Below are 243,793 nucleotides of genomic sequence, written 5' to 3' on the forward strand. Positions count from 1 at the left end.
AACTAGTTCTTGCACATCATCTCCCCATTTTCCCCTTCTCTTCTTTTCCCTTCCTTCCTTCTTTCTCCCTCTCTCAATTCCCTGATTTCCACCATTTTTCTTTCAACCAAAAAAGCAGGACCTCCCTCAGTCAGGGAATCAGGATCCACTAGCACTTTGTTTATTTGTGTTTCACTGGGTGCCTGAAGGCCAAACTGGGCATTATGTGGCTTCTCTTTTTTTTTTTAAGATAATTTTTATTCGTTTTTCAAACACATAACAAAACAAAAAACAAAAAATTCAAAACACAAACAAAAACATACAAAACATTTAAACCAATATAACTTCAAAATTATATTTTCATACCCTTCTTTCTATTATGTGGCTTCTCAAATAGTTTGCCTTTGCAGCCATTTATTTTTATTCTATCAATACAATTCTATGACGCTATGATAGCCAGTTTGGGGTGGGGAAGCCCAATTGAGACAGTGGTGTGGGGACCAGGGTTAGTTTTAATAATCCTTTGCCTTTACTGTGGTCTCCATCAGAATCTCCAAATGGGACGGGATGCCAGGGGGAACATTCCTCACACTGAATTTGACTCTCATTCTCTGGGGGCTGGTTTGCTTATGTGGGTACCCAGCACGCAGGGTACCTACCCATCAATGGTACCATACCTGTGTAAGTGAACTGGTGGCAATCAGCACACAGGAACTTCAAACTTCACCAGAAACTAGTAGCAGAATCTCCAACTCCAATGGGTGACAGGGATCTGTTTTATCAAATACAGTGGTACCTCGGGTTAAGTACTTAATTTGTTCTGGAGGTCCGTTCTTAACCTGAAACTGTTCTTAACCTGAAGCACCACTTTAGCTAATGGGGTCTCCTGCTGCTGCCGCGGCGCCGGAGCACAATTTCTGTTCTCATCCTGAAGCAAAGTTCTTAACCCAAGGTCCTATTTCTGTAACCTGAAGCATATGTAACCCGAGGTACCACTGTACTTTCTGTGGCAATGAGACACTGTGAAATAAGATTTATATAATCATAAGATACCATATATGCTCTTAAATCATGCTTAATTCTGTCTTGCAAAGCTGCAGAATAAAATACTACACGTTTAACAAAATCTTTCAAACATACACTTTTAATTATGACATTCAACCTCCAGAAAAGCTTATTTTAAGCTGCCCAAGGTCCATAAGCTTGTGCACATTTCACCAAACATATCGAGAGAAAACTATACCAGGTGTTATCAAACCAACAGACCTGGAGGCTTGCTTTGTTCTCTTGTAAATGCTAAAAGTTTTATTTCGTTCACCCTCTGTTTCTCAGGGTCATTATTAGATGTGACAATAATCATGCAACTGGCAGTTGCATTCTTACTATTCGTTTAGCAAGTAGCAGCTCTGAAGCAAGGGGGGGGTGTTCCAGATTCCTCCCCTGCTATTTGTATTGGGAAGAGAATTTCCATTGGTGTCGTGTCTAATTTGGCCCTCAGACAAACTTACTTTATGTGATTATTGTAGGATAGATAGCCCCATTTATATTGCCTAGAGTTCACTGGATAAAGAGTGGCATTCTAATGATAATGATAAATAATGCTTATTCAGCATATTCTCAAAATCCAAAGATGCTTATAGCAAAATAAGAAAACCTGAAATTATTTTCTAACTTACCACTAATAAGGATTCTTGGAGTGAATTCCAAATGCCAATGTACCTATTTTTTATTCCCTCTTCTTTTGACTTACCTGGTATGTCCCAGATCACTGACAGAAATATTTCTTATTAATCCCTGAATGCATGGCTCGGGCCCATTGGATGCCCAGTTACCTAAGATGCCCAGTAACTAAATGGCACACTAGCCCTGTAAGTACACAGAAGGACAGGTGCTCTTTGTCTCTAGCTTAACTACTGCACAGTGACAATTGCTTAGGGACGATGTATCAGAGGCTTCTAGGACAATATGTTGGGGACAATCTGACCTTCATTCAAAGGTTTGAGTGACAGCCACTTGAGTACTGCAAAGGCAAGATGTACGAAATAAAAATCAAGCAAAAATCACAGCAAGGCAGGTGCATGATATTAGGATACATCCTGGCTCCCCCTTAAGGCAGGTAAAGAGCAAAGACTGGAGACGGGGGAAGAGAGCAAGGCAGAGAAAACTCCTTCCCCATCATATTTACTGAATGGTGCTGAGTTATGACTGGAGGCCAAGATCTGGCTTCAGGCGATTGCCTAAATCATTTAGGAGCTGACAAGGTAGGGAGGGGGAAGAATGTTCTTGTAATTCTTCAGTCTGAGGTACATTAAGGAGCCATAAGCCATGTCGAGAGCTTGAATTACATTAGAGAGATTATCCTGTTACAGTTCATAATCCTGGATAATATACCATCCTGCAGCACACCTGCTAATGATAAATCTTGCCCTGTAATGGGGCAGTCATGACCCTGGCAGTCCTGAGGACCCTCCTGGCATAGCAGAGCTGGGCAGACAGAGTCAGAAGGGAGAGCAAGTAGGAATAACAGCCTGGCATCCCACTCTACACAGAAGCAAAATTCATATCCTCCCAGCTCTTAAATATTTTCAGCATGGTGCAATTTATAATGCTTGCGTATGGGGATGCCCAAAGTTCAGAGCAGCTGCAATGAAAATTATGCTACCCACCAAAGTGATGGAAGAAAGACTACCATTTTCCTTAGCACAAGCACAGGAGATTATTTCCAGGGAGTGGCGGAGGCAGCCTTAGAAGAGAGACCGATCATCTTCCTTTCTTTTTTTTCATAAAGTGGCATGATAGAGCCATCAGTTGCTCATTGTGTGTACATCCATCATTAATCAAAAAGGTTTTGCACATTTTTACAGTACTTGGGAAACCTGCAAAACCTGTTCACTCAGAGGGGTTAGCAGAATTAAAGAAATGAGTGTGCATATCATAGGCAAAGATAGCTCTGATATATCACATTCAACTATTTTACATACCATGAGCCTTCAGTAGAGAGACAATTCAGACATAATGTGAAAACGTGGTTTGTTGTGATGCCCAAACCAACACTATCCAACAAACCACATCTTCTGAGTGGCCACCAAATCAGGATCTGAAACTAGTTTGAAGCTGGTGTATGTGTGTTTGGGCAAACTTTGGTTTGGTGTTACATCTGAACCAAGCATCATTTGGAATATTGCTCCACCCTTGGAGGCCATTGTTTAGGAAAGCATCTGCGAAGTTTCAGGACTAAGTTGCATTTATATTAAAATATAAGCACTTCTCTTTCTTAACCAAAAAAAAAAGGGTCAAGTCAGACTCTGATCTGAACTAAAACAACAGCACTGGTCTTTCCCCCATGTTTTTTTCCTATCAAAACTATTATTTACTCATTTATTATTAAAACTACTTTTTGTACCATCTTTTAATATAAACATCGCAACATGGCATACAAAAACTACTGCCTGAAATTGCTATTTTCCCCATAAAGGGGGAAATAAAGTCTCAGTGGTTGCCCCCAGAATTTGTTTTTGTCTGTTGTCTCTGAATGAGCAGTAAGTTGGTCCCTTGGGGGTATTTAGCAGCTCTGGAAGGGTGATTTTTCTGATTTTTAAAAATGCACAGCGTTAAACCTGCTCTCCTGCATCATGGTCTTGAACTGGCTCAGGGAAGGGCAGCTGCTTTTCATTAAAAAAGAAAACTAGCAGGTCTTACACACATTTTAAAACAGAGTATTCAGTGTAACATGTAGCTTGGCCCTTAAGAAAGGTGGGAAAGAAAGAAAATCCTACAAACTATGGTTTACCAGTATGTCTGGAAGACAAAATATGGTTTGTCGTTACTTCAGAACCTTCCATGGCTAAGCTAGTGGGTTCCCACATGTTCTTAACTGAGACACTTGTCATTTACATGAAGGCTTTAGAATACTGCCTTGCCATGGAATCTCCACACAACTCTGGGAAAGAAGGAACTGGCCAAATAGTGCTGACATTTTAAATTTGCCCCAAACGAGTTATATAAAGAAGTTCGGAATGCGAACTCTTTCAAGCCCCTGTGCCATAGACTCACATAGATCTACAGTGGTACCTCGGGTTAAGTATTTAATTCGTTCCGGAGGTCCGTTCTTAACCTGAAACTGTTCTTAACCTGAAGCACCACTTTAGCTAATGGGGCCTCCCGCTGCTGCCGCGCCGCCAAAGCACGATTTCTGTTCTCATCCTCAAGCAAAGTTCTTAACCTGAAGCATTATTTCTGGGTTAGCGGAGTCTGTAACCTGAAGCGTATGTAACCTGAAGCGTATGTAACCTGAGGTACCACTGTACTGAAAACCACATTTCACAGGTAACCCAGGCAAAGGTGCCATTAAGAACCTAGGAAGCTGCTTTAAACAGAGTCAGGCCATGGGTCCATGTAGCTCAGTATTATTGTCTGTCAGCAGCTCCTTCAGGCTGGATTCTCTCTCAGCTCTACCTGGGTATGGCAGGGATCGAACCTGGGGCCTTCTGCAAGCAAGAACAGATGCTCTGTCACTGAGTTACGGCCCTTCTAGCAACTTACTCATCATCATTACCAAGAAGTAATAGTCTCCTTTTTCGGCAATCTGTAGAAACCCAAACAGGGGCTTAGCTCTTGATTGCCCCAGGCACAGAACAAAAATAGTTGCTGCACAGAAGAGCTTGCTGTTAAGATAAAAGACAAGACATGACAACAAACGGATGCGGGTAGCGAACAAGGAGCCAAGGAAACAAAGAGGTAATAACTGGAGTTGTGTTGACTCTTGCCATTCTGCTGCACATCTGCAGCTCTGCTAACAATGCCCATTGACTCCTGCCCTCCAGACTCCACTACAGTTGCTAAGTGTGAATTAGAAGCTCACAGCCAAGGTAAGGAGGCCAGTGATAGCTTGCCACAGCCTGTCTGACCCCACAGCAGCCAGTTCTGTTTCCCCCAATTGCTCAGTATAAAGAAAGTGCCTTTATATTGTGTCAAGGATTTGCGGTTTCCCCGATGGCCATGGCTGATACTCGACAGAGTCTCTGCTCTTGGCCCTTGTGGGTTTTGTTTAAGTGCTTCTAGATAAAGCCCTTTTATCACTTTTAAGAGCACTGTTGCCCTGGTTTCTTACCCTGGCCTGAAGGCCATTCTTTCCTTCCTTCTCATCTTCGACCTCAGGTTCAAGAGTGCCAGACCTCCCTGGTTTAAAGGGAGCTGTGGCAGCAGGCGTTCCAGTGAGTGTGGGAAAGGCCGAGGCAGGGATTTCCACACTGCGCTTCACCGGGGAATGGTAAATCACTAGGAATATGAAACGGCTGCTCAAAAGGCAGATAACTACAGAGCAGTACCGCAGTGTGTTTTGCTTGTTTTGTCATTTCACTTTCATGCTCCTTCTGTTTTCTATGATTGTTTTTTAAGGAATAAAATAGTTACTTTTGAATATTGTCATTATTCCAAAAAGCCAAATACAGATTGCTTTCCCCTCCAGGATTTGCTTTCATAAATGTAAAAGAAAAAGGGGAAACTCTTTCTTTCCACATACCCCACTTTAAAATATGAATAGTTCAAAGAATATAAAACCCCTGGGGAAAGGGGTAACAAGAATATGTTAAACTTTGCTACGTTAATGAAAATGTTACATTTTGCCATTTGGGAACTGTTGACAGGTGAAGCAGAGAGAAAATCACTACCCTGGCCTTTGACACCTGAGATATTTATTTCTCTATTTTCTTCACTGTGATATGCATTGTTTTTAATATTGTATTTTTAAATTGTTGCAATCTGCCCTGAGACCTGATGGTGAAGGGAGGGTAGGTAAGAAATCACCACCAGCATCATCATCTTGTCTCGCTTCCTTTTGGCATTCTGGTTCTCTCATTCCAACTTACAGATGCTGCCCCTGTCCCCCACCCCAAACACCCAGTATCGTAAGGTTCTCTCTTCCCATCTACCTTTCCCACTCATCTGTTCTTTCTCATCCTAGTTTTGCCTTCCCTCCTCCTCCTCCTCCCTCTCTCCCTTTCTTTCTCCCCTCGTGGCTTGCCAACTGCCAGAGGATGACATCTCCTTTCATGTTTGGGGCTGAGCAGAGGCTCTGAATGTTCGTTTGATTCCGTTAAGATAATAGCTGGTTCACTGTCAGATGCAGACTGATCAGTTAAAACCTTAATCACTGCCTGTCTACTCACATGGCACTTATTTTTTAAGAGATTAATCCCCTAAGCACTGCACCAGCATACATTCAGGATAGAAAGGAAAAAAAGGGGGTGGGTTTTATATTATTATTTGATGCTGCTTCTTTTCCTCTTTTCTTTCATTTTTTTTTTTTTATAAAACAGGTATTTCTCCCCCTCTCTTATAATTGTTTTCCTTTTTAATCTGGTCGTTGAGAAGTATTTGACCTCCTCCACCTTAGAACACCTCTCCTTCAAGATGTGTGTATGATAGAGACGTATGTGAAAGTTGGCAGAGAATAGACACCAGTTAGTTCTTTGGCAACACACACACACACACACACATGAGAGAGAGAGAGAGAGAGAGAGAGAGAGAATGAGGAATGCCGCATCAACTTGTTTCTCAGTGTCGCCATAAATTTGAGCATGCTTTCTCCTTGTCTGCTCTTGCTACCGTGCTTTTGGAACTCCGGGCTCACTATGGGATTTGCAGAACTAGACACGATGATGAGTCCTTGTGAGCATTTCGGCAATTTAAGGGCTAAAGTATATGTTACGCAGCAGTCACATCATGTAACAGTCTCCCAACATTTATTTTTTTTACAACTGCACGGAAGCTACAGGAGGCTGCCAGTTTGAGTGACGGAATGTTGGTGGGGGAGGTCACTGCTTAACCCTTTCCCCTCTGGCAGTTTCCCCTCTCAAACCTGGATCTTTTCTCTCACGGGCAGGGGAGCAGGCCTATATTTTTATTTAAAAAAACAGAAAAAAGCAGAAAGACTAAAGCAGCATCTCCCTCCACATTGCGCATGTATTCGAACTGGAAACCTCCCACAGTTGTTTACCAATTTTTCTAAAACAAACAAAAAATGCATAGGGAATTTGTTACATGTTTGTGTAGCGTTTCATTTGGCCCTTGGTCGGGTTATTTTACTGTGAGTCAGCATGGGTCAAGACCTTCAGGCAACCAGCCTGCCCTGATGTACCACACTGGCACATACCCCTGCAGAGTGTGGGCAGGGGAGAGCAGCTTAAAAAATGGGGTTTGTGTATGGAAACAGCCACTGGCAAAAAATCATTAAGCACCTCCTCCCACACCATTACTCCTTTCTCAAAACTGCAGCCTCCATTTAACTAAATTAACATATACAAAGAAGAAATACCAGTAGGTCAGACTTCCACTGAGTATTGTTTTATTTGAATGTTATTATTAATATTAATAATTCTTTTATTTGGTTTCTGGGAATAAGAGCATTTGAGGTGAAGATGAGAGTCTGGATTTTTAATGCAATTTGGATATGCCCATTTTGAATTAAAAACAAACAAACACCCAAAGTTCCCAACCTTTGAGTTTTTGAACTAAGTATGGCACCACTTGTCCATTTCATGGTAATCACATAACGTCACTGAGTCGCATTGTCTCTGGATTAGATCACCAAATTGGTCTGAATCACCAAACAGGTGGCACAATTTGCTCATATCCTTTGATCTGTCTCTGTTTAACATCTTAGAGCATGTTGATCTATTTTACATATCCTTAGATATTTTAAATGCGTTTAATATATACATTAGTGTTATTGTTTTAGCACTCATTTTATCACATTGGTATTTGCTGCCTTGGGCTCCTTTGGGAGGAAAAGTGGGATATAATCAGTCAATTAATTAATTAATAATCTGGGAATGCTAATATTAGAGTGATGTGTATGCCCCATTGACCACATGAAGCACTGATAAACACATTGCACAGAAAAAATAAATTAAACAAAGAGAGAGAGACAGACAGACAGACTAGGGATATTTCTAGAATGTTGCTGTTTTACAAGTGAGATTCAACCAAATACTGGCAAAAATTCATGTTGTGCTGTTAGGACCATAGGAAGTTGCCTTGTACTGAGTCAGACCATTGGTCCATCTAGCTCAGCAGCATCAACACTGACTGGTGGCGCCTCTGCAGGGTTTTTTTCCAGCCCTACCTGGAGATGCTTCACCACTGAGCCATGTCGCTTCCCCAAGTTAAAATAGACCTGGCACTCTTGTGCAATAAACCACCCATACACCTCCCAAAAAACAAACCTTTTTGCAATAAGGAAAGTGATTGCAAAATGCCCTGGAAAGTGGCTTGAAATGACATCACATAACCTCCCCGCAAATACTTCAGAATGGATGCTTAATCTAAAGTCGGCGTCCCAGAACCACCCTGCAAACTTTGTGCAAATGAATCAAGATGAATGCTCAGTAACCAGGTTGTCTGGAAGCAACCTTAGACAATAATGCAAATTCACATCGAGAATCAGCCTTGTAACAGTAGGGTGGTTTACGGTTCCAGTGCCAACCCTTATTTCTCGGCTGCTGCCACCCACTTATGCGCCGCATAGGGCAAGGGGTATGAGATTCTTACTGCCTTATGAGCTAGCTGAATTCCAAGTCTCCTGTTTGGCCAGTTCACCCTACCTCCCCTCTCCTCTCCCAGGGACATGTAGGAACTTCATGTTTTCTGAAATTGCTTATGAAATATCATGCAATTGAGTATTTTGTGCCCTCATCAAAGTGAGCACACATTGAGTAAGATTCCATAAGCAGTCACAGGATTATGATGCTCGGGACTGTATTATTATTTGGGGGGGAGGGGAATCATCATTATAAATCCTGCTACATTAGCTCCACTTTACACAAGTAATCTCCATTCTTATGTCTGTAGTAAAATGACATAAACTAAAAAGTGTTATCGGTTACATGGATGCAATTCATGTTACGAAACACACATCAAAGTTTTTGAAAACATTTACCGTGCAAAAATCCTGCACAGGGATGAAAGACCATTATGAAAAGAGACAGAGCTGTGAAAGAGGATGAGCTCAATAATTCATGAAAAATGAACAAAGCAAGGTGACATCGTAAATTGCAGAGAACACATTGGTTGTAGTTGTTCTGCCTATCAAGCTAGCCATTATCACAAATGTGCCCCCAAATATAGGTTGAGCCCATGCCCATTTACCTGGGAGTAAGCGTCACTGAATGCAGTGGGGCTTGGTTCTGAATAAACATGCATAGGATCATACCATTAGGTGCCATAGTTCAGAACATCCTCTACCAAATTAGATTCCAACTTTATAAAGATTTATTTTATAAAAAACAACAACATCTGGTTTCCTTACACAGTGCCCTTACCCAGCCTTTCTGTATCTTTTCTTTCTAAATGTTTCTTGTATTGGATTCCCAGCATAATTTCAATGGCTCAAAGTTCAGAATTACTATTGTTGATGTTGTTACCATCACCACCCAGCCCATGATGGCAGCTCCATTATGATAAAAGAGATGGATTTGCACTTAACGTAAGTCAGATAACCATTCTGGTAATGGTGTTAATTACTGTTTTCATTTTGACTGTTTCTTTTCTTGAAGGATGTCAAAGTCTCTTGTATATATTACCAGGCTAGTCTTGAAAGCAGATAAGCCAGTGGAGATACAGAAGTCCAAACTGGAAGTGACACTCAGTTCCATATAGCTTTCCCGCAGTGTTCTACATCCACACCATGCATTTAAAGCACATTGCTTCCCTCATCTTGGGAACTGTAGTTTATCCCACACAGAGCTATAGCACCCTTAACAAACTACAGATCCCAGGGTTCTCAGGTGGAAGCCATTTGCTTTAAATGTACGCTGCGGATGTGACAGTCTTGGAAGAAGGACACTGTTACACCAGTATCCCTGCCTGTCCACCAAACAGTGATCAAGGTGTTTTAACAGCATTTAAAACACAAAGCAAGGTAACAACCAAAGACATAAACACTCAGATGTACTCCTGTCTGTGGGGAAAATATATGCTTCATATTTTTCCTTTGTGGGGAGAAAAATACCCGAGGAGGGCAATTTTGAGAAGGGAAATGGACAGAGGGGAAAAGATCCCACCATTCACTCCTTCATTTAAACTTGCAGCCACCCAAGGCTGCTTTTGGTTTAAAATAACACTGAGGGAAAGAAAAGCACAACAGTGCGTCCTGTCATGTCTGTTTTGGCTCTGGCTGTCTTGTGAATACATTTGGTACCGTATCTGGCATTCATAACTTTGAAAACATACTCAGTTGGACCCTGCCCTAATGTTCTCAGCAGTAGGTGTTGTATAATGTTTGTGCAGTCAGGAGGGCCTAAACAGTACTTCACAAAGAAACATTGGGTGCCAGTGACAATGTTGAGAGCTGAACCCTATATTTCTTCAGCCCTGATCTAACCCAACAGGTCGTCCACCCAACTGGACACATAAAGAGGAATATATATATTTTGCCTTTCCCACAGAGTCTTCCCGAGGCTTTTACTGAGAAGCACAATGAAAACAGTTAGCTTCCCATTGGAAAATATATGGCATCTTGCTCTGTGCTTGTAGCGAAGGGATAAATTTTAAGAAGACCCCCTTCCCTCTGAGGGGATAAATCCTTCAGGATGAATCATCCAAGAGAACCAAGGAACAACCAGAAACCTATTGACCCTTTTCCCTGACCGGCTAAAATCCTGAAGTGAACAAGTGGTCAACCTAAGGTCAAAGGCCAGTATGGGGCCAGGGAGAGCTGCTTCCCTCCAGACCCATCTGCCTGTGTGCAGACAGCAGCCACCCTAAAAGGTGCACTATTGATCGTGCTACAGGCCTTGAATGCGTCTTTCCCCAGACAGTAGCAATTATCATAATCAAGCAGTTGACTCCAATTACGCCTTCCTCTCATTAAAGCCAAGGGGATGGCCACAGCCACGGCAGCAAAGGGAAAGTTCGCAGCCATGTCGCCTTTGCATATCTTAATCTAAAATGACAGGGTGTGACACAGGGGGCAGGTGACCCTGCCAGCGTTCAGCTGTTCGTGTGGCAACAATTTCCAACACCAAATTGCTCCCAGGCAGGCCTTGATTGGAGGTTCAAGACAGCCAGAGAGAAAGAGAGAGAGAGAGAAGCCATTTCAGGGAACTGAAGCATTCTTCACAAGCATATTTAAATATGGTCAATTTACATTCAAGACCTTACTCTTTGTACATCATTAAATGCATCTTGTACCTTGGTGTATTTTCTCTTTCTGATGTTGCTCGCGGGGAGAGCTGAACATAGTTATTTTCCAGCAAAGTGAAAATGACAGAGTAAAAACCTTGACCCTCTTAATCTCAATGGGAGCGTCCCTATCTTCTCTGTCCTGCTCAAATTTCGCTTTAGGCTAACACTGATCTTTAGGTGGTGCACCTTCCCAAATTCAAATCAGATGGAATATATCCAGTACTAGCAGTTGACAGGGCAGAGCAGTGCTGCTTGCCTGAGCTTCCAACACTGCCATCCCTGTGGTGTACCAGAAGGGGGAGCGTCAAGGCAGCAGTGAGGTTAGTGCAATGCAAACACATCTGTGATTTGGTGCTCCCGCCAATGCATTTGCACTGCGCCAACCTTGCAGCCACATTCCACCTTGCCCTCCAAGTCCAACAAAGCAACGGTGGTGGTGGAAGGCCAGGGAAGCAACACCACCCTGCCCCACCAACTACTACTGGCCAATGCCTGAACACACAAAGGGTTAAACCAAACCCACCCCCAATGCCCCCTGGCAAGAAGGCTGCTCTTTCTTCATATCTTCACATGAAGGACTCTCCCAATGATTGGAGACCTTGATAAGCCACGGTTCCTGCTCATGGGAGGTTTCCAAGAGGGGTCGACTGAACATACCTTTAAAGCCTCTTCAGAACTTCTCACTAATTGCAGGAAGACCTGAAGAGCATCCTGGAAACATTTGGGGCAGAGCTTATGTGCACAACCTGGCTTCATCCTCAATTTAAGAGGTTATGGTTTGGGTGAATGCCTGAACTCAACTTCTAGGAAAGGTGCAATATAAATGTAGCTCCTTGTAGAAAAGGTGCAATATTAATTTAGAAAATCTACCTCTAGATTTTTTTTTATTGTGAACGGACTCTATGCATATTGAGTTCCTCCACTCTCAGCTGAGGGCGGTGGTGGTGGAAACAACACTGGCCCTCAGTGCAGTGAGCAAGAAGGTGTGGCTTCAAATAACCTTTCAATCCTTGGACCTTGCAGAGTTTTAAACAGGTCCTGCTGGCCAGGTATTTACCTCAGGGCAACAAACACTGATAGCCCTACTGAAAGGGAAACCCATAACAATAGAATTGGTGGGGGCAGAAGGAAGGTTACTTGATGATAGCTGGAGGGGCTGCTTGCTGCACAAACCATCCCTTTTGACAGTGATGCTACATGCCAGGGAAGAGGCTAAAATACTTTTACATCTTTTTCTGTTTCAAGGGGGGTAAGGAAAGATTAGTTTGTGCCCAGCCACAAGGCAAAAACAAAGTAGTCTTTTACCAGTTCCCTGGAATCCAAGGCTGTACATGCACAGTACATTTAAAGCATGCTTAAAGCACATCCCAAGAATCCTGGGAACTGTATTTGACTCACGGAGCTACAATTCCCAGCCCCTTTAACAAACAACAGTTCCAGGGGTTCTCTGGGTACGTTGTGTGCTTTAAATGTGTGGTGTGTATCAAGCAGTCAAATTACTTTCCCAAGCAACTGGGAGACAGACATATAGCTTGCACTGTCCTATGCATGTGTACTTATAAGTTCACAGAGTACAGAGGGACTTCCTTTCCTAGCAACTGAGCATCCGATTGCACCCTTAGGTAAAGGTAAAGGTAAAGGTAAAGGTAAAGGGACCCCTGACCATTAGGTCCAGTCGTGACCGGCTCTGGGGTTGCGGAGCTCATCTCGCTTTATTGGCTGAGGGAGCCGGCGTACAGCTTCCGGGTCATGTGGCCAGCATGACTAAGCTGCTTCTGGCGAACCAGAGCAGCAGCGCACGGAAACACCATTTACCTTCCCGCCAGAGCAGTACCTATTTATCTACTTGCACTTTGACGTGCTTTCGAACTGCTAGGTTGACAGGAGCAGGGACCAAACAACAGGAGCTCACCATGTTTCGGGGTTTCAAACTGCCAACCTTCTGAATGGCAAGTCCTAGGCTCTGTGGTTTAACCCACAGCGCCACCCGCGTCCCATAGATTGCAGCCTTACAGCTCTGTAATTGTACTTGCTGTGTACAGTTGCTGTTCAGTGCAATTTATGAAGGAATAAACTTTCTTAAATTGAGTTGGATTTACTTCTGAGCTGCACAGGGTTTGGAAGTAGTTCATTCCCTAGAGGAAATTGATTTGCACCCACCAATATAATAACATTAAAATAAAAAAATCTCTCCAGTTGCTGAGCATATAACCCATCCTGCAACCAGGGAAGAGACCCACAGTGCAAGCTTATGTGAATCTACCAAGAAGTCAGTCCCATTGAGTTCACTGCTGCTTACTCCAGGGCAACAGTGTATTGGATTACAGCCTAAATAAGGTCCCTCCCCCCCCCACCTCCCTCAGTGATGAGGGAGAGAAAATATGTACCTGCCAGTACCCCACCCACCCTAATCATTTTTCAGCTTTCCCCCAGTAAGTTCCTGGAGAAATCTGTTATGAGAATTATGAGATATAAAATAAATGTTCATAAATGTACCAAGCAACCACATACATAAATGTACCAGGCAAACACATATAAACCACATGTCTGAAACAGTACAGGAAAAAAGTCCTGAAACCATTTTGACTCTCCCAAATTGAACTCAAATGTTTATCTGCAAGGAAGAAGGAAATGGGAAACGCCTCTCCATTGTCTCTTGTGCTCACAAAACCTGCCTTAAGGACACATTTGGGCACATGTATAGGGTGAGCCTGTGACCTGGACTCAGGAATTAAGAATTTATCATCGCAAAAGTATAGCCAGGCTCTCCAGGTAAACCCATCAACAGGTTTCCTGTCAGACAATATTTTGCTGTAGGACCACCCCTTCTGCTGTAGACCGCCCCTTCAGTGATGCATGTATGATATATTGAGGGTTGGTCTTGGGCTCCAGGGTGGGCAATTTCAAAAGTCTATATAAGGGCTGGCACACTATTGTTCTGGGTTCCTCCTCCATCCTGTGTGTGGTGAGTGGGGAACCTGTTGCAACAGTTCAATAAAGATCAGGCTTCCTAGCTGCTTTGCTTCTCAATATTCTCTTGTTGGCCTCTGTTATTTTAAAAATATAAAACCTTCACTCTCTTGCCCAATTCAGCAAAGAGAAATGCTTGCCCAGGGAGACTGCTAGCCATGGCAGCTTTAGTTGAGATTCCAGGGGTTGGACTAGATGACCCTCAGGGTCCCTTCCAACTCCACAGTTCTATGTTTCTATATCTATTCTAAAATAAGCTCTACTGAACTCAGTGGGACTTACTCCCAGGCTACTCAGAACTGAACATGGAACAACAGTTTCTGCCACAATGCTGACTGAACATTGAAAATGGCGCCAGCTCTCCTGAAAATCACCTGTTTTAAGAAGAGGGGGCTGCAGGTGCTGGGATTCAAGGATGTTAATAGGTGCAAGGCAGTGGCCTCCACTGCATACAAGCCAATCGGCAGCCAGGCAAAAAAATAAAATACGATGGGGTTTTCAGTAGTTGATCATCAATCTGGGATTATCAGCAAATATTCGAGATTGTCCCAGGTAATTTAGGTGCTTGGAGGGTAAGCAATCTGCTGCCACCCCAGGCGCTTCAAATGAGGGGGTTAGTGCTCTGCTTACTCCCTCCAGTCATTGAAATTCCCTGCCCGCCAGCCTTGCCTAACTAAAAACTTAAGGCAGCAGCACAGAAGAATGTAGAGGGTTTGAAAGCCTCTTGAGAACAGGTAGAGCCATCTGTGCAAGGCCTCTACCTCCTCCGAGCAGGCGGGGGGAGGGGGAGGGCATGGAAGATCAGTTTACATAAGTGCTTTACCATATGAACAAATAATTTAGTGGTATTAATAGAGGTTAAAGTTTCCCAGGAATCAAAAACAGGCCCCTCAGGCACAGGTGGGTTGTTTCACTCACAGGGAGGGAGGGAGTAACCTGACACCAGCGAGAGGAGATGACAGGAGGCAGAAACCCGGCCAGAATTTACACTGTGCAAACAGGGTGTGGTGGGTCTGCCTGCATCCCAGCTGATTTATTAGGAGGCCTTCAAACAAAGGCTTCGGTGGGGCATGTGGTATCCAATGCGCTACCTCCTCTGCCTCCATTGTCAAGAAAATGCAAGGCAGAGGTAGGTGCAGGAATGAGGTTCCAGTGAGGTTTTGGCGGGGCTAAAAGCCTTGAGAAGGAAAGGAAAGGGAGAAAATTAAATCGATGGGACAAATGCATGCAGCAGGAAAAGAAATGTATGGCCTGGAGGCTTTGTGGAACATGTATATGGGCTCAGCATTCATAGCTCACTGCTCAGGTTTTCACACTTCAGCCACGATGCCTCCAAAAGATCGCCATGCGCACAAAGAATGTACAGTATTGCAATGTCTTGAAGCTAGGTCCTCCATCCAGCCCTGTGATTTTATAGCTGGAAGGGGCAATTTCTTCAGAACAGGGGACTGTAAAAAAAACAAAATGGTCAAGGCCATTTCTTTTGTTGGCACATACCCTTTTTGCTGGGAGAATGGGCCTCTACATACAAGGTGGCAGTTTACAGGTGTTTCGTTGTCATCAGAGCTGCTGGTCAGAGATCCTTCTGGAAGGTGTGCAGAAGGGGGCAATTATTTTTTCCGCTTTCCCACTGCCTGGAAGTGATGTCCCTGGGTTGTGTGAGAGAGAACAAATGGACCGGCAAGGTCTGTCTTGCTCTCTGAAGAATCCAAGAGCTATGGTTTGGGTGCATATGCGTGCTCAAGACCCCACCCACCCATCCAAAACCTCAGTGAAGTAGCAGAATTTGTTGGAATGTCAATGCTGTGACCCCTTCCATCTTAAACTCAGCCTGTGAACATTCATAGATGGGCCGTGTATCACAGAAAACACCACTAATCTCCAATAACCTTGGTTCCAAGGAAGCCAAACACAAGCTAAATTCTGGGAGCCCTGAAAAATTTCATGGGGTACACCTAACAGTTTATTCTTACATCACGACCATGCACAGAACATATTTGTACACTCTTAAATTCCAGTACACACACAAAAAGAATAGAGATAACAGAATCCTGCACACTGGACCCAGAGGGGACATAGCATTCACGCTAAAGATATGGGCATGAATGTACATCAGGGGCTCATACTCAAATCTCTTACTGTAGATTCATTGCCACTTAGCACCTCCACTTATCAGCCTTTGGCACATTACATATAATCAGTCAAGGTGGTTTTTTAATGTTTGTGGGCCTTTGAATAGAAGGGTGCTTTGCTGTCACAATGGGCTGTTGAGTCTCCTCTACTTTAATACTATACTAAACTCTTATCTTTATTTAGGTTTCATCTGTCTAACATAAACTGTACATCTTCCTGGCAAGGACTGCGTCCCTTTTTTGGACTGGTGGGATTGCCAGTCAGCCAGAAAAACAGGCTGGCCAATTTTGTGTATGTGTACTTCAAGATGAAGCTGTACATGCAGTTTTCCCCTCAGACTCCTCCATGGGGTCCAGTACAGCTGGGATCCACTCCCAGATCCAGCAAAAACTGCTGGGTGGGGTCTCCAAACTCACTCTATCCTTGGATGTCACGCAGATGCCAGAATTTGATTTTCTATTAAAAAGATATATTTATTATCAGATATATTGGTCACCAGGGTGATTTATGAATGAAAATATTTTTAATTGTATAGGTCTGAGAACATCTTCAATAGTTCCCAAAATTAAAATCTAGATGCATTTTTTTTTAATTATCTGAAGAATTATACTTTTATATGCTTCGTCAGTTACTGGTCCTCAATAATTAGTTCTTTAATTGTTGAAAATTGAAAAAAAAAATTATAAAATGTGGTTCCAACTGGCTTGCTCAATTTAGTTATAAAAATATTTACTGTTATATGCTGTTTTTGCAGCGTTTAAAGCACTCCCCATACATTATATTATCAGCACATCAATGCTGTAAAGGAGATTGGTATTACGAGCCCTACATTGCTGATGGCATAGCAAAGAGTGGTTTGCTTAATGCCACTTAGTAAGCTCATAAAAGAGGTAAGATTTTAGCCAGGGACTTCCTGGCAGGTGTGGTGGGAGTGTCCATTTATGCTTGCACAGCACTGACCTCTTTCCTCTCTATCTCCTTTTGGTTACCAGCAGCAACCTCCACTTTGGGAAGCCCCATAAACAACACTGCCCCACACTGCTGGCCACTAGAAGGACATTTTTATTTGCTCAATATTTAAAAAGGTAAAGGTACCCCTGACAGTTAAGTCCAGTCGCGAACGACTCTGGGGTTGCGGCACTCATCTCACTTTAAGGGCCGAGAGAGCCGGCGTTTGTCCGCTTCCGCAGACAGTTTTTCCGGGTCATGTGGCCAGCATGACTAAGTCGCTTCTGGCGAAGCCAGAGCAGCGTACAGAAACACCGTTTACCTTCCCACCGGAGCAGTACCTATTTATCTGCTTGCACTGTGTGCTTTCGAACTGCTAGGTTGGCAGGAGCTGGGACCGAACAATGGAAGCTAACCTTCCAATCGGCAAGTCCAAGAGGCGCAGTGGTTTAAACCACAGGACCACCTCCGTCCTGCTCAATATTTAGGTGGCATTTAATTAGTTTTCTATATACAAGCTGTTGGTTGGCTGCTGCTTTTGTTTCTAATGGTGTAGTTTCTTGGCTTGTTTTTGTTAGAATGGACTGTTTGATTCTGTTTGTAAACTGCCTCAGACACCTGTGTTTGTGGAAAGGTGGAGTATAAATGTTTTAAATAAATCATCATTAGTTTTCTTTCCCATAATGATAACTTTTCATCAAACAAAATATGTTGGCAAAGAAATTTGCCTAGCAGCAACAATCTAGGTTCATTTATTTATTTTAGAGGACAGTGAAGCTTGTCCTCTTCAGCATCTAAGAGCTCTATTTTGTGATTGTCTGATTAATAGTTTCCAAAATCAAGGACACTGTAGAAGTCTGTTGCCTAAAATAAGGAACACCCATTATGTTCTAGGGAAGTGTAAAGTAATGAATATCAATTCCGTTCTAATCAAGCTGTGTTGGAGGAGAATTTGTTTTCTCAAACTGACCTAATTTGCACCTCCTAGTCTGATACACAGAGCAGAACATAATTATTCCTTGGATTTTGCACTTTTACAAATTCTACAAGATTGTTCTCAGACCACAGTGTTATTATATACATGATCCAAAATGTTTTTTTTTATGTACTTCAAAATAAAATATGGGTGTCAAAAGAAATGTTATTTTGTGATAAAAATTGTAAATATACTTTTTCATATGGATAGAGAAAACATCATGGAAATGGGACGGAATATAATTTATGAATGAGCACATGCAAAATTAACATGGACCAGATCTATGTAGCATATGAGGTGGTTCCCGTTAAAACAAAGTGCACATAACGTCTGTGGAACCCAAGTTCCATCTGTGTGCGAGCAAAAGCCAAAAGCAAGGAATCGCCATGGAAAGAATGCGGCATTCTTCTTTTTCTTCACACAGATTGTTCTCTAGACTAGGCCTGCGCTACACTGCTGGAATCAAAGGTTCCTCTAATACCCTCTCCGGTACGTTTAAACATCAGTTTGTCTGGGGCATGAACTCTACACACCGCAGTTCCTGCCTAGCTCTTTCTTTAGCTTCTCTCTCTCCCCCCCCCCCCTTCTTCACAGGCTTGCTTTTTTTCTCTTTCTCTGCTTCCCTGTCTCCCCCCCCCCCCCCAAAAAAAAAAAAATCCTCCCAGAAGCACTGGTGTGTTTTTGAGCCCAGGTATGAAACAATTCCTCAGCCACGGCTTGCGATGTTGCAGATAACGTACGGAGAATGTAAATCCTCTCAGCAAGTGCAGCGGCCATAAAAGGCTAAAATGGATTCCTGTGGATTAGAAATAAAACACAGAAAGGGCCCTGTTCTCTTGCTTTCACCATCCTGTGCTACTTTCCCCCACCCTTTAAAAAAAAAAACTGTTGGAAATGCAAAGGGCTTTGCTATATATATATATATATATATATATATATATATAATCACAGACTTAAAAGAAAAATAAAATACATTCCAGGAAAAGGACTGCTGCTAAGAAAACTAAAACCAGAAAATGTTTAAAGATGTTTTAATGACTTAAACACAGAGCCGGGATTGTGTCTAAAAGTTTCCACGTTTGCTTAAAAAAAAAAAAAAAAAAAAAACCTCCAGCAAATTCAATATTAAATATCCCCCTGCCACCAGCACTACTGCTGTATTTCCCCCACCCCCAACCATCTTATTTAAGCTTTGTGTTATTAACACAGCAGACATGGCCTTAGTAAAGTTTTACATTTATGTTCCCATTTTGAAAAAGAGGATCCAGCTGCAGTTCCCTTCTGCAATTGACCAAGGGTCCAAGCAACTGTTAACAAGCAGCTGACAGGTTTTTTACACTAGGAATTAGCCCTCATTTAGAGAGGGATTAGCTAGGATCTCCCCTCTAATTGCAGAACAAGCCTGGCTCATGCAATCACCGAGATCCCAGCTTTGCTCCCTTTGGATGACTGCACAAAGAGACAGCGCAGCCTCCGTCCTGACGGAGAGGTCTGGTTCAAGTCCAGTTTTAAGGCCCAGAGCTGAGCGATGCTGCACCAGTTCTCAGCTCCCTCTGCAGACTCCCCGTGTAATTTTCCCAGCTGCCAGTTGATATCGCAGGGTTGCCCGGCTGCTGACTTCAGTTCAAAGCCTGAATTAAAGCTTTTCATAGGAAAGAGAGTGGGTCAGAGGAGAGGTTAGGGCAAGCACAAGGCAGGGCAGGGCAGCTGTCTGCACTATATATGGCCTCTGGTACATTCACAGAGGAGAACAGAGATAAAAGCCTTTTTTTTTCCTCTGGTGGAATTATTCTGCTACATATCCTAAGGAAGATTGCTATTTAAAACCAAGATGAAGGAATTAATATACGAAGCAAGTATGATATAAATACAGAAAGACCCTGCTACATTGTCTGAGTGTGACATCGCAGTTGTAAGCCATTAGTTTAAACAGTTAGCTGGAACTCAGAACAAATGGACAATCCAATGTATAGATTTCAGAATCTGATTTGAGATCCCCTCCTCTTCAGACTGAAAACTTGTATGCCCTTACATGTACTGGAAGGGAGTCTCATTAAATTCAGTGGGACTTGCTTCAGAATACTCATGCATAGGATAGTACTGAAAAGGGTAGCTCTTTGTAAAGTCTTCCAAAAGTGAATTTGGCAGCAGTTTTATAGGCAGAAATTCCTAAGCAAAAGATGCACAGATGAACACTTTAGTTTCCCCTTTTTTGTCAGAAAATAGTTTCCAACTTTGTAGGAAAAAAAATTATATTCATCATTTCACCACTAGAAAAATCTATATTGGAAGAGTTGCTAAAAAACAAAAAACAAACAAGCCTGAAAATTTTAAATATTATACAATTGAAAACTTTTTTTTTATTTTCTTGGTGTTATTTTTGTTAGTGAGGTGAGCAATCTTGTGTGCAAAGATTTAGCGGAATAGTGAATGCCAACCACAACTAAATTTTTGTCCATTTTTTAAAAACTGAGAATGGGGAGAAAACAATAATCATTGTTTCAAAGATGGTAGGCTCATTTCTCAACCAACCTTTTTCCTGCTCTAATCAAGTCACTCTTAAAAGATGGAGCTCCTCAAGTCTTTGTAAATTAAGCATGTCTTTCGGCTCATCTCTTCTTGATCACTTTTCCAGCAGCCCTGTTCCTTTTAATCAGTATTTCCAACAGCATAATCAGATCCTATATAGTGTTGTACCATGGCATGGGTTCAGGGAAGTGGTGCTGAGCACCACAATCGCACAATCAAGAAAGGCACATGGACTGAATTTTGTTGAGCCAATTGAGGGAAAGCCAGTGTAATTAACACTGTATTCCAATGGGTGCTTTACTCAGGAAAAAGTGCAGAATGGAACACGTGTTTAGGATTGCAGCCTTACAGTACAATCCTATGTATGTCTACTTAGATGTAAGTCCCACTGAATTCAATGCTCCAGATAAAGAATTGCAGCCTTAAGGATATTTTCCTGGTATTCTTTCTAGTTGGTTCAAATGAGAATTATTTTTTATTTTGCTTTTTCTTCATGCTATTTCCCATATTGTCCACAGGAAGAACTTAAAAATCAGGGACCTGGACAACTCCCCTTTTCGTTGGGATGGCCAGAGAGGGCTGAAAATGTCCTCCATTTTGAGACGGGGCAAATGGCATTCTTCCACTGACATCAGCAGAACAAACACAAATTTAAATCCACATACCTCTACCTGGTAATAATAGTCTTATTTGAAATTTTGAGGAAATAAGAGGTCTTTGCTCCCCCCACCACCCTATGCTGTAAATCATACTATTTCCCTTGCTTTTAAGGGATGAGAAATTTCTGTACGCTAACTGAAAAATTAAGTTGTTAAAAAAGAAGCGCTCGTACCCTAAGATTAAGGCTGTGTAAACACTACCAGCTTAAAATGCAGCAAGATTGCCCCTCCTGTGTTTCAGTTCAATTTTGCACATTGTTACACTGCTCTTTGATGTTGTCTGGCCACACCAGTGGGTGGAAAAGGGGCAGAGATGGCCTCACCTGATGTGAATTGCCTGGGTGCTTTCCCACCTCTCTGCCCACCCCCAACTCTGTGCAGCTGTCATCTTACTTCTAAGCAAATGTAAAAGCATAAGATCTCAGCCTGTCAGAGCAAACCTGTTCATGACTACCCAGAAACAAGTCTCATTGAGTTCAGTAGGGCTCTGGCTATTCCCAGATCCCTTCTTCTCCCTCACCAAGCCTGGGTGCAAGCCAAGAGCATCACTGCCCTGTTTGAGTGGCAGGAGCCCAGTGCAGAGGCAGAAACCGGGTTGCCATTATTGCTGTGATCATCTCCTCATACACCCCTGGTTTTGAGAAAGGTGGGTGGGAAGTGAGGTGCTCCTCCACCCATGCTGATGTCAGACATGTAGGACCACCTGCCCACAGGAAACCTGAATGGAATATAGCTACTGTTTTCAAGTCAGATTGAAGCTGGTTTGGGGTAGAACTCATGAAACGGCAGTATTTAGCAAGAAACTATGGGCTACCTCTTGATCGTAGGTAATGCAGTGTGAATACACAGATTCAAAAAAACAACCCAGCAGTGGGAGTACACTGGAGCCAGAGTATAAACAGTAATATATCCACAGCCACAGCTGCCAAAGAACTCTTCAAACCATCAATATTTTCTTCCTTTCGTGTCCCCTTCTCTAGACTCCAGTCAGTATTCCAAATTTCTTTATGTTTGTTTTGTTTCAGTCTGCTGGTGTTGTTTTTATCTGCTGTGGTGATGTTTTTTAGAGGTGTTATTGTGTTTTAGATCACTGTCTCTCAAATGGTGGGCCAAGGACCACTCGGTGCCTCAACCCACCCAGATTTCTGGCCGTACTGTCGCCTTTTAGTTGGACTGATGTCAGCACCAGCAACTCCTGGCGTGGCGAGTAAAGGTGGCTGAGAAGAAAAATTGGAGAGGGAAAAGAGGACTCACTTCTCTGAGGGGAAGCTGCCCGAGAAGGCATAGAACAAAACCACAAACAGATAAAAGTTAATTATTTTTAAAATAGTAAACCGGGAGTAGAAATGAACGCCATAAGATAGAAAAGGTGTTACAGAAGGAAGTGCAAGCAAAAGGAAGGCTAGAAGAAACTAGCAGTATTAAAATCTTTCCAAAGCTAATGCCTAATCTTTCCATGAGGAAAGATGACTACGGAACTCTTTACCACAAGGAAAATTCTGTAGCAAAGAATTTTGTGATTTCCAGTAGAAAATGATGCCAGTAATTGCCAGCTGATTATGCTAAACGCTGTCACCATTTTGTAACTTGACATGGCTCCAGCTGCACCATTTTGTGACTGGTGGGCCTCACGAAGTTTCAGTCATCTCAAGTAGGCCCTGGAGACAGAAAGCTTAAGAACCCTCATTTTAGATTGTACATTAGGGTTTGTGTTATTGTTTGTTATTAACATTTTTGGGGCCACCTTGAAAGGGGCAACCCTGAAAAGCGGCCTAGAAGTAAATGAACCACAAGATTTTGAAAGGGTGGTATGTCACCTTTTATGTATGGGTCTTGGTTACATTACCATGGATGCTAGAGGTGTGTCTGATGCATTATAGTCTCTTGCTTAAAGTGATACTGTTTTCTTTTCAGCTTTGCTTCTGGGAGCACAGAGGATCCCAGTTATGTTATGCTGACATTATGCCAATTTTTGTTTGTTTTGTAAAATTATTAGATGCTATCACTTTCTGGAAGTTGTACAAGATGTTGGTGTTCCGGCAGCATACCAAGGGCCATGAGATGGCTCTGCCAAGCAACAAATTTGTTGGGGGGGGGGGTAGGATTTGTGGAGAGACGCTGTGTGTTGCGCTAATGTACGAATATTCCTGGACATTGTTTCAATCCAGAATTCCCATCCCAAAGAGTGTGACTAACTTCCTCAAACCACTGGGCAGTTGCGTTCTGCCCAGATAAACTTTTCAAATATGAAGGTGCCTAAGTAAATGTATATAAGTGAGATGCTTTCATTAGCTTAATAAACCAACCCATCGCCTAGTTGGGTATATGTGTCGAGGGGAGTTGGTGAGGGTCTTTAATCCCCGCTTTTAATAAATAGAAGACATTCTAGTCATAATAAAATGTGTTTTACACTCAAAGGGGGAATGGTGGGGGGGCAATTGGCTGGGTAGCGCTGGCTTCTGAGCCCAAACAATGAGGTTAAGAAACATAACTGTAACGCATTAGTAAATTGACAATGAAATTGCAGTTACTTCACTGGCTCTTTATTAAATAAACACAGCCTGAAATGGACCTGTCTGCCCTGGAGGTATTTGTATAGGGTTCATATTACTAACTCAACACTGCTGCTAACACACACTCAGGCACTGCATACCCTGGCATGCAAACACATTCCAGTACAGCCTCTGCAAGGTGGAGCAGACCGCCCTTTCCCCTTGTCACTTTTTCCTTTACATTTCAACCTCAGATTTTACAGCCTTTGGCTGCGACTCCGGCATCTTATCCCTCCAGATTTTAGCTCCTTTGGAGACTAATAGAGAGAAGTCTATGCAGGATTACACGTGCCAACAGCACCTTCCAAGACCACCCCACTAATGAAACAACACACACACACACACACACGGCCTTACTCACACAACCAAAGAAAAATGTCTTCATCTACCACAACCCCTTTATGTGGCCTTTGAACGACAGCAGCCAACGTATGCCATGGCCCGTCTCGTCTTCCCACACAGAAATCATTTACACATGCAGCTGTCCATACTCCTTTATATGTGCTACACAAAAACTGCCCATCTACACAAATTCTAAGGGCTAAACAAGATACGATGTGGGCGATCCATGATCATGTTGGTACAAGGAAAACAATAGGTATATAAAAACCCTGGATGCCAGGATCCAAGTTTGGGGCAAATACTCTTTGGTGAGAGAACCCTAGCAGAGATTTAAAATCACAAAATATGCAGCATGGAAATATAGGCTGTTAGACTTTTAAAATATGCTCTTGTGAGTTGCAAAACTTCCCTCTTCCTCTAGCATAGAGAAAAGACCACACATTTAGCAAGTTAAAAATGGTTTACTTACAAACTCTCCAAAGATCAGATTTATGTGCTTTTTCATACAGCATTCTGAAAAAGTTGTACAGGCAGTGAAATTTGGCTTAGTTACATGGGTGAAATACTATTGGTATAGGGACTCAAGAGTGGCTTGTAAGAGCCATGCAGTCTGAGCTGCAGCAGCCTGCTCAAACCTCCTCACACGATGAGCTTTGTGCCTAGACTGAGGTACAATAGGCTTGACTACCTTCCTCCCAAGGTGAGAGGAGGTGACCTAGCTAAGCCTAGTAGGACAGCTTACTCTATGGCATTAACCCCTTCACACATTAATTTGACTTAAGCATGTTAGTTATACGAGGCTGGTTATCCCACAGATCAAAATAAGCAAATAAAGCAAAGTTGGAATAAGCAATTTAAAAAGAGGCAACCATATGGTGCATGTGTGTCAGGGACCGTGCTGAGGAGGGCTGCACTAAGGAGGAATGGTGGGAGCCTCCCCTTCCCCTGGATCAGGATCCTGAATCTTCCCAGGAGCAGGAGGACAGTATAGATTTGGAACAGTGGTTTGCAGAGGGACATCATTCAGAAGGCAGAAGCTGGGAAGTACTGGGTGGTGAACAGCTAGGAGAAGAAGAACTGGGGGAGAGAGAGAGTGTTGGCAGACTCACTGTTGCTGGAAAGTGTCCATCCACTCAGCCCAAGGTCAAGAAGAGCAGATAAGGTGGCAGCACAGAAAGCACAGTGGTTATAAGATCAAGTTGCAAGACATGGTAGTGACGTGGATGGCTATGGAGGAAGTGGGTGGAACCCTTAATTGGGAGCACCTTAATTCCTAGGAATGGATTCTTTGTTCTCCCACTGTGATCATTAAAAATTTCTAACTGGTAAGAGACTCCTTTCTCTTTGTTCTGCTTATCTACTGCTAAAGGGGAGAGGAAGCCAAGTCCCTGAAGCCTGACAATGTGCTTCTGATGAGAGCAGTAATGCAGCAGGGAGGGAATAGTTTAGCCTCACCCCTCAAAGCAACTATTAGCCTGGCTAGAGCTAGAGGAGAAGAAGAAGCAAGGTATAGGTGTTGTGTGCTCTCTCTTTCTTCTACCCACAAACTGGGCTTCACAGAGTGGGAGATGGGAAATGGGAGATGGGAAAGGTTGAACACCCCACCTGCCAAAGGAGCCCTCCCTCCACAGCTGCTTTAAAGAACATCCACACTAATAGTGTATGCTAAACTGAAGTGGTCAGCCAGCCAGCCACCCCACCATAAAAGTATTTTATTGTTCTTTGCAAGGCGCTGGCAGGACTTTGGTTGATGGCCATTCTAGAAATGGAAACAAAAAATAAAGCATATGTATCTATATGCACAGCCAATGACCATCTGTTCCCATTCCTGCATATGCAGGCAAGCCAGCTGTCAGGTAACCAAAGTGAGCCACCGCCACCATGAACAGTCAGCCTTCCCATACTGAAATGGCCTAACCAAAAATTAGGTGCCTTTCTCATTTGCGGAGATGAAACAATGGCTCTTTGCATATGAGTGCTGGGATTTTTCAGCAGCTCGTGGGGTCACCTTTGTCTGAACAGCTGCCTGATTTGTTGGCTCTGATAATTTTTGCTTAAGGTAGAAAAATATGTTTCCTGTGCGATCACACCTTCATTAAAAATGTCTGCTCCTGTGATAAGCTAGACGGAAAGATCCGGGTCTCTGATATATATGTAATCAATTAGGATTCAGGCAGTAAGTGGCCTATACGATGCATCTTCTAATCATGTTATCATCAAACCAGCATCAGCAACAAAATCATGCCATTACTGACACTATAGCAACATCTCAGCATCTACCTGATTTCCATTCAGTTAAAAGGACAGTTAAAAGTCTATGAGAGCACCAGATAGTGTGATTTGTATTGCCAGTTGCAATGTTAAACTGTGTTTAAGTCCCATTGATCTGCCTTGGTAGCCCTTCGCTGATTTAGCAGAAGATTATGTTTTGGTTTCATTGGACTCCAGCAAAGAGACTGATAACTAATAATATTTGCTTATAGGTGTTGTAGGTCACAAAAAAACCTGGACCATGTGTTTTGGAGCAGCCTGCTCCTCGTTTCTTTTTGGAAGGGTGCTTGTGAGCAAATTAACATGGTTCTAAATACAGGTAGGTAGCTGTGTTGGTCTGCTGTAGTCAAAACAAAATAAAAAAATTCCTTCCAGTAGCACCTTAAAAGGTAAAGGGACCCCTGACCGTTAGGTTCAGTTGCAGATGACTCTGGGGTTGTGCGCTCATCTCGCTCTATAGACCGAGGAACCGGCGTTTGTCCGCAGACAGCTTCCAAGTCATGTGGCCAGCATGACAAAGCTGCTTCTGGCGAACCAGAGCAGCACATGGAAACACCGTTTACCTTTCCCTCCGGAGCGGTACCTATTTATCTACTTGCACTTTGGGGGGGGGGGGTTTACAGTGCAACTGCAGTTACAAAGGTTTGCTGGACTCTGTGTCCTCTGCTTTCTGCTATTTGCCTTTTCTTTGGCATTTCCGTGACATAGAACAGATAGTGGGCAACTTAATGGACATCCTTCCACTCATGGTCTCATTTTGCTGTTAGCCCAAAGGCCTTGTCAAGGAGGCTGGAAGTGTCACGAGTGTTGCAATAAGCCACAATACAACATGCTAATTCACTCGGTTGTGCGATTCTTTTATTTAAAGCATGCCCCTTATAATTAAGTGAAATGTTTCCTTACCTCCAAAAACAACTATGCTTTGCAGAAGCCAGTAAAAACAAAAGACCTACAATAGTGTGTGTGCATGTCTGTGTTTGTTTGTTCTATTTATCAGTTGTCCAATAATGACGCACACACTCTCTGGGCAGTGTACAAGCAGATTAAAATCACAGTTATGAATGCATGACCCAGTGTCCAGGACAGTAATAGATTTCACATATTGCACTGTAGGTATCATTAAGGTAACAAAGCCAACTGTCTCAGTTTATATGATTCACTCTTTTTAGTTGTATTATAATCCACATACAATTGAGTTTGTGTTTCGTTTTCATATCCCACCCCTAAATAAGAAAAGGTAGGGCTATCTGTATCTAACCTCCTCATATTATTAGTTTTTTTAGCTTCAGTTTTTGGAAGGTAAAACTCTAAGAACATTTGACTATATAGTTACCAACTGGAGAGGTTCTGGCTGATGTTTTTGCTTTCAGGTCATTTGTCAGAAGTGCAAGAGGCAAAGCCAGTTCCTTCCTACCAACAATTCTGTCGCCCTTCCTCTGTGATATATCTTACACCTACCTGCAAATGGGCCACCACATATATAATATGGAAAGCAATTCCGTATCTGCTAGTGCCACTCCACTAATTATTTTACAGTATTTATTTTCTAGAGGAGATCATTTTTGGTGGTGACTGTTCACTCGTTTAGGTTCTGAGCATCAAAGATGGTTTCAAATGTTAAATGTGCAAAAAATGAAGGTGGCGGGTGTGGCAAGTTTGAAGCTATAAATTCCTGTGGTTGCGCAATCTGTTTATTGGGATCATACATAGGTCAGAGGTCAGGACAGGCCACATCTCAGTGAAAGAACACCTGCTTTGCGTGCAGAAGGTCCCATGTCCAATCTCTGATTTTTCCAGGTAACGATGGGAGACACCTGTGTCTGAATGCCTGGAGAGCTGCTATCAGTCAGTATAGATGATATTTGAGCTGGATAGACCAATGGTTTGACTCAGTAAGTAGAAGGTAGCTTCCTATTTTCCTAACATTGGAGAGGAAGTGCAGAATGTGTCCAAGGGAAGAGAGAAAAACTAATCTCTCACTGCCCCCAGTTTAGCATGAAATACATTAAAGATGGTAGTCCTAGCTGGGCTTGCTTCAAAAAGATTCTAAAGAGGGAAAGAAGAGAAATATACTTCCCCCTAAAGATGCACATTTATTAAAATTGAAGTGGAGACAGGGAACAGCAAAGTGATTAAGAGAACGCAGGATCCATGAATGGTCCCTCTGCAGTGGAGAAACATGCCACAGAGGCCTAGTTTCTCTGGAAGACATGGTACTAAAGGTTTGTTTGGCAGTCATCCCCCTTCCACCCTCCATGTACACAGAGTGACCCCACAACTTGCAGATTGAAAAGCCATACAACCTGGCTCAGCTTGACTCAGTCAGTGCCATAGTTTTTTCCATCTTCTGCTGGAATAACAGGTTCCTGAGGGACAATGAAGCCAAATTTTTGTTGCTTCTATTTTCCTCCCCGTTATTATTTTAAAAAATTAAAGCAGATGCAAGGCAGACATTGCTACTGATCTCACATGCCTGGTCTAATTGTTGTGCTGTGGTTGCTTGGCCCATATGAGGTGATGGAAAACTGTTTCATCAGCATCAGGTGCCGCTGTCGAGACCAGCCGGGCTCTAGTTACACTATCAGCAAACGTTATAAACACATAGGCACATTCCAAATATTTATCCCACATGAAATATCCCATCTGCTATTGAAAGAAATGAGGGGGAGACTTTTTCCTTCTTTCTTTCTTTCTGTTAGCTAAATTAAAGAAAAACTCAGGGTGGAGCTAGTATCTGAAATGGAGGCAGCACAATTATGACGGGGTTTGTACTACAACTGCAATTTCACTTTGTGGTAAGGTTGCCATCACCAAGTTTTCAGATCTGGAAGCTGCCATCCCTTCCATTCATCCTCATGAAATTAAGGCTGCAATCCTATGATGAAATATATCCTGGGAGTCAGTCCCACTGAACTCAATGAGATTTACTTCTGCAGACATGCAGAGGATTGTAGTTAATTTTTATTTACGCTGGTTGGAGATTTGGTCAACCTTAAAAAAAAAACATACATGGTTTTGTTAACTTTTAAAATAATATTGTATTACATGGTGTATCCATGTTTTATTATAAAATGAAACAATGAAGACACTGAAGACACTGAAAATGTTTTATTTTTCTATCTAATGTTGTAGCCGACCTAAGCCAATGGCAACAAAGGGATGCCACATCAAACAAGGGAGGATTCCCAAACCTTCTGGGCCAGATCCTCAGCTCAAGCTGATTCCCACAGTATGACAAGTCAGAAAGACTAGCACAATATGAGTTTTTGAGTGCAGCTCTGACTACGGATATGAAAGCATGCCTTCAGAATAGGTGGGGTCCATGTGTTATTTTTAGCTCAGCATAAATACAAGAGCAGAAGCGTTTCAGTCCCCCCCCCCCCGCCCCAAGCCAGAATTTCATTCCATTTGCAACCTGAAAGTTGGAGTAAACTTTATCATGCTTAATATTCCAAGGATCTGACTCAAGTTGGCTACAGCTATAAAAGGGAAGCGTGCAAGGTTATAGCCGGAATCTGTCAAGACAAAGTTTGCTCCTTTTAATCACGGGAGAGGGGCTGTTTCCTTAGGACTCCCTCCCAGTCCCTCCCTCCCTCTTTCCTTTCTTCAATAGATGGTGTAAACACCTGCAAGTCTCTCTGACTTCAAGGAATAGCTCCAGGTGTCCCTCTGCTCCATGCTGCTGCCAAAGTAACCAAGCAAGCTGTCAGCATCAATGCATCTCTTAACTGTCTTCAGATGAGTAACCATCCAAGAGAAAGTCAAAATTGATTCTTAATTTAGTGAAAACCATCTCGGGTCACAATTACAATTGACATCTGCCCAAAGAATATCTTAACAATAACACGCCACATCTGTAGCTGGCGTAGAGTTACCAATTGACCAAGAGGGTGGGGGGAATAAAAATAAAGTGGCCAGGTCTGTTTTTGTTCTTTTAACAGCAGCTTGATATGCAGAAATTAGCAGGTGACACTTTTCACAGCAAGGAGAATGACACTGACTTGCTGGCATCAGCAGATCACAGAGCTGCTATTGACATGTGTACAGTTTGGTTTAAAAGTTGGCAACTTAGGCTGATGTACACTGACTTCAACCATGTTCCACATGCAATTAAATTAGAATCACAGAATTGTAGAGTTGGAAGGGACCCCAAGGGTCATCTAGTCCAGCCCCCCTGCAATGCAGGGTTTGTCTTTATTTCTGAGTTATTTAACATAGTATGATTCTGTAGCAATAATACTGCAATGGCACTTTTGCGAATAAGGCATAAACATGGCAAGACACCCAGTGCTTTCAAAGTTTCAAGCAAGTAGTTCAAAGTGCATTTGAAATGAAGCTGTGTACACATTATCATTTACTCCAGCTCCAATGTGCTCCCTCTGCTGATGTTTGTAGCTGGGTACACATGTTGCCACAATCCTTATGTATCCTGTATTCTCTTGAGAAAGACTTCTGTATGATTCCTCCCCCCCCCCCCGGTCAAACCAACTTCCATTCAGTTTGAAAACAGAAGCTGTGGCTAAGCTGAGGTGTTGAGGCATCTAATCATAGCCTGCATTTTTATTAAGGCTTGATCAGGGCCTGTATTTTAAAATGAGCTTAAAGATTTTCAAATGTTTATGCCAGGCAGAAGACCAGCTGCCTAAGAACCTTGGCAAAATGTTTATTCTCCTGGACAAGGGGGCCCCCTGATTTATAGCAGAAAACAATTCTCAAAGTCGTAAAAAGGGAATTACAGGCTGACAGCCAAGGTTACACTGACCCTACATATTACAGAAGATAAAAAAAGAGATAAACATAATTAAGAGTTGATAAATAGTAAAATAAAACCATGTGCCTCCCATTAAACTTGAGCCATATTTTCCTAAGGTTGAAAGGTCAAGAGCAGTGAAAAAGGCAACTGGCTTGGCTGGAGAAGATAGGTTTCTTCCTATCTTATTTTGAGGCTGGAAACTGTTCCTTCCTTTTTTACTTTGAAAAGGTTTATTCTTCTAAAAAGCTATCTATGTTATGTATTAAATATATTGGCTTAAATGTAATTATGCAAAGGATTTAGAAAGAAAGAAATGTTAAATCCTTATGCTAGATTCTTATTTCATATAGTTGGAAGAGATCACACGGGCCATCAGCCATCAGCCCAGCCCCCCTGCCAAGCAGGAAACATCATTAGAGCACACATATGGTTGTCAGGCCTTTGTTTAAAGACCTCCAAGAGAAGGAGATCTTTCAATGATGATGTGAACTCAAGATCCTTGACATCTGTTTAAGATAAAAATTTAAGATTAACCATTTGTTTTGGAGGGCAATAGGGCAAGGAGGGCAAGAGGTGAGCTGGTAATTAAGGTTCCTTGTTGAGACACATGTAAGATATATTACTACTTATTTGTCATTTATAGATAGAAGAATATATAGCTTTTTGTTTCCCATAAAAGGGCAAAAGGAAATGGGTGTATCTTTTGTGATTGGTTCTAGCAAACAGCCAATAGGAATTTCAACCAGGCTGATTGGACAGAGGCAGCCACAGGAGGAGCAAGGGGGCTGGATTAAGGAAATATAAGTGCTGGCCAGAATGGCAGGAGGGCAGGCCAGAGCTTGGTAACCATATACCACTGTGCCTCTCATTTATTTGTCGGACAATTAAATTATTATTTTAATTTCTCTATTGCTGCGTTGAATATTTCATTCCAGCTAAGCGTTAACCACAAGCAGGGTGCTACAGTGTGTACATTTGAGACAGCCGTTGCGCATGTGCGGATGACAGCTTCAGTGAATTGGAGTTCAGCGCAGGGAAACAAACCAGATAAATGTGCTTTGGGTGAAGACATCCCCACTCTCTCTCTCTGGTATGCACAGCACTGTAAAAAAGGACTTGAAATGCAGCAGGGGGGAATAACCTTGCTGTATTTTAAGCCGGTAAAGTCACAGCGCCAGCCTTAGTGAGGTCCCCTGTGAACATGCAAATCACTTGCTAAGAATACTCAGGTTGGTCCACACTTCCTGTCAGTCCACTACAACAAAGGCACAAGCTGCATGTTACCTGCTTGTTTTCCTCTAACGTTTTTATTATTAATGCAAGGCAGTCACAGGTAGTTTTTGGATGAGTGTAGGATTGGCAAGGGGGAAAGGCTGCTTTACCCTCTACCTTCCACCTTTAGCCCAGACAAAATTGTCCCTCCCCCAGCTGCTCTCCCACCCCCAGTGTGTGTGTGGGGGGGATACACATGGGTCACGGATGCAGCACCAATGGGCACAAGTGTACCTACCAGTACCTCCCATGGTGCATTCCAAAAGTTTCAGCATATATTCTCTCAAAAATGTTCAACTTCCAAGAGACTGTTTGCTTTTCCTGCACAGTTCCTGTTAGCTTAAGCCTCTCCTACATTGAAACATGCCCACATTTCATTGGATGCCTGGATTGTTAGGAGCAGAGGAGAGGTGCAAAGGGTTTCTCTCCGTGAGTGAGTGTGGCAGTGGCTGATGTAGGTGCCTTGGCCCCCCACCCCACCCCAGTTGATGGAGATGACTGATGTGCAGAATGCCAGCACCATTTTGTGGTTGTGTCTATTTTTCTGTCTTTTTAGATCTGGCAGACATTTTGTGTTATGCCACACACCCCATGGCTGCCTTTTTGTGACCAGCACCCATGGCACTTTCTCAAAATTCCAGCTGTGTCCATAATGGTTGGTGACCCCTGCAGTACAGAGTCACTGTATCTTATCCTCTGTGGATGGAAAAAGGCAGTTTGGGGAGAGTGAATTTGAGTAAACAAATGGTGTATGTATGTGTGTTTGGGGGGGGGGGAGGTGTTAAGCAGACTCTCCCCATCCATAGTTCTCTCTGTTCAGCCACTTTCCCTGCTTACTAAGGTGGTCTCTAGGTTTGACCCCTGAGGAAAGTTCCATCAAGGGTGGCCCCTCATATATTGGTGGGCCTTGGAAGACTAACCAGGCCCTGGTATCAGCAGAACACAACCCTGCTTGGCAACTTGGAGCCATTTTAATTCCCATAATGCTCCTTGAATGATTCTATGTGGGAGGCATTAAAAGTACAGGAGAGGGAAGGCCTCAGTTCAGAATTGGTCACTGCTGGGGCAATAGAGTCCTGGCAGCTGACCAGGATCCCACATTTTGATGCTGGACCTGTTGCCTGCTTAGCCCAACTCCAATTATCTGCTCAACCTAAAATCATATGTTGGGTTTTTGGAAAGAAAGAAAAAGCTTAGAAAAACTACCCCTAACGATGGGAGTACAAGATCAGATCTGTACAGTAAGGGCAGCGGTGTAACTAGAACGTTCTAATATCATGTATTGTGCTTTTTTTATAAAAAAATATGGATGTTTGTCAAGCTATTTTAGAACCATGTGGGAGTCAGCAAGGATGTACATGGAGAAAACAAGTAGTACGTTCCTCCTTTCTCCCTCTTCCTCTGTCCTTCGTAATGGATCAAACTCCAGACTTTACTTAGCAAAAAATGACTTTTCTTAATCCATTTCCTGAGGTTTGTTGTGACTGCAATGCATCTTTGGGAGCCCTGGCAGGCAGTGATGTATATGTGTTAAACAATGAGTTTTAAGTCTTAAGCTTTGGAATAAAAGGTATATACATCTCCAGCTGAAAATATAGAAGTGCAATTAAGTGCAGACATTTTTGATTTTAGACCATAGACCTGATTCTGATATGGGCAGCTTCACTTATGTTGCTAGTGGCAGCCAATGGGAGTTGTAGTCCAAAACATATGGAGGGCACCAGGTTGGTGAAGGCTGCTTTACTGCCTAGAATTACATTACTTGGCTCTGCAAATATAGTTGTGTGTGTGTGTGTGTGTGTGTGTGAGAGAGAGAGAGAGAGAGAGAGAGAGAGAGAGAGAGAGGGAGAGCCTTTGCCCTCTATATACTGTTACAGTCTAAATAACCATTGGCTGAACCACATGTTGGTTATTCTGGTTTATTGTATATGTGCTCCCAAGTCGACATAACTATGAAAATAGTACTTACGCTTTTCCAAAATTCCTCCAAGACATTCAGATAAACCAGACTGTAACTTGTACTGTACTGTATTTCACGCCTTTGAAATTTAATTGATGAAACACTAAGATTCTGAAGCCCCAGTGTCTGTGGGGAGGAGAGGGACAGAGATGATCCTTTTGATAAATGTCATTATGGTAGATTTTGTGGCGAACTCACCCATCCTCTAAGCCTGAAAAGAAGAAAGGCTGCATTGACACACAGAGAAGTAGGCTGCTTAAAGACATACATAGCCAGAGCGAGGAATCCACTATGGATCTATATTCATGCCCATTTTGAAAGATATACAAAATTAAGGAGCAATCAGTACAGTACTGCCTATTTCTATGAGAAACAAGCTGCACAGAGTGCTGATTGGTTGGCACTTGTGGCAGTCACAACATCCACCCACCCTACACACCACCACTACCCACAATACCTTGCCTGGAGCAACGTTTCAAGATGGATGGGTGTGTGTGGGTGTGGTTTTTTAGTACTGGACAAACATCTAACTGGATAAGCAAGCAAAGCATGCAAATTATGTCATTAAAGTAGGCAACTGAATACAGTGGTACCTCTGGTTACCTATTTAATTTGTTCCAGAGATCCGTTCTTAACCTGAAGCTGTTCTTAACCTGAAGCACCACTTTAGCTAATGGGGCCTCCTGCCGCTGCTGCGCCACCGGAGCACGATTTCTGTTCTCATCCTGAAGCAAAGTTCTTAACCCGAGGTACTATTTCTGGGTTAGGGGAGTCTGTAACCTGAAGAATATGTAACCTGAAACGTACCGAGGTACCACTGTACCACGAAAGGAGAGGGGAAACAAGATGGAATAAAAGGGGGAAGCGAAATGCCTAGGACCAGAAGAACTTTATGAGAAAGCTATACCTAGATTAAGCTCCAGCCCTTTTGGACTCAGGATCCAGCTTTGGGGAGAGGAAGCTGGCTGTATGTGAGATCCTTCTAACCCCTAGATCTAGCAAGTGTTAAAATATAAGCCAGGCCAGCTTCCTGTGTTGAGGTGATCGCCTGGGTGATGGGCCATTAAGGGAAACAAAGGAAAGGGGCTCTGGGTAAGATGGCAAAGAAATGGGACCGCTCCCTCAAATCATGTTGTTGTTGTTTAGTCGTGTCCGACTCTTCGTGACCCCATGGACCAGAGCACGCCAGGCACTTCTGTCTTCCACTGCCTCCCGCAGTTTAGTCAAACTCATGCTGGTAGCTTCAAGAACACTGTCCAACCATCTCGTCCTCTGCGTTCCCCTTCTCCTTATGCCCTCCATCTTTCCCAACATCAGGGTCTTTTCCAGGGAGTCTTCTCTTCTCATGAGGTGGCCAAAGTATTGGAGCCTCAGCTTCACGATCTGTCCTTCCAGTGAGCACTCAGGGCTGATTTCCTTAAGAATGGAGAGGTTTTATCTTCTTGCAGTCCATGGGACTCTCAAGAGTCTCCTCCAGCACCATAATTCAAAAGCATCAATTCTTCGGCAATCAGCCTTCTTTATGGTCGAGCTCTCACTTCCATACACCACTACTGGGAAAACCATAGCTTTAACTATAGCTTTAACCATAGCCCTCAACTCATAGTTAGAAGGAAAAAGCCTGAGTTTAGAGTTTCATTGCAGTGATGTGACCTAGAAGTAAAGCAGCAAGCTGCACATGGCCAAAGCAAACTTTGAGAGTAATGTTTGATCTCTGTGGCTATGGATTTGGAGTATTAATGCTGTGAAGCCCTCCATCTCAGGCTCAGGTTGTATATGCATCACAGGCTGTTTTGCCTAAATGATCCTTGTGGTCCCTTTCAAACTCTACATTTCTTTGATTCTGTGATATGTGTAAATAAACCATATATCATAATGACACCACAATCTCATTTCCTGAAGGAAACATGAACCCTGGAGCTCTAGAATGGATAGTCCTAGGACTCTGTGATCCAGCCCAACTAGCCTCAGTACAAAACCATTCCCCATGGTGGTTAGAATGCACTTTGTTCCCCTTGAATGGTATTTAAACATTTCTCCATACCCCCCCACCAAAGCTGCATACTTTCTATGGTGCTGTACAGGAGCATTTTCTGAATTGGTGCCCTCTGAACGTTGTTTGACTCCAACTCCCATCAGCCCCAGCCAGCATAGCCAACGGTCAAGAAGGATCCAGAAACATCTTGAGGGACATCTGGTTGGAGATGGCAGTTGTATAGAATTTGGGCTCTTTAAGAAGCTTGAGGGTTTGTCCAAGTTCATCAGACAATTCAGGACTATTCAGTTTGCGTTCAAGATGAACAAGTGGTTAAGTGTTCAGGGTTCAGATAAACTGGCCCGAGTTGGCCGTTATTTTCAGTAATCTGAATCCTTTTTTTATTATTTCTTCTTGTACATTCCCCTTTCAGGTGTCACCCTCACAAAGCACACATTTAATCTGCACTGTGTATTTATTTTAATTGTGTGGATTTTCCTTTTTTCCGTCACCCCAGGTTATCTTGGCTTTGCTTTAATAATGTCTTATGTTGGCTAAAACAGAAACAGAAAGGGGTGGGTGGGTGAGCGAGTGCAATATGGAAAAGGAGAGGATTTTTAAAAGAGACTTTTGGCAGCAAAAATCACAAAGTAACAAGATTTTATGGACAAAAACTCACCCAATAAGCTTTACAAAGGCTTGTGCTCTGAAAACTTTACCTACCTTTAATTATATGGATGACATTTCAGGCATTCAGCTTCCTCCCCACCCCCCTCCCCATATTGAAAACACCCATTTAACAAAAAAAAAAAACTTTACAAAATAGCTGCAACAGAACATTTATTTAGTATAAAGTAAATCTTATAAAAATTCAATTGCAAAGTAGCTAAGGTATTTGAATTTTAAAAAAATAGGGAAGAATCCCAAGAAAGAAAGTATTTGATGGCTAATAATCTCATTTCAATATAATAGGACCTTTCTTTTGCAAAGAGCAAGACAGGTTAAAAGATATAATTATGACTTTGCAAACTCTCCCAAGTGCTGGAAGATCATCTGACAGTTCTGATCCCGGGCTCAGCTCTCAAAGGGGAAAAAGTCTTTGTCTAGTTACAGAGTTAAAGAGACAGGATCCCTATTCCACTCTCTGCCTACATTGCAATTTAACTGTCAAAAAAATCCAAGCTGCAAAATTGTCTTATTCCAACACAGCATAAGAAAAAGAAAGAGAGAGAGAGAGAAAGAGAGAGAGGATTGAAACTGACCTGTCAAAAGCACCCTGTTTAAAAATGTATAATATATTTTAAATATTTTTTCAGGAGGTACTTAAAGGTTAAAGATGTGCCAAAGAAGTAGGACAATTCCCCCACCCTCTTCCTTTCACAAAAGCATTTTAAAACAATTAAAAAAAATCATTTCAGAATTAGGGATCATCCACGTACAATCCCATAAAGATAAAAAAGAAACACATTAGAATCACATTAATTCAGATATTATATATATATATATATATATATATATATATATATATATATATATATATATATAATCCCTTTTTCAATGGAAGAAGAACTTTAAGAACATTTAATAATGTTTTCGTTGTCAATTTACAACAAGGTGGAGCTGAGTGTCGGGGAGAGAAGAATCTCTGCAAGCAGTGCAGAGGCAAAGAATGGGATGGAGACGAGAGCTTTGACATGTCGATTACGGCATGTGAGGCAGTTTCAAACTCACTATTTCTTTCCCCCACCCCAATGTTTTCTTCTGCTTTTCTTTTTTTAAAAAAAACATACATTTCGAAGAGCAGAAAGGAAGAGAGAATGATATGTTCTTTGCCAACTTTGCTCAAAAAGAATGTGATTCCCTTCTTTAGCTTTTGCAAATAGTTAAGCCATTTTTGTTAAGAAAAAAGAAAGAAAAATAAATCTGAGAGACAGATAAGGACAAACGATACTGCTTGGGAGAGAGCAGAGGTATATGAATGAAGGCCTGTGAAAACTGATCAATAGGAATGAAAGCAAAGAACGAACGATGATGCTAAGAGCAACACTAAATCCATCCCGAGCTGTCAGGGAATTCTGCACTGTCTCCATCCTCACAGCCCCTCTGCTAACCAAGAGAATGTTTTTGGCTTGGAATAGGATGCTATGTATTCTCCCACATATTCAGGATGATAGGGTCTATGGCTGTATGTACACCCACCCACCCATTTTATTCTGCATCTAGTGTGGTTGAGGAAGCAGTGTACACATGACATTAGGCACAATCCATATCTATCCTGTCATTTCTTAGGAAACACTGCATTTTGATGCGTTTATCCCTAAACTGGCTTCGATCCGAATTGAGAAAAAGCATGACCTAGCTGCTTTTTAAGCCAGTAACATGTACCAAGCCTCAATTTTACCATTTTATGAATGTGTCAGTTTTATTTTGATTGTGAGGTACCCAGAACTTTTTAATGGGCAGCAAAGAAGAACAATACATGAAGCGTTCGAGCAAGCAAACAAGCTCAGTCCCTCTTGGGATCAGCTGGCCTTTCGCCTTTTAGCTGACACAGGTTTTTCTCCTTTAATGGACAACGGCATGTGTGTGGCAAATGGCCACCAGGAGAACAAATTCAAACAGCCTACGTAGATTCCTCCTCTCCACCCCACCCCCCCACCCCGCTTGCCTCACCTCATGGCATGCGAAGTGGCAATCAGTGTTCATAGTGGCCAGGTCACTTGACATGATTGTGATTCATCGCACATGCATTCATTCTGTGCAGTGGGAGGCTGTCATAGTGGGAACTGGTCCTTAGTCCCACTTTATCAGAGTAGCAAAACAGGCTGCAAAAATCTTCAGCCATACTGGAATAAATGCAAATTGAGTAGACATACATGCTTCTTCTAGTTGCATTGGAGGAAGCACTAAATTTGAAATTGCATGAGTTTTCTCTTTCAAGCCAGGTGCGATGCCTTAATTTAACACTAATACTTCCCCACGCCCCACTGCTGTGTGCTTGACCGTACTGGCCTCCAACAGAGTTGTACCAGATACACTTTTAAAAACACACACATTCAAAATGCAAACATCATCCAGAATCCTTCTGAATAAATTTACAGGTGAATTTTGTTGACAGATTTGGATTCTTCATGTAAAACGTACTGACATTTTGGAGACTGACAGCTTCCAGTTTTCAGGTTCAGAATTCACAAAATTGGGTTAGGCCTGAAAATATAACAAACTATGGTCTTATCCACACTTACCTTTCCTCCTCACTTTCCAGGCACAGTCTGGTTGTTAGACTTCTGTGTGATGCATGGAGGAATCCTTCTCCCCTTCAGGGAGTGAATTCAGGGTCTCTCAGTGACAACAGAGGGATCTAGAGCTTCACTGAGAGAGGCAAAGCTCCTTGGACCCCCAGAGGCTGATGGTTTTCCACAAAGATGCAGCATCTCGGGGGATAAGGGCTCCAGCTCAGCTCCCCAAGGCCCACAGCTCACACCTGGCCATGGTCAATGGCCTTAACACCCTTATGGCCCTTATGACCTTTGAGTAACTGATCTTCCTAAAATAAAGCATGACATACTATTATTATTATTATTATTATTAATAGGTTAATCTTGCACAGCTTTGTGCTCTAAATACACTTATCAGGCGTACACTGCTTAGTCTTCAGTGAAGAGTTGGACTTTCTTTTATTATTCCAATTAAGCCATTCATAAAACTATTACTGCCCATCAGGGACTGAGATGAAATGGTTGCCTTATATTTGGCAGTGGCATGTGGCAAACAGTTTTATGTAACACTTCCACGCTGTATGGAGGGTAATTTTCTTCAGAAAGCCAAGAGAAAGGGGTCAGTGGATTTGCAGAGTTTGGGGGAAAGTGCTGGAAGACATTTCTCACGCCACCTCCAAATGCTGAAAACATAAACATCTCCACAAACTTCCTTGTCCACATATATATCAAGCTGCGCACTTAAGATGATTTCAAAGGCAAAAGTAGGCCATGATAATTTTTCCCTTGACCTACATTGGACCTACATTAGCTACAAGCCCAGAATTGATCTTGTTTATGTGGGCTTGGTTTTCCTGAAAATAGGATACAGTGCCACAAGTCAAAGACATGAGACCCTCCCCTCCAACTGTATGAAGAAGAAAATACAATCTCTATATTATTTTCAATGAAATCAGGAACAATTCAAAGTAAATGGATACATTTGAATTCATTTAACAGCCATACATAATTCATGGTTCTCTGTGTAACCCTCTGGTTTTGCACATCAATATTTAGCACATCATATGCCACATGAGCTAATCATGGATATGGCCAGGGCTGTGCAGAGTTTGTGTGAAATCTGGGATGGGAGTCTTGTCTGGGCCGGACAATGTACAAGCCTGGCAGGGGGCCCCAACCAGCTTAGTCCTCTGATGCTCAGGGCAAATGTACCCAGCTGCCCCCCCCCCTGTACAGGTGTGGATATGGCAAAAATAACTGGGTATGTGGTGAAACCAGTTTCTGCTTCATTCAGAGCTTGCCACATATATCCTGAAGCCTTTATCCCACAATACTAGTAGAGTTGGGTGACACAATTCCTGAGAAGCAGACGGGTCAACTGTCTAAGACTTCACAAATTATAGAAAGTATGACCTTCCATGTTTCCATCATAGGTAGAATGGGTGTATTTTTCTGTAGCTTTTGAAAGGCATTGAAGTGCCTGGGAGATATGGTTGACTGGTATGACCAGACATATGTTTACCCAGTGCTTTATTTCAGGAAAAATAGGTGTCGCAGCTCACCAATAAGTTCTTAACAGTAAGTCACTAGCCTACTATGGTGCCCACCTGAGAGGTGCCAGAACCGTGCTCCAGCTGGGGAGGGGGGAGGCACTGCGTTTACCATACATGGGTGTCAGAGCTGCCCAAGGTCCCAGCTCACAAAGGACCAACGCCAGGTCGTCATTATATACAAAAGTCTTTATTGAAGTTCAGTTTCCATTCCAAAGCCGTAGCGCGCAGCTCTACGTCTTAAACCTTAGACCGCCGAAGTTCCGTCTGAATCTCCTCCCCCCTGACACCAGTTTAAGATTCTAGCCCTGCTCCACCTCTTCCTCTGCTCTCTTCTCCTCTGGGTCCTCCTGTCCGCTGGGGCATTCCCCTTTCTGGACTCTTCTGACGCTGAGTCCCCTGACTCCTCCCCCTGCATCCTGCGGGCTTTAGGACCCGGTTCCCAATCCTCGTTCTCTGCTGCCCTGCGCGCCTGTACTTTTGAACTTGGCTCTCGCGCCAACCCAGTGACCTTCCTCCTGACCGTTACACTGCTTCTGTCACTGCTTCCCTCTTCCGGGATGCTAGCTGGACCTGACCTCCCCTCCGTTGCCTGACTCTCTGATGGAGGCGTGGTCAGCCCTGACTCCTCTTCTCTCCCTGCTGGGGGAGACGCTACCCCCGATACCTGGGACTCTTCCCCCCCACTATGCTCAGGTGGGGAAGCTGGTCCTGATCTCCAACTGCTGCTCTGGGAGTCCCCGCTGGCCCCTTGCTTCTGGAGTGTCCCCCTTGGGACCCCCCTTGCCCTGGCCACCGGCGCCCCCTTCTGTGAATCTTCCGATTCGCTGGAGAGGCTCATGGAATCTCTCGGGCCACTGTCATCTTCTCCTACGCTGCCCTCAGATTCTTCCCCTTCGCTCTCCATCTCCCCTCTTCCCTGTGCTTCTGCTCCTGAGCCCCTGACAATGGGTTTTCAAACATGCAAATAACCTTCTAGAGAGAGAGAGAATATATTGTCTTTTGCTTGCAATGGGTGAAGCTATCATGACAGTCACAGCTCCTCCTAAGGGCTATTTTTCACATTCCAGGAAAAGAAAGTTCCCTATTCAGGCCAGCCATGTCTTTTCTGCAACATATGCATGTACATTTTCTCAAAACATATGGCAAGCAAGGCTGTAGGAGCACCAGAAGATCACAGTTCCTCGTGCCATGTGTACCTTGTGTTTTCAGATCCACAAATATCCTTCAAATCTTATGAGCTGTCAACCTGTGGTGGAAATGTTGGACTCCATCTTCAATGTAACATTGTTTGAACGTTTTGATGTTTGCCGCCCTGGGCTCCTTTGGGAGGAAGGGCGGGATAGAAATTGAATACATCAAAATAAATGTACATCAGCTCTCCATCCCAGGCTGGCTTTCTGGCTGACGACTAATTTATTATTCATTCTGGTCTAGCACTCCAGCTAAACTTTCTTCAACAAAGCAAAACATATGGGCCACAAGAATCGAACCCTTGTCCCTCAAAACCTAAACTATGAGTCAACTTGAATAAGCTGATGTGAATAGATTGGCTGTCCGCACCTGAGAGGAGGCAATTCCCATTCTGGTTGCTGCTAACCCATGCGGCTCAACAGGGTGATGATCACATGTGTGCCCTGCATGAACATTTATGCCATGTATATAGCACATGGAATTATTGGCCACGAGTAGTTATGATGCCTTTTTACACAGCCTCATGTACCACTGTCTGTGGAAGGGGTAAGAAGTCACTAGATGAGTGTGTGTGTGTGTGTGTGTGTGTGTGTGTGTGCACGTGCAAATGGTATAGAGTATGACTGAGAGGAGCCAGGGTGCCCTTTGCCTTTATAAGCGATTCGCGTTCATGAGTGCATGCATGTCCAGTCTGTAGGTGCGGGTGGTTAGCCGTGTGACTAAGCAAGCTGATCGGCGGATGTACAAGTGGTAAGTGCGCTTGGGTGAGTATGCTGCACTGGCATGTGTCAGGAAAAGGACAGGAGGGCCCAGACAGGGTCAGGGGCTAAGGTGCACTCAGAGGCCACACGGCTCGGCTGCTCCAAAGTGAAGGAGATCGGGTTTCAAGAAAGATGCGGAGCCAGGGGCTGCAGGGGGACAGGAGGTGGGCTCTGCTGGGCTGTTTGCATTTCCCTGGCAGGCAGAAGAAGTCAGGTTTAAAAGAATATCCTTCCATTTAGGAGTTTGTTTATTGTTCTTAACTAAGCGGCTCAGACAGGCAGCCTGGCAGCCCCACATCCACATGGACTTCCCAGGGAGGGGATCAGAGGAGGTGCAGCTTTCCAAACCGGGGGCACAAAGAGATTGTTGTGTTGCTGAGGAGGGGGCAGAAAAGGTGGGTGAAAGGAATCTTTGCAGCCCAAGATCATGAGAGAAGGCATGTGCTAATGCATTTAGGACATCTGTTTTGGGGAAAACCTCCGGAAAGCTTTCTTTTAACACTTCACAGCAAGGAGTTCCACTGGTTAACCAAATATAACCCCACTGCTAGCACTCAGCATGCAGCATTGGCTTCATCAGTGTTCTTTTGCTCTTGAAATCACTCTGGTCCTTGGGCACTCCTCTTAAATTCCTTATTGGCTTATTTCACTGGCCAACATGCACGTGATGTCTGCACACACAAATATTCACCCACCTCACAAATAACAATATGCTTAGTATTTACTCATTTCAAGCTGCGGTCCTAAGCACACCCTGGAATTAATGCCAAAGTCCTGTAGATAGTAACTCCCATTGAGATCAGTAGAGCTTACTCCAAGGTAAATGGGTATCAGCGTGCAGCCTAAATCACATTGAACCCAATGGCATTTACTTCTGAACAAATATGCCCATTATATCAGGAACCCTTGCAACAGTCTTGAAAAGGCAGGTCAGTGTTGCTATCCCCATTTTACAGCTGGAAGACTGAGGCTTGAGAAATGAAAGCTTACCTAAGGCCACTGTGAGCCAGGGAATCCTTGTTCAGACTGCAGTCTCTTAGCCCCTCAGCTATGCATATTGTGACATGCCGTTTCCTTTCCTACCATTAAACCATGGCACTCTTTATTTCCAACAAATGGCATCTCCCCAAAGACCTTTCTTTCCAGAGTTTCTCCCAGATGTTTCTATATGCTGATCAGTCATTTCTCTCCTGTAGTGTGCCAGCATCATTGTTTGCTTTCACTTCCTACATCTGCACTAACACCTAGTGGCTGGTTGGCTCGTAAATGATATTTTTTCCTTACAGGAAAAGCACACACACATAGGACATCACGTCTGAAGTGCTGCAGGAGAGGATTTGGGGCTGTTTGCCAGAGTTACCTGGACTGAGCAGACAATATCGGGAGGCGTCAATCCAGAGACATACCCACATTCCGACGTGTGTGTGTGTGTGTGTGTGTGTGTGTGTGTGTGTGGCGTGTGCATCCTCCGCACCATTGTAGGGGCGTGTGTTCTCTCCGTCATAAAAGCGAGGTCAAGAAAGTTCACTCCGTTCAATGATATCTATCAAGCTCGGGAGGAGCGCGCTGGGGTGAAGAATCCTCCGGAGATCTCACCAGTCAGTAGCCAGAGAGGGATGGGGATGAGGAGGAGGTGGGGGTGGGGGTGGAGAAGGGCTGATGAGATGGAAATAGCCACGTGAAGACCAAAAAAAAAAAAAGGAGGGAAAGAAAATAGCTGTAAATGAAACCAGCCAGATTCCTGCAGCCAAAACAGGAGACAGGAAACGCTCGCTTTTTAGATTATTTATCCTAAACTCTAACCTATGGGCCACACGCTGGCTCCCTAACTGGGGAAGACTGCTCCACACCCTTTAAGCTCGGCCCGCTGCAGCCAACTTCACCCTCACTTGATTAGAGCACAACAATTCTCACTTCTGTTAGCAATTTGTTGCCAATAACAAACATCCTGCAGCGAAGTGGACCGTCCGAAAGAGGCGCCTGGTTCCTGCAGGCACGGCGCCCCCACCTGGTGATCTGCGTAACAGCACGAGGGAGCGAGCGGCCAGTCCGATTTCACCACCGATTCCTCTTCTCATTCTCTCCCTTTCACCACCACCACCTCCGCCCCCCTCTCCTTCTCTGCTTATATCTTATTTTACTCTCTGCGTGTCCCCCCTCCGTCTTTCATTATCAAAGGGGATTTGGATCTTTCTACTTCCCACCCCACATTGCCTGAGCTATCTTTTCCCAAATCATGTCACTCACACACAGCATTTCCCAAGCACACTTCTTTGGAAAGAAGTCCCATCAAAACCAGCCAGGCGAATATCCCCCTCTTTTTTTTTTCTTTTCTTTCTTGCAAGAGACACTACAGGGCAGCTTTGAACCTGTCTGGCAAGATTTGTGCTACAGGTGACAATCGCGGTGCGTTTGGGGTAGCAGAAACAAAATGTATATAGATTCAGTTAGTGTTTTACATTTGCATGAACTGATCTTCCTAAGCAAACACTGATTTCAGCCTCAGACATGAATCTAGCCCAGTAAACATGACCACTGGAATGTAAACTCGTTGAATTTTCCCTCCCTCCCTTGGCAGTGGGAACTGGCTTTTTTTGACTTGGATCTCATTGGTTCTAAGATTCTAGGGCTCCGTCAGAATAAATGTGCCCCCCCCCCCGCACTTTGGGGAGAAGCTTCTCTTTCGCCTGTCTCCTAATATTTTCCATATGAAGAAACCTTCCTGAAGCTGCGCACTGCCCTGCCGGTGAGTCTTAGGCGGGTTAGAGACGACCCTGGGATCCTTTAATCCTCTCTTTCTCTTTCATCCTCAGCCACAGCTGGACGCCCCATTGATGTGGAACAGACCAAACACCAGGCCTCTCACTAAGCTGCTGCTGGCTGCTGTGGGGCCTCTCTGCTTTACAATACAGCCAAGGCCACTGTTCTCATATCTCTGCAAGCTCACAGCCCTGTATACCCAGAGCTCAGCCATACATTCAGCCTGCGCCGTGGCCTCCTCCATCTGTAACCCCTGAACAAACACAGCTTGTCCTCCAGCCCCCAATTCAGATCGGTCCATCCAAAACCTTCCCCCACCCCCCAGCTATAGCCTCCCTGCATCTGTGCTCCTGTATGTTACTGAAGTCACAACTCTAAAAGCAGGGGTGCTTTTCCTTAACAACATTGTACCTCAAATTCTTTCCCTTGCCTTGTGCTTACTGACTGAGCAACCAATTTTGTGCTAAAATCCTTACCCTCTAAATGTTTGAACCAAGAGGTGTAGGGGCACATGCATTGCAGCTGCTTCCATTTCTGTGTTTTTCATGTCTGGGTGAAGGAGGTAATTTTTTAATGTTTTCACAACCAGAAGGAAATGATATTTTGGGGGTAATAAGAGTTTGAAAGGTCGTGTGTGCCTATTTTTGCTGCTGCCTTTCGCTTTGGAGATGATACTGTTCTCCCCAATCGAAGTTACACTAAAATCCTGGGCACCTCAATTGTTTTCTATTGGGGCAGCAACCCACCAGGGAAGACCATCAGAAAAGGCTTAAAAGCAAACTAAGAATCTAGCATATAATTCGTGTTTCACTCTAGCCCTCTCTTTGTCTAATTGGCTAAATCAGCTTTCCTAAATGTCAGTCATTGCTATGACTTCATTCATTGACTAAAAATACTGAAAAGTGTGAGCTGGCTAGTTTCTCACAAAACAAATGAGAAGAATAATGCCTGCACATTTTGCATCATATATCAGGTTATTTATATTTATATTATTTATATTTATATTTATATTTGCTAGAACTTTATTCTTTTGGGAAAAAAGAATGCTGGCAATCTGGGGATTGTGGTTCTTCAGGGGGCAATTGCACCCCTAGCCTCGCCTCCCCCCCCCCCGAGACACCCATGGATTGAACTTGTGACCTTCTTGTACACTACTACTAAGCTATGGTTAGAATTCAGATCCGCACTCACAACCAAAGATGGGAAAATCTGTCAATTTAGTTTCTCTGTTCTCATTTTCCCAATCACAAGTTCTCCACATTTCCACATCAGTTTGCTTTTAAAAAAAAAGTCCATTTCCCCTAATACAGTATAATGCTTTTTGGTATGTTATTTTCACCAATCTATGCATTTATACACACATTTGACCTTAGCATGTGCATTTTTGTATGAGTTACTTGGCTGGAGAGATGCATTGCAAAATCTGGGTAAGTGCAAAGTCAAAGAATGCCTGTGTTTCTGTTTGCATACTGTTTCAAAAAGTGTGACCACACTAGGTTTGCCTTTAAATGTGAACTGAATCAAATTTCTTACCCATCCCTACATACAACTATTACCCATCTCTAGCTAAAACAGCGCTTAAACGTCTACAAATTCTCCCAGTTCTCTCGAAGTCTGCAACCTCTCTGTAATGCTTATAATGACATTAGCTATAAAACAAAATAGTCTCTTCTTCCTTCTGTCCAATGTGTGTTTTCCTTGCACGCTCCTCAGTTGGGAGGTTCCTGTGCTTACTCTAGGCATCTCTTTCATCTCTAGCACTTTGCTGTCTGTCATTTGGGGATGGGGAACCTGTGGCCCACAATGTTGCCGGACTTCAACTCCCACCAACCCTAGCCAGCAAGGCCAATGGCCAGAGATGATGGAAGTTGTGGTCCAGTAACACCTGGAGGGCTGCAGGTTCCCCATCCATACTATAGTACCTATGAGAGAGAAGAAGTCACTGGCAACATAGTTTGAAATAATCTCTGTTCCAAGTTTGTCCAGTCACACCAAGCCCAAAATGACTGGCTCAAGTTGAGCAGTGGTAGCTGCTTCTATTTCTCATAAGTCAGCAAAGTGCAGCTAGCTATGGAAAAAACTTCTGAGTCCTCAATGAACGATCAAGCCTTGGTCATTACCAGCAGTGTGGTCACAGAATTCCATCTAGTGGTCGTTGGTTGCATTACAAGCCTCTCATCAGTAGGGACTGCTTATGGGTTGTGTGAATTGTTTTTATTTCTGATCCTTGTCTGCCCTCTAATGGCTGAAAAGCCTCAGTCACAGGAAGGCAACCTTCACTCCAATGAGCACGGACATCATCAGCTCCCCCACTGAAAACACACATTTCCCAAATCCTTTTTGTGCATCAAGGAAACCGGGCCACTTTGACAGACAGGATGATGGATGAAACAGACCTTTGGCCTGCCAAAGCAAGACAGTTCTATGATTATTACTGCAATTTGATGTGTGCTGCTATCCACATAAATGTCCCACGAAGAAGCTCACAACACAATGGGAAATGTCAAGACATAAGTAACATAAGAAGTTGCATTATATTGAGCCAGACCATTGGTCCATCTAGCTCAGGGTTGGCTACACAGAGGGGCAGGGGCTCTCCAGGATTCCAGACAGGGGCATTCACATCCCCTACATGAGCATGCCAGGGACCTGGGACCTTCTGCATGCAGAGCAGTTCTCTGCCACTGAGCTATGGACCTTCCTTCCAGTAAACAGTCTAAATACCAAGTCATTCTGAAACATAATGGAGCAAGCCAAGTAATTTTGATAACACAAGCATCATAACAATTTAAATTCATTCTATATATTAAAAAGCAACAACCACTGTTATCAGTAAAGGTAAAGGGACCCCTGACCATTAGGTCCAGTCGTGCCCGACACTGGCGTTGCGGCGCTCATCTCGCTTTATTGGCCGAGGGAGCCGGTGTACAGCTTCCAGGTCATGTGGCCAGCATGACTAAGCTGCTTCTGGCGAACCAGAGCAGCGCACGGAAACGCTGTTTACCTTCCTGTTGGAGTGGTACCTATTTATCTACTTGCACTTTGATGTGCTTTCAAACTGCTAGGTTGACAGAAGCAGGGACTGAGCAACGGGAGCTCACCCCGTCGCGGGGATTTGAACCGCCGACCTTCTGATCGGCAAGTCCTAGGCTCTGTCGTTTAACCCACAGTGCCACCCGCGTCCCACTGTTATCAGTATTATTTGTCAATTGCTCAAATTTAGGAAGCAGAGTCTGTTGTGAAAACTTTCCAGGGCAGCCAGGCATTAAAAAAAACAAAAACAAAACCATAACCAGCAGCAGCCAGTTCTTCAAAAGTGCCAAGGGCAGGAAATAGCAAGCAGATTTCTTGCGCAGTCTACCAAGTGATCTCTCACTATGTTCTGGCGCAGGTCTTAAAAACTTCAACAGCAAAAACACAGGGGTGGTGGGGGCCGTGTTCTGTCTCTTTCCTTGAGCTCTGGCTGTTCCTACAGTGGCTGGAGGGCCTGTGGTCACTGCAGAAGGATACCCACAGAAACCCATCTCTTCAGGAAAGCAGGTGTTTTCAATTGTCCCAGGCTAGGCCTCAACCCACAGCTAGATTCTTAGGAGCTGGGTGGCCTCAGCCTACGTTTCCCCTGAGGAAGCTTACCTTATCGTGGTAGAACTAGCAGGAACCAGAGGAGGAGGAGGAAGAAGCAGTTGCTCTTCCTTTGCTTAGCTTTGGTTCCATTGATATGTCCCTTGAGTACATAATCCTGTATCTGGGATAACACAATTCCCCAGTTCACACACCCTGGCAAAACCATAGCTCATTCCCTTCTGGGCAACCCGCCCAATGGTCTTTTGGGGGCAGAGCCAGAGGCAAAAGTGGGTGAAGCAAAGAATGTAATTTTTACCTTTGATAGGCTTGCCACCCATCCCTTTGAAAAATGGGACTGTCCTTTAAAAAAAATTAATCTATACACACACACACACACACACATTAATGTACTGTTTTTGAACTTGGACCTCATCTTCCTCAAAACTGCAGCCAGGGGATGGGTCCAGGCACTGGTGGGTGGGTGGAAGGAAGCAAGAGAGGCTGAGCAGGAGTTTGTGCAGGGAGAGGGTTGGTCCATGGGAGAAGCAGAGCGACAGTGATCACAGGACACAGGCAGAGAGTGTGGTGGGTCTGGGAGGAGGCGTTTGAGAGAGAGAGATTTAGTGTGGGCAGAGGGTGGGATGCAGAGAGTAAGAAAGAGAGTTTGCATAGGCCTGCTGTGGTGGAGAGTGGTGTAAGAGTTTGCGCGGACACAGGGTTGGTAGGAGGTGGAGAGAGGGGGTTTGCATGGGCCTGGTCCCATGAAGTCTCAGGAGAGAGAGTTTTTGTGTGGGCACAGAGTGGGTCAGAGAGTGAGGGGGAGGGGTTGCACACAGATCTTCCCAGGTCTGTCCCAAGGGCCATTTCAAGATATCTGGAGGGCTGCATTTGTCCTCCAGGTCTGAGCTTGCCCACCCATGCCATAATGAATGATTTACTGCAAACACAGGAATTTCTCCCACTTAGCTCCTCCCCTAGAGCAAGTGGAGGCAACAAATCACACTCAGCATTATGGCTGAACCAGAGATTGTGGTTTATTTCACTCAAGCCAAGAACAAACCTTAGCTTCACATTGTGGTATGTTTGGGGATGAAACAAACCATTATTCCTAGTGCAGACATGACTCTAAGCCAAGGAAGGTGGGTTTTTGCTCCTACTTGTGCTAGGGCAGCCATATGACAGGTGAATGCAGCACTGATGACAACTTTGCCACAGACCTTCCAGAAGTGATCCCCCAGACAGAATGTAAGATGTGCAACTGGCCTGGAGCTCTGTGGAAACAAGTGCAGCTAATTTGCAGAAATAAAATGCACCAGCCTGGTTCATCTGTCTAGAGACCCTCCAAGCAGTGATGCTCTAAACCCAAGCAGGGGGGCACTGGGTGATGGAGGCACAAAAGCAACACACACTGTACACAGTTGCTGTGAGGTGTGAGTCATTAAACCTTCTTACACAAGCACACCCACAGAGTACAGCTGTAAAAAGAGGCAGCCAAGGAGAAGTGGTAGGAATGCGTAGGGTATTTGCAGATTTAAGCAGACAAGAGGAACTGCTAAACAAAGCAAAGATCAGGCAAGGATCATGGGGGACAAAAGAGGAACAGGAACTACAGTTCCCAAGTTTGTTAATACCCAGCTCCCAGAAAGCACCATCAAAGGTTAACACAAAATGCTAGAAAACTCTCCAGGAGCCCCTTATTTTCCCGAGGAACTGAGATGCTAAATTCAATGATGACAAAACTAAAGAGGGCCCTCTTAATGCCAGTCTGGTTTTAGGATATGATGCTATGGTGCCAACTTTGTGTGGCATTGCTACATATCAGGAACACAGAGACTATGCCCAACACAGAAAAATATGATCTACAGGTTTCCACAAAACCTTACCAATCATTATTGATGGCATGTACTCAAGCCTGTTCACTTCTTTAAAGATATGGAGTGCACTTCTGTCACTCTCATGTGTGTAAGAAATTGCTCTCAGGATCTCATATCTGTAGTAGTCTCTGTCCAATTATATGTGCACAGACTGTGTACCTAACAAGTGAACCCAGTGCAATAAGTATGACACACACTGAATCAGGTTCACTTAAATAACCTGTGAACCTGGCTATCAGTTGCAGATTTCAAGAACTTGCACAAATCTTTGCAAATTGCCAGGGAAGTCAATGGGACTTCGGTGGGCATCAGCAATGATAAGCAGGCATGAGTTGTGGCTGGGGGTCAATGCCTATCATCATGACTTCCTCTTCTGAGACAGCTGTCCCTCTCCTGCTTTCTAGGTAACCAATTTATACCAGCTGCCATTCAGATTTTTCAAGCTAAAGTGTCATACCAGCTACTTTTTGGGATCCCAATATGGATACAAGCATATAATAGTGATTTAAATAAGATACACTCAAGTTTCTTCGGGCTCCCAAATTCAATCAAGTATGAGACAATGTGTGCAGAATTAGGTATACACATGATGGAATATTGGGCGTGGACTAGCACTATAAAATACTCGCCACATTGCCATTTTCGTTCCCAACCTTCAAGTATGCTTTCCGATTTACTTAAGGACTCCTATAAATCCAGATGGCTCCAACTCATACATAGCAGAATTAGATCTACTGTATTGATATTGACTTGGAATTATTGCATAATTCTATTATTGCATAATTCTAGTGAGCAATATATTTATCGCAATATCCAAATTAGATTAAGGGATATTGAAAAACAAAACATTGAGTCAGCTGTAGATAAAATCTGCTCCCCCCAAGTTCTATGGTTTAAATACAACTGATAACAGGATCACTTATATCTCAAAGTTAATAATTCCAGCCCATTTCCCCCTCAGATTTTGTTAAGGGCAGATATTTAAACATCCCTAGAAATGATAGACATTGAGGATGTTATTTGAATGTGCCAGACACTGTAGAACATATTCTTTTCTACTGCCCACTGCACAACCAGGTACATAAACACGTTATCCCCCTTTTTGGGTAGTTAAACATCATGGCACAATGAAAATATCAGATTCTACCTGTCTGATATTAACCTGGAGGTAACTGCAAGGGTGATTGAGTTACTGTCGGTAGTATCTCTTAGTAAATGATGCAGTTTAGCAGGAAGACACTCCAATAAAAATTTCTGTTACTATATATCTTCTATGGCTGCTTCTTTGTTTAAATTTTTGTATATGGATGTTTTAAGATGGTCTATATCTGTAATGCCTAATAAAGGTTTGGAGAAAGAAAACTGTCAGGTTCTAGATCCCTCTCCCTGGCATAGCACTGCTGATCCCTACATTTTCAGTACATTTTGCTGGTATATTGCTTAATCCACAACAGAGAGTGACAGATGTTCCTCTTCTGTGTCTTTTGTGTCTAGTAAGGCAAAAATAATTGCCATTGTGCAAGACTCTGTTTTCATCTTTACTTGCGAATCTTCTCTCTTTATCTGCTGGAGTGAGATGGAGAACTTTGTGCATCTCATCTTCTTGGTCTCCTTGTCAGGTATGAGATTTAGAATCCTATGCTGGTTGGATAAGTGGGTGATAAGCAGGCTAGAGGAACAGATTAGTATGAATGGGTCAGATAAGGACTGGGTTGATATGCATGCATGATGCTGAAGGCAAGGCACAATTGATCCTGCTGAAAACAAGCTATCTGGACTAAGAAACTTTTTACTAAAATGTCATTCTTAATTTGCCAAGCACCAGTGGTACATCTTGCTTGCTTCTGCTGTCTCCATGTGGCACGCTTTGCAAATTGCATTGAATGGGATAATGGGCTAGGGATAGTGTATATGGAAAGTTATGTCCACAGTGCAAGAGACTGAGCTAAAGGAGTCTGTTGGGTCTGTCCTCTGGCTGTATAGACATAACATTCTATCATTCTGTACAGCAGATACAAATTACGAGAACCTCAAACTGTGATCAGCCAAAGGGCAAAGCAGAAGCACTCTGTGCTAGATGAGAACATAAGGAAAACCCAGCTATATCAAGCCAGAGGCCAACTAGTCCAGCATCTTGTTCTCACAATGGCAAACCAGATTCCTATGCTAATGCAACAACAGTGGAAGCTGAAGAAAGCCATCATGGCTATTAGCCACTGATAGCCTTATCCTCCATGATATTTATGCTTACTTTTATTTATTTATCCATTTGCTCTGCTTGTTTGCATGCTTGTTTCACATCCCACTATATTCGGTGGGTGCAGAGGAGTTTGTACCCTCCTCTCTGCCACAGGGGAGAGCTGAAAATGGGCAAGGAATGGAGTAGCAATGAGATAAGAAATATTTGAATCATGACAGGATGTGTTTAGCAAAAATCTTTGCGTTGATCAGAAGCAGTAGTTAAAAACATATTGGAGGCTGTGAGTTTAAGGGATGGTGATGTGGAGGGGATGCTAAACCCTTTCTCATCCAGCCATTTCTCTTCTTCTCAATCCTCCCCTCCACTATTTTTCACCTCTAAGGAGAACATAACACACACACTATTAAAGGTTACCAATGTGCAAAATATACATCATTCTGCAAGGGAATGAAAAGGACCGACACATGTACAGAATGTTATAGATTGCAAGGGAGTTGCACTGGTGTGAACACAACCTTTCAAAGCTGCAACAAGAGGCATTCTGGACCATGAAGCAACATGAAACTGTTTCTTCAGGCAGCAGATTCCATTTTCCCCTGTCCCAGCTCAGAAAAGGGGTTGAAGGCGATTCTGACTTCAAGTGCAAAAATCTCTAAGTAATTCCCTTATGCAGTGGAATCGCCCGTGTCAAGAAAAGATGCACTAGAGAGAGCTCCTCTGTCTATATCAATAGATTTCCTTCTCTTGAAATTGGTCGCTAAATCATAGAATCATAGAACTTTGGAGCTGAAAGGGACCCCAAGGGTTGGATAATCCAACCCCTTGCAATGCAGACTGAGAGCTCTTCCAAAAGACCTGTTTGTTGAGCATTCATCCCAATTTGTTGCACAAATTTGCACAGAGGTTGTACGATGTTATATTGAGCATGCATCCTGATTTGTTTGCATGGAAGTTATATGACATCACCAAACATCACCATTATCCCACACTTTGCATTACATTTCCCCATTATTTTTCTAACTCCCCCAAATCTGTGGGTTTTGGGGAGAGGGTTTGTTCCGCCAGACTTTGATTGCTCAACCTAACTTTCCCACCGTATGACTGAATCATACCCACAAAATAGTGACAGTCTGAAAGCAGCCTCAGGCTGCTCTTCCGCAATCCCCATATTGCACCACTCTGGAGCAGGACTTAAGGCAGAGGCAGCATGCGTGAGTCACATCTGACCAAATCATACTTTACATTACTCATGCTTTTTTAAAATGTGCTTAAGCTAGCCATTTTTATTTTGAACAAGAAGCAGATTTGTGGGCTTCTGATCCTGAATTTATTCCTGGTCCAAATTGATAGCCTGCTGCATATTGCCCCCACCAGCTGCTTTGTGCCACCGTAAGTAAAGTTAACAGCACTTGGGGGGGGGGGGAATAAACAGCCACAGGAGAAGGAGAATTTTCAGCCGGAAATCAGTATAGGGCCTGACCTAGATGAGGAGCATGTTCTGGATTAAGGCCCCCCACAGCTGCTGCTCCTTCACACAAAAATGCCCAGCTTAAGCAAGATTTTTTTTTTTTTAATGTAAAAAAGCATGAATATAACAATGTTTTTAATAGGCCTTAGACCTGGCTCCAAGGTCTCGCATCTATTAAAACAGCCCAGTAATCTTCCCACCAGTGATGCAGAGACTTCAGAGACCTCAAGGTTTGGCACAAACTGAATTTTGAAAAGTTGTTGACTAAAGCAATTTGCAAGCAAATCAGCTGGGGTGTGGGTGGGTGGATTTGCCTTCTTACATCGAGGGATCTCCTCCCCATTTATGCAGGTCATGTATATTGTAAACTATATATATCTGAGCAATGTGGGTGGGGCTCTGGGTGATTTGGCCCCAGTGTTGTAATATGGTCACCTCCCTTTACAAAAATGGAAGTATGGAATACAACCCTTCTCTCCTTCCTAGAAGCATATGTGACTGAGGATGTTCCAACGGTGTATGGTGTCGAAGGAGAGCCCATCACCATCAATTGCACTTACAACCCCCAGGAGTACCAGTGGAGAGAGAAGAGTTGGTGCAAGCTCATCAGTGAGATGTCATGTCAGCATGTTGTCAGCGCCCGGCGTTTTTGGATGCCGTTCCTCAAAAGAAAGAATGGCACCACCGCCATTGCAGACAACATCCAGAAGGGGATTCTCACAGTGACCATTGACCCATTCCAGAAAGAGGATGCTGGTTTGTATCAGTGCAAGGCAGAATTCTTGGGGATTACGAATATCCTGCAGAAAGTGAAGGTGGAAGTTCTGACAGGTAAGTCCCACCAGGGTCTTTAATCAGCTGTAAGCCTTGCCTTCTAAATAGTCATGTCTATGATACAAAATTATGACCCACTGTACAAAGACATGATTAAAGCAGGCACAGGCGTAAACTTCTTGCTCAGCACAAAGAAGGCACTGGCCTTCCCTGTTTCAACAAAGATGGAAGACTTCAGCTACAGAGCAATGTCCTTAAGGCTGCAGTCTACACACTTATGGTACATACTGGGGAGTAAGTTCCATTGAGAACTTCCAAGTAGAGAGGTATAGGATTCCACTGCTAGTCCAAAACCTACAAGTGGTCTTTGGGCTCATCTATACTGTTGCTTAATGGGGATAGTTAGCTTCCTGTGCTTCCATTGATTCTGTGTTGTCTGAATGCCATTCTTCTCCAAATTACTGTCCTCTCATCTTTCTCTCTTCCTCAATCTGGATTTTCTAATACCTTCTCCTTTTTGGAGTATCCATGGCAGGCAAAAATCCAGACTGAGAAAGAGAGGAAAGCAGTGGTTTGGAGAACATCCTATGCCCAACAGTGAATTGATGGAGGTACAAGGAAACTTGCTATCCACAATGAGCAACAGTATGGATGAGCCCATCATGTGTTTATTCCTGGTTGTGACAGCGGCCTGCTCTTAATCATTGCCTTGGGTAAAGGAGCAGAAGGTAAATAGGGGTTTACTCTGATCAATCTCTGACTGATTTGCAGTTGATAGACAACTGGAGTCAGAAATCTTTGCCCAACAGCAGCAGCAGAAGCAACAACAACAACTAGAAAAAGCTTTCCTCCTCTGTAAAAAGTTGCTGGGAAAACAAGTCTTGGGAGAAAACCAAGAGGAGATTTATTGTGTGAAAGGACTAAAAAAAATTTTTAAAAAAAATTTAGCAACAATCCCAAATCCCTGGGCAGAGCTTATGCTCAGATGTACCTTGCCCCTTAATTCTTTTTTTTTTTTTTTTTTTTTTGGCCTTCCCCCCCTTGCCCCTTAATTCTTAACATATGTCCACTTGCCTGGGCCACTATTCTGCACCAGCTGAGATTGGTAGACCTCAAGATTCTGGTAAAAAAATATGCCCACCCCTGCCTTAAGATGTTATTATTTTGCCAACTAAATTACTCTGTTTCTGCCACCAGGCCTATGGGAGACTGAGGCACCTGAGGAGCCCAGAGCAGTGCACAGCATCTCCAGGTAAATCTGTACATTCGTTTTATTGGTAAGCCTCAGGCATATTGTCATATATGCAAATACAGTGGTACCTCGGGTTAAGTACTTAATTCGTTCCGGAGGTCCGTTCTTAACCTGAAACTGTTCTTAACCTGAAGCACCATTTTAGCTAATGGGGATGGAGCCTCCTGCTGCTGCCACGCCACTGGAGCACGATTTCTGTTCTCATCCTGAAGCAAAGTTCTTAACCCGAGGTACTATTTCTGGTTAGCAGAGTCTGTAACCTGACGCGTATGTAACCCGAGGTGCCACTGTAAATATACGCATATACATGTATTTTGCCTAAGGGACTTAGCTATACAGCTGCAAATATAACATTTTAAGTGCATTATACAAATGTGATGCTAGATGGGGCTGATGGGATAATGGCAAGCTCCATATATATTTTAAAACATTTTTTAAAAAAAACATTTTCACAGTGTTTTTTTGTATCTGTGTGGATTCAGCCAAGGTGGCTTACATGGCAAAATCTGAATAAAAAACAAGTTGAAATGAATACAGTAATAACCATTTGAACACAAAAATAACAGCAGCACAGGAAACATCTCAGCACACACTTAAACTTCATCAGCTCGAGGCTGGGGGGGCGGGGAGCTGGAATGAATAAATCCCATGCCAAGCTACTCTGGTATGGAGAGTACACAACAGGTTTTTAAGTAGCAAGATCGGCAGTTCTTACTATAGATAGGATACAAATACAGTCAAAATTGAAGCCTGGTTTTTCATTAAGGAAATTTAGGCTCTTTTGCACAGATAGTTTGTGAAGCCATGTGTGCATGGCATTAGCCACAATCCATGTCTAACCTGCAGATTAATGAGAAGTGCTGCATTTTGGTGTGTTTCCCCTCCAAACCAGCTTCAATCTGATCTGAAAATGTTAAGACGTATTAAGACATCCCCACACACTGGTGTGGATAGACTGTGAGTGACACGGAAGCACATCCAGCCATATTGAGGTGTACAATAACATGCAGGTACTTTTTCAGGCAAGGGGTGGAGGAGGTAAGCAACCTCGCTGCATTTTAAGTTGGCAATATGCACACAGCCGGTTAGTGATGAAGCTTGATGGCAGAGATGAGAGACAGATATAATGGCTTTAATAGACTTGCATCCTTCCTTGGGACTTAATCGCTTTTTGGTCCAGCAAGTTTTTAGGTGGCAATGTGTATAAATCAATTAGTGGTGGTCTAACCTTGCTGCATTTTGGAGACCTCTCTGCTTGTTCTGGTGAGTAAGAGGCACCAGACTCCTGCCCTGTTGGTTTCACTGTAGGAAGACAATAGCTTCCTTCACAATCTTGAGTGTCAAACATGTCTCCAAGGAAAGGTGAGGGCATACAAGCACATGGACTACAGGAAGTTAGTAGAGTAGATGCCACACCTCACCTCACTGAGCCAGGTTCAACATGTAGGCTGCAAAAAAATAAAGTTCAACATGTAGGCTGCAAATGATGATGATGATGATGATGATGATGATGATGATGATGTCATGGAGCAAAGCACCCCATCCAGCTAAACTGCAGGGGATTCGAAGGACTCAGGTGTGTTTCCAATTCTTAGAATTAGATTTGCCTGACCATCTCTTAAAAAATTACCCTAATCATCATCTCCCCCCTGCGTTGCAGAAGGGAAAATGTATTCGAGGCCCTATTGAACCTTGTATTTCCTTGGAAATTTCTGATTCTCTGCATCCTCCCCTCTTCTTGACTGGCACATCTCACCAGGGATATGCAAGATGATTCTGACATAGAAATTACCCATTCTCATTACAGCTCCTACACTTGTGTTGCTAGCAAGTGACAAAGGGTGGGCTCAAATAAATCTGCTAAATGTGATTACCTTGAACATAATTCACTGGGACTCTTCAGCTGTGACATCTCAGGGGTGCTTCAGCTGTTATTTGCCCATGTAAGACAGACATGCTGGTAGCAGATTCCAAGCCAGGCCTATAAAGTAAGGCAGTGGGGGAGATTTAAAGCACAGTATGAGGAGGCAGGAGGAGAAAGCTAACTCCATCCCTCTCCTATGCTTTCCTGATGAAACTTGAAGTACTGCAATGCTTCATACTAGGGGTAGCCAATATGCTGCCCTCCAAATGTCATGGAATCATAGAGTTGGAAGGGACCCCAAGGGTCATCTGGTCCAACCCCCTGCAAGGCAGGAATCTCTATTAATCACACCTGACAGATAGCCATCCAACCTCTGCTTAAAAACGCCAAGGAAGGGGAGTCCACCACTTTCTGGATAAATGTGTTCCACAGCTCTTACCATCAAAAAGTTCTTCCTAATGTTTAGTCAGAATCTCCTTTCTTGTAACTTGCATCCATTGGTTTGAGTCCTCCCCTGAAGAACAGAAGACAAGCTTTCTCCATCTTCCAATGTGTCTGCCCTTTTAGATAGTTGAAGGTGGCCATCATATCTCCTATTAGTCTCCTCTAAACATACCCAATTCCCTCAACCGTTCCTAAGGCTTGTTGTTGGACTACAACTCCCATCAGCCCCAGCCAGGATGGTGGGAATTGTAGTCCAACAGAGCACCATATTGGCTACCCCAGCATTGAAAAATGATCTGGAAACTTCAGCTGGTCCAAAATAGGGCAGCAAGATTATTGTGAACAGGCTGAAATGGTGACATTATGCCAGTGCTTTGCTATCTGCACTGACTTCCAGCCTATTTCAAGGCTCAGTTCAAAGGTCTGGTATGACTTTTGAATAGCTTGCAGCCAGGGTACCTGAGGGAACAACTCTCATATACCTGTCTGCATGCTAAAATAATATTCAGAGGCCCTTCTCCACCTGCCCACCCCAACCCCATTAGGCCAGGCAGAAGACTACTGAAGACAGGACCCTTTCAGTGGTAGCCCCCTACTTGTGGAAAGCCCTCCTCAGCAGGGCTCACTTGACACCTACATTGTGGTTTTTACTGCATCTGGATAAGGCTTCTTTATTTCCCCAGGGTGTTTAGTTTTAAAAGCATGTTTTGGGTACTTTTTTAGACCTTCGGACCTATTGGTTTTAGTTTAAAGTTGTTTTAGCTGCTGTTTGATTTCATATTTTTATAATATTTTTATATTTTATTAGGTGTGGGTGTTTTAAATGTACACCATCCAAAGAAATTACTGTTAATGGATGGTATGAAAATGCTGTAAATTAAGTGCTTTTTAACTATTTCCATACTGGTGGGAATTCTTTCCTGTTATACCCTCCGCCCCTAAAGTCAGAAAAGTTAGCTTTTAAAAGAACTGCTGGGGTACTGGTAGGGGAAAGGTTCATCCCCCACACCCAATCCATGCTCCCCTGCTTTATAGGGATTTGTCAGGAACCCAGTCTTGACACTCGGGATTGATGCCATCATGTGTACTTTGGCCCTTAGAGAACAGAATATTTCCAGTCTCTGTAGGAAGAGTTTCCACCCTTCATTAGGCTTCCATGTGGAATGCAAACTCTTGGCAGCAAAATGAATTTTATACTTGCCAAAAGCTATGTTAAACAAATGGAACTCGACAGGAGGAACATTTTCAAAACACAATGAACTGTGAAGGAAGGCAAAAGCACCTCATAAATCTAGCCAAGCTAAAAAATCTTAACTTTCCTCTTCCATGTGAATGTTAAGACCCTCAGTTCCATATCCCACTTCTTCTTTTTCCACGGAGCTCCATGTTCCATCCAGGCTCAGACCAGCTTTGCTTCAGCAACACGGCTGCGTCACATTCCTTCAGACTCTGGCTGTGTACACATTGCCATCTTAAAGCACAGCCGGGTCATTCTTTTTCTCAATGCAAGAACTAAATCCTGTTGGGAGGGATGGAGTAACACATCATACACCGTATTTCATAAGAAAGGACAGAATATATACGGATTGTGGCTAATGCCATGTGTACTCCGTTTCCCAACCCAGCAAGGGTACCCCACTGAATGCTGAGTGAATGGGAATGTGCACACAGCCCATGTCCTGAGCTACAGGGGAAGGCAACTCAGCAGCTAAAATCTGTAAAAAGCACTCCCACTGCCCTCCCCTGAAGCTCAATGAGACCGAGTGGCATCAAGGAGCACCCAAGACTGAATACTTGCTCCTTAAGGGAAAGTGTGAGTCCATCAAGGACAGGACAAACCCCAAGACCTACCCCTCAGCACCTCCATCTTGTCAGGCTATGGCTGGTGGCTGATGCAAATAAAGATTCATTCATTCATTCATTGTCAGGCTCACTGTCCATTTGTTATCCATTATCTAGGGAACTATTCAAGGTCTCCTAAAAGTGGCATACAACAAGCAGAGCTGGGGACTTCTTCATATATAGGAGATACTGAACTTTGGTTATTCGTACACAGCTGCTATTGCTGCATGTAAATATTGACAAGAGTTGGAGGAGGGATCTTTGAGGTAGAGCCAAACCATCTAAGGGCAGCTTCTGATACCATACATTCCATTAGGCTCTTGCAACGTCTATGAGCCCTGCAACTCTAAGCAACTTTGAATGTGATTTGGGGCATCAAGCAAAAGGAAATAAGCCTTGCACTGCAGAGTTTGGCACTCTGAGCTTTTCTGTTAGTGCATCTACGGGGAAACTCTGCTCACCAAATATTGCTGAACTCCAACTCCCAGCAGCCCCACCCAGCATGGTCCACGGGCAGGAGTAGTCATCCAACATCATCTGCAGATCCACGAGTCCCCTCATCCCTGTGTTACTGCATACAAAGTTAACCAGTTAAGCTCAAAAATAATTTTGAAACATTGCACCTGAGTCCTCACTGCTTAAAGACCAATAAAACTGCTGCAGTTTCGTTACTTCACTATTTCTGCATTTGCAGTGCAATTCTATTCAGAAGCAAGTCCCACTGTGTACAATGAATAGTTCCCTGAGTAAATCTGAAGGACTTAGGATCAAGTGGTATATAAATTTGATGAAAAAAATACATAAATACTGGAAATGACACCTGGACATATTAATTAGAACTGGCAGTCACTAGCTACCCCAAGTGAAATGGCTGCAATGTAAAACAGCAACAGCCATGCCAAGCAACCTCGAGTGGCTCAATGGAGAAATTGTTTCCCCTCCTTTTCTTTATTATAATTATTTTCACAATAAATTACCTGCTTCATGCCCTGTCGCATTTGTATCTTTCCAAAGCACCCTGTCAGATGCTGAAGTCAATCTTCGCTTCCTTGTGGCTGGATTCTTGGGTTTCAAGCTCCTGGTTGCTGTAGTCATCTTGATTGCTGCCAAGAGCCCGTGCAGCAGACAGACAAAGGATGAGAGCCATGGAGAAAATGAGCACCAGCTCTTCCCAATCACAGGTGATGTCAGTACTCTGAGTGCAAGAGACTACTGAGAGCAGGGCTGCTGCAGAGGTCTTTTTTAAAGGACTTCCTCAGGAACATGAATGGGGCTGGCCATATCTTGTACCAACCTAGTAGAATAGGGAATGTCAAGGTGAGTGCCTCACTGTTCTGTACCCTAGACCACCTTGCAGAGCATTTTGGGGGCATACAACCAGCTTACACAAGGAGCCAAAAATGCTAAGATGGGAGCCCAAATGTGTATGTTGTTTCCAGGAAGGTGAGTGCCTCCTTGAGCTGAGTTGCCTACGTCTAGTCTAGGCCTGAATTTAATGCAGCCCAGAATCACCTGTGACATCACAGAATTCTGGGGCCTGTTTTCAGTTAGTGTGCAGAGCTACCCACAATGCAAACAGCACACAATCTTGGATTTCTGCATTGCTTCCTTGAATCGTGGCTCTCCTGGTGGCTGCCTATTCTAGCCGTGTTTTTCAGTTGCCCCCTCCCACAGCTGATGGGTACATTCACAATACAAATTCATGACTTTCCACAATGAATCCTGATAACAAGTTCTGTGAAAATGCTATAAATTTGTTGAGAGACATCCAGCAGTCAAGCCCTGTTGTGCCTTCTGGAAAAACCCATGGCATTGCTAACCCCAAAATGGAAACAATGAGTCAGGAATTTAGTATGATGCAATGGGCTTGTAGATCACGAGTTCTCTAAGTGACACATTTGAGGCATTGCTGTTTGTTCACAAGCTTTTAGAATGAATTGCTGTTTCATTCTCCTACTCCGCCACCCCAATATTCCAACTGCAAATTCATTTCTTTAAAATGAAAGCTTGGTGTGCTGTATATTAAATAGAGAAGATAACTTCATGTGGTAGTAGTGACCTTGGGTTATATTTGGATGCTTGTTTCATTTAATTTCATAGCACATATGTCTTTTCTCGTTTCCAGGCTAAAAGGGAAAGCTTGGCATAAATGGGATGTGATGGAAAGACGAATGAGTAAGAATTCAAAGATAGGTGCATAGAAATTGCTCCAATAGACAAGATGTGAAGGACATGCTTGCTTTATCCTGTGGCCTGCGCCCCATGACCAATGCAAGGACTGTGGTGGTTCCATTTATAAAGCCAGATGTTGCCAGCAAGTCAAACTAAACAGCTTTGCTGTAGACAATAAAGAGTATCAGATGGATGCTCCACCCAGAAGCACTTTTAATATTATCTTGAGAACAATCTGTATAGTGTAAGAATAAATGTAAGAATGTACATCTCTTTCTCTAAGTTCTTTCTGTTGCAAAGGGAGCATAACAATAATTACATGCAGAAAAAGAAAAGAATGGCTCACACAATATAAACTGCAAGAACTCAAAACAAAGATAATAAAAACAAATTGTAGTATGAACACAATAGTTCCTTGAGTGAATTTGAAACTTAAGTATGAAAATTATGAGCGTATGCAAAAAATTACCTCAAAGGTAACTGCTGCATTAGAGATGGCATTGGGGTTAGGTTGTACACTACATCAGACCCTCATGTTCATGGGCCATTTACGTACACATGCCCAGAGACAAGGTGTATCCTGCCACCCCAGACTCACAATGGAATCCTGTTCATCTTTACTCAGAATTCCAAACCTAGAAATTTAACTTCTAGAGACTTTGGGGAGGGAGATGAACTCTGAAGAACACTTTAGCAAATCATGTTTACAGTGCAATCCTGTGACACAGTAATCTGAGAGTAAGTCACAGTGAACACAATAAAACTTGCTCCTGAGCAAACATGAATAGGAAAGCACTGTCACAAATCTTTAACAAGGCCTCCCCAAGAGACAGGACCAGGGATGGTGAGCTGCCAGGGACAGGGACAGACAAACAGAGATGTCCCTGGTAACTTGGGAAGAATGAAGTCCTTTGTCATGATTTGGTAGAATCTTGGAAGCTTATTGATGCATGTTATAAAATATACAGGTCTTGGTCACAACCTTGGGAACTTAGGTTCAAACCCCTTTCAAAGTCTTCAGGGCAAGGAGTCTGAAAGGTCAGGTCCATTGAATGTGGTGAACAGGGCAGCCCTACCATTAGATAGAGTGAGGCAGCCACCTTAGGAAGAAGCTGGGGGAGAGAAACTTTATCCTGGCCTTTGACACCTAACATATGACCACCCTGTTATTAGGTTGGAAGGGCAGGTCAGTAATTGAGTAAATCAGCAGCAGCACTAAAGATTTCCACTTCTCATGGTCAACTTAGGTCTTTTTGATACCTGGGTGAGGAACACTTCAACCAAATCAAAAGTTGACACAGATATCCACAAATATCATGCTGGGCACCAACCTAGACCACTGGTACCAAAACGTATGAGAAACTGCCGTACTAGAAAAGTTAACCAACAAGATCAAAATAGCAAGGGGACAAGCTACGGAGGATGCCTTCACCCCAGTGTCGTTCCCCTTTTTTATGTACACAGGACAACAAGACAATGACCTCTCCCCCACCACAACAGCATACAAATCAATATGGCTAACCTGACCCAACACCCTAGTCCGCCTCCCTCACACAAATAAGCCACACTGCAATCAACTAAACACAACCAACCAACACAACCAACCAAGCTCGGGAACCCCTAAAGGGACCCCTGACCATTAGGTCCAGTCGTGACCGATTCTGGGGTTGCGGCGCTCATCTCGCTTTATTGGCCGAGGGAGCTGGCGTTCAGCTTCTGGGTCATGTGGCCAGCATGACTAAGCCGCTTCTGGCGAACCAGAGCAGCGCACAGAAATGCCATTTACCTTTCCGCTGGAGCGGTACCTATTTATCTACTTGCACTTTGACATGCTTTCAAACTGCTAGGTTGGCAGGAGCGGGGACCCAGCAATGGGAGCTCACCCCGTTGTGGGGATTCGAACCGCCAGCCTTCTGATCGGCAAGCCCTAGGCTCTGTGGTTTAACCCACAGGGACACCCGGAACCCCTAACCTCTCACAATATCAATAAACACAAATAAATACATAAAGAACCTACCCATGTGATACTGACACAAACCCTCCTACAACAGAACAAAATAACAATATCCCCATCTCTCTCCCCACTCCCCTTTTCCCCAACTGCAAGATATCTATGACAAAAATGTCTCTCACCAAATGTAAACAAACTGTGAAAAAGACTATGAATTGAAAGTGGAGACGATAGATGTACTGTTCCCTGTTTATCTGTCCTCTTGTAACACAACCCACCCCCCCCCCCAATAAAAGCTAATTTTAAAAAATCATGCTGGGCACCAACAATGTTCATAGATGCTGTTGTTTTGCTCACTTCAAAACTTGGTGAAGTGATGAAAGAACATCCAACAATCAACATACTTTTAAAATGCCGCAACCTACACAGGCTAGTAATATTCTTGGATCCATAAATAAATACAGATAAAGAATGGTTGTGGGGATAAAACACAGCTTTAATAAATCATTACAAAATAGCCAGCACAACAATTTTTCTTAAGGCTTTATTCTAACATAACATGCCACAAAATTACTCTTTTCTTAATGCTGTGGTTCATGCCCCATTTAAGGGAATCCAAATGAGGAGCTCTGTTACTACAACTCCTACATCTAAGCCTCCACATGCATGCAAATTGAGATGCGGTCACATCATATTGAGATGGGAAGCTGCAGAAAGCAGAACTGGCTTTATCAGTCGCTGCTTAGTCCACTGTCTTGTCTGGTGCGATGCATCTGGACAGCAACTGCCCACAACCCAAGTTGGGCAACTCTTCAGCACTAAAATTAAAACATGTTTAGAAGATCTTCCCACAGTGCCAAACCAACTCTGCTGATCTGGGACAAGAAAAGGAACAGGCAATGACAAAGGGCATTTGCTTCCTTCCTGCAAGTGCAAATTGACTCATTCACTGCTCAGCAACCTAAACTATGTTCAGCTACAAGATGGAGGGACTTCTGCTAAGGCTGATGCTGACAGGTAAGGCACAGAGGGAGACAGCCTTTCATGGCCATCAGTACAGAACACACTAGTATGGTGTTGAATTAAAAGTAATATGTTGTTTGTTTTTGTAGTTACTGTTTGAAAGCAAGAAACAAGTTTTGTTCCTGTTTTTTAAACAGAGAAAACATTCATTGTCATTTATACAGTCCCAGTGATTCACAAAATGAAAGACTATGAATGTTAGCCAGATCATAATTCTCTTGTGGGCAGGGCTGGATTTAGGTTTGATGAGGCCCTAAGCTACTGAAGGTAATGGGGCCCTTTAGGGAAGTTTTTAATATTTAATGCTGTATTGTTTTTAACACTTGATTGGAAGCCGCCCAGAGTGGCTGGGGAAATTCAGCCAGATGGGCGGGGTATAAATAAATTATTATTATTATTATTATTATTATTATTATTATTATTATTATTATTATTATTTTATCAACAGCTGTCCTTTATCAACAACTAATTGTCACGGTTTTTTGTGTTGAATATATGCTATATGTTAATTTATGGACCTAATAGGTCTCTAAAGCCATTTGCACATAACAAAATAGGTATTTTATAAAAGCAATTGTTGAAATGTGGAAGACAGAAGTGCCTGGCGTGCTCTGGTCCATGGGGTCACGAAGAGTCGGACACGACTAAACGACTAAACAACAACAACAACAACAACAAATTGTTGAAATGAAATACAATTAAGAAGTATATTAATAGTGAAATAATTATTAAGCTCTAACTGTATGTAGTTTTTATTTGTTTTTTATCTTATATTTTGGAAATGCACATCTAGGTTTTTTTTCTTTAAAAAAATTTTGAGGGCCCAAGAGAGTGGGGCCCTAAGCTATAGCTTATACATAAATCCGGCACTGCTTGGGGGAGTCGGACAGCAGGGAGACTGGTCATCACCACCGTCCTTTATGAACCAAAGTAATCCCGATTATCTATTTCAGTTCATACTATAATGTCAGCGAAAGAGTCTGGACATGTAATGTGATTGAAAGGAAGGCTGTAGTGGTGGGTGCTTCAAGGAAAACAAAGGCAAAGGGTCTTCTGGTACCACAAGACTCCATTGTTGCTTTCTGCAACAGATTAACATGAGGAAGGGCTGCTGGTACAGTACCTCAGTGCTAGAATACATGCTTTGCATGCAGTCTCAGGATCAAGCTCTGGTGTCTCCACATGACCACCAACTATAGGGTTTTTTCTAGTCTACTTACCTAAGAGAGTAAGTCCTTAACTCTGTGGTAGAGCATAATTTGTAGGCAGAATCTGCATCTCCAGATGAATTTAATTGACTCACCTGAGAACCAGCTTTGTAGCACAGCATACTTTGCATGCAGATAGTCTCCAGTTCAACCCCCAATATTTCCAGTTTGTTTTAAAAAGTTAGGCTGCAGTGGTGGGATGATGATGATAATAATAATAATAATAATAATAATAATAATAATAATAATAATAATATTTATTTATTTATTTATTCATTCATTCATTCATTCATTCATTCATTCAAACCCCACCCATCTGGCTGGGTTTCCCCAACCATTCTGGGCGGCTTCCAACAAAATATTAAAAATACAATAAAACATCAAACCTTAAAAACTTGCCTAAACAGGGCTGCCTTCAGATGTCTTCTAGAAGTCAGATAGTTGTTTATTTCCTTGACATCTGGTGGGAGGGCATTCCACAGGGCAGGCACCACTACTTAGAAGGCCCTCTGCCTGGTTCTCTGTAGCTTCACTTCTTGCAGTGAGGGAACCACTAGAAGGCCGTCGGAGCTGGATCTCAGTGTCCAGGCTAAACGATGGGGGTGGAGATGCTCCTTCAGATATACTGGGCCGAGAGCCATTGTAGGCAGCACAGCATTAAACTAAATAGACAAATGAAAGATCAACATTATTTTACAAAGTGCATTTTTACTGTTATTCTCCTAGGTCTTCTGGTGTCTGCCAATACTTTCTCACCTTCAACACATGGAATTCCATTCTTCAAAAAGTCTAGCAAGCCCGAAAGACTGGAAGAAGAGATGAAGGTGCAAGGAGAGTCCCTCAGCATAAAGGGCTTCTGTTCACAACAAAAGAAAGTCTGGTGCAAAGGAGATCTGCTGAAGGAATGTAACCCTACAGAGTCTCCTAGCCTCTCAGGCCCAGGGTGGAAATATCTGACTACTGAGCCAAACCAGAGGGTTTTACTACAGGATCTGAAAAATGGCTGTTTTTCTTTTCTCATGCCAGCTCTCCAAGTAGAAGATTCAGGGATATACTTGTTTGGGATCACTGATGGCTTGAATATTGCCCCATTAAGAAAAATCAAAGTCAATGTTCGAAAAGGTAAGCACATGTAGGTAACTAGAACTAGTTCCTGTGGTAGATCTGGGATGATCAAGACACACGAGGGCGCGGGGATCACGTGATATAGCTTTTCTGGGATTGTACCATAGTGTCAAATTTAATCCCCAGCATTAACCATTTAAGAAGGTAGGTTGCAGTGCTGAGAATGACCTCAAGAGAGCCACTGACAGCAAGGGTGGACATTACAGTACTGGGATAATGGGCACGTGGAAAGTCAACACTGTTTTACAAGACGTACTTTCACTGTTATTCTCCTAGGCCTTCTTGCACCTACCAATACTTTCTCACCTCCAACACCCGATGTTCCATTCCTCAAAAGCTCTAGTAAGCCAGGAAAGAGGCTAGAAGTGGTGATGAAGGTGCAAGGAGAGTCCCTCAGCATAGAGGGCTTCTGCTCACCACAATATTTGCAACAAGAGGGAGTCTGGTGCAAAGGAGATCTGCTGAAAGAATGTAACCCTACAGAGCCTTCTAGCCTCTCAGGCCGAGGATGGCAGTATCTCACTTCTGAACCAAGCCAGAAATTTGCACTACAGGATCTGGGAAATGGCTGTGCTGCTTTTTTCACAACAGCTCTCCAAGTAGAAGATTCGGGGATATACTGGTTTGGGGTTCTTGATGGCCTGAACATCACCCCTTTAAGAAAAATCAAAGTCATTGTTCAAAAAGGTGAGCACATGGAGGTAACTGGCTCTAGTTCCTGTGGTAGTTCAGGACTGATCTAGATCACATGGTATAGTCCTCCTTGGAATGTAGCAGTTTAGTTTGCATATAACTGAGTTCACATTTGATTATTCTTCCAGAAATAAAAAATGCCTGTCAAGGAAAAATGCATTCTAGCATAGCATTTGCCCTTACTTGACACTTTTTTAAATCTCCAAGTAGATTGTTTTTTTATCTGTGGAAGCACCCAAATATGTGATTATCCCATCTAGTTTGAATCTGCACGTGCAGGTTCCCCATCAGTAAGAGCTGCATAGAGTTTGAGATACACCACCACAACAACACATCCACAACTGGAATAAGAAAGCAATGGCTCTTTAGTTGAGACAAATGGTAACAGCATCAGTGTTTGTAAAAGGAAGCTGCAAAGACAGTGTTTCAAAGATCAATATAGGAGGCCTGTGTTGTTTGTTAACGTATTAATTATCATGCTAATAAGGGACAATACTCTGGCTTCTCTTCAGATCGTATAAATCGTTCACATTTTACTAAAGAGAATAAGGGGCAAAAGAAGGCAAGTTAGCAAAACCTGAATGCACCTTGGAAGAGTTACAATAAAGACAAAAGTTTTATTTCTCTTCCTTTATTTTCAGGGCAGCAAAGTTATGGGACTGTGACAGAAACCAGTGAAAATGAACAAAGGTACCAACATTATATTATTTTTTATTTAAAGGCAACTGGATTAGGGATTTGTGTTTGCTACAGTATCTATTCCTCCCACCGCTCTATACTGTATTGCAGTTGGGTCCAAAAAAATTATGTGAACAGAGGCAATTACAGGATTTGACAATAATTATATTATGGCACTTCCAGAATTTTATATCCTCTACAAAAAACCATGGTATGATTATCTGCATCTAACATGCAATCTGCATGTGCCTTTTCTCTGCTGCACAACTGTGCTACAAAACCTTGAGCTCTTTCCATACTTCTGTCTGACTTTGAAAGCTAAACAAACTTTATTGTGTACAGTACATGTAAATGACAGTCTAACAAATATATTAAGTACCTGTTAGCAAAGTCCATAGGATGGCCTTAGGCCAGTCAGTATATCCCTCAGTCTAACTTACCGTAACTCACAACGCTATTGTGAGGATTAAATAGGGGCAGGGGACAATTTTCACCATCTTGAGGAAAGGTGGGGTTTAAAATGTAATTAATTAATAAGCAGGTTTAACTAATGCACTATGGATTGTTTCAGACTTTATCACATTGTCTTAGTCCTGGTTTCCATTGCGGTTGGCATAACAATTATTGCAGCCCTCATATTAGTTGTCACAATGCTCATCAAGAAGAAAACAAGAGGTATGATTTTCTTTTGTTTTTCATGTAGCCCAGCCATTTTAAAGATTTCATTACATGCATAACTGCAATAGCACCTGACAGGCATCTAAATGGATGGATTGGATTTGAATACAGTATTGTGCAGTATTGTAGCATCGAAGGTGGTCAGGATTGCACACCTAGATGGCTTCATCTGAACAGACTTTGTGCTTTCATGTCAATATTTGCCTTTCTAAATGAAGGCTGAAAAGTCTCTACAATATACAAAACAGTAAGCGAATCTGAGGCTCTGCTCAACAGAAATTCGCAAGCATAAACTAACTACATCTCATCACTCCCTCTATGAGTTACGTGCTTGTGCAATGCATAAATGCACCAAGTGGCAAAACATCTGACATTATCCCACTCTGTGGCATGATGGGCTTTGGATGCATGGGGGATGCACATCACCACCCATCTCAAACCATTCATCCACATAGCTGTCAACGTTTTCCTTCTTTTAAGGGAAATTCTCTTATTCCGAATAGGATTCCTCGCAAGAAAAGGGAAAAGTTGACAGCTATGTTCATCCAGTACAACACCTTACTTCATGTGACTCAATAGCTTTTACACTTCCCACAGTCACCTATTAAGCAAAAAGGTTTGACAAAACGACTTTCAACGATGCCATTTCTTCATAGCTCAGAGAAAGCCAATGCACTGAATCCATGTCACACTGTTGGCAATCAGTAAATACAGTGGGTGGTACCTCTAGTTGCGGACTTAATTCATTTTGGGGCGCTGTTCGCACCCTGAAAAGTCCACAACTAGAGCACCTCTTCTGCGCATGTGCGTGGCGTGATTGAGCACTTCCGCATGTGCATGAAGCACGCAGATCGCTTCTGCGCATGTGGTGAACCTGGAAGTAAACACTTCTAGGTTTGCTGCATTTGTAAGCTGAAAGCCCATAACCAGAGCGGAACACAACACGAGGGATGACTGTATAAACAGAACCATCTCACATATTATGCAGAAGCAGCCAATGAATGTACATTCAACAAAGAGATGCAACTAGCCAGTTGTCTGATGAATGTATCCCTACATTTCGCCATCTTCACATTTTTAAGGTGTACACTTACGTCTTAGTGTTCAGTTAAAAATTTAACATGTGAAGTGGCGCACAGACAGGCACATTTATATACTAAAATGAGACTCTCTTCTTAATAGCAGCAGATGACCTGAATTTTGGTGATAACCCAAACTGTAGAATAATAACATTCCAGGTAAGAGACCATTTCACAAGGTAGGAGAAAATCTGACCATGGGCAGTTTCTCCACTGTGGAAATATAGTAATCATGAACATTATCATTTCCCATGGGAAAAAAAAAACCCTTCAAATATGCTTTGCTTTGCTAGATTATCACATTCAACTCAGATTTTGCAATCAGATCTATGGGGATCCTGGGCCACATTTGGCATCTGGACTACAGCTTCCACCTCTTTCTGGGGGATAAGAAAGAATCCATGTTGTCATTCCATTTCCTGAAAATATACAATTGCCCAAATATAGCATGACTCTAGACCCAGCACTAAGTTGCAAACCAGGCAGTAACCTTGACTGTGAATGCCATGTTGAAAACTTTAGTAATATACAACTATAATTCATTCTCAGTACTGGGTATTTTATATGGTCTATGGGAAATGCATTTAATTCAGGCTCCCTTGGCACCAACATTATGTTTTTTTTCACCAAGTAAAGATGCATTTGTTTTTCCAGGCATTTAGGTGATTTTTGATACTTTTATATATGGTTTGCTGCTGGTGGGACTATTTTTAAATGCAATTATGTGTTTTTGCTTTCCTTAAAGGTTTTATTTGCTTTTAAATTGCATTGTTCACCACCCAGACACCAAGCCAATTCCTATTCCTACCCACCCTCACTCCCAGTTCAGTTACACTCACAGATATAGCATGACTCTAGACCAGGGCAGAGATGCCATGGGTATTCTACAGATTTAACTATGTCCCCCTCCCACTTAGTGGAAATGTGATTATAGGATTATTCTATTACCATTTTCTGCTTAAATGCCTATACTGCTTGGCTATAAACATATTACTACAAAAATTACTATTTATCCTAGCAGTAGTTCAGTTTGTCTTATTTGAAAGAAGTCTGTCAGAGCCAGTTTGTATTTACACATTTTAAAAAAGATAGAAACCCTTAACAGTTGCAGACACAATACCAAAAATGGCAATCTGGTCTTGGAGGTGAAATAAGGCTGGCATTTAAGAGTCTATTACCAAAAAAACAAGCCTTTTTGTTTCTTATCCATGCTCAGATACATGAAAGCACTGCTACCGACAATCCTTTGGACAAAGAAACCAACGCTGTATACGCCATATTGAAGAAGCCAATGGCAGAGGATGTGACATATGTCAACATGAAGTTCCCATTAAGGTCAAGTTTCAACAAAAAGCCCAGTGAACTTTCCTCTCCAGGAGAGTGCTCTCCTGGTGTGATCTCTTCGGGATCTGTGAAGTATGCAAATATCATCTTTGGTTCACAGATTCCACATACCAAGGACTAAAGACAAACTAGATGTATAAATTCTAGATCTCCAATTGTGAAATTCAATTCTGAAACAAAGGTGGAAGCTGCATTTGGCTGAGAATTAAAATTAAAAGCTATTTTCCAAATGCCCCTTTAACTTCTTAGGAATGTTGAACTAATATTCATTATTGTAAGACCTGATAGTGGACCTGCTACCAGCTTTTAGATCAGCCTATCCGGAACTTGTATGCATGTCAGTTCACATGGGCAGGTACTCCCATGAAAGTAGCTTTGACCCTATGAGATGGAGACACATTTGCTTGAACCAGTCTGTGCACAGGAAAGCAGCCACCATCTCTAGCAGTGAATAGCAAGGATGCAAAAATCAAGCTACAGTGGTACCTCGGGTTACAAACACTTCAGGTTACAAACTCTGCTAACCCGGAAGCAGTTGCAAACTTTGCCCCAGGATGAGAACGGAAATCACACAGCGGCGGCATGGCGGCATTAGCGAAAGCACGCCTAAGGTTAAGAACAGTTTCAGTTTAAGAACAATTTCGGGTTAAGAATGGACCTCCGGAATGAATTAAGTTCGTAACCCGAGGTACCACTGTAATGTGCTTTTGCTTTCCCATCATACCAGGCTCCCAAGTCCAGTTCTCATTCATGTTATGGGTGGTTTAAAATCCTGTTGTTAAAAATGTAACAGGAGTTATAGCATGTAGTGCATGTATGAATAAGTGCTCTTTGTATAAGAAAGCATTGGACCATTTTTTCTCAACAATTGGACAACAGCTTACAAACCTGGGAAGGGACAGAAGATATTCTAGTTTAATGGTTGTACTTAGCTTTTAAGTTGTGAACATCTAAGGTCAAACCTAATCGAAGCACATTCTGTATATTTAAACACACAAGCATCCTTTTTTTCACTTGGGGGAAGAAGAGTAAACAGGTCCAGTTTTATCTCCAACACTGGAAGTATTTGAAGATGTTAACAGCACTTGTGAAGAGCCATGGGGAGACCCATGGCAGGGAAGTTTAGTACCCTGTACCCTAGTATCATTATTGTTGTTGTTGCTGCTGTTGTTAATTGTTTTGCTAAGCTCAAGTTGCATCCGCATCACGCCCTTTGAACATGACAAAGGAAGCTTTGTGCTTAACAATACAGAACTTACCTCTGCTGCAACTACTTTGGCCCTAAGCAATAACTGTTGGGCAAATGCCCAAATAACCTTTTATCTTATACTTAAAAGTGTAGTAAATATAGTAGTCTAGTGCTTTATGTTGACTGAATTACATGAGAAAACATACAAAGGCATTAAGGTCTCCTCATATACTTTTCTACTCCTCTTTTTTGGTCACAGCTGATTTTTGGGTGGGCTGGTGCCCCATAGAATGAGGGAAATGGTTGCATGGGTCACATCTAAAATCCATGCTGCAGTTAGAGCATCAGCCAGCCTTTGCCTCCAGACATGGTTTTCCCCCCTGAGTGGTGTGAAACGGTTCATGATCCAACAGAACTTGTTGGAAAAGTGATGTGGTTCATAAATACCAGCTTTCAGGTGTGTTCAGTTTTTTTAACCAGGCAATTCAAGTTGCTACTTAGACGACTACAGCTGCACTGACTATACCATGGACCAACTCCTTGTGGGCTTTTCATGCTGAAAGATAACAAATTAGTTAACTGGTTTTTATCTGTCACTGCAGAATTCACACAAATAGCCAGATTATGGAGTGTTTATTTTTTATGGGGGGTAGTTGTTTCATACTACAGCTACCCTAGAGGCATCTTTATCTCCAACCCCGGCAGTTCCAGCAGTTGTTGTTCTCAGGAGGCACATCCTTGCCACAGGAAAGTGACAAAGATATATAAAGCTCCCTATTTGCATGAGCTTCCAGTGTTAATGGCAATGAAAGAAGTTTCACTTCTCACAACTACTGATGCAAAATTGCTTGGCAATCAGGTACACTCCAGATATACTCCAGACAATATGCACACCGTTTGTTCAGACAAATCCAGCTGGCTCTTATTGAAAGACAAGAGAAAGAGTTAACATTTGAAAAGACACAGGTCCTCTTTGATTCCCCAGCCTCTCAATGGGTCTTTAGTCTTCTCCATCTTATGGTTACCAATACTAAAGAAAGGTTGCCTTCTAGCATTATTCCACATAGGAAAGGAACTCAGTTTTCCTCTTTATTTGAAGGCACTCGCTTCAGTGCAGCCTGAAGAGACTTCTTCAAGATTGTTCTGTTGAGGTCCAAGGCACAGGATAAGCGATGCTGATGGGCCAATGTAATCTAAAAAGGAGGACAAAATGTAGCTGTTTAGCGCATGCTGGTAAAAACTCATAACCCTTTTGCTACATTTATGCAGGTTGATCCCACTCTCATGACCTGCCCCAGTTGCCTAGATTGTCTACAGTAAACACACAAGTTGGAAAGACAAAAGAGGATTTTGCAAGCCCTTATGGTGGCTTAAGAAACTTAGACTTTGAGCATGGAAGAATGGACAATCACAATGGTCTGAGGACCTCACTACTCTGGCAACATTCAAACATATTTCATATAGGCATCAATTTCATGTGGATAGCTACTGCACATCTGGAGGGTTTATATAAACTTGTACCTTTAATTTCAGATTGGTATACTGACTGTGGTCTATGATTATTTGCATATCATTGAACTCAAAGCATGTTAATTGACCAAACCCAACATAGATAGATAGATAGATAGATAGATAGATAGATAAATTTATTGTCATTATCCGTATATACACAGTATACACAACAACGGAAATCAAACACCCAAGACCGGATTCACATACACATTTGCACGGATATTCCCATCATGCATTAATAAAAAGAAAGTCACACCTTGTGGTGCCATACTCTCTAAGAACCTGGGAGTGGGGATTGCTATTTTGCTACTATGTCTTAGCACCAAAATTATCTATGTCGGTTCTGTCTTACCAGCTTTTTCAACCAGGTTTTCTACTCAGCAAAAAAAAATATGGAGGATCGCCCACCCTTCTCTCTCTGCCCCAACCCCCGTCACCACCCTGCCCACATACAGTAAAATAACCATACTTTTCACGCAGAGAAACATATAATAATACTGTAAGACTAATTCTTGTAAACTCAGCCTAATGCCCAAACTTCATTATCAGGCTGAAGGAGCATCTGTGTTTTGCTATAGGAATAAAGGCTGCTCAGCACTTCTAATAATTAGGTTCACAATCTCAAGAGGAAATTCAAATGTATGCTGGAAGGTAAGTGAAAGAAACACTACAGTACACACTATTGCAATAGAATAGGAAAGCTCCATAGAAATATTTAAGAAAGCAAGCTGCCATTTTTCATTTCTTTTCAAGCGCCTGTTGCAAGTAACTCACACTGCTTTGGTATTTCGTCAACACTGTCAGAACCAGATTTGCATAATGCATTGATGTGGCAAATTCTTGAGCCATCTGGCAAAGATTCAAGACCAACATGTTGAAGAGCTCAGTGGATAACACTACCTGAAAAGTGAAGAAGATAAACAAGGGGGAAGGGGTGAGAGAGGCAGCCTAAATATTAATTGCCCTTGCGTACATTTTAGTTGTTCAGATAGACTCGGTGCAAGCCATATTGGACAAGAATGAATTAGCACTAGGACAGTAAAATGTTGCTCAGACAGAGGCTTCCTTAGACACTAAAAGAAACTAGTATCACAACTAGCTTTGCACTACAGTTTGAGATGCTGGCATTTGCTTCAATCATATTCAGCAAAGGTGCACACCATGCTGTCAAGACAAAGGACAAAAGTGCAGGTAGCAGAGAAATGGCAAAATGCTAGTTTGGAGAGAACAGATTCTAGTCTGTATTGCTACCCAGCTAGTAAACTCTATATGGAAGCACAGGAAGACTTATTTTCATAGTCACCTGTCTTCCCAGCAAAGAATGCACAGCTACGAGGAGATCTTCTGACCACGGCATTTCTATAATACGGCTGCAAAGAAAGGCAGAGGAGGGAGAAAGATAACAAAATTATATGAGCGGTAGTCTTTATGCCACTCACTAAGGCTATTCCCTGACTAAAGAATATGTTAATTGTCATGTGGTTAATAACAATATTGCAGTACTGAAAAGATTTCAGGTCTCTTCTATGGAGCAGTGGTTAGAGAAGATGTGTAACATTAGGGCTGCAACCTTTGATTAATGGATAAAAAACAGCTCAAGGGCATCTCTAATTAAATGAACAACAAACTTTTAATAAAAGTTATTTTTAATGTAAGTAATGAAAACTGCAGATGGCAGGCAGCATCTTAGGTGCACCACCTTAACTTTCACAAAGGACAGAAATGCCTCTAAGATCGCTCCTACTGTGACATGCATGTACCATCTAACAAACAAAAGTACAATGGTACCTCGGGTTACAGACTCCGCTAACCCAGAAATAGTACCTCGAGTTAAGAACTTTGCTTCAGGATGAGAACAGAAATCACACAGCGGCGGCAGTGGGAGGCCCCATTAGCTAAAGTGGTACCTCAGGTTAAGAACAGTTTCAGGTTAAGAATGGACCTCTGGAACGAATTAAGTTCTTAACCCGAGGTACCACTGTATACTTCTCCCCTGCTCAACTATTATTTTAGTCATATGCAAATTTATGACTATTCATTGATTTTAAAACATCTTATTAATCAACTCAGGTTTCTTTAATCTTAGTCCTAGAAAACATATAAAAGTAAAAGGTCCACAGGGAAGACACAGGATGGCCCACCAGATGTTGGACTACAACTCCCATCATTTGTGGCTGCTGGCCATGCTAGCTGGGGCTGATGGGAGTTGGAGTCCAACAAATTCCTCTGTTTTAGTCAATTTGTTTGAATAGGAGTAAGAAAACTTGTGACTGTTATTTATTCATTGTCATATGCGTGATAGTATGGAGGGACTTTATAATGAAAAAGCAGAAATAAAAAAAGAGATTGTGTGACATGCAGCAAGTGCTTAGCTTTGCATTGTTGCTCTGCAACTTATGTTCATTAGGGAGACACAGAAACTTCCCCAGTATATAGTTTCATATATCGGAAGGTAGCAACTGAGAATTCTAGAACACCTTGACACTCATTCCCGTCATTGGAAATCAAATCCTCTTTCATGCAATTCCTATATTACATTTCATTTTACACTAGGAGAATTTACCTGAATACCAGCCTCACATACTCAGGCTCCAAACACTCCTCAATTAGTTTGCACACCAGCTTCATCTGCTCAAGGCCTTCAAAAGCAAAGATACCAAAAAATTGCATTTTATATATTTTTTAAGGGGCTAATGAGAACTTTGTTTTCAGAAATCTGATGATTTAGCTAAATTGTGGACATTCTTATCTGCTCATTTCTTAAATGCCAGAGGCTGGTGATTCACAAGTGTCTTGTACTTTACTGCCAGTAGTTCTGATTCTTAAAAAAGTAAAATAAATGTAGTGCCAGCCTGCCTAGAACCTGTGGGCTATGGGTTCCCCACTCCTGTCGCAAGCAGTAAGATGTAAAAGCAGGTCAGTTCTCTCCCTCCAGCCCTTTCCATCTGATACTCAACATTCTGTATCTCCTGGAGCCTGCTCAGCCCTCAATAGGCTCTTGAGCCCTGCACCCCTTTTCATGTTCTGTTTACCAGAATATGTCAGTACCACCCTGTTTCTTAGAGGTCCCATTTTCCTCTCTAATCATGCCACCGCTCAACCACCCGAGATTTCTATTAGAGAGAAGGATTTATGCCACCTCTACAAACAGAAGCTCAGGTAAAATAAGCTCACCTTTTGCTGGAGCCTGTATAACTGAAGAAATCAAGGTACAACAGACTGGGCGAGAATATTTGGAGCAGAACATCATCAGGGCAGTTGTGAGAGGCCAGGAAGGTGGCTCAGTCAATGAGAGAACCTACAGACCAGAAGCAGCAGGGAGATAATACTGTTGGATCAGCAGCAACCTTGCATACTTTGGGGATACAGAGGCAGCTATAATTCTGTTTTAACAAAGAGTGAAAAAGGCTGATGGGGAAAACAGACAACCTTCTTCAGCTTGTTTTGCATTTAAAATTGGATGGCAACATGTCATATGAGATGAGAAACTCAAAATGCAAAACACATCTACAGGAGCTGTGTTTCCGCTATTCCACTGAAGGATAGAGAACTCAAGTTATGGATAATAGGTATAACTAGTGATCATTGTCCCATCATCTACAGATCAATAGCACCCAGGCAGTCACCATGCCTTGCCACAAGGGTGGGCCAGCCCTGGTAGCACCAAAAATAATTGCAATCCTCTAGCTATTGATATTTGCGAATAGAATGCCTCACTGGTCTATAGCAATCTCCAGTACTGCACTCAGCTCAAAGTAGTTTCAGTAATGTTCATATCCTCATAGGAAACTATGGCATCTCCACTCGGAGTAGCATAAAGCATAATATTTCAGGGTGGTTGCCACTCATTAAAAAATGAAAACTATGTTTGTAAGCCCCAATTTTGGTATAATATTGTTATGGTTTTTTGCCAAATAATTTCACTTGGGAGTGCAGTCCTAGCTCCCCAAAGTTAAAGGATTGGGAAAGGAGTTAGGATGGCGCATAGTCACCTTTCTACAGGCCACTCTGGGGGCTCTGTGCTAGTGGGTAAAAGGCTACTGTCAACAAAAAGCCCCCAAAGGGGACTTTTCAGCATGGAGCACTGACAGCTTTGTATCCACAGGATGCAGGTCCCTGCAGAACTGTGCCAGCTCTAGACAACACAAGCAGTAGGCTTCTAATGTGATCGTAACAGTGAATCTGCCATGCCACTCCATCCTGCTTCTCTCAACTGTAGGGTAGGTTTGCTTTGCGCCTTACTTACTAAATGAACTGCTCTTTTTAAAACACAGAATATGGCAGCAACAACAACAACACAGTCATACCTTGGCTCCTGAACACCTTGGGAGTGAAACATTCCGGCTCCTGAACAATCAATAACCAGAAGTGAGTGTTTTGGTTTTCGAATGTTCTTTTGGAAGCCGAGGTCCGACAGGGCTTCCAGTTGGCTGCAAGAGCTTCCTCCAGCCAATCTGAAGCCATGCTTTGGGAGTCGAATGTTTCAGAAGTTGAACAGACATCTGGAACAGATTCTGTTCAACTTCCAGGGTATGACTGTAATAATAATTTATTATTTACAACCCGCCCATCTGACTGGGTTTCCCCAGCCACTCTGGGCGGCTCCCAACCGAATTAAAAAGACAATAAAACATCAGACATTAAAAACTTACCTAAACAGAGACACACAGGTTTCACAGCCCATATCAGCATCCTAGGAAAACTGTCTGTATAAAAGGCTGCCTGCATCCATCATCGGATTAGCTGGCTTCCCTCCACCCACCCAACCTGACCTTTTTCTGCTCCTCAAACCACTTCTGTTAGGTTCAATGGTTTGATCCCCTAGTCCTCACATTTCTCCAGCATTTCAGTCCTGATGCACAGATCTCTGTTGCCTATTCCTGACCTAATCTGCTGTAAACACTTGAATTAACTGGCTAATTTAATTTCTCAAAAAAATGAGCATGAATGCTTACATTTAAACTCATAGGTGCATATTTAGGACAAGAAACAACATGTATGTGGAGCAGGGATAATAGGCTGCCGAGAGAGGAATGCAATATTCTTTAGCACCAAGCTAAGATATTTCCACAGGAGACACAAGTGTAGCAGTCTCCTGGTTTATTTATTTCTTTTAAAACCATGAAAGGTAGCTGTGAAAGGCTGCAATCAAGAAGAAAAAAGGAATTGGGGTGGTGGCTGCTCAGCTCTTTCTTCCAGATTTTTTCCCACTCAATTCCTCCCCCACATGCAAATCTGCCAGAGAATATAAAAAACTTGAGACTGTTATATATAGATAGATAGATAGATTCTTTATTGTCATTACACAAGTGCAACATTGCACAGTGCAACGAAATTGGATGTCATCCCTTAAAAAAAAAAACAACAAAAGCAAAACAGCAACAACAACCAAACAAACCACATTCCAGCCACACCCACACCCACACCCATCAAACTCCCAGGTCACACTATCGAGTTACAGCATTCAAAAAGGCCACAGCTCTTGGATAGAAACTATTTTTCAGTCTATTTGTCCTTGACTTGATGTTTCTATATCTCCTGCCAGAAGGCAGTAGTGCAAACAGACTGTATCCCGGGTGAGATGCATCCTGCAGGATGTTGTTTGCTTTCCTAAGACAACGGGAACCGTACAGTTCTTCCAAAGATGGGAGAGGATGACCAATAATCCTTTGGGCTGTGGTTATGACCTTCTGGAGCACCTTCTTCTCCCTAGCTGTACAACTGGAGAACCAAGCACAAATACAGTATGTGAGAATGCTCTCTATGGAGCCTCGGTAGAAGGACACCAGCAGTTTCTCACTCAGATTGTTCTTCTTTAAAAGTCTGAGGAAATAAATTCTCTGCTGAGCCTTCTTCACCAGAGCAGTGGTATTTGCGCTCCAAGTCATGCCCTGATCGATAGTCACTCCCAAAAACCTGAATTCCGCCACCCTCTCCACCCGTTCCCCGTTGATATACAAGGGCTGAATGACCGCCTTTTTTGTCCTGTAATCCATCACCAATTCCTTGGTCTTAGCTGTATTAAGAGCCAGATTGTTCTCTCCACACCAAACACAGAGCCGCTCCACCTCGTCCCGATAGGCGGACTCATCCCCTCCTGAAATGAGCCCCACCACCGTAGTGTCATCAGCAAACTTGATGATTTTGTTGCTGGAATAGATGGCTGTACAGTCATACGTATAGAGAGTAAAGAGCAGGGGACTCAACACACAACCCTGTGGTGAGCCGGTGTTAAGGCTAAGGGCTTTGGACATATGTGACCCTACTCTAACCCTCTGAGAACGTTCTGACAAAAAATCCAAAACCCAGAGACAGGTGGAGTTGGAGAGTCCAATCGCCTCTAGCTTGGACACCAGTCTATGGGGGAGGATAGTGTTAAAAGCAGAGCTAAAATCCACAAACAGCAGCCTCACATAACTCCCCGGCTGCTCCAGATGGGACAGAGCAGCATGGAGAGTGGTGGTGATAGCGTCTTCTGTGGATCTATTTGCCCTGTATGCAAACTGGTAGTTGTCAAAAATTGGTGGAAGACAGGAAATAATGTGACGGCGCACCAGTTTCTCAAAGCACTTCATGATGATTGGAGTCAGTGCAACTGGTCTGTAGTCATTCAAACTACTGATTGTGGGTTTTTTAGGCAGAGGAACAATAGTTGACGACTTCAGGCAGGGTGGGACAATAGACTGGTGTAAGGACTTGTTGAAGATCTTAGTAAAGACCCTCGCCAGCTGATCCGCACAGCCCTTCAACACCTTTCCAGTGATGCCATCAGGTCCAGCAGCCTTCCTCGGATTCACCATCCTCAATACCTGTCTCACCTCGTGCTCCTCTACAGTGAATGGGGGGCCCCTATGGGCTGGTGGCTGTAATACCGACGTCTCAGGTGGCTCCCTCTCGAAGCGAGCAAAGAAGAGGTTAAGCTCCTCCGCCAGCAAAGGGTCACCGTCGACAGCACCAAGGTTAGGTTTATAGTTGGTAATATGCTGAATCCCCTGCCACATCTGTCTTGTGTTGTTGCTCCTTAAATTATCCTCAATCCTCTGTCTATAATCCAGTTTCGCCCGTCGAATACCCCTCTTCAAGTTTGCTCTTGCCACACTGTAAAGCTGCACCTCGCCCGACCTGAAAGCCCTGTTTCTTTCCCGCAACAGGCATTGGACCTCTCTATTCATCCAGGGTTTCTGATTGGGGTAAAACCGGATGGATTTATTTACTGTGACAGTGTCTGTGCAGTGATTGATATAGCACAGAACTGCCGCCGTGTGCTCCTCCAGGTCTGAACGATCGAAAATATCCCAATTGGTTCTCTCAAAACAGTCCTGCAGCTGGTGAATAGCACCTTCAGGCCAGATTTTAACAGTCCTTGATATTGTGGGAGCCCGTTTCCTGAGTGGGATATATGCTGGTACCAGGAACAGAGACATATGGTCGGACTGGCCCAAATGTGGCAACTGTAAAGCCCTATAGCCGTGATTTACATTCGAATAAACTTTATCCAGTGTCTTGTCCCCTCTTGTGGGACATTTCACATGCTGATAGAGCGTTGGGAGCACTGTTTTAAGTTCAACATGGTTGAAGTCTCCCGCAATGATGTGCACAGCTTCAGGATACTTGTCTTGCTGGCTGCTGATAAGGCTCTGCAGGCATCCCAAAGCCAAGTTGGCATTAGCATCTGGTGGCACGTACACACCAGTTAGCATAACAGCTGTGAACTCCCTAGGGAGATAGGCTGGTCTACATTTAACAGCTACAAATTCCAAATCTGGTGAACAGTGACTGCCCACAGTCTTAGAATTTTTAGACCAGCACTTGTTCACATATACACACAGCCCCCCTCCTTTGGTTTTTCCGAAGTCCATGCTTCGGTCATGACGATGTACCGCACAGCCTTCCAACTGAATAGCTATGTCTGGTATGGACGGTTGAAGCCATGTTTCAATGACAAATAAAACGCAGCAATCTTTTACAAGGCTGTTCTTTGCTGCCTGCAGCCTCAATTCATCCATTTTGTTGGCAAGAGATCTCACATTAGCAAGAAATATGCTAGGGAGTGGTGGTTTAGATGGACTCCTCTGCAATCTTACCAGGACGCCGGCCCGACAACCCCTCCTTTGCCTCCTGTCTCTACGCCGCCTTCGCCTCCTCCCTGGAGGCATAGTAATCCATGGAGAGCCCGGTGGCCTGGCTACTCCCACAGGAACGGTATCTGGGCGAAAATAATCAGCTCTTACAGCTTGTTCACACTGTAACCCGACCTTCAGAAGTTCCTGCCTGCTGTAAATCTTTCTTGCCCGGCCAGACATACTCAGAACAAGTAAAAATAAACAAAAACAAAACGCTGAAAAACAAAGGGAGAGCACTAAGCCACAGCGTCTGTGCGCACCGCCATCTTGGCTGACAGTTGATGACAGTTGATAGATGATAGATCTAAATAATCAGCTCTTACAGCTTGTACACACTGTAACCCGACCTTCAGAAGTTCCTGCCTGCTGTAAATCTTTCTTGCCCGACCAGACATACTCAGAACAAGTAAAAATAATAAAAAACAAAACAAAACGCTGAAAAACAAGGGAGAGTACTAAGCCGCAGCGTCTATGCGCGCCGCCATCTTGACACATATATATACCTTACTGCTTTGACTTAGGACGGGGCAGGAAATATATGTGCTTTATATAGTACTACTCCATTAAAATCCATAGCCCCCGTTAAAGGAGAAGATAAAACTAGGCGATGTTTTATTATGCATCCTACACTGCAGATCCTACATTGAGCAGACGATTGGATAAAGGTCCTTTCCAACCCCATAATTCTGTGTCTGATGGATTGTTTACTTTCTATGCCACTTAAGATATTAAAAATATCTCTAAGCAATGCACAGAAAACTAAAGCAACAACAGACAACTTAAAATTTTACAAAAATACAGTTACATATAAAAATATTACATTAATACAAAGTTGCTTATATATATATATATATATATATATATATATATATATAAAATATATATATGAGCAAGAAAGTATTTTTTTTTTTAAAAAAAAAACATTTTTCAGGATAGTAGGCCTGGAAGATTTCACTCCCAAAAGAACTGAAAAAGACTCTACCATCCATAAGGTAACATTACACACATCAATAAACCACTGAAGGAGGTTTCTTCTTCACCTGATTTATATTCTCAGTACTTACCCGAGGTAGAAAGAGCTTTTCAGCAAGAACTGCTGCATTACTATAGCCAAGGTCAGGTGAGAGTGCGACTAACCAAGTGCAGAAATGCAGAAGTTTGTTTTCTGGGCACTCCGAGAGCTGCAGTAATGAGCACAGAACTTCCAACTAAAGGAAAAGAGGACATGAAATATTACCCAATAGTCTGTTTCCCAAATATCACTAGTACCTGGGCAGGTTGGTTTCAGCAAGGTTTGGAAATATAGTTACTTGGGAAGGAGTCTCACTAAGTGAGTTAGTTAATTAAATTTCTTAAATGCTGTTTAATAATAAGAGTAATAATAATAGTAATAATAATGTGTCTTACAATGGATACAGAATTTTTAAAAAAAATCACATTACAACTTGCATAAAATAGTAAAACCACCCTATTCTCACAAAAAAACAAGTGGCTAGAATGTTGAAGGGGACAAATGATTGCCAGCACATAACTCTGGTGCTCAAAGGCTTGCTTGCACCAGCTGCCCACATACATGTATTACCATATTTACTCGAATCTTTTTTGGCCAAATTACATTGCAAAAATTAAGGTGCGCATTAGATTCGATGGCTCATTTACATTTAATATTTTTTGTGTTTCAAGATTCTGAAAATTGAGGCGTGCATTACATTTGATGGCGCATTAGACTCGAATAAATATGGTAATTTACAAGACCCTTAACAACTTGGGTTCGTGATACCTCAAAGATTGCCTTAATCTCTTGAATCCCTGCCTGATCACTGAGGTCTTCAGGGGAGTCACTGTTAGTGGTATCCCACTGCTTGGATGCACAGCTCCTATCCAAAAGGAGTCATGCAATCAGTATCGTGGGCCCAATTCTGCAAAACGTCTTTCCTGTTGAGGTCAGACAGACTCCCTCCCTGTTGAACTTCCAGAGCCTACTGGAATCTTTTTCTTTTTAATTTCAGCAGGCATTTTAACTGAGGTCTAATTTTATAGTTTAACCATTAAAAAAAACCTTTTCTGTATTGTATTTCTTGCACAGCAGTAAGAGGCAATTGTAACCAATTAGAGAGGATTGTAGTTAAGCAGTATATAAATGGTTTAAATAAGTAAATAAGACAGACATTGTGAATATTCAATTGGCATAAGGACATTTTTTTAAAAAATAAAATAGATGCATTAAATGGGACTTAATTTCAAGTAAACCTACTTAAGACCAGGCTGTAAATTACTTACATTCATTTTGCCCTACTAACCTGGCTTGGAGTACATTCATTAAAAACTTGTAGCTCAGGTGGAGCAATCCCATCAGAAAGCTAAAAGGCAAAGGGGGGGGGGATACAGATAACGTAACAAGGCAGGGTATGAATCTGCTTCTCCTTAAAATGAAACTACTCCAACTGAACAGAACTTTATTCAAGGGGTATATAAGGAAGTCTGGCAGGGCATCTGCCCCAAGCAGAAATGCGGTAACAAATACTTACATCAAACTGCATCTCTAGAAGTTCTTTTAGTTTTGGTACATGGTCCTCAAATACAAGAGAAAAATGGTTAAATCGTTTATGTGCTTCAGAAAGTTGCACACTCTGAACAACAACAAGCAACACATTGGCTAATAATATACTGACAACATTTTTATAACACTATACTGTTTCAAAATTCATAAACAAAGCACATGTGTTTATGGAGTCACAAACTAATAAGAATCAAATGTTCCATGAACAGGAATGGTAGGAGTGGTAAGTCACTATCAAAGATCACTGAAATGGAGGCAGAATGCCTTTCCACAGTCAATATCCTACAAATGTGAGATGACAGGCGCTCCAAACGTAGTAATAGGGTGCTCCAAGTACAGCAGCAGACAGAACAGTTCTGCCAGGATAATGAACAGTTTCAATGATAATTCTTAATCAGCTGGCAATAATATAAAATGAAATCCATTACATTCAATTACAATATAGAGACTGAAATGACAGGCTTGCATGTAAACAACCAATAATAAATACATACCAAATTAATTGTCCCCAATTGATTAACTTACTTACAAAGTGGTGAAAGTTCCTAGATTATTGGAATAGGAACTCAAGAATGACACATTAGAGCCATGCAGTCTGAGCTGAAGCAACCAGCTCAAATCTCTTCACACGGGGAGCTTCTCAGGTAGACTGAAGAACAAAGTACTGATTATCTAATTCCTCTCAAGGTGAGCTAAGCCTGGCAGAACAGCATACTCTATGGTCTTAACCCCTTCATGCATTAATTAGATTTAAGCATGTTGTTTATATGAAGCTGGTTATCCCACAAAATCTTCCTGCAATTGCAAAACTTGTTCCAACTGTCCAAGGGATCATTCTGTTGTCAAAGGGGCCAATATTTCCTAACGGGCATTAACGGAGGATAAATGATACTTGTGAAGCATCCCTGGTAAGAAGGGCTTATGTTCCATGTTCGCACTGCTAGTTTGCCAAAGAAGGAAAAGAATCTAATAGTTTTTCATACCTTGATATAATCAGGGACCTCGGCTGCATTGTCCTGTTGGGGACTCCAATTGGCAACTTTTGCTTCTTCTGCTTCCTCCTTTGGGCAACTTTGATATACATCATTGCTTGTGCTATGAACATCTTCATTCTCAGACACCTCCATCATGACTTCATTCCCTGTGTTAACTCCAACTCCCTGCATTAGACCACATGGTTCACAAAGTTCTGTATTCAATTCAACTTCCAGTCTGGACCTCTTCTCCAGCACCTTTTCTTCAGGATCCAGTGGTTCCTCAGCTACTTCCTTATTTTCCCTTATCTGAGGCACAGAACCAGGAGCATCTCCAGTCCATGCTATGTGGGGACTTGCCTGTTTAGCACACCAGCTTAATTTCCTTTCTAATCTAGGTTTGCCGCAACTAACTTTCTGGCAAATATATTTCAGCTGCTGCCGACATGAATCAGATAGTAGGACTGGCACCACAGAGCTATTCTCTTGCACCTTCACTTGTAGTAAATCCCTCAATCTCTGCACCCATAGATCAGGTCTGGGATCCTGCCTAGAAGCTTGAAGTAGGTGTTGGAGGCATGCTTCTGGCACTGTAGACTGCACTGTAAGCAACAGGGAAAAGAGGTTTCTTTGGCACAACACTGGAAGCAGCAACAGCAACGGTTTTCTGAAATAACCATTTGGAAGAAGAAAAGCAAGATCATCACCAGGGAAATATGATAACTCTATAGTAACATAGGAAGTACAACTCAACATGCAGTACACCTGAATATTTGGTGACATTATACTGGGTTGAATGTTGTTATTACTGTTGCTTTATTGCTAATGGTTTCCACCTGTCTTAATGGTGTTTGTTATTATTTTGCCGTTATAAAATGTTGGGATTTTATATCCATATGATGGAAACTGGATTATGAGCATCTGGCCCTAAAACAAAGTGGAGAAATTGTGGCCCTCTAGTTGTTGCTGGAATCGGGCTCCTATCAGCCCCAGCCTGAATGGTGAAAACTTGATCAGCAGCATCTGAAAGGCCACAGGTTGCCCACCTCTGCCCTAAAATACATTCTCTGTGTTGAGTAGTCCTTTCCCCTCAATATATAGTCACTTTCTAGCATGTTCTGGATGTGTGCTTTTCTGTCACATATGGGGGAAAGGGAGGAACAAGACCCAGCCATTATATGACACCATAAAATATGGTATTATATGAACATATGAAGTTGCCTTATATGAAGCTAAACCATTTACCCCAGTGTTGTTCATTCTGACTGTCAGCAGTTCTCAGGCAGAGGGCTTTCTGAGTTCAGCTAACAGAGATCTTCTTTTACTGAAGATGCTTCAGAATTAATATTCTCTATGGAAATCCTGTGCTGTACTACTGAGCTATGGTTCCTTCTCCTTTGTAGATACAACCTTGGTTAACCTGGGGCATAATTTTAACAAGTGTGTTCAGGTTGTCACTTCTAGATATCCAGCAGCATTAGGATCCAAAATTTGAATACGAGACCAGAATACTGAGAGGCTATGAATGCAAGAAAAGAAAATGACGTTCCAACACTGCATATTATAGGCATTATTATCTGCAAATTATACTTATTTACCAAAACAATCCAGAATCCAGTACGCATAAATTGATTTTTAAAGCCACACAAACTTTCACCCATGCCCAGAGGACCAGTTCTACCATCTTTCATAACCCAGATTGTCTGCTAAAATCAGCAGGGATAGAATACACATCTCAACACAACCTTTTTTGGTTCTGAGCATGTCCCACAACCTACTGGATCATCACTGAAGCAAGTGTCAGATGTTGCATGACTGGGGTTCCTAGGACCTAAAATAATTCTGATTTATGAGGACACTATGCCATACTTTTTAAAATGAGAGATTTGAGCAACTCACAAGGTGAGGGTCTTCTCAGAGCCTGTGAGGATGGGCTCTTGAGAACACAGAATCTCTGTGAAGGTCCACCAGCTGAAGCCCTGGCTTGCTCCTTGCCCAGACAGGGAGCGCTGAAGAGTGCGGAAAGCAGCCAGGGCCCCCCAAGGCCCAGACATCAGTGTGCAGAGGAGGAGACGAGAAGCTTTATCAAATCGTTGCAACCAAGGAACGGGCGGACCATCCATGTTGATAGCACTGTTGATCAAGCTCTAATGAATATAAAAAGCATACAAAACAAATCAATGGCAGAACTGGGATGAACCCAAGAGTCACCTGGTCTCGTCCTAGCTTTTCAGACAAGTATTTCTTTCACAATCAACAGCTCATCCTTAAATCGTCATCCTGTGCTTAGAATATATTAAGTGCTTTGTAAGTAATAATAATACACATCACAAGTGGTGGGAGGAAACAAGATGCCGGGACCCACAGAACTCCAGGTTTTGCAATGTTCTGTATTTCACCTATAACGTTTTCGAACCACTATACACGAACCACTATACATACACGATAAACTAGTACAGTATTTGTCTGCAGGCTCACAATCTACTAGAAAAATACAAAAAGAGAAAAGGAATGAGGAAGAAGAAAGCAAGCACTGCCATCTTCTGCAGAAGCCCTCCTAGTTATGCTTACTAAGTGATGCAGAACTGTACTCTGCACATGCTCAAAAACATTTATATACACACACAAACACACATTCAAGAATGAGCACAATCAATCCTTAGCTACAAGGTATTTCCCACCAAGTATTTGTCTTTGTCAAACATTAAATGAAAAGTTGTGATTCCTCAAGACAAACCCATTCTAGAAATTTGGGGGTTTGACAGTTTCCTCATCTTTCCAAGAGCCATGGGACTTACTCATAAAGACTGCAAATCTATTAATGAGCAAACCAACAAAAAAATAATTTCCTCTCAGCATACTCCCAGAACAGTGAAGCTACCTACAATAAGTAATTCTTTCTGTAAGACGATTCTGTTCTTGCTGGAGCCTGATCATAAAATCATGGAAAGGCCTCTAGAGCAGCCTTTCTCAACCCGTGGGTCCCCAGAGAACCGCTACTCTAGAGTCATCAACCCTCTGCAATGCAGGAATCTCAACTAAAGCATACATGCTCTTGGGTCGCATAATGGGGGGAAACAGTAATGCAGTAACCGACACCATCTTTTAAACTGCATTTTTTTGCTTTGTTGCCCGAGTGAGAGAAGCCCCTTAGCAGAGGCGCCGCTTTCCTGGTCAAAAATTCCGATCCACTGGCGTCCAACGGAAAGGTAAGTCCAATCGCAGCCGGGATGGAGGTTGCAATCCTATTGAGTAAGCATGTGCACACTTACCTGGGGAGGAGACCCATTGCACTCAGCGGGGCTTACTTCAGAGGAGACACGCACAGTAGGGTCGCGCTGTAAGGCTGCAATCTGGCGCACATTTGGGAGTGAACCTCACCGAATTCAATAGAATTGAATCCTAAGAGAAGTGAGAAAAGGGTCAAATTACGCAGCAGCTACCTCTACCGGTGTGGCCCGGGCGAAGTCCTGCTTGGAGGCGCGTCCCTCTTGCAGCTCAGCCGAGCCGCTTCTTTGGAAAGCGCGCAGGCCGGAGTCCCCGCGCCCTTCTCCTCCGCCTTCCTCGTCTTCCTTCCCGCGCTCTATTTGTGCTCAGAGACAATGTCCAATCCGGCGGGAGGGAGGCGGGGCAAGCAGGCGTCTCACGGCCCCAAGATATAGGAAAAGTGAAAGAGTACATCCCTCTGCTGCCCATAGAAAAAGTGAGAGAGTACAGTGTACCTCTGGTTACATATGCTTCAGTATATACTTCACTCCGCTGCAGAGACCCGCCTTCTTTGTTCTCCACCGGGGCGGAGCAGAGAGCTAACCGCTGAAAACAGCGGAAAAACCTTCCTCTCCCCACAATAAAAGAGTTCCTGCTCTAACTGGTCTTATTTCACGATAGGAAAAATAAATAAATGCCAGTGCAGTTACCTATCCACGCATAATGGAACCACCAGCAAAAAAAAAAAAAAATCAACCCACCACTTTTATTCTGCCAGGGGTTTTGCCTGATGTTCTAAAGGTTACGTTTTGCCTGAGGACTACCTTTGTTTGCTGTTTTCAATGTTGCATTTGTGAATCAATTCCACGTTGTCGTGATTTAAAACTGCGGGGGAGCGCCCTGGCAGTGTGTAGCTACCTACCTGCGGCTCAGCGGGGACTGAAGGCTTCTGGTTGCAGCAGAGCTGGAGCTGGGTGCAAGGGAGACACACAAGCCGCATCCTGGCCTGTGTTGTGCATGGAGAACTTTTGGCTAGAGTCAAACAAATGCCAGCCTCGCCTTTTAACAGTATGAATGGTGGACTGAACTGCAGGGCTTGTCTAAGCAGGAGGGCCACCCTGCTCAGTCACGACTCTCCAGAACTCTCGACATTGCCTCATGTGAGCCCCCAAACCCTGCACGGCACCCTGCTTGGCACATGCCCAACGAAACTTGGGATTTGGATCCTCCCAGCTTGCCCATGAGATTTTTCAGTAAGTCGCTGGAGACATTATTGCTGAGGCATAAGGTGAACATGTAGCAACAGAGACCAGGGCCGTCAGTAGTTCAGCTACCAGCAATAATTACTCAGCTTGTAACCTTGTTCATTTAGGCATCATTTGCAGAAGCATTTGCTGTTGTGGCATTTAATACCCACTGCAATGATTGTTTGCTGTTTAAATTATATACATTCTGTCTCTAGGGGTACATTTGCCTTTTTGTTTTCATTTTGGGAAGAGCCTGTAATGTAACAATACACCTCCCTTTCTGTGTGCAAATCAGAAAACTACTGCCAGCAGAAAGTGGTTGTAACTGCAATCATTTATCCATGTCTTTTCAGCAAAAAACCTTGCTATACAGTGGTACCTCGGGTTACATACGCTTCAGGTTACATACGTTTCAGGTTACAGACTCCGCTAACCCAGAAATATTACCTCAGGTTAAGAACTTTGCTTCAAGATGAGAATAGAAATCGTGCAGCGGCGGCACAGTGGTAGTGGGAGGCCCCATTACCTAAAGTGGTGCTTCAGGTTAAGAACAGTTTCAGGCCTCCAGAATGAATTAAGTACGTAACCAGAGGTACCACTGTATATGACAGTTAAGTGACGTGTTGGTGTTCTTTCAATAAAATTTTCTTATTATGCTGTATTTTTCTCCTATACATGCACAGTAGTAGTTTCAAGGAGTGTCCCTTTATGTGTCTAAAGGGACACAAACAGTGCTATCCTATGCATCTTTCTGCAGCAAAGTCCCACTGATTTTATTGTGAGCAGGCGTACAATTGTGCACATCCTTAATTAAAACAGAAGATCATGTTTGATGAAAGATTTTAATTCTCTCTTTCAACATATCAATGCCAGTCCCTAGTATGTCTTCATGAGATTAGTTACCATGTGAAAACCTAACTAAGTCATACACTTTCCTGTTTCGTGTACGTTTACTCATATGTAATCCTGTTTCATTCTTTTGTTTTGGAGAGGCAACACACACCAAGAGAATGCTTTAAAAAAACTGAAAAACAAATATTTAAAATTAAATGTATTACAGTGAAAATAACCTACATTGCTTATATATACGGGACTCCTGTGGCGCAATGGGTCAGTGCATCTGGCTATTAACCAGAAGGTTGGTGGTTCATGCCCATCCAGGGTTGGCTGTGGGCAGGATTCCTGCATTGAAGGGGGTTGGACAAGCTGACCCTTGCAGTCCCTTTCCAACTCTAAATCTTGGAAATCCTGCAGTGACACATCCTTGGGATTCATGGTCTCAAGACAAGCAACTGCTTTCACCACTTGCTTAAGTTTAGAAACTAAATTCTTCCACATACAGCCTAGCCCATCCTCTGCATAGCTGGGGGACAGATGAAATGGGAATGCTTTCCAACAGGGAAAATTTCAATCAGAGCCATTTCAGTATATCCACAAGGCAGGACTTGGTAGCTGCCATACTCAAGTAGCCCGACACAATTTAATTATATGTGATTTACAGCTTGTCTATCCAAACAAGTATTGTAAGCCTTGGTGAAGTACTCACTGGAACAGGTTTTGCATGAACCAAGACAAAACCCCTGCTAGAGTTATTTGGGTCAGGTTATGTCATATGCTGTAATTTAGTACTGGAATGATCTCACTAGTACTACTGGAAAGAATCAAGGACATGTTTTGCCTACACAGTGGAGGACAGAAAATGGTTCTTCAGCATTTAAACATTCTGAGTGTCAACGTAAGCATCTTAGAAGAACCCAGACACTGATGAAAGCTGAAGCCTTTATATGTTTCAAATAGTCGCTTATTTATGGAGGGTGGTCACAAAATAAGAAACGCAGGGAGAACAGACTGTAATCAGCCAAAAGCATAGGTGGCCTTCGGGGTGGTGGTGGGGAACATCTTACATTAGCTGGAAGTACCAAGTCTCTGGACTCAGATTTCAGGGTGGGGGCAGCCTCTATTGACAACATCAGATTGGAGAATGCACTGACAAGTTTGCATGCTTAGGAATGTTGTTTGAATGGCACTAAAATTGCACCCCTTGGTACTTTCTCCACAGGCCAAGAGAGTGATACCCCTATGCCTAGCAGTGTTAAATGTTACCATTCTGACAGTCATGTAGCTAGAGATGTGCAATATTTTTTCGGGACGGACCAGGATACTATAGAAGATAGAAAAAAACTGAATATATTTGTGTTCATACTCTACAACATGTTTTAACAAGTTAACAGGAAAAAGTTAACAGAGGGGTAGAAAAAGAGACTTTGCATGGCTACATTTTTAAAGCTCATTTTATTTGATACTCTCTCCCGATCCTTCTAGGATTAAAAATACATTCAGGGGGCTTACTGATCCCAGATCCTAAGGGTTTAAATCACCGAGTTCTAAGCCTCCAATACTAAATTGATCACTGCATCAATAAAAATTCAAGATTTAGTTCACACTACCCTATGTTACACCCCTCCTCCGTAAGCCTACGATAGATACCCGATAGCACTGCTAGACAAAAAGCAAGATGCAGGTGCTGCCTGCTGCAGATAATAGCACTGCTCAGCAAGCCTGCCTTCCTGAGGAAACAACTAGCAGCACCATGAACACACCTGAAAACTCAGTGTCTCCAGTATACACAGACTTCCTGAGCACTAGCAGAACCTGGCACCCTCCTAGAAGAGATACAGCTGGGAGGGTCTTCATGGATCCCAATGCTGGGAAGCCCAGGATGTGATAAAATGTTGAGGGTGGGGAAAAGGAACGTGAAGATATAGCCAAGCAAGGGATAGGAGAATGGCAGTGCACTTGGGTGACGTGTTAAGATACCGTATGCCAACAGTGGTGACAGCCATTATCTTGCCCTGTGGAATCAGGAGGCCTTCCCAACACAAAACAGGTCCTTGCACTATGTTCTCCCAGCTTACGGATTCCAGGCAAAATGCAATGAAGACCTGCCAGACAACTAAGAAGCCCCCCCAGACAACCATTCAACTGATCAAGATCCCTTCTTTCCCCACCCATTCTCCCCAAGCCACAGCTTCACATGTCAGTAAGATTGTTCCCGCAGCCTCCAATGATGTCGTCATCACCGTCATCATCTAGTCGGAAGAATCACTCGAATCCCAAATGAGAAAGTCTGAATAGTCAAAGTCCCTCTCCCTCTGTAACAGTGCAACAGTCAGAGCCCACTGGATGAAGTACATATCGTCATCATCTTCATCCGAGCTGTCAGATGGAGATGGGTTAAAGGCCTGCAATATAGGACACAAGAAAGAAGGCTTTTGGATGAAATCACACCACTGATCTGTCACGGAACAGGGAATGCATAGACACATTTCACTAGAAAAGCTAAAGGAATCATGTCTCTATATACTAAATTTGTACTTATCCGCTGTCATGCTGGCAATTGAGTGCACATGCACACACACAACATTGCAAGGCAATGCCTGAGGAGCCCTGAATGAATAGGTGGGGGAAGCAGCCAGCCAGGCGTTCCCATGCTACCACCACTGGCAGCAGAGAGGAGAATGAAGGGGAGAAAGTCTTTATCTCCTTCGTGAATGCCACCACCAACCTGAGGCAATGGCGGCACTCTGGGGAACAGCCATGAAGGAAGGAGAGGGAAGGAAGGGCAGCAGCTGCAGCAAACCTGGGTTGAGTCAAGGCTGCAGATACGCTGTGAGCCCCCATAATTTGTGTTGTTGCTAAAACAGGCATGGTGGAAGTGGGAAGGGGGCACAGCAGGATTAAAAGGGGAGCTCTTGAAGGGGACTGGGGGGAGGCAAAGAGCTGTCGGTTTGTATGAGATGTATGTGCCAACAGGCGGGAGAGACGTATGTGTGGCACCTGAGGGGGCTGGTGGAAGTGGGAGGAGAAAGGATTACATGGGGCTTATTGAACGGATGGTGGGAGTTGTAGTTCCAAAACAGTTGGAGACTCATGTTTGGGAGACCCTAGTCAAGAGGGATACCATAGGGGAAGGAAGCTGGAGGTTGGCAAGCAATGTGTGCCAATTGAGAACCACCGACAGCCTGTTGCTGTCATCTTCAACCCCCAGAAAACAAAGCTTGATGAACAGAAATGCCTAGGGCTGAACCAGCGACTACCGAGGCAGTTGCCTCTCAAGGCAGAGTGTGTGCATTTCCATGTTGCATCCCATAGGAATCCTAAGTATGGAGGCTTTGGGAAGCAGAATATCTTAGGAAGGACACCCTACCTCTCAATGACTAGCTTATAATGGCTTGCCGTATCATGACTGCATCAAGGAATTTGTTACTTACAACGGTCCGCCGTCTCCGCCGTTCAGGCCTCTGTTGTGGCTTTGCAGCCGGGAGCCGACCTCCAGGCAGCTCATGCAGGTAGATGCACTCCGATTTAAAGGGGCAGTGACCATTGCTTCTGACAAAGAATTTGCACCTTATTTTGCTAAGGGAATAAAAATCATGAAATTAGGCCACAAGAGGCACGAGTCTTTTCAGAAATCTGAATAAATATTGTAGATCAGACTTACTTAGCTTGGTTCCTCCACCCCCTCCACCCCTAGTCAGCACAGCTTTGGAGGCTGTAGTCCAAAGCAACTGAAGGGCACCCAGCTGGGGAAGGCTGCTGCACATCAACATCCACCCAGAACTGAGGATAGCTTTGGAGCTGAGAGCTGGGTGTGCAGGCAGAATCATGGGCATTACAGCAAGGCATACTTAACCATGAAGGGAACACCAAAGTGTATGCACATGGATCAAGTTATTCCACCCTTAATAAAGCCAGTCTAATTCCTATTTGGCTCTTAAGCAAATGACCACAGTGAGAACACCAGTTTCATCTCACGAAGCCAGTCGGCAGCCTGGCATTCTCGGAGTTATTGCCAATGGTTTCAAGATTGGAGAACAAGGACCTAGATGGTTAGACATATTTAGTGACCTTTTTGTTGAAGTGACCTAGCTGCTTACCTGGTCCGTGCCTTGAAATTCTCAATCAGTTTTTCTTTCTCTTCTGAATCAGAAACCCAGTACTGGTTGGGGATGAAATAAGTTGAAGTGACTCTGCACTCTGGGCAGCCCCTGAGGAATGCACATAGAGAGAATATAATATACCCAGACAAACCCTAGAAGGGCAGACACTCTGCTTCTGGCCCAAAGCAATCTGCATATCATAGAATCAAAGAATTGTAGAGTTGGAAGGGACCATGAGGTTCATCTTATATAATAATAATAATTTATTATTTATACCCCACCCATCTGGCTGAGTTTCCGCAGCCACTCTGGGCGGCTCCCAATCAAATATTAAAAACAGTACAGCATTAAATATTAAAAACTTCCTTCAGGTGTCTTTTCAAGATAGGATAGCTGCTTATTTCTTTGACATCTGATGGGAGGGCGTTCCACAGGGCAGGCGCCACTACCGAGAAGGCCCTCTGCCTGGTTCCCTGTAACTTGGCTTCTCGCAATGAGGGAACCGCCAGAAGACCCTCGGCGCTGGACCTCAGTGTCCGGGCTGAACGATGGGGGTGAAGACACTCCTTCAGGTATACTGGGCCGAGGCCGTTTAGGGCTTTAAAGGTCAGCACCAACACTTTGAATTGTGCTCGGAAACGTACTGGGAGCCAATGCAGATCTCTCAGGACCAGTGTTATGTGGTCCCGGTTATCTTGTCCAACCCCCTGCAATGCAAGAATATGCAGAAGTCCTGTACGGAGATCAAACCTGCAACCTTTGCATCGTTAGAACCAAGCTCTAACCCAACTGCACTAACATCAGAACGCTTAGCAACATGGAAGCCTAACAGCAACCTCCTGGGGGTGCGGTCCAGAACAGCAGAGCCAGAAACCTCCTTGATAAAAAGTGCCTTCACAAAGGGGGTTAAAGCTACAAGACCCAGCAAGCACGGCCAACGGACAGTGATGATGATGGTTGTTGTTTGTCGGCATCTGATGGGTCAAAGCAGGGTTTCCCAAATTTGGGCCTCTTTTGCAGAACAACTCCCATAATCTTTTGCAGAACAACTCCCATAATCTTTTGCAGAACAACTCCCATAATCCCTGACCACTGGTCCTGCTAGCTAGGAATTATGGGAGTTGTAGTCCAAAAACAGCTGGGGCCCCAATTGTGGGAGATCCCCGGCCAAAGGTTGCCAATACCCAGTCTACACACTTCAGACAGCAACCTGCCAGAAGACTCAGGTTACACAAGCACAAGGCAAGCAATTGGGCCATGAAGAACTTACTTAATCACCGCATTGTGAAAGTCCCGGCTTTTTCTCCACTTTCGGATGCAGGTCACGCAGTAGGCATGGGAGCAGTTAGGAAGAATGCCAAACAGACGCTCCTGAGGCAAGGTCTTCTGAGAGATTTTGTCCATGCAGATTCCACACACCACATCCTCACTTTTCTGCACCTCTGCAGAAGCAGCAGCTTCTGCCACTTCTGAACCTCCAACTGCCTGGGAAAGGAACACAACAATTGGAGAATACAGTGGTACCTCGAGTTACAAACACTTCAGGTTACAAACTCCGCTAACCTGGAAGAGTTACCTCGAGTTGAGAACTTTGCCCCAGAATGAGAACGGAAATTGTGTGCCGGCAGCTCAGCAGCAAGACACCCCATTGGCGAAAGCACACCTCTACACCTCTAGCTAAGAACAGTTTCAGGTTAAGAAAGGACCTCTGGAACGAATTAAGTTCGTAACTAGAGGTACCACTGTACTTTCTAAAACAGGTCCTGGAAGCCTTCTCCACAACACTCCAGCTTCTCCGAAGTTCATCCACCTAAAATCTGCACTGGTTCCACAAAGCTGGGTGCAACACCACCACACATGCCTAAACTTGATTTCCTATTAATCAATCTCATTTCAAAAGCTTGAAGTTATAAATTCCTGTCATTGCACAACCTGTTTCTTGGAAGCTCATACCAAAAGAGGCTTATGGGTGATGATATGACAGCCTTCACTAATCTGCTGGGGCTGATAAGAGTTGTAATCCAGAGTATTAGGAGGTCACCTGGTTGGCAGATGCTAAAAATCCGGGTGTGTTTCAAGCATCCCTCTCGTCTCACCTCACATCTCCCAATACTTATTTCCTGCTCCAACTGCATTCCAAAATCCCTCAGTCAGAGAGCTCAGGAGAATCCCACTGCTTTTTATTGAAATGGCAGTGTCTGTTCTCATCACTCTACATTTGCAGGCATCCCACCTACCTTTGGCTCTTCCGAGACCACAGACACAGGAGCAGCCTCCTTGGCTGATGCTTCTTCTGGCATCAGGGAAGTGGTGTCAAGTCTCTCTTCATGGGATGTGGAACCTGAGCAGCAGAGAAACAGCTAACTAGGACGCTGCTGCCACCAGTCCAACTATTATTCTATCAAGTGTCTAAAAATACAAGGGCCCGCACAAACATTAGAATAACAAGCTTACAATCTCCCCCATCACTTCTCTAAAAAGAGATAAAGATGTAACATGTAAGAAAGAAAAGGAGAATCACTTGGGAAAAGCTGGAATGAATAGCCTTTAAAAGATGCCATTGGAAGAGTCCCTTCCCGTCTCCATCCATGCAGAGTTACCAACTGATGATGACCTGGCTCCCTTTCCCCACCTCACAAACAAGAGGCCTTTCATTATAGCTGCACGGGAACTGGAGAATGAGCCAATGTGTCGTGTTGGGTCCCTTCCATGGCTGGGACTGGACAAAGTCATTCAAAATGGCACCCTATCCAAACAGAAGCTTCTCACAGAAAAGCATGTTCAATGTAACTGGGCTATTGGTTTAAGGACCCCAGATGCACTTCTCAAGACTGTGGGGCATGTGTGCGGAAATTCCTTCATGACTCCATTAGAACATTGCCAAATCAAAATCCCATTGAGTGTGTCTTAATAACAAAGTCATCTTGACAGAGAATTATGAGTTAGCAGTCACATGACAAAGATTATGAGAAGCAGAGTAGAGATAGGGAAGCGGGGGAATAGAACTGTTTTGCTCATGTGCCCCAGAAGCTACAACAAAGGCTGCAACAAGAGCCCAAGCCCACAAAAACCAGCCTCTCCATGAGCTTACCAGAAGCAGCCTGCCTGGGAACAAATTCTTTACTGAGGGCCCAGTTTGGAGGGTGCCAGGAAGGGATGGCTTTATCATCATCTTCATCCTCCTCCTCAAATGACATCCTCATGCTCCCAAAGTTCATCTGTAGCTGTGCCATGCCCGAGACAGCTGGTTCTGAGCCACGCCGGGCCGCTCCCCAACTCCTCACTGAAGCTTCTGGCAAGATGGCTGGCTCCGAGCCTCGGCGGTTCACAGTTAATCCACGCAGTCCATGGTAGGCAGCCTCTGAGCCACATCTGCTCAAGGGCGGTGCTTCCAGGACGTGCTGGTAGCTGAGAGATTGAATGTCAACAGTGTGTCATTCACAGAACAGGAGCAACTCATTCACAGCACAGGAACAAAGTGTATCCTCTTGCCCAGAAAAACAAAAATTACATCATTGCTCAAACAGGGAATAGCTGCCTTTGAGATAAGACACACATCTCCCCCTCACACATACACATTCAAGGGAGCAGCTGGCCTTCCACAAGCAGCAAGACAGGATGACTAGAACTCTATGCACAATTTGGTATATAGCTGAACTCCATTTCCCCAGCGTGGAGCAGACACTGGGAGGGATACCATGCTGGGATAATAAACACCATATACAAGGGAAAAGCCACCTTTTAAGCAGGTGCTTCACTGCCCAGTTAGCAGGGAGGATGGGAAGAGGGCTCTCCTCTGACCCCGCCAATTCATTTTTTATTACATAACCTCTTATATCTCTTCTCTCAAAATAGTTGCAGGGTTTTGTTTCCAATACTGAACAAACTTATCCCCACTGTTCCAATCAGGCTTTTCTCATAAACACCAAGACACAAGTATGAGAACTTAAAATTTCAATACAGTGATACCTTAGATTACAGACGCTTCGGGTTATGCGTTTTTAGGTTACGGACGCACCAAAACCCGGAAGTACTGGAATGGGTTGCTTCCAGGTTCCAGCGCTCGCGCAGATGCACTAAATCACGCTTTGCGCATAAGCGCCGAATCGCGTCATGTGCGTGCGTGTGCAGACGTGGCGCTGCAGGTTGCGAACGTACCTCCCGCACGGATCAGATCCGCAACCCGAGGTTCCACTGTATTCTCTACCAAACATTATTTTCCAATTCTCCTCTTGATGGCAATTCTTCCCCCTCCCCTGGGCTGAGGCAAACATATTTGCAGTTTATTTTATTATTTTGGAACCACAGCACTGAAGAATTCAAAAGAACATGAGGAATTTTTTTTTTTATGAACGTCTAGCAGTAATGACTGCAATGCAATATCCAAGGGTGAGCATTTTACCCATCTATGCCCTCTTCCCTTCCACCTACAAAGAGGTGGAAAACTGGATCTGGTTAGTGGGCTAGATCCCTATTTCCCGCACATGTCAGGTTTGGCAGGTGGGTGAGGCTGCCCATGTGTCAATTACCTGATGTCAACAAGGAAATCAAGGCACACCCTTTTTATCCAGCCGCATCTGTACCTGACTCACACTTGATGTAATATATTAAGTCAGATAAGTGTGGCTTAGCCAAAAATGGGACAGGCAGGCCAAAAAGGGAGGCCTCTCAGGCCTGCAGGCTAGAAGTTACACACTCCAGTTCTACATTATGAAGCCAATATAAGGTTCCTAGGGGAACTATATAAATCACCATCACCTTGCAGCCCCAAAGCTTTGTCTAATACAGCTTAGGTATCAGTCAGGAGAGACATGACCAACTCAGTAGACAGCTACTGTAATATCATCACAGGGGAGGTGTTTCATTAAGAGTTCAGATAGAGCCCTGTTCTCTGAACAGCTGGCAGTGACAGAAACCAACCACTAAAGCCCAGATGAGGGTGCTGGTCCATCTACTTCATTACCACTCTAGATAATCTGCTCCTCCACCTGTTTCTAATGTTGGCCCAGCAAAGTCACCACTTCCACAATCTCCACCCATCATGCAGCAGGTACCTTAGTATGAAGCATCTTCAACTTGGCCAATGCACCATGTGGTTTTACTGTACTTTTACTACCCATCCCAAAACAATTTTTTATAATACTGCCTTATTGTATCAGACCAGAGATCTACCAAATCACCAAGCTTACAACGAGGGCAAAAGGTCTATGTCCAAGTTTCTGAATCTCATCTATTTACAATAATGCCACTGATAGCGCTATCCTCAAGGACTTAGTTTGGTCTTTTCCAAAAGGCTGCTGAAACATCTAGTCAAGTCAATGTCTGTAGGACTAGAGACGGTAGAATAACATCTCCCCTCAAACTTTCCACTGGACCCAAGTGATCAGAATATTTACAGGTGGGCAATATAAGCACAGAGTTAAATTTCCTTCTCCCTACTGCATTTTTGTGCAGTTCACAGCTTATTAAGCCTCCCCTGAATTTTATTTTTCCTTAAAGGCTTAACTAGGACAACCAGTTCTAATGCATCCAAAAATATTGAATCATCAAGCTTCTAGTACCTTCAATCTAACAGATTTTTGCAGGAAGTGGGATGAAGGAAGAGTGTGGTTTTGGGTTTGTTTACAAAACACAAAAAGAAAACAAAACTAGCCCTTACCTGCAGCGGTCTCCATAATCACAAAACCCATTCTGGAAATATCTGCAGATCTGAGTAGACTTCCTATCATGGGAGAATCGGCAGTTCTGACCCCATCTGCAAGTCCCACGGGCAAAGTTCCTGAAAATGAAGTAAAAAGCAGAATTGTAGTAAGAATCAGAGTTCAATCCTAAATGAGACCAAGAGACCAAAGTCCCAGTAAAATCAATATGCCAAACAGGAGATGCAAAAATCTTTCCGCTCTGGACTGGGGTTGAACAACACTTCCCAAAGAGATGAAAAGGAAATGATAAAGTCCCTAGTCCCTTAGAACAAATGACAGAAAGCAAAATATGCAGGCACCATTCAAAGCAGGAGCTTTGTGTGATATGTGACCTTGCTCCCCCACCTGCCAATATTGTCAGCCAACAAGTGAAGTCAGAACTGTGAATGGTTGACTACTAGAGAAATTTGGTCATACAAGCCAAAGGGAAGATACAAAATGGCTTCAAAAATGTTTATTTTGAAGCCATTTTTAGAACTTTCTAGGTGTCAGGATAGATAGGTCACTCTATGGAGTTCTCTCGAAATTCATGTAATGAAGGATTGCCATTTTGAAGAAACTTCCTGCTTCATTTTGAAGCTGTTTTGTCTTCTTCACTGGCAGAGAAATTGATTGTTGCCTATAGAAAATAATAGCAACATCCAGGATTTTAGTGTAGCTGTGACTGGGCAATAGCATGTCCACAAAAAGCAAAAGGCAGCAACAAAGACTGAGTTCATTCTCTTCCTAACTCAGGATTAATTTCATACAAAATTTTCCCAAAGTATGTAAGCATTACATTTTTCTTTATCATATTTATATTGCAGAGGGATAGGCATTGTCATAGAGAAAGTATGTATTACGTACTGATGGGCTGCCATTAGGGGACAGCATGGTTCTTATGTCTTTAGGAACTGTGACAGGCAGAATTTAAACAGGTTAAGCTTTCTCTAGTATGAAAATACAATTATGGGGGAAAGCATTGTCTGTTCACACTGTCAGATGTGTCTTGTTCACAACATTAGACACTCAGATATATAAGCTTGGGGCCAAATGGTTCCTTAAACCAAGGTTAGGTATAGGGACCCCTGACCATTAGGTCCAGTTGTGCCTGACTCTGGGGTTGCAGTGCTCATCTCACTTTATTGGCCGAGGGAGCCGGCGTACAGCTTCCAGGTCATGTGGCCAGCATGATTAAGCCGCTTCTGGCGAACCAGAGCAGCGCATGGAAACGTTCTTCAAACTGCTAGGTTGGCAGGAGCAGGGACTGAGCAACGGGTAAACCAAGGTTACAGTTGCCAAAATGGAATGTCTAGTTGCCACTTTGGGGTAAAATAGCTCTAAGGTCTTATTTTTCAAATGATGGAGTGACTGTGCTTATCAGTTAAACATCTGGCTAATTCAGACAACTAGCTTGATCTATGTTAAGAACACTGAGAACTTAAAAGTCACTTGATCCAGGGGCAATCCACATATATACAGGGTAAGTCTTTTAAAAAAGGCACCATGGAACATGTGTGCTTTGTATCCATGGGGCCTCTTTTAAACGACCCACCCTGTATACAGTGGTACCTTGGGTTACAGACACTTCAGGTTACAGACTCCGCTAACCCAGAAATAGTACCTTTGCTTCAAGAACTTTGCTTCAGAATGAGAACAGAAATTGTGCAGTGGGAGGTCCCATTAGCTAAAGTGGTACTTCAGGTTAAGAACAGTTTCAAGTTAAGAACGGATCTCCAGAACGAATTAAGTTCTTAACCCGAGGTACCACTGTATAGGCTTATTCCTACCTCTTTTCCTTAATGGTGACACAGACCATTCATAACATAGGGATATTCTTCACAACTGTGAGCAGGACAGTGGAGTGGTGCAAGTGAAGACAAGCTACAATAATTAACCAAAATGTGGCTCACTGCTCCTGCTGCACAGAAAAAGCATTCTGGTTCTTGAAATTCATTCTGATTGTGCAGATAAAATATAACTGATAGAATTCTACAGGGTGTAGTATTAGTGTGTGAAAACAGTCCAGATTCAATGATCCCCAGGAATGCACCTCCAGATGGTGGAGATGTCAGGTGCCCTCCTGGAGTCCAGGCATCTTCACTTGGTTGCAAGTGATCAACAGCCAGGTGCAAAATCCGCCTAGCTAATTTCGAAGACTACTTGCTTGTGATCCCAGACTTATTTTGGGGCCCTGCAAAAGATGATAGAAATTTGTATGTGGCACAAAGCACATGAAATTGTAGTGTAAACTTGTCGTATTTCACAAGTGGAGCAGAGAGCCCAATCCACACACAGTGTTCTGGGCCCAAAAATCCTTTTGGCACCCCTGGCAGGTTGAATTATTTCCTGCCATTATCATACTATCTCCCATCCATTCTCAGACTACAATCAGGCAGCATTCTTTCAAATTTCCCTGCATGGCCAAGGTCAGGAAGAAATCATTACAATATTCAGACAATCACATTTGCAATGTGTCCAGATTTGCTCAGATGAACCAAACCTCCAATGATAACTTTGTATATCTACAAGACGAGACAGGGATAGCATCTCAGCTTCACACCCAACAAAGGCATTAAGCAAATAGCTTGTATGGGCTTAGATTGCACACAATTGTAAGCCAGTATGAGACAACTACAGCTTACTTTATATGGTAAACCACCCTGTGATCTTCAGATGAAGGGCAGTACAGTATTGAAATGTTAACAACAAGTTCTTTTTTCCACCGTAGTGTTCATGTTTATCTCAAAATAGTCCTTTAGAGCTTTTTGGGCCTTCTTGATAATCTCCTGATCTCTAAACAGATTGTCATTCATCTTCCATCTAAAGGAGCCGGTTGGTATTAGTGTCATGTCCATCTTTACTGCATTGTGGTCGGAGCAGGTCTTTGGGCAGATTTCCACCTTTTTGACCTTGGGTGCCAGACCTCTAGATATCCATATCTGGTCGATTCTTGTCCAGGTCAGTTGGGCTTCAGAGAAAAATGTTCCCTCTCTTCCCAAGGGGTTCTTTATCCTACAGATATCAATCAAATCCATATTGTCTGTCATTTCAAAAAAGGTCTTTGGTAGTCTGCCATCTTTTGTGACACTTTGGCTTTGTGACTTATCCATGTTGGTTGATACGACCCCGTTCATATCTCCCATCAAAATGTTGTTGTTGTAGTCCAGATAGTCCAGCATGGTCTCATGCAACTTCTTATAAAATTCCGATTTCCCCTCATTTGGTGCATAGATTCCTAATATCAAAAGTTTCTCTCCTTGATGTTGTATCTCAATTGCCAAAATTCTTCCATGTTCATCTTTAAATAGGAATTTGGGTGACAGGCTCTCTTTTGCATAAATAACCACACCTCTCTTCTTTACTCTGTCCGAAGATATAAATTCCTGGCCCAGTCTTTTGTTTATTAGCACTTTTCTATGGAGCCTAGTCACATGTGTTTCTTGCAGGCAAATAATGTCCAATTGTTCTTTTTTTAATATATGAAATATTTTCCTCCTTTTTTCCGGGATGTTACAGCCATTTATATTCCAGCTCAGAAGTTGCAGAGACATCCTGAAATAATCTAGTTATTTTTCCAGGGGTGGTATCTTGTTCGCTAAGTCTTCAGGTTCCAAGGGTGCCGGTACCGCCGGTGGTCCAGGCCCAAAGGGTAGTTCAATTCCTTTTTGAAGGTCCTCTCCGTATGTGGTCAGAAATTTGTCTCTATCTTCCAGTGTTCTAATTTTAACCTTCTTCCCTCTGAAGGTGAAAGATAATCCTTGGGGAAATTCCCACCTAAAGATAATTGAATTGCTCCTAAGCAGTTTAACCAATTCAAGGTAGGCGGATCTAAGGTCCAACAGTTGTTTAGGGATATCTTTGTAAAACTCAAGATATCTTTGTAAAACTCAAGATATCTTTGTAAAACTCAAAAGAACTATCTGGGACGCAAGCAAGGCAGTGATGAGGGGGTTCTTGATACAACAGAATGCTGTAAAGAAAAGGACACAAAATGAGAGGAAAGATAAAATTTTGGAGAAAATTAAAGAATTAGAAAAGAAGCTAAGATTAAATCCGAAGTCACAGCCGACGTTGAGAGAAATTAAACTTCATCAAGCACAATATTCTAAATTGATAAACCAGGAAATAGAGTGGAAGATTAAATTAATGAAACAAAAAACTTTTGAATCGGCGAATAAATGTGGAAAACTGCTAGTTTGGCAGTTGAAGAGGAGACAAAAACTAAATACAGTTACAAATTTAGAGATTGAAGGAAGAAACATCCAGAACCCTGTGGATATTAGAAAGTGTTTCCAGAGATATTTCAAAAAATTATATACTCAAGGGCCGCAAAATGAGACTGAGATTAAACAATTTTTGGAAAAAAATGGATTATCAAAATTGTCACAAGAAAATAGATCAATCCTGAACTGCAAAATAACACGACAAGAGATTGAACAAGCCATTCAGAACATGAAATTGGGCAAATCTCCAGGACCAGATGGGCTGACCTCCAAGTATTATAAGACACTAAAAGACTATCTGATACAACCACTGATGGAGGTTAGCAATGAAATTATGGAGGGAAGGAGGGCGCCAGAATCGTGGAAAGAAGCCTTCATCACATTGATACCAAAATCGGAAGCTGAAAAGACACAACTTAAGAACTATCGTCCCATCTCTCTTTTAAATGTGGATTACAAAATATTTGCAGATATTCTGGCAAGTAGATTTAAAAAAGTTTTAAACGAAGTAATTCATAAGGACCAGGCGGGCTTTCTCCCAGGTAGACACTTGTTTGCCAACACAAGGAACATTATTGACATTTTGGAACTTTTGCAAACAGACATAAATACAAAAGCAGTGTTAATCTTTATAGACGCGGAGAAGGCCTTTGACAATATCTCCTGGAAATTTATGAAGGGAAATTTAAAAGAAATGGGAGTGGGACGGGGTTTTGAGAATGGGATTGATGCAATATATTCAGAACAAAAGGCTAAATTGATAGTTAACAATGTGGTCACAGAAGAGTTTAAAACTGAAAAGGGAACACGACAAGGCTGTCCTATTTCCCCTTTGCTATTTATTTCGGTTCTGGAAGTGCTCCTGAATATGATTAGAGGGGACCGGTTGGTGGAAGGAATTCAGGTCGGAGCGAAACAATATAAACTCAAAGCTTTTGCAGATGACCTAGTTTTGACCCTGCAGGAGCCAGAATCTAGTACGAAAAGAGTACTACAACTGATCCAAGATTTTGGTCGGGTGGCGGGATTTAAACTAAATAAACAGAAAACCAAGGTATTGGGAAAAAATTTGTCAGATACAGAGTCAGAACGGTTTCAGAGAAAGACAGAATTAAATGTGGTTAAAAAAGTAAAGTACCTAGGGGTAAATATAACAGCAAAAAATCTGAGTCTATTCAAGGATAATTATGAAAAATGTTGGTCAGAAATTAAGAGAGACTTAGACAGTTGGACAAAATTGAAACTTTCTTTGTTAGGCTGAATTGCTGCTATCAAGATGAATGTATTGCCAAAAATGTTGTTTTTGTTCCAAACACTACAGATTGTGGACAAGACGGAGTGCTTCCGGAAGTGGCAGAGAGATATATCTAAGTTTGTCTGGCAGGGCAAAAAGCCCAGAATTAAGTTTAAGATACTAACTGATGCGAAAGAAAGAGGGGGCTTTGCCCTGCCAGACCTAAAGTTGTACTATGAGGCCGCAGCTTTCTGCTGGCTAAAAGACTGGCTACTTCTAGAAGACACTGACATACTGGATCTGGAAGGTTTCAACAATGCTTTTGGTTGGCATGCATACTTATGGTATGACAAGGTTAAGATCAATAAGGCCTTTAAGAACCATATTGTCAGAAAAGCAGTGTTTAATGTCTGGACAAAATATAAAGACTTATTGGAAAATAAAACTCCAAGGTGGCTATCACCTCTGGAAGCTAAGGCCCGAAAAAGACCCAATATGGAGGCCAAATGCCCAAAATATGGGGAAATACTAGAAAAAGATGGAGACAATTGGAAATTGCAGAGTTTGGAGAAAATGAAGGATAAAGTGCGAGACTGGTTACACTACGCTCAGATTAAAGAAGTCTTTAAAAATGACAAAAAGTTAGGGTTTCAGGTGGAGAAATCTAAATTGGAAACAGAATTGTTAGAACCTAAGACCAAGGTACTTTCAAGAATGTATAACTTGCTGTTAAAATGGAACACACAAGATGAAATGGTTAAATCGGCTATGATAAAGTGGGCACAGGATATTGGGTATAACATTATGTTTGAGGACTGGGAAAGGTTGTGGACCACTGGGTTGAACTTCACTGCATGTAATGCTTTGAAGGAAAATGTAATGAAAATGATATATAGATGGTACATGACCCCAGTTAAACTTGCCAAAATATAACATTTGTCTGATAACAAATGCTGGAAGTGTAAAGGAAATGAAGGAACATTCTTTCACCTCTGGTGGACGTGCCCTAGAGTGAAGGCTTTCTGGGAAATGATATATAATGAGTTGAAAAAGGTATTTAAGTATACTTTCCCTAAGAAACCAGAGGCCTTCCTCCTGGGTATTGTCGGCCAGAGGGTGATAAAGAAGGACAGAACTTTTTTCCTGTATGCAACAACGGCAGCAAGGATACTCATCGCTAAGCATTGGAAAACTCAAGATCTACCCACACTGGAAGAATGGCAGATGCAACTGATAGACTAGATGGAATTGGCAGAGATGACCGGCAGAATCCGAGACCTGCGAGAGGAGAGGGTTGAAGAAGACTGGAAGAAATTTAGGATTTATTTACAAAAACACTGTAATTTGGTTGAATGTTAAGAAGGATGCCAGATCATAAATAATTGAGCACCACTAAATTAGACGTAATCTGGATGATAAATGAGATTGAGGAAAATATAATTTTTTTGGAGAATTATCAGACTAAATTAAATGAATAAGACTTAAGAATGTAAATAAGTTGATAAATTGCTGGAAAAAGTTTTGCAATGATGCAAGTGGGAGCGGGAGACGTGAGGGAGTCCAAAGAAGCTTTGATAATATGTTATGATATATGTTATATTGTTTATTATTTTTGCATTTTTGTATTTAAAAAATCTCAATAAATATTTAAAAAAAATAATGAAATGTTAACAACAAGAACAACAGGAATGAGCAGAGGGCTGGCTGCAGCAGCTTAAATGGTACCTGCCCCTTTCCACTCTTCTCTAAACTGGAAACCAACTACAGTGCCCACTTAGGGTAGGAACCGGTACTTGTAGTTTGTTTGAAGAAGCACAAACCATGAACACCGGTTCTCACACAACACTAATCCAGAACTGTGGTTTGTTTTCCTCCAGCTCAGAAAAGAGCAGTGTGGCAGGTGTGTTGCCACCAGCTTACTGTTCACTTGTGGCAAGTCACAGTTTGTTCCAGACTACAACTTATAGTTGTGCACAAATAGGATTGATGCCATTTTCAAAATAAGCTTTAATGTTTTAGGTGGGCAAGGGAAAGAGAATAAAGAGCAGATTAAGTTTTGTTTACACTGACTAGCAGCGGCTCTCCACAGCTATCTAATGGAAGATGCCAGGAATTGAACCTGGGAACTTTTGTATACAAAGCAAATGTACCCTCCCTTTTGTGGCATTTAAAATGGGCAAAGTGCTTTAAAGTGGGTGAGCAGGCAGAGTGCATGGTAACTGAAGAAGGGAACCATAAACCACCTAAAAACGAGGCATGCGATTTGCACCTAGTAGACCCTCACTTCAGTAGGCACTCCCCAACACCAAGTTATATTTTAAAGCGGCAGAACCACTAGGGATGCATATATTTCTTTTTAAAGCTATTAGGAGAAACCAGGTTTCCCATATATTGACCCAAGCCAGTAAAACTTCACCGGGATATAAACAGCACTGGAGTTGGTAAAACCAGCAAATCTTGCTCTATGAAATTCCGAGTGTTATTTCAGACTCTGCCCTTGCTATGGAAGACTTTTGCTGTAGCCCCTTTCAAGGGGGCAGCGTTTGCAAAAGTTTATTAGAAATTCTCAGTCCCTTGGCTAAGAGGCACCAGCCCTGGAAAGCTCCTTGCACAAAAGCTGCGAGCGCCCCCCGCCGCAAGGAATTCAGCCATTCAAAACACACCACTCCTTAGCCTGGTTTACTTAAAAGCAAATACACCCGGTAACGGCGCGCGCGCGTGCGCTTTCCCCTATCCTTTTACATACAAGACGAATGGGGAGGGAACCCTCTCGAAGTTTTTGCTGCCGAAAAGCAGGGCGTGATCATGTTGTTGTGCACGGCTTTGTTTCGGGCCACACTACAGCCACCGCCACGCCCTGAAAGTAGCAGCAACACTACTACGGGAAGGCCGGGAAGGAGTACCCCCCACCATCTTTCCTCCACCCCCCTCTCCGACGGGGGTGCAAACCCAACTCGATTGCCCGATGCCGATAAAGGTCTCCGGAACTCCGAGGGCTGCAAAGCAAGCAAGCGCGCTACAAGTTCTCGGTCGCTGGGGGAAGAAGATGCAAGTTAGCAGCGAGGTCGCCAAAGTTTGCCAGTCACTGGGAAGAAGCCGCTCAGCTGTCGAGCAAAACAACAGTGCTGCTGAATCACTTTCCTGCAATTCCGACTTCCTGTCCCAGCCACCCATATGGAAGCATACAGCCCAGCAACCATGACGGAGGGAAAATTCCGCTTTGGAGCGCCGCTGCCGTCCGAGCGCACTCGGGGCCTGGCGCGCCTCTGCACAACGGGACGGAGGAAAAGACGGCTCTCGAGGAGCCCGGCGACCCCTTTCCTGCACATTCTCTATACAGGTACCTGCAAGGGATCCTATGGGATCCAGGCCCTTTGGAAGCCCGGCGGCCGCTACCGCCACCGCCACCGGCGCCGCCTTCTCCAACAGATAGCCACGGCTCCATCGGTGTCCCTTGCAGTCGGACCCAGAAACTCCGAAATGCAAGCCGCCTCCTCTCCCTGCAGAAATACTTCGGGCAGGGGAGTGGTTTAGGACAGGAGATCCCATTGGAGAAGAGCAGACGGGCACACCCAGCTTTTTAGTCGGCCGTCGAATGGAAGAGCTTCAATTCGAAAAGGACTCTCCTCCCAGCCTTCCCGCCTCGTCGGGAAACTGCGTTCGCCCTCGTACGCAGCAGGCGCGGGGATGGAGGGACGGCCGGGAGGCGCAACATCCTATGTTTGGCTTCCGGTGCCCCGCGGCTTCCACTTTGTGGGGCTGCAATCCTGTGCACGTTTACTTACGAGTAAGACCCACTGAACGTAGCGGGATTTTCTTCCAGGGAAACATGCCTGCGATTGCATTGATAATGACTTCGTTGGGTCTTCCGGAATAATAAAAGGAGGAGGATGATTATGTTTTTTGCAACGTAAGACAATGCACTTTTTATTTTATTAGCAAAGGGTGGAACTGTGCACGTTGCGACGTTTGTAGCACAATTAGAGCTACTAACGTTTACTCGTAAGGGGAGGGAGGGCTAAGCGCCCAAGCAACGTGGTAGCAGGTGGAATTTATAGTCGCTTGTGGACTGAACCGAAACAAAGGATTTTTAGCACGTGTGCCAATTGGCTTACCGATGCCAGGCTCCCTTTGGCACCATCAAGTTTTGTGAATTGCCAATGTTAATTTTAATTATCGCCAGTACTTTTCCTGCCTTTCATTTCCCTCCGACCTCACTGTTTACAACTCCGCCCCCCGCAACTCTGTGTGTGTTAGTGATTATTATACACTCCTCAGGATAACATTTCATGCATCTGATGAAGTGGACTGTAGTCCATGAAATCTTATGCCACAATAAATTCAGTAGCCAATAAGGTGGTTCTTTTAGTTCCAAAATAGAGTTTACAGATTGAAATACTTTCTGGTAATTGCTGCAAGTATCGAGGTACACCTACGGTACTAGGATAAAGCAGTCATGACTGATTACTATTTCTGACAATTTATATTGGGCTTTATAGCCCAAATAAAGGCATTGTCCAACTACTGATTTAGGTTTTTTTCTTATGGAAATTCACGGTAGAATTCACAACCAGTGGAAGGTGGATTCCTTTGTGAGGGTTGCATCCCCTCCAGCCAGTAGGTAATATACAGTTTGGTTTTAATTTACTCATTTTTACTGGCTTTGCTAAATTAAAGTTTCACATTTCTCTTTACTTCTACTCTCTGCTTACCCTAGGCATTTAGGGTTTGGGACTGATCTGGATTACAAATCAGACTTTCATACCTCAGAAATGAAGACATTGGCTTCTTTAGCCCAGAAACCTAGGTGTGTATTGTGAAATCTATAACACCTGGGACAGGTTTATTCAGCCTTCAACCTCCATCTTGGAACTGAGTCTACAAGCTGAGGTCATACCTACTTCAGCCAAATTTTTGTACCTTTAAAAAAAAAAAGTTCCTTGTCCCTCACCTCCCAACATCTTGCATGATTAAGCATTCTGGAGAACTTGAAAGCTTGCCAGACATTTTTGTTGGTCCCAATAAGTAATTTCCAGCTGTGGGTTTTGGATTTTCTTCTATAGCCCAACATGGCTACCTAGTTACCTTTGCTTTTTATAAACCCTGTCAGTTACAGGAATGCACAATAAAAAGGATGTCTGCCCCCCCCCCCATAGCAACTCACCAGCTGGCCATGGGGCAGCTATTCTCTCTTTGTCTCTCCCTATCGGGGGATGGAATAATAATGCTACCCTATCTCTACCCTATCTTCCTGAGTTGTAAGGATTACTGAAGCAATATATGTGTTCAAAGTGCTAGATTCATGACTACTACCACTGTCACTCAGTGTTTGAAACTCCCATTGTTCTAGGTGCATTTTGCGACAGGGAATTTCCTTAGCGTGAGCAGTTTGAATGCTGCGCCTAAGATTTCAGATTAAAACTGCTGAGTGGAAGCAATGGAGGACCTTTTTCTGCCTCCCCACTTCCAGCTACTCTGTGAAGACTGGAGGAGAGACCCTCCTAAGAATATTGGGGGGGTGGGCAAGGGAAGGGCTAAATGAACATAATATTTTAGCTGCAGTTCATTCATTTTCAGCTTTGTATTCTTGTTATAAAAAAGTGTGCCTAGACATTCCGTTGTTGTGCCCATAACCTAGGATTAAGGTGCCATTTAGCTCCTAGCTTTCATATCTCAGTTTGCAACACTGCTGTCACTACTACATAAGAGCTTGCACCAATGTCCCCAATCAAGTAAACAGTGATGCTCTTTGTTTATTGCTGTGTTTACCATTTGTATATGTTTCTAATTCAATCGCAGCCATTTTTAAAAGGGTGAATAGTTGCTTGGCTCTTAAACCCCACGAGAGAACAAAGCCACCCATGCTTATTCCTTAGTCTACTTGTTTAGAGAAGTTTTTAATGTTTGATGTTTCATCGTGTTTTTAATATTCTGTTGGGAGCCGCCCACAGTGGCTGGGGAAACGCAGCCAGATGGGCGGGGTATAAATTATTATTATTATTATTATTATTATTATTATTATTATTATTATTATTATTTATTAACAGACAACTGCAGCATTAGCTGCAGGACCCATTAATGCTGTGCTAAAACAGATACTGATGGAAAAGGTCCTTCCCTTCATTGCTATCTCATTGCCTCACCCAGGCGTAATAAGTATGGCATTCTGTGGTTTAAAAACAGCCACAGTATGCATGGCAAAAATGAACTTTCTTATCCTCAAACACCCCATTCAGTGGTGCAATTAAGTAATTTTAGACTTTGGGCTTAATAGTCTTAAAAGGCCCTTCTCCATCTTCAGATACGTAATATAATATATCATTATCATTATTATTAATTAAATTTGTATACCACCCTATACCCACAGGTCTCAGGGCTGTTCACAGATAACGTCATATTAACGTCATAATACGCAGTATTTCATTTACTTCTGACTGTGACAATCCGACGCAGCTATATTTGGGGACCTTCTGATTATTCCGCTACATGGGGCCCTGGACGTCTGCCCCCAAGTCTCACCCTGGTGGTACCACTGTCCCCATCCACACAAATCCATTGCCACCATTAGAGCAATGCGCTCCTATTACGTTTACAAAGAGGAACACGGCATCCCGCATTGCTGTTCCCCAGTCTCGTTGTTGAAAAATGGAGCATGTTTCATCATGTGTTTCTTCCAGAGCTTGTGGAGAGCTTCCATGAAAGCAATACTGTACACATTCCTAGAAACAATTTCTCTCCCTGCTCACGCCCCCTCCCAACCTGTTTCTGGGAGACTATCGTTTTCACAAGGCATTCCGTTCTAATTAGCTAGCAGATTTCTCTCCATTATCACTAAATTGGAAGAAAAACTCTAAAGGTAGGGCCTAATACAACACTTGTACCTAGAAACAATTTCTCCCTTCAGATTGTTTTGATCATCCCTTCTGAGGAATTATTTAGTGTAACTCAAATGCTAGCATAATACATTGTGAATGGGGGTTTGTAAAAACAATAACAACCCCACAGTCTCTCTGAATTTTGGAAGAGTTGGATGAAATATAGGCTTATTCTTTAGTCTACTTGTTTAGAGAAGTTTTTAATGTTTGATGTTTCAAACGTCAGAGGCCCCTGAAATGGGCTAAAGAAGTGCTATAGTGTAAAAGTTTCTTAAATATTTATTTCCAATTTAAAATTGTCAGTCACTATTTATATTATTAAAAACACCTGGAGGTTGAACTTCTAGCAAAAATATACATTTCAGTTTCAGGATTGCTACAACATCCCAGAAAAAAAAGAAAGAAAGGAGAGTGTGCAGTCCTCAAGTGCTGGAAATACATGCCCAGCAAGTCCTGAGGGATAGCAAGATAGCAGGTGAAGAGGCTTTCAAGGGTGGTGGGTAAAGATGAAGGTTTAGGGCAGGTGAAATTAAAAATCACAAACTATTCTTGTCAGTGAACTCTGGTTCCTGCTACATGAAGGCTCCAAATTGCTTTACTAAGACACATTCCACCAGCCTCACAGCATTCCTGTGAGGTAGAGATGAAACACACCAGTTATTTCAATCTGGAAATAAAGAGGCACAGCAAAATCAAGTACCAGCCAGTCCATCAGTGCAACCCTGGAAGAAGATTGCAAGGATTAAGCAACTTACTTCCCTACACTCGTAAGGAAAATAACAAGATTCAAACCAATTCTGTGTATTAGCCATCATGTCTAGGTAGTGAACAATCCTAAGGTTGAAAACCACAAAGGATCCCATTACTATTATGGAATTTGTGGGTGGTGGAAGCAGTTATGTAATGGGATTTGTTGCTAAAGCAAAATATATTGGAAGTGGCAGGGGGGGAAACAGTTCTTGTTTCCAGACAACTATGATCCCAGGAACCACACAGAGACTGCCAAAAAGAAAGGGTTTCAAAGCACAGTAAGTGTTTGCTTTGTATCTGAGACAGAAAGGATCTGAAATGGCTCAGATGAGTGCTTGCAGGATCTTACGTGTCTGAGAATTTTCCGCACTAATCAGCCTAAGGGAAGATGAGTCAGACATTGTAACATTGTAGGGCAGTGGTTTTCAACAGGTAAAAGAGATGGGTTGTGGCAATGCTACCACTGCCATTTTGCTTTGTGGCAAAGATGGATGACCTTTCCTGTTTGCACAGGGTCTTGGAAGTAGGTCCCGTTTTCCATGTTGATGTTCTAGGTGCTACTTAAATAGGTCTTGCCTTTGCTATCATGTGACCAACATCACCAAAAGGTAATTTTGTATTCAAAGGATGAAGTGCAGAATCCAAAGCTGTAGCTCCACCAGTGTAACTGAACTTCTGCACCCTAAAGCCCCTGCCTCCACCCTCCTCTGGAGGGTTAGGAGACCCCCTAGAGCTGATTTGGGGGACACGCAGGGAGAGAAAAAGAAACTCAAGCGCCGTTGTCCGAGTGGAACTCTGCTCGTACATTGCTACATACAACCCTTAATGTTGTCTGGCAGATGTAAAAGAGGAGCTTGGAGACAACACATGAGCACTTGGACTACAATTCTATACTCATCTGAACTTACCACTTAAGAAACTGAACTTATTTTCTAGCTTTCTACAGTGGAACCTCGGGTTGCATACTGTCCTCCTTACGAACACTTCGGGTAACGAGCTCTGCTAACCTGAAAGTAGATGCTCCTGGTAGCGAACTTTGCCCTGGGATGCGAGCGGAAGTCACGCACCAGTGGCGTGGCAGCAGCAGGAGGCCCCATTAGTGAAAGCGCACCTCAGGTTAAGAACAGTTTTGGGTTAAGAACGGACCTCCGGAACAAATTAAGTTCGTAACCAGAGGTACCACTGTATATGGATTGCATTCCAAGGGCAAAAAGGGCCTAGACTCTGGTACTGTCTGAAAAAGAGTTGGTGGCAAATTAGCTAGGTTATAATCAAACTCTAGGCAAACGAGTGGCCAAGTAAAATGTCCATGATGTTGATTTTACATTTTTGCTTACTTAATAAGGAATGCACATAGGTTAAAGGCATCTTTCCAGTAAGGGGTGCAAAATGATACATCATGGGTTAAAGGCATCTACTCTCTGAAGGGTGCAAAAATCATGAGTTATTGCAATAAAAGATTTCTACTAGTAGTTCAGAACAGCTGAGCTTTGTGGCTTTAAAACAGAAACACAGGAAACTGTCTTATACCTTGTTAGAGCCATCTTGTTCAGTCTTTCCTACATTGCCTGACAGCTGTGGATTGAACCAAGAGCCTTTTGTAGGTAAAGTATTTGCCCTTCCCGAGCTACAGTGCCTCCCCAAAAGTCACAGCTGGGACAAAATTAAGTTCTCAAAGTTCTGTCCCAGCCCAAAGACATGTATTTCAGCATTGCTGAAAGCAAGCACACATAAAAACAGAGTAATCTCAGCATGAAGCAATGGAGTTGGTAATTCACACAGATTAGGCTCTCTGGTTCAGCAAATCCACTCCATAATTCCCAATGGAAGAGGTTCTCTTCTCTTCTCATTTACCGTGGCTGGAGTGGAGAAAAATCTCAGAGGTATGTGGCTTACTCTTTCAGGTTACATAGGCACTAAAAACTGCACATCATCAAGTTCCCGAAGATGGAGTGTTGCAGGACAGGAACTCGTCAGGAACTACAGCATCCGAGAGAAGAACTATTGTAACTATTATTTCCTTTCTCCATAGACTCTCAAGGGAAATCCAAATTAAAAATATATCACACACACAAAGCACGGAAAGATCAACCCATCTGCTCATCATGCCCAACATAGTCTGCTCTGATTTGCAGCAGCTCTCCAGGGTATCGGGCAGAGGCGATTCCCATCACCTACCTCCTCACCTTTTAACTGGAGATGCCTGGGATTGAATCTGGGACCTTCTGCCTTCAAATCATGTGTTCTGCTGAGCTACGCTCCTTCCACAGATATATTAGGTAAAATTTATAGCAGCAGGCTTTTAAAATATCCCTATCTTCTAGTGAATGGTCTTTAGAGTTCTCTGCACCTAAATCTAGAAAATGAAGACAAGCTGCTAAAATTTCTGTTTGGAGGGAAAGAAAGAAGGAAATTGCCTGATTTGAGCTGAAATGGTTGGACAACTAGCAGTTTCAAACAAACTTTTGTGCCACCTACACATCCATCACCATAAAGTTGTAAATTATTACATTCTGTTTGTTATGTCAAGATTGTTTGGACAGAAAGTTCTCTTTTTTTTATGAAAGCATACTGTCTATTTGAAATGTGCAGAAATAAGCAAACTTGCCTAAGGCCACATAGCAACAACGCAGTACCTCAGTGCCAAGGCTAGCAGGCCATACCCAAACATCATGCTAATCTGGGAACAGTATACTGGAAGTCACAGCTGGAAGAAACTTGACAACTCACACAATGCATCAACCATGTCTAGGCAGAATGGTCTCACACTGTTCACACAGACATGTGACAATGACTTCCCTGCTGCCACTTTGCTGCAACTGACCAGCAAAGAAGACCTGTGTTCAAAGCGAGCTGACAACTGCAAAAGGTGTCTGGTGAGATCCTTAAGGGCTAAAGCAGAAACAACTCAAGGAAATCAAAAGGAGCCAAAATCTGATATAAGGCCTTTAAAAATACAGTAAAAATTGGTAATCTGATGAGGAAATGTTGAGGGGGTGACGTTGAAATGCTGTGGTTTTTGCTATCTATCACTTTTTTATTACGAAGGTGTAAAAAACAATGGGCAGAACCAGCACAGAATGCCGTATGTGCCTCTGGCACTGCAATTCACATATAAAGTGTCTTCCTCAGATATTTTGGGCAGCACAGGCACCAGATTCTGCCGTAACTTATTTGTGGAGGGGCAACACGTGTGAAACATCACGTGTGATGGGAGGAAGCCGCAGGTAGGGCCAGCGGGGCCCTTTGTAGCCCCGTGAAGGCCCTATGAGGCCTGTCGCAGCAGCAGGAAGGCCTGACAGGGTCTCCAGCAGGCCACAGAATATTGAGGGGGCCTGGCCCCTCCTTGGAAATTGGGGGGCACTCGGTACCCCCAGATGGTGCCCCTCTTGGGCAGTCTGGAAAATACCAGGATGCAGGAGGTGGGGAAGTGCAGCAAAACAAAAGCAATCATCACTGTCTTCACTAACATCCTTGTATTGTCGTGACCTCACAGTGGTCCATGGGCTGCCCTTTGAAAAGCAAAATCCACATTATATCTAGCCCAGATAAGGAGACACCCAAGTGCTTATTCAAGTGCAGGATCTACCTTGGAAGGAAGCAAATAGACTTTTGGCAGGTACTATCCGAGAGCAAAACTTCCATGACATCAGGCTCAACTTCATTTGGCAAGCACTGAAGCACAGGGCAAGGGACAGAAAAAGAAGCCCATCTCTCTGCTGTAAGCTTGCAAGTGCCACACATGCCCATAAAGGGCTTCAACAAGCTACACTATAAAACAACCCAAAGAAGAGAGAGAGAGAGAGGACAGGAGGTATGGCCTTTCACGGAGAAGGCATTTCTGTTTTTGTGCACCAAGGAGATAAGCAAAGGCCTTCCCCCCCTCAAAGTATCTCCACAAGGAGTGTCCGTACCCTTCATCAAACACTTGGAGGTTTCTTTGGGAAATGTATACACAGACACACACACACACATGAACACACACACACGCCCTTTCCTTGTAACACCCTAGAATTTACGGCTGAGGGCCAAGCTAGAATTCAGAGTGCAATATAAAAATAATATACAACGGATATATGTTGCAAGTGCTGTTCCTGTACCTGCCAGCCAAGCTACTGCTTGCTTTAACTGGATGGACAAAACCCGCGTTGTCCAACCGCAGAATCCAACCCACAGTTCAAACATGTTTGCGAGGTTGTGTGTAAACACATCAGCTGCTCTAGAACAGTGTAACAGCTGAACTGTAGCAACAGATATTTAGCTTATGATGTGCCTTTAAGTTTCACTTAGTGTATGTTAACGGAAGCCCTGATCTACCACCATGTGGTAGATGCCAAGTCTTTTGCTGTACAACACCCCCTCCCCTCTATGTACAGAATGCAGCAATCATATAGAAAAAAGCAATTACAGTAGAAGGAATGGAAGACACAGGGGATTTCTTTGCTAATGTACAAAGCATTTTGCTGGATTCCATGGCTTTAACCTATCTCTTAAATATAGGCTCCTCAGTACATGTCCTTGTAGATTTCCTGCAAGAGTGGGTGCAGAGAAGTCTCTGTCTCTGTCTTTTTGATCTTCTGCACCAGCTGCGCATGCTCAGTCACCAACTGTCGCAAGTCAGCCATTTTCTGCAGCAGCTTAGGGAAGAGGTATTGAGTGTCTGGGTGGTTGGCCTGCAAGTGGAACTCGAGGGCCTGGAGGATATTGTCTTGAATCTCTTCTACCTGTTTAACGTTCATCAGGCCAGGACGGTCTACAAAAGGGAGAAAAAGAGAGAGAGAGAGCAACATTATTTTCCAATCCTTTACCTGTCTGAACACCAAGAGAAGCTCAGACTAGCCTGCTCCTCAGTGTGGCATTCTGACACCTGTAGGGAGTTTTCCTCATGAAGGAGCATTCAAACATGTAGCACCCTCTCTCCTGAACAAATGCAAACATGTCTGCTGCCTGAAGTGATCTTAACCACTTGATGCTGTGTATTATATAAGTTGGGGAAACAAGGATGAATTCAGATGAGACGTTTTGAGCGAAAGGTGGGTGTTTTGATGTCAGTTCTCCAAGTACAAGCTATGTTTTTTTCTGCCTTCCTGCAGGCTCCAATCATGTAACTTCTGCAGATTTCTGGCACACTTCGTCTGAATGGGAAATACCCAACTCTCCTCTCAAAAAGGTTATGAGAACAGTTGTGTGTAAGGCTATGTGTGACTAGTGCTGCATGACATCACTGAGGATGGTAACACATTCTATTCCACCCTCCCCACAATCTCTGGAGTAGTTTTCCAACTGTTCTAAAAAAGATTTCATACACACACAGAAATGCACAGAATGAGCACATACATGCAAATATGCTTCTATAAACAAGAAGACAAACAGAGTAGTGCCAAGGCTGCCCTGACCTGACTCACTATTTAAAGATTTGTTTATTTTAAACCACACTTTACTGAGCAATGCTGCACTACAGCAAACATTTGTCATTATTTTTACTTTAAGGAATGAACAGGATTTCTCCACGGCAAGGTTCATTTTCTTCTTCACTACAACTGTCTGTTAAATCAGTTATAGAAGCTGAACTGGGGTGTGTGAGATGTGGTACCAAAGACAAGATCAAAATGGCCAAAGATCTCAACAGAGTTAAGAGAGATACTGAGGACGAAACAGTCATGGGAGGTAAAAGAGGAGAGAAAGAGTCAGCAAAGAAATAACAACAATAAGGATTTTTAAAGATTAAAAATGAAGAAGTGGGTGGTATCCTGAATGAGAAGAAAGTAACAAGGATGTTGTGGTAAGTGGTAAATTGGATGTGGATGCAATCCTATCCATATTCACTTAGAAGTTAGTCCAACTGTGTTCAGTAGGGGTTACTCTCAGGTAAGCTTGCACAGGACTGTGGAGAAGATGATTTAATCCTTTCTAGCTTTTTCATCCTGTCTGAATTGCCAGCATCACAATCACACCTTAAAACTAATATTAATTGCCCTTAACTTAGCAGGATAATGGCCCGGTCTTCATCAGCAAGCTTTTAGAAAGCATATACCATTGTTAGCAAAGAACTCCCCCTTCTCACCTCCACACAGGATGATGGCAGCTACAAACAGAGACAGGTCACTGTCATCCAGCTCCAGGGCATTGAACTTCACAGCAAACTCAAATTTGGGCTCCATGATGTCACTGAAGGGCTTGCGCAAGCTGCGCAGGAACTCGCGTGTCACAAAGCCATTCCCATTGGCCACCAGGAGTCCATCCTTGTTCATAATGGAGGCCAGCATTGCAAAGATAGCCTCGTGCACTCCGTATTTCAGCAGAGTCACTTGGTCATTAAGGTACAAGCTAATGAAGCTAGGGATGCTCTTAGCAAATTCTGTGAGCTCCCGCACAGTTTCCACGGATGTGCACTGGCAGCGGTAAAAAACATGGACGCCAATCTCCTTGGATGGTGGTATCCCATTCACTAGCTGTTTCCACACGAGACCCTTTTCCGCTTGCCACAGGGTATCCATGTCATGAATCACAAAAGGCTACAAAGAACAAACACATAAGAGTCAGGATTCTGCAGTGAGGAATCAAGCCACAGGCTGAAGTGCAGTGGTGGAGAAGCCCAGGCCTGAGGGTGACATGTGGCCCTCCAGATCTCTCCATCTGGACCTCAGAGCTCTGCCAGCTACCCACTCACTGGCCCTGCTCCCCCCCCCTCCACCAAGTGTTACTGCTTGACTGGAATGTGTTCTTCAACTCTGATAATGCCTCTAGCGTCCTACGATGGCAGACAGAATATCTGAGTCTGTGTAGAAAACAGCCTCCTCTACAAAGGTCCCTAGCAAACAACACTGTGCTGAATTCATAGAAGGAAGAGAGGAAGAAGAAGGAAGGAGGAAGGAGGAGGAGGAGGAGGAGGAGAATGGCAAACAACTTCTTTAAAATAAAATTATTGCTGATACAGAAGAAAGATTGCACTGAGGACTTGTTTATAATCAGGATGGTGAGGCACTATACAAAACTTCAATTTACTGAATTCAGTGAAGTTTGAAGTGAAATACAGAATAAGCACTTCTGGATATTTCAGACACCGGTTCCAATTTAGAGTAAAAAAACTTGGGTTCTGCTATTATTTTCAAGGATAATTACCTCCTAGGATGCAGCAGGATATAAAATGAAAGCTCATCTTACCTATCTATAGTTATTAAGACACCTGTGTACAATGATAAAGAAGCATTTTTCAATAGTACAAATAAATATGTATTACCACTATTTAATAATGCTATAGGGATGCCTACTTTTTCAACTTTTCACCCTAAAAATTTCTCCCACCTTTTCCTGCATGGTAATGCTGATGTCTATATAGCTCGATTTTATAGTCCCCAGTGAGCTATACGTATAAATAAACTTCTATATTTCTTTTGGGAAGCCACATGGGATAGAGCCTTAAAAAGGAAGGGGAACGTGTTTTCATGGGAAACATTCCCTCAGTGGAATCAATGGATTATAATTTTTTCTTTTATTTTCTTTTGTGCATTTAGGATTGAACTCAGTCACTACCGTTTGCACTATCTAAAACTCTGTACAGGTAGGTAGCCGTGTTGGTCTGCCGTAGTCAAAACAAAACAAAAAAATTAAAAAAATCCTTCCAGTAGCACCTTAGAGACCAACTAAGTTAGTTATTGGTATGAGCTTTCGTGTGCATGCACACTTCTTCAGATAAAACTCTGTAGAATAATTTGAGTACAGAAAACTTCTGGTTATCCTGGTGATGTAACTCAGGTCACACTGATCACACCAGCAGCCTCAATATGAACAAAACACCAAGCTTCTCTTTAGTTGATTAAATAGTTGATTAAAGTTCTTTGATGTCAGAGTGTCTGCTTTGGGCACAGCATTGAATCTCTTGGACTGCAGATGCCAAGAGCTTGCCTGGCAAGTTCTGCTCCACTTTCATCCCTCTGGGACTGAGGTACTCACTGGAGTGCTGCTGGCTTTCCCAGTCAGGATGCCTCGTGCCTTCTTTTTGGTCATGTTGAAATTTTTCAGGTAGGCGTTGTAGATGTGCTTGGAAAATACTTTCAGGTCAGCTACCTGCTGGTTCTGACAGGTGATCTCACTTGCTGTCAGTCCTGCCACTAACTTCCTTTTTTCAGCTTCAGGCATGCGGCCGAAACGAATGGCTGAAGAAACGTAACAAAGAAGATACTGTTAGGAGTCTTGGGCCGAAATAGCATCCCCATGTCTTTCCAACTTTTTATTTATTGAAGACATTTCATATTACACAATTATAGGTGGACGGGGAGGGAAACAAAAAATAAAGAGTGTTAATTATTACATTTATATCCCTCTTTTTCCATCAGGAAGCTCAAGGTGGTGTTTTGGGGCACTGTGCTCTTGCACAGGTCACGTGACTAATGCAAGAGCGCATCCCAGAAGATGTGCATCCCAGTTTTCTGCTGGGACATGTTGGAGGGCATGGTGGCACCATTCACATAACAAAAACTACCACAGAGATATCAGTGTTTTCAAAAGTAGGGGGTCTATGGCTTGGCTTTTAAAAAACAGGGGGTCCGCAGTACTTAGCTAATTGGGAACCACTGTTCTAAAGACAAAACAAGGAAAAATAGACTGGAAGCAATAGACATTGATATGCCTTTCTTAGGCTGTGTCCATAACAATCATTTCCAGAAGGAAAGATATGCAGGCTGTGCAATGATTCCAACCCACTATCTGGCTAATGAGGATGACTGCCAGAGCAGCATAGTTAGACACTCCACCACAAGCACCCCCACCCACAATACTAAACACGTTGCCTACAGAAAATACAAATTTCCATATCTAGCAATGTTTTTCTTCCTAAGGGGAGGAGAGGAGTCTCACCGTTGTGCGACATGCCCAGGGAGAGGCATTTCTGAAAGCGGCAGTACTGGCACTTGTTTCGGTTCTTCTTCTGAATTTTACAGCTCCGCTCACACCTCTCATACTCCAGTTTCATACGGATTGTTCGACGAAAGAAGCCCTGTTGGAGAGCAGACAGAGGGAGAAAAGAAACAGGGAGACGGGTCATTGTGATAACACAGCAGCTCCTTATAAAATGTCCCAGGATTGCTGTCATCTTGAGTCTCAGGACAGAATATCGTTTTCAGCAACAAGCAAAGAGACTTCAGAACAATGGACCATACTATATGTTAACATACACATGGAGAAGGACTGAAGGTAGGACAACACTCCCAGCTTATGAACCGATTGCTTACAGACGTAGGCTTTGTACGGACAAGCATAACAATATTTGGAACTTGTTTATTAAATGGTAGGTTATAAAGGTAAAGGTACCCCTGCCCGTACGGGCCAGTCGTGTCCGACTCTAGGGTTGTGCGCCCATCTCACTTAAGAGGCCGGGGGCCAGCGCTGTCCGGAGACACTTCCGGGTCACGTGGCCAGTGTGACGAAGCTGCTCTGGCGAGCCAGCACCAGTGCAGCACACGGAAACGCCGTTTACCTTCCCGCTATAAAGCGGTACCTATTTATCTACTTGCACTTAGGGGTGCTTTCAAACTGCTAGGTGGGCAGGAGCTGGGACTGAAAGACAGGAGCTCACCCCGCCGTGGGGATTCGAACCGCCGACCATACGATCAGCAAGTCCTAGGCACTGAGGTTTTACCCACAGTGCCACCCGCATCCCATATGATAGGTTATAAATAACCATAAATCTATCTGTATAATAATAACATTCATATACCTACATACTAGACTTGTATATATGGAATTGTAGTTGTCTGCATATATACCTTTTATTTTATTTCTTTATTCACTTTTAATTTTTACTTTATTTTGTTCAATTGAAATATTCCCCCCCCCCCCATTTTTTTTTAACATACACATGGAGAAAAGAATGGTACAAGCAGGAAGAAAACCTAAACATAATAGTCCCGTGTAAAAAACAGCAAAAAACAGACTTGTAGTATCAGAAAGATCCAGCAGGGGGATATGAATAAACAAATCCAGCTTTTCAACATCCTTGCCTCTCTCCCTTCAGTTTCCCCGCCCCCTTTGAATAATTTTGGCATCACTTAGACATTGAATAACTCATCTCCTTTGGCATTCTGCGATTCCAACAGCCAGCCAAATGATCAGGAGCAGAATACGTTCACAGGTGTCCCATGGAGTATGTCAGCCAAAGATTATGTCTAAAAGTAATGTCTATGTTCTCAGGGAGGCCAGAGTTGATGGAGAATAGTTACAGGTAAGAAGGGCAGAGAAGACGTAAAGCAGGAAAATGTCCCAGGCAAAACTCCTGTGCATATTAGGGACAAATTCCAGAAGGGTGTCCACGTTAGTCTGTAGAGCTTAGGAATATTACTACCAGTCCATTTCAAGGGATATTGTTACTTCAGGTCCACAGAATGCAGCACCTTGTTAATGTTTGCAGAATAGTGCTTTTGTTCTGCACTATCAGAATAAAGGTTAGTCTTATACCTTTGTTCCAGTTGTGGGTTAGAGATACAGTGGTGCCCCGCAAGACGAACGCCTCGCAAGACGGAAAACCCGCTAGACGAAAGGGTTTTCCGTTTTGGAGGCGCTTCGCAAAACGAATTTCCCTATGGGCTTCCTTCGCAAGACGAAAGCCCATAGGGAAATCTCCGGGACAGCGGGGAAGCACAGCGCGTCTTCCCCACTGTAATCGGACCTCCTCCGAAGGCTGGCGGTGGGGCGGAGAGACCTCCCGCCGCCAGCCTTCAGAAGGCTGCTCCGGAGGCTGGCGGCGGGAGGAGGTCTCTCCGCCCCACCGCCAGCCTTCGGAAGGCTGCTCCGAAGGCTGGCGGTGGGGCGGAGAGACCTGCTCCTCGCGCCAGCCTTCGGATGGCTGTCCTGAAGACTTGCGGTGGGAGGAGGGTTTTCCTTCCTACCGCCAACTTTCAGAATGCTGTTCTGAATGTTGGCGTGGGGAGGAAAAACCCTCCTCCCACCGCAAGCCCCGGGAACAGAGGAGAAGCACTGCGCGCCTTCCCCTCTGTTCCCGTACCTGTCCTGAAGGCTTGTGGTGGGGAGAAAAGCCCTTCTCCGCACCGCCAGCCTGGCAAGCGGTCTCCATAGGAACGCATTAATTGATTTTCAATGCATTCCTATGGGAAACCGTGCTTCGCAAGAAGAAAAACTCGCAAGAAGAAAAAACTTGTGGAACGAATTAATTTCGTCTTGCGAGGCACCACTGTACTTGGATCTTTAACCTCTGAAGAAAAGATTCTGTTTTCTTCCATAATTTACTCACTGAAGCCTCCTATAACCTTGTGAATAACAGGAGTAGCTAAAATGTGGCCCTTGTAGATCTACTATAACATGTGTATAAGTCACACAATATATGGCTAATAAATCATGCTTTGAGGAATAAAGGGGCTAAAATAAATGCATAGTTAAACGCAGTTAGAACTCAAAAAGACAAGCAGAAGTGAAATTTGGCACGTAATTAGAACTGAATACACTTGGGTCACACCAAAAGATGATGAACACAGACTTTTCTAATCAATGTGCTTAGGTCAGGGGTTTTCAGCAGCACAGACCAACACATTTCTAGGTTAAAGAAAGAAAAAGGAACTGGTTTGATGTCCTGTCTTGGGAAATGAGGCAATCTATTCTTGTTAGAAAAGGAGCATGAAACAGGGCAAAAGTTTACCAACAGGGGAAGAGAACATTAAATATAAGAACTGGTATCTTTGTATTTGTTGCTTATTCTTTTGTGCATTGTAGTGGTAGTTTATTAAAACTTTATAGTCATTTGAATTTTCCTGATCAGTCACTGCCTGGTTCGGTTGGTGAAGAGACTCCTAAGGACTCTATAAATGTATGACTTCAAACACGGTGGTAAGAGTCTTGAAGGAGGGTGGCTAAAGCCACAAAATCTAATACCTTCCAGGTATTGTTAGACAACAACTCCCAGGAGCCCTGGTCATCATGGCCAATGACCTGGGATGAAGGGAGTTGTAGTTCAGTAACATCTAGATGGTCACAAGTTAGCCACCCCTTCTGCATAGAGTTTGTACATTGCATATTGTCCATACCTTGCAACCCTCACATGCATGCACTCCATAGTGGAACCCCGATGCCTTATCACCACAGACCCTGCACTCTACATTCAGACTTCCTGAGGTTGCCTCATCACAGCCCATTTGGAGTTGGTCTGACAGAGAAGGTGAAGAATTCTGGGAAAGATCTAACAGGGAAACAAAAACAAAAAGTCATTGCACTGCCGTTCTGCACCAGACACATAGCATCTCTACAGCACAACTTCCTTACCCATATTTTGCATTTTCCCCAGATACAACCAACCAGTTTGCATTTGTAAAGCACTGGGTTTCAGAGAAAGTCCAGCTTCAGCCTGTATTTGATGCAAACTTACCACTGTGCATAACATGCTTGTCATTTTCTTCACTGGTTATTTCATCCTTCCAGTTCACAAAATCTAGCAATGCATTAGAATCCAGCAGTGCTATGGCATCAGAACCCACCCAAGCACATAAGGTTTAAGTGTTTGAAACCAATAGTCTTCACATGAGACCACAGAACTGCTGTTCAGAATGGAATTTATTGCCACTGCAAGCAAGAGGGTCTCTCTTCTCAGTTTGGGCATGTTCTGGGTGCCTTCATATTTCCTTTTCATACCCCGGTCAGGCGAAATCATTTGTTATTCAGTAGAATCACTGAGTCTTTGACAGCTTTGTTTTTCAATGAATTAGTTCAAAGGATCAAAAGAAGGCAACTCAGGTATCTCTACAGGTCACTGGCAAAAGCTATGGCGTAACACCTGAAAGTGACCAACATACAATATTCAGAGGAAAACTTTCCCACCATTCAAGTCCACAAAACTGAGGGTGGATTTACCCAAAGTTTGTGGCAGAAATACACTTGAAACCTTAGCCCAACAAGTTAACTTGCCTTCCTTCACACTCATTATTACTTCAACATTCTTTTCCGCATCTGTTAAAAGGTTAATTCAAATAACTTCTCTTATTCTGGATATGTTCACACATGCCTCTTTATGTGAGACCAGCAAGTATTAATATAGCACCATACTAACTTCAGCACTGTTTCTCTTAAGATCATGTCCAAACATAAGTTAAGGAGAGTAATTACAGTGGATTTCCCCCATAGGATGAGCCCAGCTGCCTTTCCCCTTTAAATCATAAATGACAGATGCACACATTGGTAATCTGAATCCTGATTTAGTTAACAGATTTACCCCTCCCCAATATTTCAGATCATCTTTTAAAATGTATTCTTTTGAAAGCAACACATGTCCATTTAGTAATTTAAAATGTTCATTCATCGTCTATTTTTTGTTAGAGGCAATCAGTTTAAGAGCTGAGAAAGTAAACCAGGGATGGGAGGTAGGTGGGTTTGTGATGTAACAGGCACCAGCCAACTAGTGCTGTATGCAGGTAGCTGAGCCAGTATTCTCTGAACTCCCCCTTGAACAGAAAATTATTTGTTTGCACTCACCATATTCTACAGTTTTCACAAAATTTATTAATCCTGTTTTCCTGTTTTGCTCACTTGCAGTGAACATTGTAAAGTTCTGCTATGCAAACTCCCTTGCTCAACAGCAACAGAGAGGAGAGACAACAGAACATACAGTAATGAATTCCTGTCCAGGCTGATTAAAGCATCTGTGTCCTGCTGCATGACAACTTGCACGGTTCCCTGTGCTAGGGGAGTTCAGAGCAACTGGTGCTGTCTTTGATAGACAGGATGTGGGTGGCATCAGTTATTTCATGCCTGAGGAGTAACATGAAGGTGAGGCTTGGATTAGGTGCAAAGGAAGTGTAGCTTACAGAGGAGCTTCAGCAGAGAGGGAGCAATAAGCAGAAGAGAGTAAGATGAAAGAGGGTCACAGTCAAAAACATTAACCTGAAATGTGAGAATTCCTTGCATGAGGAGTGATAGGAAAGCAGTGTCAGGGCATTAAGATGAGAGGAGACATAATCATAGCAAGAGAGGCAAAAATATTATCTTAGTGGGGGTGCTCCCAATTGTCTTGCATATGAGAAAGCAAAGGGAAGCCGACAAGCAGAAGTCCAAACCAGAAATGACCAGCTGGTGACCTGTGGGCCAAATCCAAGTCCTATCTATGCCTGATAGATATCTGTCAAAGCAGTGGATAGTTTTTACATCAGCCAATAAGAGGAAGCATCAGCAGAATGACCATAGCCTGGCTATAAGAAGAGCATTAGAAGGAGCTGAATATCACCCCATGGATGTAGTGTGTGAGCGTGTGACAGTGAAAGGGAGTGTGGGAAGAATGAGAAGCTGAATGGAAACATTAGAAATCCCATTTTCACCATGGCCAGTCAGAGACATCAGCAGATGCACAGAAGGAAATGTCAGTGAGATGTTCAAACAAGGGACTTGACAGAAAGTGAAAAGAGGCATGGAAAGAATAAATACAGGAGTCACATAAAGGTGGCAGTTCAAACTGAAAGTACAAGCACGAACACACAGGGAGAGTATTGCAAGAGAGAAGAGGCTCAGAACTGAGCCTGCAGGACATCTGCAGGGAGGAGTGATCAAGAAGGGGTGAACGTCTAAACAGAGGGAGAAAAGAAGAACAAAAACAAAAAAACCATAATCAGAGACAAGAGATAAAGAGTGTTGTGGAAAGGAAAAGAGATACCAAGACAACTAGCTTGGGGTGGGGAATCAGCATAAGGGAATGAATTTGTCATATTGTGACAAATTTGCCTACTAAGGGGAAAGCTCACTGTAAAAGCCACCTATTGCTGCTTTAAAAATGTGTTGGATGCATTAGCCTGCTTCTCCAACCTACCTGTGTAGCTGATAGAAGGTGCTGAATTATCTGGTCCTTCATTTGGGTCTGAGGTTCCACCTACTGCCGTCAGTGCCTCTTCCTCTTCCTCCTCCTCTTCCCTGACCTCAGGTACTTCCTCCTTTGGCTGTTGCATAACTGATCACCACCCTTCAGTGCCCAGACTGCAGTCCCTGTCATAGCTCTGGCATCATCCACGTCTGTCTGGAAAAGGGCCCCTATCAGGCTGTTCCTGCTAGCCTTCAAGGAAGAGAAGGAAAATGTTAAAGAGCATTTGACAGGGACACATTGTGCTATGGAGTCTTAGAAGGCCAATGGACCACTGTGTATATAGGGATTGGTAATCTGTGCTAGGACCACAAGCTCTGCACTTAATGCAAACTCAATGCAAATGTATTCCAATGGCAATGTGCCGATTTTCACAGGCTTGGGATGTGATGGCAAGGACAGCTGTCCTCAAACTCAAGGACAAAGGAGCATGGGCCACTCAAGGTTGTATAAGGAAAGGAATAGGAAGCTACGAAAAATACAAGTGCCTTCCCATCGGTCATGGGACAATCACTTTAACCTGTGAACTGTCAACAAGCACAGAACTCTGCAAAAAAAAATTCCCCTCCACATAAATACAAGGTGCTCACAATCTCCAGAGTGTGTTGAGCATTTTACAGAATGTTTCCATATCCTGGTCACCTTCCCTCTTAAGACCAATTTACATTCTGCTGTGTACATATTCCATTTCCTGACCTTCCTTAGGAATGGATCGCACGGACAAACAAGATACAATACAGGAAAGAACAACTATGGCCAGCAACTTTTCCCATAATCACAGTGGCACTATTTTCAGTCACTACAATCATGGGAACTGCTGACAATCACATCCTTGAGTATCCACCTCATACATTATGTTTGTCCATGTGAGGGTTTGCTCAGGAATAGACTACTTGTATGTACATAAACCACACTGCATAATCTGCCCCTCAAAGAGATGTTACTATTTCTCTATATGCTGAGGGATTTGCTATTCAATGCAGTTGCTGAGGCTGCAATTTGAAGCACAATACCAGCGGGGGGCGGGGGGCCTTAACCCTTTCCTCTTAGTCTATTTTTCTGCCGAACGTCCTCCCCCTGAAGTTCTCCCCTCCCCAAGAGTCATCTTCAGATTGCTGCCCCAGCAAGCTGCATTATATGACAAACAATAAAAGAATATCAGAACTGCTCATAACACATAGTAACATCCTACATATTTATGTCTAATTCACTCAGACGTCTCTTCATTTTTGTATTTGAGCAATATCTTCGATAGAATTTCTTTGGGTTTTAGCCTTAAAAACACACAGCCTTTCAATATGCTACAATGATGTAGCCATCATCATCCTCTGCCCTTCACTAGCAGGTCCCAGGACAGGTTACAACAATTTAGATTTTTAAATTAAAACAGAGCACAATCACAGGAACAGAGTGGGCCCTGAAAACACCTATCTCAGGTGTTACAGGCTAGGGTAAAGAGGTACGTGTTCAGCATTTGCTGAAAGCTGTCAAGCCAGACGCACCTCTGTGGGGAGGAAATTCCACAACTTAGGGAATGCTGCAGATAATCCATTGAAATTCATTCTATGCACAAAGAGTCTTGCAGCACCTTAAATACCAATTTTTTTATTGTGGCATAAGCTTTCATGGACTAGAGCCAACTTCATCGGATGCATACACAATGTGGTGTGAAAGAAATTAAATGTAAGGCTGAACAGTAAAGAAATGCAAAAATTCAGTACAAGACCTTAAAATGTATGCAAACTGACCCTTCACAGCATCAGTAATTGGTGATAACACAATAATATTAGCACCTGTAATCAATACCTGTAGTGTGAAAGGCAATAATTGTTCTCCAAATGAATGGAGAAGTTGCAATTCAGCAGTTACCTGAGGATTGTGTACATGACAACTGTTTACTCAAAGCTGCCTTTAGGACCCCATCTGCAGTATCATATCACTTTAAAACACAGATTTAAACCTCACAGATTTATTTCTGCTGTGTAAGGGATTTTAGAACAGCCCCACCTGCCACACATGCATACTTGTCTTTGGCAAAATACTCATGTCGATATGGATCCAGTACCAGAATGGAACAGCTAACTTTGCTGGGAAGTTTTGCTGAGAGTTTTACCATGGACACACAGCTCTACTTCTGTTACCTGTTTTTAATATGTATTTGTTTCTTTATTTAATTTTTAACAAGTCATGTTTCAGGGCACAAGCACCCTCCTGGCTTGAAATAAAAATGATTTAAGCTCTCTCCTAAAAGTTAATAGAAACTGGGACAAACATATTCCATGGAGAAGTGACTTCCAAAGGTATAGGGCTACAGCTGAGAAGGACCCATCAACCTAATATCTGTCCTGGATGGGCAACAGAGATGGGCCTCTATAGCTGAATGCCTGAGCATGCTCATATAAGTGCAAATAATCCTTCAAATATTCAGTCCTTCAGCTCTGAAGAATAGAGTGCAAAGGTAGGAAACTATTGCAGGGGGTAGGATAAGGCTTCTGGTTTTAATCATATTTTGGTTGTTAAAATGCTATATGAGCACTCTTTTACTAAAGTAATGGGGAGCACTCAAACTCTTAAAAAGCACGCTTAACACAACAACAGATAAAACTTCTAAAGAGATCATAGAACAACATAGTCATCGCAGGTCGGGACTGACAGAGCACTGTAACATGCAGGACTAACAGTCATGATAGACGGGCTGCAGTCATTTGCTCAAAAAGTAGAACATCCCTGCCAAAGAAGCACCTGAGGAAAGGCACATGGATCGCAAGAAGCAAATGAGCAAAAACTTGTTTGTCTGACACAAAAATGATAATTTGGAAAGGGGGCTTTAATATTCAAACAACTGAATATTTACTTTAATTTATCTAGGTTAAGAGCACTATCCCTGCCAGTTAGGCTATGGATGTATGCACTTAAGAGTGGAATCTTCACTTGCATTTATAAGACAGGAGGCTATATGAGTTGAGGGAAGCAGATACTGGTATGCATAGACGCAGTTTCACTTTGCTTCTGAAGCAGTTTGAAATCAAGGTGTTTGCAATACACTTAAATTGAACACCTATATATTTGTACAGACGAAGTAGGTCAAAAAAAGAAATCCATGGAAGGACAAGCATCAAAAGGTCTCTAGAACTGACACTGTTTACTGGGTCCCCAACACACTGCATTTATTTACAGGTGTTAATAAATCCAGCACAAAATTGCAGCTAGACACTTCATGACTAAAACACAGACAGTATCAGACAAAAGACACAGGTTAGCTATCAAATTTCAATCATATACTGAGCTGTCAAAAAGTAGCTAGCATGACTGATTACCTGCTGGAGTCACCACCTCTCCAGCTTAGCTGGGATCACACCACTTTCGATGATGTTTTGAGACACCCATGTGCTGAAACACCCAGCTTAGGTTTATTTTTATTCAACATGTTGTAACCAATCCTCCTTTTTGCTGCCAAAATCACTTGAGTGCTTTCTTACTGTAAGCAGATGTTGAGCCTGATCCAGGCACAAGGAGCAATAACAAGAAGATCTGCTGTGCATTCCTGTCTTGCGACAGAACGACAATCAAGCCGCACCCTCACCCTACCTAATTGAGCAAATGGGAGTCAATTGTAATTAAATAATAATAATAATAATCAACATATACACCATGAAATAAAACTGAAGGATAAACAAAGCAAAGCAAAGTAAAACAAAACTGAAGGACAGCATACAAATAACATGCAGAAGACTTCACTGCTATTTATAAGCCCACCTGCCTTATACTGTAATCTCAGTGCAAGATTCCAATATATTGATCAGACTTAGTGGCACAGGTGTAAGGTATTTCATGGCCAGGTATGCACCTTTTAAATTCAAAACATTGATATATAACTGTTGTGCACTGTGGCAGAAATTGCTATCAGATACAACAGAATGGTACCAAGCTTACAAAATATGCTATAATGCTGGGGAAAATATTCAGCCATTAAGCAATCAGTCCCTTGTATCTGGGCAGTAGTGCACTGATGAGAACAAAATCTAAATTCCCTATTATAGAAATGTGCCTTCTTTCTAGCCTGACCTTCCTAGGGTTGGATCTAGATACATCAATGAAGAGTTTCAGGGAAACGTGTTGTAAATTTTGTATGAGAAATCGTGTTGGCAAAAACGGGACTCCACAGCGCCATCTGGTGTCACAGTGTTATAATGCATATAATGCATATACAACACATATAAAACAAAAACGTTGTCCAGTAGCACCTTAGAGACCAACTAAGTATGTTCTGGGTATAAGCTTTCATGTGCATGCACACTTCTTCAGATACATGCACACGAAAGCTTATACCCAGAACATAGTTGGTCTCTCAGGTGCTACTGGGCATTTTTTTTTTTTCGACTGCGTCAGAGCAACACGGCTACCTGCCTGAACATATGTTTTTTCTTTACCAATCTAGCTGAGACCTAAGTTTTAGCAGCCAGCCAACTGATCATATTATCCTTCTGTCTGCTATGTTAAATGATTTCTCTCTAAGAACATTCACACCAGTGTTCTGCCTTCTAAAGAGGTGAAAAAGAAACACCTACTGGCTGGTTGCTGATGCAAAATGATTTCGTGGCACTGAGCCCAGACCTTAGCAGAAAGGTTGTATCACTAAATAACACCTCGTCTAGTAGATATTATCTGATTTTCTTCCTAGAGATCTATCAGCTGAAAAACTAAGGCTAAAGTAAGATATTGAAATTGAATTTCTCAGGGTGGACAACTGAAACATGCCATTTTATCAAGAGAAGGAAAACATATTTACATATACTTAATGCTCTCTACAGAATCCTAGCTCATTACCAACTAGCAAGCTATCCATTTCATAAGTAAAATAACATTTCATACCCAGGTCAATGCATCCAAACTATCATTGCAAAGTTTCCAGACAGAACTGTAAGATGGGCTAGTTTCCCATCTCTTCCTGTTTCTATGATTAACCATACCCAGAATGTCTAACCCAGGAAGCAAAGGGGGAGGGGGTAAAAACACAGGGAGTTGAATCTCTAAGGCCCTGCCCAAGGACACCAAACATACTGACCCTTTTAGCAATCTTAACATAACCCTGAAGAGGAGTCTCGCCATGAGACATCACTCTCATTCTTTTGTCTCTCTTTTTTTTTACAAATGCATCACCATCATGATGAAAAATAGCTGTAAGAATGGCTTTCCACTGAATTCATCCTGAGTCAAGAAGTGTGCTAACTCACGCAAATAATCGGCAGCTCCGTTCGTTGTGAGCATTGCATCAATTCTGATGCCTGGCCAAGCAGGGATACTTAATATCCAAGTCCCTTTCTTTCTTAGAGCAATTAAGTTAAAAGTGGGGTGTGTGTGTAATTAGGAAAACATCTTTTTATAGTTAAAGAAATAAGGGGTTTTTAGTTTTAAAGTTAAAGAAATAAGGAGATTGTGCAGCATAACATTGATTTCTATGAGTAAAGTTTTCTACTTATCCACTCCCCCTTCCCCTATGCTCCAGAACTGCGGGCAGATGTTTGTGTGAATCTAAAGCAGAGGTTTGCTGTATGAGGATTCAGAGTGCAAGAGAGAAACAAAAATGAAGTATGCAATAGATGGAGAGGCAGCCTTTTGGATGCTAATCCTTTTGCCTGCCTTAGGGATGCTGTTTCCATGCAGCCATTTCCGTGTTTCCTGGAGATACGCATCTGAGCCAAAGAGAGGTTTTGAAAGCTGTGTTCAAGGCTAATAATGCTACTTCTAACAATAAATGTACAGAACACTCTCGTTTCGTTCACACAGACTCCTTAAAATAGCTGGAGAAAACTGAACATCTCTTTGGTGGAGGAGAGTTCAGTTATATAAGCTGGGTTGCATCCTGCTACTTTTATACATTAAGAACTCACAGCGCTAAGTAGCACACAGTTAATGGAAAAGTTCTACATTAAAATATGAGAGATCAAGGAAGTTGTAGGAAAGCAATCATATGGCTATATAAAAAGCTACAGATGTAAGTGCTGAAAAATAAAACTGACACCCAAATCCTCCAACTCTATATCTAAAAGTGACTGTGTGAGACACAGTGGACAATCTTAAAAGCATTTCAGATCCTTGAGGAAAAGTGTGGGTGCATTTGTATGTGTCATACAGGCACAAACACTTGCTTCTGCCTGTATTTACAAAAATAAATGCAGGATCACTTCTTTTCTTGCTCAGAGCTTTAGTTCTATGCATTTATCTATGTTAGGGATCAAAGAAGGTGCCCCCCCCCCAGGTTCTGCTCAAACAACATTTGTTTTCATTTACAGTGAAATCATGTGAAAGAAGTGAGAAAAATAATACAGCATGCTTTTAAACAAGTGAAGAGAGCTCCCCTTTAGTGCCTTATAAAAGGAAACTGAGACCCCATTCACATGCAGTGTTATCCTTGGCCCTCTTCCCCACACTTGCACTGTAGGAAATGGCACACACAGAGGAAAAACTATTCACTGTAGTTTGAAAGTAATGAAGTGAATCCGGTTTTTAATACCTGCATAAAAAATGAATGCAAGACGTTCAGGAAAAGCATCTGGTGCAGGGTTGAGATTAATCTAGGCATGGAAAGGCATATACTAAAGCACATACAGTCACTCAATTTCCAATTAGACTTCTCTCATCTTTAAACTCCATCAGAGCAATGGGGCTTGGGTATTTTATGTTAGAAGGATTATGCCCCTGTTCACTTTCTTTTCAATATACCGGGACTCGAATATAATGTGCTGTCTCTGCTGCATACAAATCTATTCCTTTCAGTAAGCCCAAAACAACCTTAAAGCTTGCTGACTGCTAGCTATTTAAGTAGAACAAATATTGTCCACCCACTTTGAGACATTAATTTTCCCTATGAAAAAACAGTGCATGTCAAACCTCCAGCATTTGGTGCAACTTTAAGGCTCATGATCATGGCTACCTTCAGGATCCTGGTTCCAGATATCTCTGAAGATCAGTTGCTGGGAATCACAAGCAGGAGAGTGCTAATTCACTCATCTCATGCTTGTCAGCTTCTAGGTTAGAGGTATTATGGTTTCAATCTGGAATCCTTTTCTGAAAATAAAATTTTCAGAATTTTGGGGACTGTTATCTTACCTGCACTGCAGACAAAATCTACAACACTGCTCAAGTCTCTGGTAAAAGTTCACACTTTGTCCTAAGCTGGCATCAGTTATAAAGTACACAATCCTAACACTTAACAATATTTCTCATTGAAATCAATGAAAGTTACCTTTAAACAAGATGCTTCAAATCAGGCTGCAAGTGTTCCACATGGTTACTGCGCCTATAACGCTTTATCCAGATCTCTGAAAATCCCATATTCATACAACTGTGTTTTTGTTGCAACACCCTGCATTCCGAAGATGGCAGAGGGATTTGTTTCCTGTGGAATTAGCACTCGCTTAAAAGCCTCACCCATTTCAGCAGATGAAAGCAAGACCAGCCTCATCCTAAGTAAAGCTAACACAGCAACTCGGAAAGCAGCTGTTAGCAGTAGTAAGTAATCAAAACAGAGTGAAGGAAGCAGAGAGCAGCACAAACACAAAGGAACATTGTGCCCATAAGGCGATTCAGGGGTTGGCTCCAAGGACACAAGATGAAAGGGTGTGTTTTTTTAATTGACTATATAAAATGAGTGGGGAAGGGAAGCTTTCTGCTACTGTCAGCTAGCAGCATTAGGATAACAATTGTGAAAATGCTCCAGGGAGGCTCACTCAAGTTCCCAACAGACTGAGCCCACATCACCAACATTGTGACCAGGACAAGATCTCATTTAAGAGCATTAGCGTTGAGAACATTCTCCTCCTTCATTCTGTCTGAGATTTTTTTTCCCCTTTCTGTCTGAGATTTTATCTGCTCTCTCGGGCTCTCTCTCTCTCTCTCTGTCTCTCTCTCTCTCTCTCTCTCTCTCACACACACACACCCATGTCTTTGGCAGATAGGAAACTGAAGCCACAATCAGCATTTCTACTGTCAAAAGAAAGGTGGTGGGAGTAATCTGCTCATGCCACTAGTAAAAACAAAATAAAGCGCAGGTGCACAAATTCATGCTAAATAACTGTGTGGTCTCTCTTCAATAACTTTAGCAGCCTAGCTAAGCAACTTTTGCATACGTTCAATTGCTGGATTTTGACTCACTACCTCCTTGAAGAAGTGTGCATGCACACGAAAGCTCATACCAAGAACTAACTCAGTTGGTCTTTAAGGTGCTACTGGAAGGAATTTTTTTATTTTGTTTTGACTATGTTTTTGTTTTGTTTTGACTATGGCAGACCAACACGGCTACCTATCTGTAACTACCTCCTTGAAGTTCTACACAAAAAGAGAATATGTGTATTTGTGGCTCTTACTGTCTCTTCCCAGTTTTCTCCTCCTAGTTACTGAAGAGGATATGCTATGCATATTCCATATGTCAGCTGAATATTTGATTTATTGTATTTCCATGCTGCTTTTCATTCAAATGAATCTTAAAGCGGCTTACAAACAATAAATAACAATGACATAATAAAAACCACAACTGCAGCATAAATGATATAAAATAATTAACAAATCATCTCTAAAACAATTACATACTATAATTACAACACTATTAACAGAGCAGCAACTATAAAATTAAGCTAACATCACAATGACAGCAAAAGGCATATTATATGATTAACAATCAATACAGCATTTATAATCTATAAAACAATATTAACAACATTAATAAAAAAGCAACTTAAAAAACAAGCTAAGCAATGCTAGGTTCAAGAAGACACTCTGCATGCCTCTATGATTCATGATCTTTCATTTTATTTAGTTCATTAAAATACACATAAAATACCCATAATGCCCACTGTTAAGCTGGCTCAGCCAGATGCTGTGCTGGCTGGGGTCCTCAGGTTGTGGACCATGATGGAGATGGTGGGACTCTTGGGCCTACTGCCAGTGGAAAGGTGGATATTGACTCTGGGTAGCCTGCCCACATCAGTAATCAGGGGGTTCACTCCTACTTGAGGAAGCCTGAGACAAGCCTGTCCCTTGGGGTAGCAAATCACAACTGCATTCAGTGCAGAGACCAACAAGGAGGTCCAGCACTGTCTCCATGCTCAGGATGCTCATGCTGCAGCCCATCCACCAGCAGCTGCTCCAGCTTCTTCAGCCGCAATTTGGCCAACAAATGCTAAACTTGGTTCATGTACGCAACCAGCCCTGGGTGTTGGCAGCCGCCTTTCTTGCCATTGCATTTAATCTTTGGTCTGAAGGTTCAGCTATTTTTTTTAAAAAAAACAACTTCATTATGTAGAGCCTTCCCACTGCTCTTTGGCTATTGCTAATCTTGGACAGTACTTCCAAGTACTTCCTAGTAATCAGTTTGGCTGATTGCAACAGGTTACAGTGCTTCTGTCTCGTCGTCTTCTTCTCTGCTTCCTTGGGCTATGCTAGCTACTGCTCAGGTCTCTATTCTCATTTCCTCCAGCTCCTGTTCCACTTCCTTGTAAACTGTAAGTTGGACTGAACAGCCAGCATTTGGCTCACCTTGAATTTCATGCCTAGATTACCTTTCATTGGAAAAGTCACTTGCCTTGTTGCTGTGATCTTGTTTTCATTAACCATATTTCTAAAACTAAGAGGTAGTACAGAAATGTTTATATAAATAATGTGCACAATCCCTAGTCTGGAACACAATGAGACGTTCCCTTGAGAGAAACCCTGATTCCAATTCCTTCCATATTGACACCAGGCTGGCTTTGCTAAATACTGAAAGCTGAATTTTGAGGAGTGCGGCCACCTTATTTTTTATTTTTTATTATTGTATACCCAGAAGTCTTACTCCTATGACTTTAGCAGCAACACACAAACATATTTAAAGAGCTGATTAAGTTCATGCCAGGAAAAGTTACACCTGCTTAACTGTTCACATCCAACTGTTTCTAAAAGCACTGGAGCAAGGCCAGTAAAAAGGTTACTGGGTCTCTCCTGCTTATCCTTCTGCGGTCAGCCATCTCCTTCTTCCTCTGAGTGGAACTTTCCTCCAAGTTGAAAAAAATAAGTGTAGACTTGGCTTCAGCAAGGCAGTGTTTGAGTATGGCCTGCCTATGGTGGTGCCATTTTGCATACTTCACAGTATTACACAGCTCAAGTTATTGTGACACATGTACATTTTCTGTCTCTGAGTATAAACCTCATGAGAAGAAAATTTAGCACAGGGGGGCGGCGGTGAGAGGACAATAATCTCTACAATGTTTACAAGTGCAGTAGGTGATAAGAGACTGGTGACCCTCTGAGGCTGATCATGTTTTCAAACCAAATCCCCACAACTGATTTTCTGGTCAGCAATCTAATCACTCCCTCCACTAGCAAACTCAGATTCTGAGTTTTTGTGCAAAGTCACATGCTTTATTCACTACATCTATGCGTGCCCAGGCAAGATGTATCTTATGGGAAATAACACAGAAGTTAGATAGCTAAAATGTAGCATGGAATGTTTCTTCTAGTGTGCCGCTTTTAATCACCATTTGCACAGGAGTATTTTAGAATCTGCCCAGTTTACAGTTTCAGGATTTGCTGGCCACCTCTGCAGAAATTCATTTCTCACATGAAATGCTTAACATGCTTTTCGTGATCCTTCTGCTTCACACAGGAGCCTTTTAGCACTGTCTCCTACTGCTCTTTACCAAGGCAGTCCCTATATTCTGGTACCTTACCTGCCCCATTTTTGCTTTCGGATAAGATGATGGAAAAAGAGCTGTGGCTCAGTGGTACGGATCTACTTTGCATGCAGAAGATCCCAGACCCAGATTGGCTTCAGTAATGTTGCCCCATCATTGCCCCACTGAAGTGAATAGAACCCAGTGGTAAGCACCAATCAGTCTAGGGGACAGTGACATGTTTCAGGTTGCTACAACAGTAGTCTAAAATACATGTAATCCCCCTGTAGGCTTAAATGCCAAAAGTTCTGAACTGAACTTGCTTTTTTAAAAATATACTTTTTAAAGTGCTTATGATCTGTTTTCGGATTTCCTGGTGGACTAGCAGCTGTTAACAATGCCCTCTACTCAAGTGGCACAGTGTTTTGTGAAATAACTTACTATTAAATTATTCAGCTCTTCAAACATCTGGCATGACAGTATGCCTGCATTTTTCTCACCCTATAAAATTAGCACACACTGCTAATTTTAAGTATGGATTGAGTTCATTTAAATCTTTAAATTTGTGGTTACAATATCTGGCATCAGTACACATTTTATTTTTATAAGGTAGTTTGCCAATTGAATGTTTCTGTCCAGGGATCTGCACTAATCCAGCTGGATCCAATTTCCTCCTTTCCCCCCAATAAATTGCATATTTTTGTTACAACACTTGATCCAACCAACAGAACACCCTTTTCACATTATACGTTGCATTTATATAGCACGTATCAAGCATTCAAAGCCTTTCATGTGCATCAGCTCAGGAGTCCTTAAAACTTCCCAGTATAGTAGGCTAGCACTATTCTCTCTTTATTGCAGAAGGAGAGACAAAGAGAAAACAGAGGGTTCCCCTATTGCTCAGGTGAGAATTCAAACTGGAGACTTACTGCATTAGAATAGCCTTCTTAAGACATTCTACTTGTGTGCAGATAACAACATGCAAGTGGGGATGAGAATGCTAAGTTTTGATTGCCCTGTCCATATTTCCCTCTACAAGGGTAATATTCTTAAAAAGCTGTGGGGTGGGGTTTTTTTTAATGCTGAAAAAATTGGAGTGCTAAATCATGTAGGAAGCTTCCATGAGTACAGGAGGCTTTCTGCTTCAGGTAGCAGCTCATGGAGGCAAGAAGGATGGCAATGGCAGGAGCTTAACACATTTGTCACTCCCTTGTTGCTTTTACAGCAAGAGTAGAACACCTGGAGGGGGATAGTAGCATGAGGCATTACTCCTCAAACTAAATGGAGTACTACTTCCACTATGTCATTCTTACAACAACGCCTTACATCTCTTTGTCTCACTTATGCATTTTACACGATTTCCCTTTTAACCTATAAAGGGAATGTCTTTAAAAGCATCCCTTCATAAGGTATTTCTTATGACCAGCACCCACGGCAGATTGCGAGGTTAACAGTGGAGTCCTTGGAAACTCAGAAGAAGCAGCCCAAAGAGGAAGCCATAAAGGAAGGTGAATTAATGGAGAAGAGACACAATACAGTTAGGAAGGCCTGGTGAGCAGAACCTCGGTGCCCCAAAAGTTTGGGAATCGAATTTAGATTTTCAAAGACTACAGAGGAGCAAGCACCATTCTAGCAGGACATCATCTATTTCAGTTTGTACTCACTGCCATTAAAGTAAGGCCACATGTTAACAGTCCACTACCTGCTTTGTGTACACAAACATATGAGGCAGCAGCCAATTCCCAGAACTGAATTTACGAGGAAGGGTCAACAGCTAATGAGTTTATACATTGGTTTATGCCTAGGATTTATTTTTATTTTTTTCGGAAAAATAGTAATTCCCATTTTTGTTTTTCCAAGTATATTATTTTCAGGTTTGTGTATGAGAGCAGCTGCCACTGTGCTCTTTTGGTACTGTCCCAGACCTTCTCAGGTGGCAAAGCATATCTCTTTGGCAGACAACCAATCATACTGGCTGTAAAACAGGAGGCGCTGCTAAGTGCATGCTACTGCTAGAGATAGCCAGATTGTCTGGAACGTTTCCCAAGGACATTAGACCATGGAACAACATCCCAAGGAATAGGCAAGTTATGGACAGGAGAAATAAATGAAGCCTACAGTGCTTGTATTATGGAATCTCATCTTAAGCTCCATGAATAAAGCTTCTCTGTACTGTACTGTACTGCAACTGGTAGAAGAAAAAATTAATAAAGCTCTATGCTCATTTCATTTCAGAGTACAAAGCCCCTAGAGAAATAAAAACAAATGATCCTGGTTATTTCCCAGGTAAAGTACTACTGCTGGGTGTGTGGGATTGTGTGCACACGCAAGATAAATAGATTGCAATCGGATGCAGAGGATTTTATTTATTTAAAAATATTTCTAGACTACTTTCTATTTAAAAATACTGAAGTGGTTTACAATATTAAAACATTAAAAAAAAAAACATTTTTATATGCACACATATTAAAAATTCCAGGCTGTATGATCCAGTGTTAATGATCAGGAAATGCAGAACCAATAGGTGTGTTTTCAATAAATGCCAGCAGCATGGATGGCTCCCATTCAACAGTCTGAATCCAAGGATTCTGTAGTGCAGGGTGGTTAGGGTTAGGCTCTGCCCTTTTCCCCAGCTCTGTGCTTGTGTTATTCATGTATAGGTCATAGCTGTGTAGAGCAAGTGCCCCGATAAAGCATAGCCAGTGTTCGAAACTTCCATTGTTCTAGGCGCCTTTTGCAACAGGGAATTTCTTTAGCTCGAGCAGCTTCTGAGCTCTGGGTACAGTACTGAGCCTAAGATTTCAGATTAAAACTGCAGGAGGACCTTTTTCTGCCTCCCCACTTCCAGCTACTGTCTGAAGACTAGAGAAGAGACCCTCTTAAGGATATTAGGTGGGTGGGCAGGGGAAGGACTAGACTACATGAAAAATGAACATACAATTTTAGCTGCAGTTCATTCATTTTCAGCTTTGTATTCTTCTTATAAAAAAGCAGGCCTAGACATTCTGTTGTTGCGCCCATAACCTAGGATTAAGGTGCCATTTAGCTCATAGCTTTCATATCTCAGTTTCTAAAACTGAGCATAGCCCTTTCATTTATACAGGATCTCATGCACTGGGCTTTCCTTACTGACAACCACACACAACATACAGATGTGTTCCTGTCTTTTCACAGCCATTCAACAGAATGTGACCGTTCTGGAGGTCAAGCATCCTGTCCTTAGCTGCTAGTCCATGTCAGCTTAGCAACTATAAACAGACAAGATGGAAGCTTAAAATCACAATTGTAGTATCTGGCAACGTCCTTCCATTAAAGGAGTGTTTGCTCTGGCAAGTATTCCCATCACAACCTTCCTCTGGCAGCTTGTATCTGGTTCTCTAAATCATAAAGTCTTTGTGTTTGCCGCCTCATCCAGCCGACCAGCAGCAACAAACTGATCACTAGCGCCACTTGAAATAATAAAATCACCACAATAGGGTGGAGAGCAATATTTAGTACTCCATTTGAACTTGGAGACCATCCAAGAAGCACCTCCCACCAAGCGTGGTCTCCAGCAGATTTAACTGTGGCTACAATCTGGGCAATCTCCCTATTGCTATGCAGAATCTCAAGTGCAGCATTTTCACCCATGTCTTTGATTTTCAACAATTCCTGCTTCAGGGAGGGGTGAGAAAGCAGGTTTTTCAGAGTAGAAAGGCCAAGGCCTAGAGAAATAGGTGAGATTTCTCGATACAAAGAGGGGTAAGCCTTCATGTGCTGCACAGTCCAAACAGGTACCCGAAATTGGAAATCACAGCCTACAAGCACACTAATATTGCAAAAACAACGGTTAATATAAGGCAGCATAGGCTGGATAACCAGACCATTAATGATTACAAACTCACATGGCGTTCTTACACAAATACAGCCCTTCCCAGTATACACAACAGTAGAACTTTCTTCTTGGATTACATCAAAAGAGCAGCGGGAACTATTTACAAGCTGAGGAGAGAAGCATTCGTGGTGTTCTTCTAAACTGCTGTCATCACATACAAAGCCCAAGTTTTCCTTTTTCGCACAACCTTGCACATTAACTGTTTGCCAGTCACCATTCCTCATCCGTGCCCACCTATTGGAGTCCCTGGAATACATGACCAAATCCTTGTCAATCTGGAATCCCAAGGGGACCACTGGATAGATTGGGATGATCTGGGTGGCTTCTACGGTTATTAAAAATAACCGCAGCATATTCTGGGCAGAATCATAAGATGCATTTAGCAACCTCCACCAAGCCTCCAAGGCTATTTCTCCTGAAGTGAGCTCTGGCCGAATTAAATTGCTCACCTCCATGGGAATGTTTCCCGCCTTGGCCTCTCGAATCATTCCCATGACTACATTCTGTGTGATTGCTTGTGCCTGTTCACATGCTAAAGCCAATGAAACATTGCTTTGGAGGGACTGGATTCCAGACACAATCAACAGGCTGTCCTCTTCTAATATTGCTTCCCAGACTGGAAGCACTTTACTGATAGCTTGTGGTTGTTCTGTGAGCTGCAAGAGAGATTTGGTTAATGGGGCAGTCAGTTTCCCTATTTGTTTTGTGGAATATGAAAGTTTATTAGCCAAGACTTCTATGTTGGCTGCATCTATGAAAGAAAGACCTGCTCCTAGGGGCCCAAGCCAATCCATCAGTTCTCTTTTAACCCTTTCCCCATGATGTACTCCATCCCACATTTTAACCCACTCCATCCAACCTCTGTGGCTGACTCCGAGAAAGGGAGCACATTGAGGTGCTCTCTGTGACACATTCAAACCCTCAAAATGAATCTGCACCTCCTTTAGTGAGGTCTGGGGGTGCATGACAATTTGTTCAGGCTGATCTAATTTCAACACATGAGACCCAATGATGGGGTTGGTCAAATGGCGAAGTGGGAGGATGTCTGTGATCAGGGGATTAAATGTAAAAATTGTTTTGTTTTGAGAGCCAAATTCTACCCGGTATGAACCTTGCTCACTTATTTCCTCTGTGATGGCAACAAAACCATAGACTTTAAACCTAATAGAGGACATTTGTTGGTCACAGTGTGTCCCCCTGATCGGCACCACCCAGTCTGGTGGCCCCTGTTTAATTAAGTCCATTCCATTTAATTCCCACTCCTGAGATTCCCAATTAACGATCAGGCGGGTGATGTTCTTTCCGGAGGGCGAAATCAAGGACAGTTGGAACTGATCTCCAGGAAACCTAGTGTTCTGGGTTCCAACAACAGTTCGCAGATGCAGCGGTGCACCAGGTTTCCATAAAGCAGCAGAAACGAGGGCAACATCACATGAACCATCCTGGATGCTGCTGCTTCCAGCTGAACGAGAATCCAGGTGTGTAGGCAAAGGTCGGCAAGAAACAGGAATGCGAACACTTGAACTGGCCGTCTGCATGCTGTAACAAAAATGTCCAACTTCTCCACTGGTCTTGAGGGTGCAATTGGCTATGTCTCTCCAGTGGCAGCTGACTGAGTCTGAGACGGCATGGAACATGTAGAAGCTCTGGAACACTCCAGGGTTGGATCCATTGGCGTACAATCCATGCATGCGACAAAGCAACCTTGCTTCAGCTACTCCTCCTTTTGGCAGACAGGCCCACAACTTCACAGGGATGGCAGACACATTCGGGCTGGCAGAAACAACCATCCATCCGTTCCCCAGGAACAGCAGTAAAGGCAACAACATCCTGGAAAACACCTGAGAGAAAGAGAACAGAAAAAGGATCTCCGAAACCCCAGTTGCCTGGGTATGCATCACTACTGCAACTCCAGTTCTTTGATGAGGCATCACTGACAGGTGCAGTATCCATGAGAAAGAAAGGACTGCTGGTCCAAGTTAGCAATCAGAATGGCTACTAAGTGATGGACTGGATTCAGATTGAGACCAAGAATCCTGGGGGTATATATTTCTGCTCAGAAAACAGGTTATAACAAGGGACTAGTGGCCCACCTGGAATACATGCCAGTGGCACAAGCCAGCTAGCATATTTTACTTATTTTACTAGCTTTCTTCCAGAATAATCTTTTCCAGATTTAGTATCCAGAAATCAGGGGATTTCTAGTGACCCAAGATTAAGAGATGCTTGGCATCCCTGAAAAGAGAAGAGAAAGAAACCTTTTTATTTAGTTGTCTACACACTTGGCATTCAACATGGAAATTTTTGGCCGTAATGCTCAACAGACAGTCAAAGAATAGCAAATCAATTTCTACTTTAATTATGAAATTTAAAAACTTTCCACTTCTCCCAGCACTGGAAACTTCCACTCTGCATATTCTAGGGCAGTTCAACAATTATCAGTGTTTAAATGCTTGTTTTTCTTTTCTTTTTTACTGAGATGGCAGGACAATCCAGAAGGTATTCTGGGCATGGGGATAGAGATTTATTCTATTTATTTAACAAAATTTAAATACTGCTTGCCTGTAAGAAAACCTCTAAGTGGTTTAAAGGGATCCCTGACCGTTAGGTCCAGTCATGGACGACTCTGGGGTTGCGGCGCTCATCTCGCTTTACTGGCCTCTAAGTGGTTAACGTAAGTATAAAATAAAGCATTAAACCTCAGTATAAGAACAGTTAAAATGGGTATTTAAAAACATGTAGAAGACTATCATAATCAACACTAGTAAAAAAGAGAGAAGTGCTTATGTAGCTTCTACATGTCTGAATAGGACTGCCAAAACAAAAATGTTTTAAGCAGATGGTGAAAATTACAGCGAAGGTACCTGCCTGATGTCAAGCAGGCAGGGAGTTTCAAAGTATAGGTGCTGCTACACAGGAAGAACAATTTCTTCTAAGTATTGAACAAGTATTATGTGGCACCAGTAACGCTGCCAGTTCTGCAGATCAAAGCAGTTGAGGGAGCATATATGGAGTAAAGTGATCTTGCAAGTAAAATGGCCCCAAGCTGTTAAGGGCTTTATATCCTAATAGTACGTAATTCCTCGAACTTGGCCTGGTAGCAAATGGGCAACTGGTGCAGAACTCAGAGCAAGGGTGTTATATGCAGACAGGGTTTCATTCCTGTCAGTAACTGTGCAGTACAGTAACTAATTGCAGCTTCTGGTTCAAGTGCATGGGAAGCCCCACAAAGACTGCATTGCAGTAATCCCATCTTGAAGTCACCAATGCTTGAACTACTGTGGCCAAGCTATCCTGGTTCAGGATTGGCTGTTGGTGTCACCCTAGTTGCAAAGTAAAGGGCACTTCTAGCAAATGAGGCTACCTGGACCTCCACTGGCAGAACAGGTTCCAGAAGCACCCCCAAACTGTGTACCTGCTCCTTCAGAGAGAGCGCATCCAGGGAAAGCAGTTGACAAATTTCTTGGACGAAAGAATCGCTCACCCACAGTATTTCTGTCATGCCAGGATTCAAGCTTAACATATTTTCCTTCACCCATCCTACCACTGGATCCAGGCACCAGTCCATGGCCCACACCACCTGCCCTGATGCAGGTGTGATGGAGAAATAGAGTGAAGTGTCATTAGGATCCTGATAACTCATTGCCCACAAACTCCTAATGATCGCTTCAAGCAGGTTCATGTAAATATTAAATATCACTGAGGAAAGAATAGTGTCATCCTGCTTCATGTAAGTGCAAAGGGCCACAAAGCACTCTCCCAAAAAGCATTGTCCTGTAAGTAGGACACAAACCATTGGAATACAGTGCCCTCCAATTAACATTTGACAGTCTTAGTCCAGTAGGATACCATTGTCCATGATACTGAAAGTCGCAAACAGAGCGAAAAGTGAAAGCCAAGTTGCACTCCCCTTGTCCCGCTCTTCGTAAAGGTTATCCATCAGGGCAACCAAGAGAGACTCAATCCCATGACCAGGCCTGAACCCAGATTGAAACAGACCTAAATAATCCATGACATCCAATAATGCTTGCAGCTGCCCTACCAGAATTCTCTTCACTACCTTCCCCAATAAAGGTAGTTGCAACTGGTTGGTATTCTAGTCCAAGGGGTTCAGGCCTGGCTTCCTCAGGAGAGGTTGCACCACAGCCTCTTTCAAGGGAGTAGACGCCATCCCCTTACGGACTTCAGTGCCAACCACACTGGCCCCAAACAGTCAAACCCCCCCTGCTAGCTTTAATAAGCCAGGAGGGACAGGGATCAAGAGGATACATGGTCAGGCATATAGCCAGCACCTTGACTACATCAGCAGACTGCATCAGCTGAAACTGATCTCACAACACATCACTGACTATGGCACTGGGTATTTCATCTAGAACTGCAATAACCGCAGAATTAAGGTCACTCTGAAGTCAAGTGACTTTATCCTCAAAATATATAGCCAGTTGGTCACAGTAGGTCCTCTAATGCTCCAGAGGTCCTTCCCCCTCTGTGGAAGTCAGTAACCTCCAGAATGTTTGAAATAATTCCACTGGCCAGTGACTAGAGAATGCAATGCAAGCTGTGAATGCGCCTTCTTTGCAACTTGCATGCGCTGCCACACGGTTGGCACAGTTACTGCACTAACCAGCGTTCAGTCAGCTTCAGAGTGAGACTTGTGTCACTTGCACTCTAGTCTTCATTCTGCTTGCTTCATAGCCCGAAGCTCTCTAGAATACCAAGGAGCTGCCCTGGCTCCATAACGCCATAGAGGATGCTCAGGAGCGATCATGTCAACCACTCATTTCATCTTGCTACTCCATAGTGAAACCAGGGCATCAACAGGATTGTCCAGACTGTTTAGGAATTCCTCAAGAATTCAGGAACTCCTTAAGTTCCATTAGTCTCTGAGAGTGGGCCATCCAAACAGGCCTACTTTACTACTAATTACTACTAATGTTCCAACCATGACAAGGGACTGAATTGCATCCCCCCCCCCCCAAAAAAAAGTTTGACCTCTCCCTCATATCACTTGGGCTAAAGACAACATCAAAAGTGTGCCCTGCCTGATGTGTTGGACCAACGACCATTTAAAAAAGTCCCAGGGCAGTTGATGGACCACCTACCGTACATTCCCAGTTAGCCACTCAACTCCAGCTATACTTTCCCCCACCCATCAACACTGAAACTGGGGGAACATATTCACAACTCCTTCCTACCTGCCCATCCAGACACATCCTGGCACCATCATCCAATGTCACACTATACAGCTGGGCAATTAGGGCCACAGATAATAAACAAAGGTGGGCACATCCCACACTTTCAGATGGAGATAATAAACAAAAGTGGGCACATCCCACACTTTCAGATGGAAGGTAGTAACTTCATAACAACTCTCCTTATGCTGTCTCTCACTCAGAGGGAACCCACAAAACCAAGTTTCTCCTCTTCCTGGCTTTCACAGGCCTGCTTTCCACATTCTCATTTTCAGTGTCCTAGAATCATAGAATTGTAGAGTTCGAAGGAACCCTTAGTGTCATCTAGTCCAACCCCTTGCAATGCAGGAATCATAGCTGAGAAACCCTTAACATATCCTTGACAATCCAACCTCTGAGGTAGTCAATTCCGCTATCGAATAGCTCTTACCACCAGAAAGTTCTTTCTCATGTTTAGACAGAATCTCCCTTCCTGTAATTTGAATCCACTGCTTTGGGTCCTACCCCCTGAAGCAGCAGAAAACAAGTTTGTTCCATCTTCCATACAACAGCCCTTCAGATATTTGAAGATGGCTATCGTATCACCTCTCAATCTTCACTTTTCCAGGCTAAACATACCCAACTCCCTCAACCATTCCTCACAAGGCTTTGGGGGTACCCTGCCACAGTTGATCCTACTGCACACATCAGATTCTGCACCTACACTACAGCTATATCCACTCAACAAGCAGTAAAGCAGAACCACTAACTGCAATCAGCACAAACACTTTCTAACCTGAAGGCAGAGATCTAACAGCACAAAAACTGTGTAGACATCCTGTAGATACGATATTATTATGGTATCAACATGATTGTTCCACACTCCTGTCAAAATCTCTTGTGGGGTTTCCAAGCACTTGCTGCTGCTGAAGGAAGCCACAGAGAAGCCTGCATTTTAAAATGCAGCCAGTGGTCCAGGGCTGCTGCAGCCTGTTCCAACTGTCTCTCTGCAGCTCACTTCCCTTCATCATACTATAATTCACAGTGCCACCTATCTATGCCCAATCAAACTTCAGGGTGATGGCATTCTTGCATATTTATGATATGTAAGCTATATTAAATTGTATTTATTATTTTCTCAATAAAACTGTTTTTTGAATAAAAACCTGTAAATGGCCCTATAGACAGCAGGAAATTCTGATTTATTTCTGCCTTAAATGCTTGTTTCCTTACCTTCTTAGTTGCCCTTCTCCAATCTGTTATCCTCCAAAAGCTTCAGACTATAACTTCTTTCATTCTTGACTGTTGGTCATGCTGACGGGGGCTGATGGGAGTGAATTCAAAACACTGGAGGGCACACCAGGCTGAGGAAAGCTGTTCAATGCCATTAAACCCAGACTTACAGCAGAAATCTAACCATGTCTACTCAGAAATAAGTCCAATTGACTTCAATGAAGCTTACACTCAGGTAATTTGGGTTAAGACTGTAGCCTTACTTTCTTTCGCAAGTGGCCAATGCTTTGGATTCTGAACAAAAGCCTATGCTGAACTTTCATATAAGTTAATTTTATTTTTCAAGAACTTCCAGCCAGAAGCTAGTGGGTTCCTCTCCCTCTCTGTTTTCCTAGGCACAGAGAGAAACTGCCACTCACACCAACAATTCAGCTTTGTACTGGTAGCATTGCAGTCTAGGCTGCACTCATCCAAGACAGCTGGAAAAGTGTTTAGCAACCCTTCTGCCCCCTCTACAGATGCCTCGAGATTGCTGACTGAACAGTGAGAAATCTGGAACTATTAACTTTACAGAGTTGCATTTTCTCACCTCATTTGCCAGTCACATCAACACTTTCCTGTCTGGCACCCAAATACATTTTCAGTGTGCAAAACTAAAACACCTGCGGGTGAACAGATGGCCCTGCAACACTAAGACTATCAGACACTATGCCCATGAGGGAGTAAGAGTCATATCATTGTACACCAACAAACGATGGCACCAAGGCCAACAAGGCAGTGCTAAGTCATAACAAAATCTACCACACCATCCATTCTGCCAAGGACAAAGTCTCCTGAAGAGATCAGAATCAGAGGCTTCAGAGCAAATTCCAAGGGCATCATGGCAGGTTCCCTCATCCCTGGAAAAGGTTCCAGTTTAACAACAACATGGGTAAAAAAATAAGATGAAAACACTTATTAAAATTCCTGCCTCTTAAAATCTTAAATCTAACCACTGGAAGTCAACCCCCAAAAGGGTGATTTCCCAATGCTTCTCAAAAGTGCTGAAGCTTGATCAATCTCAAAATAACAGAATTTCCAAATTAATGTTGCAGCCACCAAGCACACCTTGCTTCCAAACAATCAAGAGGGCCTCCTTGGCTGATCTAAGATGTATCTTTATATTTTAAGATTACAGAAAATGTGAGGAGTCGTATATGTCTACTTATTTCAGAGTGAAGAAAGGAGAGAATCTCAAAAAGGTTAACTTCAGGCAGAGGTGCCTCCAACAATAATTTGTCAGACTTTAAGAATACAGTGGTACCTCAGGTTAAGAACTTAATTTGTTCTGGAGGTCTGTTCTTAACCTGAAACTGTTCTTAACCTGAAGCACCACTTTAGCTAATGGGGCCTCCTACTGCCACTGTGCCGCCAGAGCACGATTTCTGTTCTCATCCTGAAGCAAAGTTCTTAACCCAAGGTACTATTTCTGGGTTAGCGGAGTCTGCAACCTGAAGCTTATGTAACCTGAGGTATCACTGTAGTGGCCATTTTTTCACAAGCATGAATTTAGAACTAATCCAGAATAACAAAACAAGTGAGGATTAGAATCTGGACCACACTTTACAGAGCAGTTGCTAGAAACCCCATCAGTAAAGAGGAAAAACAAGACAATGTCATAGGAACGTATTTTTTTTCACAAGGAAGTTCAAAGCTCTGTGTAGAAACTTCTCTATGAGTCATTCATGAAGAAGGAACAAAGGCTTTCTATAGAAATCTAGAGATTTTTCCTGTGGAAATTTTAGCATGCTTACATCTAAGTGAAATTTTTGAGGGTGAATACTTTAAATATATCTATATATATATAAAATAAAGAAATGCATATTCAAGCCAACAATTCAAAAATTGCTCTTCTGGTAATAAGGGGCTTGGGGAGTTCCTTTTCCTTCATGAAACAAAGTGGGTTTGATGAAAAAACCCCTCAAGTCTGGAGCATTGAATTGCAGTATTACAAAAGACAGGTCCAAACCTTCTCCAATCAGAGCGGACTATAAATCTTGTCTCTTCAGAAGTAAGATTACTTTAGATAACACTGTGAGGATTAAAAACTGAGCAAACAACAGGAGACAATTCTGTTAATGATTTTCACAGGGATTAGTAAGGCATAATAGCTCTCCCACATTTCTCAGGGCAGCGTATTTTTTCTCCCCTCCACCTCCCAAAAAAGGACATCAATCACTGTTACTGGTTTTTGAGTCCAAAACAAGAAAAATGTTGGAATTGATGGATTGTCAAAAGGTATTAAGAAAGAGTTGCCAAGAAAAGCGACTTCACCTGTCATAAAAGTGAGCACAGAACGAAGTGGCAGCAAAAATGGCAGGATCTCACTAGCCTGTACTTGTCTTCAGAAATCTCAGATTTTTCAACTATATATATATATGGGTAACACATTTACACATCAAATAAAAAATGATGTAATACTATGCTGGGAGGATGGGGCAGTAGAGAAGACAACAAAAGGCTTTGCTCCTACTAATGTTCAACATCAGTTTTAGTATGACATTTATCACCACTTGGGACTCTCATTTGCTCACCAACCCTGCCAAACCCCACACTGTCTTGACAACTCCCATCACCCCAACACCCTTACAGCTCCTTCACCCCAACACCCCCACATACCCATCACAACCCACCCGGTTTCCAATCTCTATCTCACAGTTTGTCCAAAACTCGTGCCTCCTCCAACATTTCACCCTAGTCTCAAGATCCGCTGTCACCGTCAATCACAGAGAAGAGGGGCATGAAGAGAAGAGAGCTTTCCCCTCTTTCAGCACGCACCACTTTCACTGGCAGAAGAAAGCGTGCATTTATAAATGGACACTTCTTTCTGGTGGCAGTGAACTAAGGAGAGAATGTTTTCAACCTGTAGCAGCAGTGGCGACAATGACGGGGAGCACCCCTTCAGCTTGTCTCCCCTCATTGTCCACGCATGAAACCAAGCTAGGAGGCAGCGGGTGGCTGCAACAACAACAGGAGGGACATGGGAATGCCCACCTGGGCCACCCACCTACCCACTTGCTTGTTCTGCTGGCCTGTTTACTCATGCTACTGACCTGCCTGCTTTGGTCACTCACTCTGCCCGCTGTTGTTGTGTTGCAATTTATGTGGTTGCCAACTGGCAGTCACACAAATTGCAGTGTGAAAAACTTTCTCATATATAGGAAGATATAAAATGCCCCTACTCGGAAGCATCTGTTAAAAATAGGTTTGGTTACTCCTGAAAGCTAGTATCTTATTTCCTATTTTAAAACAACGCAAAAGGCCCGTGAGAAAGTTTTCCTGCCAGGGTGTAACCCTATCTGTACATCTGAAGAGCAGCATCTCTTCCCAGTCAGCTCTCTTGCCAGCATCAAGGCCACATATGGAAAACAGACTGAAGCTTTTTTGTCAATAAATACAAATAAGACCATGGTCATAAACTCAACTCAGAAATGTAATGAATGTGGGAACAGACTGCGATATAGTTATACTAAGAGTGAAGACAGCAAGAAGACCCGTGGGGTTCCTTTCAACTCTATAAGTCTAAGATTAATTGGTTGTGGTTTATATCCTTCTATTTCCCCAAGAAATGCAGATCAGAATACCAGATGTTTTGGTGGTGGTGTTTTAAGTAAGAAATTATTTATAAGGGCCTTGAGAAGTCATTTCAAGAGCAGCAAAGGCTTTTCCAGAGAGGGCAGTTCTGAACTTTGACAAATGGATGCTTTTCTCTTTGGTAGACTTTTAGCATGCCTCAGTTATATGGTCTTTGCCCAGCCAAATTCACCACAGATGCTGACCATTTGATTGGGCAGCTGTTCCTGCACTCTGCATGCTTCTTGAAGACTGTACACCACCAGGGCAGTGTTTCTGAAATGAAAATGTTGATCCTCTCAGAGGATGGGAAAGGACTGCGAAACTCCAAAGAAAAGGGCTTTATCTTGCAGATTGTTTTGTTTCAGATACAAACAAAATTCCAGCTGTGAAAAGAAAGGATAGGACTTTCTCTAGTATGTGGCAACTAAAGAGGAACTGAATGGGTGAGTCTTACTCCAATGCCTTAATAGAGTTGATGGGTGGGTACTAAAAATTTTAGTCAACAGAAGGGATGAACATGTCACAGTCGTCTTTGAAAGATGGACCATGTACATGCACAGATTATATATGGGTTGGCACAGAGAGACACTTAAAAGAATAGCAGCTGCAAGTAACTGCATCACTATTGTAAATTTATATCCCATGTCCTTCTCCAAGGAATGGTGGCTTAAAAATAAATAAATAGTGAAATCAGAGTAGATCTATTAAATTAATGGACCCAATTCAGTCATGTTTCAGTGGATCTACTCTGAGGAAAACTCAGTTGAATAACACCCATTGCTTAAAAAAATAAAATGTAGTGTAAACCTCCAAAGCCTCAAAGATAATCAGTTTTCAATTGTGCCCAGCATCTGTATACTACTGAATATTTTGAGGACTTTGCTGTATGCACTATACAGCAGTTTTCACAACAATGGCAATATCTCTAAGTATCATAATTGATGTTTCATCAGCATTTGCACCTTAATAGCTCTACTTGACTTGTGAAATGGCTCTGTGGGAACAAAAAATTTCCTGCTGAGTCTGTTTGGAATGTTACGCTGCTTTTCAATTTTAGATTTTAATGCTCAGTCTCTAAAAGAAGAAAGACAGTACATTGCCAACACCTAAAATCCTACAACATCTTCCACATTAAAATGACCATATTATGAGTCACTGCTGGCAGAGTTCAGCTATTTAGAAAGAGAAATGCCAGTGCTTTACTTTAATAGCATATTATTACCAGGTGCTCAAATATAATCTGCTTCAGGAAGAAACTGTTATACTAATGTTGCATGCTCACCAAAAAGTTCAGAAAATCACACTGCAGGCTTTCATTTCATTCGGGCGAGATGGAACACAGCTGATCTGTGTCTCTGGACAAAGGCAGAGCCTATTGAAAGCAGACTCAGCAGAAACCCGATGCTGATATACTGAGCTTAATTAACACAGTTGCTGTGAAAGATTCAGGGCAGTGGCATGTTGAACTACCTTCCATGCGAATTTTCATAACAAAACTCTCACCACTTATTCATGATCCTGCAGCTCAAACAAACAGAACTGAGAATAGATCAGAGGCCACTCACACGTCTCCAGCCTAGATCTCTGTAAGCCCTAACACAGCGTCTCCTTTTCCAAATGCTAAGAAAACATAAATTAAGGTCTTACTGACTCCAAGCAATACATTGTCCCTACATTACAGAACCCTAAACATCCTCTTGCCTGCACACTGGCCGCAGTATATTAAAACCATGAAAAACAGCAACTCACCCACCAGGAGAATTCAGCCGAATGCCTGCAGCATCTGAAATGAGCATGTGACTTTTGTGTACTTCTCTATCGCTCCGCCTCTGCCACCTGCTCAGAGTGTTTATGGAATTGCTGGCCAAGAAAATAGCACAGCTACTGCTTCATGACTGCACTCAAATTCCTTGCCCTTTCTCAGTACAGTTTTAGAAGAGGGTTGTACATGAAGCACTTGCTTAAGCCAGGGGAAGCAGGGAGTCCCCAGAAAATTCACTGGTGGTGTTACAAGCCAGTAATTCAGACCCATGTCATGATCAGGGTGCAGGAGGCTTCTTTTGAATTGAGGCAGTGGTCACCCACAATGACCCAGAGCATATAAGCCAGTTTTGCTCCCCACCCCCACCCCAACATACACACTTTTTCATTCATGTTTACAAAGTTCCTGAAAAGAGCTTTTGAAATAAAAATCAGAAAAGTAAAACAGGCAGAAGCTGTTCTTTTGCCATGGAAATGACACAGTCACTACACCACTCCCTGCTATTATGCCAAATGTAGGTAATACAGAGAAGATAAGCAGGCAGGTTTCAGAGTGAGCTCTCCCTCTTTGAACAGGGGGTTAGAACTCCATGACTACCAACTAGAAATGAGAAGGGAATGTAGTTTTCTGAACCAGACCAATGACCACAAACACAAGCCAGAATTACCATCCATCCCATACCTACTCTTCACTGAAAAGCCTCCTGATGTTTATTGTCAAAGATACCTTAATTACCGTACAAGGCTATGAGTATCTAATGCTTTCAAGATCTTCACACACACACACACACACACACACACAGAGAGAGAGAGAGAGAGAGAGAGAGAGAGAGAGAGAGAATTTTAATGTCACCTCATTAGAGAATCAAAAATCTTTAACCAATTGACTAATCTAGGGCAGAGGTAGTCAAAGTGTAGGACTCCAAATGCTCGGACTACAACTTGTATCAGCCCCAAGCATTGGACATACTGGCTGAATCTGATGGGAACTGTAGTGCAAAACATCTGTAAGGCCACTGGTTAGCCACCCTAATCAAGATGGGGTTTTTTATTTTTAAAAAAGACAACAGGGCAAATTACCACTAAAATCTCTCTAATTTCACAATATCATTAAATAATCTTGTATCAAACATACTGCCAGCAAGTCATTTTAACCACTCTCTCTAAGTCTCTCTTTCCATGCCAAAAAAATAATAATTCTACCCTCAGCAGGAATGAGAAGAGCTATACCATTGTAACTCATGATATATCTAGAACACATACACTACTGTAACTCATATTTTACACATACACACATACACACACATTTCCCAATCTTGCCTTTTCTCATGGAGATGGATAAAGCAGGTGTTAACCTGCATGCCATTCCTAAAGTTCTTCAAAATCACCTTGACTCATCAGACTGAGGCAGACAAAGGATTCAAGACATAGCTGAACTGGCACACACTGACTACCCTGCACCCAGCTTTTGCAGAAGCTAGTGGATCCAAATGTGCTGTTCTAGCCAACTCCTTTTTCCTGGCCAAACCTGGTAAGTCTGCCCAGCAATAATTATATGGATCTTCCTAACCATATTCCTTCACCTACAATGGTTTATTTTATTGACTGACTGCTTTTATATCCCACCTTTGTCTCCAAGGAGTTCAAGGCGGCATACATGGCTCCCCCAACCACCCTCGTCATTTTATCCTCACAACAAGCTTGGGAAGTAGGTTAGGCTAAGATACAGTGAGTGGCCCATGATCACACACTGAGCTTCATGACTGAGTGGGGATTTGAACCCTGGTCTCCTAGGTCCTAGTCCAACACTCTAAGTACCACCACACCCCATACACAATTTAAACATGAACACACAGAGCATCTGCCAGGTTGCAGGGTTAGTTTCTGGGTGTGAAGGGTGCAGATGGCTTCCCATTTGCTGCTCCATGGAAGCACATGATGTGTAGAAGAAATGCTGTCACACACAGGGAAGCCGTCCTCTCGCAGGGAGCACTTGCATTTGGCCTTGGGCTCTAAGTGCACTGAGTGGTCTCTACATCTTGCCACCTGCATGCACAAACAATAGGCAACACAGTGCCCTCTGTCGTCTAAATTGTGTCTACTCTTGTTACTGAGTGAACTATACTACACGTGCATTTTTAAAAGAAACCTGCATTACAAGAGCCATTCACAATTAATCCTGTCTATTTGTCGCAACACAAGTATATTTTCAAAACTGGTAATTCGCCTTAAAAGTAAAAGAGTTCAATTTCTATTAAAGCATTTTGTTACTCTCCCAAACACAAAGCAATCAGAGCACACTAAATATCACTGCTTATCAACCAGTTAAGAAATTCATTCTTCTCCCCTCCTGTTGCCCACTGGTCAGGTAAATAGGAATATTTGGATTTTACTCTTCATCCCCAGCAAAAAGGCAACAGCAGGGTCACTGTTCCTACTCTGGAAGTGCTTGCAGTGGTATGGCAGGGATTTTGTATCCCCATTTCAGGCTTTTGTTTTTACAGAGGGTGTGAACCATGCACAAAACTTGTTCTATCATGAGGATCACTTCTTGAAGGACTCTGCCTTGTGATTACAGTGTAACAAAGGGCACTCTAAAAGTTTGGCATTTTCTTTACAAAAGCAATAACATAAACAATCGTTTCACAATCAGTATCAAGCTACATATTCATATTTAAAAGGAAGGCGTCTGTTTATTTATTTGCTACCTGCCCTTTACTATAAAGTCCCTGGGTAGGTTACAACCATAAAAATATACAATTATAAAACAAGTAAAACAGTTATAAACATAAAGCAAGATAAGTAAAAACACTTCCATTTAGAAAAAGTTAAAAACAATTCCACAAATTAAAAACAGTTTCAATATAATTCAAATACAGATGCATTCATTTTATAGCAACTATAGAAGTGAAATCTATTGTACCCTGCCCCTAGAATGTTAGGATGAAAGGCAGGTTGAATACCCTTAATAAATAATAATTCTTCCTTCTTCTAAGAAAATATGACAAGTCCAATGAAGATGCAATGGTGATATGATTAAGACAATATTAAATTATAGAAATAAATCTTCTGCAATAAACAGTTTTGTTACCATCAGAAAGTTAAAGATTAAAGTAAATGTAAGAGTGAGTTCAAGATTCCATTTTGGATATACATTATATTATTTTTGCTGTTATCTGGATTATGTTCTTGTATTTTATTGTTGGACCTTATTATGAATTATCAATGGACTAATTTTAATGCATATTTGCTAACATGATTTTTTTCATTAGCCTATTGTTTATATGACTATTTAAATTTTGGTATGTATTGTAATTGTTAGTGAATTATCTTACATAAACTTTTTGATGTGAGCCATTTTGAGGATGGTTCAGCATGGAAAAGTGGCATACAAATAAATAATGGTGCCGATAATAAACAGAAAGCTACTTGGGATTTCTTTTAGGTTTCAGATGCTCCACTTCATTCCAGCTAATCTCCATATACCACAAAACAATGACAATGGTCCATGCTAGTTCTTTCAGCACACCACTGGGTCAGCATAGGCGAGAAAAGATCACATTGCACAAAATTCCAGGAAACATAGTAGCTCCTCCATTTACTCAAACATTAATTTACAACCTTTAGCTTTACTGAACTGGCAGTGTGGGAATGCCTTAAAAATGAACAGATGAGTTTGCAGAAGAGCACAAACAAAACCACTATAATTTTCTGTCCTCATTTCTGAAAGGCTACACAGAGGGTGGAGTTGTGCACTATATCAAACCTGGTAAAGCCAGGGAAATACATGCCGTAACTTACACCTGGTACTAAGAAACAACAGCCTTGTCTTAACCAAGGTAACTAGGCTTGTGAATCAGTCAGCTAAGCCTTGCAAAGATAGGCAGTGACAGTACTTACAAACTATATGTGAATCCTTTTCATGTAGCAGAAATGCACAGAAAGGTATTCAACTAGGTTTCAATGAAAGTAGACCCATTAAAATTAGCTGACTTTATACAGTCATGTTCATTAATTTCAATGGGTCTACTCTGAGTGAAACTTAGTTAATTACCACCCATATCATTTAATGAACAGGATTTGGAACAATTTCAGGGACTAACAGTATTTTACAAAAACACAGGAAAGCATCAGTATCTAACATGCACTCATTTAAACACTAATAATTCTTCTTTTTCACAGAGGGAGTGCTGTAAGACACAGAGAATAAACTACCAAACATGAGTGGTGAGAATTTAGCAGCATGCTACCCACAACTCCAACTCACACTCTAACTCCATAATACTGTAAAGCACAGATTAAAACAGAAGGTTTTAAAACAGAAGGTTTTACATTCTCTCGTTTATTACTGTATTTCACAGATAACACTGAGACATAGCGTGTTCATTTATATTTGTCAGCTGTTCAAACAATAAGAAGTACTATTATCACATGCAGAATATGAAACCAACAAAATCTGAAAACAACCCCCACATCCACTGCTGGGACTTTCCAGAGTATAATCCAATATATAATCAAATATACCTAGAACCCCAAACTGAGATTTTAAGAGCAGGTTACCTCTTTTGACCAAATTTCTCCGTTCACCTGTTGGTGAAAGCCAACCTGTCGTTACCATGTCAGCATGAAGGAAGTCCCAAGTGGAAAGAAACTGCAAGAGAGCAAAACACGTTTCAGCTCCATGCATAAACGGCACCAAAAAAAGGTTGCAATTTGAAGCATGTGTGAAGAAAAATGTACTGAACTGGGCTTCATTCCAAACCAGTAAACAGAGTTTTAGGATTTGCTTTAGATAAACAGAGAGAGATACACACAGAGAGGGATAAGGAACCTATGGCCCTCCAGATACTCTTGGATTACATTTTGCATCATCAACAACCACACTGGTTGTGGCTGATGGTAGATGGAGTCCAACAACATCTGGAGGCCCACAAACTCCCCCATCCTAAGCTCAGAAAGTCATATTCTGGCTACATAGCTATGTTTTTCTTGTGCACTTAGATGGATACTTATTAAGGATCTAGTTGTAGTGCTGAAGAGCTCTTAAGGCAGTGGTTTTCAACCAGTGTGCCATGCACCCTGGGGTGCCCTGAATGATGGTCGGGGTGCCACGGGCAACACTGTCCCTCTTTCCTTTATTCCCTCTTACATCTATGCCACCCAAAGGCATGTGTGGCTGTTTGTTGCAGCAGCCCTGGCTACAAGCTCCCGAGGTGAATGGTGCCTCTGGGGCTGGCCAGGGGGTGCTTCCCAGGCCCCTGTGGGGCAGTGTGAAGAGGCACCTCTCTTTGGGGCAGGGGAGCACCTCAGAGACCAGGGGCAGCAGCTGTGGAAGCCCAGAGGACTTCCAAGGAGAGGGGCGAGGAGAGGAGGCTGAGGGAACATTTCAAGTGTGGTGAAGCAGGTAATAGTCGGGTGTCAGAATAAGACCTAGGAAATGTGGCCTCAATTCCCTGTTCATCAATGAAGCTCACTTGTTAGCTCTGAACTCTACTCACACAACTCTCTAAGTTTCAGCTGTCTCACAGGATTGTTATTAGGATAGAACAGGAGAGGAGAGAAGTATGTTCTCAGCTCCTTAGAGAGACAGAAGAAATATAAAAATACCTAGAAGTAAACATAAAGTATGGGTCCCCTCTTATCACGAGAGAAAACAAGGACCCTTGCCCTACACCTCCCAAATTGTGAACAAAACCAAAGTTTATATGCGTTTTCTATCCCTCAGTGCTCAATTTTGTTTTCCATTGTCTTAGCTCATGGACAGAATGAGCTAAGGTGCATATTAAGGAGAGGTTTTGAGCATTCACTGTTGATGCTGGGGAGAAAGAAGTTAAAGAACCCTTTGACCTTGTCCACTGACTCACTCCCTTGTGATAAGTTTCAGACAATGACGCTGGCCCTTCATTGCTCAATTCAAAATATGGTTCCTGTTAGTGGTATTTTCTGTCATGCAAAGCTTGAGAATGACCTTCTTACTAGGCCAGGAGTGGGAAACTTGTTAGTCTACCAAACACTGTTGGACTATAACTCCCACTATCTTTGATCACTGACCATGCTGGATGGGGTTGATTTGGAAGGCCCACAGATCCTCCCGTCCAGCTCTTGTGTAGCTAAATAACTTTTAAGGGATTTGCTCAATTTCCTTTGATGGCTGGTGGCTACCACAAAGCCACTAGAATGTTTGAATCACATCCCATGTTCCCGTGTGGGAACCGAAAAGTTAGGTATATAGTTGTGGACACAATCCGTTCCAGGGTGTTGTTCACACCCCAAAAAGTCTGCAACTAGAGCAGCATTTCTGTGCAAGCGCGGAGCGCAATAGAGCACTTCTGCATGTGCATGTGTGGCAAAACTCGGAAGTATACACTTCCAGGTTTGCCGCATTCGCAAGCCAAAAAGACACAACATGAAGCTAACACAACACAAGGTATGACTGTAGTAGTTTAAATATATCCAGGAAAAGAGGAAGTTGAGTCCTTGCAGCTGCCTGGTAAGAAATACAGTGGTGTCTCGCAAGACGAAAAGAATCCGTTCCGCGAGTCTCTTCATCTAGCGGCTTTTTCGTCTTGCGAAGCAAGCCCATTGACGGCTTGGCGGATTAGCGCTATTAGCGGCTTTTAGCGGCTCATCGGTTTAGCGGATAAGCAGATAAGCGGCTTAGAAAAAGGGGGGGGGAGGAAAAAGAACCCGCAGGAACTCACAAGACATTTTCGTCTTGCGAAGCAAGCCCATAGGAAATTCGTTATGCGAAGCACTTCCAAAACGGAAAACTCTTTCGTCTAGCGAGTTTTCCGTCTTGCGAGGCATTCGTCTTGCGGGGCACCACTGTAGTATCAGAAGTCTGCTGTTCCTTTGGGGGACTGACTGATGCTGTGTTAAGGCTAGCATTATCACATTGCTGTCCAGTCTGACTTATAGCTTCCTCCCCATGCTAATTTTGCATGCATGTAACAGATAAGTATCATGGACACATTGTAAATCTGAACAAACACCTCCAAGCATCATGTGAATCTGTCTCAACTTTAATAAAGGCTTTGGGCAAGGGTGGGGAACCTTTTTCGCCAACCTGCAGGCCAACTTTGACAGATTTAACAGGACCAGCCCAACACCTAATGTCACATATAGGCCAGGTGTGGGTGGTTTGAAACTGTCCTCAAGGACCAAACTGGGTCTGGGACTCTGTGCTGGGCCCAGTTTGGCCCACAGATGGGAGCTTCACCATTTTTGGTTTAGGGATTTTTCACAAGATAAGCACCAAAACCAGAAGCAAACCAGAGCATTTTGAAAGACTCTACACCATGACAAATATGAACCTTTTACTTTAATAAATTTCAGAAAGCAGCAACTATCAAAGACGACAGCATTTTCTTCAAAACCTTTTTAACATCCTAGAATTGCAGAGTTGGAAGGTACCACAAGGGTCATCTGGTCCAACCCCCTGCACTGCAGGAATCTTTCACCCAACATGGGGCTCAAACCCACAACACTGAGATTAAGAGTCTCATGATCTACCGGCAGAGCCATCCCTGAAGAACTTGAGCAAGTATAATTTTATCACTATTCCAACTGTCAAATAATAAAGGGCAATAACTAATGTTCTTTTAAAACATCTCTTTCCATAAAAAAGTTATTTAGAATCAAATATCATAATCAGGAATGTATTTTATTTAGTCCACTCAGTACTCTAAATTTATCTTGAATATCAGGCTAAGATAAAACGATATCAGGATAAGAACAGAGTGAAGCACAAATCTACCATTCTGTCTCTTTCTATCACTTTTGTTGACAGCTGTTCTTTGGAGTTTTTCTCCTCTGTGGCTTAATAGTATGTCTGTTTGCCAGCACATGCTTCCACTTTCCTTCATCCTTCTCAAGACCCCATCAAAGCAATGCAGCCCACTACACTACTAAAAAGAGGATAACCAGCTGGGCAGAGGTAGCAGATCATGGTTGCTCTCTCTGGGCAGCATGCTATGAAGGACTGGTCTTCATGGTGCCACGGGGGGGGATAAGCTGCCCCCCTCAGCTTGTTTGATCTTTTCTCATTGTCCCTCTTGTCACCACAATAGGGAAAATAAGGATTGGAGTCCCTGGCTCCAATTCCCATTGACGTGCCACCCAGAGAGAGAGGATAAGGCAACAATTCCATGCAGGGCCAGCTGACTTTAATCATTCTGGGTTCCCAAGTAGTGAGGACTGGGTAAAACCTACAGTACTGCACCCCCTAGAGAGGGCAAGAGGGTTGAGGTGACAGCTCAGAAAGTGTTGCAGAGCCTCCTCCTCCCCAAGACAGTAGGCAAGCAACTCCTGCCAGGATAGCCACTTTTTTCTCTGGGCATCTCGGCTGGCTCAACTTCTCTCTGCAGTGCCATCTACAGAGGAGAGTGGGCAAAGGCAACAGCAGCTACCTTCACTCTTTGACTGGGTGGTGTGCCCAGCCCTTTATCATTGCACCTCCCTACAGGCAGCGTCAGCCGGTCCCCGCCACTGCCACTCACTTCCCTACTTTGCTGGGAAAGGTAGTAGCATCAGCTGCCCTTTTGCCATCTGCCTCTGAATGGGAAGGGGAAAGGGTGAGGAGGGGATACTGCTGCCACTCCCTTGGGGGACACACTAGGCAAAGGGGACTGGGCCCAGCAAGTCCAATCCTCACCCTCTCTACTTCCAATGTAGAGGGAAGGGGGCAAGCAAGCAAGGAGAGGAAGCAGCGGATCATGCAACGCCGCGGGGCCCGATCCTCCACAGCATGCTACAAGCAGGCCCGATCCGCCACTCGCTTTGGTGGGTGGGGTGTGGATTTTGGAGAATGGGGGTTTGTTGTTGGGGGCGAGTTGCCCAGGAAGCAGCATAACCTAGGACTGGGCTGGAGGGAAGGAAAAGCTAAGACGCAGGTTTTCCTTTTATGTTTTCTTCCCCCCTCCTTCCAAGGGGGTGGGGGACGGGAGGAAGGGGCAAGGGAGCACCAGCTGTCCTGTGCCGTGTGCCTCCATCCTTCCCCAAAGCCTGAGAGGCGGAAGGGGGGGGGGTGCTGGTGTCACCGGGCAAGGCACGCAGCCAGGCAACGGGGCCAAGCTCAGCTGCAGCCGACCTGGAGCAGCCGCCACTGGGCACCCCGGAGGCGGACAGGCCTCGGCAGATGCCCCAGGGCACCAACAACCCCCCCCCCCCCCCGCCAAGCCCCCGTCTCGCGAGGCGCCACACAGAACTACCCCCGTCCCAGAAACGCCGCCCGCTTCCCCCGCCACCTCACCTGCCGGCCACGAAGGGCGCGCGCTCCCCGGCCGCCCTCGGCGCAGAACTTTTGTCATGAGAAACCCCAACCCGGCCCGACAACCACAGCAATCTCTCTCGTCTTTTTTTTTGTCCCCGCCCACCCTCTCGCTCGCGTCACTCGCGCTGGGCCTGGCGTCACCGCGCATCGCCACCCCCGTTGGCCAGTCAGAGGCGCGAGGGAGGTATTAGCATATCGCCACGACGACGGACCAAGCCCGTTCCCGCCCCCCTGAGGAGAGAAGGTTCTCTCTCGTCAGCAAAGGAGGCCGACCCTGTGGTTGCTACCTCCTGCCCCGGTGGTCGTCGAGTGGTAGCGGGTTCTTCCGTGGAAGCGGCCGTCCCAGGGCGGAAAGTCCCTCCAGCGGGAGCGAGAAATGGACGCCCGTCTCCGACATCGGACAGACGGATGCAAACAGGGCCAGGGACTTTCTGCATCTGGTCGCGGTGCAGAAGGCACCACTGAGGCTATTGCAATCCATTGAAGGTGCTCTTACTCCGTGGAATAAGCCCCACGGAACTCAAGGGGGTATATGAGCATCTGCTTTGCATGCAGCAGGTGCCAGGGTCAATCCCCAGCATCCCCAGTCCTGGGCATAACCTGGATTTATTTTTTTTTTTGGGGGGGGGGGTAGAACCGAGCTTTTATTAAAATTTATTTACTTGATTTAGGGGGGCAGCTGCCCTAGCTATGCCCATGTCCCCAGTTAAGGATAAAGAAGGCTGCTGCTGCTGCCTTAAACCCTGGTGAGCAGCTGCTGACAATGTTGACAGTACTGACCTGGATGGACCAGTGGTCTAAGTTAATGTAAAGCAACTTTATACGTCCATGTGTTCTATAACATTAAATAATTTCAGACGAAAAAGAAACCTCGTTAGGATGATGTACTGGTATGTTAGGAAAGTGGTGGCGTTAGATCTTCATATTCATTAACATTACTGTGCCGTGTGCATTTTAGAGAAGAGAAGACTCCCTGGAGAAGACCCTGATGTTGGGAAAGATGGAGGGCACAAGGAGAAGGGGGCGACAGAGGACGAGATGGTTGGATAGTGTTTTCGAGGTTACCAGCATGAGTCTGACCAAGCTGCGGGGGGCAGTGGAGGACAGGAGTGCCTGGCGTTCTCTGGTCCATGGGGTCACAAAGAGTCGGACACGACTAAACAACAAGACCACTGGCTAATTTCTATATATATAAAAGAGAGGGGGCTGGATTTAGGCCTGCCTGGAAAGCCGCATGCTTCCCCTCCTAGGGATCAGGGAGAAATCAGAATCAGTTCAGATTTAAAAGCACGTATCAAATCCACACTTCCTGAAATTAACACTACACGAATTGAAACACAGGAACTGAAACACAGACAAAATTGCTGCAGAAATGTGGAAAACTGAATTTAAGAAAAGAAAAATGAGAAACCGAGAGAACTAAAATTGACAAATACTTCCCAACTCTTCTCCTCACCCTGTTAAAAGCACAGGCAACAGGACACAGAAGTAGCTGACAAATACACAGCGGCAATTTACTGCTACTTAATACAGTACTGTGAACGCTCACTCCACTTCTGTAAATGGCAAGAAATTTCTAGGCCATGGTGCTTACCCAAGTCTGATTCCCTGTGGAAAGATGTCACTGGAGGCTTATTAGTGTTTTGTAATCTTTGCATTTATTTACATACATATACAGCACTCTAACGAAGTCACAGTCCGCTGCTCCCACAGCAGATCTTCTGGGAGACACCTAGCACCCCAAGACACTTACAGAGACTAAACTCAGCTTCCCATCTCTCTTCCTCTGTCAGTTCCTCTGCACACACAGACACCTCCATTACATTATCCTTAACTGGGAAAGGAGAGAGTTCTACATTTTGCCACCTTTCAGGGTATCCCCAACCAAGCTATTCGGGATAAGGGAAACATATTTGAAGAACTACCTACACGATGTGGCTGCATTAGTGACTCCCTGCAAATCAAAATGTCAATTAGAAAAGAAATATTGGGCTTTTACCTCTGATCTTTCTAAAAGCAGTTTCTGAGAACGAAAACGACATAGTATGAGCAAACCATCGTATCTAGAATTCTAGATTTCATGGAGTTAATGGCAATAGGACAAGACTAGGAAAATAGCAGAGGCATCAAAGCATAGAAATAAAGGAGCACCTTTGATTTGAAATATAATAATTTAATAATTAATAATAATTTATTATTTATACCCCGCCCATCTTTAAAGGGTGCATGTATGAGTGGGTCCAAGTGGTGTGGTTTTTCTTTTGGCCCTGCTAGGAAAAACCACTGTTTACCTCTGAAATGGAACAAATGTCAATTGGGTTTTCCGTGGATTGACATTTGTTCCGATTCAGTGATAAACAACGGGTTTTTCCGGGGAAAGCGGCATGAAAAACAACCTGTGCCTGCAAATTGTGGCACGAATGAAAGTCTGGATTTTCATCTGAGGCAATTGATAGTGGCCTGTTTGGGAAGGAAATCTCGTTAATCCAAGTGACATGCTCATAAAAGATTTAAATATGTATGTCACCTTAGAAACTGTTTCATTAGACTTAGGAGGTGTAATGAGAAATAGGATTTATTGTGAATGTGCCTAATACTATGGTGTTGCCTAAAATATCATTTGATGTAGGAGCAAAGACTTCATAGAAGGTCTGAATAGTTCCTTAACCACCTCAGAATTTGAAATTGGGGGAGGGGACATGAAGCAGTTTGCAGACTTGGGAGGTAGAGATGGAAGTTTTCATAGCTGGAGTTGGCTATATCCTTGGGGTGCAGTTGCTCTTTAAAAATCTGGAACAGGATTAGCAGTTGTGGTTCTGCTTTTTAGAAGCCCAGTTACAATAGGTTCTGCTTTTATAATTTTAAATACAAATATTACAAAGGCACTTTTAAGTCTCTGGTGTACCCTCTCATTCAAAGGAAGTTATGTACAACTGCCCCTGCCCTGGACTTATTTCAATGTTGGAAAGTGGGGAGCAGCATATATAAGCAAATTAACATTTTACTATTGGCCTCCACAGGTAAAGTCACTCTGGTACAGTATCCTTCACCACATGCCCTGCCCTATGAATTTAGGTGAGCTGTGAGTAGTGAGCATGCCTTCTCAGCCATGGTACCCCTCTTCTATGGGTTGCTCTGCCCCAGGAGACTCACTCATCTCTTCCTAGGCCCTACACCTCAATGCTCTACTTCTGCACTATCAAGTGTGGTGCTGAGGTATACTTGACTACTCCTTAGCCCTTTATTGTCTCCAGACTTTGAGGTGGTAGCCAAGTGTAAGTTAACTGTTACCCCGGTAGTATTGCTCTCCTGTCTGCCTCTCTTCTTTGACTTTGCTGCTATTCTTTACCATTCTGAATACTACTGGGAAGCTAAGCAAGCTTGTCAAGGATCAGAACCATTGTAGATGGTGGAAAGGCAGAGAACGGGGCATGGAAGGAAGAAAAATATTTCTTCCACTTTCTCTCACACACTGATTTCTGGCTACCTTTTCTGCAGGGCAGAAAGCCAGAAAGGAACAGTTTGATCATCAGCCACACCTTGAATTGTTCCAGAGGATAAGGCAGGCTACAGCAAACACACAAAAGAGTTTTATGGCACACTAAAGACTGACAGATTTACTGTGGCTTAGCCTTTATGCACAAGAGACCACTTCTTCAGATACATAAAAGAGTTGTCCTCAGTGTGCAGGTATGGAACTGAGTATGTTTAGAGAAAATTGGAGAAAATTGGAGAAAATTAAGCAGAGACATGAGAGTTGATTTCAAATATCCAAAAGGCTGTCACACAATAGAAAGAGCAAACCTGTTCTCTGTTGTTCCAGAGGATAGGGTAGAACTAATGCACCGAAATTGCAAAGAGGCAGCTTTCGGCAAATCATTAGGAGAAATGTCTTAACAGTAGGAGCTGTCTGACAGTGAAACAGATGGGCTTGGTAGACTCACCTTTATTAGATGAACTTAAGTAAAGACTGCATGATCATTTATCAGGGCTCCTGTTGTTGCATGGATAGAGCAAGGTGCTGATAATGTCAAAGTCACAGTTTTGATCCACTTCCGTTACAGTTGCATATACCTGCATTGCAGGTTGTTGGACTAGATGATCCTCAGGGTCCCTTCCAACTCTTAAGATTATTTCCCTGGCCTTTGACAACTGAGGCATCCAGCACTGAGCAGGGCGCTGGACTAGAACACCTCCAAAGTACTTTCTAAGTTTCTCTACTTTTATCACACACACAAAGGAAGGAAGGAAAATCCAGCTAAGGAACACTGCTCCCCTCACCCAAATCAGTGGTGTTTTGAAATCAGTGGTTAAAATCACTGACAGTGCAATTTCAAAATGTTCAGTCCATCATAACAGCATCTAACTGTATCCAAACATGGACAAAAACCTGCTCCTTGATCTCAGGAACCATGCAAAATTTGGTTATGATATCTTAACAACTTTCCAAAATATGTACAGTGGTACCTCGGGTTACATACGCTTCAGGTTACATACGCTTCAGGTTACAGACTCCGCTAACCCAGAAATAATACCTCGGGTTAAGAACTTTGCTTCAGGATGAGAACAGAAATCGTGCTCCAGCGTCGCGGCAGCAGCAGGAGGCCCCATTAGCTAAAGTGGTGCTTCAGGTTAAGAGCAGTTTCAGGTTAAGAACGGACCTCCGGAACAAATTAAGTACTTAACCCGAGGTATCTCTGTAATAGAATATATAATTGATTGTGGGGATCTAGGCAGCAGCCTGCTGTAAGATGAAAGTGGCTCTGGCCTTGAAAATCTGTTACAGAAGGTACCAGATATCTCCTTTCAAGTTAGGAATTCAGCTGCCCAGCCTCAGAAAGTGGTAGTTTGCATGCCTGTACCATTTGGCGACCTGTTACCAACTTTCCCTCAGTATTGTTTCATTCTGCAAACATTTCACATTTAACAATATATATGTGCATTTAAGTTTTCCAACCTGTGTGGTCTCTGTTATGCAAAAGTATACAACTACCAGGATAGCTTAAAAAATAAAAACCCAAGAAAGGGAGCAAGCAACAGTGTGGCTATTCCCTGCACCCACCACCATCTACCATATGTGAACTAGGGATCATGCTTTAGTGTTCTCTCCTTGAAGTATGCTTTTACTGATCATCTAGATAAGCAGTAACAGAAGAAGCAGGTGTGTGGTGTTTCGGCAGAGGAAGCACTCAGGAAAAAAGCTGATGCAAGGAATTTCTTTTCTGATGTCAGCATAGCAGGACCAGAAATGAAGAGACCAGAAACAGCTTTGCTCAGTGTTGTTTTAGCTGAAAATAAGAAATGTGGTTTTATAAGGCCAATTGTAGCTCCCACCTGTAATGAGGTAGAAAGCAAGTTCAGCTTCATTTCTTGAGAAGAGATAAAGTAAGTCCAAACAAAATACATCTATAGTGGCTGTTTCCTACATGAATCATGGAAACTGTAGTTCAACTCCTCCCCAGCTGCAACGCCCTTAAACTACAATTTGTAGGATCACAGAATTATTTTGAGTAAGTCGCATACTTTAAATGTATGGTGTATACACATGTCCAGGGGCAACAGAAGGATGTGGAGGCAACGGCAAATGTGGCAGCTGAACTTGCTTAGGCTACTTTGAGGGACAAAGAGGGCCCCATCTCCATTTTCAAAGAGGTCCCTCCCGGAAATCTCATTGCTGAACTATTAAGGCATGAGAATGTTTAATTGCCCAAAAGCAAGGAAATGCAAAACAGCAATTTCTGCCCTCATTGGCTAATGTGGTAGTCTCTATCTCTGTGATGAGAGAGAAAAAATGTTATTATGAAGTGCTTAAGGTGCCTGATTCAAGCCCTGGCAACTCTTGTAAACATAGAAAAGAAAAAAGGACCAAGTAGTAGGAGGTGATGGGAAAGGTTTGGGACTCTGGAGAGATGCTACCAGTCAGAGCAGACAATCCTGCTCTATATGGACATAGCTAAATCCCATGAACTAGCTGTCAGTTTGCAGTTTTATCACCTGCTATGAAGAAAAAATGACTGATTGTAGCCCCCCCCCCCCGCTGTCTCTCTTATACACACACACCACTTTGTAAGTTCTGCCAAAGATAAGGGTGACAGTCAAAGAAATTCTTGCACCAGTTGAAGGGAAAGTGCCAGCACAGTGATATTTTCCCCATCCTCTCCTTGAGCCATCTTCAAATATGTTCTGGAGGGTTGGAGGAACTGCTGGGGGTGCACAAAGGAAAGAAACGGGAGAACACTTCACTGTGTAGGAAGAAATCATTGTGGTGACAGTACGTTCACCTAGGATAAATGCAGCTCTAACTGCTATCGCCTTCTGAGTAAATTCACATCCTCATGAATTCATACTACAGCAGTAGGAGAGATTTGAGAAACTGTGTATCAAGGGCAGTGAGTGGTACTTAACAAAGTTTTAACCAGAGGAGACAACTGAAATTAATGAATCTAACTTAGTCATTGATTTCAGGAAGGATTATTTGTTTCATCATTAATTAATCACACATTTACTTACACTTTGGCTCTGGTCTGGGATTGCCGATGTTTTGTTTTTAAGCAATAAAATTTCATGATATTAATAAATTTCATTAATTTCAATGGTTCTATGCTGAGTAAAACTCAGCCGAATACCTCCCAGTATGTGCATTTTGCTTGTTCATGCCTTATTAACATGTATGTATGAGCTAGTTTACACAATCAGTAGACATAAAAAAACAAACACCTGCCCATTCCCACTACAGTTGGGAAATGGCATGAATCAATGCTGCTGGGGTTGTGGTGGGGGGCAATCTATGCACACCTAAAACTAGCTTATCAGGGAGAAGAAGGCTAGGCTAGAATTCCTCTCCCCAATATTGATTTGTCTACTGGTAGAAAAGATTATAGATTGTTTTTATTGAGACCAGACCCTGGCAGCCGTTTCCCAAAGGGTTGAAGGAGATATGTCAGAACCATCACTGCTCATGTTGTAGGCATGCTACCATCTGTGGCCAAACAGGTTTTACTAACTTTTCATAGCGCTTCAAAACCCTGCAAAACTTGTTTGTCATGGATGATAAATGGGACAAAAGAATTGAGGGGGCATACCGCAGGCTACAGTGGCTCTCTTTTACCATTTGAAACTGAGAAACTATTGTTAACTTTCAGACTCCTAGACTGCCAGCCTAAGCGCACTTAGTGCAGAGTCTCACTGCATCCAGTGGGACTTGTTTCTATGGTTAGGTTAACACTTCCACTTCTCCCACATCTAGAAAAACAGGAATCTGAGCAGTTTCCCACTTGCCACTTGCTTTCTGAGCATGGGGCAGAGCGGTTTTCTGTTTGCGCCGCTGCTTTCCCCAGGGAAACCCACTCGTTAGCGCTGAATCAGAGCAAATGTCAATCCACAGAAAACTTGATTGGCATTTCCTCTGATTCAGCAGTAAAGTTCGGGTTCTCCCAGGGGAAAGTGGCACCACAAGCGGAAGACCTGATGAGCCTTATGTCATGTTATGGAGAAAACTCAGTCCCCCACTTTGATCACTTTTGAAAATACTACTGTTTTTCAGTTAGAATTATTTTTTGCTGCCCTGGAGCACAGTATCATTCTCCTTCACTCTCCCTCTGCGTCTTCTACAAGCCCTTCTCTCCCCCTCTCCATTTCCTTCCCGCAGCTGTGCACCAGGATATTCTATTTACAGTTGCTTTTATAAGAGACTCTCCTTAGGACACCAGCCGTATTCCTGTAACATAATCAGAATGACACAACGCACAGCACCCCCCCCCCCGAAAGAACTGTGCTAGTTCCTCCAGTGCCCTTCCCCCTCTATATATCTTTCACAATGCTTGCTTGATAACAAAAAACAAAGAAATTTCATTTAAAACTCATACTCTACATTGCACAGCGATTCAGGGAAACTGAGCATCATCTTGTTTGTTCTCAACAACTCTTTGACAAGGCTTGCACATTGGTTTCAAAAGTTAGAAACATAACATTTTCAGAATTCATTATATAAACTTGGGCCATATCTGTATCTTCAGCTGCCAAATAATAATAATAATAATAATTAATTAAAGACATGGAAAATTAACCAATATTGTCCCAAAGAAGCAGGACCCAGACTGTTTATAACAACATATTGCAAACCACAATGGAGCACAATATATATTTTACCATTTAAAAAAATGTTTTTAAAAGAATGAGACATCTTGGCACATTACAGCAGTTATCAGCAACAACAGCAGTTTGAAATTCCTCATGCCAGTGTGAGAGTGTGATGAGGATCTTTCATCTTCTGCAGAGGCCAAATAAATTGTACCTTCGAGGGAACTGTAATCCCAAAGAACCATACTCCTGCATTTTGGATAAGGAAACTTCTGGTTTGTCCATTTTATATACATCAGGTGCTGCTTTTGCATATTAAGCAAGTTGCCAGCATAGCCCATGGCTTAACAAAGTAGAATTCTTATCATACTTCCCTATACAATCTTTACATCTGTCCAGTGCTCATATGTATATACTATAGTTACTGTTAAACTGCCATGATGTTTACGTCCCGGCCCCAAAATTTCAACAAGTGGGCTGGCCTGGCTTCTGCAGCTACTCAGAGGGTTTCTGAGCTAGGATTATCTTTATCAGGTGCCTGCAGCTGCTTCTCCATCTCCCCATTTAAGTTTTCCTTGCTTCCATTCTTCATAGCATCAGATTTCTTCTTTTCCAGATTCTGCTTTAGTTTGAGGGAGGAATCTCTCCTGGACAGGAGTGTGGGATTGAAACCAGGGAACCCTCCACTCACCACTGTACGTTTCTCTAGAAAGAGATGAACAAAAGCACTTAGAAGCAACAATAGAGTATTGCCATGCATAAGCTCATCACTATCGTTGCAACAAAGCACCTTCAAGAATTCGCATGCAAGAATGTGTGTGTTCAAATTAAATCTGCTAGTCTCCAGAGGAACCTAGCAGTCACAGTAAATAACAGAACAGGATACAGTGGCAGCTCGGAACTCGATGGCTCCGTTCTCGAACGTTTCGGCTCAGAAGTAAGTGCTCCGGTTTTCGAACGTTCCTAGAAAAACAAATGTCTGATGCGGCTTCTGCTGTGAAAAAACCTAGCTGTCAGCCAATCAGAAGCCACACCTTGGAACTTGAACTTTTTGGAACATGAACGTTTTTCCGGAATGGATTACGTTTGAGTTCCGAGGTACCACTGAACAAACAAACAAGGCAGAATGTTCCAAACAAGGACGCTTTTATTTGTATAAGAGCACAAAGGATCTTTAGAACAACAACATGGCTCATAAACCCTGGAGGGATCTGACCTCTGCACAGTTAGGAGGAAGATCAAAAAGAATCGCCGATATTACTTTCTGCAATGCAAGATTATTCCCTGGTAAGCAAACAACTACCAGATACAGCTGTGTGCAAGTTTGAAGCAGTGGGTCAATTGGCTGCAGTTATCAGATTTAGCTGTGTATTTGCTCCAAATGCAAATACTTTATGCGGTCACTTACCTCCTGGTGCAATGGGGTGCATCAGTCGATTCATCTGAACATTCCAATGCTTTACATTGGTGCTGGCCTGTTGAAGCTTCCGCTGGGCCAACTGCAATGAAACAGGAAAAAAGCACTAATCAATCAGGCAACATCACAAATTAACAATAATGTATATACTTATCTTCATATACAACCCATCCAACCAAGTTCTCAGGGCAGTCTAAAGAAGCGATAAAATATAAAGTACAAATTACAATAAAAACTCTGGCTGGTATTCAACTACTGCATCCTGTCAGTGCAAGGAATTCAACTTGTGCAACAGGACTTTCCCACTGTCCTCTCCCCATGTGCACCCCACACCCTCCCAAATCTGCCCCAGAGAGTTGGGGAAACCCCTAGAACAGATTTATCATTCTGCCTGGACACTGAGGTCCAGCGCCAAAGGCCTTCTGGCGGTTCCCTCACTGCAAGAAGTGAGGTTACAGGGAACCAGGCAGAGGGCCTTCTTGGTAGTGGTGCCCGCCCTGTGGAACGTCCTCCCATCAGATGTCAAGGAAATAAAAAACTATCTGATTTTCAGAAGACATCTGAAGGCAGCCCTGTTTTAATGTTTGATGTTTTTATCACATTTTTAATATTCTGTTGGAAGCCGCCCAGAGTGCCTGGGGAGGCCCAGCCAGATGGGTGGGGTATAAGTAATAAATAAATAAATTATTATTATTATTGTGGTGGTGGTGGTGGTTACATTGCACTGTGTCCTTTGCACTAATGGGACACAGTGCAGTTCCCATGTTCTTCATTGCTAGCCCAAACATTCTAACATAATTAGCAAAGCATACAGTAAAGACAGCATAAAACCAGGAGCAGTGGGCCCTTCTAGGGGGACTGTTCATACAAAATGTGGTTACTATCCTGTACTTTAAGTGCAATTATCCCAACATTATGCCAAGTGCACTTAGGAATAATCTTTCATTCCAAAATCTCTCTCAAAAGGCAACAGGTGGGAAATTGATGATAAATCACAGTAAGTTGCTTTGGGGTTGTTGTTTTTTAAGTTGCTATATGACTGCAGATTTGGTCACCTAATATTTTCAGAGAAGTGCTGATAACTATAAAAAATGCTAGCTTCATAGAAACAGAATTGAAGAATTGGAAGGGATTCTGAGGGTAATCACAACTAAAACATCCATGACAACCAAACTCTGCTTAAAAACCTCTAATGAAGTAGAGTCCACCAACTTGGTCCAAGGGAGTACAAGTACAGTGTCTCCTTTTTAAGGCACCACAGGTACTGGGATGCATTTCACAGGGTGTACATCATCTGGAACTAAATCTCTAGAGCTCTCTCTCACAGGTGTACCATACCTGTTTTCTGCTAGTGATTTACTTTGGCCCAGATTTGATAGTTTGATCTAACAGTAAATAAGTGTGTCTGTGTGTGGAAGAAGCAGGGAAGAGATTGTCTTGCTTTGGGAAGGAGACTACATGAAGAGGCAACTTGAGCCCTTTTTGAATTGCACAATCCAGTTTTGCACCATGCAAATGCTATAATCAGTTACTGTTTTAAGCATGTAGTTTGTACCTTGCCATCTTGAGCTATTTATGGGGAGGTGGGATAGACAGTGGCTAAGTAAGATGTTTCTGTGGCAGTAACACTCTCCTAGAGAGAATGGGAAGCAGAGACAGCTCCATCACTCACCATGACATCCTGGTCCACCCTTTCTCTATTGACTCTCACTTCTTCCAGCTGCTGTTGGGCCTCTTCCAGAAACTTGCTCTTGTTTTCCATCTCTTGCTTGAGGATCAGCTTTTCATGCTGGGTTCTGATGATGTACTCCTCCTGCTCCTCCTTCAGCTTCATCAGCTGCTTCAATTTCTCCTCCTCTTCATTCAGCAACCTAACAAAATTGCAAAAGATGTCAGTTACATTTCACTCTATGAGCAATGCTGGTGCCAGGCAATTTTGTTGCCCTGTAGGCCAGGCTAACTACTTCCACTCCCCAGCAAAAATAAAAAAACTTCAATTTTCAAAAACAGACATCTTGTAGAAAAAAAATGAAAAGCACAAGGCTTGAAACTGCTAAATTTACTTTGAATTGCTAGAATAAGTAATACAACAGTTTTAGAATTTCCTTCTCAAATAAACAAGGAAATGGTTTAGCACACAAATCATTTTGAATAATATTGTCATCTGCGATGTTAAAATTTAAGTCTCTTAAAAGTTTTGGTTTCAGGCACATCAAAATCTCACTTTGCACGCCTTTTCCTTTGCAAGTGCTGTCACCAATTACTTCAGGTCAAGTGCTGATACTTGGGCATGTTCAATGGATATAGTTGCCAAGCCGTATGTCTCTTTTGCAACACTGCTGAGCGTATGTAAGTTCTTGTAAGTTTGACTTGTGAAAAACTGTTTTCAAAATCTAAAAGTCATATATTATCAGAAAGGTATAGGTTAGAATAAAAACTAATCTGTGCCCCTCAAAGGTCAGTACGGTGCATTTCTGAGGTTAGTGCCCTAGGCAGCTGCCTAGTTGGCCTAATTATAGCACTAACCCTGCCTATGAGCAGTTTTCTTGTTTAAGACTCTGGTCAGTTCCAGTACACACAGGGAGACTCCATGTAACTGTGAAGGAAAACAGTATGTGTGTGTGCAATTGCCTCCATTCTGGGAATCCTTGCTTAGGACAGGGTGAAGATATTGGGGAAAGAGTTTTCTGGGAAATGTTTTGTCCCATCTCAAATCTCTGCAATGCCTGGGGCTTTACCCATGTCTCTCCTTTTTCTTTTGATCCCAAGATTCAGTCCACCACCAACTACTGTAACTTCCTCTCTACGCCCTTAGCAAATGCCCTGGTGCAATCCTCTCATGTGTAGTTTTCCACTGTCTCACCTTGACCTCTATTCAGAACTGTGTCATCAAACTCATTCACTTCTGTTGCCACTCTGACAATGCAACACCCCCCCTTTAAATCCCTATGCTGCTTTCTGTCTGTTCCCAGATCCAGCACAAATCCCCTGCCCTTTCTTTTAGAGTCCTCCAAGGCCCAATCTCCATTTTATCTCTCTGCTCTTATTTTGATGTGTCCCTGTCTATGACCTTTGCATCTCCACCCTGTTGTCTGACAGTTTCCTGCTCCCTCAAAATACTCCACTGTTTCTCTTAATCTTCTTTTTTGCTTTCAGCTAACTGCCTCCTAGAAGACTTCAGAGATGCCATGTCACCCCTCTTCCTTCAAACCCCTCCTCAAAACTCTCTTTTCTATTAATACTTTTCCTTCATCTATACCCCACTGCAATTCAGCCAAAGTACATGCAGCTGAAATAGATGAATATCCTCTCTGTTTACCCCTGCCTTCATTTCCTTCCTCGTCCTCTGTTGTAGGCTCCTTGGTGCAGGAACCATTGTCTTATACTTTGTAAAGTATACATACATTGATGGCATGGAAAATAATATAATATAATATAATATAATATAATATAATATAATATAATATAATATAATATAATATAATATAATATAGCAAATGGTGCAGTAGAGGACATTTGTGTTGATACTAGCACAGATCAGCTGTACCAATTCCAGATTTCCCCCAGTAAGAGGTGTATAAAGTGCAATGAAAACACCTGAAGGGGCTTCAGTTTTTCTCGGAAAAATTACACTCATAAATAGTAGTGTCATGCAAAGTTACAGCAAACTGCAAGCCTCAGCCCTGGAATTGCTCCCAGTTCTTCCAGAGGGGTAGATGGCAAGGGAGTACATGAGTCCACCATCACTGAGGGATCTCACAATTATGCCATTTGTTTCAGCTGTCAAAGGACATTATATCCAGAGCTAGTTGAAGGAAGGAAGCCGAGCATTCATTATCCGTACCGGGCCTGTGCATATCTCACGGCCTCTTCATCCTGACGAGCTTTAACCTCCTGGTGCAGAGCATCTTGGAGTCGTTGCTGCATCTCCTCCAGTTCTGTGATACGCTTGCGCTGACGTTCTGCCTCTGCCTCCTTCAGTACCATCTCAGCCTGCATGTTAGCACGAGCCTGCAGGTATAATAATACCATGCGGTTAGTATGTAGAGTTCACAGCCCAACAGCAGGGGGCAGAATCAGCTACCTAAATGCAGCCTACAACTCAGCCATTGGTGCAGACTGTGGTTTGGCTTTTGTCATTTCCAGTACAGATTTGTGGATGTACAAAGACAGGCATGCAATAATTAGCAGCGGAGAAAGAAGCAAAAGTGAGTGACTCAGTGGGGTGTGGGCCTCAGATTGGAATTCTTTTTTTGTGGGGGTGGGGTGGGGTGGGGGGAGATAACACTTATTGGAATGTTAAGAGGTACATGACCTCCCCATAGGAGAATTCTGCCTGTTTGCCTTTGTGGTTATTAAATGATGCCATGATGAATATAACAATGCCGAGCTGGACGTTTTGCACTATGGAATATGGCTGTCACTCTGAAGCTGGATAGTGACTGCACAGAATTCCACTTGAAGCAAGAAAAATATTTTTCGGACACAGTTCTTTGTTGCACAGAGCCTGAGTAATACTTGATGCATGTTGCCTCATTTTACAGCTTGCTTGCTTGCATTAGATGTGCCACAATTATGCAACAAATAATAAGTAATCTGCATGCCATGAAAAAAAGGTGACATTACAGTTTCTAGTATACAGCAGGCCCCTATTTATAATAAGCTATTCGATTACTATCAGCAGTTAACAACTATATAAGCTTGTTATTGGCATCCGTCTGTCTTGACAGACAATGGAGTGTGCCTCTGGTGACCTCCCCAGGGCACACAAGTCTAGGCATCGTGTATGGAGGTCCTGGGCTGCCCACACAAGACCCCCCTCTCAGCCTTGCTGATGTGGGCCACAGTAAAGCAGAGCAATACATTTGGCACCAGCTTGGCTTCAGGAGTTTTGCATATTATTACAAGAACCCTAAACCTGGCAGAGTAGCACATGGGCAGCCAATGCAGATATTTTTGCAGAGATGTCACATTCTGTTGGTCTTACACCTATATCACTAGTGTATAGCCACTGTATTCTGGAACTACCCGGAATATCTGGATAGCACCACACAGCAAAACCATAGTGTAGTGCTTAGGTGTGTGAGCTGCTAATCTTAAGTGAAGAGAAAGCAGGCCTTCCATTACTTCATGCTTCTCAAAAGGATGTGCTCCCTCCTCATCCAGCCTCCTTGCCCAGCCAGTCTAGGCTGAAGGTCCCAAGGAGACCTATTGCACAAGCTAGAGCACTGAACAAGCCCCTAAAAATTCCACGGCATTCCTAATCCCTCCTGGGTATTGTTGGCAAGCTGACTGACCCACCAAAGATGCCAAGGAGGGATTTGTATCTTTGTTGGCTGACCTGGTCTACCAGGCAGGTTGTGGATGTGGGAGTCCCCTCGCCCTTCTCCTTGAACCCACCTTCTCAGCTTCCTGCAACTGTATCTCCAGCGTCCTCTGCATTTCCTCATGCTGCTGCTGGCGCCGCTCCTCCTCCTCGTGGAGCAAGAGCTCAGCTTGGCGCTGGGCCTCCTTCAGCAGCTCCAGCTCCTGCAGCTTGCGCTCCTTCTCCTCCTGCAGCTGCTTCAGGCGCTGCATCTCCTCCTCCTTGGCGGCCTTCTTCCGCTCCCGCTGCTCCCGCTGCTCCCGCCGCTTCTGCTTCAAGTCCTTGTGCAGAGACTTCTTGCCCTCGGCCTGGAGGCGGATTGCCATCTGGATGGCTGCCGAGGGAGGAAGGGCCGGAGATGTCAGAAGGGGACATAGGGGCTGCCTTAGCTAAAGAGCCGCTTGACTCACAACCACTTCTCTATTCCTTAGGGTCAGGGAAACTCAGGTCCAGGGTCCAAATGTGGATCTTGATGTCTTTATATCTAGTGCTCAGGGATCTTCCTAGGCCACACCCTCTACTGGCCCTGCTTCATGACTTCTTGGTTTTGCCTGGCTGGAATGTGACCTTGAATTCTGATAATGTCTCTTGCTCCCATGGATGGAGGAGAGGTGAGTGCATGTAGAAACAAAGCCTAGTACACAAAGGTAAGATTTACATTAATTGCTCCTCCCACTTTTGCCTCTAGCTCCACCCACCACTGGCATGTAGCCCTTGGAAGGTTACCTCAAAGGGATGTGGCCCACCAATGCCTTAGACCATCTCCTGTGAGGCTCTTCTCTAAAGCCTCACCCTTTTCAAAAGTGAGGCAGGTAAAGAAAGAGAGGGGATTTAGCACCCCTGTCATGGGGACATCCTCTCCAAGGAGGCTCACCTGGAAGCAACGTAGCATAAACATAAGCCTCCTTAGCTGCCCAGGCTTTTTACCTCATTGAACTGTTCCATTATCTGCTTGTCTGATTAATCATTTTCATTGTTTTCATGAATTGCACTTCTAATTTTTTTAAAACTTCCCTGCAATTGATTTCGATGATGGGCAACATAAAAATACGTTAGAGAAATGAAATAAGGAAGAGTTGCAACATTCAGCACCCATGACCCCCAGAGTTTTGGGATATCTGCTTTCTTGTCTGATGCTATTCAACAGGAAGCAAAACCAAACTTCCTTTTCATACTGCAAATTCATAAAAGTTTTGTGGTATGCAAACGAAGAACTCACACACACACACACATACACACACACACACACACACACACACAAGTGTCAGACTGGCAAGACCTTGTGGTTCCATATTGTCTTGTCTCCTATTTCTAACACTCAATATTATTTAGCTACTACTAGGAGCCCAAGATTCTCGCAGAAGACAATATTAAAATAATCTGCACTGAAATCCCAAATAGTTACGCAAGACTGGCTTTCAATCCAGAATCATGTGTTTTTATGTTTTCAAAAAATGTTGGCCATCTGAGTTACTTTAGCTTGGGCAGTTCAAGTCATACGGGGAGAAAGTCAATCCATGAATGAAGGCTACCTAAAGGGCCAGAGGCTCTTGCTACTTTCAGATTCATATCTTAATTTCAGCAAATCTCCAAAGGTGTAGGAGAAAAGAGCCACAGTACTCACCAAGCGTCCACTCCTGCCTTTGCCTGGTATCCGAGGCGCTCATTTCATACGTCCGAGAAGGTGTTTTCACACAGAACATACACCGTTTCCCATCCTTGTCGGGCAAGATCTTTGAATAAAGGAGGAAAAGTTGACATCTCCCTTCAGCCACAAGCCCACCTAGAACACTGCCAAGGCTTGAAATGCCTCAAGCCAAGGATGGCCACCCCTGCCTTTCCCAACCACAAAACCAACATCCCCATCAAGGCTCTGCAACCCAGCCTGGGAGACGCTGCAACCCTGCTGACTTCCAGTCCTTGCTGAAAGTGGAGCTAACAGTCAGCACTGAATTTACACCCAGTGCTGATTGCAAGCCCTACTTTCAGCAACTATCTTTACAGCCTTGGCTTGACTTCAATCCATGGCTGCAAATCTTCTCCCCATACAGTATGAGCTGGGGCTGCAAAGGAAGAGTCACCTGACTTCAGGCAACTGATAGGTATGGAGGCCTTCCCCACCTGTCAAAAGTGGGCCATGGAGGGCGGGCAAGGTCTGGACTGGATCCAGTCCGTCCGTCCCCTGTCCTCACTATTAACAGGCACAGCATGGCTTGTCTCCTCAATTCCTCTCAGTGGTGCAATAGGTAATTTTAGACTCTGGGTGGTATCCAACAAAATAGCTCCATCAGCACAAGGATTTTTATTCATGCAACAGAATGTCCTCTCCCCAAACACCTCCCCAAATCTGCTATGGACGGTTGGGGGGACCAAGAACATATTTAGGGGGTGCAGAGAGGAGAGGAAGTTCAATTGTGCAGCCATAAGTCCTTGATTTCACTGGATACTGCCCAATGGTCTTAATGGACTTATGTGGGGGAGGCACATTTTTAGACATTAATGTGCACTAAAATTCATGTCAAAGTGTGATAAACAAGTCCTGCTGCATTTGGAGGCTCTCGTATTCATTTTGTCAAGTTAGGACCTGGACTTTGTGCCATGATGGCACTACTGATTCTACTTTGTTTTCCCCATACTTGGCTGTCAGCAATATACCATAGTCATTTCCTTCTTCTTTCTCCTTTTGGGGGAAGGTCTTAAACAGTTGGGGGAAGGCCTTCTCAGTATGGACAGTGCTCATCCAAGTGCTTCCACCAGACCAAGGACTTCTGGCTGTTCAGTGGAACCTTCCACTTTCTCTCCTCTTTCCTCACACCCATTAAATACGTCCTGGGGAATCCCCCAAGCCTCTGGAGCAGATATGGGGAGGGCGCAGGAGGCACACGGGGAGAAGAGGACGTTCTGCTGCGTAAGTGGAGATCACAGAATCATAGAGTTGGAAAGGACCCCGAGGGCGATTTAGTCCAGCCACCTGCAATGCAGGAATCTCATACTAGACCATACAAGACAGGTGGTCAGCCAACCTCTGCCTAACAACCTCCAAGGAAAGAGAGTCCACCACCTCTTGTGGGAGTTTGTTCCACTGTTGAACAGCTCGTGTTGTCAGAAAGTTATTTCTGCTGTTTCGTTGGAATCTCCTTTCTTACAACTTGAAGCCATTGGTTTGAGTCGTACCCTCCAGAGCAGGAGAAAACAAGCTTACTCCATCCTCCATGTGATAGCCCTTCAGATATTTGAAGATGGCTATCATAATACCTCTCAATCTTTGCTTCTCCAGGCTAAACATACCCAATTCCCTCAACTATTCCTCTTAAGGCCTGGTTTCCTGACCCTTGATCATCTTGGATAACACCCTTTGTTTTGAGATCTTCTGCTGAGGCTCTTCTCAAAGTGCCTTCCATATCAGAAACACAGAATAAAACAGTAATGGAGAGGGCTTTACTTTTTCCTGCTGGTGATGCCAGGTTACAGAACCCTCTTCTTAAAGAGGTATGCCTGCCACCTACATTACAATTTGTTTGGCACCAGGCAAAAACATTTATTCCCCCCAGGCATTTTTAATATATGTAATCGCTTAAACCTGCTGTATGTTTCAAGCTGCTGCCTCATGTTACGGTTAATAGTTATGGTTTACTGCTTGTTTTAGTGTTTTATAATATGCATTATCAATTATTTTGGACTTGTCATTGACCATCTTGGACTCTTATTGGCTGAAGAGGGAGAGGAGAAGCCACACACTGTCACCAGCTGCCTCATGAGAGGACTGCATCTGCCTATCATGTTCCTTTGTTTCAGAGTATGTCCAATTACCTCCACACAAGAGTTTCTGTCCAAAGAAATGCTCCCCTTTTTCTCCTTCCGTTCCTCACTCACATAGTAAGAGAGATCACTGGGCTTTAGGGTGAACCATCGTTCAGACCAGTTCCTTCTCAGATGTCCTTTCTTCCATAGATAGCCCTGCTCCCAACCAAAGGGACAGAGAAACAGAGAGTGAGTAAACAAAGATCTCTGTACCAAAGATCTTTGCAAGACTCCACCTATATTACAGCCATAGCACAGATTTGTGTCACAAAGGAGCCAAAGAAACTGGCAAATTTAGAACATGGATTGTGTCAACTGATCTCCAGCTTATCTTACACAGGTATATGTAAGTGTATACATGCATATTGTATATTCTGAAAGGTATACCTTATCACTAGCTTTATATGAGGTTGCATCTATGTGGCAACCTCCCACATGGCCAATTTACTTCTGATGTGGAATAAACAAGTGCCACCAACTAGCAGGAAGGCTTTCTACTTGAGCCTTTCCTTTGAATGAGCTAGATATGAACCTTAATGAACCTTGAGCTTGATCTGCCATCTGAACTATTACAAACAGGACCATGTGGCTTGTGGGTGTCAGGAATGCTGACTTGTTTTCTTCCTCTTTGCGCAGTGGACTTAGCACAGTGTCCTATTTCCTCATTGGCTGCTGGCATATCCTCAATGCTGTACACTCAGCAAGCTTCCAGAATTTCCCACTATCAGGCATGCTGATTTGGCACTTTTGACAGCTCACAGGCCACAAGGGTATTGTGATTCCTGACAGGCTGATTGACTGATCAGGACTGATCAGGATTAGCAAAGTGTGGGAAATCTTCCAAAGGACTGGCATGCAAAATCCCATGCTAGCTGGTAGATACAGCAACTACATCTTGGTGTGCAGAACCCAGAAGAAAAATGGAACATGCATACAAGCCTAAAAGTTGCCTACCCGATTATCCTTAGCATATGCAGTTACCATTCTATAGGAAAAGACAAATAAACATCAGTGTAGGTTCTCTGGTCTCTTCCCAGATGGTTGCTTTCCCCACCCCCCTTACCTTGTTCTACTGCTCCTCTCACTTCAAATACCACAAATTAGATCATTTCCCACCCCTTTAATGCTCTAATGCAGTAGATGCAGTCCTCAGAGAGAAAGAAAGCTGGGTCCCCATGGTACAGGATTATTTCCTGTTCATAGGTAGTTCCACAAACCCAAGCAAAGGATTTCCTAATCAAGGACAGCTCTTTACCTGTTTGAGCACATCTCCAATGATCTCCTGGTAGACTTCCTCAATAGCCATGCTAATAGCCTCACGCTCAATTCCTCGTAGGAACCGGCCCGAGTTTACCAAGTCAAGAAACTGCCAGACTGTCAAACCACTCTGCTGTTGAGCCTCTTGAGAAAAGAAGTCCTCTAACTCCCCAGAGTTGAGCTCAATGCTCATGGCTGTGCAGATCTTCTTCAGGAGGTATTCCACCTGGAACAAGCAGGGGAAGTCAGCAGAGAAGGAACTAACCATGTTCTCTACTTCTAGGTAGCAGATGTAGTTTGAATTCCTCCTTGGGATCACATACAATTCCTTCTTGTGCTGTGGAATTTCACTCCATAGACTCTTTTTGCTTCAAGTCAGTTTTTGCTTCAAGAATTCTAACTGTGGTTCCACATGGCAACAATATATAGTGACATCTTCTCCATTAAAATTCTCCAATAACTGTACCCAGGGGAAAGATTCAAAATCCACTTATTTAGAAGTATCATTCAGTTCAATTGAACTTATTCCCAGAAGGTATATTTAGGACTGCAGATTTCAATCAGCAAATGATCTCCTTTCCATTGGGGGCGGACTCACAGCCACCTCTTTCAAGTTGACTGGGAGTACCCCCTCTCACAAAAAGACATTTATTACTTAATGGACTCCACAAATCAATCCTCTTCTGCTTGATGTTATCAATCAGAGAAAGCAAGAACCGAGTCAACATGTGGTATCCTCAACGTCCACCCCCACCCTCCCGAGCACCATGTCTGTGTCACAAGGCCACAATAACTGAAAATCCTCCCTCTAAAAAGAATCAGAGTTCTGGATTCATTCAACTGAATGCAGCATTTGTGGTACCCAAGTTATACCAAATGCAAAAAACTTTATGCTTGAAGTGTTTTGCAAACATATTATATGGCGCTTACAAGGGCACTTGTACATCCACCTGCAGGCAAAGCTGGGGTAAACTCTGAACGACTCAGAAAAGCTCTGCTAAACAACGTCCCAATTGCAGAATGGCAGAGAAGTATTGCTTCTTTGCTGCCACTGCTGCCACCAAAACAGGCACAATAATGTGTTTATTCCCACTGAGTTTTCCATTACCTGCATTCCAACAGGGAAATGGACAGAAACAAAAGTAAAATTAGTTGGTTTTGCCTGTCATTGGCTTTGTCTACTTTGGCCTTCCTGCATTCCACTCTACTAGTCCCCATAGTTATTAGCCACAGCTGCCACTACCTGTGGTATGAAAAGGTATCCAAATACACCTGAAGGCTGAAATCTCATAGTCACTTCCCTAGGTGTGAAGTCCCACAGAACTCAATGGGATATACTTCTGTATAGATGCACGGAAGTTTGCAGCATCTCCTAGGATTGTTTATTTTGACTATTTACTCAGAAGCCAGATGCCAATGCTAGATTTAAAAATCAAAAATCCTCATCCATTGTGGATTCTTACACAAAACCACCAAATTCTTTAAAAACAAATGCACGCTAGCGGATGCTCAACTCCACTGTTGGTGGAGTTAGAAAGACAGCATGCTTTTTCAAGACCTGAACAGGAAATGCCTTGGTAGGAAACAGGAAGCGTAGCTGATGACTGCATGTGCACACAGGGCCTTTTCTGCTGAACTATAAGGGGGATGGAGAAAGAGTGTCAGACACAGGGGAGAGAAAAGCTTGATGGCTGTCATCGCACCTGACATCAGCTGATGAGCTAGATGCAGTGGAAACTCCTGGAAACTATATGAGATTATTTCTGGCTAGGTCTTTATTGGCTTTGGGACCAATGTGAGTCAGGGTTTAGTTTCTGGTCTTTAGATTTACAAACCACCTGACTGAGATTTTGCCTTTGTACTAAGGAGCAAAGGAAATCTCCTTCCCTCCAACAACATGTCTTGTGGAATTTAGAGATTATTGCTGTTATTACTGGCTCTGCTAGACTGAACAGCATTTCTTTATTGCAATTAACCCTTTGGGTGGAGCCAACATGTTCCAGATTTGTATCTTAACGTGTTTTAAGAATGGGTGTGTCCAGAGCTGCAGTTTTTCAGTCTACAACAGAAAGCAGCATGAGGAGCAGCCTGCATCCTCTCATTGCACACATGAACTGGGTTTACACTCTCACTCTAAAGGACGGATGACATTAATTAGACATGCATGTTTTTGCCTGACTGGCCTAAATGAAAGTCACACGCCGTCCCATTTCCTGGCCGTTGCTTCTCTCCGCCTCCAAGCTGGCTTGTTTGGTTTGGGGTTGTTGTTTTTTAATGTTGAGTCTGTGGCACTACCCTTTTGCATGCATTCATGTAGATGCCTTGTCCATATGTTGGCTAGTCTCCTCCCAGCAGAAGCTAAACACAGCCACAGTGTTAACCCAGAATCCAACCACCTCACAGAATCTTATTCCCCCACCCTCAAAAAATCTTCCCACCCTACCCTGCCTGAGGCCAGCTCCAGGCTACCCATTTGTGTGTGTGGAAAAATAAAGAAAATGTATCAGGTGTGATTGCATGTATGAGTGCAACTGTGCAAATTCAGCATTTATGAAACCCAAAGCACCTGCAGTTTTAGGAGAAGCATGGATGTAAGGGAAGCAGATGGAAATTGCTATGGGGACACTGAGAAACAGAAGTGAAATACAGCACTTTGGGAAGGTCCATAGATCAGTGGTAGAGTGCATCATTTCCAGGCAGAAGGTCCCAAGTTCAGTCCCTGCTATATCCAGGACTAGGGCTGGTAAGTACCAGCTGGAGCCCCATGGAGCTGTCATGGAGGGCTGGTTGGATCCTGAGAACCAGGAGGAGGAGATCAGGGAGCTGCAGTTAGATGACTCTGGGGAGGGTCCCAGTGGGACGGGAGAAATTCCAGGGAATCCCTGTCAGATGTCCAACATCAGGGAGGGGCCAGGTGGCTTAACAGAGGAGAATTCAACCCCAATGAGATATGATATTGCTATTCAGGTGCTTCCTCCTGTCAGTGCAGAGCCTTCTGCTTTTAAGGAGGCAGCAGAGTATAAATCTGATGTTGAGCACACACTGACAGTGCTTCCAAGAACAAGGAGATGCCAGTGCTAACACAAGTAGACCTCCCACGCCTAACTTGGAGGAGTGCATGTTCGTTTGCCTAGCCCTGAGACTTTGGCTGCTTGCACTAACTGCTGTGCCTGCCCCATCCTTTTATAAGAAAGATGCAGGGGGCATGTTGCTTGTGAGTCAACATCTTAGCTTGTGCCTGGCCATGCCTATGTATCTCTGTGACTCCTTGTAACCTTGCACTGTTTTGACTTTTGCAGTAAAGCCTTTGGCAGAAACAAGAGTCTGCAGTTCCAGTTCTTCATCTAGCAGTGAGGGTCAGGACACTCACAACCAAAATCTGGGGGAATCATTGGCAGTCAGTGGACAATACTGATGCTCCAATGATTTGACTCTGTATAAGGCAGCTTCCTATGTTCCAGATACAAGAACGCTTGTTTTTGGGTGAATCAAAAAACAATACCACTCGAAAGCATGAAGGGGGTAGAACTCTCTATAGAGGAATCTGCATGAGTATAACAGATCATATATTGTGCAGGAAATTTGTAAGCACGAGCAAAACAGGGGCTATAAAGCAGAAACTCTCACAGACTGCATAGGGACATGCAACATGTTAACATGTAGAAAAGGGCGTCTTCTTGTTCACCATATTCATCCCTTGGCCACACAGGGTGGAATCTTGAGCAGCGATCAGATGATGCAAGAAGCAGCATAGTTTGGATCTGCAGGCCTGTATACAGAAATCTATGATAGCTAGACTCAGACATGTATATAATTGCACTTCAGACAATGATTATAATCACATGGCTAAGCCCTAACGATGCAAAATATACATAGTGTGACTCATCCCTTATCAAAAGCACTGCAAAACAAAAAATAGTATTACTTAAAAGCAATCATACCTCGTCAGGAACCATAACAAGAGGGTACTTGTCTTCGGATAAGAAGTTAAAGAGACACCAAAGTTTGAAAGCATCTTCATGGGATACAACGCTATTCCCATTCCGGTTTGGCTTGTAATTCTTCTTTGCTGTCAAGGTCCAGCAAAGCTCATCAAAACTCTCCTTGACAAAAGCACCTTCTTCTACCTGCAAACAAAACGTAAGTGATAGCTCTAGTGTTCTGGAGCAAACAGTGTGATGCAGCAGCAAGCAAACCAACAAACCTAATGCTATTCTAGGCTGCATCAACAGAATTACAGTGGCCTCATCAAGTGACTGGTTGAGTGGGGTGATGAGTACCAGAGCACACGGAAATGCCATTTACCTTCCCACCACAGTGGTACCTATTTATCTACTTGCACTGGTATGCTTTGAAACTGCTAGGTTGGCAGAAGCTGGGACAGAGCAACAGGAGGTCACTCTAAACAACAACACCACACTGGCTCTCAGGTGTCCAGTCAGGTGATGCATGCTGGCAATGATTAGGGTCAAAGCCAGCAATGGGTAGGGCCAGAGACACCCTCTTATTTCTCTCTCTTTATGTTACAGCCTTTTCTCTCTCGCACCCCCCCCCCCTTCACCTCTTCCTTTCGATCCAACAGACTGTCAGTGGAAAGACAGGTCGCTCTTTCCAGAGGTCTGAACTGATCATTTAGAAAGGGCTTCTCCCCCTCACCCTTCCATTGCTACATCTGTTTTGGCTCACTCCCCATTTTTTCCTCCGACACCTTCCTTTTCTCCCTCTGGGCTCCCCCCACCCACTCAAATTCATTTGTGTGGTATATATGGCTTTCAGACCAGAGGTTACTCTCCTATGGTTTAATCTTTGGCAGTGGAGTACATATACATATTTAGCATCTGATGGTAGCCAGTTATTATCTCAAAGCACCTGGTTTCAGCTCTTTCTAAGGGACATACCATTTAGACTTGGCTTAGGAACCCTCCAGGTGCCCTTTCTCTTAGGCATTCATGTTTGTAATGCTTGTGATGATATTGAGGCAGTCCTGCTTTAATCACAGTTTTCACCTACATAGGTTTTGGGGTGTCACACTGCTTCATTTCCAATCAATGCATCTCATGTAACATCCTGCTAAAACCCCATAACTTTTTATACCATGAATGTTCAGGTTTATTTCTGTTCCTGTTTTGCTATAGCACCCCAGGACAGCAATAATGTGGTAGTACTGGGGAAGCATCGCAAAAATAGCTAATAAAACAGAATAAATTCACCACTCCCATTAACTATTATTGTGTCAAGAACTTGTTGCAAAACACAGCTGCCATAAAACACTAGTCAGGGAGGGACCCAGCAATTTTCCTCTCATAAAGAGATGAGAAAAGCTGCTTCTTCTGCAATGTCCTTATCTGCACAACTGTTGGTGATAAAAGAGTCCAATATCCTTTTGCATCTGGTTACTTTAACTGACTAGCAACGGATGAACTCATTTTTGCTTAGCTGGGGTATTGGCATTTACAAACTTTCTTGCTGAGTATTCAGAAAATAGTTCATCTGTTTTCTGAGCACTCTCTCCTAACCTATAACACTGCACTGGCAGATGTGTCCAAATGCACCTTAATAATAATATTCTTCCTTTGGTAGTGTGGCTCCCAGCACCAGCCACAGTGGAGAACTACTTGGAAAATCCAGCCACCACCTCTTTCCCCCTCCCCACCCCAAAAAACCCACCCCAGGAATAAAAGAGGCTTTTAGAGCCAGATGGGGAGAATAAACCACACATTTACAAGAAACCATCCAAGTAAATTGACTCATATAATACAGATGAATTAGTCTTTTAACTTTTGTCATTGTTCTCTTTTTTTTTCTTTGAAAAACACTTCTGCATTTCTGTTAATTTTCAATCACAACATACTATTTCACCTACTCATAAGAATTTTAGATACTAGTCATAGCTCAGATGAACACATGCAACAATTCCCCAGAGTTCAAGGGAACCATGACATTGACTAAGATAGCGTGAGGACACAAAAAGAGCCTGCTGGATCAGGACAGTGACCCTCTCAGCGAGCATTCTGTTCTCACAGTAGCCAACCAGTGGCTTGTGAATCATCAATATTATTGTCTCCCATATGGCAGAGGAGAAAGGTGGTTGGGAGAGATTGAGGCTGAGAGAGACTGGCTTGCCCAAGGCCACTTAGCGAGTTCATGGCAGAGATGACATTTGAACTGGGGAAATACCAATTCATAGCCCAGTCTGTTAGCCACCAGCACTCCATTTGCTTCCCCTGAGCAATTGCATCAAGCTTCAAAAAGTACTATGCAGTAAGGGAAGTGATACACAATTGTTCCCTGACTCTTTAAACAGGAGTGTAGGAGTGTGTGTGTGTGTGTGTGTGTGTGTGTGTGTTAGTTATCTGGCCATCTTCCATAGCTAGTCTCTAAACTACTGTTTCACAGTTTTCATCCAGGAAAAGGTTACCATGCCATGATAACACTAGGCAGATGTGCTAGTTCTGCCACTAGCTAGTGGGGACCAAAAGGATAATGAAACAGCTATGATCATCCTTGTGATTTGTAGCTGGGGTTGCCTGCATATAAATTGGCATTCAGATCATTTGGAGTGGGCAGCGAGTGGCAGCCAGCCAGGAATTCAGCACATGCCCCATGACTCAAGCTTGTGCTTTATCCAAGGCACGAAAGAGTCCAAAGCTCCCTGCATAATGCACAGCTGACACGTAAACCATGTTCTGCAAATAAAAGAGTCTAAATTCTCTCTGGATTTAAACCTTAAGTTTTAAAGCCTGAAGCCTAGCATTGCCAACTAGGCCTTTCTGGTATCTTACAGTCCAGCAAAGTGTGCCTGTTATTTGGGAGAGTCTTAAGGCTACATCCATGTAAAAGCTGTCGAGATTTCCAAATTGGAACACTTGTGCATTATCAGAAAATTCCTTGGCAAAACTAGCTACCTTTTTGCCTCAGGTCACAAACATGCCACTAAGCAAAAGTCTAACTATGCAGAAAGCACCACCTGTTAGGTCTGGGGGGCAAATCAGGACTGAAACCTCCAGACCATGTAGATTACAGAAAACAGGATGCACAGGGTAAAGTGCATCCAGTTTTCAAAATCAGCACTCTGTTGATGTGTCCTAATCATGACAGTGCATCAAAATCCAGAAGATGCAGAGAAAAGCATCCACGTACAAGATGATACAGGTCAGGAATATGTTCTGGGTGTCTTCTGTATACTTGGTTGTAAGGGAATTCAGAAGTGCCCAGATTACAGGGGTCCAACTTGATAAATTGTACCATTTATCTTTGTTGAAAAAGAAAAACAAAGCCTAAGTTATTCACCTTGAAAATCCAGAATTCTCTAATAACAATAATTATTATTTTATTGTTTATACCCTGCCCATCTACTCATAATTAATGAAGCTAGTTTGAGTGTGTTTAGCAAATTCATATACATTAACCTGACCTACAAGCCTTGGAATTTTAATTTCACAGAATTTTGGGAGTGCATTGGCAAAGACTAGCTTGTGTGATAGTTTGAAATGAGAAACTTGTTCATTCTGAAACAAAACCTGATTGTGTGTCAAGATCTGAGATTTCCTGCTATGCCAAGAGAAACATAGGGCACACATAGGGGTGTTTTCAATGCTAGTCCTACTCACAGTAGACCCTCTAAAGATAATGGACTTAAGTTCATTAGTTTCAATGGGTCTACTCTGAGTAGGACCAGCATTGACTAAAATCCATAGCTATGAAGCCAATGCAAACCACCTGGATCTTCTGTAGGCATATTTGTGACCTTTTACACTAGGGTAAAGGGGCTTTCCTGAGGGCAAATCCGCCCCCCAACCCGTGCTTGACTCAAAACAGCATGTCTTCACAACTGATAGAGAGCAACATGACAATCAGATCATTTATTTCAAAACAGCACATTCTCTATATGCATGAGTTTGTTTCCTTAATCATTTCACACTTGAGCTGTTTCGTTTGCTCCCTGTACGGCTGCTGGGTGGTGAGTCACTGGAGAAGGTAGCACGTTTCCTGCTAATTGGAGGAGATATCCAAATTAACAGAAAGAGTATTCTCAGACTGCATTCCCACCTTGAGGCAAGATTATTCTCTTGGGCTGGTGGTTGCAGTGCAAGTCAGGCCTACTCAATAATGTGGAGTGGGGGGGGGGGGGGAGAGAGTGGACCCCTAATGGCATTCACAAACTCCACCCCAGGACTACACCAAAGCATGCCCCTCAAAGCCTTCTAAGAACAATAAACAACAGTGGAATCCTGAACTGGCTTCCTCAAATCTACTCAATGGGGTGTATTCCCTCCTAGGTGTGCTTTGCACTGCAACTTAAGTATGTCATCCCAAAAGGCAAGGGCGCTGGGCCCCTGTAATTTGAGCACTGAATTCCCTTACAGCAGGAATGTTGAACATGGGCCCCTGCAGATGTTGCTGGACCACAACTCTCATCTCCCCTGATGAGAGGTGGAATCTAGCAGCAACCAGAAGGCTACAACCTTACCTTACAAGGAAGAGTTTTGTGCTCAAGAGTTGTATATAACGAAAGGGTTCACATGCTTGCCGCTCCTCCTCCTCTTCTTCCTACCTGCCCCCCTCTCCCACAACCAGTCATCATGGTGTAGCACAATTGAGGAAGGATGCTAATGTCCTTCATCAGAAAATCAGGCATTAGGGGGACCAAAAAAACCGACAGGGGGCCTTTGGAGTGCTGAGTGCTGCCACCACTTTGCTGTGATGGCAAATACTGTTTAAAGCAGGAATGGAGAACTGGTGGCCTTCTAGCTTTTGTTAAACTCCAACCCCCATTACATGCAGCCAACAGGGCTGTTGGTCAGGGATGACGGGAGTTGTAGTCCAACGAGGCCTGGAAGGCCACAGGTTCCCCCCACCCCTGGGTTGCAGTTTAACAGCCAGTGTGGTGTAGTGGTTAAGAGCGGTAGACTCATAATCTGGGGAACCGGGTTCGCGTCTCCGCTCCTCCACATGCAGCTGCTGGGTGACCTTGGGCTAGTTACACTTCTCTGAAGTCTCTCAGCCTCACTCACCTCACAGCGTGTTTGTTGTGGGGGAGGAAGGGAAAGGAGAATGTTAGCCGCTTTGAGACTCCTTCAGGTAGTGATAAAGCAGGATATCAAATCCAAACAGTGAAACTTTTGAACAGTTTTTGCCACCATAGCAAAATGGCTTATGGTGTGTCTAGGCTTCAAGTTGCTCTATGGCTGGCAGCAGGCCCTTGCTTGTTCTGCCACCCTCAGACTCCACCTCCTTATCCAAAAAGCTCAGCTAGCTCAGCTTGCCACATGGCAGGAACAACCCTATGAAGCTGCCATGGATCTCTCTCTCTCTGTGTGTATGTGTCTAAGCCTGGAGAAGACAGCTCATAACATTCCCCCGTCAAGGAACAAAGATGCCTTTGAAATACAGAGAACCAGAGAGAAATATCAGGCTTTAGGAATCCAGTTTCTTGTTTTAAAATCTTCTCTTCCTAACAAGCATCCAAACAGATCTTTAAGATGGAGAGTGGGGTTTTTGCCAGCAGACTTTTAAAATTCATTTGAATCTCATTGACACAGATTTGCACATTGCCCAAGGCTTGATGGTGGGTTGTGGGGAGAGGAAGAGAAGCAGCAAACCTGCTCCTTTTGCTGTCCCGTTTTCTCAACCTTAAGTAGGATTCCATTCACACTGAAATGCTCTGAACCCACCAAAGCCAAGTATTCCATGCAAAGGGCTTTATTACTGCTTCACAGTCCCTCTATATAAAGTGGTCATGAATATGAAAATCAGGATTAACAGCTTCCTTCCTTGAAATCCTGGGAGGTACTCAAGACACTATGATTAACTGAAATCCTCCAAGTAGCACAAATCTGACCACACTTGGAAGGGCTGACATCCCATTTCTGCTTCCTCCCTCCTTTGTGCCTCACACGTCATACACAGCTTTCACGTAAGATGTGGGCTGCCTCTTCCTTTTTGCCCCTCTACCCATTCTTCTCCCCACTCAGGGGAGTGCTTCTAGAAAGTTGATCCACTTAAACAATTGTTCAGTGTCTTATTTACATTTTATAAAAAAAAGCCAAACTCAGTCAGTGGGGGATTTTAAATTGAAAAACTGCTCTGGGGATTGGGTGGGAAGTGGACAAGGCACAGCTGCAGCTGAATATAGACCATCTGCTTAGCAGAAAGAAGGTTTCCAAGTTCAATTGCCAGCATCTCCAAATAGGGTTAGGAAAGACTCCTGCCTGAGACTTTGGAGAGCTGCTGCCAGTCCGTGTAGACAGTATAGAGCTAGATGGACTAATGGCCCCACTCGGTATAAAACAGCTTCCTATGTTCTTCCCATAGCTGTCAACTTTTCCCTTTTCCTATTCGGAAAAAGGGAATTCCCCTTTTAAAAAAGGAAATGTTGACAGCTATGGTTCTTTCTGTTACATCTCAAATCACCAGCCAATCATCGGTGTGCACAGTTGCTCTTGCTGGAAACTAGGAAAACTGTTCCTTTCCCGCCCTGCATTTGATACTGCCTAGACACTTGTAGGGCCCTAAGTTCCCCATCCCTGATCTAAGAGGAAGGAGCTTCAAACAGATACAAGGGGAAATGGGCTTACCTTGTCCAGGATGTATTTGTTGAGATATGGCATATACCCTTGACTTGATACTGGCCCATCGTCATCGTCCTTGAAGTGTTCCTCCAGTGCCACAGGATCATGAGGGATGCACAGCACGGTGTACAGGTTGTGAGAGAGCACCTGAGAGAGTAGAGGAAAGACAGGCCTTCAGGACAAGACAAAACCAAATTAGACACAAGGAGGGCAGACATATTTTTTTATTCTCACATCTGCCTTATTGACATAACAAGTAGGGAATGGAGTGGGGAAGGGTTCAGCCTCCCTCACCCACACACCTCTACTGATGCCACATGTCTTTTTGGCTTAAACATGAGCAAATGCAGACACATGAATGATAACCTTGGCTGCCAAAACTATGGTCCCATGATACTTGAAAAAATAAAACAGTCTGGCTTAGAGCAATGTCTTCCCATTTGATATGTGGCACTTCAAGGATTAAACTATTTAGCTGCTAAGCAATTGGATGAAAAGTGGGGGGTGAGCAGCACCATAGCCAAGATGTTCTGCGGATTCAATCCCCAGCATCTTCAGGTAGGACTGGAGAAAGACTCTTGTCTGAAAACCTAGAAACTCGGTGTAAGGCAATTTCCTATGTTTCTATAAAAGAATATCCAACACTTTAAAGTTTAAAGGCATCCCAGAATACACTTCTGACTCACACCCTGAAATTACCCTCAAATAGAAAGAAGGAAACTATTCTGCAAATAAATGGTGGGTTTAGGGATTTATTAACCCAATCAAGCTTTCACCCAAATAATAAATGCATTGCTTGGAAGAAAATCCCACATGCTGTCAATAAAACTTACTATCAAGGAAGTGTGCCTAGGACTATGATCTTTTCCATATGATTATTAGATTCAAAAGGGGGTGCAGCTGTGTGCCTTAAATTTTTGTGGAAAAGAGATTACTAGGAAGGGCAGCTTCTTCTACCTTTGCTGTATTGGATTGCCAACTCCCCACCCCACCCCCTGCCCCATAGGTCTCATGTGCCTTTAATAGTCACATGACAGGCAGAGATTCAACAGCTCACAATTGTACCATCCGTCGCTAGTAGCTTCGTGTTGGAAAAAGCTTCAGCTGTTAAGTTTCAGCTCTCATCCAGCTGTTTGTGCATAGGAGCTCTGCAAGGGGCAAAGGGGTGGGGAAGTTGGCAACCCTACAGCAGCACTATAATGAAAGAGAAACTGCCTGCTGAGAAAATCCCTTCAGTGCAAATATTAAGAGGAGAAGGGGACCTTGTCCTGCATTGAATGTCTCATCCCTGATTTTCCATCCCCATAACCAAAAAAATAGAAGGCAACTGCTCCCTCCCTCAAAACCAAGCTGTGATTAGCTGGCATCATCTGAAACTCACCCTATTCATCTTTCACATTCAACCCAGAATAATGGTGTTTGGTATTGAGTGCTCAGCTATTGGAGGGTAAATAATCTCCAAACAATGTAAAATTCTCTCCTTTGTCTGAGTATGTACCACTTCTGGAATTGATATACGTGCTGTTGTAGAACAGATGTCCTGGCTGCACTCCAGGTGGGCAAACTGCTTGCCATAGGTGACTTGGGCATGGGGGTGGGGAGACTGGGGAAAGTTTACATAAAAGGCACATTGGGTAATTCCAAAAGACCAGGCTGCCAAGGTGAATAAAGCTTAGTTAGCCGGAAGAGGCTCACTATTACCAGAAAAATGGCTGCTATCTGCTGCAGTGTCTGCCTGAGAGCCTAGCCAGATATATGTGAAAAGATCTCCCAACAGTCATTTTCTTTACTTAAAAAGCAACAGCAGAAAGATCCCAAATTGGATCAAGGCCATCGTGTTGGCAGAGGGGAATAGTAGCAACAGTGATGTCTATGTTCTGCTTTTCTTTGAGTTTATTTATAAAGCAGATAACATACAAATTAAAAATAATAAAACATCAGATATAAACAAAGTAAAAGCATAAACAATATAAACAGAAGGAACTGGGAGCGTGTGACTTCAGGAAGACAGGAAACGGCTTTATACTGAGCCTGACTAAGTGGTCCATCTCAGTATGTCTACAGACCAGTTGCAGGTCTCCAGGTTTTCAGGGACAGGGAGTCTCTCCCAGCCCTAGGTGGAGATGCTGAGGATGTAATTTGAGGTATGGCCTTTCCCCTGCATTGTATCACTCAAAGGCTGAAATCTTAACCTCACTTACTTGGGAGTAAGCCCCACTGAATTCAATGGGACCAACTTCTGAGTAGACATGGTTAGGCTTCAAGAAACCCACTGAAATTTCTCCTTTAATTTCAGTCTTCTCTGAGTATGATATAGTTAGATATTTCCATAGGCAGCAACCAGCAACCCCTGGAAAGTTAACTGGCTGAATAGTTTTACTACTTTCAGATTATGTTAGCTATGTTTTATATTGCATTTGTAGATACTCTGGTTTTGCCACAACAGGTTAAGTTAGCCACTTCTCTGAGAGGCTACTTTAGCCACTTCTGGAACTGAGAGGGTACTCCCCTTCCTGACAACCAAATTTTAGCTTTCTAGGTCCATGCATAACCCCAAACATCCCTGTCATGAGAAAAGTCTGAAAGCAAAGGGGGGGGGAGAGAGTAAGAGACAGAGAATCAAGTCCTCTAGAGAAAGGTGAGAAGATGAGTAAGTATCACCTCTGCAGTTATGTTGGGCTCTGCCAAAACCTGTCTGCAGTATCAAACTAGATGTGACATGGGAGCTCCATATTTGGAGCTTCTTTCTCAAAAAGCAGCAGTGGGAGGAGGGGGGGTTCGGATTAGGGCCACAGTGCAGACGAAGGATGCCACAGCCTCCATCCATTATCATGCCCTCCCCCAAAGGTGCTATTGGCCACAAGGGTGAGTGGAAATTTATGGGTTTAAGGGCTTAAATTAGAATTACAGTCAATTCATGCTATACTCTCTTAACTATATTAAGTGGAAACTGTTAGAGGGCACATCCTATCTGCTTTCCTTAACATTCATCTCTAAGACGTAGGTTTGAGTGAGCTGCTGTCTGGCCACTTCAAGTAGCCTTTCCCTGTGTACTCTAAAATGCCCTGTGGACAGTGGTTAATCTTGGTTTAAACCCTAAATTATTTAACCTATTTCACTAATTAATTTTAAAGTTGATCTACTACTCTAATCATATTCTCCCTCAAGGCAGCTTAGAAGAAAACGCATTAAAAATTACATTTGCAAATCACCTACAGCACAACCATTAACTGCATTTATTTACTGTAAAGGTTTAATGGGCTGTTATTTAACCGAGCCAATCACTGTTGTTGAAAAAACTTGTGAACAAGCTCAAGGACACTCTCATACCATATGAGCTAATGCTTAAGCAAAGTCCATTTATATACCTTCCATAAACTTTTCTCCCTATCGCATGTGACTTAGGCGAAACTGTGCTCTGTAGGTTCAGAGCTGGCGCCTAAGTACCTATGGTAAGATCAAACTGAAGGTGTGTCTTGCTTGGCATCCTGTTTCCGCACAGTGGTCAATCAGGTACCTATTAGTGGCTGGGGCCCATTGGGCCTGGAGGGGTGAAAGATCCAACAACAGGTAGAGACAGAGGCAATGACAGGCAGAGCCAGCTAATTCTAGGTTTGTCCCCATCCTCCTTTCTGCTGAGTTCTACAAGGGCAACATTAGAGTCTAAGAAGGAGGGCTCTGACAGGCAGTGCCACCTCTGAACTAGTTGTAATTAAGAAGGTCAGCAAGTGAAGATTGGCTGTGAGTGGACTGAAGTGAGTGGGGAAGTGAACCATTCACCTTAATGAACTAGCCTCCACTGCAGACACCTACGGAAAGACCACAAGCAAAACACAAGGGCAATATTCTTTCACCACTGTTGCTCCCTAGCAACTGCTATTCAGAGACAGATCACATCATATATAGCCACCATGATCAGTAGTCATAGCATTATCTGAAGGCAGCCCTGTATTGTGAAGTTTTTAGTGTTTGATGTTTTACTATGTTTTTATATTTTTAAATTGGGGAAACCTAGCCAGATGGGTAATAATTCTCTATGAATGTTGCTGTCTGAGCTAGGGCAGCAAATGGGCCTCTCTCCCTGACCACCACCTGCAAAAATTGTCAAGATGCATTGCACCCAAGATCAACCAAGTTATTTTGGCACCTAAGGCAAAATAAATAAATAAAAATCCTACAAGCACCTGTCCTTTCCCCTCTCAGCAAACAAATCTTAAAAACAACAAATTTAACTTTCTACAGCACCAAACTAGCATGCCCTTTTGAAAGTGCAAAAAGGAGACAAAGTACTGGAACTTACCAAATCTAGTTTCTTCATCCACTCTTAAAATGCAAGCAACAAATAAAAGATATGAAATAAAGACTTTAGCATCAGCCAAATCGTACAACTGTGGTTCGATGACTCAGCATTTCTGCTGCTAAATATGTTCATGCAAACTCAAACAATGGCCTACAGAAAACAGAGGCCAGAGTGGGGGCAATCAAGGACTTCTTCGTAGAGATAGAAGAGGCATTCCATTTGGTGAATGTGTGAAGGGGCAGTGTGGGCTAGTTGCTATTGGCCATGCCCCGTTGGCTGTGCATAATTCGGGGAACTAAGCAGCGGTGTAGCCAGCTGCTTGGGCACCTGGGGCGGTGTGTGCTCTGCACCCAAGGGTGGGGCAAGCCACCAACAGGGCGGGGTGAGCCAGGGCAGGACACGCTGCGCAGATCCTCCAAGGAGTCTGCCCACTGCCTCCCCCTTAGCCATAGGGTGGCTGAAGGGGAGGCAGCAGGCACACGCACGCCCCATGCTGCCATTTCAGGCAGTGCAGAGCTTGCATGTGCGATGGTGTGACAGCATTCCCCCCCCCCCCCGGTGCATTTGGGCCAGCCCTCACTTAAATATAGCGCACCCACCTCACAGAACACCAATTACCCGAATTCCTACAAACTACCCCAGATTATCATGTGGGGGACTTGTGTGAGGGAAAATTTGTAGTCTTAGGCAGGATTTGATCAAATAAACAAGAAAGATTTTATTAAACATTGGAAGTTTATGACACAAAGTGGGTAAAACAAAGGATACTTCAGATTCTAATGTTATTTCACTTCTGCTCTTTCTCAGTTGTTGCACAACTGTTGTCGCTTAATACTTTGTTTCTTAAACAAGGTGGTACTTCCTGTCAGTTACACACTCCTTTGACAACCCTACTCCTGAGGTACTCCAAGTAACAGACCCAAGGGATCACCACACCCCTCTTAACTGGTTTGGAAGTCTTCTCAATGTAGAAGAATCTTTCCCCTCCTGACTGGAATAAGTCCTAAGTAGACTGTCTTCTCACAGCTTCTACTTCTTCTGGCTCAGCCTCAGTCTCCCAGTTAATTCCTGGCCTATTACTCTTACAGGACACCACACACTATCCTTCACACTAAGCTCAGAGACTCCCTTCTCTAGCTTTTGATATATTCCTCAGAGTGGATGTTTCTACCCAGAACCAACTCTCACTCCCTACTTCCCAACCTAAAAACTGTCTCTCCTTTTCAACTCTCCCTCCTGGAACCCTGGCCAATCAGAAGCTGCCTTTCATTAACAGTTTGCTGGCAGGGAAAATGGAAAAGAAAACACTTGGTGAACCAACCTGCCCAGCAAAAACTAACTTTTCCATCACAGCATGCAGCCAACCCACTGCCTCACCCTTATTATTGTTATTGTTTATTAAATTTGCATACCACCCTTCATCACAGGGCAGTTCAAGACAGAAAAATACAAAATGAGAATACAAAACACACAATAAAACAAAAACAGAAACCAAGCAACAACCCCCCTCCCACAAACACATTTAAAAAGCCATAGAATGTTGAAAAGTTTTCGCCTGGCACCTAAAGATATATAATGAAGATGCCAGGCGAGCCTCCCTGGGGAGAGCATTCCACAAACAGGGGGGGGGGGGCAACACAGAAAAGGCCCGTTCTCCTGTTGCCACCCTCTAGACCTCTCACATGGAAGAGGCACATGAACGTGTCCACTCTGAACGTGTCCAGAGGAGGGCAACCAAAATGGTCAAAGGCCTGGAAACGATGCCTTATGAGGAACGGCTAAGGGAGCTGGGCATGTTTAGCCTGGAGAAGAGGAGGTTAAGGGGTGATATGATAGCCATGTTCAAATATATAAAAGGATGTCACATAGAGGAGGGGAAAAGGTTGTTTTCTGCTGCTCCAGAGAAGCGGACACAGAGCAATGGTTCCAAACTACAAGAAAGAAGATTCCACCTATGTTTAGGTGGAAACATTAGGAAGAACTTCCTGACAGTAAGAGCTGTTCGACAGTGGAATTTGCTGCCAAGGTGTGTGGTGGAGTCTCCTTCTTTGGAGGTCTTTAAGCAGAGGCTTGACAACCATATGTCAGGAGTGCTCTGATGGTGTTTCCTGCTTGGCAGGGGGTTGGACTCGATGGCCCTTGTGGTCTCTTCCAACTCTATGATTCTATGATTCTAAGAAGGGCCTCAGTTGCTGATAACACCAGGGCCTAGAAAGTGCAGGGCAGAAGGTAAGCCAGCTTTATCTGGTTCTGTGATGCTGCAGGCTGCCTGCCCAGCAAGGAGGCTTAACGCTCACCTCACCAGCCAGGAAGTGGATCCAAACCTGCCTGCAGATTGGTCAATAGCACACAGGCTTGGAGGCATGGCTCCCTTTGAGGGTGGGCCTGATGGAGCACATAGGCTTCCTTCAGGTCTGTTCCCAAGGTATTTAAGGCTTCCTGCACAGGCCCCCTGCACTCCACTCAGTTCTTCGTCTGTAGTTTTTTGGTCTGTGTCCAGAAACATGTGGATGAGCGCTGAGACTCTCCACTTCAAGAAGGGGTAGAGCCTGGGTGGAGCTGTGGTTTAAACCACTGAGCCTAGGGCTTGCCGATCAGAAGATCGGCGGTTCGAATCCCTATGATGGGGTGAGCTCCCATTGCTCGGTCCCAGTTTCTGCCAACCTAGCAGTTCAAAAACACGTAAAAGTGCAAGTAGATAAATAGGTACCGCTCCGGTGGGAAGGTAAACGGTGTTTCCGTGCACTGCTTTGGTTTCGCCAGAAGCGGCTTGGTCATGCTAGCCACATGACCTGGAAAAACTGTCTGCGGACAAACGTCGGCTCCCTCAGCCAGTAAAGCGAGATGAGCATCAGAACCCCAGAGTCATTCGTGATGGGACTTAACTGTCAGGGGTTCTTTAGAGCCTGGGAAGGGGAGCAAGGTATTTGCTTGAAGCTACCCAGGGTCCTGAAACACTCATCTGACTCTACCTGCCACCTGCATGGCTAAGCTACCTGCTGATATCTGTGGACTCTGCTTGCTGTCAGGACACTGTATGTACATGGCTCCTCCATTGGTTGGGAGACTTTGCTGATCAGGGATCACAGTCACTTGGAGGACATATAGCTCTACACATTTAGGGCCTTCTTCTCAATAATGTCTAATGCTGTGGGCCCCTGAGATTCCTGCCCACCACAGGAACTTGAAAGCACAGTACAAGCACATCAGGGAAGGTGTGGGGGAGGCTAAATGCGCGTGCCTACTTGTCTGAACATTTCCCCTTATCAGTCTGTGAATAAAATTTAAAAAGCTATAGCAAGGGTGGCTAATATTTTTTGGCCTGACAGCCACATTCACTCTTAACTAGACCCCACATGCTAGTGGTGCATGTGGCCATTTCACACTCTCTCATACATACATGCGCACAAACATGGAGATATGTACAAAGTCATGCAGCTACCCTGCCTCAGTTATTATCTGTGGAGATTAAATCGATGAAGGATTAACCCCGCTCAGATAATCCATCTCAGATAATCCATTTGATAACCAGTGAGAGGGGCAATTTGCATTCCAACCAGGGTTTGGGGTGCCATCTATTCAGGCACAATTTCACAGCCCCCCCCCCCATCATTGCTAAAATCAGTGGCCTCTTGCGGCCACCTAAGGCAGACACAAACTTTAGTAAATGAAAGCTGAGAATTCAGGGCAGAGGTCCAAAATATCTCTGAGTGAGCAAAGAGAGAAAGAGACAGGGATGGACACGCATACCATGGCTACAGCACTAGGCTGGAGTTAGCAAAGGATCAGGTACTGACAACTTGCCTTCTTACGTTGACTTTGAATGATCAGGAAGGTTTTCCCCTCTTTGGCCTATTTTTGGCTGCTTTCACACCTAGCAATACACTTCCTTCTGCTCCCCCACACTGACACTCCTGCTTTTATGTGAGTCAACAGTTCAGCCAGTGTCCAAGCCTGCATGGCTAGGCCAGGTGCCTCCAGAGGGATGTGCATGGGCCGATTCCAAGGCTGAGTGATGTGCTGGCTGCTAAACATGTATGCATACTTTCCCCTGCCTCTTCTGGCATTCCCAACCCCAGACACAGAGCTGTAATCTGGGTTGTGACAACGTCTCCTCTGTATGAGATCACTTGATGGGCTGGAGCGCACAGTGTTCTTTGCTCTAATTCATAGCAGCAGCTGTGCGAGTCCAGTGCCTCCTGGGTAGGAGACTTGTTGATTACTGGCCTGGCTCAGTAATTAGACACATCCAAATGTGCATTCCTCTTTCACTGTTTTTCCAGTCACATGCCCTGTCTAAGGACATAAAAGATCCCCTCCAAATCCTTGACTGGGCCCTCTGAGGTTCCTGCTCTTACAGGTAGGTACAGGAATATGCTCAGTGAAATTGTAACTCAGTCATGTTCTGTGGGTGCTGCAGATTGGGGCTGAATTCAGTCATGGCAACAACAGAGGGCATATGAATCAGGACCAGCATAATGTGAGAGACAGGGGTGACACATACATACTTTACCACCACAATATGGAAGGCAGAAACAAGAGAGAATGAAATGTCAAAAATGCAAGGCATACGAGGAAAGATGGGACACCCCATGCTAAATGTAGGCTGAAAAAGAAAGGTGCAAAAAACAAGGAGCTGCTTTATAACAGTGCCAGCCACTATATAGCTCAGGGATGCATCCCTCCAATATGTTGTTGGACTCATCAGCCCAAAACAGGATGGTCTACCAATGATGATGAGAGTTGTGGACTAGTAGGAGGGTCATAGCCTCCCCATCCCTGATATGGCAACTGCCAACCTAGCAGTTCGAAAGCATGCCAGTGGAAGTAGATAAACAGGTACTGCTGTGGTGGGAAGGTAAATGTCATTTCCATGCGCTCCAGCACTCATCGCGGTGCACCAGAAATGACCCAGAAGCCTGCCTGTGGACAAATGTCGGCTCCCTCGGCCTGAAAGTGAGATGAGCGCCGCAACCCTTAGTTGCCTTTGACTGGACTTAACTGTCCAGGGGTCCTTTACCTTTTACAGTATACCTTTTCCTTGATATAACCTATCCCTGCCTACTCTCTGACCAGCAGTAATTCTTCAAGGGTTTCAGGCATAGCCCTTTCTCATTCCCTACTACCTAACATCTTTCAAAGCAGAGGCACCTAGGACAGAAACTAGAATCTTTTTAACAAACCTGGTGATGGAGACTGTGAGGGTGTGCATGCTCCTGTATTTATTTGTATCCACCACTCTCCATGAATGGTGGTAGCAGCAGCTGTGAACAACTGATTAGAACAACTGATTAAAATACACCCTCATACCCTGAACACTTGGTTGTGAGCTCCAATCCACTTTAATCTGCCCCTGAAAAAGACAGCTTCATTGCTTCAAGGCAGGTGGTAGATATGCATTCTGGTGCCATTTCCCCATATCTGCAGCACACTGGACTCGTTTCTCTAAGCTGAATGTGGCACTATAATCGGCTTTTGTGTGGCATAGAACCGTGCTCTGCAACAGGCGCCAGCATGACTCAGGGGTGGAATGTTTAATGCAAAAGGAGAATGAAGCTCCTTTTCTTCTCCCTGGTTGGGGACACTTGGAGGCGACTGCCAGAGTCTGGAATGATCCTTCTAGCTTCAGATCTGGAGCTTGCCTTGCATGTTAAAAGGTGACAGACACTGCATTCGTGGCAAAACCAGGGTTAGCAGACTGAAGTTCTGTAACACAGAGGAAAGACATGCTCCAAAATGGTCAGAGGAGGCAAACTCCTTCCCCAACATGCGGTGAGTCCTGGGGCAAGAATTGCAAAGGATTTCAGCATTATAGGGGGTAAGGATGAAGAACAGATTCAACAAGCCTTGATTTTGTGTGAGGAGCAGAGAAATGGATGTTCTGACCATCTGTCTGGTGAAAATGTCACATTTCTTCCATGTCAGATTATACAATACCAATTTGTCTATTTTCTGGACCTGGGGCACCTAGGCACACGCCACAGAATCATAAAGTTGGAAGGGACTGTAAAAGTCATCTAGTTAAAACTACCTGCCAATACAATGACTCCGCTGCAAACATTCGTGACATCCTCCTGTCACTGCTTAAATGTCTCCAACAGAGGAAGAGTTTGCTACTGAGTCTCTGGGACTCAGCCATAAAGCTCAGTGGCTGACCTTGAGCCAGCCACTGTTCCTCAGCATAAGCATAGGCTCCTGCAGCCAATTGGAAGCTCTGTCAGATGTTCGGCTTCCGAAAGAACATTAAAAAACCAGAACACTCACTTCCGGTTTTCGATTGTTTGGGAGATGAAATGTTCAACTCCCAAGGTGTTCGGGAGCTGAGGTACAACTGTATCCTTTTTCTGAAGTGCAGTGCCCAAACCTGGATACAGACGGTGTCTGCCTAGTGCAGAATAAAATGAAATGATTACTTCCCATGGCTTGGAAAACTTAGTTCAATGTAGCACAAAGTACCTCCCTGCATGAGCAGACAACTTTCTCTTGCACAGTGGGAGTTTTCCCCCTCTCCTCCCCATCGACTGTACTCAAGGTTTCCCCAACCTTACAGAGCTGATTTGGGGACTGTGCTGGGCCTGCACAGGGGGACAGAGGAAGAGGTGTGCTATTGCACAAGCGGAAATCATTCCACTCGTGCAGTTATTTAGTTGAATATTGCCCTATAGTTACATTGAAACCCTTAAAATGGCATTAGACTTTTTTGTTAATTTTATTAACATTTTGTTTAAATTACAATGCCAATAAACAATACAATATAACATCTCTTGACATAGATCTCTTCACTTCTTTGGACTCCCTCACATCTCCCGCTCCTGCATTCCTGTTTATGAATTTTTTTCCAGCAAATTTATCCCCTTATTTCTATTCTTATTATCTAGTTTTCCAATGTTATATCTCTGATTTTAACTATCCTTTATTCAAATCTTAAAGAATTTAAATATAACCTACAACTTCCAAATTTTTTATCCTTTCTTAAATTTAGCTTATCTTCATAATTCACTTCATCTAGCTTAATGGTGCCAAGTTGTTTATACTCTCGCATCCTTCTTAACATTCATACAATTTACAATATTTTTGTAGATAAATCTTGAATTTCTTCCAATCCTCTTCCACCGTCTCTTCTCCCAGGTCTCGGATTCTGCCAGTCATCTCAGCCAGTTCCATATAGTCTATCAGTTGCATCTGCCATTCTTCCAGTGTGGGTAGATCTTGATTTTTCCAATGCCTAGCGACAAGTATCCTTGCTGCTGTTGTTGCGTACATAAAAAATGTTCGGTCCTTCTTTTGCACGTTCTGGCCGACAATACCCAAAAGGAAGGCCTCTGGTTTCTTAGGGAAGGTATACTTAAATACCTTTTTCAGCTCATTATATATCATTTCCCAGAAAGCCTTCACTCTAGGGCAAGTCCACCAGAGGTGAAAGAATGTTCCTTCATTTTCTTTACATTTCCAACATTTGTTATCAGACAAGTGGTATATTTTTGCAAGTTTGACTGGGGTCATGTACCATCTATATATCATTTTCATAACATTTTCTTTCAAAGCATTACATGCAGTAAAATTCAGCCCAGTAGTCCACAACCTCTCCCAGTCCTCAAACATAATGTTGTATCCAATGTCCTGTGCCCACTTTATCATAGCCGATTTAACCGTTTCATCTTGTGTATTCCACTTCAACAGCAAGTTATACATTTTTGAAAGTACCTTAGTCTTAGGCTCTAACAGTTCCGTTTCTAGCTTCGATTTTTCCACCTGGAATCCTAACTTTTTATCAAGTTTGAAAACTTCTTTAATCTGAGCGTAGTGTAACCAATCTCGCACTTTGTCTTTCATTTTCTCCTGACTCTGCAGTTTCCAATTATCTCCATCTTTTTCTAATATTTCCCAATACTTCGGCCATTTGGCCTCCATATTGAGTCTTTTCCGGGCCTTAGCTTCCAATGGTGAAAGCCACCTTGGAGTTTTGTTTTCCAATAAGTCTTTGTATTTTGTCCAGACATTAAACACTGCTTTTCTGACAATATGGTTCTTGAAAGTCTTATTGATCTTAACCTTGTCATACCATAAATATGCATGCCAACCAAAAGCATTATTAAAACCTTCCAAATCTAATACATCAGTGTTTTCGAGAAGCAGCCAATCTTTTAGCCAGCAGAAAGCTGCGGCTTCATAGTACAACCTTAAGTCTGGCAGGGCAAAGCCCCCTCTTTCTTTCGCATCAGTTAATATCTTAAAGGCATTAGACTTTTTTGAAGCCACATCACCCTGATGACTCACATTCAGTTTCTGACCAAGTACAATCCCAAGATCATTTCACATGTATTGCTGCCAAGCTACGTATCCCTCCTCCGCTGCAGATGTCAAATTTATTTTGAATTTTATTCCCATCTTGGAGGTGTAAAGCTATCCCTCCCAGTTTTGCACCATCCGCAAACTTGATGAGGAATCCCTCCATCCCTAAGTATTTGATGAGAGAGTGTGTGTATGTCCTGCGTTGCTCTGTCTCCCCCCACTTAAACTTTGCTCCAATGTGATGAACCACCATAAATGAGAAAGCTTTGGGTATCATTGGGCATCATTTCCCAACAGTTGTGACAATAGTATCAACTAGATCACATTTAACCAATTTGCTAACCAAAATATCATGGGGGAGTTTATCAAATGCTTTGCTGAACTCAAGATATACTATGACCACAACACATTCCAAAATCCACTAAACCAGTAAGCCAATAAAAAAGAGAGATAAGATTAGTCTGGCATGATTACTTATTGACAAATCCATGCTGGTTCCTACCAACCACAACATTAACAAAAAGCCTGAGTACTTTACAAACTGTTCTGGTTATCTTCCCTGGTATGAAAGTCAGGCTGACTAGTCTTCAGTTTGCTGGATCTTTCTTCCCACCCACACCCACCATCCCAATTTTCTGAAGATTGGGGCAGCATTTGCCCATCTCCAGTCATCTAGCACCTCACCTGCTGTCTAGGCTTTCTCAATTGGGATAGTTATACAGGGTGAGTCTTTTAAAAGAGGCCCTGTGGAACATGTGTACTCTGTATCCCCAGGCCTCTTTTAAAGGACTCACCCTGTATAAGTAATACCAAGAACACACTTATTCTTTTAGCTGAAGACCACCAGCTATCAGGCAAATTTCAAGGATGACTCACAGCTTGAGTCTGTGGGTGCTTCATCTGTCACAAGCTCCCCGCTTCAAACAAATACAAGCAGAAACCAGTTTGTCAGAGCACATTATTTGTGATTGGTTATGGTATGGAACCCCTTCATGGATCACTGCCTTGCCGCGGCGAAGGGGCTTGAATAACTCAGAGAAGCTATGAGCTATGCCGTGCAGGGCCACCCAAGTTGGACAGGTCATAATGGAGAGTTTTGACCAAACGTGATCCACCTGGAGCAGGAACCGGCAAGCCACTCCAGTATCCCTGCCAAGAAAACTCCATGGACAAAGACAACAGGCATATAAAAGTTATGACGCTGGAAGATGAGCCCCTCAGGTCGGAAGGCGTCCAAAATGCTACTGTGATGGCCTGGGATTCCGATTCAGAGGCTGAACCAGAGGAATCCCAGCCTGCACAGGAGTCCCCGCCTCCAGGGCCGGCTGAATTGGGGCAGGGCCTGGATTCTGAAGCGCCTGCACCTGTGTTAGATCCTCAGGAGCAGGCACCAGGTGATCCCACTCTGGCTCCAGAGGTGGTTGAGGACTCAGTGCCTGCAGGTGAGTCTCCCCCTGGGCCCAGTAACCCTTTAGCCTCTCCTGAACTGCAGAGACTCAGGGCAGAGAGGCGAAGGGAACTGGTTGCTCCCAGGAGGAGTGCTCGCCTTAAGGCCAAGAGAGGTGGGTCTCCTGGGGGCTGGGACCGCCCGTGGCCTCAGAACAGATAAAGGCCAGTCGGCCCGGTCCCAGGTTGTGGGAGCAACGTCGTTGTTGAGTTCCTGTTCATGCCCGGACCCAGACCTGACTCTTCAGTGCTCCTGTCCCCGCCCGGCTTCCTGTTTCGGACTTCGCCCCGCTCCTTGTGGACTGATTCCAGGCTAGTGACCCAGGACCGGACTTTGACTACGCCTACGGTAACCTTCCCCCCAGGATCAGCACAGCTACTGAGGAAGAGCGGAGGACAAGTACAAGTAGATCCAGAGCTGATGAAGCGACTGGGCCAAAGCCGAAAGGATGCTCAGTTGCGGATATGCCTGGAAGCGAAAGGAAAGTCCAATGCTGTAAAGAAAAATATTGCATAGGAACCTGGAATGTAAGAACCATGAACCTTGGTAAGTTGGATGTAGTCAAAAATGAGATGGCAAGAATAAATATTGACATCCTGGGCATCAGTGAACTAAAATGGACGGGAATGGGCGAATTCAGTTCGGATGACCATCACATCTACTACTGTGGGCAAGAAACCCATAAAAGAAATGGAGTGGCCCTCATAGTCAACAAAAGAGTGGCGAAAGCTGTACTGGGATGTAATCTCAAAAATGATAGAATGATCTCAATACGAATCCAAGGCAGACCTTTTAACATCACTGTAATCCAAGTTTATGCACCAACCACTGGTGCTGAAGAAACTGAAATTGACCAATTCTATGAAGACTTACAACACCTTATAGAAATGAAACCAAAGAAGGATGTTCTTCTCATTACAGGGGATTGGAATGCTAAAGTAGGGAGTCAAGAGATAAAAGGAACAACTGGCAAGTTTGGCCTTGGAGTTCAAAACGAAGCAGGGCAAAGGCTAATAGAGTTCTGCCAAGAGAACAAGCTGGTCATCACAAACACTCTTTTCCAACAACTTAAGAGACGACTCTACACATGGACATCACCAGATGGGCAGCATCGAAATCAGATTGATTATATTCTCTGCAGCCAAAGATGGAGAAGCTCTATACAGTCAGCAAAAACAAGACCTGGAGCTGACTGTGGCTCAGATCATCAGCTTCTTATAGCAAAATTCAAGCTTAAACTGAAGAAAGTAGGAAAAACCACTGGGCCGGTAAGATACAATCTAAGTCAAATCCCTTATGAATACACAGTGGAAGTGAGGAACAGGTTTAAGGATTTAGATTTGGTGGACCGAGTGCCTGAAGAACTATGGACGGAGGCTCGTAACATTATACAAGAGGCAGCAACTAAAACCATCCCAATGAAAAGGAAATGCAAGAAAGCAAAGTGGCTGTCCAACGAGGCCTTACAAATAGCGGGGGAGAGAAGGCAAGCCAAATGCGAGGGAGATAGTGAAAGATACAGGAAATTGAATGCAGATTTCCAAAAAATAGCAAGGAGAGACAAGAAGGCCTTCTTAAACGAGCAATGCAAAGAAATAGAGGAAAACAATAGAATGGGAAAAACCAGAGATCTGTTCAAGAAAATAGGAGATATGAAAGGAACATTTCGTACAAAGATTTCCATAATAAAAGACAAAAGTGGAAAGGACCAACAGAAGCAGAAGACATCAAGAAGAGGTGGCAAGAATACAAAGAGGAACTATACCAGAAAGAAATGGATGTCTGGTATACCCCAGGTAGTGTGGTTGCTGACCTTGAGCCAGACATCCTGGAGAGTGAAATCAAATGGGCCTTAGAAAGCATTGCTAATAACAAGGCCGTGGAAGTGATGATATTCCAGCTGAACTATTTAAAATTTTAAAAGATGATGCTGTTAAGGTGCTACACTCAATATGCCAGCAAATTTGGAAAACTCAGCAGTGGCCAGAGGATTGGAGAAGATCAGTCTACATCCCAATCCCAAAGAAGTGAAGTGCCAAAGAATGCTCCAACTACCACACAATTGCACTCATTTCACACGCTAGCAAGGTTATGCTTAAAATTCTGCAAGGCAGGCTTAAGCAGTATGTGGACCGAGAACTCCCAGAAGTGCAAGCTGGATTTAAAAGAGGCAGAGGAACCAGAGACCAAATTGCAAACATGCGCTGGATTATGGAGAAAGCTAGAGAGTTCCAGAAAGACATCTACTTCTGCTTCATTGACTATGCAAAAGCCTTTGACTGCGTCGACCACAGAAAACTATGGCAAGTTCTTAAAGAAATGGGAGTGCCAGATCACCTCATCTGTCTCCTGAGAAATCTCTATGTGGGACAAGAAGCTACAGTTAGAACTGGATATGGAACAACTGATTGGTTCAAAATTGGGAAAGGAGTACGGCAAGGCTGTATATTGTCCCCCTGCTTATTTAACTTATATGCAGAATTCATCATGCGAAAGGCTGGGCTGGATGAATCTCAAGCCGGAATTAAGATCGCCGGAAGAAATATCAACAACCTCAGATATGCAGATGACACAACCTTGATGGCAGAAAGTGAGGAGGAATTAAAGAACCTTTTAATGAGGGTGAAAGAGGAGAGCGCAAAATACGGTCTGAAGCTCAACATCAAAAAAACGAAGATCATGGCCACTGGTCCCATCACCTCCTGGCAAATAGAAGGGGAAGAAATGGAGGCAGTGAGAGATTTTACTTTCTTGAGCTCCATGATCACTGTAGATGGTGACAGCAGTCACGAAATTAAAAGACGCCTGCTCCTTGGGAGAAAGGTGATGGCAAACCTAGACAGCATCTTAAAAAACAGAGACATCACCTTACCAACAAAGGTCCGTATAGTTAAAGCCATGGTTTTCCCAGTAGTGATGTATGGAAGTGAGAGCTGGACCATCAAGAAGGCTGATCGCCGAAGAATTGACGCTTTTGAATTATGGTGCTGGAGGAGACTATTGAGAGTCCCATGGACTGAAAGAAGATCAAACCTCTCCATTCTTACATGCCCAAGGATTAAGGCTTTCTGGGAGATGATATATAATGAAATGAAAAAGGTATTTAAGTATACGTTTCTGAAGAAACCAGAGGCCTTTCTCCTGGGCATGGTCAGCCAATTGGTGCCAAAGAAGGATAGAACTTTCTTTATGTATGCTACAGCAGCTGCAAGAATACTCATCGCAAAGCATTGGAAGACACAGGACCTACCCACCTTGGAAGAATGGCAGATGCAAGTAATGGACTATATGGAAATGGTAGAAATGATGGGCAGAATCCGAGATCAGGGAGAAGAGTTGTTGGAAGAAGACTGGAAGAAATTTAAAATCTACCTACAAAAACATTGTAAAATTTTTGAATGTTCATGACATTGAAATGAAATGAATGGGTTCTAGTAAAAAAAGGTAAAATAATATGAAAGAAGGGATAGATATTAGATGAAAATTAGGAACAAACAATATGTGAAGAAAGATAATCAAGGATAAAATTAATAAGGAATTTGCTAATTAATTTTAAATTGGAATACAAGAAAGGGGGGTGTGAGGAAGTCAAGAAAATAGGTTTATGAATGGTAAGAAATTAAAGAGAGGGATTTTCTTTTTTAACTTTTTGAATTCTCTTTTAGTGTTTTAATTTTCCATTTTTTTTGATTTTTGATTTTTTCTTTTTATTCTTATATGTTAATTGCTTGTTTTTATTGTATTCTGATGTTTTTTGTATGTTTACACTATTTCGTGTTTTTCTTTATGTAATCTTTTTCTTTGATAAAACTTAATAAAATATTATAAAACAAAACAAACAAAAAACAAAAAACAAACCTCTCCATTCTGAAGGAAATCAGCCCTGAGTGCTCACTGAAGCTGAGGCTCCAATACTTTGGCCACCTCATGAGAAGAGAAGACTCCCTGGAAAAGACCCTGATGTTGGGAAAGATGGAGGGCACAAGGAGAAGAGGACGACAGAGGACGAGATGGTTGGACAGTGTTTTCGAAGCTACAAACATGAGTCTGACCAAACTGCGGGAGGCAGTGGAAGACAGGAGTGCCTGGCGTGCTCTGGTCCATGGGGTCACGAAGAGTCGGACAACAACATGGTATGGACATTCCTGGAGAAGAACCCAAAGACAACAAGCTCCTCTACCAAGCATCTTGGGGTTACTGAGGAGCTGCAAAGTTTTCTCCCTTCTTCCACATGACCAAATGGACATTTGTGTCACAGGACATACACACACATCATTCCAGTTCATTGATAACAAGAAGATATATAATCTAGGCTGCAATCCTATACTGTACACACATTTTACCTGGGCTAATCTTTCTTGAATACAGTGTAGAGTAGACCTGCGTAGAGTAGACCTGCAATTGCTGCATGCCATAGGCTCTAATCTAATGTAAACATAAGATATATCTCAATGCAACCATGTAAAACAGTTTAAAGATGAAAATGAATAAAAGTGATGTTATGAAATGAAATAAAATAACAATGCTGCTTCTATTGCTTGCCCTCCCTGTTTTGTAATGAATAACTGTGCAGAAAAACTGTTTGTGATCAACAGCCAGGAGCATGGCCTAAGGTTACTTGAATGTTTGGGCAAAAATAGCTTTTCCTTCTGCTGTAGATTATAACAGGTCCCTTGACTCCTGCCCATGCTTAGAAGCTGCACCAGGGAATTCAGAATACACTTAAAAGTAGATTTGAATTGCGTGGGTGAAACATTATGGTATTCTTGAACTTCTGTTGGGTAACCTTACCACCATCAGCTTAGTTAAGCTCTCTACATACAATTCAATCATCTTATGGCCAAATCCTAAACTAGGAGAAGATGCATGGGCAGATCAGATGGTGATGGCTCAGCATCTCCTCCTTTTGTCCTTTTTTACAACCCCACATGCCGGCAAAGGACTTGCCCAGAGAAGGGTGATGGAGAGGAGGATCTAGTGACCCAATGTTGTGCATCGTGCAAGCAGCATATCTCATACAGCACATGAATGGTGGACACATTCTTTGAGAGTTGATCCTTATGTAGCAAAACGGCACCATTCATTGAATGGGGAAACCCCAAGATTTGCAGAAGCACACAAGATATTGGGAGGGGGAGACTGACTTGGAATGACGACTGACTTGGTGGAAGATGAGGAGGGAATGGAGTGTCCTGAATGTTTTGTTGCTGGTCCCACTTGTTACTATTATGACATTTTACACAGGAGTAGCCAATGGGGTGCCTCCCCGATGTCACTGGACTCCAAATCCCATCAGCCTCAGCTAGAATTGCCAATGGCCAGGGATTGCTTTATTTAGAGAGATTTATCAACCACTTAATCAAAGAGCTCTCCACGGAAACAGTTAAAACCCACAAAAAACCAGTTAAAAAACGAAAGTGAAGATTATTATTAAAATATAGATAAAAACAGTAAAATATGGGTAACTAAAATATACTGTATGTGTCCAAAACTATACAGCAAAGGTTCCTGCTTAAGGTCTCATAGTAAGTGATAAGAAAGGCACGTACGCTGCCACACAAAAAAAGATCAAGTCCTCATTAATTAATAATTCTGTGGCACTTGTAAATTGGACATTCTGCAAATTGAAGGGTTGGAGTAGGCCCATCACTTACTCAAGTGAACCATTGAGTAAATCAGTCCAAAACTGTTAAGTGCTTTATATACTAATAGCAAAACTTTAATAAATAATAATAATTTTTTTATTATTTATATCCCACTCTCCCCAGCCAAAGCTGGGCTCAGAGTGGCTAACAACAGTAAAAATAGCACAATTTACATAAAATCACAGTCAATTAATTAAAATACATTCTAAAATCAATTCAGAATCAAATTAATGGCAACCATTGGGCTAGAGTTTTATGAGGATTACAGAAGGAGGGGGTCAGACTGTGCCTTGGCCAAAGGCCTGGTGGAACAGCTCTGTCTTGCAGGCCCTGCGGAAAGATGTCAACTTTGAACTTGGCCTGGTAACTAATCAGCAACCAGCACTGATCTCCGAGCAGGAGTGCAATATGATGACAGACTCTCACTCCTGTCAGCAATTGTGCTGCAACTTTCTCTATAAACTACTCTTAGATCAACAGCGAGGGAAGCCCCATATAAAGTGCAATGCAGTAATTCAATCTACAGGTGCCACATAATACCTGTTCCACATTGGTAAGAACTTCATCGTTTAGTGTGGCAGCACCTGCACTTTAGGACTCGTTGCCTATTGAGATCACCAATCTCGCCCCAAATGGGCGCCAATGGCGGCACTGCTTCTCCACTACCAGCACTGGCAGAGGCGGCAAGGCAGGCTGGTGGCCCATGGGGAATGCCACCTCAGGGGCAGCAACCTCACCCTGCCTTATGAGCTGATCTGGCTCTGGGTGGAGTCCAACAATATTGAGAGGGCATCACTTTTACTGCCCCTGTTCTGTGCTTACTAGTTTGTTGTGTTCCTTACTTTCCCACTGCCTTGCATCAAACTGCAAGCTAAGGGAGCTAGGCCTAAACTTGAGTTAATAGTAGGATTGGAATTTAAAACATTCTGGTCAGTTTTAAAAAGGTGCCTCTGATAAACCAGGAAACACATTTTAAAATTAGGGTTTTTTTGTAAAAGTACTTACAAAAACTGCACATGGCAACCACCATTCTAGAAAAGGCATTCCCTCTAGTGAGTGAGAGGAGGAAAATGCAAAATCTGTCGAAGATATTTCCTGCAAGTACACGCACACCACTTACAGAACAAACGATTTATTTAGATTCATTATCTTCTTCTTATATGCAAATTTAAAATAAACTACGATCTATACAATTAAGTGACTATGATTTCACTAATCAGGTATTGCCCTAGTTAACAGTAAATTAAAGCCTACTTGGCTTTCTCACTATAATTTTGCTGCAAGATAAAAGGTTTTTTTAAAAAACAACAACGCACTGATGAGTTAGATCAGAAGATCCATAAGCTGCAAAACCACTGATTTTAAAAGGAGGAAAATTCAAATCACGTGAAAACTGCCTTGTTGCAACATGCAAAGCTTAAGGAGACACAGCGGCAACAGTAAGGTGGCTCCCTGCCTGCAAAAAAATCCCCTTACTAAACAGCCCAGGAAGCCACAAACGCAGTTGCAACCTCTGTTCGCATAGACTTTGCTATAATGTTGGCTCTAAAAATTTATTAGTGAACCTGCTATGAGAAAAGGGCTCTAGAGGTAAGCAGACTGGGACATGCAGTTTAAAATAGGTGATAATTTTGATAAATGAAAGAATTGGCAGCTCAAGCCTTACTCAAAACCCCATACTTCACTCTTGAAGTCCTGGTCACTTAAAAGCAGATGTTGGAAAAAAGGCATTCTGCAGAAGCAGAGAGACACTCATATTCTTAACACTGACTGCATTCCCATGTAATATTTTCTGACTTATTGTGGCTTACTGTAAATGAGCAACATGCTGGTACGTGCTGCCCAATTGCTTCCACTCTGCTTACCTCCTGGCATGAGCAGAACAAACAAACCAGGAAGCTTTGGCTTTCCATTAAAATCAAACCAGGGGTCATATTTTGCTGTTCCCTCAGAAGCCAATGCCAGCAAGTCAACAACAGGCCATGTTTTAAGGTTACCTAATGATCATGGAAGGGACGCAGGTGGCGCTGTGGGTTAAAGCCTCAGCGCCTAGGACTTGCCGATCGAAAGGTCGGTGGTTCGAATCCCTGCGGCGGGGTGCGCTCCCGCTGCTCGGTCCCAGCGCCTGCCAACCTAGCAGTTCGAAAGCACCTCCGGGTGCAAGTAGATAAATAGGGACCGCTTACCAGCGGGAAGGTAAACGGCGTTTCCGTGTGCGGCTCTGGCTCGCCAGAGCAGCGATGTCACGCTGGCCACGTGACCCGGAAGTGTCTCCGGACAGCGCTGGCCCCTGGCCTCTTAAGTGAGATGGGCGCACAACCCCAGAGTCTGTCAAGACTGGCCCGTACGGGCAGGGGTACCTTTACCTTTACCTTTAATGATCATGGCTTGGTCAAGAGAAACAATCCACAATACCTGGTTCAGACATAATAGGATACCAAGGTTTTCTACATAGCTGTCAAGTGTCCCTTATTTGAAGGGACAGTCCCTTATTCCAGCACCATGTCTCGCTGCTGTCCCTTATTGATGGATGTCCCTTAAATGTCCCTTAAATGATGTCCCTTAAATTTCAAAGGAAGCAGCTCCTCTCCCTCCCTCCCTGCCGGCCAGGGAGGAGGGAGGCTCCAACTGTGTTGCTTGGCTGTGTTGCTCACCCAATAAGAAGTCTAAGAACGACTGGGGGGTGGAGCTTGCATGCCTTGTGTGGCTAGTTAATGCAAGCTGAGGGGGGGTTTGAATGCTGGACGCCATTTTGTTGCATGTGCTGCTGCAAACTTTGCAGTGCAAAGCCAGGCCGGGGAGCCATCTTAAGCTGAAGCTGCATAGGCCTTGTGGTGCATGTGATTCAGATTCTATTCAGTTGAACCTCTGGTTACAAAGTTGGTTGGACAGTGTTCTCAAAGCTACCAGCATGAGTTTGACCAGACTGCAGGAGGACAGGAAGACTGGAGTGCCTGGAACAGGTGAGGCTGCAGGTCCCTTATTTTGGCTGCTGGTCCCTTATTTTCAAATCTGTAAGTTGACAGCTATGGTTTTCTAGTTTGCTTATTTTGCTCTTCCAGACTAAGAGCAAAGCAAAAACAACCAGGCAGGGTGCACTAGCACACTGCTCAATCACAGTAAACTAAGGTAAATTAGAAAATCTGGCTTATTGCTATGTTCAAACATAGCCACTGTAGGTCCCTCACCTGATGATTGGCTTTGAAAACAGGTTAAATCCATTGACAAGTCAAGAGGTACACTTTCGGTTTTATCACAGAAGAGACCATAAGCAGAACATACTATTTCCATGCAGAAGGTACTCTGTTTGAATGCCTGGTACTTCCAGTTTTCTTATCACATAGTAAGTGATGAGAAAGGCCTCTTCCTGAACCCTTAGAGGGACATTGCCAGTCAAAAGTAGACAACACTGGCCTAGCTGGACAAACAATCCGACACATCATAAAGCATCTTTTAGAGCAGATTTGGGGACCCACAGGTTGAGAACCGCTGTTTTAGAGAATGATGGAAGTAGTCATCTCCTGTTTGTTCTTAGAATATAGTCCAATGTGGCTAATTTGTTGCCCTCCAAGAGTTATTAGACTACAACTCCCATCATCTGTGACCACTAGCCGTACTAGCTGAGGCTCATGGGAGCTGTAGTCCAACACCATCTCAAGTGACACAGGTTAGCCACCCCCCTGGTCTAAGGCAGACCTCAGAGATACACCACCACTGAACATTCCAGCAAATAAGCTATAACTATAGCCATGAAATTATCAATCATGGATTTGTTCAGTTGTGTGCAAACCTGAGTTTGGTTTTGTAATAGAATTTTTTTTTAAAGAATCATTTTTTTAATGGCACTATCTTAAGCATGTTTACTCAAAAGTAATCTCTATCGAGTTCAACAGGTCTTATTCCATAGTAAGCATGCTTAGGACAGCAGTCTCAGAGTAGTAGCCATAATCTCAACTCACGGCCATAAGTACTTTGTAAGCTCAGCAGCATTTATCACCAAGTTGTGAGCATTGCTTTAACCATGGAAGTACAGCATACTCAAATGCAGCGCTGTAGCAAACAATCTTACAGGAATCAGGGGTTCATTATAGCCACCAAGTTCAAATTTACTCCATGTGGATTTCTAAGGTCTCCAGTCAACTCAAAAAATATTTTACCTATGAGCACCAGCTCTGAAATCACCAGGTTTCACAGATGCATAATCCTAACCACGTAGATTTCTAAAGAAGCGAGAGCTGTGTGCAACTAAACAGGAAGAAAAATCTTATTGCTGACACTGGAACCATCATTTCTGCATACCCACAGGAAACATATCTGTGAGGCACAGCACAACCATAAATGGGGGGCGGGGAAGCACCACAAAAAGGAGCCTATTTACGTTATCAGATACTTCGAATTACCACTTTCCTCTTCAGCAGGGCTCCTGCACTTTTAACAGCTGCATAGCAGGTGAACAAATGAGTGGCACTCACTGTATCCCCATGCTAAGAAAACTATCACCTATTGCAGCAGTTGCCTTCTAGACGTTACTGGACCACAGCTTCCATAATCTGACCACTGGCCAATATATATCAATTTACCACAATTCTGTAGGCACAGTAAAAGCCGCATAAAAATTTGAAATCACAGATCTTCAACTGTTTCAGAGATATAAGGGTTCAGGCAGTCCCTGAACCTAATTTGTTCAAGGCTTTGTAAATGAATATCAGTATCTTGAATCTGGCTTGGTAGTAAATATCCCTACCAGATATTTTGAATGCTGATGTGTTTATAATTTATTGAGTTTTATTTTTTATTGTTTTTATTGCTTTTAATAATAATCTTGTGGTTTTATTGTTTTTATAAACTGCTTTGAAGTTTTCTACCACCAAGCAGTATATAGATTTTATGAAATAAATAAAATAAATGGCCAGCCCGTGCAGACATTTTAACAACGGTGTCACATTTTGTCAGCCAGGTGCCCCCAGCAGTAGTCTGGCTGCTACATTCTGTATCAGTTGGGAGTTTTCAAACCAGGCAAAAGGGGAGCGCCACACAGAATGCACACTCATTTTTTTCTTCCATTGTTGAAGAAACTACTCTAAAGGTAAAGGAATTAGTAAGATGAGAGGCAACTGAGTCCTGCTGGTTAAGTATACGGTGTTATTTGGTTACTCACAGTACCTATTTTACATTATCATCTGTATTAAAATGCTCCAAAAGGTCCTTAATTTCAGTGACTTTACTCACACAAAATGAGCACCACACTCACATAAAAGTACCGTAGTTAAAGCACCAACACTGGCACATGTGTAAAGCAATTCTATAAATAGTTAACAACACTGCCTAATTATGTACAAAGAAATGGTTCTTAAACTTTCTGGGGTCATTGGATCCCTTTGAAAATCTGGTGAAAGCTCTGGAACCCCACCCCATATTTTTTCCAAAAAGAATTTTTTCAATGTAGCAGGAAGGAAATTAAAAACTGAATATTTTTATGTACCCAGTTCACAGACCCCCCGAAGCTCATCCATGGACTTCCTAGGGATCCATGGACCATTGTTTAAAACCCCCTGATGTACAGCACATAAGCTCTAAGGGTTTTTAAGCAAAGGCTATGTAGCCAACAACTAGGGATGCTGTTGCAGTGGATTTCCTGTGTTGGGGGGTTGACCTAGTTACTAGATATACTTTGAGGTTCTTTCCTACTCTACAATATCCTTCGAACAGGGACTTCAGACCACATGTGTGTTTCAGACCACATGTAATAATCCCTCAGGCACACCTATGTTTCTTGGCCACGAAACTGGCTCTACATACTCATTGGTTTTCATCAATAGTGATTTTCCAGAAAAATATTTCCTGGAAATATTTTCAACACCACCCTAAATTAACTGAGATCTGATTAAACATTTGACTTAGATTTAATAAATGAAATTTTAAAATGTACGTCATGTTACTGTTATGTGCTGCATATAGCCAAATGTAATTGAACTATAAGGGTGGGGGAGATCTAAATACACTTACTGGGGAACAAGATCCATTGAATAGGGTAGCACTTAATTCTAGGTAAAAAAGAACAGAATGGTACTGTTAGTGTGGTTTAAAAGGATCCACTCTATTTCTGTGATTGTGATCTGTTTTAACTGTTTTAAATTCTGAATTTTAGACTGTGGTAATCCACTTCGGGACCTGCTGGAGAAGGGAAAGTAATAATAATGATAATAATAGAGGAGGCAAAAGAGGGAGAGGATACATTATTATTTTAATTATTATTTATTTATTAAATTTATAAACAGAGGTAGCAGAAGACATAAACATTAATTTTAGTATGCCTGAAAAACAATGTGCATAAAAGTATCTGCTTTCTATGGATAGTCACTTGAAAGGAGTTAATAACAACTTCAATTCTTGATTTGACTGGGATTATATCCATTCCAGCTATCCAATTTGACTGGTATTATATCCATTATGGTAGTAATTACATTTACAAAACACTGCATTTCTAAAAATTAAACGTTTTCAATGGAAAAAGTATAGCTGAATAAAATTTTCCAGCCCACTGATCATTACAAACAATTAAATATTTTGCTGTATTACGGATGTATACCAAAAGGCACAGATTCCACTGCCTAAGCACACACCCCAAGTGACTGCTTTACCTGTGCTCATAAACCAGGCATGGCCAAACTTGGCCCTCCAGATGTTTTGGGACCACAACTCCCATCATCCCTAGCTAACAGGACCAGTGGTCAGGGATGGTTGGAATTGTAGCCCCAAAACATCTGGAGGGCCAAGTTTGGCCCTGCCTGTCATAAACTGTAGCAATGTAATTATGATGTGTAAAAAGTAACCACAAAAAATGCTTTTGCTTATAAATATACTGTGCTTTTGCAGCATTTAAACCAAGGAGTGGAAGTTGCTAACACAAGCACACAACCCCTTTTTGCTCTCAGCAAGATTCCATGAAGAAATGGCAGTGATGTAATTCTTGCAATGGCTCAATGCTGCTGTTTGTTTTGCTCTTCACCCTTCCCGCCTTGCAAGGCCAGCGTGTGCAAATAAACACAGAGAGGCCCTCATCAGTGCTCCTTTTCATACTAGACGCTTTTGCTTTTTTAAAAAGCAAACAAGCAAATACTTTCTCAAAAGTCATGTACAGCTGCGCAGTTAAATCTAAGGCTTAGTCTGAGGCTGCTAGAAACACGTTAAAAAAAAAGAAAGAATTTCCCCCCAGGCTGGTTCCAAGTGTCCTGTCCTGGGTAAACCGTGGCCAATCATGATGAACTTTGGGGTAAGGTGCAAAAATCCGCGAAGGGACTTAAGTGTAAGGCTATAACAAACCTTCATTGGAAAGTTATTATTACACAGCCTATTTGCAGGAGCAAAAACACATCTGAGACACTGGCATTGCTGGGTAAACTCTAGGATGCAATAAAAAAACAGAGCAGCAGCAACAGCAACGTGGGAGTTCTCTGCAAACAGTTGAGGATGCCGGGCAGCTGCCCAGCATTTGCATTCATTTGGCACGGCTCAAGGGCTAAGGATGGTGGTCCAGAGGGGGCAAAACAGTTTCCCCACTGGTTCAGCCGCCACTTTATGTAAGAGCAGTGCAGGAAGCCAGCCTTAACCTTTATCACTTACGCTCATCGGCTTGTGTTGATTTCACAAGGTGTCGCCACTATTTGCATCAAGCGTTCCTCAGATCTTTTCTGCCCTACTTTGGCTGGGCTTGCATGCATTTGCATCTCATCTGCCATCTCCCCCGCTCCGAAAACTGTGATTAAGCAAAAGCCCAGCGTCCACATTGTAATTCAAAGCACCGCCTTTGTTGCTATTTCAAAGTTTACAAGGATTTTACAAGGAAGGAGTTTTGCTCTTCTTCATTTTGCCCCTTTAAAGAAAGCGAGTCTTGTCTACTCAGCAGAAGATCTGTCATGCCCACCCAACAAGATTACTGCGAAGGAGAAGAGAGAGAAAGAAACGCTTTTTGTAAACGGGGGGCAGAACCCACATTCTGCACAACCTTTGCTCCATTTTAAAAGCAGCCAGCTATGAGATCGGTAGAGAGCGTGGGGAGGAACGCTGCATTTGCAACCAGCTGCCTCGGAAAAGGGCAGAGGAAATTCAACAGGAAGAAGGCAAATGTCTATTTCTAACACGCACATGCTTACACACCCCAGTGCAGAGAAAGGGGGAAGGCATATTTTAAAGACCAGAACATTTAAGTGCATAATGTTTATTCCTTCCCCTTGTTTAAAAAAGAGAAGAACACAACTCCTTAGATATCCCCCCGCCTTCACGAGCAATCCCACAACCCTAAGTCGCAACCACAGCTGTGAGGGGGGTTTCTTTTCTTTTCGCTCCCCAAGTTGCCCTCCGGCACCCAAAGCGCCGGCAGCCCTGCTGGGGACAGGCGGAGTGCGCGCCCCAAGCCCGCCGCGGGCTCTGAGGGAGAAGGCAGCCGCCTCCGCCTCCGCCGCCTTTTCTCTCTCCCTCGACCCGCTTCCACTTACTTTCAGCTGAGATTTGGACACTTTGCCGCTTTTCTCCGCGTCCAAGGCGGTGAAGGCGTACCAGATGGACTTTAGAAGCTCGGCTCGCAACTCCATGGCTCGAGCGCCCCGCGGACAGAGTCTGCTGGCTCGGCGAGGAGGATCCTCCCTCGGGCCGCTCAGGAAACGCGCCGCTTTTGCGCCGCGCAGGCGGCAGCGAGGGCGCCCTGAATCCGCAGCGCCTCCTGTCGCCTCGACGCTCTGGGGAGCTTGCGCGCCGCCACCTCGCTCTTTTTCCTTCCCCCTTTTCGTTGTTCAGTGTAATTGAGCAAAGAACAATGAATACAAATCTTTTTTTTAAGACAGGAAGCTCGCCCGTCTTTAAACACTAGTGGGAGTCCAATTTGTATTCGAGTCCAACAACATTCAGATTTGGCATGTCGCTCCTTTTCTACCCGTTCTCTTTCCTCAAGGCTGCAATCTCCTGCCCGGTTACTCATTTCATGGGGCTACGTAAATGTATTATTCTCAAGGTTAATGCCACCTGTTGGGGGAACTGGGCCTCTTTCTACTTGGCAAAATTTTGTTGTAAAAAATTGTTTTACTCTTGCCTGCCCCTCAGCATACTCAAGGCAGTTTACAATATGCAGTAGGAGGTCTTCAAGCAGAGGCCATCAGATAAGGATGCTCCAGCTCTTAATTTCCTGAAGGGAAAGTTAAACTCAGGCTATGTTACACACTATATATACCCTTAAAGCACATTCAAAGCACTATTTCCCTCAAAGAATTCTAGGGACCGTAGTTCACCCTCAGGGAATTCCCAGCAGCCCTTAACAAACTACAGTGCCCAGAATTCTTTGAGGGAAAGAATGTGCTTTCATGGTATATAAAAGGTAAAGGTACCCCTGCCCGTACGGGCCAGTCTTGACAGACTCTGGGGTTGTGCGCCCATCTCACTTAAGAGGCCAGGGGCCAGCGCTGTCCGGAGACACTTCCGGGTCACGTGGCCAGCGTGACATCGCTGCTCTGGCGAGCCAGAGCCGCACACGGAAACGCCGTTTACCTTCCCGCTGGTAAGCGGTCCCTATTTATCTACTTGCACCCGGAGGTGCTTTCGAACTGCTAGGTTGGCAGGCGCTGGGACCGAGCAGCGGGAGCACACCCCGCCGCAGGGATTTGAACCGCCGACCTTTCGATCGGCAAGTCCTAGGCGCTGAGGCTTTAACCCACAGCGCCACCTGCGTCCCTTCATGGTATATAGTAGGTAGCATAAGAGCCGACTCCTAGGGGCTGCGGTCCCTTCACACACACCCCAATAAAATATTTGAGGGAGTTGGGCCCCCCAAAGTTGATGGGATTACTAGTTTTAAAAGTTCTTTATCTAAAGGATGTGTCAATATTGGAGTACAGAATACTGCTTGCTCTTTGGTCAACTTGTGTTCCAGGTTTATGAACCTGGTCTGAGTTTTAGTCTGAGAACTTAAATGCCAGAAGAACATACAAAGATAAAAAAAGAGGCCTGAACACCTGGCAGTGCTCTAAGAACAAACAATTATGGTCTAGGGAGGCTTGAAAAGAAAGCACTGCACATGTTGTAACTGCAACAGAACAGTGCAGTACTATTTGAGCTGGGTGTGTCTCTTATATTCATACCAACACAGCTTCGTAAAATGAGTAAAAGAATACAATTGCATGAGCTATATGCAAAATGAACATATAAAAAACAAAGAAGCACCATATTGCCCATTCAGAGCAATGTTCACATGTCATGGCTAAGGCTGTTGTGATACAGATGACTTTCTCCCTGATGCTACAACAACAGAATGCCAATTTAGATGGAGGAACTCAGTATCCCCTACACAACCACAGGCAGTTCAAACAATAGATCAGCCTCACTGTTTGACTTGTCACTCATTCAGGGGGACCCAACAGGATTAAAACCCTGTATGGTAACATCGGTAGGGATCTCTGTTGGCTGCTTAACTTGATCACACATTTCTACAGCTTATTGTAGTGAAGTATGACCAGGGAGGTAGGCACATTCTGCTTCACGTCTCAATTCCTTAATAAGGAAGTCCAGGCAACTGCTGAGAAAATCAAAAACATCAAGTCCAAAATTTTATTAAATACACATTTAGCGTCTTCTGTTATTTCAGAGAGTGAAAGAGGCAAATAAAATGTAATACAAAGTTGTTTCTTCTCCTTTGCACATCTGCTTCAGTCTATTTCACTTTCTGAGACTGGGAAGCAACCACGATAATTGGGAGGAAATGCATACAGCACAGCCATCACATTAATATTTGTCCTTCTCCGGTACTGTGCATTTCAGTTCTTCTCAGAGAGTGTGTGACCGCTCCTGTGCCAACACTTTCTGCTCCCATGTATCTGAGGTAAGGAAAAGTAGAGAGCACCCATCTACCCGTAATTCCTTTTCCTGAACTTTCTATGGCTAAAAACACATTTAATGCTAAAAACTTCGAAGAGATAACTCCCCAGCCATGCAAGTCCCCAGTGGCGTAGCGTGGGGGCTGCAGGGGGGGCCGGCCGCACCGGGCGCAACATCTGGGGGTAAGGGTTAGGGGGCGCAAATCCACGGGTTAGGGGGCGCAAATCCACGGGTTAGGGGGTGCAAATTACTTGCCTTGCCCCGGGTGCTGACAACCCACGCTACGCCACTGCAAGTCCCATAATCTTATGAAGCCTGTTCTAGCCCTCCAAGGAATGAAATACAAGTGCTTCCTCCAATAACATTCAGCAGAAATTAGAAAGGTCCAGAATGATAGTGCGTATGCCACCTCAGAAAGTTAAGGGAAGGCTTTCTTAAAGAGGCCATAAAACATGTTGTAGCACTTATAGGAGGAATATTTCTAAACCAAGTCGCATCCAATAGTTCATGTAACTTCACCATCTGTGCTTCTCAGTTATCAGCTCATTCATGCCGGACAGATGGCAGCAAATAGTAAGGGCTCTCTTCAGGTCCAGGAGGATAAGCACTCATCACTTGGCTTTTGAGTTGGAGGTTCTGAAGACTCCAGTGATCCATCCAGCTTCAGTTGCTCCAGCTCCATGTGAGGTCTCAGCACCCACTGTTTGATGTGGATACCTTAAGAGTTGCAGAATCCTGTTGAATTGCTGAGGTTGACACACTAATGGCATCATCTGAGCTCTGCTGCTCTTTTACCTGGAAAGAGAAAAAGACGGCATCACTCTCAAGTTTGTGGTCCCATCTCCACCACCCACTGCTCCAAGTCATGGTGACTAATACCTAAGGTCAAATAATTTTGAGGCCTGAGGCAGAAAATCTCACAAGTACTTCTTTTCTTCCCTGGCAGTAAAAATATATAATAAAAAATCAGAATAATCAATAATCTGCTAACATTTCATGACACCCCAAATCAATTGCCTGAAGCTGCCTAATGACAGCATGGAGTTGCCTGGTGTTTCCAAGTGAAATAAATGAACACAAATGGCAGAAAAATATGTATTTGGTTAGGAGACACACAAGTGATGGTCAGGTACATGGATGAAAAGTGATAATAGTAATATGAGATTAGCACTAAGGACGCATTCACAAACAGCCCTGCCTGCAGACTGGTTGGTTATGGTGCACCGGTGGAACAAGTTCACTGGATGCTGCTCCATATTGTCACAGACATCATTAACTCCACTTTTGGACACCCTTTGTCTCTGGCAACTGAAGACCCAACCAGCATTATCCAAGGAGATGGATTTGGTTATGGACTGTCCACTTGCTAAACTCTGGCCTACGAACTGGCTCCCAAGACAAAGCAAGCATCTAAGTGCAATTTGGCAGAGAGAAAGATAATATTAAAGACACGTAACTTTTCAAAGTAAACATTGGATGCAAAGTTAACCACTGCTGGCTTTCTTTCACACACAAATTATTTTAAGACACTATAAACATACAATGGTACCTCTAGTTACGAACTTAATTCGTAACTTAATTCTGTTCTTAACCTGAAACTGTTCTTAACTAGAGGTGTGCTTTCGCTAATAGGGCCTCTTGCTGCTGCGCTGCCAGCACACGATTTCCGTTCTCATCCTGGGGCAAAGTTCTCAACTCGAGGTAACACTTCCAGGTTAGCGGAGTTTGTACCCTTAAGCGTTTGTAACCTGAGGCATTTGTAACTTGAGGTACCACTGCACATTATTTGGAAGTAGATATGCAGAAGCAGAAGTAGCTCAACGGGGAAGTGAAGAAACAGCATAGGAAGTTATGTGGAAATGAAGTGATTGCATGGTGGGAAAAGAAAATAGGTAGCAATGTAAAAAGGGCACAAAAGGAAATCAGGCAGCTGTGAACATACAATATAGTCTTTGACTTCATCTATCCCATACATCAGGGTTGAGGAATCTTTTTTGGCTCTGCAGGTCACAGCCTGATCAGGATCCACCTCATTGGCCAAATTTTACCCGCTCGTCATTATGGCATCACAACTGGGAGAGGTTGGAGGCCTCCACCTATCAAAATCCCTTTTGTAACTTTGCAAATCTCCCCACGCTCCCCCTTCAAACCCCTGATGCCCCTAGAGGCTCCAACAAGACCACAAGGGACTATCTTAAAGCCTTTGCAAAACCTGTCCAAAGCAGCCCCCACTTCCTTTTCTATTGAAAGTCATGTTTAAAATGTGGTTTTGGGGAGCTGCTTTGAATAGTACTTTGCAGTTTTAAGACAGCCCCTGTGCACTGAGCCTCTTAAAGTTTTGTCAAAGCACTCTTTGAAGCAGCCTCCCTATGTTTTTTAAATTGTTTAATGGAGATGGGGATACTGCTTCAAAGAGCCCTTTTCAGCTTTAAGATGCCCCCTCTCCAGCTCACTTAAAGTAGAAGGCAAAGGACTTTAATGCTTTTCAAATGATAAGCAATCCCGCTGCACAATCCTGTTCCCTGCTGGAAATTGGGTGCTTAGCCAATGAAGAATTAAAGCCTGTCCTACATAAGCTGATAGGCATGATTTGGGGGAAAATCACAGGCCCAATTGGACCCCCTGGTGGACCAAGCCTGGTGCAGGGCCAGAGGGCCCCTACCGCTGCTATACAGAGTTACCTGGGAGGAAACCCCATTTAACTCAATGGACTGACTTCTTACAAGGGACAGTTACTTATGGTACTGTTCTGAATATAAGCTGTCCCTTAAAGAGATCACAGCCCCAAAATGAGATCTCTGAAGTCACAGGTTCCTTACCTGTAAGAGTGTGATTATAGGCTGCACTCAGGTTTTATACAAGCCAGATTTTGGGGGAAAGTGTAACCTATATTCAGACCAATACAGTAATATTGCTCTGTATGACAATTAATGTGTTCTTTGTAAATCCTAAAATCACAAGATGAAAAGAATACAGTACTTTCTGTGGTCTTTGAAATCCCTAAACATTCTACAAAAATTCACAACAAAGGCAATTTCTCCTTATCGTAATTGATGGGGAACAAAGAAGTCTGAAACCCAGATGGAAGTTACCACGTAAAAAAAAAAAAAAGAGTCTGCTCTCCCACTTCACTCCTCAAAGAACACAAGTACCTGGTTTCAAACTGAATTTTAATAGTTGCTCCTTCACCTGATGCTTCAGTCTGGCTGTCCCGTTTGATTAGCTTTTCAAGTGCCTGCATTGTTCTCTGCTCAAATATTTGTATGGTGCTCAATTATTTCTACACTTAAAAACCTGCTCTGTGTAACTGAAACAAGGGCTGCCAAGGAGGAGGAGTTAGTTTCATGATTGGCTGGTCTCTGTGTCAATCAATGCCCTAAAAATGTGGCTTCTGCTGCATAGTGGTAAGGCAGTATGAGGTCAGACTCATCACCTGTATGCATCCTTGGGGAGGGGAACAAGAGGCTCTCTTCCAACGTGACAAAAACACCTGTGCCTGCAAACTCTAAGCAAGATGTGTATACCAAGTACCTGAACTGCAATATAAGTGTCCTTTGCTGTTGCTAGCACTGTCAGCTCCTGGTGATGGATGGATGCTGTGGGCAAATCCTCGGATGCCTTTGTCCCAGAAGTGACTAGTGTAACCTGAAAAGTATCACATCAGCACAACCATTATATTTAAAAAAAACACTTTCCCAGACTATGTCAAAGGTTTTAGAAGAAATGAGTACCGGATGTATTTCAGTCCCATCGGCGCCAATCATAGTCAGGACATTTGTACCATTTGCTGAAATATCTTCCTGGGGTACTGATACTGCTGTGCCACTCTGTGTTAGCATGGTGATATCACAGCCTAGTACTTGCAAGTCTTCAGGAGACAGACGGACCTGCAAAGAGCAGGTGAAAATGCAGTCAGGCCAAATTGCAGGCTGCAGATTAAAAAGAAAAGATTCAAGCCAATTCATGGGCTGGGAGCATGGGGAATAGAAGTAGTCAAGTGACAAAAAGCTCATTCACACAGGCATGTTTTTCACCTGAAATCAGAACGTTCCTTGCATACGCAAATGGTGAAAAATTGGACTACATCACCACTAATAGGAATATATGGTAATAGAGTAATAGAATTGTAGTGCTGAAAGGGACCATGAGGGGTATCTACTCAACCCCTTGCAATGCAGGAATCTTTTGTCCAATGTAGGGCTATCCCTGGCTCTGTGATATTCACCATTTTGAGGGATTTATTTAACAATCAAGTGTATGGTGTATGTATTTTATGAAACAAACAGATAAATAAAACCCTGCTCTGCAATGTTCATTTACCCAAACTGGTGTGATTAGAACCCTTGTCCAACTAAGTACCATGGATGGGGCTAACATGATTTAAGTAGATGTTGCATGTAGATGTACTATAGCCAATGTTTAGGATCAGGGCATTTTCAGGGTAAAGATTATCTGACCTGTCCTAGGTAACAAAACCGGAGAGTTGTTACCTCTGTGGATTTAGTTTCAAGTTCTGCAGACTCCATACCTGCTCTGCTCCATCTTGAGATACGAGAGTCACTGGCACAGCCCTGCAATCCTCCTGTTCCACCTTCACAGAAACAATACACTGGTGTTTCAGTGAAGGCATATCAAACGTAGAAACTGGAAGAACAAGGAAAGGAGATTCAGCAGAGTGCTCTACTTGAGCAGCAGAGTGCATTGAAACGGCCTTGAAAAAGTTCTCTGAAGGTAAGGCAGGAACAACAGAAGGGAGCATTTAAGGCATGCTTCCTCAACCTTGGCCCTCCAGATGTTTTTGGCCTACAATTCCCATGATCCCTAGCTAGCAGGACCAGTGGTCAGGGATGATGGGAATTGTAGTCTCAAAACATGTGGAGGGCTGAGGTTGACGAAGCCTCATTTAAGGACTAGGAAGCATAAGGAAGCATAAGGAAGCATGGCAATAAGCCAGGAAATGACAAGAATATATAGGCTCAAGGTATGAAGCTTCCCACAAAACTCTAGTGCCTACTCACTTCTCATCTGCTGCTCATAGAGGGCCTGTTCACTCTCTTCTGTAGCTTCCAGCTCTCCATGCGCAGTGCGCTTGTGCATAGCCAACGTAGAGGTCTGGCGGTAAGTTTTGCTGCAGGTGTTGCAGGTGTATGGCTTGCAGTGTGTGTGAACCACATGGTGTTTGTAAAGGCTAGAATATTCAGTGAAGCGCTTCCCACAGCCTGGCACCAGGCATGCATATGGCTTCTCCCCTGGGAAATAAGAAGAAGGAAATATAAAGGAATGGGTATCTCTCACTTTGTGGCATAAAGCAAAGGCTGCAATCCCAAAATACACTTGCTAGGTAATAAGCGCCATTGAATATACAGTAGTACCTCGGGTTAAGTACTTAATTTGTTCCTGAGGTCTGTTCTTAACCTGAAACTGTTCTTAACCTGAAGCACCACTTTAGCTAATGGGGCCTCCTGCTGCTGCCGCGTCGCCAGACCACGATTTCTGTTCTTATCCTGAAGCAAAGTTCTTAACCTGAAGCACTATTTCTGCGTTAGCGGAGTCTGTAACCTGAAGCGTATGTAACCCGAGATACCACTGTAGTGGGGTTTACTTTCAAAAAGGTATAGGATTACACTGCAAGAGTACTTTAAGCAATTGGGAAGGGGGCTTCAAATCTCACTCTACTTGTTTTTAGTAGTTCAATACACATTTTCTTTTAACTGGCCATCTTACAGATGACAACTGGTTCAAGCAAGCAAGCACACTATAGTTTCCATGTTGATCCCCCCAATGCAGTAATGTGTCACTGGGATGGTGTGTTACACATAATAAAGTTCAACCAAGTGACACCATCCCCACAGATTGTGAAAGTATACCATGCTGAGGATTGCCTGTATGGTGTTTCCCGTTAATGAAATATGAAAATTAAGATACACACACACACACACAAATATTACCTGTATGGATTCTCATGTGGTTTTTGAAGTTGGTGGCACTAGTGAACCCTCTCCCACAGTTGTGCTCTGGGCACATATATGGTCGCTCACCAGTGTGTGTCCGGATGTGGACCTTCCGTATATTTGAGGTGGTGAATGAGCGGCCACAGCCCTCAAAAGGGCACCTGAAAGGCCTCTCACCTTCAGGGGAAGAGAGAGAAGGCATCCTTAGCAAGCCTGTGATAGCACTGACATTTTAAGACACGCTTGCCCCTCTTGCCTGTAATTGTGAAAATGCTACCTTGCCAGGCTGGGCAGAGGTCTTCCATCTTCATTATAGTGTCAAAGAGCCAACTGCCGTATGTGAAGCTAGTATGAGCATGACAGCTTGAAAGGCCCTCCATCATTTTCCCTTAGGCAGCTACAACCTGATCAGTGCCTCATTCTAGATCAGGGGTGGGGAGCTGGATCCACACACACCCGAGGGACAGGTTTGGCAGGTGGGTATCAGTCACTTCAGGTCACATGACATTCAGTGACCTATTTTTGCCCACACAGTTTGAAATCAAACCATGTGGGCAAAAAAAAGAAAAGAAAAGTGTATGCCAATCAGCTAACTGTTATACTTGGAAAGTGCTGAGCATGGGAAATGAGCTGATAAATGGTGCCTGCAAATCCCATACTAAAAATTATACATAGAAATACACTTATATAAGTCTACACAATTTATTCTAGATTAAAATTATGGAATTATTTGGTACAGAATCTGGACAAAAAAAATATTAGTAGCCCTTTTGCCTCTTTCTAGAGTATTTGGGTTTGTCTCACCTCCCTCCCCCGGTTTAGATTTCTGCTCTGGAATAGCCCCAAAATAAAATAATAAACACTTTGGGACATACCAGTATGCGTCCGGATATGTTTTTGCAGATCTCCAGAAGTCTTGAAGGCTTTGGTGCATAAATCTTCTGGACATTTGTATGGCTTCTCACCCGTGTGGGTTCTCACATGACTCTTCAGGCTATAACCTGCTAGGGAAAAGGTTATGCAAGGATAGCAGTGTGGCAAGATGGCACAAGCAGCACAGCAACTCCAAGAGACTAGCCAAAATGCAGCACACTGATTTTTAGAAGTTTCGTGTAAGCTAAGTAGCTTGAGTCACGGGAATTATACCTTGTACTTAGTTCAATTTCGTTATCCATTTAGGCTCAATAGTCCTCAGCTTGCTACATTTGGATCTTCCTTCTCAGACCTGCATAACTCCACTTGAACAAGATCATCTTTTGTTCTTGACACACATTACCTGTAGTAAAGGTTTTCCCACAGCTTGAGAAGTCACATCTGTATGGACGATCACCTGTATGAACCCGCTCATGCACCTGTGAAGACAGCGAAGGCTCAGGTGAACTGAATGGGGCAATTCCAATTTGGAATATTTATCTTTAATTATTTCATAAAATGTATACACCACTTGACTGAAAAAACCTAAGCTGTTTACAAAAAGGTGAAACAAGAAAAACAGGGGGGAAATACAGCATTACCTTAAAATGTACAAAAAGTGAAAATACTAAAACGGATTAAAATTTAAAATATAGAGGCTGAGAAGAGGTTTGTACCCAGGCTCTCTCTGACATCACTGCATCAGATCCAGCCTCTTAAAAACTATTCCAAAAGAATTTTTTTTAAAAGCTTGCACTGGTGAATTACTGTCTCTTCCACAGCATCAATGGTTTCCCATTATAGGTACAGCAGAGCTTTTAGTCCTCTAAAAGGCAACATTGTGAGCTTACGACGATGACTTACCTTCAAATGATGAGATGTGGTAAAGAGGCGGCTACAACCACTGTAACCACAGCGGTAAACTTTATCAGGAACCTTTGGTTCCTTCCCATTGCTCTCCACTTCCTCCTCGTGGAAGCCCTGCCAAGCAACATAAAGAAGTAGTTAAGCTTGAACAAGTCCTGCAAATCACCATTCCATCTGCTACGAACACACATACTCTAAAAGTGGAGTCATGTCACCAGACTAGGAGAATTGATGCCATGAGTGCCAGATATTGGGGGCCAATACTGATGGAGAGGCAAAATATAAATGCTTCAAATAAATACATTTAATACTTTTATATCATTCTAGAAACTTGGTATTTCATTCTGTTTGCAGAATCACAAAGCAGGATGATTTGAATCTTCCACAGAAGCAGAATAATATCCTCACCTTACTGGCATAGTCCTTGAGGGCAGTAATGGAATCAAGTTCAAAGGAATCATCTTTCTCTCCTGCAGCCAATTCCTCCAGTGCCACATCTGCTTGCACTGTCAGTGTGGTGCTGCCCACTGACAGGGAGACAGGGCGATGAATGAAAGCTGTGGATCCATCTTCCAGCTGGATTGCTTCTAAGGTGTTGGGGTCATAACCCTCTGGAGGGGACCACAAACACTGTAGGAGCACATGTCAGCTCTAATTGCTACTTATCTACCTCTTGATCATTTAGAGCTGGCAAAAAGATGAAGAGTTAAAAGCATCAATGGCAAAATCTTCACGGCAGTTCAAAATTCAATCATTGCAAACACCAATAGAATCCAACTCTATTTATGGCTGAAAATTGCAACATGAAATACATTCCACAGTCAAAAGCTGCAGGGAATCATTATACAATCACCACAAAATGATTTCCACACATCCTTGAATTGTTTGCAGAGCAATAAGGAACAATCTACTTGCTTGGTAGTTATTTGTCAATCTGGATAGGACGATTTTGTATGGTTATAGGGAAAGGATTTGATAAGATAGTGAAACAGAACACATTCCCTGTTACCAAACCATACTGTGAAGCATCAAGAGTGAATGATATGCTCAAGCACTTGCCCTTCCAACTCTTAACAGAAAGTTACCTAGTTTCCTTAAACCACCATTTGCCATGATATCCAAACCAGTCAAGGGTAATCTTCAATTATCTCTCCAAATCAGGATTGATCCTGAGAGAGGGGAGGAGAGAGCTCTTAAGCTTGCTGACTCTTTCTGTTCTCCAACTCAAGGTTTGGCAGTGATGCAAAGAGCCACACCATCTGTCTGCAACATCTGATTCCCCCCCTAAGATTTTCCTTCAGAGCCCTCTCTCTCTTCATCACTAACCTGAATTGTTTTGACTTAACTCAGGGTGAGGTAACAATAAATATTCTAAGTCACAGAAGTTAGTAATATTTATTACCTTTAATCAAGCGACTCGTTATCATTGAATACTACCCACTGTGTATGAATTATTTAACCTAGTATGTGGAAAGGAAGGTTCAAAGACTGATCGTTACCTTGGGGAGCATGATGTATAAAAGCCATAGTGCCGTCTTCCAACGCTACTGGCTGACCATCTTCAAATGTGATGGACTCTACAGAACAAATCAGAACATACATCAAAATAAACCCCATCCATCGTAAGGTTGTTATGCAACAGAAAGTAAAGAAAGCTGACTTTACAAGAACAACTCAAGAATTCTAGCCATGGTTTGCTCAAAGGCCTACAGGGCCCTTGCTCTATAATCCTTGAAGAGAAGCCAGTCCATGTCAGTTCAATGACACGAGTGGAAAAAAAGTATGCATAAAAAGGCAGCAATGCAGCCTATTATCACAGCTAGTATTCAGTGCTCCTTCCACTGCAAAGCTTCTTCCATGTGATGAATGATGACACCAGGGAGAGGAACCTTTCTCCCTTCTTTACAACATGACTACATGCAAGGTATCTGTTTTTACATGGAGGTGTAAGAATAGATTGTTGGATCAGGTCAATGGCTCATCTAATCCAGCATTATGTTATCATAGTGGCCAACCAGGTGTCTATGGGAAGCCTACAAGCAGGATGTGAGAACAAGACCACTCGCTCCTTCAATTTCCAGCAACTGGCATTCAGAAGCCTCCTGCCTTCTGAGCATTAAAGGAAAACGACACACAGCTTCCAACCAGAATTAGTACAGTCCAGATTTCTACAAGCTGAAATCTACAGCCTGTCTACCTCATGATGTGTAACATGGGTCTCAGATAAGAAATTTGGAGTATTTAAGTTGTGATGTATATTCAATCAAACTAACAGCTCAATTCTATGCATGTTTTCTCGTGGAAAGAATGGTATGTACCCCCATGACAGTATGAATAGGATTGCAACTCAAGGCACACCAAAATAGGAGTTAGCCCACTGAACTCAATGAATCTCAGTTCTAAGTAACCATGAACAGGATTGCACAGCAATGCTACAGCAGCTTACACACAAAATATTATTCTTGTGGAAGATTAGTGTCAAGCAGGTCCAAAACAGATGCCCTTAGGCAAATTTACTCATTAGCAGCCCTGTTGAAATCCAGCACATTTTATCTGCTCTACATGAGTGTGTGCCTACTACTGATTTACAGTTTCTACCTGAAATATGCATCTCTAACTGTGAGAACTGGGACGCAGGTGGCGCTGTGGGTTAAAGCCTCAGCGCCTAGGGCTTGCCGATCGAAAGGTCGGCGGTTCGAATCCCTGCGGCGGGGTGCGCTCCCGCTGCTCGGTCCCAGCGCCTGCCAACCTAGCAGTTCGAAAGCACCTCCGGGTGCAAGTAGATAAATAGGGACCGCTTACCAGCGGGAAGGTAAACGGCGTTTCCATGTGCGGCTCTGGCTCTGGCTCTGGCCAGAGCAGCGATGTCACGCTGGCCACGTGACCCAGAAGTGTCTCCGGACAGCGCTGGCCCCTGGCCTCTTAAGTGAGATGGGCGCACAACCCCAGAGTCTGTCAAGACTGGCCCATACGGGCAGGGGTACCTTTACCTTTACCTTTAACTGTGAGAAGTGCACTACTGCTTGGTGCAAATTTCACAAGAGGTTCAACTCACAGAGAAAACTGCAAACAGAAAAAAGCAGTGAAAGCTCCCCAAATTTCTGAAATAGGTATACATATATTACTCCTAACCTTTCTGCAATGTTACTTGTTGGACAAAAGCTGTGGATCCATCTTCAAGTTCAATCACTTGCCCTTCAATTAACTTCTCTCCTGAAACAGATGACAAGAGAATTTGTTATAGCATTGAAAAAGCCCTCCAGGTTAACAAGATTCAACATGTTCACCCAGGCTCACCTGACAATCTCTCATCAAGGAAAATAATTACAAATCAAAGTGCTTTTCGGAAGCTCAGTCTTTGCACGTTTACTCAAAAGCAAGATAATTTCAAAAGCAACATGAATTGATCTGCAGCCTCACAGTGCAATCTAAGTATATTGTCTCAGAAATAAGTCTTAACGAGTTATATGAGACTTATGCCCAGGTATGTATATATAAAACTGCAACCATGGCCAATATCTACCTACATTATAAGATATTTGGGTACAAGAATTGGCATGTCAGTAAATATAGAAAAACCCAAACATTACTTTATTTATCTTTATTTAAATTGAAAAACATGAACAATTTGTCCACTATAATTTTGTCCAACAAAATATTTTAACCTAGTGTATATGTCCAAAGATCTTAATGCATGTGTAGTGCTTTGAACATTAATCATATGGTTGGATCAGTCCCAATCTCACCAACCACAAGAAGGCAGCCACTACAGCACCAAAGTTACTCACCATTAGCATCTTGCTGAACGTAGGCTGTTGTTCCATCAGAAAGGGTCGTTGCCTGTAAGCCAAAGGTCTCCATTGCGCTCTGGTGGTGGCTCCTTAGACATGTATTCCACATATAAGATGGTTCTCCATGTTAGAACTAAAACATAAACAGCAAGTTATATATAAACTTCTTCTTCACATTTATATAAAAAGTAATCCGAGTAGAATTCTTTGGACAGGATTTGTAAGTCTACCAAAGGCTATTCATCATGATAAATCTCCATGTTCAGATACAGCCTACCTCTGATACGGGTCAAATAACAGGGGAGTACTGTTGGCTTCATGTCCTACTTGTAGTTTTCCCCAAAGATATCTGGCTGGCCAATGTTGTAAACATGAGACTGCAGCTTTATTGACTTGTCAAAATCTCTTGGTCCATAAACTGGCACAACTACACCATTAGACCCATGAAAGACAATAACTGCATAGGACCAATTTCAGTCTGGAGTGATGAACTGGCAGTCTGCAAACAGAATCTGGTCAGTTAAGCCATTTCAACTACCCCCCCCCTTCTGTGGTGAAACTTTAGTCATACAACTGGAAGAAACTCGGGCTAGCATTGCAAGTAGTCTCCTTTCTGTTACTGTTCCATAATTTGGGACACAAAAAGCTGCCTTATAGAGTCTGACCATCTCGCTCTGGATTTTCTAAATTGACTGCCAGTGGTTCTCCATGGGTTTCAGGGGCTGAGGTCTTTCCCAGGCCTATATGGTGATGCCATATATTGAATGAACCTGGGACATTCCTTTTTTTTTTTTTTTTTTTTTTTTTTGCTCTTTATACATTTGTGTTCCTCTCCCCTTTCCTGTTGCCAGGAAAATAATTGGCATTTGCTAAGTAGCCTCCTGAAGGGCATCATTCCATATTTTTTGCTTAAACATACAATAGGACCAACAGAACTTGAAAGGAAGCTTTACTTTTTTTGTGAAAAGCTTTAGGAAAGAGGGAAATGACAGAACTGATTTGGTGAATTCTGTTGACCAATGTATTCTCTAAAATTTTACTAGCAGGGCTCTTGTGGTACAAATGGTATTGTACATTAACAGACCAAGGGTTATAGATGAGGGTTCAGCAACCAAACCTAAATCACGGTTGAAGTGTTAGCATTTGGATTGAAGAGATATAACTGGGGCTCCACGTAGGTGAGGGATGCTGAACTCGGAGAGATTTTACCAATGGGGAAAGGAGCTGGGAGATATTCCACAGAAAACCATCTGTGGTCACTTTTCTCTTTTCTTTTCCTGGCCATACATTTTACCAGCAGGCAGCACGCTTGATGGGAAATGATCAGGTCACTTCATCTCTGCTTGCACGCAAGAGCCCTCGCAGAAAAGGGAGCCAGCCACCTTTCCCCACAGAATGGTAGAGTTGGAAAGGGGTCCCGAACGCCATCTATAGTCCCCTCCATGGAGAAAGAGCTCCTCTGATTTAGGCAGGCAGAAACCCAACAGGTACAGCTTCCCCACACAGTCGGGGAGATCTCCACTCGAATTTCTGCCTGCCAAGCAGCTGTTGCAAGGCGTCCGGGAAGAGGGGGAAAAAAGAAGAGATGGGCAGGAATCTGAGGGGTAAGTCGTGCAAAAAAGTAGGGCTCTGGGACGGAGGAGGAGGCAATGGGGGCTCTGCTGCTGGAGGGGACCCGGGGGGCGCCCCCTCTTTCTCTCCCAGGGTGCAGCGTATCGGCGGAGCAGATGGAAATCCACCCCCCACATGAGCATCTCCCCATCTCATCCCCGCCTCCCTGCCGGCACCGACCTGTGGAGGGCCGAGTCCGCCGCCTGACCGCCATGCACCAGGCCTCGCCCGCAGCCACCTGCCCTGCAACCTGTATGACGAAGCTCTATCCAGCTTCCCCAACCTGCTCGTCCTTTTTGTGATCCAGGTTCCGGGGCCCCGCCAAGGTCGCTTCCAAATCCCGGAAAAGGAAAGCAAAGACCCCACGGTGCTTGCTAGTGCGCATGCCCCGGATTCTTCGGCATGCGCAGATATCCCGGCGAAGCATCTGCCCTTCCTTCTATTTATATACCCACCTTTGCAGGTGCGACCAAAACAAAGTACTGTATGCCTCGAAAGGAAGCGAAGTCATGGGTGAGCGGCTCCCTCTGCTGGCCACGTGGCGAAAACCACAGATCGAGTTCCTGTGTCTTGGTAGAACGCAAACGGCAAGAATCGCACAGCGGACATCACACCGGAAATTTGCTCTTGTGATTTTATTTTCGATTAGTTCACATCATATGGTGGGAAGTGGTATTAAAGAAGAAATTATTGAAGAGGCATTTGCCATTTCACATTTTAATGCCCATTCACCTGATTTGGTGAAGATGCCGCTGGATCAGCTCATAATTCCTTTCTTGTTTTTACCACCCTGAATTATTTGGTGCGGTCAGGAAGTTTGACCACCTCAGCGCTCAGCCCTGGGCTTAGTTTTAAGATAGTGATTGTGTTGCAAAGAAATCTTCTTCAAGCCACAAAGTACTGTATTTTTGTTGGAAAAATTCGATTTTCCTTCCCAAATGACATTTATTTTTTGAGAGAGCTGAATGGTGGACTATAATCAGTCAAGCTTGAGCTGAGATTCCTGCACTGCAGGGGGTTGGACTAGATTATCAACCCTGTGTGTCCAGGGCAGCTGTTTACCAGCTCCATCTGGTACATAGGCTGAGACCCTACCTGCCTGCGGACTGTCTCGCCAGAGTGGTGCATGCTCTGGTTATCTCCCGCTTGGACTACTGCAATGCACTCTACGTGGGGCTACCTTTGAAGGTGACTCGGAAACTACAACTAATCCAGAATGCGGCAGCTGGACTGGTGACTGGGGGCGGCCGCCGAGACCACATAACACCGGTCTTGAAAGACCTACATTGGCTCCCAGTACGTTTCCGAGCACAATTCAAAGTGCTGGTGTTGACCTTTAAAGCCCTAAACGGCCTCGGCCCAGTATACCTGAAGGAGCGTCTCCACCCCCATCGTTCTGCCCGGACGCTGAGGTCCAGCGCCGAGGGCCTTCTGGCGGTTCCCTCATTGCGAGAAGCAAAGCTACAGGGAACCAGGCAGAGGGCCTTCTTGGTAGTGGCGCCCGCCCTGTGGAACGCCCTTCCAGCAGATGTCAAAGCGATAAACAACTACTTGACATTCAGAAGACATCTTAAGGCAGCCCTGTTCAGGGAAGTTTTTAATGTGTGATATTTTACTGTATTTTTGGTTTCTATGGAAGCCGCCCAGAGTGGCTGGGGAGGCCCAGCCAGATGGGCGGGGTATAAATAATAATAATAATAATTATTATTATTATTATTATTATTACCCTTTGGGGTCCTTTCAAACTACAATTCTAAGTGCCATGGGCACTCATGAGATAAGTGCCACTGGTGACAAGTGGCTCTACTCCCCTCCCTTTCCATGCATGTACTGTTTTGTGTACCTTTTAGGACTCATTTATTCTACTGAAAGAAGCGCTTTTCTCACTCTAAACCTCACTACAAACCACTTGTTGTGTCTTAACCAGGGGTCAGCAAACTTTTTCAGCAGGGGGCCAGTCCACTGTCCCTAAAACCTGGGGCGGGGGGCGGACTATATTCTGAAGGGAAAAAATGAACAAATTCCTATGCCCCACAAATAACCTAGAGATGCATTTAAAATAAAAGGACACATTCTGCTCATGTAAAAACACTGATTCCAGGACCGTCCAATGGCCAGATTGATAAGGCGATTGGGCCTTAGTTTGCCTACTCATGGTCTTAACAGTGCTACCATTTCACTGCACACAGAGTATTCAAAAAGATCAGGCACAGCTTAAAAGAATTATCAGCATGTTCCACCTTTTCAAGTTAGGGAGTGCTCTCTTGAGGGTACCAGAATCAACAGCCCCCGCCCCCCAAATCCTGGAGACAGCTCTGATTAAAGTGGTGGAGCTCTTCGCCAGCCCTTTAAATGAACCATGTGTCAAGCATTAGAAAAACCATCTTTCTCTTCCACACACAGCCCTATTGTTTCCCCAGACCTTTTATTTTATTTATTTTTCTTGAAGGCTACTAGTCATGATGGCTATATGGTACATCCAGGATCACTGGTGGGATTCCTCTAAATGCCAGCTGCTGCGGAACATTGCAGGATAGGGCTACAACTCCCTTGACCTGCTTGTGCCAGTGCAAGGCACAGGATGTTGGGAAATGGGAAAAGAAATTAAGAAGATGGGCAAAAATTCTTTGAGAGGCACGTGGGGGTGGGAAGGGAAAAATACAAAAGAAAAAGGCTTCTTCAGCTAGAGCAGACTTCCTCAAACTCGGCCCTCCAGCTGTTTTTGGCCTACAACTCCCATGATCCCTATCTAGCAGGACCAGTGGTCAGGGATGATGGGAATTGTAGTCTCAAAAACATCTGGAGGGCTGAATTTGAGGAAGCCTGAGCTAGAGCCTCCTGAGGTCATCTTACCTATGCAACTCCTTTGACCTGACAAAGAAGAAAGAAGAAAGCGATGTCTGTAATTTCCAGCTGACTTGCCAGACACTGCCTCCAATTTTTGACTGGCTTTGCCCCTACACCATTTTGTGGCAAGCGAGCCTCAGGCATTTTCAGCTGTCTCAGGTGAACATTGGGAATAGAAAGTTGAAGAATCCCTTCTCCATAACATCTAGTTTCACCCTTTTATTCTTTTAGTGATAGGGACCATTAGTTGCTAAAAATACTGGCAAATGTTTCATTTCTCCAAAGATTGTAGTAGTGCTTTTGTGGATGATTGGTGTGTATATATGCTGCCCATCAAAAAGCCAGACATCAGCTGTGTCTGTGGACTGCCTGCCACTAATCAAAGTATACTAGCAGGATCAGCACTACATGCAAGGACAGCAACAACGATGTGCAAGCAACAGTAATTCTAAGCTCCTATCCTAACAGGATCCATTCTGGGTATGGTCCTCTTTGCTATTAGCCCAAGTTTTAAAGCAAACTAAGGTTCCCTTGGCCAGTAAAGTGAGATGAGCACTACAACCCCAGAGTCGTTCACGACTGGACTCAACTGTCAGGAGTCCTTTACCTTTTTAAGGTTGAGAAAATACC

The 243,793-nt window shown here is 43.3% G+C and overlaps 7 protein-coding genes and 2 long non-coding RNA genes across 26 annotated transcripts; 3 read left to right on the forward strand and 6 right to left on the reverse strand.

Annotated features, from left to right (window-relative positions):
• The first annotated feature begins 17,676 nt into the window (after nucleotides 1-17,676).
• LOC307218398 lies at nucleotides 17,677-22,798 on the forward strand. The gene is made up of 3 exons (XR_013839955.1): nucleotides 17,677-18,679; nucleotides 21,238-21,393; nucleotides 22,206-22,798. It is a non-coding gene; the product is annotated as an uncharacterized lncRNA (long non-coding RNA).
• Nucleotides 22,799-52,893: 30,095 nt separating this feature from the next.
• On the forward strand, nucleotides 52,894-63,707 carry LOC307219080 (triggering receptor expressed on myeloid cells 2-like). 3 transcript variants are annotated; one of them, XM_079981964.1, is made up of 5 exons: nucleotides 52,896-53,043; nucleotides 55,582-55,923; nucleotides 57,064-57,118; nucleotides 62,283-62,449; nucleotides 63,394-63,707. In XM_079981964.1, exons 1-5 carry the CDS (start codon nucleotides 53,001-53,003, stop codon nucleotides 63,396-63,398), a joined length of 612 nt encoding a protein of 203 aa, XP_079838090.1. In that variant the 5' UTR covers nucleotides 52,896-53,000; the 3' UTR covers nucleotides 63,399-63,707. The 3 variants fall into 3 exon arrangements, with proteins under 3 accessions (XP_079838088.1, XP_079838090.1, XP_079838089.1); XM_079981963.1 differs by having other exon boundaries at nucleotides 52,899-53,043; nucleotides 55,579-55,923; XM_079981962.1 differs by lacking the exon at nucleotides 63,394-63,707 and having other exon boundaries at nucleotides 52,894-53,043; nucleotides 55,579-55,923; nucleotides 62,283-63,387.
• A 1,459-nt stretch (nucleotides 63,708-65,166) lies between these two features.
• LOC307218540 (uncharacterized protein) lies at nucleotides 65,167-76,030 on the forward strand. Of its 3 annotated transcripts, XM_079980900.1 has the most exons (8): nucleotides 65,167-66,408; nucleotides 68,349-68,744; nucleotides 69,024-69,434; nucleotides 70,082-70,130; nucleotides 70,690-70,793; nucleotides 71,979-72,034; nucleotides 73,092-73,210; nucleotides 75,678-76,030. In XM_079980900.1, exons 1-8 carry the CDS (start codon nucleotides 66,360-66,362, stop codon nucleotides 75,694-75,696), a joined length of 1,203 nt encoding a protein of 400 aa, XP_079837026.1. In that variant the 5' UTR covers nucleotides 65,167-66,359; the 3' UTR covers nucleotides 75,697-76,030. The 3 variants fall into 3 exon arrangements, with proteins under 3 accessions (XP_079837026.1, XP_079837025.1, XP_079837024.1); XM_079980899.1 differs by lacking the exon at nucleotides 75,678-76,030 and having other exon boundaries at nucleotides 65,172-66,408; nucleotides 71,982-72,034; nucleotides 73,092-73,449; XM_079980898.1 differs by lacking the exon at nucleotides 75,678-76,030 and having other exon boundaries at nucleotides 65,373-66,408; nucleotides 73,092-73,449.
• FANCE (FA complementation group E) lies at nucleotides 74,128-92,428 on the reverse strand. Of its 3 annotated transcripts, none has more exons than XM_079980889.1 (11): nucleotides 90,850-92,428; nucleotides 89,477-89,724; nucleotides 87,587-88,244; nucleotides 86,572-86,616; nucleotides 86,344-86,403; nucleotides 85,108-85,251; nucleotides 79,095-79,218; nucleotides 78,484-78,559; nucleotides 77,224-77,290; nucleotides 76,695-76,820; nucleotides 74,128-75,601 (listed from the first exon to the last, which is right to left on the reverse strand). In XM_079980889.1, the coding sequence occupies exons 2-11, from the start codon at nucleotides 89,698-89,700 to the stop codon at nucleotides 75,485-75,487; spliced, it is 1,641 nt and encodes a 546-aa protein (XP_079837015.1). In that variant the 5' UTR covers nucleotides 89,701-89,724; nucleotides 90,850-92,428; the 3' UTR covers nucleotides 74,128-75,484. The 3 variants fall into 3 exon arrangements, with proteins under 3 accessions (XP_079837015.1, XP_079837014.1, XP_079837016.1); XM_079980888.1 differs by having other exon boundaries at nucleotides 91,021-92,427; XM_079980890.1 differs by lacking the exon at nucleotides 86,344-86,403 and having other exon boundaries at nucleotides 91,021-92,427.
• A 1,876-nt stretch (nucleotides 92,429-94,304) lies between these two features.
• On the reverse strand, nucleotides 94,305-111,719 carry LOC307218541 (uncharacterized protein). Its single transcript, XM_079980901.1, has 8 exons — nucleotides 111,457-111,719; nucleotides 102,631-102,750; nucleotides 100,063-100,379; nucleotides 99,209-99,312; nucleotides 98,242-98,456; nucleotides 96,969-97,079; nucleotides 96,303-96,447; nucleotides 94,305-95,273 (listed from the first exon to the last, which is right to left on the reverse strand). Exons 1-8 carry the CDS (start codon nucleotides 111,555-111,557, stop codon nucleotides 95,121-95,123), a joined length of 1,266 nt encoding a protein of 421 aa, XP_079837027.1. The 5' UTR covers nucleotides 111,558-111,719; the 3' UTR covers nucleotides 94,305-95,120.
• Nucleotides 111,720-115,248: 3,529 nt separating this feature from the next.
• Nucleotides 115,249-166,255, reverse strand: PPARD (peroxisome proliferator activated receptor delta). 9 transcript variants are annotated; one of them, XM_079980869.1, is made up of 9 exons: nucleotides 166,130-166,255; nucleotides 161,440-161,530; nucleotides 151,504-151,644; nucleotides 130,532-130,771; nucleotides 127,770-127,921; nucleotides 124,594-124,732; nucleotides 123,691-123,893; nucleotides 121,802-122,252; nucleotides 115,249-120,490 (listed from the first exon to the last, which is right to left on the reverse strand). In XM_079980869.1, the coding sequence occupies exons 4-9, from the start codon at nucleotides 130,665-130,667 to the stop codon at nucleotides 120,243-120,245; spliced, it is 1,329 nt and encodes a 442-aa protein (XP_079836995.1). In that variant the 5' UTR covers nucleotides 130,668-130,771; nucleotides 151,504-151,644; nucleotides 161,440-161,530; nucleotides 166,130-166,255; the 3' UTR covers nucleotides 115,249-120,242. The 9 variants fall into 9 exon arrangements, with proteins under 9 accessions (XP_079836995.1, XP_079836994.1, XP_079836996.1 ...); XM_079980868.1 differs by lacking the exon at nucleotides 151,504-151,644; XM_079980870.1 differs by lacking the exons at nucleotides 151,504-151,644; nucleotides 161,440-161,530; nucleotides 166,130-166,255 and adding an exon at nucleotides 140,481-143,542.
• Nucleotides 166,256-173,978: 7,723 nt separating this feature from the next.
• On the reverse strand, nucleotides 173,979-224,996 carry DEF6 (DEF6 guanine nucleotide exchange factor). 3 transcript variants are annotated; one of them, XM_079980882.1, is made up of 12 exons: nucleotides 202,503-202,565; nucleotides 200,941-200,963; nucleotides 196,647-196,787; nucleotides 190,011-190,196; nucleotides 186,068-186,295; nucleotides 184,822-184,968; nucleotides 182,636-182,744; nucleotides 181,047-181,345; nucleotides 179,491-179,657; nucleotides 177,319-177,517; nucleotides 175,638-175,728; nucleotides 173,979-174,934 (listed from the first exon to the last, which is right to left on the reverse strand). In XM_079980882.1, the coding sequence occupies exons 1-12, from the start codon at nucleotides 202,549-202,551 to the stop codon at nucleotides 174,729-174,731; spliced, it is 1,845 nt and encodes a 614-aa protein (XP_079837008.1). In that variant the 5' UTR covers nucleotides 202,552-202,565; the 3' UTR covers nucleotides 173,979-174,728. The 3 variants fall into 3 exon arrangements, with proteins under 3 accessions (XP_079837008.1, XP_079837007.1, XP_079837009.1); XM_079980881.1 differs by lacking the exons at nucleotides 200,941-200,963; nucleotides 202,503-202,565 and adding an exon at nucleotides 224,820-224,996; XM_079980883.1 differs by lacking the exons at nucleotides 200,941-200,963; nucleotides 202,503-202,565 and adding an exon at nucleotides 223,948-224,060.
• Nucleotides 224,997-226,903: 1,907 nt separating this feature from the next.
• ZNF76 (zinc finger protein 76) lies at nucleotides 226,904-240,643 on the reverse strand. Of its 2 annotated transcripts, XM_079980886.1 has the most exons (14): nucleotides 240,497-240,643; nucleotides 238,703-238,838; nucleotides 238,047-238,127; nucleotides 236,414-236,491; nucleotides 235,323-235,525; nucleotides 234,912-235,028; nucleotides 234,412-234,487; nucleotides 234,011-234,136; nucleotides 233,133-233,312; nucleotides 232,203-232,433; nucleotides 231,713-231,828; nucleotides 230,916-231,071; nucleotides 230,716-230,829; nucleotides 226,904-227,979 (listed from the first exon to the last, which is right to left on the reverse strand). In XM_079980886.1, exons 2-14 carry the CDS (start codon nucleotides 238,812-238,814, stop codon nucleotides 227,875-227,877), a joined length of 1,695 nt encoding a protein of 564 aa, XP_079837012.1. In that variant the 5' UTR covers nucleotides 238,815-238,838; nucleotides 240,497-240,643; the 3' UTR covers nucleotides 226,904-227,874. The 2 variants fall into 2 exon arrangements, with proteins under 2 accessions (XP_079837012.1, XP_079837013.1); XM_079980887.1 differs by lacking the exon at nucleotides 233,133-233,312.
• Nucleotides 237,146-238,050, reverse strand: LOC307218572. Its single transcript, XR_013840009.1, has 2 exons — nucleotides 237,911-238,050; nucleotides 237,146-237,525 (listed from the first exon to the last, which is right to left on the reverse strand). It is a non-coding gene; the product is annotated as an uncharacterized lncRNA (long non-coding RNA).
• Nucleotides 240,644-243,793: the final 3,150 nt, after the last annotated feature.

Source organism: Podarcis cretensis (assembly GCF_951804945.1).
Source record: "Podarcis cretensis genome assembly, chromosome: 6".
In the NCBI taxonomy this organism is placed as follows: domain Eukaryota; kingdom Metazoa; phylum Chordata; class Lepidosauria; order Squamata; family Lacertidae; genus Podarcis; species Podarcis cretensis.

What these genes read in the sequence shown, in the direction of transcription:
- LOC307219080 (XM_079981962.1), top strand. Translation starts at nt 53,001, where the DNA reads ATGGAGAACTTTGTGCATCTCATCTTCTTGGTCTCCTTGTCAG. An exon ending in GAAGGTGGAAGTTCTGACAG is followed by an intron (nt 55,924 to 57,063) that starts GTAAGTCCCACC and finishes TTCTGCCACCAG; the next exon opens with GCCTATGGGAGACTGAGGCA. An exon ending in GCAGTGCACAGCATCTCCAG is followed by an intron (nt 57,119 to 62,282) that starts GTAAATCTGTAC and finishes ATCTTTCCAAAG; the next exon opens with CACCCTGTCAGATGCTGAAG.
- LOC307218540 (XM_079980898.1), top strand. Translation starts at nt 66,360, where the DNA reads ATGTTCAGCTACAAGATGGAGGGACTTCTGCTAAGGCTGATGCTGACA. An exon ending in CATCAAGAAGAAAACAAGAG is followed by an intron (nt 70,794 to 71,978) that starts GTATGATTTTCT and finishes TCTTCTTAATAG; the next exon opens with CAGCAGATGACCTGAATTTT. An exon ending in GTAGAATAATAACATTCCAG is followed by an intron (nt 72,035 to 73,091) that starts GTAAGAGACCAT and finishes ATCCATGCTCAG; the next exon opens with ATACATGAAAGCACTGCTAC.
- FANCE (XM_079980889.1), bottom strand. Translation starts at nt 89,700, where the DNA reads ATGGATGGTCCGCCCGTTCCTTGGTTGCAACGATTTGATAAAGCTTCT. An exon ending in TCTGAGAAGACCCTCACCTT is followed by an intron (nt 88,245 to 89,476) that starts GTGAGTTGCTCA and finishes TGGTTATTTCAG; the next exon opens with AAAACCGTTGCTGTTGCTGC. An exon ending in AAAAGCTCTTTCTACCTCGG is followed by an intron (nt 79,219 to 85,107) that starts GTAAGTACTGAG and finishes TCTGGTCTGTAG; the next exon opens with GTTCTCTCATTGACTGAGCC.
- LOC307218541 (XM_079980901.1), bottom strand. Translation starts at nt 111,557, where the DNA reads ATGGAGCCGTGGCTATCTGTTGGAGAAGGCGGCGCCGGTGGCGGTGGC. An exon ending in TTTCACAATGCGGTGATTAA is followed by an intron (nt 97,080 to 98,241) that starts GTAAGTTCTTCA and finishes TGCATTCCTCAG; the next exon opens with GGGCTGCCCAGAGTGCAGAG. An exon ending in GGCGGAGACGGCGGACCGTT is followed by an intron (nt 95,274 to 96,302) that starts GTAAGTAACAAA and finishes CCTATATTGCAG; the next exon opens with GCCTTTAACCCATCTCCATC.
- PPARD (XM_079980865.1), bottom strand. Translation starts at nt 146,928, where the DNA reads ATGTTGTTGCCTTTACTGCTGTTCCTGGGGAACGGATGGATGGTTGTT.
- DEF6 (XM_079980881.1), bottom strand. Translation starts at nt 224,915, where the DNA reads ATGGAGTTGCGAGCCGAGCTTCTAAAGTCCATCTGGTACGCCTTCACC. An exon ending in TTGGAGATGTGCTCAAACAG is followed by an intron (nt 184,969 to 186,067) that starts GTAAAGAGCTGT and finishes GGTTGGGAGCAG; the next exon opens with GGCTATCTATGGAAGAAAGG. An exon ending in GGGTGGACCAGGATGTCATG is followed by an intron (nt 175,729 to 177,318) that starts GTGAGTGATGGA and finishes GTTTCATTGCAG; the next exon opens with TTGGCCCAGCGGAAGCTTCA.
- ZNF76 (XM_079980886.1), bottom strand. Translation starts at nt 238,814, where the DNA reads ATGTGGAATACATGTCTAAGGAGCCACCACCAGAGCGCAATGGAGACC. An exon ending in TCAAGGACTATGCCAGTAAG is followed by an intron (nt 235,029 to 235,322) that starts GTGAGGATATTA and finishes GTTGCTTGGCAG; the next exon opens with GGCTTCCACGAGGAGGAAGT. An exon ending in ATGGGACTGAAATACATCCG is followed by an intron (nt 230,830 to 230,915) that starts GTACTCATTTCT and finishes GATACTTTTCAG; the next exon opens with GTTACACTAGTCACTTCTGG.